Below are 229,880 nucleotides of genomic sequence, written 5' to 3' on the forward strand. Positions count from 1 at the left end.
TTAGAAGTTTTGTCTCATGAACTGATATGGATGCCATGCCAGATCATCAGCTGACAATACAGATATATAGGTTCTACTAACAAAAATAAATACACATTCCTGCATGCTGCAAACTCCCAAGTACTCACACAAAAACAAAACTCTCGTGGTACACTTTAGGTGTGCCATCTGTCCTGCTACCTTGTTAGCAAACACAAAGATGCAATATCTGCTGAGAAACATTTAGCATCTGAAGTGAACAAAGAAATGATGGTGATATTGTGGAAGAGGTTTGTCCACACGGAAGGAAAATCAGGTTGTGAGCACAGGGAGTGCCAGTATTTCTCCTGTGCCATGCATCTCTCTCCCCACAGCAAGGGCAACCTTCCTGCCCACGATTCCATAATGAGCTCAGAGAAGATCAGGGGTTCAATGCCCAGCATTGAGGTTTGTGTTTGCAATGAGTTCTAATAGAGGTTCTTAAAGCCTTGTTCTTGGTGATGGCATTATTTTATTTGTTTCTGTGCTCTTGTATTTGTCATGGCAATGAAGAGTCCATTTTCTTAACTGACACAACTGGATTAGAAGAGGGACCTTCTGGGCTGCCTTTTAGCAGCTGCTGTAATTGCCAGAGAGATCTGGAAAATGTCTTCCCACAAGGAAGGCACAATGTAGTCCATGATGGGATAAAGAAAGAAAGAAGTGGTCCATCAGAAGGTTTTCTGGTAAGAACTGAGCCATGGTATGAAAAATGTGACAGCACCCAGGACGGAAAGGGAGGTAATGTTCCAGATGGCAGGGCATGCTTATAAGTTTCTCATGCTTGTAGGCACCACAGTAATTCTCATTTTTTAATCCAAAAAGAATTGTTACATCATTTCCTTCCATGGCAAAAAGCTGACTTGATAACATGACCTTGTGCTGCTGCTCAGGTTCACACACTCACAGGCTTGTCCTTTCTCTCTTGTTCAGGCCTCCTGCCTTGCCCTTTCCCCACCAGCAGCAGTCCAGGTCACTTTCCAAGTGCCTTCCCTCCCTGAGCTGCCCTGGGCTGCTGCTCTGCTTCCCCCAATTAGTGCCTCTCCTTCAGCAGCATCTCCTGTCACTCACTGCCGTGCCAGGGGTGTTGCTCCCAGCAATGCCAGTTCAACAAAGAGGAGACAAGCAGCCTAATGCTTGCCAGCAGCTGGAGTGAGGCTGGGGCAGAGGGGCTCTTTCAAGTGTTTCAGGCATTTCTGAAATATTCACATGTACAAGAACAAATCACTGCACGTGAGCACGGGCGGCAAAGCGACATCCGAGTGTCCCTCTTTGGTAGCAGCTGTAGCTCATCCCTGCTGCTAGAGGCAGGGATGTTCACTAATTGGATGGAAGGCCTTGGCTCTCCCCTGTGCATCCTCTCCCACCTGGAAAGCAGAGTCAGCCCAGCCCTCCCCAGCTCCTCAGGACCAGCAGCGTGGACCGGGAGGAGCTGGCACTGCCAGCCCAGCCCTCGGAGTCTGCAGGGCCCCAGCCTTGCCATGGAGTCATTGCTAAACAGGGGAACAGCTGGGCTGTGTTTGAGAGGCAGGGATTTATCATTCTTGGAAGGGAGGGAAAACAGGAGTGTCTCTGCAGAACCCCACCTGCAGACACTGCCAAGTGCCTCACACAGGCTCTCCTTCCAAGCAGCCTCTGCCACAAAGGAGATTTCCCTCCCCGTTCCTGCTGCTGCTGCAGCTCCACAGCAGTTTTAACTTGTCAATTTGCAGCTGCAGCACCAACTTTAGATTTCATTTTCTCAGAAGTGTTGGATGAGAAAAAAGTGTCTCCTACCTTACCAAGACTGACTTTGACTCTCTAACCTGATATTAAGGGCTGACACATTCATTTCTTCCTGCATTGTTTAGAATTTCCTGATCATAGACTCCCTAACTAGAACATAAATTCTGGAGATGGGCTGGTGGTGTTGTACATCACACGCTGTTTAACCCTGACACAAAATCCTTCATCTTCAGGAATGCAAATTTCCTGCAGATAGATGATGCAGTTTATGTGTGTGCTTACTAAAACCACACAAAATAGTTGAGTCATTGCTTCAAAAATCCATTCCAAAAGTTTAAAACAACTTAATCCCCACTGTCAGCTTCCTGTCCCAACAAAACTTCTGATTCCTAATATTCATTTAAACCTCTGTTACAGCACAGTGTTTCAAATGTACATGTGAAGCAGTGTTCTGATATATAATGTTGTAGTTATACCAGTTTGAAGTCTACTACCCATGAAAAAAAAATCTTAGCATTAAAGGATATAAAAAAATCCCCTTCACTCTGGGATTCCACATTTCCTTTAAGCTCCTTGCAGTGGCCTTGCAGATCACAGGTGGGTGGCAGTGTGGGTACCTTTATCTATTCCATCCTCTTGATTATTAGGGATATTTTTGCCATTCTTACCACGTGTTTTAAATTATTCAGTGATGATTCCACTGTATCCATAGGCAATCTGATCCCTTACCAACATTAGAAAACTGACTCTTTGCATTTTCCCTTCATAAAGGTGAAATGCTACATTTCTTCTCTTGGTCTCTCTGCCCAGGGAGAGCAATTTGATGGTGACATATTTGAAATATCTTGTAGCCCTCATTTCCCCTCAGTGTTGTCTTTGCTTCAGCAAAGCAGTCCAGGTCTTCTGCCATTTTAGTCTCTCTTCTCTGACTTCATTTTTTTCAACAACTTTCCCAAAACATGAATTTCACATCCAGAGATAATTTACTTCTGCTGAAACAAACAAATAATTACTGTCTGGATTTTACCAAGACTGCATTTATTTTACATTTTTTTCTGCAATAACATGGCCTTATTGACTGCCACAGAGTTTATGGTCAGTACACAGAGAGAATCCCACAGCTCCCACAAAACTTCTGCATTATGATGCATGTTACACACTTTTCTGACTACAGTATTTAGCAATTATTCCATTGGATTTCATCTTGGATTTATCTTGTATCTGGTTGACCAATCATTCATGGAAAACCTCAGCCTCATGATGGAAGGGGGTAGGATCTATAACATTTCACATGATTGGGTTTGCTAAGGAGAGGAAATGGGTTCTGTAATGCTGCACCTGATGTGAATGGCTTTGGATTTGCATTCCAGACCTCTCAGTAGTTTCCTATTAGAATAATACTCCAAATGAAGGAAACAATAAACGTTAAATGCTAATAGAATGTGTTGCAAATTATCTGGGGCAATGTGGCTCCTAGACCTGGCTAGATTCATGGCAATGTCAATATGTGAGGGATTTTTAAGCATCATTATATACTGTATTCCTGTTGATGCTTCTCCACTTATTGCTGTGGTAATACATTTGGCACAAGGGACATATATAATGCTAACATTTCTGTGATATACATACCCAATAAAAGCTTTTTCAATTTCATTATTTTGACAGGCAGATTCCATTAATACATCCACAACAATAATGTTCCTTTTCTTCAGGATCTAAGAGAAGAGGATTATTAAAAATTACAGACAATGCCCCTATACACTTAATCTCTCCAAATTCACTTTACAACTGCTGTCAGCATCAATAATGTCAGCCAGTGTAATCAGGTTTGTATAAAACATCAGAACTTGTATATTTTCCAAATGGGATTTGTTTCCCCATTTACCAGTGCAGCTGTTTTGGTTTGGGGCTTTTTTGTGGTTTGTTTTTATGCAGCTCCTTCATCTCATCCCCTTCTCCATCCTGTACCCTTGGGCCACCTTTCAGTTTCCAAATCCCTGGGGTAAATAAGGAGAGGAGCAGGGGAGGAGGCAGCTCCAGCAGCCCATGTCCCTCCCCAGCTGTCTCAGGCTGGTGAGTAGCCAGGAGCACAAGGACTTCCTCACAGGCCTTTGGGCAAATTGCTGCAGAGTTTCCTGAGAACTCCTTTGTTTGTGCCACTTTTTTACTTCTCAGCACAAAATAGAAGTTAAAATAATTCCTGTGGCCAAATTATAGTTTTTCCCCAGTTTAGTGTGGATTTTAAAGGATGTCTGTTGGCCTGTTATTGGGTTTGGTATTTCCAGTGCAGGACAAAGATTCTCATCACTGACAGGACAAGGATGCTCCAGGTCCAGCTGCTCTGGTAGAATTCTGAAACACAGCTTGGGAATCTCAGCTCCTACTAATTTCAATGGAGTAATTGAATCCTTTTGAAATCCACATTTTCATTAAGACATTCTTTAATACAGATTTCCAAAAAAATCACAGTATCTTCATGTGCATTGCTCTTAAATCAAACTATGCCTAGTGATTTAATCTTTATTTTCTTCTCTATTTTCTTTTATTTTTTAATCTAACCTTGACTGTAACCTTGTGTTTAATCTACCTATGTATGTAACATTTCTAAAATCAGTTTCTCTTATGCCTTTGAACAGAACAACTGCATGCAACCCCTTTCACACCAGACTTATCAGCTAATCTATCAAACAAAATACAATTTATTTTTTCCATTAAGTTCCTGGAGAGTCAAGCTAAGTGAGAGCCACTGGAGTTTGTTGCTGGACTCTGATATGTTTTCCCAACAATCTGGGAGTTGTCAGGCAATGATTGCCAAGATACAGGAGCATTTGTGTCTTAAATCTGAAGTGGTGGAAAGTGGGAAGTGTTTTACACACTGAATGTTGTCTGTACAGCAAGTTTCCAGCAGCATGGTGTTAATGGTGGTTGTTTATCAGCCCCCACTTTAGTGGAACAAAGGGCTTTTATTCTTTTATCTTCTGGTGTTGTCTAAATTTATTGCAAGTATCTCAGAGAAGGGCCCCAGTGTTGGGGCAGTGACAGGTGGATGCCACCTGTGTTTGGTGGGTTTCACAGCCAGGGTGAGCCCTGCTCCCAGCACAGCCAGGGCTCCTCTCACAGCCTCTGACTCCTCTTCCTTAACTCCCAGTTTGGGTCAGACACATGGGAGATGTGAGCAGGGATGGAGATCCGAGGGGGCTGCACACACTGACAGGACAGTGATTAAACTGATCTGCACTCAGTGATCACAGCCCCTGAGGGGTGAATTCTGCACGGGGGGAGATTGGCTGCCTTCTGTTCCTGCTGAGAGAGGCACCATCAGTCTGTCTGTCTGTCTGTCTGCTCCAGACACCGAGTGCCACCTGCTGAGCACCCACAGCCCAGGAGCTGCCAGAATCCCAACCTTAACGTGGATGCACCTCAACAGACACAAGTGCAGAGAGTCTCAGTTCTGACCTAAAATATCCAGAACACCTCTCAGAATAGGTAGAAAACAGACTCAGAAAATAGACTGAAATCTCTGTGCAAGTGTGTGGATGTTTGGTTAAGTTGTGGTTATTCCTTCAGCTGTCCTGCATGGTCGTGGAAGTGCTTTAATAAATAGAGGTTCAGGGAATCTAAAAGGCACTTGGTATTTTGCTAAAGGTTCCAGAGGTATGTTCTGGTCAAATATTGATTAAGATCAGAAGCTAAAAGTAGTGAAGCAGTTGAATGTGTTGATATTTAGCAAAATAAAACCTGTTTACATGTCTGATAATCATCTCAGTTAAGCAAAGCAAGAAAAAAAGAAAAGACACCTCAGAATTTTCTTATCAAGAGAAACTTGGTCTCATTTCTCTGAAAATGTGCTTTGTGGGGGATCAACAAGCCCTTAAGTGACAAATACTAGAAGAATACTGTCAGAAGTAGCTGGATTTAATAATGTATTTAATATTCTATCATACACCAGACAGAGCTATCATTTTGCATCCTTAGAAACTGCACTGATCTCTCAGCGAGACAGAGAACAATACAGAAATACCAGTGAGAGGGATTCTTGACAAACTGCTACCAAAGAGGGTATGCAAATGCACAGTGTGCTGCCTGCAGCTCCTTTTTTCCCAGCAAAATGGCATCTCTGTGCCAAAAGGAGCCAGGCATGACCTCTCTGATGGGTGGGACAGCACAAAGGGATTCCAGTCAAAAGGCAGAAATGCTGAAGTTCCACTAAAAGCAAAACAAATCCAAGAAAGGAATCCCACTCTGTCCACTGTGCTTTGAATTTCACTGCAGCAGGAGATTAGAGGCTAAAAATGTGCTTCAAATGACTACACAGAAAACTTTGCAACTGTTCTGCAAGAGGGATTTGCCTGTAAGCAAAAAGATACAGATTTGCCCACCTTGCTTAGAGCCAGTGGACATAGAATTAATATTGTGACTTTCCTTGCTTTAGAGAGCTCCAATTCAGATAGTTGGCAACAAAAAATTAAGAAAGTGAAATTAAGTAAAACCAGTTCAAGGTCAAAAGATTTTGCAAGTGATGAGCTGACACTGGAGTTATGTATATTGATCAGCATCTCATGAACAAAGGATTTAGGCTGGATCTATACTTTATTGCAAACCTTTCTTTCAAACTATTAGATTTTTTGTGTTTATAGACCAGATTTGTAATTTAAGGGAAGGATTTAGGAGCCTAAAGGATGTAAGCACTCAGCTGTTTATGAAGTTCAATGGCATTTGAGTGTCTGACTCCCTCAGGCTCTGGTCTGAATTTGTAACTTATTGACAATAGTTTTTCAGCTCAGGAAGCACAAAATGGTTGCCCTTTACAGTAACAGAATATTTGCTTCATAGCCATAACAATAATCTAGTCTGACTTCCAGGGACTGGTTTGTGGTCACCATCAGGATGACAAAATGTGTCTCAATGGAAAATTCAGCTCTGTGGGTATGGGAATGATGACTTTAATACAGATTTACAATCAGAAGTTTCCATCTAAAAGATAATATTACCTCCTCCAGCTTCTCACATTCAAAAAACGTTTTTATTCTTGTTTGCTCCCTGACCACATCTCTTCATCACACACCTTCAGCCCAGGCCAGAAATGCTTCCTCAGCATCTGTGACCTGGGCCTGATCCAAGGCTTTATTCCCAGCTCTCTCTCCCCAGGAGTTGGTTTGGTTCCAGAAATCACCCCAGTCCATCATCTCAGTGCTGCTGTCCAGCTGGGAGAGCCTAAATTGCACCTTAGGCCATAAACCCAAGAGTTGGGTGTGATGTGGATGGATCTGCAGGGCTGAGTGAAGATTCAGTTTGATTTGTGGGCTTTAAAGGCAGATGTTGCAGGAATAAATTCTAGTAAATATCAGCATGTGCACAAATGCTGTGTCCCTTTGCAAGGGAGCTCACTTGTCTGGAGAGCAGACAGGGCTGAGACACATCCTGCTGCCCTCCCAGTTGGGCTGGCCATGGGGAGGGAAATCATGCCTGGTTTATGATTCTTCATGTTAGATAAAGGATATTAAAGTTCATAGCTGTCACTGCATAACATCCCCTGACTGCTGAAATATCTGCTATAAAGTGCAAAGAGACAGCAGGGAAATGGGAAGGCTTTGCAAGGGGCCAAACAAGGATGGATGTAGCTCTGATGAGAGCATTTAATAACATCTCTGAGCTGCTCTGCAACACAATGCCCACAAACACTGATTACTGCTTGTCTGAGGGTGTGAGCAGGGAAAAAGTTAATTTACATCTTAAAATAGTTTCCTCTTAAAAGACAAACCATGGTAACAAAATTTCAGGATTGTAATGATTGATGTCACCACACTGCCTGACTCTGCTGCCTCGTCATTAAATGGAAGGTGTTCAGTTGTATGGCCCTTGAATATGATAATGGTTTATGCATTAACTCCTTCACCTTGCAATTTCTTGACCTATTTTTCATTTTTAGAGGCAAATAATGATGGAATGTATACAGTAGCACAAACTGAAAACAGTCCCTGAGTTGTCCTGGGGGAAGGAGAGACACTGTTGTTCCTGGTTTTGCAAAAGCTTTTCTTGAGCATTAAAAAAAAATCCCAATAATGACGTTCCTGTTCCACGTTAAATCCACCTACAGTGAAAGATCTTGGGGCTCTGAATCAGTAGATGTGTGTGTTTGGGTTTTTCACCTGTTTCTGTGAATGTCTCGCTCTGATGGTTGCCAAGTATCCTGCACCAACTACTTGAATGCCAGAAGTTGCCATCCAAGTCCAACAAGGTGCTGAAGTAAACCTCGATTTTTCATCTCCCACACTCCCCAGTCAAGTCAAGCACAGGATTGTTTCACTCTCATCATGGTCTTGTTAGCAAATATCCAGCAACCTCATAGCAGGGTGTCACTTTTCCTCCTCATTTCTCATATAACTGGCTTCTCTACATGAAAGCACAGACTATAAATAATATTGGCTCTTTAGCTTAAAAAATGCATATCCTGATGAATATCCTGATGAATATTTATTCAGCACATTAAAAATACCATCCATGCCTGGCTTTCATTTGGCTCATAAACCTGAATATTACGAAAAAACTAAAGACAATATTTATTCAGCACATCAGCTCAGCATCAGCTGAGGAAACTTCATATTTCTGTTTAGGATACATGCACACTTCCTATTACTTCCCTGTCAAAACACTTCAGAATCTCTGGAAGTATTTCTTTGAGACAGGAAGGACAGTTCCCTTTCACAGCTGCAGAGATGTAACAGACAGATTTATGACATTTAATTTCCACTAATTCCAGTGCAGGTAGATGCTGAATAGTTTATTAAAATCTGTCTGTGTGTCACTTGCTCAGGGTCACAGAGGAGTCTCACCAAGTGTGATTTTCAGAGCTGTGGATCAGCAGTGAACCTGCTGGAACACAAACCTTCCTGATTTTCCCCTCATGCTGAGGGCACTTTATTCTAAATACCATGACCAGGTGTATACAGCAGCCTTAGCTTTGGTTTTCAGTTCAGTCTGAGCCAAACCTTCCCCATTATCCATCATACCACACTGGTATTTGCTCTCTCTCTGCTTTGGAGCCACCTGGATCTTCAAGCAAGGAAACTGAAATCATTCCTTAATTACTGGCCTTGGCAGTGCTTCCCAGCTCCTGTGATGGATGCAGGCTCCAGTTACCTTTTCCTGTTCTCTTGGAAAGAGATGCAAAAACAAACTGCCTCCTGCAGCTGAGATCCTGATTTTCCTGGGAGGAGCCAGTGCTGTGTCTGGAGAGGGATTTGCAATTTTACTCTTCCCTGCACCAGGCAGTGATGTCTGTGTTTGCAGTTACACCCTGCCCATGACAGGGTTCTGCTAACAGTTAATATCAAACCTCTTCAGCTTTGGTCTTGAGCTCTTTTTCCTTCTTTATGCCAGTTTGGATTTGAAGAGATACTCCTTTCTGCTGTGATTTCCAAGCATCTCTGAGTAAGGAGTTGCCCAGATTCTACAGTCCAGACTTTCTCATCCTCCAAGACAATTGGGAAAGTTAAGCTTGTTTTTTTCCCAATTTCATGTGTCTCTTTCTGAATACAAACTTTTCAAAACATCTTCTCTTCAACAAGATGTGGTTCCTGCTGTGTCCTGCTGCCATCAGTGATGGAATGTCCTGGTCACAGTCAGGGATGCTCTGACCAAGAAATGTGTGGGACCCCATCCTCTCCCTTTGCTTTATTCCATCACTCTGGCTTTGCCAGAATCATCCTTGATTTTCCCTAAAATCACAAAAAGGAGAATCAGCCATTGGAGTGGGAAATTCTTTCCACTGTAGATGGGAATAGGACTTCACTTGTCACCACTGCTTTCAAATGAATTTTTAAATGAAAAAAAAGCCTTTTACACTGTCAGTACTGAAACATGGGGATGACAGGTTCTGTTGGTTTTCCAGCAGTTACAGCCTGTGTCAGCAGCTTCGCAGGATCCAGGATACACTCCAGTTTCTACTCTAAAAGCCATTTCTTTATGTTGCCTTTCTGCTAGGAGCAACTGTGAGTGCCAGTGCCTTGTAATATGTTTGCTATTATTTTTCCCTATGAAATTCTGTACCATGTTCTTTACAAGATTTCTTGGTGCAGCTTCCACAATCACCTTGTATTCTTTTCCTTATCTCTCCCAAATGCAATTCAATTAAGTAGTTTGATGGTGTTTGTATTAATCTAAGCAGCATTCTTGGCAAGGTGACAAGCTGTACTGGATTGAGATTTTTTTGGGTTTATGATAGTCCTGGCTACAGCTGATGGTTTTTAAACAAAATGTCTGAAAACAAAAACATGGATGCTTTTAAACATGAGATTGCTATCTCTGGCTATGTAGAAGCTATTCTGGGCAAGAAGCAAATATTACAGGATAAAAAAACCAAACCACCCTTTCACAGATTATCCTGCAAAATATGTCCAAAAAAATTCAAAAGCACAAACAGCAGTTCTGTCTGTTACTGCTTTTCTTGCAGAAGCATCTTGAAGCCCTAATTAAGCACTAAAATCTCTTTTTTTGGGCTCTGTCAAGGACTAAAAGATGCCACCTGCCCACACAATCCATGGATAAGATTCACTGATGTTTGATGGAGATCAGGAAGGATGATGAACTGGTGATCTACAGTTCTGAAAGAAATAGGCAATTTTAGTATTTTCTCTTCTCTTTTATATTAATATGCTCATCCCCCTCTAATCTTAGACATGGTACCTTCATCACTTCCTTGTAATTAAGTCAGAACTTGGATCTGTGGTGCTTGCCTTGCCAGCTGTTTACAAATCCCCCTGCATGGCTGAGCTGCTGCATCACTGAGCTGATTTGCAATAACTCCTCCAACTCAGCTCTTGCCCTTTCACCAGGGGAGGTTTCAACTGTGACATTCTGGGGCACCTTGCAAATGCCTAGAGAGCAGAAAAAGTGAATGCAGAGTGTGTGGAGATCACTTTCAGCATCTGCATATTCAGGGTTTGACCCCAGGTCCAAGGAAGGGTTTCTTGTTTAATTGCATTTCTCTGTGGTTTCACTTCTGGACAATAACCTCAGTGTGACAGACAGCAGATTTCAAGTTAGGAAATTTCACACTAACCCAAGTACATTTGTATCATCAGGAGCTGCAGTTTGTCTCCCTGAGCCACAAATTAGGCATTTTGAAGCACTGAATGGAAAGAGGGAACTGATCTCAGATTTTTGTTTCCTTTTTGAAGTATCCATTACCAGTGTGCAGAGCATCCATTCTCTTTATGGGATTGAAAGGTGTGAATAGTGAAAATATTTATCAGAATATGTAAAATGCTCATATAGAAAGTTACATATTGAAGGCCAGGTGCAAACCTTCATTTCTTCTCTGTGCTTGAAAGTGTTCATTTGTTTGTTTAAATGGGTTCTGCCATATCATCTATACTTTTAGAAATTCTTTGAATAAAACCCTTTGGAAAAGCAGCCAGGATGGAATGGGAATGAGGTAGACAGAGGACAGTGCAGATATATTTCTTGTCAGTCATTGCTGCTTTTTCTTCTTCATAAAAAACAGTGGGAAAATAGAAAGTTTTCTATATAGAGGACATAGCTTAAGGGAAAAAATCAGAATATCTGCTTAAGATTTTCATATTGGACTCCTCACATCCCTTTTCCTCAGTGCTGCTGTGTAGGCATTAAGTGACCCTTTCCTTGTGTGGTGCCGATGAGGAAAGGGCTTTTTCTTGAGAAAAAAAACCTCCTCTGACCATATCAAAATATACATTTTGTAAGCAGATTTGTTTTCAAGTAGGGAATTAATAATCCTTCCTTGGTGTAACTGCTTGGGACTGAGAGGTCGATAACTGGCCTGCTTATGCCATCTCCTGGGTAATTACAGAACTGTCTCTGCACAGACAAAGCCTCCAGTGAGCAGCAGTAATAATTATCAGTGCCTTGAAATAATTTGCTAATTGAATCCCTGAAGCAATTTTTTTTCTTATTTTGTAGAATTTAGAACAATTCAAAAATTAGAGGATTATTAATAACATATCATGTTCAACTGTTATAAATAATCAGTAGATTGTACCAAAAAGATCTTTGTAACTGCAGTCCCCACAATACTGATACATTTAGTGAAGTTCTGTTCTATAAAAAAAGTAATTTTTTGCACTGATATTTTGCTAATAGGAGATCCATTTGCTCAAAAGACTTGGGTTTAATCTTTTGGGTATGATCAGAAAGAAGGAACAGATGTTAACTATGTCACAAAATATTTTACTGGACATTACTGTGCTGTGGGACTCCCCATTTCTGATGCAAGCAGCAGAAAAACCTACAGAGAGGAGATGATGTTGTAGGAGCTTCTGGAAATTTTAGCTTTGCTGTTCTAATCATTCATTCCATCACTCCTGCCAAGTCTCACACGGGGTAATTGCACCTGTCCAGGGGACTGGGGAAAGGCTGAAGGGCCTCCACTGTCTTCTGGCACCTCCTTTTGCTTCATTTTCCATAGAACAGAATGGTTTTCTTGCAAACCAGGTTTGCCTGCAGCATCCTCAGTGGGAGAGGTGGCACAGGCAGAGCAGAGGAAATGGTGGGATTTGTCCTTCAGAGTAAAAAACACTTTGTGAATTTGAGTTCAGTTCACACCTCATGGAATAACTGGGAAGACATGATTTCTACAAGTGTTAGAGAAAACAAAGTGGGCATCTGAAATACCAGATATTCACTTTTTTTTTCAGTGCCTTCTGATTTTTGAGTAATGTCCAGTCCCTAAGAATTGTGCATTCAGGATAGAATTTAATAATTACAGCAGGCATTGAGAGCTCTGTTATTCCAGGCACCAAGGAGGGGTCCTGGGCAGGCCCAGGTCAGCAGGTCACGTTTCTCTAACAGGAGCAGATGTTTCCATTGTGAAGGCTTCTCTCCACTTTTGAAAAGTATGGAATAATGGGAGTGCAAAGAGCACAAGCAGCACAAGGAAGGGACGTTCAGCACCTGCTCGACTGAGCTTTGCATGTGCCTTCCCTCAATTTTCCCCCAGCACCAGTTTTCTGTCCAAGTGCTATTACAGGCTGAAAAGGAAAGCCATTGGAATGGCATCATTCTCTCATTGTTCTCAGCTCTCAGCATCAGCTCATGCTAAAAAAGGAAAAGCCTGTTTCCAGTTCCTTTGAAGGTGATCATGGCCTTTGGACTCAGCTGGGAAACTTTGCCACTGCCACATGTGCTACAAGGTCTGTTCCCTGCTCACTCTCAGAAAACCTTGAGGGAAGGCTCCACCTTGGGCTGTGGGGTTTTTTTAAACACTAATCCAACACTCTGCTACTAAGTGTTTAATTATTAGGATTGTGAAATACAACAACACCTAAGGCATTAATAGAAGGAATTAATTACAATCCTCTCAGCATGTAGTTTCCCCTTCACTTATAAAATCTCTTGTCATTTATCTGTCCTTTAAGTGACTTCTTGTAAAACCTTAATCAGGACAAATGGATCTTTCAGAGGGAAGAAAATGACCCCAAACTGGCACAGGAAGGTTTGATTAAAACTCATAGTCCTTCTGTGGCAGCCCAGAGATCCCAGGGGATCCCATTGCTCAGCAGAGTGGAGGAAACAGCAGACAGGGAAGAGCTTTCTGCCTGAGACAAAAAGACTTTATCACTGACATGCTGACATCCCCTTTCTGTAGGACCAGCCTGTGATCAGTGTCTCTTGTTTCCTTTAAAACTCAGCGTCAGAACTTTGGTTCCAGCCTGATTAATTTCCCCTTTACTGATTGTGTGTCATTTGCTTTTAAGTAAGATCTTTATAAACGAGGCAAAACAAAGACAGAGATGAAGATTGTGCCGAGATAAACATTTGTGCTGCTGGGACTCCCACTGGCTTGGGCACAGCAGGGGCCAGAAGTAATGGGGGTTCACAGGAGCCCTGATTAGACCTCTCACTGTGAACAGGTAATTGAAACACTCCAGCAGTGGGAAAACAGCAAGCCATGGAGGTACTTAGTTTAAAGTAGACCCTGAACCAGCCAGAGGCTTCACACACTCCCTGTGCCAGTGGGAATGAGCCAAACCTGGGCTGGGGCCATGGGTAACACACAGGGAGCACTCAGGGCTGCTCCTGGCTCATCCTCTGCTCGAGTTCTCTGCCTGCCTTGGGGATAGAAAGCACCAGCAGAGGGACCTCGGGAAGAAAAGTGGCATCTGCCTGTGCTAAAAGTGAAATCCACAACCCAGGTTTGCTGTGGGGCATTGCAGGGATGGTGTTGGTCCAGCAGGGACAGAGCATCCTCCAGGAGAACCTCTGAGAGTTCCCTCAGAGATGGGACACTGATGGTTCTCCCTCAGCCATAGAGACAGGGCAGCAGCAGCTGTGAGAGCCAAACCAGGGCACCTTGGGGTGGCACAGCAATATTCACTGTGAGGTGGGGCACAGGTGACCCTGCTGCTTCCAACTCTTCCCTCTTTGGCTCCTGGATTGCCTCCCATGGTTGAGAGCCACTCACTGAGCAGCTGCCTGCAGTAGTGCCTTCAAAGGGTGATTGCTGCAAATGTGTGATGTAGGGGACAAGAGTGCTGGTTTATGCCTCATTTTCACTTCTTAGTAATCATTGCTCCTCATGAAAGCCTCTAAATAAAACTTTTTGATGGTAGTAGTTTGTTAGTGAAGCTGTTCCTCATCAGCCTAGGCCTCCCTTCTGCCAAACTCCTCTAAAATCTTACTGGTGTCTCTAGCAGGAGTTTCTAGTTTTTAAAACAATGAGAGATTAATAATCTAATTTAGATTTCCTTCACTCCCCTTTGAGGAAAAATGTCAACTCCAACCTAATGCACAGATGGAGAAAGAAGTAATTGTCACATGGAGCTGCCACACAGACTCAGTGCTGGAGTTTTGCTGTGCTCCAGATCCCCCCAGTTGATGAATGACAGATTTCCTGTCCCTGTGTTGGCAACAGGATTTCATAACAGCTTTCAGCAGTTTGAGTGGTTATTTGGGTGTTTGCACCATGTTTTGTCATTCCTACATAAAAGCAGTCAGTGATCATTAACAGGAGTTCAAGTGTCACATCACCAAATTACTGACTGCAAATGCTGAGGGAGAAAAAAGAGGAATATTTTTGGCCAGGTAGTTGGTGGGAATTATGAATATAATGATACTTCAGTTATTACAGTGTCAGAAGGGGATTTTGAACATCTAGATCCATTCTACAGGTGTTTTTTTAATTACAGGAGCTGACTTAGAATTGCTGGGCCTCGTTCCCTTATCTGTAAAATGAAAGTTTTCAGTATTTGCTGCTTCATCTCTGTTTGTTCCCAGAGATTTTGTTCTGGTTTGATGTGACCACAGCAGAGGAATGGGCTAAAAGCAGCTGCAAAGGTCAGCATTGTTGGTGAAAGGCAAGATACTCGTGCAGCACCTTTGATAAGTGCCACTCCTTAGTTTGCCACAGCTCTCTGTGGGACTGTGCTCAACTGAGCAGCTCCTTCAGCCTAAATTTCTGCTCTTTAAGGTATAAACATTGCATCTTTGTCTCACGATGGTGCTGGGAAGCTGTGTCAGCTTAGTGTGTGCAACTCTTCAAATCCCTGAAGAAGCTGAAACTCTGGATGTTACCACCTGTGTGGGCACAGGCTGTGCAATGTGAGAACCTCCAGGGAACATTCTCATTTCCCAAGAAATAGGGGTTCATTAAAACAGGGTTTTGTCCCATGCAGAGAGAACTTTACCAACATTAGCAACCACAGATCTGATCACATCTCAGGTTTGGCACAGTGTGCTCCAAACCCAACAGGAGTTTACACAATGAACACACACAACACTTCCATGATTGTTTTCAGCTTTGTCTAACTTTCAGAAGAAACAGCAAAGCACAGCATAACTTTAATCTTACCAATATGGTTATTATCATCTGCAATAAAAATGTCACCTCAGGTATTAGCAGCACTGCTAAATCACTGGTCTGACTTGAAATCTTCCATCTGGAGTTGTAAGTTAAGGACAGTTTATCACAGGAATGATTTATTGTGTAAACAGATCTTGCTGCTGGCATTTAGAAGAACGTGGCTGCCTGCCACTCAGCCAAATTCTTTTATCACACTTGACTGAAGTTCCCAGCCTTGAATTATTAGGTAATAATATCCGAGCGAAAGCATAATTTATAGTTTGAGTAAACTTTGAAACATAAAAACAGTGTCTTAGCTCCCAGACTTAGTGCTTGCCTTAGGCAAAGCATTTTTCTTTCAGCACAAAATTGTAATAGAACAGGAGTAAGATTTGTAACTAATTCCAACACTTCCTGCATGTATAATTTACCTAATGGCAGAACACAATCTCCTGAGCTCTTCTTCCCTCATTTCTGAATTGTAAGACCAGCAGCCTTCGTGAGCAGAGGTCAATCACACACAGTCAGACATGTCCAAACCTCAGAATTTAAAAGTAACACATCTGTGGTTTTCTGATAGGGAAATCTGATACCATCCCTTTTTTATCATTTCATCTGTTTTATCAGCAGGGCTTGAGGAAACCCACAAGTTTCCCCCTCAGAGGCACTTGTGGCTAATTTAGAGCAGGAAGTTCTTTCATTGAAAGGAAGAACCTTGTCTGACATCAATTCCTTAGCATTTAGGGTATTATTTACAGCAGTGCCATGATACCAACAGCCAGCAGATGCCAGCACACACACGAGCACCAAAAGTGCCTCTTTCATGCTAAAGGAGGGATGGTGCGTGTGAGAAACAAAGCTCAGTCCTCCAAATTTTAGGAGTTAAATAAGGGCTAATAAGGAACAGATCAGTAATGTAAAATTAACAGTTCTGGGTGCAACAGCCAGAGCATCCCCATTTCTTTAGCAAGCACTCCTTGATGCTGTTGAATTGCATTACTTCCCCAAATGACTGCACTTCTTCTGAGCCTGTTTACCACAGCTCTGCCTCCTCCAGCTGCCACAGCATTGCCCAAGTCCACAGTCTCAGGCAGTCCAGGGTGCTCTTCTGATGCCACTTCAGACTTGGTTTTCTGCTTTTATGGCATTTTGTTCTCTGCCTGGCCTATAAAAGTTAAAACCTGAGGCATCAGTACATTTTGCAAGAGCAGTCATGTCTTGTGACCCATCTTTTGCAAGCCCCCTGCCTTGCTTCATGCAGTTTTAGTTAACTGTTCACAAAAGCAATTACAATTTGCACTGTATCTACAAAAGCAGTTACTTTTTTTTACAGTTATAATAATTTGCAAAAGCAAATTTATAATAGTGAAAGCCAGCTGTTCCATAGCTGTTCTTTGCAGCACCATAGTCACAGCCTTAACTGAGTGATGGAGATCACTTCTGACAGACCTCTTCTAGAGCAGAAAACATTGGGCCCAGTGTTCAAAAAATCACTGGGCCTCACTGCCAACGGAGATGGAGCAGGGGGAGTTTCTGGGCTCTAACCCTCCTTCCTCAGTGTATCTGCAAGGTTCACAGGTGTCCCCATAATCTTCCAGGGTGCTTTGGTAAGACTTTCTAAAGAAGGGAAGAAACAATGAAAGTCCGCACAAAAGCTCCTGCTGCCCTTTGGCTGAAAACTCCAGACAGAAGCAGTTTAATTAGCAGATATGCCCTTTTAGCAGTTTATTAGCAGTTAATTGGCAGTTTTAGCAGTCATGCCTGTTACCTGGAACACAAGTGACTTGAGCTCACCCAACTCAGCTGATGCTGATTCTCACAATCTGACAGGCCACGTGACACACTGTACACTCAACTTCTCTTACCCAGAATCCAGACCAGTTTGCAGAGTCCATTCCGGACTCTGGTCAGAATCCAGTCCGGGTTTTTGCCTTTGCCGAGTCCATTCCGGACTCTGGCTGGAATCCAGTCCGGGTCTTTGCTTTTGCCGAGTCCATTCCGGACTCTGGTCAGAATCCAGTCTGGGTTTTTGCCTTTGCCGAGTCCATTCCGGACTCTGGCTGGAATCCAGTCCGGGTCTTTGCTTTTGCTGAGTCCATTCCGGACTCTGGCTGGAATCCAGTCCGGGTCTTTGCTTTTGCTGAGTCCATTCCAGACTCTGGCCGAAATCCAGTCCGGGTTTTTGCTTTTGCCGAGTCCATTCCGGACTCTGTCTGGAATCCGGTCCGGGTTTTTCCTTTTGCCGAGTCCATTCCGGACTCCGGCCGGAATCCAGTCTGGGTTTTCCCGCACCCTGGATCCCGGATGGAATTGCCCAAAGATGAAGGAAAATTCCGGATTTTCTGGCTTCCCTTGGCCAGCAGGATCCGGGATGTGCTGAGCCACCCCCTCCACCCGACAGACAGCACAATTCTGGAATTCTCTCCAAGGAAATTCAGTGGTGCCATCTTGAGAAAAAAGTACAACTCAGCAACAAACAGGGCAGGATCTGACTTTTATTGTAGCAAATATACGGACCTTTGAATGACAAGATCACTTTCTCAAGGAATTACTAGCAAAAATATGCACAAAAAGTTCAAATAAATCAGAATACATGAATATCAACATCAAAAGCTGGTCTGCAAATCCTCAGTCAATCAAGTTCAGTCCTTCCAGCATGATCTGTTTATTTTTCAGATGAAAACCCACTAATGCAATGGGAGCAACAAAGGCTCAATACCTTTAAAATAAGGCAAAAAATAGTGCATTCTAGGCAATTTCATACTGTAGAAATTAATTGTATCAGCTCCAAAAAAGCACATACTGGCTGAAAAAAACTGTCAAAATTCTCTCAGAATTCTAACAAGATCCTTTAAATAGCAAATACAAGGTCAAAGTTCCCTGAAACAACGAATGAAACACAGGTGGGACAGGAACAGTGACAGGATGAGGGCAGATCTCAGAGTCTGGAGTCAAACAGGACAGGTCAGCCCAATGGAATCAGCACATCCCTCCCTGCAGCATTATCCTGCTGCATCCAACTGAAAACAAGGTGGGAAAATTACTGCCCTCAGCATGAGATGCAAGCAATGGAGAAAAAAAGGGACATGGCAAGAGACAAACAATATTGCTTTAAATATTAAATATTTAAATTTTAAAGGAAAACAGTTTATTCATATTAGCGTGAAATTCTGTTTCTTCACATCTTCTAACAGGGTCATTTCACTGGAAATAACTGAGTTGTTCAAAGTTTATACTCATGCAACTTGAAGCAGAGTCTGGCTGTTTATTTGAAATACAACCTGAGCATATTTGTTCTGTAGGTAATACTGCAGAACACTAAACCTTTACATTCTCAAGCAAAAAAATAAATCACTCTGTTTAAATCTCTCACATCACAGTAATCTGTTCTTCCAGAAGCATCACCAGTGCTAGGCTTAGATCCACATGATCATATTGCTAAACCTTGTAAAAAAAGGCCAATAGCCACACAAACACGGTGCTGGGGAAGTATCTTAAGTAATTCATTTTAAAGTGAATCTGTTTGATGGAATAAATTTTTCTGCTCTGTTCAGAAGTGCTTCTAAAGACAATATCCAGCAATACAAAATGAAAGAAATAGAAACCACAGTCCTCTTCATAAAAGGAGCTCTTTCCATCTGTAGGCCCAGAACACAGTGAAGTTAAAATAGGAACAGGATAAAACCCAGCCCTTGGAGGTCTGCTCAGCCAAGAGCTGTTTGTTGAGGCAAACACAGAATTTCTGTGTATGAACAAAGACAAGCATGTCAGAAAAATCAAATCAATGACAGAAATTACAATAATCACAGATGTGATTATTAGGAGACAAACCTACTCAGCCAGATCCCAGGTGGAGCCCAGTGATGAACAAGTTTTCAGACTTTAAAGTGCCATCACCACCTCCACGTGCTTCCCTTTATAGTCTCCAATGACAGACTGGTGTCCATAGGATGACAAACACTGCATTCAAACTCTCCTACCTCTGTGACAAAAGACGTTTCCCAGTGCCAATCACCTTTGCTCTGGTCACAGCTGGTTGAAATGTGTTTATTTATTCTTAGAGAAGGGATCATGCAAAATGTGTCAGTATCTACATGCCCTCCTTACAACCTGGGAAAGCTTCAGTTTAGAAATTTTAGCATCTAGCAATATTCAATGCTATAACAACATGCTAAGTTACTTACTGCATCTAACAGAATTTTTTTAAAAAAAACTGTTGTTCTGATTATTGCCTGGATCCTGCTCACGTCAGGTTTGGAGCTTGCAACAGTGAACTAGAACAGTGCATTAAAATCCTGATTATTGGCAAAGCAGCTCTCCTATTTTTAAATACTGCTCATGGGAATCAGGAACACTTGGCTAAGGCAGGCTTGCAGAATTTGGCCAGAGCTTGAAATACTAACACTGGGGGCAGGAACCTTTCATCTAAAAAGGCTGAAATACATGAGGCTGGACCAAAACAGAAGGGTGAAACAGCAACACTGGGATGTGCTGGTCCTCTGCAGCTGCTGGTGTTCAGTCTCATCCTGAGTGCCACCACACCTCTGACACAGCCACCTCCTCTTTGAGCATCTCAGATTCAGTCTCACTTGAATTGCATAGAGCTGAATGTACATGCAACTACAATTCATAGTAAGTGTAACTTTACAAATACTGATTCTGGACATGTCATAGTGTCTATTACATTCATTTCCTTTACCAATTCAAAATTTCACATTTGGTCTCCAGTAGACTAGGAAAAAAACACTAAAAATATTCCTTAGACTATTCCTGAGCAATGTTTTTATGTACTGTAAAATACTCTACTTTATTACTACATTTCTTAATACTCTCACTTTTCAAACTACATATAAATTCATGCTTTGAAAGTTTACAAAGCTGAAGATCTGGTAGGCACAATGAAAGATAGAAACAGCTAAGCATCTTAAAACCAAGATGAGCTCACCAAGAGAAGTGCAATTTAGCTATATACATAATGTACTCTTTAGTATTTGCTACTTTTTCATTTTCTATCACAATGTGAAGGATCCTCTTGCAACATCTGGACCTCAGCTCACTTCTCATGAAGATTGGGACTGGTGGCTGAGGAGGGAAATACTCTGATGAGGATTTTAAAGTGAAAGTAAAAAACATTCTTTAGAATTTCATCTTAACAAGATCCTGTCCCCAGCTGCTGTGATTGATTTGAAATTGTAATAGATCAAGTGGCACTTGAATCTTCTCAGAAGTGTCCTTTGTATTCTCCTGTATCTCACAGACACAAGAGAAGACAGAGGACCCAAGCACAGGACCCAGTCTTGATTGTACAATTTCCTACTGCAGGACATTTCCCCACCTCAGCTCCCTCAGCCTTAAGAAGCCAAGCTAGACTGGACCACAGGATAAATAAGAGTCATCTCAGATGACTAAAAATAGGTATCTTCTGTATCAAAATATATCTTTACTTGAACTTACAACCCCCTTTAAATTCTTCCCTTAAGAGTCTGTCTCTTATGTTTTGAGGGGCCACCAGTTCTGAAAACTAGGCCATACAGTCTCTGCTAAAAGCCTTAGTTGGCATGACTCAAATATATCCATGTGCAATTTGAAATCTGGGCATTTCCCCTAAATAACAAAAAGCATCAAGGCCCACAAAATGAACTTCCAGGAAAGCTGTCTGTAAACACAGTGAAGATTCCAGGGTATAAAAATACACATTCCATTCTCTCAATCTGTCATTATTGAAGCTGTCAGGTCCCTAGTATTTTGTCTTAAAAAGAATTCTTTCTGCATTAAAATATTTCAAAACATTATCTCCCTTTTTCTTCTTCTTCTTCTCAAAAAAATAAAACCTATTTCATCCAAAAAATCCAATTCATCATCTTCTGTGAAGAATTAGAGTTGACTTTGCATAGATAACAGGCTCCAATATTTTATAAAAACACCAAAATCAAACCTGTCTTACAAAAAGCACATCTGGGCAAGGAGAAAGAGCATGGACCCTATTCCCTCACACCCAGCAGGGTAACTACAAGGAACACTCAGCTGGTGCAGACAAGATGTTCTACACTTCTCTAAACTTCACACTGTGCTATTGTTATCCTCATTGAGCAATTATAAATATTTTTGAGGAAAAGACCAATGGAAGACATTTGCCTTCAGAGAAAACATTTCCTGCTGGCTTAAGATCAAATCTATAGAAATGAACAGTGCTGACTCAGAACCACGTGCCAGGAACATTTTTCTCAGGATCTTCCTATGAAGGAAAAACAGATTCTTCTGCACTGGCCAGATGCTTTCTAGCAGTCAGGAAGCATCAACATTCACTAGTTTTCCCTCACTGAAATTTGCGTGGTGCTTGCTTTGTGCCATTTGTTTTTATTTTCCTGTCCGCCGTTGGTTTTTTAGGAGGAACATAACTGCTGGCATTGCCGTTTTTCTTTGGATTTGTACCCATGTATGTTTTTAAGCCTTTGATGGGAGCAGCTGCACCGTGGAATGCTGGGGTTTGCTTAGGGGGTCTGATGTTCCCGACACTTTGGATTTTAGGGCTGCTCTCAGGGGGCTGCAGACTGAGAAGCTGCTGCTTTGCAGCTGGTTTCTTTCTCAGTTCACTCCTTCCATCCCCACTTTGCCTCTGAGGAGGTGCTGCACACCCCATTCCCTTCAGGTGCCCAGGATGGGAACGCGCCTGGCGAGTCTCCTCAGAGCGGGGCTCTGCCCTGTGACCCAAACAGCTCCTGGGCAGCCTGGCAACACCTTCCTGGGGCACTGCCTGCCTGGGGGGCACAGGGCTGAGCAGGGCTTTGCCTTTCCCGGGGCTCTTGAGGGCACGGCTGGGGCCGGGGGCAGTCTGGGGCCGGGCTTTGGTGGCCCTGCCCCTCTCGCTCTGCACCGTCTGCATCTGCAGCCACTCCAGCTGCAGCAGGCGCTCCAGGTACTTCTCCAGGGACCCCGTGGGCTTGGGCCTGAATTCGGCTTTCCCTTCCACGTGGGCAAAGGTGGCCAGCTGCTTCAGGTCCCACGAGTTGAAAGGGGGTGGCAGGAAATCGGGGTAGTAATATTCGGATTCTTTAAATCCCATTTCAGGGATGTGTTCCAAACAAACTGGGTCGATTTCTTCAGCTCTGAGGATGAGTTCTGGTGGTGTGCAGGGAGAGGGGGGAATGGGAATCCTTTCTGAGTCAGAGAGGTCACTGGCACTATCATCTTCAGCATCTTCTTTAATAATTTGCACCGATTCAAAATCAAGAAACATTTCACCTACAGATGCTTGCCATTTCGAAGAGCCTGGGCTGGCTTCTGCAAGGTATTCTTCATGATTCTTCCCCAACTGTTCTTTTGCACTGCAATAAAAATGCTGCACTGGGACATCCTTAGCCCTACAGAAGTTTTCCTGTGTGCTGCCCTTTGTGCCAGGAGGGATCCTGTGCAGGAAGGATTCGTTTTGCCTTCTTTCTGGGGGACTCCTGTGCAGGAAAGATTCATTTTTCATTCTTTCTGTGGGACTCCTGTGCAGGAAGGATTCATTTTGCCTTCTTTCTGTGGGACTCCTGTGCAGGAAGGATTCATTTTTCATTCTTTCTGTGGGACTCCTGTGCAGGAAGGATTCATTTTTCATTCTTTCTGGGGGACTCCTGTGCAGGAAGGATTCGTTTTGCCTTCTTTCTGGGGGACTCCTCTTTGGTCCTTGTGCACTGTGCAGTGAGCTTGGGATCCTAAAGGAAAAGGAAGTTCACGTCCTGTTAGAATGGTCAGTGCCTTTGAACAGCAGCTTACAAAGGTCTTGCCACCCCTTCAAGGATGGGGATCTCCACAACTGAAGTTAAAACTGGCACAGAAACTTGGTAATGAGACAAAATCAATAATTGCTGGCAGAGATAACACTGCCTACTACTGATTTGTTGTTATGGTTTTGCCTGAGAACTCACTAAAGCAGGATAGCAAGTTGCCATTTTGATAACTTAAATTTGTTTTTCTCATAAATGGTGAACTCTGAGCCAGTGAGGTCAAATGCAGCTCCAGTTTCATTACAAGCATTTTGTCAACCAGTTTGAAATGACTACAAATTAAACAGATAATCCTAACATAAAATTTACCTTTTTGACTGATTATGGCCATCCAGCTGGTTCCTTCCCTTCTTATAAACATTTGCTTGGTGACCATCTTGAGTGTCATGGGAAATCTGAAGGGATATGGAAGTTTGTGATGTTATTAAGAAGCTGACTTAGAGTAGGTACCATTTTTATGTTAGGAAAGGGGATTATTTACCTTTTCAATGGCACTTGATACATTTTTGCCTAATCTTCCAGGAGGAGATTTTGCGTAAGAAATTGGTTTATTTAGTCCTTTGGTGCTTGGATGGCTTTTTCCATTACTGTAACCACAAAGGATTAAACAGAATATCAGATACAAACAGCAGCAGATATGAGTGTCAGAAGTACAATAAAAACTTGAGAGTACAACTGAGTTTAAAAAAGAGCTGGTTGCAGTTATTCTTAAAGTTCATCAGGACTAGGCCACTATGGCCACTTTTTACACTACAACTGCACTGCTGTATTTTTAATATTATTAATGCAAAAGTGAATAATTCTATCAGATTATATAATAATAGAATGTAGCCCTTATATAGAATCCTCTGTCAGAGGATCCCAAAGCTTCTTTGGACATAATAAATATTACAGATATTTAACTACTGATTTTTATAGTAGCTGGTAGGTGCTCCAATTGCAATTTACCAAAATTAATTATAAAGTACAATATGAAGGTCACATATGAAGCCAAATCTTGCTTGTCTTTCCCATTTGCATATTCTTAACAAAATTTAAAGGATTATTTCTTTGAAGAAAAGGAGTGGAAGTGAACAGGGAGCATAAGGTCTCTCCTGGTATTAATACAAACAAAGTATTTCACAACGAAGGCATAAGAAAATTCCTTATTTTATATTATAATAGGGTTGTGAAAATATTATTAAGAGAAAAAGCTCATATGAAAGCAAAAGGAATGGCATTACTGATCTGGGCAGCTTAGAACTAAAACATGCTTCCTTAATTAAACCAGATACATTTCTGAGTAAGCACCCAGAATAAATAAATCAGCATATTCTGTGCGAGTAAGAACAGTGTTTGCTCTACAAACAAGAAGCGTTACTGATTTCCAGATGGAAATTATTTCAGAACAGGAATAATCAAACTGTGCCCTTCTATCTAATCTAGCATTACTGCAGTTCAGTTAATTTGCCAGGCTGTACATCTTGTTCTCAGTTTTTATGTCAGTATAGTCAGATTTTGTTTTTAAAAACACATGATTTCACAAATTCAAGAGCTTATAAAAGAATGAAACTAAGTCCTGTGCCTCCAGCATTGCTGCAGTCACCTCTGTGACCTTGTGACCTGCACGATCATCCTGCACAATCATTTCTGTCACTGGGACCAGGGGAGAGGAAGGCAGTGGGAACAGCCAGGCACTTAACTAAACCCAGTATGTTGACATTCCAGTAACTTTAAAAAGCGAAATTAATTTCCTTACTTTACCATTCCTTTGTGGTTTTCATTGGTGTGGCTGTGGCTTTCCTTCTGCTGTGTCTCTCTGTGCAGTAATAAGGGATATTCCTGAATGCCTGGTCCCATTATTCCTCTTTCCAAAGGGAATCTGCACCTTGACTGTTACATAATCTTCAAACGGCTCCAGTCTTTTGGCTTTGCAAGACACAGTATAACCAATGCAGACATCCCCACGTCCCGGAGACGCTGGCGGCAAACAAAATCCTCCCGATGTGATTCTATTTTTAAAACAGGAAGATAAACATAATCAGCTACCAAACTGTACAGGAAAACAGTCCCCTCCCCCAGCACTCGCTTAGTGGGAAGCAGCATCGTTCAGTTTACTATTCCCAATATAAGGAATACCTGCGGGTCCGGCCGTGCAGTGTCATGTGCTCATCCCCATCCCTGCTCAGCCTGCGCAGCTCCCGGCGCTGCCTGAGCCGGGCGTCACAGCGCTGGGGGTGGGAGATCCTGCTCCGGGGTATGGAGGGCAGAGAGCAACCCCGAGCTGCCTTGCGAGCTCAGCGTCCTTTTTGTGTCACAAAACGCGCTCTTCCAATATGCACATATGCAAATCTTGTATCCAGTACTTCATCTTTTTCTTTTTCCACAACAAATGTCTCATCAGCCCCTACTAAAAATACTCAGAGCAGGATCCATTGCTTTCTTTTACTTCAGAGGAACTGCATTCCCGCACCAGGGAACTGCATGGTTCCAGGGGTTCACAATGGTCTGTAAATGTGACAGGTGACAAACAGCTCTCCTGACGCACCTTTACTTCTAACGCAGTGCTGTTTATGTATTTACAGTCATATTAATATCCGTATCTATTGACACTTGATCCCGTCCTATCCCTCAAACGCCTCCCTGCATCCTGTCCCGGCCGCGCTCAGCGGAGCCGAGCCCCGGAGCGCCGCAGTCCCGCACCGGACAGGGCAGAGCAGCGGCCGCGAGAGGCCGGCGCCGGCCGGGCAGTGCCCGGGATGGTGGCAGCGCCCGTTCCTCGGCTATGGCAGGCGGTGCCCGCGGTGGATGGCAGCAGTGCCAGCAGGCGCAGGCTGTGCCCGCAGCGCCCGCCGAGCCGGGCCCGCTCCGCTCCCTCCCGCCGTTGCTATCACCGCGCTCCGCAAGGGCCGCTCCTTCACTCAGGGACCGCCCCGCATGCCCCGGCCCATCCTCACCCCGGCCCGGTACCTGCCCTTAGTGCGTGTCCCTCGCCAGCGGCGGCGCCTCCCGAGCGCAGAGCGCGGAGGACGGGCGGGGCGGGGGAAGCGGCCGGGCGCCTGCGCTGCGGCTGCGGAGCCGAGCGGCCGCGGTGTCCGGCGGGGGCCCGGCTCTGCTCCCGCGGTCGGGCTGCAGCGGGGGCCGCGCCGCCCATGGGCGCTGTGGCGGCCCCGAACGCGGATCCGTCCCCCGCCAGGCACGACACCGAGCCCGGCGCCGCGGCCGCGCCCGACAGCTCTCGCCCGCCTTCCAGCCTCTGCAGCAGCCCCGGCTCCCTCCTGCCCGACAGCCTCCAAGCCTTTCCCGGCCTCGACTCGCCCAGCATCCAGTGTGACAGCCTGGAGTGTCCCCCCTGCTCGTGCTGCTGCTGCTGCCGGAGCGCGGGCTCGGCCGCAGCCAGCGAGGACAGCCTGCAGGCCCCTCTCGCCCGCTGCTCCGGCTCACGGTGCTTCGGCGCGCACCGCAACTCCAGCGACCTCTCCGACAGCCTGGAGTCCTTCATCCAGCACGACAGCCTCCAGTCGCTCTCCAGCCTGGGTGTGAGCTCCTCCAGTATCAGCGGTGATAGCCTTGAATCCCTTTCCAGCCTGAGCCTGGGGGCCACCAGCCAGCATAGCGATCTCGAGTTCATCGGCCAGTGAGTCTGCCTTCAGCTTCCCGCACAACGCCTTACTGCTGGCCCTCTGCCAGCTGCCCTGAGACCTGCCACGTTTCTGCCCTTCGTTCGAAGGAGACATTGTTCCAGGTGATCTTTGCTGTACCCAGTGCAATAACCTCAGACCTTACATTCCCAAACTAAGTGCTTCAGAGGGGTAGTGCTCATTATTAGCTGCAGTGTTAACGCTGATTTTTTTGTCACCACTTAAGAATGGAAGTGCCTGGTCCTCAGAGGAATCCCAGCTACCTCTCAGATCTCTATGAGAACATGTTAAGGGCTGAAGGAGCAGTGGCACGAAGGCAGCAGCAGCCCCCAGCAGTCCATACAAGTAGCAGCAAGACTTTTCGGAGCAGTGGCCCAGCCAGGGAGAGCCCCCAGCCAAATAATCATGGGAGCAGCACCTCTTCCAGCTGTGACCCAGCCCTGCGGCCCATCATGCGTCGCCGAGCGAGGTCCCTGCCGACATCACCTGAGAGGAGGAAGAGAGCAGCAGTGCAGTGTCAGGAGCCCGGCTGCCGCATGAACAGGGTCAGGTTTGCTGATGCTTTAGGCTTGGAGCTCACTGAAGTGAAAGTCTTCCAGACTGGGGAGGATCCATCCATCCCTTTGCACGTCCTTTCCCGGCTCTCCATAAACTCAGACCTCTGGTACAGCAGCTTGAACTTGGAATTTACTATGCAGTGCTTGGTCCCTGACTTCCAGCAGCCTGCAGACTGTCTGGATTTCTCATCCCGACTCCAGGAGCAGCAGGTGTGTCTGGAACGGGTGAGCAGCTCAGATCTGGGGCTCAGTGGCACCATCCAGGTTCGGAATGTTGCCTTTGAGAAGCAGGTGTCCGTGCGCTACACCTTCAACCAGTGGGAAAGCATCCATGAGGTGTGTGCTCATTGGAACTGCAGCATCCCAGAGGAAAACGGGCAGGATCAGGTTGATGTGTTCACTTTCTTTCTTCCTGTGCCTCCATTCCTCCTTCAGCTGAGCACTCTCGTCCAGTTTGCAGCAAGGTACCAAGTCAACGGCCAGGAGTACTGGGATAACAACAGAGGCAAGAACTACACCCTCAGGTGCCGGACTCACCCCCTGAAGCTGCCAAGGGAGTGTGAGGAGAGCTGGATCCACTTCATCTGAGCAGAGGGAGCAGTGCCGAGCAGTGTGTCAGTGGCCTGGTGGCACTGTCCCTTGGCATGGCACTCTGCTCCTATGGCAACGGCCTTCTTTTTGAAACCTGCCAAACCTGGCTGAGTGTCCCAGGGCTGGGAGGCAACCACTGGCCTGTACCAACTGCCCTAAACCTCTGGGAAAGTTAAAAGGGCCAGAATCTGTAGTGAGATACCATCATGGAAAAGCCATGTGGGTTTTTTGGGTGCATGAGTCATTGCAGAATGGTTCCCAGGAATGCTGTGAGGCTACCAGAGAGCAAAACAACACATTTCTTGTTGCTAGTGATACTCTTGGTTGCATAGAATGTTTCTAAATGATCTCTCTTACCATTTTCTATTGTTTCTTTTCTGAGTGGACAGTGTGGCTTAACTGGTTTTGTTTCTAATTTTGTTTATATTACTTCACCAAGTCAGGGCACTATTCCATTTATGCATAATTTGGATGACAGACACTGTAGGGAGTACTTGTATTTATATACCTATGTTATTAAGGCTGTAGTCACGTTAAATATTTCCATTAATATCTGAGTTGGAAATTCAATGCTACTATGAGCAAAACATACATGAACATGTGCCAATACTTGCTTTCGTGCCAGAAGGATGTTGCTGTCTTCTGGGACAGACTGTCATGTGCTAGCAAATGTCAGAGCTGAGTGTTCCCTTGGCCAGGTCAGATTGTATAGCTGGAGAAAGGTTCATGCCAGATGTAGCACAGTGTGAGAGGGGTGGAGAAATGAATGTCTCAGCAGTCTCAATTGGGCTTCTATTGTCTTCCTTCCACAGCCTCTCAGGGTTTTGGCATGTGCAAGGTCTTGAATACTAAGTACTGAAGCATTATTCCAGGTTTCCTTTTGCTCTGTGCTGGTCTGCACTGCTGGAGAAGGGCTGACAGTGCAGTTCTGGCACTGCTGGCTCAGTGGAGCCGTGGAGCTGAGAGCCATCTCTGGGTTAAGCTGCTAAAGCTTCACACCAGTACTGACACCTGTCACAGCAGAGATGATATTTGCACTTAGGTTTTATTGCCACACTCAGTAATGAACATCAAATGGCTTCTGGTTGACAAAAATGGGATTAAGCCACTTAGTGCTAATATGCACCTGTTGTGAAGGTAAACTTACAGCACGTTTTTATCTTCTCAGGACAACCTGACTCCTTGCACTGTGTTCAAATTGAGCACTTCCCTTATAATGAGGATTTTGTTCAAGTATTATCACCATATAATGCACTTTTAAAAACATGTATTTATTATTGTCATACAGTAAATGAATGTCACAGTTTCAAGGTTTTTCCAAGCATGTTTTTTAAAGAAACATGAAATCCATGTAAATAAAAAGGGGTTGTACATCACAGTATATCAATGAAGCACATATGTTGGACAAAAGGTCCACCAGTTGTACAATTGCAAAGTGCATAATTAATTTTAAAAAGCAATAATAAAACTATGCCTATTGTAATACAGAAGATTGAAATAAAAGCTTTTCACAATTTTCTGTTATTTCTGTCAAGAAAGCTCATGAAAAAACTTAATTTTGAGTTGCCACTTGAAAGAGTAACATATTCTGGAAAGTAAGGTGGGTTTGAGTTGCTAAACAATGAACAGCACCTGATAAAGATGCAGTGATCATTGTATGTATCTCAAAGATTGGGCTGTCACTTCCTGATGGAACCTGTTGTCCTTTCACCTCAGAATTCCCTGCCTGCAGGACCTGCAGGATTGAGATCTAATTTTGGAAAAAGACTTGATTCTTATACAGCTTCATGGAAGAGAGGAGAAGGGGCTTTTCCTCAGATTGCACTTTCTAAATCTGTGCTAGACTTAACACATTCATTTCTGGGCCTCACAATTGTGTTATTATTTGTTCTATTTATTTTCTTTCAGTTCTTGCTGCAGCCTTTCCTCCCAAACCAGGTTCTTTCCCCTGACAGATTCCATGAAATCTCTCTGTGCCATGTTAAGAGTGTCCCTATGCAGTGCCTGATTTATCCTCCACATGAAATGCAGTTCCATTGGGGTCAGTCTTGATAGAGCTGAGGTTTAGAATTATCTGTTGCCAGGTTTCTCCTAAGGCAAAATGAAGACATTTAACTAGCAGAGTTAATTAATAAAAATATACATTACCAGTTACTTTTTAATCAGTGCTAATTACTGCAAATCAGTTTAAATACATGGGCATGTCTGTATTGAGTTGTTCAAAAATTAAGATTATTTAAGAAAATGATCTTTTTTTCTGCAAACATCCAACTATCAAATTTGTCTCATAGGTTGCTGGTGCTATTTTAATATAGGTGACATTTTTACATTTAATTTCAAAATCATAGTTTATTTGAAAATTAAATTGCAATTTGTAATCACAGTAATGTGCATGTATAGTCAGTAACTACAGCACTTAATGTGGTGTATCATCAGTGCTCAGTTGTACTTTACAGCTGGTAAAGACTTAGAACTGCACTGAATGATTATTCATTTGGCTACTGGAGTGTAACATTAGTAATGACTTCTTTCCCAACTTCTCTCTCCCTGTGATCTCAGATCTGCAGATATTTCATTTGACACTTGATATTCAAACTGTTGGTATCAACACTTTTGACCCTTCACACACAACAGCATCTGTGCCAAAGATTGAAAATACCTTGGCCAGCACAATGCCTTCCTTTAACTGTAATAAGGATAAATATTTCTCCTCCTGTAGTAAATAAGAGTCCCTGTAAATAGTGCTACCCTACCCTAAAGATTTTTTCCATTTTCTCTGGTGTTTTCACATGTGTCTGAAATGACTGTGGCCAAGTAATTTCACTGTTGGTTCTGGTCTGTTTAATGCATGACTCAGTGAAACTTCTGACTTCCCTTCTGCTAAACCAAACAAAACAGACTCGTGTTACTGAATGAGAAAAGAGCTGAAGTAATCTCAGTGTGGATTGCAGGAAGGAAAGTGTGTGATCCACCTCTGGACTGTCTCCCTTCTCTTTTGCTATAGAATGAGGCTGGACAGGCTCAGCGTCTGTGTTTGCTCATGGTAAGGGAAACTTTGACTTCAAACAGGCTTTGATTATTTCTGCTTCATATGGTGAAAGCACAATTCAGGATTCACTTTTCATAGAAAACTTCTGATGCTCCAAGTTCCTCAGGCAAAGTTTTGTCCTTAGGAGGTTTCTCAGAAAAGCTGTTTTACAAATCTGCTTCAGCACTTCTCACTCCCAGCTCCTCAGTGCAGATACTCCACTTCTCACACCACTTCTCATTTTCTTGCATTACAGTGACATCTCGTGGTATCTGAAATAATTTCTGTACAGGTTTGTTTGGTTTTTTTTTTCCTTTTATAGTATTGAGTTTTTATCTATCTTTCTCATTTCAGGGAATCAGCAGTCCTATTTTATTTACAATTGCTGCAGGTTTACCTGCTGTGAAAGGTCACTTCTCTCCTAGATGCTCCACTATTGCTGCTTATTCTAGATTTGAATGGAGACACTTTTCGATACTCTTTCTGGAGTAGGTGAGCTTCATGATAAATTTTATCATCTGTATTTGTGACATGGCAATAGATACACCAGTACAGGTAAAGCCCCCTTTTGGCACCGTCAGATTCCATTTAAACACATTATCCAGTACTGCTGGATACCATTTCAGCACATTATCCAGGGCACTGCCGGGTTCCACTTAAGCACATTATCCAGTTCCCTCTGCATAATAAACACCACAGATCTGTCGTCAGTGGAAGCCCTTTGCCCACAGCAGGTCTGCAACCGAGCGTGTCTTTGCACCTACTCGGGCAGTGAAAGCGCTTCTAAATTAAGCACAGGAATGGATTTAGCCAGTCATGCCCAGTAATTTCTGTGTGTGCGAGCCCTAAACAGCAGCAGTAAACAAAGGCAGCCCGCGGTGCCCCAGCCGCGCTGAGGGCGCTCCCGCCGGCCGCGCTGAGGGCCCGCAGGGCCCGCCCCCCGCCGCTCGCTATTGGCCCGCGCCCGCGCTGCCGAGCGCTGATTGGCCAGTCGGGCCCGCTGGGCGCGGCCGGCGCTGAGGGCGCGCGGCTGAGGGCGGGCGGTGAGGCCGCGCCGGCCTCTGGATCCGGCCGGGGCAGCGGGGCCTGCGAGTCTCCGCTGTGGGGAGAAGGGAATTGCGGTTCCTCCTCAGGGCTGTCTGAGTGGGCCGGAGACAGCAGAGCCGTGAGCTGCCAGCACGGCCTCAGAGGCGCCCCGCTGTGTTCTTGTGTTGGAAAAAGTAATTAACAATCACCCCGTATTTGTTATTTCTGTGTTATTTAGTGCAGGAATTGCTAGGCTGTGTTCCCAGTTGATGTTCTACAGAAGAAATTCCCTGTCTTTAATCTCCATTTCTTTTGTCTGTATAATGTGTGGGATGGGGAGACCAAAACTGCACTTTTTTGACTGCACATGTTGACACAGGTTTGGTTGGTGTGAAATAATTCCTACAAAGCATGAACAGATTGGTTGCTTTTCTTATATGTTCCACAAAACAAATATTTTTTTTCTGCCCTTGAGTATTAATACACTATTTTCAGAAACCTCTGTAACCCAGATCTTGCTTTTAGTGGGTGACAATCACTTTGGAGCCCATCACTGTATAATCAAGAAGTCTTTTTGTGTCATTTATCATATTTGTGTTAAATGATGTAATTTACCATTTTATGGTGAGGGCTGTGTGCAGTTTTGCTGTTGACTCACCTGTCCTGAATAACCTGGCATTAACCCTCTGTGCTCTCTCCTTGCTGGGAAATGCTGAGGGTTCTCTCAGGCCCCTCTGTGCCTCCAGCCATGAAAACTGATCATTCCTCCCTCTCCTTTGCTTTCAGCAAGTGTTTATCCATGCAATAAAGTTTCCTGATAAAGTTTCCCAGCTCTTTAAACAGCATTTATATAGCACTTATACACTGACTAACTTTGGAGTTTGTAATGTATTTTGACTGATTCCCAATGTGTTTGCAAAACCTCTTTAAAGTGTGATGATTGTTTCCTTTTATGCAGCTGAGTTGGTGAATTGCAAAAATGCCAGCCAGGAGCGAGCTGCAGGTATGTGCTGATGGAGCAGGATTTGAGTATTGATTGTTTTAATTACTAGCATTTAATTGTAAGGAAAGTCTTTAGTGTGGCAGTGCAGTGTGGTAGGAAGAAATTTTCTTCTGACATGGCTTAGTGCAAAGCAGCTGGGTGGAAAGCAATAGGAACTGGAAATTGCTACTGATGAAAATAAATCATATGCATTTGGCAGAAGTTAATCAACTGAGGTGATACTTGAGATGACAATGTTGAAATCCAGTTGTAATGAAAAGAAATTTAGAAAAATTAAAGGGATAAAATGGATAAAATTAACTCAGAAGTGTAAAATACTGAATATTCCAAGTAAAGGGCATTGATTAAAACAAACACTTCTGTAGGAATTTAGTTGTAATATGAGGAAACTAAAACCATTTAAAGCAAATAATTAAAATCTCAGTGCATAAGTATTTGCAAATTAATGTATTAGATAGGGTGCTCTGTACTTAAGGTTTTATGCTTAATTATTTTGTGATTCAGAATATTTGCTTCAAATGCAGCAGGTGATTGTGCAAAACTTGTATCAAATCTGTGTTCTATCAGTGTTAAGCATATAGTAACAGAGTTGCTTTGGTATATTGCTTACAGCTTGAAAAGTTAATTGATGAAGCTGCAGGAAAAAAGGATTTCCAATCCTTAGAACAATTCCTGGCCACAGAAGAATGTGAAAATGTCTCTCACAAATGCAGCAAACAGTTTGTCAACAAATTGGATAAGCTTCTGTGTTGGGTAATGTAATCATTGCATCAAAATCATCTACACCATCTTTGGAAAAGGGTGAAAAATATTTTTTTCATTTGGCTTGATTGATACCAGCAGTTGATTTAAGAACCCAAAAAAAATTTTGTGAATGAAATCTCTCCTTCAAGCTGCAGTTAAGGTTTCTTTTGAGAACAAAAAAGGCATCTGTTTAATTAAATAAAGGTTCTTGGGGGACTTCACAGTAAAGCTTATGTTGTAATTTCAATTTCAGGCACTTGACAAACAAGAAGTCAAAAGCATTTCTACTTTACTAAATGCTGTTCAGAAATGTGGGAAGAAAATGAGCATAGCAGGAGAAGATGGGCTTGCAGCAATGCTAAAACACGGCCTTGTTGGAAGGATAAGTAAAACCATAAAGCATCTGTGAACTCCTCAATCAATATATAAACATGAATAAAGTTCATAAACAGTGCTTCAGTGCTGAGCAGCTCAGTGTTTGATTTGGTCCTTGACTGAGTCAGAACTGAGAGATTCTCATAACTTTGCAACAAAGATTGTTCATATTTAAATGCTTTTTGTCATGTGACACCTTATAAAGGGATGCTGCTCTATCCCAGTGAGGGTTTTGCAAATCATGCAGTATATCATTAACTTAGATATGCTTACAGCAACTGAAACAAGATTTTGTAGTTTCATGTGCTTTGTTATATTGCTTTTGACTCAGGAATTAGAATTTCCTGGTGCCATTTAAATATTTTTTTTTGTTAATTCCCACAGCAGTAATTTTGTACCTGCTCTTTCAACAGATTTTAGTGCTGTTCTGACTTTTTGGTGTTATTTTAACATGCATGTTAGATGAATTATTCATTTGTAACTCAGCAAATACTGAACAACAGGTACCACTTCCTTTCTGCTTTCCCCAGAGATGTCACTGGATAAAATAATGGCAATATCAGATGAGAGGTACTCAATTGCCTCCTCAACTACTTTAATAATAAACAAATAATAAATAAACAATATAATAATAATAATAAACCTGCAAATAAGAAACAGCTGTTGAACAACAACTGTTCCCATTGAAACTCATGTAATATATTGAAATTGAGGTTGTTTTAGTAACATAAATACCATTTAAAGTAATGTAGAACTCGTTGTCTTCTCTTGTTTTGCAGTTATTGAAGCCTGTTGCTTTCAGTGGTATGAAATTACAAGGGTCCAAAATAAAAAACAAAATTTAATAATTAAAAAAAAAAAACAGGGTGATAACTTTATGCTTGTATTCACCAAACAACATTCCTCAAGCAACACACTTCCATTCAGCCATTATCACTTTTCAGCTGCTTTGTCTGTGGTGGCAGGTGTCAAAGTTGATCTCCAGTTTTTTGGTTAAAAAGTCCTTAAATCACCTAATTTTGTTTGGCCTGAGTGAAGAATTTCAGTCTGGGGCTAACTTGTGCTCAGCAGAGTGGGGCTGCTGTTGTTGTTTTAATCATTGTAGAATTTGTATGGTTTTTATTGAATTATAATGCAAACCATTGTCCTGTTCCAGGCTATTAAAATAGATTTACCTTTGTTTTCCCTTTACATGGTCAAATGGTTTGAAAAGTTAAAAGGAATTTTAGTCCTCAGAGGAAATGAAAAGAATGAAATGTTTACAAGTCTGGCTGAGGATTTCTTCATTATGTTGATGGTAAAAATACATTGATAATAAAATTTGTCAAAGTAATTGTTACTGGTTTAGCAATAAAAGGACCTTAAATATGTTTCTATTTAATATCTTCTTCAAGTTAACATTACAATGGCTTCTGAAATAGATTATAAATCATTTTGGTTAAACACTTTGCTATAGTCATACTAATTTCTGTTCATGGCTGGCATCATGAAATAAAGTTTAAAAAACCAAAAAAACAAACAAAAAAATTCATCTTGATCAAATTTTGATTACACCCAGTATTGGGATGCTAATCCAGTTTATAAGATCTGTGAGTTTTCTTCTGTTCATAAAAATTGTTGTCATTGGTGAAATAATTTCAGTAAATTTAACTGAAATATAATTTTGGGAAAACACATTTGTTAGTAGGGATAATCTCTTAGATTCTTTGTTAAGGAAAAAATTATTTCAAAATCTTGAATACTTTTTGATTACTTCCTTTGGGTAGATGTTGCCTGATTTTTTTTTTTTTTTTTTTAATGCTGTAATATTTTCCTTATCAAAATGATTTGTTTTGGTTTTTTTATTGCAGGTTGTGTGTGATAGCAGTCCTGAAGGTGAGCTTAAAAAGCAGAAGTGAGAGTTTAAAATGTCTCTTTCAGGACACACAAAGGACTACTTTTCTCATTCCTGTGGCATCACCTTTACTTTGGGGTTTCTCTATGGACAGATTTCCTTGTAATGTTCTGTTGTCAGTAATAAAAAAGCACAATAAGTCTCAGACATGGCAGATGAGCTGAGTAATTCCTAAAAAAAGTTGCTTCTAATGTCCTGTCACAGCTGAGCACAGCCCAGTGATCCTTCCTTATTGACTTTGTGAATGTCACCCTGCCCTTACCTTTCAGTGTGGCAGTGTGACTTCAGGGGGAAGTCCCTACAGACTGTTTGGTGTCATGATCAAAGTGAAGAATTCATTTCCTTGGCCCTGGGGAGATAAATTCCAGCACCTGAGTTGTGTCTCAAGAGAGCTGAGTCACAGAATTGACCAATTACATCTAAAAAATGTATCATTTACCCAGGGGAATTACACAGTGATGCACAGGAATAGAAACATGGTTACCATAAATTAAAGTAACTGCTCTGTTTTACATATCACTAATCTTTTATAAAAAGACAGACACACTGTATTTAATTTCTAAATGAAAATGAATCCTTTCCCAAATGTTTATGAGAGATACCCTAACAGACTCTTGACAACTCTTTGATTTCTTTCTTTCCTGTTTGTTAGGTAAAATGCAAATACTAGAAAACTTTGTTCTGAGAACATGTTCCCTCATTACTGATGCAAGAATTAATATTTATGTTCAGCAGGAGGTAAACATCCTTCTTTCTAAGCAGCAGTTTCCTGGTTAGTGTGTTAGACTTTGTGGAGAGAGTTTAACTGTGCAGATGCTACAAAAAAGAGAATATTGTAGTGCTCTAGGATCAGAAGGATTGTATAATGTTTCTCTGGGAATGTTTGTTGTTTATATGTTGGGGTGTTTCGGATTACTGACCTGTGGTTGTGGGGCTTTTTGTTCGTTTGTTGGGGTTTTTTAAAGAGTAAATTCCAACCAGTGATAATGAAGTTCTGGTGAGGAAGCTGTAAAAAAGCATAGGAAAAACTGAGCTCTGCAAGTGCTAGAAATAGGATTAAGGTTGTTGGTTATAAATTCTTTAGTCACTTGCAGGAAATTTGCATTCCTTCCAGTACACTTCAAATTTCTCCTGTTTGTTTTAGTAACCTCAGGTTGTCCAGGGATTTTCCCTCTAATGAAAGGGAAAGCTACAAAAAAGTCTTTTGTAAAGGCTACATCCCCAAAGGAAAGGCTTTTTATGCTAATTCAAGGTACACTTTAGCTCAGCAATCAACTGCAGACAGAATTCTGGCTTTGGAAGATTTTCTGTATTTAAACCTGCAAATAAGAAACAGCTGTTGAACTACTAGTGTTCCCATTGAAACTCGTGTAATGTATTGAAATTGAGGTGGTTTTAGTAAGATAAAAACCATTTAAAGTCATGTAGAACTCGTTGTCTTTTCTTGTTTTGCAGCTACTTAAGCCTATTGCCTTCTTCAGTGGTATGAAATACATTACAAGGGCTCAAAATAAGAATAACTCAAAGTTTAACAAACTTAGTTTATATTCCCTTTTTTCCACCCTTTTAGGTAATAAAAAAACTGAATTTATTGCTTGACAAGATCCCTCGAGATTCCAGGAAAAGGATACTTTCTACAAAGGAGATGTTACTTGTCATGTAAATGATCTTCAGTATAATTTTTATATCATCCCATCATTTGCAGAGTTGGGAGGTGGTTTTCACTAAGCAGTTGTGCAGATTGCTCCCCGTTTAACTCAACTTCTGCACTTGCTGTGAATTCTCAGTGGCAGTGGCTGTGGACAGGTATTCTCATGGCCTGTTCTCCATTAGAAGCCTGAATTTTCCTCTTTCCCAGTCTGAATCAGGCTTCTCCCCATCCCAGTTGTCATGCAATAATTAAACTCCTCTTTGTAAGGATGTGCTTAAAGCACAGTGAATCAGTCACTGGAAGGTTGTGCTGTTTGCACTAGAGATTGTTTCACAGCACTTGAGAAAAGCAAAGAGAGTTAAAATTGTATCTGATAGGTGATTCAGGTCCCCCAGTAGTGCTCCCAGAGGTATTAACCCCTTGGAAGTCTTAAAAGTTCCATGGAATCAGGGGTTTGTCTCATACACTGAAAGTTTATAACAAACCTTTCCTCTGGGCCTTGTATTGCTGTCATATTTTGATGAAATGTTCCTTTGTTTGGCAGGAGTGAAATGGGGAAGACAATTTTGGATGCTGGAGGTGAGCATGGGACTTAATTTAGTATAGAGCTTCTTAAAAATTAACTGCAGACCCATTAAGGAACCAGAGAAGGAGTTTGGAAGATGCAGAATGTTATGGTTAGGGTCATCTAAAAAATATAAATACTGCATGAAAACAGTCTGCAGCCTGGAATGTTTTTGTCTGTTCAGTGTATGAAAAACTCCCTGAATTTTTTGGTTTTCTGGAATAAAAGTTTTAAATAGGAAAAATTAAAAACAAGTCAATCTTTCAGGCTGGGAGCTGTGGCCATGGGTAGTAGTACTGTAACTTCCTTCAGGGATCACTTTGTATCCAGCAATTTCCCACCTCAGAGAGATGAAAGTTGAAAACTTCTCTCTCTTGTTTAAACACTTGCTGTGGCTCTGACAGTCCTGGAAAATTTGTTTGGTTTCATTTTGAAAAACAACTTCTTTAGTTATTCCCATACTTCTTTTGGTAATGATCCTTTATGGGTTACATGTTTGGATCTGGTGGGATCTAGATGATGTTCAGCACTGCTTACCCCAGTTTCCTGATAACATTTCCCACCTCAGTAGTTATTTCAATCTACTCCTGCTGTGAATTATGTTGTGCTGCAGACTATGACACACAAGTGGCCATCACAGAAGCTCTATGCAGAATGGTGTCAGAGAAGCAAAGAAGAGTTCTGGCCTCCCAGTGGTTTCCCATGGAGTTTGTGTCCACTGCATTTAAAGGAATTAAAGATTCAGAGTTTGAGACAGTAAGTCACATGAGGAATACTTCCAGGGAGGGAAACTTCCATTTTACAAATCTTTAAGAAATTTCTGTGTTTTAATAGGATTGCAGAAAATTTCTCAACCAGGTGAATGGCATTCTTGGAGACAAAAGAAGGTAAAACTGATTTTTTTTAATACTAATATGCATTTTTTTTTTTTAGGATTTTATGTTATGATTACATTTCATGTTACCTCCTTGGGGTAAAAATCACTTTGCTGGGATCTCTCAGTCTCTAAACTTTGTGAAAACAGAATCCATTTGCTACGTTCAGATCTGCAAAATTTATTTACAGCATTATAGAGTACTTGAAAAAAATATCCTTTTCTTACAGGGTTTTTACATTCCCCTGTTTATCAGCAGCTCTTGATGAGTATGAGGTAAGGTTTTCTGCCTTCTAGTTAAGAAAAAATAGAGATAAAAATAGGAAAATTACCTTTTTTCAGAAGTGTAAAATAGGCACGGACTGAAAGTTTGTCAGGGGTTCAGACCAACATGAGGCTTCTTAGCTGGTAGTAATCAGTGCTCTCTGCTCTTACTGTTTTATCTTATTCTTTTTATTTTAGCTCCAGATACCACTGGATGAAAACCTGGAAGAGTTTTGGATTGATTTCAACATTGGCAGCAGAAGTATTTCCTTCTATGTGGCAGCAGAGGATGCAGTAAGCTGAGTTTTGTCTCCCACTGGGTTCTCCTGAGGCAGCAAATCCACATTCCTTGGAGTGTGTCAGATTTTACTTCCCCATGTTCAACATGTTAAACTTATATGTGCATTCCAATGTTGATGGGGCTAAAAAATATCCAGAATGTTGATATTTAGATCAAATAATTTCACAGTAATGACTTCCTAGTGCTGTTTGGGAATAGTTAAGCACGTGCATAGTGAGCAATAGTGAAGCACAAGTTCCTGTCACCCTGTAACAGAGGTTTAAAAAGTTGGAAATTTGTCACTGAATGACTTTGATCACTGGATTTCTTTTAATTGTAATATAATACTTTTCTATCTTTCAAAATGTCTTTTTCATATAAGGATCAGCAGTGGGAAACAGTCGTTATACAAGAAGAAGATGTCAACATGTACAGCCTGGAAGGTATTTGAACTCAAAAATGGGACCTTTCATTGTATTCTAACTTATTTTCAATCTAATTTCAATTTGATTAATCTTAAAGTACTGACTTAATTCTAGCAAAGCAGAATTCTCACTTAAAATATTGTAGAAACTCTTTTTATCAAGGACAAAATTGTACTGCAGTCACATCTGCACTTTGGGCATGCTGGTGTGATTTTAGGAAAATAATTTAATAATCATGTCTTAGAGTTATTTCAATACAAAATAAGGCATAAAACAATAACAGGTAACAATATTCCTTTTGAACTTGTTAGAACAGTAAACACCTGTAATTAGTCTGCAGCTATAGTAAGTAACCTTCAAAGAAAATTCTATGGAATAATATACAGAACAAGTATTTCTAAAGTATGAAAATTTGAATTGTTTTACTAAAAAAATATTACAGATTAGAGGGAATTAATTAAAATATTAATCTTAGTACCTGAACTGAAGAATGTGTCATGTGTTGACAAAGATTATGTGAGATGCTGTTTAACTGAAATGAAGCTGCTTTTCAAATTTTGTTTTTGTCCAGAAAAAGATTCAAAGAAATTATTAACAATAGATCTAAAAAGCCCAATGAGTGTGGGTGCTTTTGAAGGAGAGAAATTTCTTTTATGTTTTGATTCCATCTTGGAAATCAAAGATGTGGTCATAAAGATTTATGGATTTCATAAATGTAAGGTAAGATTTAAACACCTTTTTGAATAGTTTTAAATTGATTCAAACTCGATGTCTCATTGCCCTTTAAATGTTCCAGCTGTGATTATTGGAATCTCTCATACAAGAGTTCCTCATTAACATCACTGCTACAGAACTCATCAAATGCTAAGCTTTGGGAAAGATGCTTTATAAGGACAAGAGGAAATGGCCTCAAGTTGCCCCAAGGGGGGCTTTGGTTGGATTTTAGGAAAATTCTTCCCCTGGAAGGGTTGCCAAGCCCTGGCACAGGCTGCCAGAGCAGTGGTGGAGTCCCCATCACTGGAGTTATTGAAGACACACAAGGATGTGGCCCTTGGGGACATGGGTTAGTGCTGGGCTCGGCAGTGCTGGACTCAATCACCTGAAATGGTTCTTTCATTCCAAGATTGAAAATGAATTGCAACAAAAATTTCCAGGCTGGAAAGAGAACACCCTACCTTAATGTCAAATTGTGCATACTTAATTTTCCAGAAATGCAGCCTGGCTGTTTGCTAATACTTCCAGAAAGGATTAATGAGCTGTCTTGTTTTGCAGTGCAATTAACACTCATCAGTTTACTCATTTAGTAAAACATTTCTAGCAAGCCACACCTTACTCCTTTCTGCTTCTAACAAACTGCTTTGTCCTGAAGTCTGACTGAGGAACTCGTGAGGGATGAAGCTGCTGTGAATTTTTCCAGTCTGTTTTCCTCTGTAATCTGATTTTGGACACTTATGATCTCTCACTTAAATATTTTGTTTCTTGTTTAAAAAAAGAGCAAAGTTTCTATTTTGACATATCCCTTTGCAGGATTTCAGCCAGAAGCAGTCTACATCAGTAACCAAAACAGCTGTCCACGTTGTCTTTGATGAAAGTGGATCACAGGTATTCTGCTGAGATGGTTTCTTGGGTTTATTTAATTAGTCTGATTATTCATCATTTATAAACAAAAAAAACAAGGACTTTAAAATATGAATGAGTATAGATAAGTCTAAAGCTAGGCAAGTGATGTCTAGTATGTATGTATTGGTTTTTTGGGGAGATATTAATATCCAAATCATAGAATAAAACAGACCAATATGCACAGGGCAAGTTCTTTTATGTGCATTGTTACTTGAAAACCCATCCTTGTGACAAAAATAGCAATTAAGGTTGAAGTTTTTCAATCTAAAAGTCTGTAACCTCTGAAGTTTATCAGACTCTCCAGTGGGGGATGTGTTACTTGGGGTAAAGAAGTTGCTCTGTGTGTTTGTATAAAAATGAAACCTTATAAAATCCAAATATTGTATGCAAATAAAAAGAAATTAAAATATTCCATAGGTTCTGGTACCAGAAAGTCAGTTGTCACCAGGATTCAAAGAAAAATCTGGAGAGGAGAAGGAGAAACTCAGTAAATACAAAGCTCAGCAATCTCCTGGAAGTTTGAGGACTCAGAGTAAAAGTAACAGTCAAGAAAAACTCAAAGGTGATTCCTCCAAGGTAAGCAGGATTGTCAATAAAAGAGGAGTATGGAGAAAATGCATGTCAGTTTAAATATTTGTAGTATTTAATAGTCTAAACCACTTCTTATTGGACAGTTGGAATATAGTTAATGCTGTAATAAAAGTTTGATTGTTTTTCTTATGACTTGACACTAAGCTAGAAAAATCCTTTTGCTAAAAAGTTTGTTAATATTTTGAAACTACAGTAACGTGACAGAAATAAAAAGGAATTGTTAATGATCTTTAGACCACGATGCTCTGAGAATTCTCTTTAAAGAGAAGTTTTTGAGGATATGCTCAGATGTCCCAGTATGGAAAAGTCAAGCACGGCCTCAGGGACTGCTGGAAAGGGGCTACAAACTGAAACAGTTACTGTAGTGTTCCGAAACCAGTTTCTGCTTAGTTTGTAGCTTTGCAGATCTTCAGGGAATCTCTTGGTGAGCAAGGGACAGGATTTGCCCATACTTGATTGAATTAATTTAGAAAACAAAAACCATGAATCTCAGTTTAAAAATACTTTGTTGAAATATAACTGCATAAAAATCACGTTACCTTGATGTCTGCAGCAGCAGCAATTGACACTCCAATAATGGACAAGAGACTCTTGGCAATAAATTTTCTGAATTCTTGTGCTGTCATCCTTAAATCAATGTATTATGGTCAAGTTCTTTCTGTTCCTCAAGACAACTCCAACCCGTAAAAGGAAAGTGTCTGAAGCATCTTTGCTTGTTCCTGGAACTACAAGTGTGTCCACAAGGAGTTCACTGTTTTTTGTCAACACATGTAAGTTTGCAAGTTCTTTCAGGGTAAAAATACACTGTGAATGGTCTTTGAAACTCAGGCATGAACTGGGATCCTTGGCACAGCTGGAAATGAAAGGGAGAAAGATAAAATCTCCTGAGCAGATGCTTAAAACTTGAAATGTTTAAGGGGCACTCGCTCCTGGTCCATAGACAGGTGTGGGACAGGGGCTGCACTGCCTTCCAACAGCCCAGGGTCACCTGGCACTTCTCCTGCAGCTCTCAGGCAGCTGCTGGTGCTGGAGCCTGCTGAGAACTCAGTAAAAATATATTACACTGAAGTCTTTAAATAGAAACCAACTGTTTGCTACCAGAGCCAGCCTGTAACAAGCTTTGCTTCTGCCTCCAGACATCCATAATCAGTGAGCTCTTAATCTCCACATAACAGAGTTGAAATAAATGAAATTATTAAAGGTCCAGAAGGGGCTGGTATCAAAACTAACCAGCTTTTGCTGGAGTTTGTGGAATAGCTGTGATAGTGGGCAGAACTCTTCCTGTTGTAATGGGAGAGCTGATAGAATTCTAACACATCTCTGTTTTGTTTCAGCCACCCCTTTTAAAGGGAGATGTAAATTGCCTTTGGAAATGACCAGCTCTAAGAGGTCTGGCAATGATACAATAAATGAGAGCAGAACAAAGAATTTCTATCAGGAACCTCCTGGAGTATGCATGTCCTCTGTAGCTAAGTCTTTTTCTTAGAATAACATTCATTTCTATTCTAATTTGTTCCTAATTCATATTTTAAAGAGCTAGAGTTTTACTGGAAGCAAGTCACTTATAGAAAATAATATGTTTTACTTTATTGCATTATATTTTTCTGCCCTCTGAAATTCAGGTTTAACATGTTTAAAGTCAGACTGAACTCTAACAAAATTAGGCCAAATTTGCATTCACTCATCAGTCTTGACCCCAGAATTAACTTCGTATTTCTGGAACCTCAGTTCTTCCTTTGTGTATAATAGGAGAAACTATAATAACTTCTAATTCATTGTGCAGTAGTGAAATAGTCATAAAACACAGAATCCACTGTGCTTGTGAAATGTTCATGTCTTCAGCTTGCACCATTTAAAACATTGGTTTTTTTAGTGCATTTTTGATCAGGCATTCACTCTATAAAGCAGAAATACATAAAAGTTGTAAATGTCTGCCTTGCTCAGATTCAGGTCAAGCCCCAGACTATTGGACTCTGAGGCATTTTTTGATACAGCCATGCTTTGGAAAGGGCTGTCACGTACAGAATGTTTTGTTTAGAGCATTTCTTTGGCTTTTATTGGCTGTAAGTGGCAGTGTTACTTACTGTGCTTTTTAGAGTGGGCAGAGATGCACAGTACACAGTGAATTCAATGAAACAGACCAGATCAGGAAGTCAGATACCAGGAATGAGGCAAAAATACACGGGAAGGTACTGGAACAGCCTTTCCATGAAATGAGAACAAGAAAGTCATGGTTTATTTCAGAAAGCACAAGTTTATGAGGTTGTACTGCTTATGGTCCTGTGCTAACATTTCCTTTTGGGTGTCATTCCACTGTAGCAAATGCATTCTGAAGAAGTCATTAAAATGGTACAAAAGGCCACAGAAAAGAAAACTTCAGGCAAGTAATTTTACAAGCATTGGCAGTCCTTTTAAAATTATTTTCATTTTTCTTTTGCCCTAATAATTGACACCAAATTAATGTCTCATTTAGATGAATTGTTAGATATTGTTCCTGATTCTCAGCCAGCTGGGAGAAGCAACAAACCTTTGTAAGTACTGGAAAAGAATTCCAAGTCATTGTTGTCGCTCACTTTGAAGGGGGAATTTTCAAGCATTACCAGAATTGATATTTTGTTGCAATGTAAAATACTTTGATATCTCTAAGATATAATCATTTTCCTGGTTTATGATACACTTTTATTATAATTAAGACTCAAGTTCTGACAGTAGGATGGTGTTGTCTTTGTTAGGCTGCCTGGTCTTTTGGAGACTTCTCTTGATAAAACTGAAACATGGAAAAAAAGAACATTCCCTTCCCTGGAGAAGAATATAACAACTGGGGACAAGCAAAAGGCAAATCTATCACTGGCACATGCAGCCCATGCAGGTGATGATCACACTTGGTCAACTGTTACTCTCAAAAATAGATTCAGAGAAATTAACTTGCAATGATTGTTTTTCCCTTTATTACTATTGGTAGTGAAACAGCTGTGAAACAAAAAGCATTTATTCAACTTTTTGAAGTACCTCTCTAGATAAACTAATGAAAAAAACAGAACCAAGAAAATTAAATTGATATCATCCTCAGTGGAGGAGTCAGAGTGTTGAACTTTGGAAAAGAAACTTAAATACAGAAGGAAAAAATACTGAACCATGGTTTAAAACATTTCTTTCAGCCAGAGTGTCTGACACATCTCTGCATTCTGACCTTGCACAAGAGGACCTTGATGTTCTCCTCAGAAAAGAGACTGCTAATCCAAAACAGTCAAAGACAGTGAGGATTCATTACCTTTGTTTCTTCCACTAGCATTTAAGAGAATTGTCCAATTTTCAGTTTCAAAACTGGTGGGTTTACTGTCATGCAAGGGAAAATGGTTTTCAAGTGAATGTAATTTAATCCATTAGAAGACATTTAAAGAAGTTTAGGAGTTTCTTAGGAACCCGAAGTTCTGTTTGCAGCTTTGTTCTTCTGTTGAATGTTGAGTGTTAAACTGTTTTTATAGAAACCAAAGTCTAAAGAAATGTCAGATGCAGCCAAATCACTGATCAGTAAAATCAGTGACAGATACAGAGACAAGAGTGATGAGAAGAGCAAAGCAAGAGATTCCCTGGGCTTTAACAGGTACAATGTGAACCTTTGGTGCTGAGTTTTTATGTGACTCTGGCTGTCTCTGTGATGTACCCATGAATGCTAATAAATGAAAGGGGCTGGGCTCTTTTAAACCATCTTTTAATTGATGTTGCATTTAAATGCATGAATAAATTTACTAAGTTTAATGAGTTTGGTTTTTTTTATATAGGCAGTATTCTAATTAGCATTTTAAAAAATGTATCTTTATTTTTAGGACACATTTAAATAAATCCTGGATCTCCAAGGTAACACATTAGTGCTTTTATTGGAATTGTTTTTGACATGTACATCCATGGTGGAAGTCAATAGGTATAAAGGGAAAGTTCATAAATACCATTGAATATTAAGTATCTGTAGATGTTAATTGTGCATTGACTGCAGATATGTTTTGCCATATTGAACTGTTGGTAATCAACCTGATTATCTTCATGATGAAGTTGCTTTTTGAGATGACAGTGTCTATAAATGCACAGTCCAGAGTTGACAGAGGAGCTAACTTTTCATTTATGGATAGGAAGAAGTTCAGGACAGGACCCTAAAAACTGCTTCTTTTCTTAATATAACTGCTGGTCATGTTCTGTAAGTAGTTACAACATTTTCAAACACAGTTTCTGATTACCCACACCTGACTCTGGGAAATTTTCATTAATTCAGTCACAAAATTGATCTCTCTCTGTTTGACAGGGATGATGTCTACAACTTCAACATCAGCGGGTTTGAGGAGCCTACAATCAAGCTTGGAGTAAGAAATAACAGAAATTTATATGTTATGAATAGAATAGAAGGGAAATCAGTCAAATGTACTTAAAATATAAGTAAAATCTGAAAATTCAAATTATGTCAGTAAACTAAGTGGGGGAGAAAGTTTGCATTGTAAATACCTCCAGCATTCTCAAATATTGAACAATATGCTCTGTCTTAAGATGCTGGCCACTTCTGGCTGTGATGATGTTTTTCCTGAATTAAAAACTAAACAGTGTGTTAGAAGTACCATTATTTTAAATTATCCTAAAAACATTATTGGCATCTTTCTAATCCCCATTTTAACGACATCTTTGTGTAGATGTTTGAGCAAAAAGAAAATCTAACGATGATAAAAAATAGTTTTGCTTCTTGTGGCAAAGGTTGTGAAGCAGGTGGGTGGGAATTCTTGTATGGCTCTGAGATCCTGAAAGCTTCAGTCATTTGCTGTTGGTTTTAACTGTCAGCTCTCTTAAATAAATGCTAAGATAGAAATTAATGACCCTTAATTGCTGAGTGTAATAACTAAGGAAAAAAACCTCCTTAGCAGTTACTGGCTGCTGGCCTGTTTAATTTTGTACAGATTCTATAACCTTTGAAAATCTTCCTTTGTTTCTTCTCTATTTGCATTTTTAGATCCAAGAATTGCGTGTGACTGAACTGAGTGTTCATACAGAGCCAAAGAAAAAAGGGTAGGATGTTCTGTTTTGGTTGCTGATTATCCTGGTACAGCCTGCACTCTCCAGCAGGCAGTCACAATATTCCAGGGAGTGCTGCATGACAAGAATATCTTGGCTGTGTTGGTATTTTAAGCAATAAACATTGCTGTGTTCTCCTAGGTTGTTCCTTGATGGTCCTTTGGGAAGGTGATAAAAAGGAAAGAACGTGTTCCATGAAGAGAATAGTTCTCCTCATGGAATACTACAGGGAGAGAAAGTGCTGAATAGAGGGGGGTGGTTTCTGGTTAATGATCCTCCTGGAAAGAGCTTTGTTGTTGCTGTGTACTCCTACTGATAATTGGGAAACAAATACAACCTTTAGGATTTAAGGTGAACAGGTAATCCCAAAATAATGTGGAAGCAAAAGTAGGTACCTTTGTTTGAATCCTTAATCCAGATATCATGGGAATAGTAAAAAGCTTTAGAACAACTATTTTAAAATGTATTGTTTAAAGATGGATTTTATTTCTCTGATTAAGGAGCACAACCATCAATAAATCCAGCACAGAAGGGAAGGGAGGAAAAAAGGTAAGGCTTAGATTTTTATGGATCAGCACAGCTTGTCCTCCTGCCTTTAAATTCCAGTTATGTAAGCAGCTGTGTATAAAAATTAATAACTTGGGAACTTTTTTGGGTTTTGTAGACGGGAAACAATCGACACAAGAAGCATCTCTTTAGTGACTCAGACACAGAAAACAGAGGGGATGACAGCAAGACAGAGATTAGTTGGCTGCAGGAATCCAAGAGGAAACCTAAAGCCCAGATAACTGATTACAGTAGAAGTAAAAAATCAAGGAAACCAATGAGCACAGACAAAAGTAAGAAATTTTTTTTCATATTTCTGAAGAATGCTGCAGTAATTTGTCCTTAGATATGAAGTGCACACATGGCATGTGCTGTGTTGCAAGTGTCATATATTTTTGTTGTCTTGTTTCCAAGCATAAAGAATTTTCAAGTTAGTTTTAATAATTTATAAAGATCAATTTACATAAATTCTGTACTTTAATGTGGAAAACTGTGGAAGGATGAGACAGATACAATTTATTGTCAATTAAAAAAATGTCTTTTTCACAATAATGGGCTGAAGGCAGTTACTGAATCAATTTGTGGGCATGAAAGCGATTCTGTTATTTTATAGCTGAAACTAATGTCAAACATTTGAGTATTTTCCTGGTTTTTCAACCTTCTTGTATTGTAGCAGCAAAAAAATCTTTGGAACCTGCTTGCCACATGGAAAAAGCTAAAGGCAAAAATACATGTAAGAAAAAGGTAAATGTAAATTTGTAACTAGAATTTTAATATGGATTAAGAATCTCTTTGTTCCCCCCAGAAACTGTTTTAAAATAATTTTTCATAAATATGTGGCATTTCTCCCAAATCATTTGTTAAATTCAGTTTATTCCTTTCAAGTACTGCATTCTTTTCATATAATATTTAGCTGGTTTTTCAGTCAGGAGTGAGTTAGAATGGTTTTGTACATTGGGTGCTGTTTTTAGTGGACGGATGGTTGGATTCTCTGAGCTTTGGTAAAAAGCTTTTTAAACCCTTTTAGTTTCAAGTAATTAAACCAAGTTATCTGCCATTTTATCTTATGTATGAATTAATCATTCTTGTTAACTGAAGATTATTTTATTCTTCCAAACATAAACAAATGTAAACCCCAGAATTCAAAAATGGATGAAATGATGGTAAAATCCACCAGAGAAAAACTCCCTCGAAGAGCAGCAGCAACAAAAAATTACAAAGAGCCTTCCAGTTCTGAGTCTGAGAGTGAAGAAAGGATTCCAGCATGCACCTCCAAGGAGGAGAAATCCAAAATATGGGTGTGCAGTTCCACTTGATTATTAAAAATCCATTCCTACCATTTTTTTCAAAGTAAACTCTGTTCTGCTTTGTACTTGGTACTCCTGAATTTGAAGTGCCCAAATAAGCAAATTGAAGTTAATTTAATTTTCTTTTAATATTGCCCCTTTTTTAATGAGTATTGAGCTGCTAAGAAAATCTGTCCTGAATAATCTTCTTAGTCATAATAGATTTTGGTTTCTATTTATGAGATTTGTTCTGCTGCAAAGAACTACTGTGTGCTGTATTTTGAAAATGTGACAGTATTTTGAAAATGCCCCTAAATTGGGAGGGTTTAGTGAGCCAAATCTTGTTGAATTGATGTGGTGCTGGTAATGCTGTGTCAATACATTTACTGAATATCCAAATGAATTTTTAGCAAAGGAACACTGGTTGCTAAAACATTTTAATTGTTTTAGCATAACATGTCAATATATATGGAAAGGTTTATAAACTTTATTCATTAAATCCTGAAACATCAGTGATTGCCTCCAGTAGTTAAGTAGTTCATAAGAACAGAAATTTTTGTTGAGTTAAAGAAATTCAGTATTTATTAATGTTGGAAAGCCCAATCTGCTTATGGATTTAAGTACTTCTGTTGATGGTCCTTCTGCTTGATCAATGGTATAGAGATAATAAATCTCTGTCTCTCCTTGTCAGCTTTCATGGACACTGCGGTTACAAAGATGTTTATATAGCTTTTGTATTTTAATAGAAACAGATGAATGGGCCAAACAAGGACTACAAGCAGCCAAAGGTACTGCAGACTGTACCTGTGGAGCCAAAGAGAGTGGATAGCTATGTGCAGAAAGCACTGGCTGAATCCAGGAATTCTGCAGAGCAGAAGGAACTGGAATCGCCTTCAGCTGAGAGCCCTGCCTCCCTTGAGACAATGAGAGGTGTTTTCACTTTTAATTTCTAGCAGTACTGAAACAAGAGATGGGGGTTAATTGAGGGTTATCACAGCAGTACAATTTAACATTTATTTCATGCTTTTAAACTGAGATATCCAGTAATTCCAGTTGTGCCACAGAATTTAAGGAGTTGTATTAGTATGTCACTAACACTGCTGTAGGTTGGTGCAGTTATTTGACATCAGGGTAATACAGAAACTCATTATGTCAGTTAGAAAAAATCTGGTACTGCTGGAATTGGTAGAGGGAGAAAGGAGAAGGGTGGCAAGGCCTGTGCCAAATTCCACACATCTGAGACTTGGAAATTGCCAGGGCTGATGCAGGGAGTAAGGAGGGCTTTGGCTGCCCCTGTGTATCTCCCACTGCTGGGGCCGACAATGCAGGAATTGTTCCCCAGGTGCTGAGAGGGTGTCAGGAGATGCCAGTCCAGAGCCCAGCTCCAGTGAGAGGTCACTTGGTCTGCAGGAGTCATCCCCAGAAGACAGGGAAATGCTTAACTCTGAGAAAGGAACCTCTCCCAGTAATTTCTGTCCGCAAAACCAAAGTATGCAAAGTCTGGGTGTAATTGAATCCCCTGAGACAGCAGTTACAAAGTTGACATTTGGAAGGAAAAGCTTCTCACCAGTTTTAACTGAAGCATCATTGGTAAGAGCATGAACCTTTCTCTAGAGCTGTTTTAACTGAAATTGTTCCATTTGGCTGCCAACTGTTTCTTGCTCTCCTCTCAATAATGCTTGGGGTTTTTTGTTCATGTGCAGCTCAGCTTAAACACACATAAAACTGTCAGTGGCAAAAATTCCAAAGGAGCTGTAGCAGAAATCTGTGATAATAATGAAGATTCAAGTTTCCAGTGTTGCATTTCAGACACATTTTCTGTTAAAGGAAAGCTTCAGGATATCACTAAACCTATCCCCAAGAATCAGGAAGAGGTATGTTCCTGAATTCTTTGCCCTTCAGAAGAGACCTGCAGCTTTTTGCTTTAGCAGCTTACAAGTGATGATGTTTAAGGGACATCTCCTGTCAATAATGATTTTTTTTCCCTCAATGTGTAGCTCAGTTTACCAGTGCATAAAGCTGACAGTGGAAAACATGCAAAGGGAGCTGTGCTGGAAACAGGGAATAACAATGAGGATTCAAGTCCCCAGTCTTGCTTTTCAGACATCTGTGCTAAAGGCAAACTCCAGGATCCCACCAAACCTCTCACTAAAAGTAAAGAGGTGAGTTAGTGCATTCCTTGCTCTCCAGAAGAGAACTGCAGCTTGGCATCTCTGTTATCTCCTCTCCAGGTGCTGAGGTTTAAGGGAAATGCATCTTAGTATTTAACTATTAGCAGGTCCCAAAATCTGTGTTAATTTTTAAGTATTGGAGATAAATTAGATAATATTTTATCATCTGGATACAGTGAAAGAATTATATCCCAACAGGATTAGTTACAATTCATATTCTAAAAAAAATAACAGAGAGTCAGTATTTCCTTAGTGACTTCCAATAGAAAATAAACTACTTTTCACATCATAAATGTGAGTCTCTGATGGACAATTCTAAAAGCAATTTAATTTTGAAGTTAATAAATAAATCAGTGACTTTTCTTTTAGGATTGTGTAGCACCATCCCCACTGTCTGCTTCCAGCAGGAGTAGAGTACAGGCTTGGATTAGAGAACCTTATTGCCCCATGAATGAGTCAGGTACAGACATTTAATTTAAAGCAAAAGTCTTCCTGTGTGTCTCCCTAGGGGTTAAGAAAAATGTTTTACTTGGCATAATAATACGGCCAAAGTATTTTAATCTTCTTATATTTTATATGTTGTCAGTATTATTCCATTTTTTACTCCTTTTTTCATTTTCTTTGCTGTTTTAATTATCCCAAAATAACCTGAAAATCAGGCTCCAAAATGCAGCTTTAGTAAAGAGTTAGTTGTGCTCCAGATAAAAAGTTAGAGACGTTCCTACTGATACTGGGAAAAAAATGTGGATAATGGTTTTATCAGAAAAAATCCCAGACTTGCTCATCAGTCAGAGTTCAGTTGAACATGCTCTCTATAAAAGTGATGGTTAATTTCTACATAATTCTCATGTTTTAAAGCCAAGATACATCCTCCTAGAGTTCGCATCCTATTTGTCAATAAAATCTTGTTTATCCTCCCACCTAATTGTTTTAAATAATGGTAAAATTCAGCTTTGTTCCCCTGTTTGTTAAAGGACCAAGTGTACCAACATTCCTCAAACGAACTTACCACAGTGCCACAGAAGGCAGCTCTGATGAGGCAGAAACAAGCAAAGAGGAGGAAAAGAAAGGAAGGAGAAGAATAAGTTTACAGCCCAAAAAGTTATTTAAAACAGATGATGCTGCTACTTGCAGAGGTTGGTCATGGACTGACAGTGCAAAGTTTTTAAATAATGTGACAAAGTCAAGGTTTAACAAGGAAATAGAATATCTATAAAAAGGCATTTTACATGTTAAAGCAAAAAATGCTAAATGTTTAGAGACTGGATCCAAATGAAAAGTCAGAAAATTGATATGCAAATAGAAACAGATTCTAATCTAATTGGTGACATTAATTTATGTAGAACAAAAGCTGTCCTAGGCTCTGTGCTAACTTCAGACTGGGGCTTTATAATACTGAATTTGACATTTTTTTGTTCTCTTCAGTGTCTGAAAGTGTCTCCACTCAATCTGTAAATGATCTGTCTGGTCTGGATGCAGAATTCTGGAAGCCTGATTGCTCAACCATCAACATTTGTCAGCAGCTCCAGAAAGAATTTACCAAGAAAATTGAGGCAAGACCCTTCATGTGCATCTCTTGGCTTGCACCACACCATTACATTTTTTAAAGGGGGTTTGTTGTGATATTAAACAGTTACAGTACTGACTATTACAGGGTTTAGTTTTTTTCCTAAAGTGCAAATAATCTGAATTTCATGTTAAAACACCCTCTTAGAACCGCTCCCGGAAAATGGACAATTTTAATAAGCAAACACTGAGAGCTGCCCACCAGCATTTGGCCACAATGAGTTACCAACTCCACGAGTGCAGGTCAGTAATGGCAGATTTCTGTTACAACATCCTTAAAATGCAGTGAATTCCTTCTGCAAGTAACCTGGTTTGTTTTGGTAGGATCAGGCAGCTGGACAAATTTCATTTTACTCTCACTGAGGAACTTGAGAAATTTGAAAAGGACTCTCAGTCTCTGAAAATCATGGAAAAAGAATTCTCGGTTTGTATTTCAGTTGTTTGATCAGGGGTAAAGGAAATTCTTGTGAAATCTCTAGATCATTCACATCATCTTTAACTTAATATCATTAATGTTGATTTTCAAAGCCCTTTTTGCTTCTAGTTGGGTCAAATTTCAAATAATGCATTTGGGGTGTCAGGATGCAGTTAGCATCCCAAGGTCTCTCTGTATTTTCCTACATGTGTCCACTGTATGAACTCCTGTATTTTTTCCCTCCTACAAGTGCTTTAATGGGCTGGGTTTTTCCAGCTCCTGTGGGGGCTGGAAACCCCTGCTCCTTCTGTGTTCAGCCTGTGGTTGTCATTTTGTTCATATTAGAAATTAATGATTTTTAGTTTGGAAAATCAGTTTCCATTGGTTAATATCTCTTAATATGTTTCTTTCCAGACCTTTTGGAAAAAGCATTCCCACACTTTCAGTATGTACATGAAAAATGAGCAGCAGAGGTCAGTAGGGTTCACTTATCCTGGCATGAGATTTGTGTTCTGTTCACTTGAGGGAGATCAGCACAACTTCTCTTCTCTCTGCAACTTCTTCATAAAAGAGAGATGGTTGATGAGAAAATGAGATTAAAGTTTTCATGTAATTATTCTCCAATTAAACTTCTCCACATAGCTGAGGGACTGTTCCAGCAGTAACAATGATAGGAATATTTATCCATGCTTTAAATGCAGATAGACTCCCAACAATGGGATGTATTTGTGCTTTGTAGCAAGTTCTTATGTAGCAAAGCTGTTTAAACTGCCTTTATTTCTTTAGAATTCAGATTCTTAAAACTTCATTTGAAAAGAATATCTACCATTCTGTTGGCTGTGAAGAAAATGTTTTTACTTCAGAGGTATGGTGAACATTTGCTTTGCTCATTGTAGTAATTCCTCAGTTGTACCCACAGATACCAGTATTGACTTTTTTCCTGAAGATTTTATCCTCAGCATTATATTAATGATACATCATAATTTTTTTAGCTTTTGCCATAAAATTTCCCTTAATTTCACAATTTCCAGTGTTTATGCCTCGATTTCACCCATTGCAAGAGGTGTGCAGTTCTCAGGACTTATTCTGGATTCTGTGACTTTGTTTACTGGTGTTACTCATCCAAGAAAGAAAAAATTTAAACATCCTTTTCCATAGGCAGGTGGCTGCATGTGCATCTCTTGGTTATGACAGATTTAGGATATCATTGTTTGTTTGAAAATGTGGTAGCAGTTGTGAGCAGAGGAGATGCATTCAGTGTCTTTTTGTAGATGCATCTGTTGAAAGAAGACATGAAAGGACTCCAGGAGAAATTTCTAAAAGAAATGGTAAATTTATCTTGTCCTCATTTTTATTTATTTTCTGCAGTTTGAACACTAAATTACTAAAATTTTGATTTCTAGTCCCCTACCAAAAATACTAAGTCAGAATGCAAATGTTACTGACTTTACCAAATTTAAAGCCTTACCTGAGGGATGGGAGCCACAGGGAGATGTGAAAGGTCTTGTTTAGCTTTGTCTTAATGATGAAAACTATCACCTTTGTTAGACTAAGCAGCATGTACAGTGCCCCAGGATTGCAATACATGAAATAAAATCTGCCTTTTTTTTCAAAAGCATATGATGAAAGTGATAAAGGTAAATTTTTTTTGTACAGCAAGAAGAGGAGCTGTGTAACGTTCGCAGGGGATTGCAGACCTTGTTTCAATCAAAGGCAGAATTCTGAAGTGATTTTTCAGATTCCTTCCTTAAATTCAAGGTGAATATAAACATTTTTGTAATGGAAAATATGGTAACTTTTTCTTTTTTTTTTCCTCACTCAAAGACACTGCTGTAATGAAAGCATATTTTCCTTAATAATATTAAAATCTGTGTGGATAAGACTTACCCACTCACCTGTGAGATTTGGAATTATTTTACTGAGTCTGCTAAAATGTAATATGCCATTTTATCTTTAGCACATGCTACTTCTAAATAATTCTTTAACAATTTTTATAGGTTACTTAGCTGACTTTCAGAGAAATCACTTTGAATTTCACTTTGAATCAATGTTTTGGGTCTGATCCAGAATACAAGCCAGGAATTATTTAGGGACCAAACCACCTGGTTTGATCTCAGTCCTGTTTGTCTGTGGTGTTAGACTTCAGGAGGACTTTCTGAGAGAACACTCTTAACACTTGTGTTGGAACTGTGTTGAAAATAATTCTATTAAACAAGTCAAGACAAACAGATGCTGTCTGTTGGGTTTTTTACTCAATGTCATTGTTATTTTGCTTTAAACCAGTAAGAAGTCAGATAAAGCTGCTGTGCAAATATTTTGGGTTAGAATTTTCAAGCCACAAGGCTGTGTTGTCTCTCTGGAAATAATTACAGTGAAATTTCCAGTAAGTGATTTGGTCCACTCATCCCATTTACGTCAATGTACAAATGGTTTCTGAGCTGCTGGTTTTTGTGTGGTTTTGGGTTTTTTTTTGAGCCTGTGCTCACTGTGCTCTCCACTAGATGGACTCCTTGAGATGTTAAACTTTTCTTTCCACTGCTGTGATTGAATTTCATCTGAATGAAACAGGACTTGTCTCTAAACTGTACGAGGTTTAAAAGTGCACTGCAAGACCCAAATTCTTTCTTCAAATGCGGCCACGTGGTAAAAATAATACTCCTGCCTTGTTTTTAGTTATGGACAGGAATTGTGCACTGCAGGCCTGTTTTCCTTTCCCACGGGGAGGAAGAACAGCCTCCCTGAGCCAAATGTGCCCTCTGAGGTGGGATCCCAAATTCCAGCAGGAATCCATGGCCCAGGGAGTGCCCAGACCCCTCCAGAGCCCCTCAGAGCAGGCAGGCAGTGCTGAGTGCCAGGGCTCGGTGGCTCTGGCATTGTCACAGCTTGTGCCTCCCCAGGAGCAGAGCAGAGGGCAGGCTGGCTGAGGAAGGATCAGAGCACAGAGAGGACGGAGCCACTCAGAGCTACCCCAGGCTTCGGGTGCAGCAGTGACACAGCTCAGGGGCAGTGTTTGGCATTTAAAACCTGCTCTAACTTAGCCTTACTATATAAGGCTAAGTTAGAGCATAATACTATTAATACTAGCGTTATTACTATAATTGTATTATGTTTATCAACAGAATTTTAATGTGTTTTATATCATATTTATTGCCAGTGGAAGTGTGCATCCCTGCCAAACGGGACGTACTGTACATGGGTTATTAGCAGGTTTAGTTAGTAGTTAACAGTGGCTCATCTCAAACTGAAAATGCTTCTTCTGCTGAAGAAACTTTGCTCTCCTTTCTCTTTTGCCTTTCTGTATATTGCACCTGGACTATCACTGTATTGTTGTTAATTACTCCAATATTATTAATAATAAAATTATAGATTTATGTTAAAAGGCTAGTTATGATGTTACATATTTCTGTGAAAAGTCAGCAAGTTAAAAATTTACAATAAAGAGGAAAAAACACATCTTTGGATCAAGTGATGGGGTCATTCAAGCCTTCAGCTGATAGCCAAGTAAGACAAACATTAAAATGTTGACACCACCTCTCCCAGGAGTCCTTAGTTCCTTCTCCCATTGCACTGACACAGACTTTGTGTTGCTCTGCGTGTCCTTACCTTCCATTCCTGGCAGTTTCTCCAGGAGCAGCTCCAGTTCCTGTGATTCCATCCCCACCTGGGACAGAACTGGCACTGTGGGGGCTGTTCCCCACCTCACAGCAATTCAGTAGCAGTCTATACAAGCACTTTGACAGACTGAATTTTATTATTTTCACACTTCATGGAGATCATCTCAATGAAGCTACAGGACCAAGAATGCCTTTTTCAAGCTTTTAACATTGCATGACTCCCTGGAATGGCAGCACCTCAGAGTCTTGCAGAGAAATGTTGATCTTGTGAGTGGATTCACCATTTTCTTCTGTCTCATCACATGTGATTCCCAGCTATCAATGTGTTATTTTTCTCACAATTATTTTTTGGTAGCATTGAGCAAATCCTCAGGTGCTCCTCCATGTCAGGCATTATTAAAATGTCTGGCTTTACATTTTTCTCAACCAGTTCTATTTGCTTTGTTATTAGCATTTAGTAACTTCTTTTTTCTTACTGTCAAGAAAGCATTAAAACCATTTGTTTGCTAAACATCAAAATACATTGTTTCATTTCTGCCTCCGGTTGTCCAGTTTAGTAATTTGGAATAACAGTGAACCAAATTATCATTTTTAGAGGGTCAGAGCCTCAATTGGTGCAGAGTAACAACCAGCTTATACTTTTCCACCAGATGGAAAATCTTAGTTGAGATCATCCTCTTGCAGACCCTGTATTGATGAAGAATTCAAATGGTTTGGTGCATAATAATTATAATCTCTTCCCAATTATCCCTGGGGAAAAAAGAGCTTTAGGAAACATGTTCATTTCCTGCAATAAGTAGTCATTTAATTAAAGAACAAAAGTAACAGGAATCAAAAATGCTTGCAGCTGTGATTCTGTTAGACAGTATATAAAAAAGAATGAAATTATAATACATTAAATTAGTTTTTAGAACATGAACTTAGGTGTTTTACAAACTAATTGTGGTAAGTTCAAAACGTCTTGTCAACATAATACTGGATGACAGAGCGTCATGTCCATTTATGTCAGAGGCCTTGGAATGGTAAAGCCTGTACATGCACAACATCTCCTTTTCCAAGGCAGCCTGCAAACCAGTTCCACTCAGGTGGGAAAGGAGAGGAGGAGGCTCTTCCAAGTAGCTTCACTTCAGTCTTTTTCAGCAGCTTTTCCCACTCCACAGGCCAGACTCTTCTGCCTCCAGAGCTCGGGGCTGGCGTCCTGTCCCCAAGTGCTGCAGAGGCTTCACTGCAGAGTCCTTCTGTCACATCAACGTCCAGGGAGCCTGCACTGAACCTCAGGGAAAGGCTTCAGTGTTCCCTGATGTGTGTTCAGCAGCAATATCAAAAAGTAAAGACAGATTCTTCTCAGAAGAAAATTTCTATGGCCTGTGAAATCTAGGAGAAATGAGAGACATTTTTGAAACCACTTTGCAATAGAATTCAATTATTTTTTTATTCAATTGTTTTATGTTAGATTAACAAAATTTTTAAAAGCCCACAGAAGGATTCATTCTGTTTAAAGGTACAGTGACAGTGCTGAAGAATATTAGCAACTCTTAATTTTCCTTAGCACATTCCCAGCCCTGTGCCATGACTGCAGTGCAGGTACAGTCTCAGTGTACCTTTACATTTCTTTGGGAATGCAATTATAAATCCATGAATGTAGTTGATGTGGGTTTTTTCTTTTAGTAAATGAAGCCATAGTTTGTCATTGGTAGCAATATTCTTCACTGTGCAGTGATCTTGTTCTTTTTTAAGAGTTAAGCAATGTTGAAATGCTTCGTAAAGTATGAAGAGATACTGTTGGTGAAATGTTTGATAGTCTTAGATTCTTCTTGCTCTGTAGGCTTGTTCTTTTGGCTGAGATCCATAATTAAAGCCCCAATCATATGTAATGCCCTAGCACTAATTGTAAATTGGAAGCCTGTTTACTCCTAATATCCTGAACAAATTTCAGAATCTCTCATTATCATCTACTCAAACTCCCCAGGCAGCTCCAATTAGGAAATGTATAGCTCAGTGCCAGACTGAAACTGCAGCCATCCCTTTTCCCTTCCCATCTTCACTCCATCAATGCAGTGAAGCTGCTTTGCCCTTAATGATGCCTTTTTGCAAGTAGCAGTGCCTGTGGAATCAGCTTCTCATATTGTTCCTCCTCTTGAAGAAGGGAAATGAATGTTTTGATCTGTGTTTAAACACAGTCCCTGTCACCAGTGCTGGCACATGGAGCAGGCACTGCCCTGACCAGGTTCCCAGTGGAATCTCCAATCACGTGGAGAGTGACAACAACCCAGCCCTGTTCTCTCTCCTGACCTCCTCCTGACAGGGAGTTAAATGTCATTAAGTTACCTGGGGCTCCTTCCAATAGCAACTGCACTGACAGGGAATACAGAAATCCCCAGGCTGAATCCTTTAGAACAAATCCAATTAGAACAAAGGCATTACCCCTGGGCACTGGCCTGTTATGGTCAGTGCAGTTCTGTATTTCTGAGCAGGGAATTTTCAGTGTTTGTGGTAAGGCTGCAGACTTGAGTACATTTAATTCAGAGATCTTTAATCAGTGTATTACGTTGCTCTACTTTAAAAAATCATATTGTTTTCTGTGTTATATACTTTAATTTTTTTGTCCTATCTTTGAATCTTTGGTGCAAGGAATGCCAGCTGAGGCACGCTCTGGAGAATGTCTGCAGGTTTCTTGGTATGTGCTAATAAAAGACCCCCAAAAAATCAGAAAATTGGGTTCTCTTCAGGAAGAGAAACACTCCAGTTTCTTTTAATATTAACCTCCCTTTGCATATTCTCCCACATCCAGCACGTAAGAATGCAATCCACAGGTTCAGGAGTCAAGGAGTCAGAGTTTTTAGCAGGCAGCAGAAATAAACAGCTGGAAAACTGACCTTGTCAAATGTTTGCTCGATGCATGAACCTCCATTTCATTACTTTTGTATTCATTCAGCTCCTTCCGAATTGCTGCCTAGGAATTGAAAAGAGAAAAATATGAACAAATAATTTTGTGTTTGTGAGCAAAATCCCAGACCTGCAGAGCAGAACAGTTTTCTGGGGTAGAAAAACCAAGCACTGGGTATAGCAGTGCACTCTGTGCTGGCAGAAATGCTGAATATTTGGGTTTTATGGATTGGTGACACAATACTTCTCATTTGTTATTGATTGCTGACAGGGGCACTGCTGTCTAGAAGCAATTCTGACAGAATAACACCTCAGAGCTGGTTGTCTCACATTTAATAAGATTCCAGTTAAAATTTATTAAAGATTAGGAGAAGCTGCCAAGAAATTGATCCATTTTTCAGTCACAAATGCAGAGGTGCAGCTCTGACCCTGACTACCTGATGTGTGCCACCAGTATGAGCAGAACTGCCTCGTTAATTGAAACATGAACACTGACACAGTAAAACCAGAAAAAGTCTGATTGTAGCAAAGGTGCATACAGAAAGGAAAAAAGTACATATATAAAGGAAAATATAAACCCCTTCTTCTGTTGATTACTATGGAATAGCTTATTCACCATTTTAGAGAGCTTGGGAGAGCAGCTACAGGAGTAGAAGTGCTCTGTTCCTTTTCTATGAGTCCTCTAATCCCATTTGTCCCTTACTGGGGAGGCACTGGGATGGAAACCCAAGTGTTTGGTGTCTCAGCACAAAGCCATGTTAACAGTCCTGTGTTTGCCATTTTCCAGTAATTGTCTCAGCATCCTGCTCCTCCTGCTCCCTGCAGCCCTGAAACTTCCCAATGTTCTGGCTGGAATCATGGTGAACTATTCTTACTACTCAAGCCTCTAAATGTGACACTTAAATTGGGCTGTGAATCAGCTACCTGGCAGGTATGTGATGGAGCAAAATGAGAGTTCATGCTCGGGAGAATGTGGGTCCAGTGCCTCCTTGAGCATTCACAGGAAACAGGAGAGGAAATTTTTGCATGTGTGGGACAAAAGTTCCAGTCTGAGAATAAAGGTTAATACTCTATTGGCTGGAAATGGTTTTGATTTGGAGCCCAAATATTGTATCCACCTTTCTGGGTGGGTGGGTAGAAGCCTTTCAAGTACTAAATAGGCTTTTTTATGACATTAGTATGATTTCAACATAAAAAATCATGGTAAAGTTTACAGAGCTGAAATGTTGCAGAGGTACAAGTCTGTTGAGAATGTGATGTATCATTACAAAGCAAGGAGAAAGCAGAACTTTGTGGTTTGTCAGTACCTTGTCTGCTGCTGACAGTCGTGTCCATGGTTTATCTGCTCTCCTGTCGTAGTCCTGTGCTTTTGCCACTTCCACATAATCACTGAATCGAATCAGGATCTTTCTGTCTCTCAGTTCATCAACTGTAGGTCTCTGGTTAAGCTGTATTCAGAAGTTTTGTGAAATAAACCCAGGGTTAATAACAAATGAATCAGTAAAAAATGCAATATTTGCTTCTTTTCATCTTGGCTCAGTGTGCATTTACAAATATGGAAAACCACCCAAGCCCTATTTCACCATTTGGAGAACTGCTGGAGAGTAAGAATGGTTTAAATGGAGCTACAGCACAGTGCCTTTTTCATGGACAAAAGAAGAAAATATTTTAACCCAGATATTGATAAATTGATTTTCAAAATGTAAAGGAATCATGATGAATTTTTAATGATCTCTGGATAATTCTGGATGCTGGAGGATGTTCTGCTACAGGCAGATTGTCTGTGTGAAATGCTCAGTACTAGACCCACTGTAAGAATGTCAGTCTAGCCTGAACAAGTTAAAAGCATATTTGGTCTGTAATTCCATTAGGGATTTCTAAGAACAGAACAACAAGATCTCGTTCTTATTCTGAGAATATTTTAAATGCAAAAAGAAATGTGCTATGGGAGCAGACCTGGTGTTCATCAGGGAGTCAGCTCTGCTACAAAGAGTGAGTGAAAAAGTCCTTTACCAGCAATGGAGCTGACAAATTTGCCATAATACCCATTTTCTGAGTAAATTTATATGTAAATATTCTACTAAATCTCATCTAGCTGAGATAAGGTAGGTATGTCTATAATTGATATTACCAGACACTGCTACCAGACACTGCTGGCGAGGATGCATATTAAGGGAGGTTCTGTGCAATAACAACCTCTATGGCTGGGTGATATTATAGTAATTTTGCTAAATTTCTAAAAGCTAATAGCAGGTATTGCAAGATTTTACCTTTCTTGTCAGTCTCTGCTTGATTTCCCTCCTCTCCTCCTGTTCCGTTTGATCATTTCGTTCTGCAGAGAATATAAAAAAAAAGATGACTTTCCTCATGAGGAAGTTTGGTGTTTTCCCAGGTTCCAGGCAATAATGAGCACAGCCCAATGAGCAGCTGGTAGTTGTGTGTTTTGGTAATTCAGTGCATCTCTGGTGTGAGTTGGAGCACGGAGTCACCTCTCTGTGAGGACACCGTGCTGGTGCCAGTGTCAGCTCTGAACTCCACAGGGATTTAATGAAACAGCCACACCAACGCTCCACTGGGATAAACTTCAGAAGGAAAATCAACACACTCCATAGCTGATCAATCATCCTTTTTTACTCTCCATATTGCTGGAGCCATTCATGCTGTCAGATGCTCAGGAGTCATTGCAGCAGCTCCAGGGAGAGCCCGTTCTGTCCTCAGCCCTGCTCCCTTGGGCTGCATCACTCCTGGCACTGGCTGGCACCTTGGCTTTCCCTGACATGAGACCCCTTCCTCCTGCCAGGGCTCCTGTGCAGAGCTCTGAGCTCAGCCCCTGTCTTTGTGTGTTGTGCCTATTAACATTCCAGCCGTGAGAACTCCTACACACTGGCTCTAAAAATAGCCTGGAGTGCTGTAACACTGAGAAATAGATCCCCTGCCTTAGGAAAGCAGTTAATGGCGTTTCTATTCCCAGTACTAGCTGTTACTAAATTAAGGCGTGAGCCCGTGACCTGAACAAAGCTGCACAGCCAGAGAAAAAGGTTTAACCATTCAGGGATTCTCTGGGTACTACTCTGAGGTTTATTATACCTCTTGCATTAGATATTTCCAGTGTTAGAGCACACACGTGATTTCTACTATGCCTCCAAAACCCACTAGCACTGCAGATGGATTTCCAAGATATTTTTAACAATGGAGCATTTTTCTCCCTGATTTTTGCACTCATTAGATGGCACTGAGATGCAATCAAATCTATTTAAAATAACATAGAAGTGCACAGCTCCACCTGGCTAAGCTAGAAATGTGAATCAAATGAATTTAAAATGCTGTAATGTGCTGCATTATAGTTCAGTGGCAAGGCACAAAATGTAAAGAGAACAGGTCAGCTAAAATTAGTGCTGTGTCAGGGATGAGCAGCTATTTCAGTCTGCAATGTGTAAAAGCAGAACAGGCTTTCAAAAGTAGAGGGTATTCTTAGATATAGAGACACCTACAAGAAACTATTCATTCAGCTTAAATTCACCCATTTTAAAGTAGATATTCCTATTTTGTATTTTTTTTAAATTAAAAATTGATAATTTTCTGTGGTGTAGTGCCTTTTAAAGATATGATGTGATATGCAGTGAAAGAACTGCCCAGAGAAGCTGTGGCTGCTCCATCCCTGGAAGCCTTCAAGGCAGATTGGTCCAGTGGAAAGGGTCCCTGTCCATGGCAGAGGCTGGAACAAGATGATTTTTAAGGTCCCTTCCAACCCAAACCCTTCTGTGATTCTACAATTCTAATTCCCAAAGAAAAGCCAAAAATACACCTTTCTGATCCAAAAAATACTTTTCCAAATAGAAATGTGTAGTAACTTCTTTATATTCACTTGGGTTCAGTGCTTATTTCCAGCTTCAAGAAATAAAAGAAATAGTTCTTTTACCAAAAAACAAACAAACAAACAAAAAAAAAAAACCCCAACTGAGATTTGGTATGAAATGCTGGCAAAGGGATTCTAGAACTCAGGCATTATTACTCAGCCAGCCCAGAGAGGCTTTTCCCATCACCATCCTTCTGCCCACACAGCTCCATTCATTGCTGAGGGCTGGCTCTGTAAATCTCAGCAGAGAAGCTCCCAGTGCTGAGGGGGCCTGTGCAGAGCTGGAACTCATTCTGAGCTCCAGGAGACACTAAAGCATCTCCTTGGGTTCACAGTGAAGCAGGGACTGCACAGGAGGGTTCAAGAGATGCCTTCTTGGCTCTGAGTTCAGCTTTCTCTTCAGCAAGGACACATCTGACACCTGCGCTCTGATTTTAGTTCATTTGCTTTTCATGCTTGGTGGGAAGCCAGCAGAGTTTCTATGGTTAAAGGACTTGGAAAATCAACAAAATTGTAAGGAAGTACTGGCTTTAAGTTCGCTTTTTAAGGATTACTTTTATCTTAGAAACAACTCCCTGAAGGAGATAAGGAATTACTTTTTGAAATCTTGCTGAGATTTGCTTTAAAGTGACAGTAGTTGTACTTTGCAACATGCTTCACTTTTTTTACCAGAGTTGTACAAATGTGAATTCTGAGTCCATAAAAGAACTTCTGTCAGCAGTACCAATTATGAACATCAAAGATGGTGGGAAATGCACAACTTAAAATTGCACAAACCCTTATTACACCTGGAGGAGGTTGTGGGGATTTCACTGAAGGGCTTTTATACTGCTACAGCTATACAGGATACTCAGCTTTTATTATAATGGCAGAGGTGAATAAAATGGAAGTGGTTCTGATCCCAGCTGAACCTGTATAAAGCCTGAGCAACTCAACAGAAGTCAATAAATTTGCTCCATGCTGGGAGCTCTTTAAATGAGATACAAATCTAGACCAGTAGGTTTAGCTGGTATTCAGGAAATATCTTTAATTCTGCTTTATCTTCTTTCTGCTTCATCTCTCTTTAAGCTCATTATATGAATGTGTTCAAACTTTTTTATTATTAAAACTGGTCAGTTTAACCCAGATTAAGGACGCAACCAGCACACTTCAAAAAAGTAAACATAAAGGAACAGATTATTTCAGCGGAGATCAGCTTTCCCTTAGCCAGGAAAAAACCCCAAAGAAACAGATTTTCAGAGATTTTGGTTACTGACTCTTGAAAATCTGTCTTCACATAGTTCAGAATCTTGGGTTACTGCATTTTTCTGCCTCTCTGGTAGATAACAGGTGAAGTTGGCCAAGTTCACCCACCCATGTTGCAAAGAGGGTTTCCTTTCCTCCTCAAGCTGTGCACATGCAGAATAGAGCTCATTTTACTGTGGGTGATCTGTGCATTGGAACTGTACAGAAACCGCTGCTAAATGCAGGCTGCCTGAGGAACCCCTTTGTGTGAAATGAAATCACAAAAAACTTCAATGGCAAGAGCATAAGGTTTTTCCCTAGAAATGACTAAGAAAAGTTTCAAGACACAAAATTTAGGTAATGCAGTGCTGATGGCTTTTTCCCTAGTGAATTGCAATTTTATGATTAAATACAAATCTAACAGTGTGGGCAGCACTGCTTGTGACAGATTACTGTGGCTTTATATTTTATGCTTTTTTAATGAGAACCTATAGTTCACATCACTCTGGGTTTTGTCTCTCAGCATTACAGAGACTAAATAGCAGATGGATTTCCCTTTTTGAGATCCATAGTGGAGACAATTTCAGAGCTGTCTCTCACCTTCCCCTAATTCAGCAGTTTTAAGGGAAGGGATTATGTTCATGACTTGTTTGATCCCTTGGAAACATTCAGGAAAAGAGTTGCAAGTTTCGCCTGAATTTGAGAGATGCTGAGAACACTCCCCTGTGGCAGCACCTGTCCCAGGTCTGGGACTGTCCCTCTATTAATTCTGGTATCTCAGGCTGATCTTTGACATGGCTTTGGAAGATCTCCAGTGACATGAACGATCAGACCTGGGCAGAATCACACCTCTGCAAGGATGCTTCCCCCTGCCACTCTACTGACAGCACTATTCAGTGCTTGCCCTGAAAATCCATGTCTTGAAAAATGTCACTCCAGTTCTCATGGCACTGTGACACTCAGCTTGTATTCCCCTCTTGAACACAACTAACAGTGGAATCAGAATGAAAATTATTTAAAAGCCTGAACCTGAATGGTTCTTTTTGTCCTCAAATTGCAAGTCTTTGTGAAAAATTAAAACTTTTAGGTACAGAAATTTATCCCAGTGAAACAATTTATCTATTTCAAAATAATATATTCTGGAAATGCAATCACTAATTTCAACAGACATCTGTAAAATACTTTAGGAAAAAAAGTACTCACGTTTCAGTATATTCCTTCTTTCTAGCTCCTCAACAGCGGGTCTTTGGCTGAGTCGCCTGCGGAAAAACACCAAAATCACATTTTGTACCATGCCTGTTCTTTGGAAAGTCTGTAGAATTCTGACTTCTGGTTGGTGCTTTCCTCAGGAGGGGACTACAAAATCTCTCTCCAGGACTTGTAATGAAGAAAAGAAAAAAAAAGAATCCTGGCAGAGAATTCTTTCTTATATTATTTTTCCCAAATGCCAGGAATGCAGGTAAAAGTTCTCCCCTAGTTTTCTCTGCTGTCGGCAAAATGCTTCCTCGGAACCTGCATCCTTTCCATCACACTTTCCAGACAGTCAGCAGGAACCAGCACTCTCCAGAGGTAAAATTCACTCTCAAGGTGGTTATCAAAGGAGTTTCAGGGAGATCTTCTGCCTCTATCTCTGCCTTCACCTTTTAATCACACACAGCAGCGCATTTCCTTCTCTCTACTCGCACCAGTGTCCTGACAAGGGGCAGACTGGGCAGAAATAAAGCTTTCCTGTAATTCTCATCCAGCAGCCCGATGCCCCAGCTCTGCTCCTGCCTGCTGAGTGCAATTCGTGTGCTGCTCACAGCCTGGCTGTCTGCAAGGAGTGTCTTGGTTCCACCTCCCCTTTTCAGTAGTGCTGCCTCAGGATTGACTCTTCCAATCATATGATCGGTGCCACAGCGATTTTATTGCGCATACTAAATGAGACTCCCCCACGAGGCACTGGGATATCTGCAGAGGATCTCAGGTAATTGGAGCCCTCCCCTAGGCAGGCACACACACACACACACAGACACAGACACACATGCTGCATTTGCTGGCTTTCATGTCAGAATGCAGCCAGCAGATCGGAAAGAGCTCCCGATGCTTCCTGGCCCGCGTTCTGGCAGCGCTGAGGATTCTCATCCTCCCAGCAGATGTTGCCAAGCCAGAGATGAAGTTACAGACACAAAGAAACACTCGGAGCAGGGACCACACTGCAAACTGCTGCAGTTGTTCCTCTGCTGGGTATATAAATGAAAAATTATAAAGCCATCCTGTAGCAGGATCTACATTTTATCAAATATGGGAAAATGAAGTAATTATTAACACACTGCAAAAAAAACACCCAGTAAAATCACCTAATTCTAGTTTTTCCTTGTTTGTGAGCCCCACCCGATATACCTTCCAAATCAGCTCTGTGGTCATACATTATCAGACCAACAACTCCTCACCCTTTTTTAATTAAAGTCTCTGGAAAAACTCTCATCTTTGGCAACAGGAAGCACCACAACTACTGCACCGAATTCACACCAACAGAAAACTTAGATAGATGAGCTCTTGCGCAGAAACACCTACAGCCTCTCATTCTCCCTAATGCTTTCCATCACCTAAGGCTTTTCTCCTGACCTCTGGGTCAGATACTCCAGCAGCAGAAGTTGCCATAATCCCAACTGAAACAGGAATGATGCTGAAACTAAAGGCTTTAAACATGTATTTTTAATTCCTGCTACCCTTGGACTCCTCCTTGCATGTCTCAGAAATTACACAAGTCTGGCTAGGTTTTGTTTGAAACAGATAAAGGGCATTTTGTTATATAAACCCGGGAAGAATGCCTTACTTGGAGAGATCCTCTGCAAAGGAAAGGTCCACCCCACCTGCTGCTCAAATGCCATTCTCAATGACAGCCCTGCCATGTGAGATTGAGAGATTCTCCCAAATCTTTACATTAGATTTCAAAGGCCCCTTTTAAACTGGGAGATTTAAAGCCTAACAGAATAATTAGAGCAGAATGAGAATGAAAATGTATATGAATATTCTGTGATTCTGCGTGAATGTTTTGTATTTATATATAATATGTATTATGGTTGATTATTTAAACCCCATTTCACTTTTGGCTTTGATAAATACATGTAAGTGCTCATTTTTCTGTGCACACCCTCAGCTTTATCCCCAGCATAAGGAAAAGGTGCAGACAGACACAGGACTATGTACACATGACAGCATTGCAGGGATTTATCCTGGGCTTTTCAGAGATACAGACCACACTTCCAAACTTTGCGTCACAGTCACAAGACTAGACACGGACTTCAGTTAAAAATAAATTTCTAACAGGGTTTCAGGAAGGTGGGGATAGAGTGAAAACACCAAGTACAGGGAGAGTCACAATCAAAGGAGAAGTGGCAAAAACCTCTGACAATGTTGTTTTCAAGGTCTGGGGACATTTCAGGTCTATTTGTTATTCCTGCTGTTCAAGAGAAGCCTCTCTGTGCCCAGAAACAACTTTCACTTCCTTCCTGAGCTGCTGTGGGGTGGCTGGGCCTGGGGAGCTGCTGAAGGTGAAGGGCTCCAGGTGCCCTGACAGCGATGGGGCTGGAGCACAGCCTAGGGCCACATGGCTCTGCTGAGCTGGCCCTGGGTGACTCATGGCTCCAGAGCCCCTTTCTGCAGGACTTTACTGCAGGCACACAGTCTGTGGGCATTGGGATGGAGCTGTGTGTAGCACAGAGTTTGGGGTCATTGGGATGGGGCTGTGTGTGGCACAGAGTTTGGGGTCATTGGGATGGGGCCGTGTGTGGCACAGAGTTTGGGGTCATTGGGATGGGGCCGTGTGTGGCACAGAGTTTGGGGTCATTGGGATGGGGCCGTGTGTGGCACAGAGTTTGGGGTCATTGGGATGGGGCTGTGTGTGGCACACAGTCTGTGGGCATTGGGATGGGGCTGTGTGTAGCACAGAGTTTGGGGTCATTGGGATGGGGCCGTGTGTGGCACACAGTCTGTGGGCATTGGGATGGGGCTGTGGCAGAGCCCCATCCCCAGTGGGCACAGGTGTGAAAAACAGGTGAGCAGCATTGAGAGCAACGAGCCATGGAGTGCCCAGGGGCACTGACCAATCACAAAGGGAACAGAGGGCACACAGGTGCAATGCATTAACATGAGGGGTATAAAAGGCTGGGCTAAAGGACAAGAAGGGCAGATACTCGCAGCCTTCTCTTGTGGCATGGTGTTGCTCTCTACGGATTGAGGCCTTCTGAAATTTTGTGGGGACGCTCTGGCTATCGTGGCCACCTTGACTGTGACACTTAACCACTTGTGAAGTGACTCCAGTGCCTTGTCTGGTCACCCCTCAGAGCGAGACCCCCGTGGCTGCTGCAGGGCAGAGCCCACCCTGCCCAGCTGCCCTGAGGGGGCCCCTCACCCCCAAGGGGGGTCTGGCAGCCCCAGGAACACCTTCAGGGCCCACCTGCCACCATCCAGAGCAAGACAAGGACAGATCTTCTGAGAACTCCTGGCAAGGCAGGGGCTCAGCAGAGCACAGGTCATCCCTGTGAAAATCCACACCCCTCCTGAAGGAGCTTTCATGTAAGAAACCATTTTGGGTGAGTTTGTGTCTCTGCTCAGGTGAGCCGGCCTGTGCGTGCTGCACCTCCGAGCAACAGGTGCTCTGTTCTGGATATTTATTTCAATTTCCCTGAAGCTGATGGCTGTGGAATCCTGTCTCTGGCAGAAGCAGAAACACCCCCTGTGTGCAGAGCTCAGTGAGTTTCCTTGGAAGAGACTGTCCATCCCTGGGGGGAGCCACGGCCTCGGGAATGCTGCCACACCTCGGGGACACCATGGTCCCTGCTCCCCTCACACCGTGGGGAGCACAGCCACAACAGGGCATGGAGAGATGAGGAGCCAGACAGCATGCTCAAATCTCATATTTAAAGGAAACAAACTCCAGCTGAATAACAATTACCAGCAGACTGCAGAGCAGGGGAGAATCAGTCCAGTGTGATGCTTGGAGGATGAAACACACACCTGCCACGGAGGAGCCCTTGTGAAGGCTGAGCCCTCAGTAATTATGGATGGTCCCCATGGGCTTTGCAGAGAGAGGATTTTGTATGAGGCAGGTGATTTTGAATCAGATCCTGCCTCGTTTCCTGTGGCTCCAGTGAAGTCCCTGCTCCTGGCTGAGGAGGGCTCACCTGGGGCCAGCCTGGCTCCTGTGGTGCCCAGCAGCCATGGCTGGAGGTGCCATCTGAAGGCCTGAGGTGGACAGGAGGCTCCAGCACTGCTGCAACACAGCATGGTCGTGGCTGGGTGAGTCTTGTGCTTTTCATTTCTGTTCTTTTTTTGCTCAGGGACTCACAGCCCCACGTGGACTCACCTCAGCAAGGTGGCTGTGAGCTCCATGGGGAGCACTCACATAGTCCACCACATCTGTTGTGTGACCGTAATGATTTCCTTTCAGCTGATTTGGATATCTATTTCTTGCTTCTGGGAAAAACAGCCAATTAATGCTCTTCTGTTCTTGGGTGTTACGAAAACCTGGGTTTGTGTATTTCTGTGCTGCCTGGTGAGGCAGGAGTGCTCCCTCTGAGCACCTGTGGGGCCAGCTCCTTTGGGGAAGATCTTGAGCCTTTCTTGAAAATGCTTGAGTGACTTGCAGGCTGCTCCTACCTCTGTCCAACTCCCCCAGTGTCACTGGAATTGCCATGGTCTCATAGGAAGAGTGCTCAGTCCAGGATTTTGTTTCCCTGTTAGTTTAAACCAAGGGATGCCAAGAGCAGCAGTGAGTGGAGCTGGACTGGCAGCACTCAGAGGTGACTGCAGCTGCCTCTGGGAAACTGAGAACAGCTGGAGGCACCAGAGTCACTTTGCTGCAAGTTGTGTCTGGGTACAGTTCAGAGATTGCTGCACATGTGTCAGAGATGCTCCCAGTTTTGACAGACACCAACATTTCCTCATAATACTAATCACCCTAAGCGTGTGGGGGTAAAAGAGAATGGACACATAGCATTTTATGTGCAGCTCTTTCTCATGTTCAGAAAAACTGCAAAGATTTTGTGTTACTGTTGTTCTGTGCAAAGTGAACATAAACCTTCAAGCAGCAGGTATTCTTCAGTGGTCTGAAGCCTGGGGAATGTTCTGGGTGTATTTTCAGGCTACCTTTAGAATGTTTTCTCCAGTAATTTCAGCTCAGAGAGATGATAACGTGTATTTATAATAATCTTTAAAAAGCCAAAGACTCTGCTTGCTCCCGTGTTCTGCCAGTGTTCCTCCTGTGGGTGAGAGGAGCAGGTCATTGCAAGTTAGCTCAGTCACCTGTGGCTCTCCCCAGAACACCCTGCAGGTACAGCCAGCTGGGTCTGAAGGCACCTCAGGTGCTCAGTTTGCACATGGCCTCGAGGTGTTTGCTTTCCCAGTGCGAGGTGCACATGGGAATCCTGTGACATCCATGAGCTCCCTCTGCTCTCAGAGGGGCAGGGGAGCTGTGGTGCCTGGCTTGTTCCTTTGGTGGACATGTGTGGTGTATAATTGCAGCAAAACAGACTTCCCTCTGCCATCAGAGTCCTGCCAGGATCCTGCTGGACACGAGCACAAGTGTAGATGTGGATTTGGGGTGTGGGGAAAGCCACAAATGGCTCATCCCCTCTGGAGCAAGGTCACGTTTGTCAACGCAGCCACTCGCACATGTGCCTCTGACTGCTGATCAGAGATCAATATTTGCTCCACACTGCCAGATTGTCTCCTCCTCACTGAGGGGAATGAATGTCTTGGGAGCACTGTTACACAAGGACTGATCGTATTGGACAGCTACAGGTGACTGAGTGCTCAGCAAGCTGAGGATCTGCATGTCACCAGCACCCAGGGCTGCTGTCAGATGGGAAATGTGCCTGGGAGCAGGAGCTGCTGCCATCTCCTCTGCCCTCACAGTTACCCTCAGCAGGGTCTGCTTTGTCCCTCCTGGGAGCTGCATCCCAGCAAAGCCACAGCAGTGAGGGCTTACAGGTGTGGGCACAGGATGGCTGATGAGAGGCAAATTTGGGACAGGTTTAGGGCCCTATGTACATATGGGGCTGTGCTGACTTTCCACACCTTAGACACTCCTTCCTTTGTAGTCCTCTCCTCTTATTAGTCTGTATCTCACTTCCCTGGCAGACTCAAGCAAGCATTCAAGCAGAATCCAGTGAAAAACAGCTCAGGTTTCTGTGGTTTCTTATCTGTTCCCAAAAGGTGTTCCCATTTCCCAAATATATTTTTTTTCATAGAATCTGTTGCACAGCATCTGTGTGTATGGTTGCCACAAAACTGAATTTCTTTCGGATTTGTAGCTGAAGCCAAAAGTTCCACTTTGGAATCGTGTTGCTGGTGTTAGTAAGATCCATGTGATTCTGATGATCCTCTCCAAAGGGAGGAGTGAACTGGGTGGACTTGGACACGTGCATGTGCCTGTGGACCCTGCACTGACAAGGGAGCAATCAATCCAGCCATCAGTAAATGAGCTGTAGCCAGCAGCAACTGCATTGATTGTTCCTCATGTCAGGTGGTTTTGCAGATGAATTGGGAAGGGAGGTGGTGGGAAGGATCCCTCTCACAGCCCAGGCAAAGGGAGGAGTAATGGGAGTGCCCTGGTTTAGCTTCTCATAAAGCTGCTTGTGTCTGCTGCCCATCAGGAGGCAGAGGCTCTGCCTCTTAAATAGGCAGCTCTGTTGCCAGAACATCATGTTCAATTCAACAAGAAGTTTATTTTCATCCTTCCTATAAGTAGCTGTGAAGAGGATGTGTGCCAGGGCTTTGAGTCACCCACGCACTGCTCTGTGCCTGCTTGCAATGTACAATTATGGGTAGTAGTAAATCTGTGGTGGGAGGGACTTCTCTGTTACTGTCTATACAAAATTAGAAGGCAGACACCGAGACACAAACTTGTTTTTACCCCGAGGTAATTCTGGATCGTGTAAAAAGTGGGAATTGATGTGCCAGCATTTCCCATAACAGGAAAATCATAGAATCAGGATAGTTTGAGGTGGAAAGAACCTTTAAAGGCCTCTTGTCCAACGCCCCTGCGATGAGCAGGGACATCTTCAAGTAGATCAGGTTGTTCAGAGCCTCATTCAGCCTGACACAATATTTCCAGGAATGGGACATCCACCACCTCTCTGAGTAAGCTGTTCTAGTGTTTTACCACCTTCACTGTAAAAATATTGTTTCTCTTATCTAATCTAGCCCAGCCCAACCTTTCTTCAGTTTAAAATCATTCCCCCCTGACCTATCACTATCTGCCCATGTAAAAGGTTGCTCTCCCTCTTTTTATATAACCCCCTTTAATCCCTGGAAAGCCCCAGCATTGTCTCCTTAGAAGCTTCTTGTCCCTAGGCTGAACAACCCCAAAGCAGAGGTTCTCCAGCCCTTGGAGTATCATCCTAAGAGCAGTTGCTGAGCTTCTCTGGCAATAGGGAGCTCAGAGCAGTGTGAACACGGTGAGCTGGTCTGGTAAATGCTGTGAGTTGCATTCTTTAAAGTTCCCTGACATTTGTGTCTCTGAGCCATCATGTACTATTTTTTGCATCCAAATAAGAAAACTGCAGATAAACACAGAGGCTATAAATGTTGCCTTAATTACATGTGTTATTTATTTGTTTGGCCCTTAGTTCTGTCTGGATTTTCAAAGCTGCAAATCAGCACGAGTTCAGTTAATTATGTTCTCACTCATCTACCAGGCAATTACAGTTGTCCATCATTATCATTTCTGTGATAGGAGCCCTGCAAAGGGTTCAGATTTCAGCTGAAATAGAAACCCCACACTTGTCCAGCATGACCCTTGTATCACAACCCACTGTCCTTGGAGGACCTGCCCAGTGACAGGTTTGTTATTGCACAGGGCTGTGAGCACTGTGTGGGCTGAAACAACAACACAGCCAGGTTCTAACTGTGTCAGAGGATTCAGCTGGAGAAGGCTTGAGGGTAATCACTGTTCTCACCACCTGTGAAAGCCCTGCTGCATTTGACCTTTGGGTGTCTAATTTTCCAAGGTGTGAGGAGGGAGGGCCAGGCACAGCTGGGAGCAGATCAGGGCCCAGTTCAAAGCCCTGCTCCAAAGCTCAGTGCAGCTGCTGAGCATCCTTCCTCCACCTTCAGCAGGCTTTTGCTTTCATACCTCTCTCTACACTCAGATAAGGACTCTTGGAGGATGCTGTTGCATCTTGTGGGACCAACATAAAATAACAGCTTTAAATTTCATCTGAGTTATTAGTTAATCTGCAAGAGCTAGCATGCTGGCATGGGGTTTAAATGTAATAACTGCTTATTTCAGAGCAGCAGCTTCCTCATCTCCCTTCCACCTGCTTTCTCACTCTGGCTTAACAGAGCTGCTGGATAGTGGATCTGTCCTGTTTGTGATAGAATTAGAATATTTAGTTTATTGGGTGACAAAAGTGCAGTGGGTTGTTCAGCCAAAGACATGTTCCCTGTCTGTAGTTTGATGAGTGTCTTGTTCAGCAGCAATGTCGGTGTGAGCAGCACTGTTCTCATCAACAGCAGCTTGTTCTCACTTCTGCTCTGCCTTGCAGCTGGGCAAAGAGCTGGTTTGGGGAATACTTTCAAGCTAAAAATATCTCAGCAAGGCAAAGTGCTGAAAGAACACACTCTTCAAATAACAGAGCGAGTGGTGCAGCTCCCAGTGCCCCTCCTCTGCTGAAGGCTTCAGCCTGGGTATAAAATGGGTACTGGAGGGTCTTCCAGGAGAAACCAAGGGCTGAGTATGACCCGGTCACATTGTGCAGGTCACTGAAAATGGTTAATAACATTTCATTGTAAAGCAGGAGATTTTTGTTCTTTTTTTTTTTCCCTTTTCTTTTCTCTCTTGAAACAGGAATGGAGCTCTGTGTTCCCAAAAAACAAAAAAGCAATGCTACATATCTACTGCTGAAATGATACTAAAATCTACTCTGATAGCAACTGCGTGAGCAGCAGGAGGGAGTCTGAAATAAGCAGCAGACAGAGGCAAATCTCAGCCCAGTGGAGGGGACTGCCACTGGCCTGAGACTTTCCTGTTCTAGTGACAGTTGCCTGCTCCTGGGTGCTTACTGGGGTATGATAAAAAAAATAAGAAAAGGAGGGGGAAAAGTAAGAAAAGAAGAAAGCTAGGTTTTGACTTCACTGTCTGAACAATCCCTAATACAATGACTGTGCCTGTTCTCCTCCAGGGAGGCTGGGGCTGGCTTGTCAGCCACCTTTGTGCCCTGTACAAAATGAAATGTCTGTAGGCTCGTGACTCAACTTCCTGGGAAGCCAGGAGTGCAATTCCAGCCATGGCAGTCAGCAAGGACAGGATGACAGGGAGACATGTCAGTTCTGTCTGTAGTTAAAGCTCTGTTTCACAGGGCACCAAACCAAACAGGTATTGTCTGTTTGGTGCCCTGTGAAACAGAGGCACCAAACAGACAATTGTCTGATGGAAGTGTCCCAGTGTGTCCTGGCCTCAGCTGGGATGCTCAGGGCTGGGATCCTGCAGTACTGTGCACTTAATCCATAAACAGTTGCCCCCACAACAGATGCCACTGCAATGTGCAGCTGTGGGATTTGGGTCACTGGAAGAAACCACAGCTGGATTTGCAGAGAGCAGACCAAGTGCTGGTGTGTGTGGGCTGGCAGCTGTGTGTCAATTCTCCTCCTCCCCCCCCTCACTGGATGCAGAAGGATTTGAGAGGGGCCCTTCTTGCCATGGGTGTGAGCTCCTGGGAATTTCCCCATGAGGTGAGGTGTGGAGAATGTCCTTCCCTGCTACCTGGAGGTGCATACCAAGGACCCTTTGGCAATCTGCAAAGTCTGGGAGGTGACAAATAAACCTCTGCAAGGTGGCTTTGCAGTGAAGATTTACCCCAGAGCTGGGGGTATGGAGCTGTGTAACTCCTAACCCAGCAGCTCCAGGCAGGAGGGGACATGCTGTGGCACTTTTTGCAAACCCTTTGTACTGTCAGGCTTGATACCAAGGAGCAGCTTTCTGAATTGCTGAAGTAAATCAAGGCAAATGCAGCACTCTCTGAGTACTTTGTGTAATCCCTGAAGGAAAATGACAGCAATTTGAGGAGCTGCAGCTGCTGCTGGGACAGCCAGGCCCTGCTGGGAGCTGTGTGTGGCTGCACAGCTGCTCCCAGGCTGCAGGAACCTCGCTGGGAATGCTCCTCTGGCAAGGCAGCACCTTCCAGTTCTCGCCTGTCACTCACCCACACAGCCTCTCCAAGGATGGGGTATCCCTGCCTGCAGACAGCATTTCACCATCTGCTCTACTGGTTTCTGTTCCTCTCGTGCACACTATTGCTGGCCCAGCATTTTCCAGGACAGCCAGACCAACAGCTTGGTCTCACACTGTCACTGTGGCCAGAGCCACACCAGCCTTTGCCCACAGCAGGCTCTGAATCCTGCCCTTTATTGCACTCTTATTTGCTTTTAATAACTTGGCTTCTTTCACATTTTCTCTTGAGGTTATCTGTTGGTTTTTCAAGACAAAGAGTCTTCCTGCTCTCAGTGCAGAGTGAAATGAGAAATTCCATTGACAGCTCAAAGATGTGGCCCAAAAAGTCTGTAGGAGTGTGAGTCCCCTGGTCTCAATAATGATCAGTTTTGTGGTTCTTTCACCAGCAGCTCTCACAGTGCTCTGCAAAGCTGGTCTATGTGGTTATATCTGTTGTACAGATTAGGACAATGTGGCAAACTGTCCTGTCTGAAAAACCAGATTTGCAGCCCCTCTGGGAATTTATTCACTTCCCTGTGCAAGTGGTATTTCAGTAATTCTGTTGTACTTTGTTTTTCAAATTGGACAGAGTGAGGAGTATGACTTGTCACTTGATGCCACTGTGACACTGAGCACTGCAGACAGGCTAACTTACAGGAAAATACAGGCAGGATTTAAATTTTAAAATGTCATCCTCATATTCTGCCTGCTCTTCCCCAGAGCCTTCTGGGATCCTCCTTAACTGTGTTTAGAATACTGTTTAGCTTTGGTCACGAAAATCCAAATAGAATTTGCTGGCAAATTTCACATAGAACAGAATATTCTGATCTTCTGAAAACTGAATAAAATGTAAGAATTCAATTATGTAACATCATGTTTGGAAGTTACAGCCGTGATTTGTTGTGGTACAACACGAACTGTCACTGCCAAAGCTCAAGGCTGCCACACAAAACCTTTGGGAGTTCTCAGAAAAGGATCCTCTGGTGCCACCTCCGTGATTGTCCTCAGAATTGTTCCCTGCCTGAGGAGGGACTGCAGGTGGGGAAGGGTAGGCAGAGCTGTGGGAAGTGGCAGTGGCTCCCAGAGCTCAGACAGGTCCTGGCTCTGTGCACACACCTCCCTCAGAGCCATTTTCCTGCCTTTTGCAGCTACTCCTGTCCCTGCAGCTGGTGCACAGCAAGTCCCAGCATTGCAGTGCTGGGCCTCTCCCCACCAAAACTCCCTGCTGACCCTGAGCCTCCTGCTCCCATCACCCCTGGACCTGAGCCTGCCATTTCCACACATATCCTTCATTCCCTTTTACCTTTTCCTTCATGGTGTAAACAGGCTGATAAAGGGATTTCTGTAAGCTGAACTGCACAACGCCCCTAAATAAAACTTCCCTTACCACATCAGTCCTGGTTTGTTTAACCTTCTCTTGAGAAGGAGGATTTTTCCCCAGCTGGGTGGTATTTGGAAGTGCTGCAGCCACTCCCAGTGATGATTATAACAAGGCTGCAGTGTAGCCTGGCCAGAATATCAGACACCCTCAAATTAGGCTGATCTCTGTGCAACAGGCCAGCTGCTTTCTGCAGAGACTGCTGAGAGGGCCTGGCTTTCATTTTTTTAACATAATTTCTGAGAAACTAATGAAGTATTAATTCATTTAGAATTTAATTTGTTTAATGAATATGATCATCTCAAGCAAATGACAGTGGTGGTTCATCTGTGAGCCATGTAGTCTTGGGTTTGAGAGGTTTTTTCCTGCAGTGAGGCACTCAGGTTTTATTCTGCTCTTTGTTTCTTGCTTGTATTCTGTATAGCTTTATAAAAGCAAAGTGACTGACACATCTTTGCAGAACAATGGACTAACTAGACTGCAGTATCTGTTTCTAATGTGATTTAAGACTCAGATTTTTCCAGCTTGCTGGTTCTTATTTCCCAGTTGCCTTGATGTCCTCTGCATAAGTGGACTCTCAACAGGAGAAGGTCCTCAACCTCCATTTCTTCTTAATTTCACTGGATAAAACCATGAGCGTGATAAACCTGGGAGTGCTTGGTTTTGTTTGTTGGTTTTCCGGTGTGTTGTATGTGAGAGCTAAAGAAAAAGACAGAAAACAAGAGTGTTTTCCAGAAAAAAAAACACTCCCCAGAGTCCAGGGAAGTCAAGGAAGTGTGCTGCCTACTTGGATGAGTTAATTATCCTGAAAAACAGATTCTGAAGGAAGCTTGCAGTACTCTAGCTGACTCAAGAAGCTCCCAAGACCTGGTTATACAGCTGCAGCTCTCCAGCTGGGCACAGGCAATGGAGTCAGACTTAGCTACAGCCACGTTTTAATAATTGATACAATTGCACATCATCTATTGAGGAAAATCAGTGACCTTCTGTTCTGACCTGTTTTCTCTCCCTCTCCCACTTCCTGTTTTCTAAATATTTATTTCTTTCATTTTTCTCCCCCCAACCCTCACCTTCTCTGAAATTATTTCAGAAACACAGGAACTGTGCTAGACTGACCCAGTTTTCCATATGAAAGCAGCAAGCCCAAGCCTGTGATTCCTGGAGGAATTGAGATCCTGAATGAAGCAGCTACAGAAGTTGTGCTCAGAGCAGCAGGAGGAGGGAACTGTAGTAACTCACAGAATCTGGTGAACCAGAAACTGCAGGGTATGAATTACAGTTTCCTTGGATCTCATGTGCTGAGACAGTTTTCTTGGAAGAGAGCCCAAAAATATGATCAAGTTCTTCATGGGAAAGCACAGGTGATTCATCTGAGAACCCTCCCCATAAAGCAGGGAGAGCTCAGTGCTGTGCCCCAGGGACAGTGTGTGCAGCTGTGGCTCTGCACATTAAGGAGCTTTTTCTTCTCCAAACCGAGCCACGTTTCAGATTTTGTGGGAAAACTGAGCATTTAGGTATTCTGCAGGCAATCCACTGCAACAGTCATGGTGACACTCATTGATATCCAGTCTGCCTATAAATTTGGTTAGGTTTAAAAGGCAAGTGGGAGGAGAACCAACACAACATCCAAACTTTACCCCTCTCTTTTGTTCTCAAATGTTTTGAAGCGGCACATCTGAAATGGATGCGTTAAAAAAAAAAGCAGCCAAGCCCCTTTCTGGCTGAGACTGTGCTTATACAGTTCACAGCCTTTCAGATACACACTGTCCATCCCATCTGGCTTCTGTTCCAACTAAGTGAAGTAAGTGCTTGGCTTTAAGTGCAGAAAACATTTTTCCTGAATTTCATTAATAGATCTAACTCAAAAAACCGTAATCCTCAATCCTCTCAGTGACACAGTGACCATGCCTATGCAAAGTGAGGGCTGGCACTGTGAATGCCTGAATCCCTCCCTGCCCAACCCTTGGGTTATGAGGAGCTCACAAGTGTTACAGCACCTTGTTCTGGTCAGCTTTTCATCCCACACGAGCACAAATCACTGTGACAACCAGAGCAGCTTACTTTGGTCTCCATCGATTAAGCTCTGCAAATCAAATTAAAGTAATTTCTTTCTGTAATTACTTTTACTGCAGACCCACACAAGCTCAAGGACCTGAATCATAATCCAGTGTAAGGTGAAGCATTACAGAGCATTACTGGCATTTTATGCATTTCCTCTTTGCTTTATGACTGCTTGTCTCACCACAGGGGTTGAGCCCAGATCTTCAGGCGTGGGGAGGTGCCCAATTTCTGGGAAGGGATCTCAGCTGAGCATGAGCTGCTGGTAGTGGGCGGGTTGGCAGGGCAAAACAAGTGCACTGTTTTCTTCCCAAAAAGGCTTTTCCTTATTCAATGACACTTGCTTAAGCAGTTTTTCTGCAAGTTTATTTATATGATTATGCTCCCCTGTGATACTTACAGCTTTCTGTGCTCTGATTTTTTTATTTCTAGTTTCACTTGTGCCACTTATGTCAGATCTATTCGAGGAATTGACTCTGTGTCCCAGAAAAGGCCCTGTATATTCCTGTCTGTGTTTCCACCTGCTGCTCTGCTCTTCTCTTGCTTGCTGTGCTCTGACCTGCTGCCCTTGCCTTCAGTGTGCTGTGGAAAACAGGTTTGATTAGGAATTCCCAGCACTGGAGCCAGGAAAGTAGAACAGAGCAGTGGAAGGAGATTGTCTTCTGAGAAGACACTATCTTTAATCAGCTGTGCCCTGGGAATTTGGAACTTCATGTTATTGCCTGGCAGAATTTACTGCCTCTGCAGTGACATTGCCTCATGTTTGCACAAATACTCCCCATTTTCAGGAGGTGAATGCTGAATCCTCAGCAATACAGGCCTGCACTGGGAGCACCTCTGGGTCGTGTGCTTGTGCTCACACCAGGAAATAACCCAGGACAAAGGCAACCGTGGTTCAACCCTTCATAAGTGAATTAGTGTGTTTAAAAAATCTTGCCAGATGAGCTGTGGGCTGGTCTGAGACAGCAAATTGCTCATTCTGGTTCAGCTGCAGATTAGGGCTCTTGCCCAGAGCTGACTGAGTGTTCCATAATTAATTGTACAAGGGCTGCTGAAGCAAGGAAGCACCTCTGGTTCAAGAGTTACTGTCCAAAGGGCCTGGTATGATCACACACTCAGGGAGTTTGGCAAGTAAACCTGACCAAGGGATTGGTGTTAGTGAGTTTGGTTCTATTCTTGGAGTTAAATACCTGAAAGGGAACAAACCTTTCTCAGCCCTTCAGACAAGAGGACAGCGCTGTCAAGGTACAGCATGTACAGATGCACTTGAACCCTCTCTAATGCTTTATTTAAACTGCACTACATCTCCCCTGGACTTGAAAAGCCATATAAACAGGAGGCTGAACTTACTCATTGCTTGGAGACCTTAATGACACTTGAGTCTTCTCCCTCTCCTCCTGATTTTTACCCTTGAAGGCTGTCTCAGGAGCACAGGTAGCAGGCACTAACCCCCAGCCCCTTGACCAGTGCTGCCTGTCACTGTGTTCACAGCAGGGTTTCCAGATCTGTGCCACTGCCTGACACCAAAGAAGAGCATAGGGAATATTCAGGCCTTGAAACTGGACTTCTTAATCCTGGAGGCAGCACCAAAAAAAAAATCTCAGCTTCACTTACACCTCCTCCATTCTTCCTACTGCTCCCCCCTCCACCCCTCACAACATCTTTCTTTTCCATAGCCTGAAAAGCAGAGGCCATAACTGAAAAGGGGCAAACCACTAAAAAAAACCCAAATCCTCACTGAGCACTTGGATGCTGTGCATGGTCCACATAAAATCCTGCAGCCACGAGCAGGTCTGACAGCAGCCCCCAGCTGCATCACATCTTGCTGGAGCAGAGTGAGGAGATGGGAGACTCCCTTGGCTCCCCACGCCCACAGAATTCAATTGTGGCTCTATATTTAGCTCCTGTCTGGTGAGGAGCTGAGCCTTGCACACACACCCACGCTGAGCCTGCTGGGGTTATTTTTAGCATCAGCGAGATGCTTACCTGGATGGTTCCTGCCCAGTAATGAAATGCATTAAATTGTACACAGCTAATTAGTGCTGACAGCTGATCTGTTCTTTGTACCTGCCCCCCCTGCCTTTCTGTCTCTGGAATGAATCTGTGTCAAGTCTTCCCAGCCTTCTGAAATTAGGGCAGTTCCCTGGTTTTTTAGTCCAGTGACCGGGAGTTGGAGCACAGCTAGAAATTCATCAGAAGAACCTTGCTAATCCCCAGGTGAGCTTAGGCTTGGCATCTCCTTAACTTCTGCATTTGGACTACCAGTAGTCTCTGCATGTACCCACTTAGCACTTTTTTTGGTCAATCTAAACAAAATGTTCCCCAAAGTTCAGCATTCAGCCCAGCTCCCTGCTGAGTGTCTCAGTCTGAAGGGCTGATGCCTTTTCAGTGAGCAAAGCTGCCCTAAGACATTTCTGTGAAGTGGCACTGGATGTGCTGTCCTTGGGAAACATGGCACAGCTTTTGTGCTGTCAGTAGGTGAAACTGTCTCTGTGCTGAGCCGTGGGGCTGTTTTGCTTTTAGGCTGCCAGTCTGAAATGCTTTTTGCTTTTTGCTCGGTATTGTCCTGTCTCCAGCAGCACTGTGAACTTCACACTCTGTTACCTGGGTCTCATCTGGGTGTTCCTTTGGCTACATCTGCAGTTCTTGGGTGAGTCAACTCAAAAATGCTTCTCCAGGAACCTCAGGGCAGCAGCACACCTACAGATTCCAGATGTGGTAACAACTGAATAAAGATGCTTCCTCTTCACTTCTTGTTGCCAGGAAACCTTGGTCCAGCATCATCCACTTCCCCAAGCCAATGTTTTCAATGTGGTAAAGATCAGCTTTAGGTGCTCAGGTTTTGGTTCCTCTCTGAGTACAAAAACCCTTTGTTCTTCCTGTCTGACTCCTCTGCCCACGTTTCTGTATTTAATTCCTGTCCCCATCATCTCCTAAGTGCCACTTCACACATCATGTGTACTTGTACAAATACCAGAACAGGTGAAGCAGTACATGAAGTGAATATTACAAGTACAATCTTTTCAAGGAATTTGGATTTTCATTAAGACATTAAGTTATACTGGAGTGTCTTTAACTATGGTTACGTTCTCAAGAAGCACGAGCCACGCAGGCACTTCAAACATCAATTTTCTAAACAGCCAGATTTGAAATTTAATTAAACAACCTTTTCCTGAGTCACCCTTCAGTCTAGCAAGTGTTTCACTCCCCCAGGTTTCAGCTGAAACCCCCTTCTAGAGCAAAATGTGTCTGTGAGACAGGAAGCAGATATTGCAAACAATCCTACTTGCAAATGTCTTTTCTGCCTTGTGACACAAAGAGCTCTCAATTCACTGAATTCCATTGAGGGCTTATTATCTGTGCTCTGAACACACAATAATGGAACCAAGACCTGTTGGGAGCCTTCTTGCCTAATGCACAGTAGAATATTCCAAGAGTTCACCATGCTCTGGGGCACTGGGGATGCATGGATTAGTAAGAGAAGCGCTACAGCATAGGGAAAACTGGAATACTGCCATTTTGGAGGGAGGAGGAGAGAAAAGTCCATGTTTCCACAGCAACAAGTGGTAGATTAAATTGGCTGGGAGCAGGAAATACAGGAAATACACTTTTCAAAAGCAGCGATGCACATAAATGAATCCTGGAATCTCTCCTCACACCACTGTCAGTCAATAATAAATCTGAAGTCGGTAGATTTGCACTGCTGTAAAAGTAGAATTTGTCTCCAAATACAGCATTTCCCAATCTCTTTTTTGAGATGGAATGAGTGGGAAGGTGGAGGAAAATAGGGGTTTTAGCTTTGACTTCATAAACACCCATCAGAGTGATAGCAGAGTAGCTTTTCTCAGCAGGTTCACAGCTGCTGTTGAAATGTATAACAACCAGAACCACTTGAATAACACAGCGGTTTTGAGAGGATGCTCTTCTTTTGTCTCCCCATTTTTAAAGCTACATAAACACCGTTATTTGGTGTATTTTGCACGTTATCTATGTCAGTACATCTTTCCCTCCAGAGTACAGAGTGAGGCTGTGTTAGCTGTGGGGCTGAGGCAATTTGCTAGAGAGATACAGACCATCAAACCCCTGCAACTGTGTTGAAAAATATCGACCCTGTTAACAACTGCCTGGTTATGTGCCATTCTTATGCAGTCAGCCATTGAATAACTACTTGCTGATCTGCCCACAGATAATTCTTTGTGCTAAACACAGATCTATAGCCTGATGGTACATGTGGATTTGCTGTTATCTAAGTGTTGCTCTTGCAGCAGCAGTGCTGCTCTTTTCTGCACAGGCAGTGGCAAAGCCTTGGAGAGAGCAGACATTTCTACTGGATCCCATCTCCCAGGCAGCACTTCCCACCCCAGCACTACATTCCTTAGCTGTAAACCTCTAAGTTGTCACACAGAGCCCATGCTGCACAAGGACCAGTGAAATGAATGAGTGCAAACACCTCAAAAGCTCATCCAAGAACTTCACTCTTCCCAGTTTGGTTTCATTTCCACACCACAGCCAGGCTCTGGGGTGGCCTGGGTTTCGTGAGGTGAGTCCTAGTCAGAAACTCCAAAGGGATATCTCTAGGGCTTTGGCTCTTTGGCCTTTGCCAGAATTCACTTTTACTTTGTTGGTTGGCTGTTGGGTTTTTTGGACACCCACTTGCTTTTCCTGGTGTTGTAAATATTTTCCTGCATTCATCCACCACCTGAGCTTGTTTGCACGGTCATGTTCTATTCTGGTGGATGAGTTAGGAGCTGAGCTGAGCTCTGCCAGCACATATGTGCTGGAAGTTGTGTGGGAGACTGCTCCCAATCTGTTTTGCCTTTTTTCCTGGCTATTCCAGCAATCTCCGTGCCGTCTGTTCCCCGAAATGCGCTCAATCCTCCACGTTCCAGGAAGAAGGAACCAAATTAAGGCCTGAATTCCAACACTTGGAACAAAGATGGCTTTTAGCCATCCTCTAGACATCACCAGTGACACTGATGGGCTGCACCCCAGATTGCTGCATGAGATCACAGCAGACAGGGGAGGCTCTCTTAGCTGCATTCACCCACACACAGCAAATTTCCTCCCTCCTGGTGGTAGCCAGCCCCTGTCACCTGTCCAGCAGTGTCCTCTGCAAGTCCTTGTACTGCCATTTGACTCTAGGGATGCATCCCTCACAGCAGTTCTTTAGGCTCATTCTTAAGCAAGACAAATGGTAAATGAAAATAAAGGGATAAAGGCTGTAGTACAGCACCTGAAGCTGCAATTCCATCAGACCTTTCAGACTAAGAGAAGTCAGGCAGGGCTGAAAAGAGATGTGACCTTGTAAGCATTTCAGCAATAGGAGATGGGGCTGGGTATGACAATCTTCTCATTCAGTGAATTGTTTGTGATGGTTGAATTGGTTTTAGGGATGCAGTAGGGTGGAAACCATTTTTCGTGTATTTTAGAGCAATCAGATTAGGCTCTTGATAGATGAAGAGATCTCATGAGTTATCAAATGGCCAAAATAATGGAATTAATGATATTTGGGTGCAATGTGAAGTATTTCCCTGAAGTGCATGGACAAAGCTTGCAAGGTCAGGGTGATCAAGGCCTGTCTTTGCTTCCTGAAGTGATGGGTATTAATGGGACACACCTCTGATCTGCTCTGCCTGTAGCTCTTGGAACTCAATGTACATTGTAGGGGGATCTTTTCTGCTTGTCTGGATGCACATGTTTTCTGTGGCAGGGTCTGCCCCCTGCACTGAGTTGTGCAGCCCCTGGCACAAAGCACTGCTCCTCTTTGGGTGCAAAGTGCTGCTGTGCAGTCGCTGAGACTGGAGGGACCATAGCTCCATCTCTGCTGTTGCAGAGGCACCAAGAAGGGCACCCAAAACCTCCTCTGTGTTCCCTCAGCAGCTTATTCGTTAGCTGAGGGCAAGAGTGGTGGAGGCAGAGATGTTCTCCTCCATAAACTCTGGTCCATTAGGACTTGTGCTCTGATCCACACATTTGTTCTCATTCCCTGTCCCCGGAGGTAAAGTTTAATCAAAAGCATGCACATGAATGAGTTAGTCTAAATATCAATAAATGTTTCTTTCAGGAGAGGCTTGAGATATTTAATATTTAATAAGCCTTAAAAATGAATTTCTGTTCATGTTTCCCAATTTGTTTCCAAGCATTTTGGTGGTGAGCAGTGCTCGCTGTCCCTGTGTGGGCAGCACAGCACAGATTATTCAACAATCCACTTTGTCTTCTCTAAAATATTCATGTTTGCAGATATCCAAATGCAGCCCTTAGAAAAGCACACACAAAACCCAAATGGTGCAGTCTGAGCCTCGCAGTTACCTTCAGTCTTTGCTTTAGGCTGCACACCACAGTGATGCTGCTTCTCTCACAGCTCTCCACTGTTGCCCTGGTTACTGATCAAACCAGATCATCCCTGCTGTGCCACACAGGCACCTTCCCCAGGTGAGGGCAATGCTGCTTCTGCCTTAAGGCACCAGTGCAGCCACCAGTGCAGCAGCTTTCCCTTGGGCAAGTAAATGTGCAGCTCTAACAATTGCCTTTATGCTCACATTCAGCTCGAGCTGACAAAGCCAAATCTGGTTGATAAATAATTATACTACTATTTTTGTTAAAGCACTAGGTTTTCTGGAGGACCTCCAAATCTTGATTGCAGCAGCAGAGCTGCAGGTAGATTTGGCAGGATTTTTTCTTCCAAATTGACTTCTATCTTGTGCTCCCTTGAAATCAAGGCAATCCTGACTGAAGAGAGAGTTAAGATTTCTTTTCTCCAGTGGCTGATTGACAGCTGAAAATGTGCTGTATTGGTTTGTGGATGGTTCCCTGCAGGCAAAGGACCTGGGGGTGGGTGGCATGCCTCTGACAGGGCTCAGAGGATGCTCCATTGTAAAGGGAGGCTCCTCCCTGTTCTCATTCACAACACTTACTTTGAGAGTTTCATTTCAATTTGCTGTCGGATTTCCTGTCTTTCCTCATCTGTTCTCCTTGGGAAAATATTCCTGTCTTCCAGCTCCTGCTTACTTGGTCTGTTCCGTAGCTTTACCGCCAGCAGCTCTTTCTTGCATTTTCTTGGCAAAGTACCTGGGACATGCATTGAAAGGAAAGTTATTAGAAAGGCAGCTCCCGGGGATGGAACAGGAACTTCTGGAGAGCAGGAATGGCACAGAGTGAAGCGATCTGTGTGCAAGGAGCATTTGCACACATTAATGTCAGAAAGCAACACTGCAGCTGAGCAGAGCTCAGACACAAAGCCACTGCAAATGCAGAGCCAAAATATTCCTCAGGGCATGCAGGAGCTGCAGTTAAATCTTTGTTTCATCCTGGGAGCATGGTGTGTAATAGGAGGTTAATTTGTTTTGGTTCCTTTTTGCTTTAAAGCATTTCGTTTTTTTTTAAATTTAATGCTTCACCTTTTCTAGAGAAGGTCACCTCATCTTTAAAGAAAGTGACATTTAATTGGTATTTTTGTTTGGCATTTGAGATAGGATTAAAGTCTATTTTTTAAAGGATGCTCTAGAGGTTGGCAAGATTCAAAATCCTAAATAGGTTCCCATTCCCAAATAGTGGGGTTTTATTTGCTAGGGATCTGTGAACCTCCTTTTTTATTATCACTACTGATCTCAAATTTCTTTATGCAGAGGGAGGAGTCTGCACAGCCTCCTTCCCACATTTACCTGTTGGAAAGAGTGGAGCAGAGTAATTTTGGTCTCCCTTTGCGAGCAGTGAAAAATCTCTCTTTTTTTTTTTTTGGTAGTTGCATTGATCTAAAGTTAAACTTTTCAGAAACCATAATCAGCTCAAAACCCCTTTTCTGGAGCCGAAAAAGCTGTGCCCTTATTTAGCACCTTCCTTGAAATGCTCTCACAGTCTGTTGCAAGCATTAATTAAATTAAACCACACAGCCCTGTCTGAAATAGCAGATATACATTTAACAGATGGGTAGGGAAGTGAAATGCTTTGGCTGCTGCCACACAGAGCCTTCTGCTAACTGAATATCTGACTCCATCAGGAGCATTTGGCTCACAAAGCCACAGATTTGGGACTCTGACAGGGCTTCTCACCACGCTGGGAGTGGGTGCAGAGGAACCAACAGAATTCCTGCTGGAAATAACCTGGAGGACATTTGGGGCTAGAAAACTCCTGGGAATCCCTGCACATATTCCCAGTTTCACCTGAGTGTTTTAAAGAGGTTTTTAGAGGAGTTGGGCATGTCAGGAGGTTTCTGTGACATGGAGCTCTGTGTGCCCACAGGAGCTGCAGCACTGGCCATGCAGAGTGTCCAGGGCAGGGCACCTTGGGGGCATGGAAAGTGACATAATCAGTAGGATTTTGACTTTAAAGGAAGTGGGGTCAAAATCCTAATTAACAGTGTCAGCTCCCTCTGTCAATCAAAGGTGGACTGTTCTTAATGAAACATTTACCAGAACAGGTTAAAATGCAAGTATACATGCAAAATCTATATAGTAAGAGAAAATAAGTGCATGTGAATATAACAAAATTAGAGAACAAAGAGAAAATAAAGCCCCAAGCTGTTCTTCTCCACATCCATTTTTAGCATCCTGGGGCAAATCCCTTCCTGATCACTACCTCAATAGAAACTGAACCTGCAAACACCCTTATTTAAGTATTCATTTTCTAAGGGTAATTTTTCTTTGTCAGTCAGACCCATTCAGAGCCAGTCTGCCCCCTGACCATCTATCTCAGGCTGGATTGTTTTGTGATTTATCACACCTCAGCTAGGTTAACAAAAAATGCTTGGGAAATTCACACCCTTTTCATATTCAGGCTGCAGGTTCCTGTAAAAATTCCCTGTTTCAATTCACTCAAATCATTACATTTAATTTCCTGTGTGTTTACTGTTCTTTTTGTCATATTCACTGTTCTATAAATTAAAAAGCAAATCCTAACACTGCCTGATTTTGGACAGACCTTGATTGCACCCGTTAGCAGCTGTGGGCTCTGTTCTGGTAATGTTGTTTTTTAAGCTTGTCTTGCCTTGTGTTTTCAGAAGTTTCAAATAATGATTTATTGAGTAGGAACAGAAAACCAAGGCATAATTCCTCACTTTTTCCAGAGTTATGTGACTCGTCTGTACACCTCCCTGTAACCCCAGGGCTGTGGCACTGTGCCCTGTGGTGGTGGCAGTGGCAGAGCAGGTGACAGTGCTGAGGCAGGACAGGGATTGTAAAGCAGCTCAGCATTAATGGATAGTTTTACTCCCTGACTTGGAAACCAGCCCAGATCTCTTCAAACCAGAAGGAATCTGGAGATGTTTAGGGAATTGTTCTGGTGCTGTCCCTGGGAATGCTGGCACCAGCAGTGCCTCCACACCAGAAATGTCCTGAGAATGTCCCAGCTTGCTCTGGGATATCAGTCAGGGCTCAGCACCCTCTGTGCCAAGCAGCAGTGTTGTTGCAGCCACAATAATGCCCAAATATCTTTAAAGCACCTATTTTCTCAGGTGGCCTCAGCCATCCCCAGTACACCAGCACTGTCCTTCAATTGCAGGAATTTCCCAAAATTCAAGCACTTATTGTGGAAAGCTCAGAGTTGCTTCAAGATATCACTGAAACTTGTACAATAACCAGTGCCTTCTATCATCATATAATGAATAATTATTTGTTAAATATAGAGAGATTCACCTTCAACAGTTAAATATTCAGATTTGCATTTGCTTGTTTGGGATAATGTATTTTTCTTGCCTGGCTGCCTCTAGCTCTTAGAATTTTATTAAAAGAGGCCACTTGTACACACATAGCCAGAAAAAAAAGTAGAACTTACAAGGTATTTGTTGTGTTTTAAGCCATCCTTAAATGCACAGCAATTAGGTAAAGGACTCCTTTCTTTTGCCTTACCTCAGGAGTCTGTTCTGTTACTCGGTGTCTTAAGACACAGCAGCAGAACTCATGTCCTGTCTGCTGGCTCATGCTTTCAGACACCCTTTAAAATTCATCTTTCATCTGCTATAACAATTTTTTTGATAAATTGTTCTCTGCCTGACTTCTTTTAATGCATTCATGAAGAGAGGGAAGGATTCATTTCAGATTGAATCTATCATGCTAACATGGAAAACATTAAAAACCTTGAATGACAAATTTTCTAATGAGAGCTGATTATTTTGCCAAAGCTCCCTTAAATAATAAAAAATAAGGATTATAAAATGCATTTTCCATATGTCTCAAGAAGGGGTAAAACAGACCAGATGGAGAGAAACTTTATTCTTTAAGATATTTTCTCTACGTGTTTGTCCTTCCTGGATTGATTGGTCTCTATCACTTTTCCATGTACCACTGCATGGAAAAATAGTTCTGAAATTGCAGAACACAGCAGCATTGGCTCTGGATGTACAGAAAGTTCTGGCTGCTCCCAGGGGGATGTCTGGGAGTGCTGCTGTTCATACAGAGCAGCCCAAGGGTGCTCTGTATGAACAGCAGTAACTGAGAGGGTAAAGCACAGTGATTCAGCTCACTGTGCAACACCTGGAGGACAATCACAATCACTGGGACTCCAATTTAACTTCATCTTTTCACCAGGGTTCATTCAAAAGCTGATGGGACAGCAGAGGAATTTGCCCTTCCCAACATTTTCTGCTGCCTTTAGAGCATTCCCTTGGTTGTGGGAGTGTATCTTTGTACTGCAGTGACTTTGCTTACCAGAAATAACAGAGTCGTTCAGAACTTCCTCGTCCTGATAAAAAACAGACTCTTCCTTGAGCTCGGAGTTCATGATCATGTTTTCTTTGTTCTCATCTGACTCTTTAACCGAGTTCCTCTTGTTTTCTGAGTCACTGCCATAACTCAGCGAGTTCTCCTTCTCTTTGTTGCGCTCCATACTCGACGTTCTCGAGGGACGAACATCCACCCTTTTTTTTGGAGAGCCTTTGCTTTCTCTTCCGTGGAAGCTATGGGTGAAAGATGCACAGCCCAGATTTTACAAAGATTGTTTTATTGCTGCAGTAGAAATTTACATGAGAATGAGAAAAACATCCTGTAGCTGCTAAAGGACAGGGCAGGGAGTTCAGCATGGACCAACACAGGATGGCAATTTCAAGTTGAGAATGGCTAATGTGGATCTACTTTCCTGTCTCTGCCATTAAAATAAGACATGGAGGGGTGGTGAATAATGTTTTTTCTTTTCTATATGGTTACAAGATACACTGTAGTGATTAAAAACCCCACAACAACACATCCTTCTAATGTAAAACATGCATGGTATGAAATATGACCAATCATGTGATATTGTATGATCATGAGAAAGGTTTAACAGGGCCTGGAAATGACATCATGTTAATCTGTTCCCTGGGACAGCAGTTGTTAGGGAACTGAGAAATGCTACCAACTTCACTCCAAAGCTCTGGGATGGCAAAGTTATCTCTGTCCTCTGATACACAGGAGGGCTTATAATGAAACCCAGATATCCAGTGTACTCCCACAAAAACATTTGTCTTAAAAATGGATCTTGTATGTGCTCCTGTGTCAGCCAAAAGACACAGAAATTGCAGCATTTCTCATGTGTAGAGAACTGGGAGCAGGATGTGCCTTTGTTACTCTAACTTGGTATCTTGTGGGAAAGATTTTCTTTTGCAGTAGATCAAGGACTATCACCTGATTCTATCTGTTTGAAAACCCACTCCTGCACCACAGCAGCCTCCTTAGAAAGGAAGAACACACAATGAAATAGCTGCCAAATGCAGCACTTTAACCAGGGATGTTTTTTCCAAGCAGTGACACCACAAGGAAGGCAAACCCAAGCTGTAGCAGCAATTCAAACACTAACAACAGGATAGGAACATTTTCCAAGAAAAATGAAGTGGTGGGATGAGTGTCCTCATGCAGCCCTGTGCCTGCAGGCTGTAGGTACCTGTCCTGCCGGTGTTTGGTGGCCAGAGCCCTGTGGAGTTCTTCAATGACTCTGCTGGGAGGTAAAGGCAGATGAACGGCAGCCAGGTGAGGGGAACCGGTGGGCGTTGTTACCTGGCCTCTGCCATGGGGCTCGCAGCTTTTCTGGCCAGAGGGGTGGAAGAGGGCAGCTTGTCCTGAGATTTGGGAGGAACCCACAATGACATAGTTCTTCAGGATGGTGGAAGGAGGAGATTTCATGGCTGGATCGTCCGTTTCGCTTCCTGCTGGCAAAACACAAGAGGGGAAAAGGTTGTGCAATGCTTTTTCTGTTTTCTTCTTTTTGCACAGTCTGCACTGAACCTGATTTGGAGTATTGAACAGAGGATAAATGGTGATGTTTTGCTCTTGCTGTGAGGTAACTGGCTCAGTAACTGAGTTCAAAAAGCTCTTGCTGCACCACTCCAGATCTTTAATCTAGCAAAACAGATGCCCTTTCACTTCCCCTCTGTCTCACAGGATCAGATTCTCCTTTCTCCCAGCCCACCACTGCACTTTTGCTTGCCCACACTGTTGCTCCTAACCACCAAAGGCTTGGGCTGTGGTGGCTTTCCAATCTAGCATTTTCTCTGCTGGACTCTGGCAGACTGTATTAAAATTTATGCCCCGTGGTTCTGAGTCTGGACAAAATGTACCAGTGTCTATTAGCTGCTCCTCTGTGATTACTGCACAGCCCAGACCTCTGTCTTTCATATGCCCGTGGAGAAAATGCCAACATCATTATAATATGAGGGTAATGTTTGCATAACAAAACTTGCCAATGACATCCAAATGAAAGAGGGGGCACTGAGCACTAATAAGAAAAAAGAAGGGTGGGGCAATATAATCTCTCTTTAGTGCCAGATTCAGCTGTTTTCTATGCAATGTAAACCTTTTGTCTGCATTTACAGTCACACATTTAGACTGATTTATACATTTCCTAGCATTTGAGTCTGAAGCACAGTGGACATTTCCCTGGTTGTAAATTTGGTGGCTTCACACAACATCCCTTGGGATAACTGAACATCTGCCCTGAAAGAGATGCTGATTAGTTTTTCTGTTCTGCAGTCCTCTTCCCCTTTCCCCCTCCCCTATATCCATGTCCCACGCCTCTGGCACATGCAGATGTTTACACCCTGTGGGAGGATAAAGGCAATTTGAGCTCTTCATCCCAGAGCATTTCTTGTCCCTTGTTGCCACCTAGTGCTTCACACAGGAATTTAAACTGGCACAGCTTGCTCAGCTTTGGTACAAATGTGCTTTCACAGGTAATTTTTCCTTTTTTTTTTTTTCCTTCTAACTTTGGAGATAAATCCTTCAATTCATAGCAGTGAAAAACTTCTGCTCAGGCCAGGATTATCCTGAAGTAGTCCTGTAACCAGGACTTGGTTCCTGTTAGCAGAGTAACTTGCTATAAAACCAGGGAGGGCAAAAAATACTAACTTCAATTATTTAATATCTCCTCTCAGAACCAGCATCTGCATAAGGGTTACCAAAACCACGAGTTTTCTTAGGTTTGCTTAAGAGCTCCTGAAATCATAACCAAAGTCAAACATTGAAAATCTGAGTGTGGCAACACTAAGCCTGGTTTCTTTTTGGGTTTGTGGGGTGAGGAGGAGAGCATCCTTCAGTGAAGAGAGCTGCATCCACACAAAATCTCCCTTCTAAGGAAGGTCTAACATTACTTTTTTCATCTCTGGAGGTGTTTGTGCACATTTGGGTCCCTCCAGCCCAGAACCTTTAGCAATGTCTTTGTTCATTTCTATTCAAACTAGCCCAGAACTTACCCAGTTTAAAATCTGGGAAGTCTGAAGGCTCAGGGGCATTGCTCCAAGAGCCAGTGCCTGATGTGCAATGTGTGAGCCACCTTCCCAGGCCAGAGCTCTCCTGCACTGATCAGGTGCTGCTCCAGCCAGGAGAGAGCCAAGCTCTGCTGAGCAAAGCTGGGTTTGGTACTCAAGGGGGGTTTGATTCTGTGCTGCTGTGGAGGTCATAAATCATAAATTGATTTCTGATCAATTGCTGCCCACTGAATCACAGCCTGAGGGGATGGACAAAACCACCTCCTGAGCCACTTTATCCTCTGCACACAGAGAGGGTGTCTGTGTTTCCTCAGAGCAAGAGCCAGGGCTCAGCTCAACCCCAAAGCAGGGAAAGAAAGAGAAGCTTTGCTTTGTCTTCACACCAGCTTGTTCCTGGAACAGGTCAAGGGCCAATTTCATCCTCATTGCAGCTTTGGACAGTATGGAGAATTTCCTGAGATCACACCTTATTTGTCCTAATGGCAGATGTTCAGTGAATAATCTTGCAAAGTGATGTCTTGGCACCTTGCCCTGTTCCTCTCTGATTAATTGGTGCTTGACTTACTCCTCACTCCTCTGCTGACAGCATCCCTAGCATTGTTAAGGGAGGGGAAAAACTAAACACAAAAGAGCTTTTCAACCTCTTCATCTTCCTTTTCTTTCATAATTGCCCTTTCTCTCTCCCCACACTTTTGTATTTCCTCTCACTCACTGACGGTATTTGTTTAATTTTAACTTAGCACTGCCCCCACATCCCCACAAAAATAAACATGTATAATCACTGCTGGAAAAGGGTCTAGAGTTACTGGAGTCATTGAGAAAATTAAAAGTTGTTCTTTGTGGAAGATGTAAATGAGAATTAAATACCAAAACTCAAAATATCTCAGATGCTACAGGAAATACTTGGGTTAAGCAGCAAAATATCTGAACTCCAAATGCTCTGAAGTGTTTGGTGGAGGTGTAATCTCTATACCCTGCATGGGTCAGGTTTCCAAATACATCTGATGCCAAGCATGGCCTTTTCCTCAGCTGAGCAAAGGCAGAGGGGGCCTGTTCCTCTTGCAGGGGAGAAGGGGAGGCTCAAGCCTCACCCACAGCACAGGACAGTGAAATAACCTGAACAGCAGCTCCTGAGGAGCACTAAAATACCATTTTGAATCCAGCTCCACTTGAGTTATTACAGCTTTTAAGCACAGACAAAGTATGAATTGTTTCCATGGGAAACAAATACTTGTAATTTTCTTTAAAGAGACTGAAAACCTCAATATTTTCTCTAAGCCCCAGTGGTCAGGTCACAAAACCCCTCTGATGTTTTGTTTCCTGGTGACTTTGAAAACCCTGCTCATTGTGCCAGATGATGAGTGTGGATGCAAATCAGGGCTCACATAATGGCTGTCATTTTAAAGCCTAAATATCCAACAGGTCTGACATGTAGATGTCAGGACTTGATTTTCATTTGCAATAAGGCCCTTTTAGCTGCTTTTACCATATGTAGGGGCCCTGAAATTGGAACCAACTAAAATCATTCTCATTTTAGCACCCTTTCTGCAGTGCCAGAATGCTGAGAAATGTAACAACATTGGCACTGCATTAGAAAATCAGGCCCAGGGGAATTGCTTTTGGAAACGTTCAATAAAGTCTGGCACAGAGGATTGCCAGGTGTATCACTCTTCAGAGCAGATTTCATAGCTCCAGTTTAGACCTGCCCTAGAGAGCAAACCCTTCAGACAGAAACCTCTGCAGAACCTTTGACTTGAACTAGGTTTTGGCTGCTGCCCTGCTCTCCAGTGGGAGCCCAGGTAATGAAAACATTTAAATCTTCCTTGTGTTTTATGGCATATCAATATGAGCATGAGATTCAGCAGATGTTTGCAGTTGGTTTGATTTGTTTTATGTGTGTTTAGTTCTGTAGACTCACAACAAATAATCCCCTGAGAGCTTCAGATAAATATGTGAAGTACAAAGATCAGTGCATTGTGATCAGGCAGCCAGACATGGTCACTGCTCCCTCAGTATAACTGAGAGATTCTCAGCAGTTTGGGGCTTCAAAACAGGCATGAGAAAAGGATGTGACAGTGCTGTGGAGGTGAACAACACATCAAGGATGGGGAAATCTTTACTGAGCAGTGATGACTGACCTGTTATGCTCTTGGTGATTTTGGAGATTGCCTTAGGTGGTGGAGCAGGGAGCAATGGAGGGCTGGGAAGCTGTGCTGGGTTTCTTTCTGTCTGCTTCTGGGGGGAATCTGTGGATTCAGCTACAAGTAAGGCTTGTGGACTGTCTTCAGATGCTGGCAGGCTGGCATCTTCCAGTTCTTCCGTGGGTGCTGAAGGTTTCTTGGCTAGTGGGAAGATGAGTAAGATTAATGGAACATGAAGTTAATAATGATAGGCCAGGGGACAATGCCAGGAACATTCAGAAAAACTGAACACATGGCACACAGCTAGAAACACTTCTTTTCTACTGTGAAAGCAACTGTGTGAAACAGCCAACCAGCCAGGGCAGGTGAAGAATAAAACATACAATACTGAGGAAATGTTAGTTTTGATGTTCCTGAGAAAACTGCTGAGCTTCCTTTACTTCCCCAAAGCCTTTTTCTTCTTTTTTTAAATAATGAGGATAGCAAGGCAAAGCAACTTTTGGGAACTGCAATGAATTTTCTTAGAGCACACAGCTGTGGAGACACAGTTCCTGGGTGAGTCCTCCTCGGTGTAGGAACCCACAGCCAAAGGGCAAGGAGTATCAAACCCAGAATATCACCTGAAAACTGACCTTCCAATAGTTGATGTGTGTTTATTTTCCCAATATGATTTTTATCTTATTTAATACATTATTTCAACTTGCTTCCTGAGTCTTCTTTTACTGCATCTGACTCTAGGAAATGTTGAGTATTTCCTGAGGTTGAAGTTGATAACCAAAAAGACCCTGCCACAGAAAAGATTTGCAACTGGATCTGAGCAGTTAGAGTGGAAGAAGGAATTGGTGAAGTACTTAAAAAAAGAAATCAGTCTCCAAAGCTCTGGTCTGAGATGGTGAAGCACTGCTCATTTCAGGACTGTCTCTGCAAGGACGGCAAAAGCACTTAGCTGTGACAGTTAGTGCAGGCTGAATCACTGAGCAGTTCATCAAATTGACCAGGCTGTGATGAGGGCCCAGGGGAATAGATCCAGCAAGGCATGAAGCTGAAGCAGGACACAGGTGGAAATTCAGTGATGAAGTCCAAAATTAGCATCCTTGAATTCTGCTCAGATACAGCTGCCCTGGCAGTGCCCAGACTCACACAGAGCCTCACTGCTGGGCTTTCACTGTCACATGTCCTGATCCCTGCCTGAGCAGTGAGGGACCCACAGGGAGCCTGCAGGCTGACTCTGATCCATGGCCAGGCTCCCTCCAAAGTGCTTTTCCAGCCACTCTGGGCTCACCAGTAGCCATGAGGGTTATTTTTCCTACCCCAGAGGGGGAAAGCGCTCAACCAAATGGGGAGATCAGTGTTTGAATCTCTCCTGAGCACAGAATCATAGGATAGTTTGTGTTGGAAGGGACCTTTAAAGGTATTTAGTCCAGTCCCTTGAAATGAGCAGGGACATCTTCAACAAGATCAAATTGCTCAGAGTCCCATCCAACCTGACACAGAACATTTCCAGGGATGAAGCCTCTACCACCTCTCTGGGCAGTGTGTTCCAGTGTTTTATCACCCTCATTATAAAGATATTCTTCCAATTTTCTCTCCATCTTTTTTATAAGCTCCTTTCAAGTACTGAAAGGCTGCAACAAGATCTCCCTGGAGCCTTCTTTTCTCCAGGCAGGCTGACCCCAACTCTCTCAGGCTGCCCTCTCAGGAGAGGCATTCCATCCCTCTGATCCTTTTGGTGGCCCTCTGGACCTCCAAGAGCTCCATGTCTTCCTGTGGTGAACATGAGAGAGGTCCAAACTCCTGGGCAAACCCCACTCCTTTGGGCACTCTGCATTGTCTGACCAGAGCACCTTTCCCTCCAAACCATTCTAGGCCATCTCCTAAAATCTCACTGCAGTGACACCCACAGCTGCTGCATCACAAATCCTTTCTTGGCTCACTTCTGTGTCTGGTTGGGGATTCAAACTCTCTGTATTAATGAACATTCAGCAGCCTTGTGCTCAGATTGCGTGGGGAGGCACCAAGGCACTCAGGCAGTTGGAAACAATAGCATTGGCAAGATAATGGCATTTAATTTGTTGACAAACAGATTAATGAGTGTGCCTAGAAGGGGAGGAATGAGTATTTATCATTCAAAAGAGACAGGAAAGAATAAATATGCATCATTACCAGGAGTTCTTGTGAAATTTGTCATGACAGGAAAGCTGCCGTATGGGATAGTTATGTGAATTACAGAAGGAAATAATTTTTTTTAAATGTACTTCTAGGGAAATGCCTTGTTCCAGGGTGACATCACTTGGGTGTTTGTGCCTATTGCACAGGAGACAAAATGTGTAATAGAGGAAGGGAAAAACAGAGTCACTAATGGGTTACATTAGTGAAAGATCAAGAGCCCCAGTAGATGTTAGGAGCTGGGGAGGAAAATGAGTCAGATTTGAGTGCATTCCCCTGAGAGGAGCAATGCTTTCCCTGGCAGGAGCTCCCCTGTGGCTGTCCCTGGGACAGGAGGGGCTGCCTGGCACAGCCACAGTGGGACCTCTGCTACAGAGCAGGTGGATCCCAAAGGCTCTCACCCCAGCCAGACCTTTTGGGTCCTGGGCTGTTCTGGGAGGCAGACCTGAGTCCTGAGCTCACAAACTAATTAACAGATTTCATGCTGCAGAGTGATTATCCTGCTGAAAGTATTCCAAGTGCTCAGCACTAGAATTATTCATGGAGTGCCACTTGTCAAAATGCCATCTGATCACCAGGTAGAAATCCTCCCCTTGGGTCTGTCCCCATCCCACTGGCGAGGTTGGTGGGGAAAACTGCCCTCTTTGTGCCCTGGCTGTTCTTTTTCTGTGTACTAACATGAACATGAAATATGCAATTGTGTTTTCTCCTCTTCCCCTCCTTGGCCTTTATCCCACATCCTCAGGATGACACAGAACACATTGGGTATAAAGCAAATTCATTCATTTTGTTTCTTGCTGGTCACTTATTGATGTGAATCTCTGGAAAGTCACCCACTGCATTAGGCCTAGATTGAGCCCAAGGGCAAATGTTATAAAAAACTCTACATCAGAATAAATTTAGCAGCACACTGACAATTTTGAAGAGCTTTCCCACCCAATTAATTCCTTCAGGAGCACTTACTAGAGACAGGAATGCTAGGATGTACAGACAAGGAGAAATAAGCACATAAAGACAAGATCAGCAATAATTATTTTGAGAGCCAGAGGCCACCAATAGGAGAGGCAGAAAGACTTCCTACAGATTGGAGTCTCTCAGACTAAAGAGACAGGAAAATGTAATCCCACTGTTATTTTTTGTGGAACCTGGGAAAATGACACCTCAAAAATGGAGGAAAAGAAATACAGAAGACAGGAAAGATTGTTTCAGGGAGACAATAAAAGGAACTCTAGGGTTAGGGAAAGAGACCTAAGAAATTGGGATGATTTTGAAAGCTTCGATACACAATTTTGAACACACTGTAAGGTAAATTTTAAATCACACCATGAATTTATGCAGAGCCATAAGGTTAAACACATGACACCTTATTAGTGCTATCTTTCCATGACAGTATGTCCCAATGGTAAGAATCACAATTTCAGAAAGAAATTTCATTAGTGATACAGAATTAAATGCTCTAGAATAGAGAAAGAGGAAAAGAAACCTGTAATCTGATCAAGATATGATCTGGTTGCTGTAAGAACAGAGAGGTGAGTGGGTTTGGCCTCAGCTGATGAGGGAATGATTTCCATTCTGAGTGTGGAAGCAGCCAAGGCAGAGATCCCCAAGAAAGCAGGGCCTGAAGGAGTGGGACAGAGAACAAAAGGCAGCCAGGGCAGATGGAGAAGGTGTAAAGATTGCCCAGAGGGCAGGAAAATCCATAATCACCACATGCCAGTCCTCACAAACCAGGATAAAGCATTATCTCTGCAGCTTTGCATTGCTTGGTTGTCAGGAGGTGAATGGAGCCCTCCAGCTGCTGGGCTGTGCCTGGCTGCTCCAGGTGAATGGAGCCCTCCAGGTGCCGGGCTGTGCCTGGCTGCTCCAGGTGAATGGAGCCCTCCAGGTGCAGGGCTGTGCCTGGCTGCTCCAGGTGAATGGAGCCCTCCAGCTGCAGGGCTGTGCCTGGCTGCTCCAGGTGAATGGAGCCCTCCAGGTGCTGAGCTGTGCCTGGCTGCTCCAGGTGAATGGAGCCCTCCAGGTGCTGAGCTGTGCCTGGCTGCTCCAGGTGAATGGAGCCCTCCAGCTGCCGGGCTGTGCCTGGCTGCTCCAGGTGAATGGAGCCCTCCAGGTGCTGAGCTGTGCCTGGCTGCTCCAGGTGAATGGAGCCCTCCAGCTGCCGGGCTGTGCCTGGCTGCTCCAGCCCGAGGCAGAGCTGCCCCAAAGGAGCCTGGCTTAGCTGATCTCTGCTGGTGGAATCAAAATTCCCTGCTGTTTGCAGCATGCTGGGGACAGAGTGGTAACATGGACAGTGTGGGCTGTGTGTTGGCATTGCTCTCCCGAGCCAGGACTAATAAATTCAGGCTTGGCACAGAAGTTTAAGGAATCTTTTTAAGAGAAGCTTATTTCATCTTCACACAGCCGCTGCTGCTACCAAAGGGGCACCGTGCCAAGACTGGATCATCTCATAATTCAACTAACCCCATCATGCCAAGCTTTGTGTAGTTCCTCAGCTTGGTAGAAGTCTCAAAAATCACTGCTGTTAAGCACCAATTGCTAACCTAGTGTGGGGCTCAGCTGAACAAGGTGCTTTGACCCTTTAATGCACTGACATATTCAACCCCTCAGCAGAAATATTTTTGTAACACTTCATAGTTTTTTGAAAAAGTTTTATGTGCAATACCTGCATCTTCTTTCAGCTCATCCAAGTGCAGCTCCTCACCAAAGGAGGTCACATTCGTTGTGGCTGCTGTTGTGGTGTCCTGCTGCTCCTCCTCTGAGGTGAGTGCTTGGCACACAGCTGCTGGAGCCTCATTCTGTGTCACCCTCGTGCCATCATCACCAGTGCAGGCTTTGCCTTCAGTATCTAAAACAACACATCATTGAATCTTAGCTAAACCATGGGCAGTGAAAGCTGAGCCCCCCCTGCTCTCCTCTTGAGAAGAGGCACTCTTAAAGCTGCTCATGCACAGGGAACAGAGACTTCTCCTAGAGCAGCACCTGATCTCTGTGTTAACCACCTGTGATGCAAATCCTGTGGGCACCAGCCCATCTGGCACAAAAACCCACTCAGGTTTCTCAAGGAGACACCTCTTTCTCAGCAAGTGGCCACTGTGCTCTGGAAGGAGCTGCCATGTGGGAGATGAGCAATGGGCAGTCAGAGGTCTCTGGGAGAAGGCAATTCCTTCCTTGCATGAGCAGAGCCCGCAGTGCAGCACATTCCCAGGTGGGTCTGACATGTCTGGGCTGTGCCAGGCTCTGTGAACCCCTCGCTGCCATCCAGCAATGCTGGAGGAAGGAAAGGCTGCTCATATTCCTACCAAACTGCAGGTTTTAGCACAGTTTTAGTTACTCAGCTTTGAAAAGTGTATCCTGTGTGATTGAGCTGATCAGAAATTCAAATCCCTCCTCATGCAGACCTAGAAACTGCTCCCTTTGCTTACTCTGAAAGATTTTTGTGCCAGTGATCCCTGCAGCTGTAGGCATCTTGATGACTGAAGCTTTTCTAGTATTCTCTTATTCAGGCAAGAGTCTTCAGAATACAAACTACTCTTTTACTCCCTCAGAATTTACAAAATCTACATCACTGTTGCAAACCACAGAAAGCCATCACTTCCCTCTCTGGGCAGCTCTCCATGCTGATGAATGCTCCTGCTGTCCACCCTTCACCTCCCAGCTTGTATTTCTCATCCCTGGACACTTCTTTCTGGAAGCTCCTGCCAGGGCTGTGTTTTCTTGCAATGCTATCATTACAAGTTCCTTGAACATTGATTTAAAACAGCAACATTCACAGTTACCTCTTTTTGATGCTATTTGGACAATCTGCAGGGTCGTTTCTTGTGCTCTTGGGTGAGGGTATCAGATTTTGGCCCAGAGATGCTGCAGAAGGGATGCAGTATTTTTGCACACTGAGCTCACTCAGTCTGCCTCATAATCACGTTTGGTGAAAAGTTACTGTTCTTAAAATAGCCCTTGCAGTAGCACAGTTGCTATGATACAGGGAAGGGGAGGGGGAAAAAGTTCATTGCCTACATTTCAGCTCCTTGTGAAGGCAGCCTGTAGATAATCACGGGTGTGTGAACCACTGCCCCTGTGGCTTGACAGGCAGCCCCTGCCCAGAGGTGTACACATAAACCTGACCAGCTTTGTGCTCACCAAGGGGACACACATCGAGGGGGGAGCTCCCTAAACGTGCTCAAGGTAACTCTGCTCTGCACATTCCTCACAGCCTCGGGAAAGGCAGCTGTGCCACAGTGGATCTGCACCAGCGACTCCTGGGAATGGGGTCCCAGCCCCTGGGAGGGCAGGGGCTCATGAAGGGCTGGCAAACAGAAGATGTTCCTCTTGGAGCATTTCTGAGACCCACAACAGCGATGTTCCTGGGCAGGAAGGGTCAGCTGGTGCTTACATCAAAGTGGATGTGATGCTTTGGGTGCCAGTGGGTCCCAACACCATATTTACCATATTTTAGAGATGGTCTGGGGACAGGACAAAGCCCTGACCTCAGAGCCAGGGGGAAGGAGAACCCCAGCCCTTAGCACTGCATGGTAACCAGGAGCAGGGCTGGGACTTGGCTGGGAACTGACCCCCCTGTGTCCCAGACCCATGTCCTCTCCCAGGGAGTTAAGCTGGTTCCCCAGAGTGAAGCTGCACTTCAGGAGTTTTCCAGGGGCTTCTGCCCGGTGTGAGCAGAGCCCCAGAGGAGCAGGGGACAGAGGTGGCCCAGGCCACGCAGTGAATGGCCAGCCAGGACTGGGGCTGTGTGAGAGAAAGGGTGACACAACCTGCCAGGGTGACTGTCCACCCACACAGGGACAGTGTGGGCTACTCACCCTGGGCTGCTCCCAGGGCACTGCAGATCCTGCACCAGCCCTGTGCAGAGCTCAGAGCCACACATGCCACTGCCAGGGCCACTGCCAGGGCCACTGCCAGGGCCACTGCCAGGGCCACTGCCAGACACCACTGCCAGGCCTTATGCTATGGGTCTGAGTGGCACCTACTGCTAGCACATGAGGCTTCTCAGACTGCAGCATCCTCCCAGCTGGGTTGTTTATGAAAGTGAGCAGGAATCAGCTCCATGGAAGTGGAGTAGAGCCTGATGGAATAGAGGGATTTGAGGATTTACTGTAGTCTTTTTGCACAGTATTGCTGCTTTGACAATTGCAACTTCATAGAGGAGGACTTAGCCTTGAAACTGCTGCCACTTCAGCTCAGTCCAAGTAGGGCACTAATCATTTACTGGGAATTATTTGGGTCAGTTTTTATTCCAGTTAATAAGCTGCTTCTGCTAATATAATAAAATAACCCTGGAGATTCACAACGCTCTGTAAAGACAAATAACTTGCAGGCAGCTGCAATGTCCTTCAGCTGACTGTGATCCACTCTTCCCTTTCTGGACACAGGGAGGCACTGGAAATTTGTGTGATGTTTATAGGAGCTCCAGGCAACTTTCCTGCAGACAGGTAAGCAGTCTGTTTGCAGCTGTCTAGTTAAAAGCACAAGTTGTCCTCACACCTCACTGGACTGTATTTATTTGAACTATTTTAATTTTATTAAAATTATCTTGCTGCTTGGCATCACCTTTTCCTCCCAACCGTTCTTTATGCATGCAAGAGGTTTATTGATTCCTCATTATTGCCTCTTAATGTGCTCTACAGAAGTTCTATTTTACTGGTTTTTTGTAGAGCATGACTTCAAATTCATGGATTATAGGGAACTTTCCTGCTCCTAGTGGAGATCGTGTATATCCAGTAATGCTAATATGCTAACAGGGCAACTAATTATCTAGAATTATGAGAGACACAAAGACTTCAATGGACAGGAATTAAAAATGAACTTTCTAAGAACTTCCATTTTAAAAGAAATGAATGGATTGGTAGATTATTTAATATGAAATTTAAAGTATATCCAACAGAATAATATTAAAATTGCTTTACTTCCATGGAAAAAGAAATCCTATTTAAAATGCTCTTTTTCTGACTCTTCAGTTGCTCAGTTTCACTCCAGCTTGGCATCACTGAGTATTGTCCCACGGTTTATTTACAGGCATGGCATTTGTTTTATACAAAAGAAACTCAATTACTACTTTCCAAGAACATAACTTGTATCTGTGAGATTAATCAAACTCAAAAGGCCAGCCCTCTTTCATGACAGTACTTTCTGCTATGATGTTTTCAGAGTAAAGATGGATTTGTGGGGTTTATCTCTGTTTAGGTGGGAATGGCAATAAGGATGTTGTCCATAACACTGGGAGCTCAGTTAATCTCACAGAACAGTCACCCAGATCTGTGTCTCCCTTGAGCATCTCTCAGGACTTTGGAGCACAAGAACCACATCGTTTGTGAGTGTTTCTGACACTTTATTTCTTTCCTTCCATGACTTCTGGTTTGTACTCAGGAAGGCTTTAAAATGACTCCACTAAATGCTTCACTTTTCCACGGGAATGAAAAGCAGGCAGACTGGTAACACACTACATCACACACTTGGTGTACTGGAAAAACAGCTGAAAACATCAGATTGGGATCATTTGATGGGCTCTGGATCCATAGGTTGTTCATGTTAGCTGACTGCATGTGTATGTTGGAGTTTGTATTTATCCAGCTTGAGCTGGATTTCTTGGCAGAAGGATTTAGCTGGGTTTAGAGCAATTACATAAAACATACGTACCAGCTCAGGCTGCACCACGTGTAAACCAAGGGAACACAGAGCTGCACTCAAGATGGGAGAGCATCAAACACTAAACTGCATGGATTGGTTGCAGCAGGGAGGAGCTTGAAGGATGACAAGCCTTAAATTCAGACTGAGTTTTCCTCTCTGTTTGAAGGGTTTTATTCATTTGCTTGTTTATTCTGCTTTTGCAAATCCGTGTTTCCTACTGTCCTGAAAGAGCCTCCGACAAAAAAAATTTATGAAGAATTTTTACTTACCTTGTTCAATCATCTCCAGAAGGCCTTTCTTAATGAGTTCATCCCTCCCTTGCCGTGCTGTCATCTTCTTCTCCAGCACTGCACAAAACAGTGGCACAACACAGCAGCAGTTACCAACAGGGCAGTCATGTAATGGGGTGAGAGAGAGGCAACATGGAAATTCCCTCTAGTCTCAACTCCTGTGTGCCTGGAAAGGACTGCAAGGATTTTGTTTTGGAAAGCATGGATTGATGAGCTGGTTTTGCCTCTTTCTTTGTAAAAATCACCCACGTAAAGCTGAGGTTTGTGGTGTGAGGTGCTGTCAGATCACTCTGGGTGCAGAGTCACAGGGATTTCAGAGCTCCCTGCTGTTTACTGTGGCACCTTGGAGCTGCCTTGGACAGTGTCCTCCACTGGGACACTTCCACAGGATACAGCAGCAAGTGGAGGGAGCTGCACTGTCCCATCTTATGAAAATGCAAGTGAGATTCTCTCCATACTGATCTCCTGGGATGTGCCTGGAGACCAGTGAGAAGAGGCTGTGCTGTGTGCTGGGCTCCTTCCCCTCACAGACAGCTGCTTGAGGGAAGGCATTTCACATGCTGCAGCTCCCTCCTGTCACTTCTCATCATGTTACTGTGACCTATATAAACTTCACCCCAAATAAAAGGGGTGACAATACTTGGGGCCATAAATGTAGCCTGTGTGGAGAAGGGACAGCCCATGGAAAGCAGTCTGGGGGCAAGGCTCGTGCTTCACTCTTGTATTTTGACCTTTCCTTCTAAATGTACTAAATTGTGTTATATAGGAAGTCAGCCTCTATGGACCCCTCTGAGCCTTAAGCATTATTAATCTGTTGAATGTTGGCACCTCTGAATTGGGTTTGGCCCCGGTCACCTCTGACATGTCCCATGAAGGCTCTGCTGTGCAGCATCCCTCTCCTGCTCCCAGCCTACCTGCAGATGTCTGCTTTAGCTTCTCATTTTTCTTTTTCCGCCACTTCCATGGTTTGAAGATCCTGCCCAGTGTTGCCAGTTTGCTGTTCCTCCTCACTGGTGGAGTTCGAATCCCTGAGACCAAGTAGTCAGAACGCACTGCAGGGGACTGCTCCATCTCATCTGGGAGAGGGAGAGGGGAAGAACCTGTTAGACAAAACCCCACAGTGACTTGCAAAGGGCAGGCAGAGGTGCTCACCAAGGCAGTGGGGTCACTGTGCCCCCAAAAGCTGCAGGGAGCTGCCACAGCCTCCTGAAACCTGCAGAGCTGAGAGCTCCCCATGGCTTTAACAGGAGCACTGGAAGTTTAACAAACACATCTGTAAATCAGGCTCAGGTGGCCTCCAGTTAATCACATAAATGTAATGCTCATTTCAAAAATGCAGACCTTTACGAAAAGCTGAGAGGAAGTGTGAGAGAGCTCAGATCCCTTTGGAATCCCCAGATTCCAGTTCTGTTCCTGGGTCACAGGATATTGCTGCCTTTTAAATGAACTCTTCACATGAGCTAACACAGAACATGCTGACTTTTGTGAGCTAATGCAAATCTTATATAAAAGAAGAGTTTGTTTGATATGTGCTATGTAAGTAAAATCTCAGAACTACTGTGAAATTTTATTCCCTGAGAAAGCTAAGGGGAAAATTCTTTCCCTTTTGTTCAGCCAAGCCACAGGAATTCAAAGATAATGCTTCAGCTGGAAAAGCAATTTAGGTATTTTTAATAATTTTCCTTGAAAATGCACCACAAGTTTTGCTTCTAGACAAGTGTTGCAAGAAACAATACCCACTGAGTATTTACAGCTGTGTGCCAGCCAGTGCCATGGAGGACAGGGGACAGTCCCCTAAATGGGGTTATTGATCTCAGTCTTTACTGAGATCTGTGTTACAGCACCAGTGCAGTAATTCTTGAAAGAGAAGCTGCCATCAGACCTGTTACAGAAAAAAAAACTGAGCAGCAAGTTGTATTTTTTTTCCCAAGAACCAGTTAAGATTTAAATTGGGAATGTGAAGCTATGAACATATGTACATTTCCAAGTAATTTTTCTCTGGAACAGCAACATTTATCATAAATTGCTTTATGACTGCAAGATCATACATATCCAGCATCTTCTAGGCTTTGTTTTTAAGTTAACAGGGTGCAAATGCCTAAATCACAGCATGGAGGTGGGGATTTCCAAGTAAACAGGAAATAATTTTTGGAAGATTATTAAACACAGCAGGGGAATCAACACATTCCTCCTCTTCCATTTAATTTTGAAAATACTGGTAATAGAGATGAATCACTCAGTGGAGACAAACTAAAAACTTGGCTATGTGAACTATTAGAGCAGAGAAAAGCTGTGACAATTCCCCACACACATCATGCATGCCCAGTGAAATTCTCTCTTTGTATTGAAATCAGAGCACCTTTTTTCTCGTTCCACTGAGTTTATCTGGGGGTTTAATTTACAAGAGATTTAAAGTAATATTTTTTTTTCCTTTGAACGCACGGTGCCTACCCAAGGTGATATTTATAATTTACAATCTGGAGGTCAGTATTAAGTTGAGAGCAGAAAATAGTAATTCACAGAAGGAAAGCAGCAGCCTACAGACCACAGCTGGAGTGCCAAGATACTCTGCTCCTTTCCTAGCAGTGTATTCAAAAATGAGAAGTACCACAGAAATAAGCTTTGAAGAATTAGAGCTGCACTTGATTACAGCAATAGCAATGAGAATGGAAAATGGCAGAGTAGATCTCCTATTAACTTGCTATTATGATCACTTTAAAGCTGTAATAGAAGCCTCAGGAAATTTCTTGTGACACCTCTTGAGTGGAAATAGAAGTGTTCATGAAATTAGCTCATCTCCAAAGAGCTGCAGATGAGGCTGTGAATCAGAGCCCTGTCCCTGGGAGCTGCAGTGGAGAGGGACAAGCTCAGCTCAGCTGTCCCTGCTCCTTGTCACCCTGCACTGCTGCTCCTCCCAGGCCAGGAGTTTCTCAGGCATGGAAGTGAGGATTAAACAAGAAGCTGATTTACTGGCTCTGCTGTGTTTCCTTTGGGATGGAGGTGCCTGCAAAGTGGGTCAGACATCCCCCACGTGTTTTGTTTAATACTGGTAGCATGAGGCCTTTGAAGTTTTTGCCAAGTAGGGGATACACAAAGAACCAGGAAAACATTTGAACCCGAAGCTGTGGATCTCCAGCAATGCTCATGGTCCCAGATATTCCCCTAAAAAAGGGAATGGGGAGACATCACAAGGACACTGAGGTTTCCCTGAGTATTTCTGTGGTTTATACCAGCCCTGCCAACTGCATTTCTTCCCTCCCTTTCTTGCCCTCTTGGCTGTGGAAATGCAAGGACTTTGTGCCTTAGACTGATTGCAGAGGAAACACAGGTACAAATCCAATGTCAAAGAAGCAACAGCAGCTAAAACATATGTTCCAGTGGAGATTTTTGTGGGCTTTTTAACTTTATTAATGTTTTTCATGTGGTACAAGCAGTCCTTCTCACCATATGCAGTTTCTGTACTGTGCATGGGGAGAGATGGACACAAAAATAGAGACACAGCAAGAGAGATGTCCTGAAGTCCTGAATAACATGGAAGTGGTCTCACTGGCAATGAGAATCACAAGAGAGCCCTTGGAGCACCTCATTTCCAGTCAGTTCATTTTCTCCTGGTTGTGGGTTGGCTGCTTGGGAGATCAGAAGTTGACAGCACAAAAAGCAGTTCCCACGTACAGCAGAGACTGCTGGAAGAGAAGGCACTCCTAAATATCAGCCAGCTCCTGCAGCCAACAGGCTGCCAAGGCTTGCCAACCCTCCAACCACTCTGTGAAACATTCAGCACATTTTTTTTTAATCTGCAGTCAATATTTTAATTATGCTAACTGTTCTGTGGAATAATGTGGTTATTTCTCCCAGAGCCTGACAGCCTGGGGCCAGGCCATGCAATTACACAGGGGATGTCTGCAAAATACAAACAGCCAAGAGCCAAACCATGACTCTCCAAATCAGCAGGGGGAAGCAAGCAGCAGCTTAACTCTCTGTGTAATGTGGAAGGATGAGGGAAGTCACTATCAGGGTCCAGAGAGCACCAGTTTAAGCCCAGCAGAGCCAGGCCAGCCTGTTGGCCCTCACTGCCCCACAAGCAGGCAACCCTCCACCCTGTGGGGCCACAGGATTTTGCCCTGGCTGAAGCTTATTGGCTGTTTATGCCAAAATCACTTTCAATTCCTTGCTGTACATTTGAGGGCAAAGACTTCTGTGCTGGAGCTTCAGTCCCAGAACAAGCCCTTCCCATATCACAAACTCCTCACCTGCTCCATGTGTGCCAAAGGGGTGGAAAGCAATCTGGCTGTGCCCTGCTAGTGATGTGGGCCAGTTCTTACAGTGCTAGCTGGGGTAATTTCTAGAGCTCCTAGCAGTGGTGCAGTGTGAGTGGGTTAATGTCTGAGACATCCCCAGTCAGAGGAGGGGAGAGGTTCCAAAGTGACAGGCACTGCTCTGCAGTGCAGCTCTGGGCTGCAGAATCAAGCAGGCAACAAAGAAGAAGCAAACAAACGATAATATCCATTACATTTGGCTCCAGGGTCTGACCCCTCAGAAAGTCTGAGCATCTGCAGCTTCTGTTTACATCAGCAGCAGTTGTGGTGAAAAACACCCCCTTGCTTTCTTCCTTAAAACGTTGTGGTGCCATAAATAGAGCACTCTTCCTGTGATTCCCCTCTCTGTGGGAATTGTGCAATCATTGGGAAGGTTTTCTGCTCATAGAAACTCTCCCATTTGCACATGGCAGACCCTGCCTCCATCCCAGCCAGCCTCCCACAGCAGTGGGGCAGGTTTGCTGGGAGATTTGTGAATTGTGTGATGGGAGAGTGCCCTGAGCTGCCACAGCTCTCACTGCTGCAGCAGCTGGGGCTGGTGCTGAGGTGATCATGTCTGGGTGATAAGAGCACTGTTAAACTGAGCACTGGGCTCAGTGAGTTGGGTTTATCTTCTGGGTTTGTGCAGAGTGTGGAGCTGGATGCCTGCTGATCACAGCAACTGCATGATGCATTCCACAGGCTGAGGAAGGGCAGCTGGGAACATCAGGGATGCAGGGCTGAGTCACACTGACCTTGCCATGCAGGCAGGCTGCAGGGGACACGGGATGTCCTCCTGTGAATGCAGCAAGAAGTTTGTGGGAAGATGAAGGATGCTGAATTTTAATGTGCTGGGAATTCTGGTAACTTAAATTCACAGTAATGAAAGTTGTGTCTTGCTACATTCTGTGTGTACATTAGTAGGAGAAGGACCACTGAAAAATCTGCAACCTGCAGGCAGTTTAAAAATAACACAGCAGACAAGAGCTGCAGGCAAATTTGTAAGGCAGGCGTGCTCTGTTTGCTGATGAATTGGTTTGTGATGCAGCTCTGCATGTTTTCCCCTTTACTGTCATTGCATCTCTCTCTGCAACTCCTGTATTGAGCTAAAAAAGGAAATAAAGGTTCCCTTTGCTCCACTGCAGAGGGCAGAGACAGTGAGTGGAATCACAATGACCTTTCTGGCTTCTGGGATAGAGGTGCCTTTACCACCAGTAACTTTCAGTGCTGCCTGGAATTCATGAGTTCCTCTAGAAAGGAGGTGAGGAGGATGACACGGGGGGAGCTGAGCTTTTAAAGGGTTCCTGTGTCCCCCTGGTCACTCCCAAACCAAGCCAGCACTTCCCTCAAGGTGGTCCTAGTCAGTGAGAAGAGCCTGCAGGGCAGGGAAGGCAGAAAGGTGCTGCTGGTTTGAGAGTAAAGATTATCCTGAGCATTGTGAAAGAGAATTAGCAGCAGGAAGAATCCCCCTTTTCCTTAGTTTAGCATCCTGAAAACTAGAGAACTGTCCACAGTGACTGAACATGCAGGATAGGGGTAAGCTACTTATGTCTGGAAGCCTTTGAATGCTTCTGTCATAAGTTCCAGAGAAGCAGAATTCAAACTGAAGAGGTTTTTTATTGCACTAGTTAGATGTTTCCTGTGATGGAGCTCTTCCTTGTTCTAAAAATGTTTTCTGTCACCTGCATTTCTGCAGACATGCTCTTTCTTGACTCTCTTTGAAAGAGAACTACAGCAGAATGTTCCAGTTTGAAGTTTCCATTTCAGTTTTTTGAACATAGAGTATTTTTATTTTTGCAGTTTTGAATGTCTGTTAGAAACTAGAACTGAAAATTATTAAAGAGAAAAGAAGTTTTTGATGAACCTGAAATTTATTTAATTTTTGAAGGACTTTGTCTTTGAAGCTGTAAATGTTGCAGTATTGTTTGGGACTAGTTTGGTAAAAAACTTACACATAATCCTTTGTAAAAGAGAAAACCTAGTTCTTGACAGATATTTAGAAAGGCAAGGTACCTGTAGCAATTATTGAATGTAATCATGAGCTGATTTTGGGTGCACAGCTACTTATAGATTGCTGCTGTGACACATCATATTCATTAGACCAAAAAAACAAGGAAATAAAGTAGGGAAAACTACAGGTTTGAGGTGCCAATTCAGCCATTTACCTATCCAAATTTTTAGGTTTTGTCTGGTCAGTGGTGTAAGGAAAAAAATGGCTTGGAATTCTTCTCTTATTGCAACCCTTGATGTTGCTGATTTCCCGCCGTGGATTTCATCTCTCTGAGAGCTGAACCTCCCAAGGAGCAGATGGAGAGTGGGCCAGGTTTACCCACATGGCATCCACGTCATCCCTGAGTTACCTTGGGGGGAAAATCTGGCACAGGAAATGTGTGCAGGCTGCAGACTCACAGAGATCCATGAAAGCAGGGTGAAAATAAAAGATAAATAGCAGGGAAATACAGAGACAGCTCTGGGTTCAGCTTCCCCTCAGTAAAGGCTGTGCTTGGCCTCAATCACTTCTCCTTTTGCTGAGTGATATAAATCCTAATTAAGTTTTTATACTTCCCTGCATGAAAATGCAAGTTTACTATGTGGTCTCCAAAGTCTGAACTTCTATTTTTACTTCAGACTCAAAAGGTTTGCCATTTGTCCCTCTTCTACAATTTCCACTGCTCTTCAGTATGTTAAATATGATTTAATATTTTTCTCTAATGGAAGGAAATAAAATAAAAACCCCAAAGCATAACTTGTGGGTGGTAGGAGGGGGCTGTACTTGCCAGGGAAGTTTATTTCCATTTTGTCTTGCTGAGCCTCCTTCAAAGTATTTGGATTTTAAAACCAGGTTACCCTGACATGAATGGGGAAACAGATTATGCTTATCAAAGGAAAGAGAGCAGGGAAGTGGCAACTCCAGCTAAATCTCTTAGATAAAAATATACTTTGTATGCTTGAGATTTGTGATTTCTTCCAGAAAACGTTCCTTTGGAAAGTTGACATATCACCTACCAGCATTACCACCAAGTGAGCCGAGGTGCAAAGAAATTAATCAGGAACTTTTCATGCTTTTGGATGGTTGTGTCAAGCTCCAACACCACTTGCTGTGATTTACAATGCACGGTGTGACATTAGCAGTTCATTAGCAAAAGAGGTTTGTCAGTGTTTGCATAAAGGAACCCACAACAGCCTTACCTGGGTAAGAAAGAGCTCAGTAACAATAAGAAAATGAGTCTGATGAGGGATTGCTGTGTAATCACTGTTAATTCAGTTACCTGAGCCTGTACAATGTCTTGGAGAGGGCGAAGCCTCTCCCCCAGTGAGAGCTGGCTGGGGCAGCACAGCAGCATCTCCCCACAAAAAATCCATTCAAATGAAATAAAAATCCTTTCAGATGGGCACTGCCTCTGCAGAGGGCCAGGGGCCTGTGCCAAGTCTGTCCCTCTGCAGCTGCAGGGGTTTGTGCCACACACCTAACACATCCCCAGGGCTGGGCAGTTTCCCCAGGCTCCTGGAGGGATGCTGTGCTGCAGGACACAGGGAGCACAGGGATGTTTTGGATGCCCTCAGAGCAGTAAAGCTGCTGTCTGCACTGCAGGACCAGCCTTTCATCACCTGCAGTTGTTTAATTAGCTGTAGCCTTGCTGCAAACCTGTTGAAAGGATGTTTTTTATAGCATCCTCAGGGAGTCTGCCGACTGAAACACACCCTGGGCAGTCTCCAAGAGGCACCTTCAAATCCCTTCCACTGCAGCTATCCCTGACAGCAGCTGCCTTTGGAGGGACATGAACACCCAGGGAGGCCATCGGTGTAAAGGCACCGTGTTTCCAGCAGGGACTGCTTTTCTGGGAGTCTGGAGTCGTTTCTGGGATTCCCCCACTGCTTGTTCTGGGATTCATGGCCCAGGACTGATCTGTTTAGAGTTTCTCCAGTTTATGGGAGCCTGTATCTGTCAGACACACAGTCAGCTCTCACTTTACATCTATCCCAAGCTTGTCTATTCAAGAATTAATCAAATCCTCATGTCCCAGGCACTTTCAGGCCTTTCTAATTCCATGCATAATTTCCCTCTTTGCTCGAACACATCACAGCTCTCAGTTGGTGCTGTCACTGTTCAGTGCCACTGCTGCAGATGGAAAACACTCTTTGTGCTCTGTGAAATGCAGGAGCATCTCCTTTTGTTTTGTTTTCTCCTTTATCACTTCTGCTGCTTCCCATTCTTGCTTTCCTCACACCCACTGGCAACAAACACACCTCAGTCATCAGTCTGCTGCTCACTCCAGGCCTGCTCTAGAGAACAGGACAGAGATTTGGGAGAAGGAATACTTAGACAACAGAACTCTGACATAAACCAGAACAGCTGCAGGGAAAGGTAAATAGAAAACAGGCCCAGTGACCAAATTCAACTTTTGTCTAAGGCTGTGCATCCAATGTGGGTCCTTGTAAAACTGTTCTAAAGCTACCAGTGATTTATACACCTGGTTGGTACAGAAATTTAATGAAACCCTTCTTGGGAGGTCATTTCACCTGAATGGATCTTAAACACCTTCTAGGGATGGTTTGCTCTGCTGGATGTAACATTTGTAAATATGAGGCACACGTAGAAACCGCTTAAAGGAGAACATTGTTTTTAAGGAATAATTTATTCCACTGTCTACTGGTGCCTCTCACCAAGGCAGTTATACCAAATACTCAACAGTTCTCCAAAGCAAGGTACCACAAACCCCCAGCACCTTTGAAAAGCCACATCTGTGTTTAAACACAGCAGAGTCAGATGCTACCAAGTCCCCAAGGGGGATGGCACTTGTCACCTGGTAAATCCTACATTAAACATCATCCTTAGCATGGAACTTTCTCAAAGCTCACATAAGGGTTTTAAAGCACTGGTCTAACCAAATTGCAGCATGCCTTCTAAAATTCAATTCTTCTCTGGTCAAGGGCCAAGAGAAATAATTGCTTATCAAATTTACTGTAGTGATTATCAGTGTTTGCCTGAACCAAGACCACAATCTAGTCGTAATGGAAATGGCAGGATCTTCAGAGCAAGAATAAACATGGAAATTACTCTAAACATATGAAGCTGTCTCCTCTGCAGCTCTTGGAATTACTCCATTCCAGGTTGTTTCCTTCTTCTATTATAGGAACTAGGAAAAACAAGCTACTGAGTTGTAATCCTTGGCCTGTGTAAGAAACAGCAAAACAGAGAACCAGTGTCCCACGTGGCCAAAACAAAATGAGAATTTTGGCAGGAGAACAGCAATGTCTGTCCATTAACTCTCTGTGTCACCGAGCAGCCAAGCAGGGAGAACTATGGAAGTAACAGCAATTCCTCCTGCTAATGTGATTTATTGGCTGGGTCTGCATTAGCAAGAAATGCAGTGCTGGAAGTGGGGCTGTGAGCAGCTGGTGCTGAGGACTCAACACCTCCTGGCTGCATTTGTTAAGCAGCAGTGGTGTGATCTTGTGACTCCAACTCGACAGTGAACGAGCTCTTTCCTCACAAAGTGCAAAGGAAACAAGATTCTTCTTGATAATAAAAATACCAGCCAAACTAAACAAGCAGCCTTCCAAAAATAAACTAAGAGTGCCTGTGTTTTCTTCCCAAAGGATGGATGAAGATCATTATTTGTCTTACTAAATTGAAAGATTCAAAAGCCCCTAATCACACATGCAAATTCGTAACACTTGCTGGTATCAATATTCACCAACTTTCATCAAGACACTGACTCCCAAATTTTTGGTAAAGTAGAAGTTCCCTTGTGTTGCATTTTTCCTTATATTAGAGCTTATCTGAAATGTCCTTATATTGCATTTTTCCATTATAAATACCTGTGTCCAGAGTGGCAGGTACCTTCCCAGGGCCTTCCAGCAACACATTTTAGCATTCATGAAATTGCTATGCATAAATTAACAATGGCAAGTTCAAAATTCCTAGAATGATGCTGAGGTCGTGACAGGAAAAGCAAATGTAAGGCACAGATGGATGAGTTTCTTTCAGCTTTTCTTCTAATGTTCACAGGGCACTGAATTTAGTGGAGAAAGGACCCTGCATTTAACAAGAGTGGTACTGGTTTTATTAACTGGAGTCAGTCTTCTTGCAGTTCAGGCTTTGTGTTCATTTCTTAGTTTATAAAACATTCTTTCCATGCAATCTAGAGAACTGCTGCTAAAAACAGTTTAGAAAAGACATTATCCCCATTTATTGAAAGGGTTAGATTTGAAAGAACAGGAGAGGTATCTTGTAAAGGTCATTTTAAGCTCAAGTTGTTTTCAAGGAGAAGATTTTTGGGTTGGTGAGGTTGTACAGCTTCCAACAACTGCAACAGCCACAGAATAAACCTCAGCAATATGTCTGCAGCTGGGTAAAATCTCCAGGAATATTAGGCAGTAGGCTGGACACGTAGGATGTTTAATGACTGCAGTGGTTACACCTCAAATGGAAACACACAGAGGAAGAAACATATTCAAAGCAAGGACAAAGAATGCCAGGAGCTAAAATAAAATGTACATGGTAACTGCTGAGAAATGGCTTTTTAATGGATATGTTTTAGAAGTCTATTGGTAAAAGTTCTCCACAGGTGCCTTTAAGTGCTGGCAGTGCTGGGTGTCACCTGTGGTTGATGTGTCAGGTGTTGTCCTGCTCCTCCTGGGCCAGCCTGTGGTCACACAGGAGAGGATGCAGCAGCTCCTGAGCTGCTCAAGATTTTCCTACTCAACATCTTCCCATGGCTCTGTCGAGGAACCCCGGGGGCTGGGGCCAGCAGGGTGGAGGTGGAGCACCTCAGTGTGCCCTGAGATTCCAAACCCTCTCTGCACCATGTCCCACAAACAGACACTGCTGTTTGTTTATTGGGAATCACAGGATGTTTTGGAAAATTTACATTTGAATTTGCAAAGTCCTACCGTGCACACTTTGTCTGAACATGTAAGATTACTCCAGTTCTATGTAAGAGACTTAATTTATAATACAGTGGTGAAAAAAATATGTGAAGAATCTACAATTTTGAGAAGTGTTCACATGATTCCACTTCTGTTCTTCTGGTCAGGACTCATGCAAAAGTACAAAATGTAACAACAGCCATTTCCTAAGCCAAAGCATGACAGGAGGCTCTCTGTTTGTAGAGGCAAATTTTGTTCATTTTACTGGCCACAAGTTTTAAATTCAAATTTTTGTAAACCAGCAATCCCAGAGAGCTCCTTGGTCTCCAGCTCTTGATTTTCATTCAGGACATGTTTTCAAGACAGAAACCTCCAATGAGTGTTTTTCTAACATTTGCCTTTCATCAGCAGGAATATTTGACTTTCTTTTCTTACTTTCTTCTCCTATTTTTTTAGTTCTTAATTTATTATTTTTTACACAAAAGGAATAACCAGCTCTGTGACAAAACTATCATTTTATAACCACCACAGACTATGAACTGAATTTCTGCTTCAGTCCAAGAGGTTCTTATTAAACAAGGAAATAATAGTCTTGTTCATTTCAACCATATCCTGGGCCTGTTTTTATGTCTCACTAAGCCCAAACAGCTTGGAAGGAAAACCAGCATGGAATATTTTTACCCTGTCTGACCTAAATTTATGTATGGTTTAGTTCTTCCAAGAGAGAGAGAAGTGGAATAACTACTCCCTCTTCTCAGTTTCTTTTCAGCACTCATATTTTAACTGTGTTCTCAGCTGCCTGCATGAGTCATGGAGAGCTGGAAACAAGAACCCCCCACAACATTGTAATAACTGCTTCCTCAGGAGGAGCCTCTTTGTGTTTTGGGGGATGCCACTAAAAAGCCACAAAAATCTCCTGAAAGCTTCTTTGTACCAGAAACCTCCATGGGAACCAATAAAGGAAGTGACAATATCTTAGCTGCAAATAGAGATCATTTATGAGTGTAATAATAACAAAGATACCTGAGGATTTCCATACAACTCTCTTGAAATTCATGTAATTGTTCTCCAGCATTTGCAGATTTCAGACTGCTGTTGACTTTGTGGATTGTTTTGTGTAATGACAATATTGAATTTCACTGGTCTAGGCATAATTTGGATTTGATCCTGTGATGTTCCAAGAAACTCTGAAATCCACAGGCTTTTATAAGAACTGGGAGGGAGTTCAGTGCTTGCCACACTGCTCCACATTGTTCCAAGATAATAAGTTCATCCAATGTCCCTTCCTGTACAGTGTAAGTTATATCCAAACTAAATCTGTTTGAGGCTGCCTAAGAAATATTTAGAAACAATGGGGGAAAACCATCCTTCATTCTCAAATGCCAAAACTAATTGAGAAGAAGCCAGACCCCTCTTCCTCTGGTTCATGTCTGGAGTGAGCAGGGCACAGCAAACCAGGTCAAGGATCTTGTGCAGTGAGAGGAAAAAGAAAAAAAGGTCAATTTAATCATAAACCAAATTCACTGGGGGGTCAAAAGGATTCAAAGAGCAAACACACAAGAGTAAAAAGATGTTGTGAAACATTAACAGAGGCTCTTGGTATCAAATGTGCCCATCAGCTGTGCAGCATTTATAGGCCTGTGTGATTGTTCCTCTGCGTGCCCTGGCTCAGTCCTGTTGGCTGGAGCACAGAGATTCAGCCCTAAATTCCTGCCCAGGAGGTCAGACAAGGAGCTGGTCACACTGAAGGCACATCTCCCTACCAGAGACTCTTCCCTTTCTCACTGGGCTACCCTTCCCCTTCTCTACAGCCATTCTGCTCTCACAGCCTGGTTTTGCTGTCATTTCACCTCTGCACAGCTCTGACCGCTCATCCTGCAGCCTCCCCTCCCTGCTCAGTGCAGTTTGCTGAGCCTCTGCTCAGGAACAGCCTGACTTTAATCAAGACTATGCAGGAACAGCCTTTCTTCTCTGAGAAAGCTTTTAGACATTACAAGTATTCAGAGTTCGTTTACAACCTTGGGTAATGAAGCAGAGCTAAAAATACCATATGTTCCTTTGACATTGCCCATTCATTGCCATAAATGACTGGAATTTCAGTGACTGCAGAACAAAACATGTTTTATGGTTTTGCTTTTAAGTGAAGCTGTGTATAAAGCTCTTTGCCACTTGGAATATCCCAGTGTTTTACATAAGAGGATAACAAAGTTTATTTGGAAAAGGCAGCAAAGCCTGCAGCTTGTTTTCCTCTCATTTTCTTTAATGAATGAGGAGAGAACTTAGAATGTGTGATCACAGCAGTGGAACTGGCTGAATTTTCTCAGTTATGAGAAAATACAGGGAGGAATTTATTGAGTCTGCCCCCCAGAACATCACCTCTGATTGGCAATTCAGTGCACTGGATAAGCAGAAATCTTTTCAATCGGCTCCCAGCCTCCTCTGCAATCTGTGTAAATCTATTTCAACAACAGAATGAGATTATCAAAGCATGACAGAGAACTGACACATAGGGCCAGATTGTTTGAAGATGTTTATTTTAAGTCATTTCACATAATCTTATTCACTATATTTGTTTTTTGAACTCAGAGAAGGAGAATTTTTTTTTTTCCTAGTAATTAAAACTCTGAAGGCGGACACCCTTGCTTGCACAATAAAAGAACTTATAATATTTTAGAAAGTATTAAAAAAAAAACCCTTATAAAAACCCTCAACTAATTTCTTCCTTTCAAGTGCTGAAATGATCTAATGCTATTAATAGATGATTTTTTTCTCTGTGGAAAATTTATTCTTCTATTTAAAGCTACTGGGGAAAAGCTTGAAAGAACAAAAAATTATGATTCTGCCATCTGGCTATCAGTATAGCCTTTGGATGATGAGTTCAGATAGTGGTTTCAGAATGCACACATTTATTTGGACAGAAGGCAGGATGATAGACAAGGCATCATTTGCATCCCATGGCTACTACACCCCTGCTAGAATCCCACCCATCTTGTCCCTCAGTGCTGGGGGAAGCAAACTGGGGGATCCCAGACTGACAGCCCTGAAAACCATGGATTTTCCTTCCTGCCCAAAACCAGGCAGAGCTAATGCAGCAGCAGAACCTCCCCAGGTGCTGCTCAGCCAAGCCTGAGCCTAACCCAGATGCCCCAAGATGAGCAGAGCAGGTGTTGCTGTGTCCCCATGATCTCCCTGCAGAGGGATGAAATTGATACCAGAGCTGGGATGACATTTCATGTGGGCAAAGGATGAGAATTCCTGTCACAATAAATCAGCAAACAGAACACCTCCCCAGGAGTTTAAAGGGATATTTTATACTCAGTAGCTCATATCCTGCTTCCAGGCACCTGATCCATTAGGCTTTACTTCCTTGACATGTGCTAGGACTTGGTAATTTTCTTCACATGCTGACTCTGCACCCAGGTGCCATTCTAGGGATTCACTCCAGAGTTATGAGTTACGTGTCTTGTGCACTCCTGGTGGGATCATGCAGAGATCACATTCACAAAAACACAGGGCTGTGTTGCCCAAAACATGTGATTCACAATAAACACAGTGAAACCCGAATAGAAGGCTTAAAGCTGAAAATCAAATACTTCTCTGGATGTTGTTCTTGCTTTAACAAGGAAATGGAGGCAAAGGATTTGTAAAGTGAGCACTGTGCTAGAGATCTCTGAGTAACCCAAACCCAGTTCTATCTCTGCAGCATTTAAATGGAGAGCTAAGCAGCATTCCCCATTTGCAGGCTGCTGGATGGGAGGAATTATGTATTTCCATGATGTATGCATGGCATGGGATTAGATACAGCAGCTCAGACCCCCTAACACAACTCTTCTTCCACAAGAGTATGTATCTTCTTTCCTTAGAAGATACAGACATGTCAAGCAGGTCTTGGTTTACAGACTCTTGGGATAGTATCCAATAAATAGAGTTTTAGGGCATTCAGTAACAGATCAAAATGACCACAATTCCATTGGTACAAAGTGCAAATCCAATAGAAATTCATTCTGCCCTCTCAGATTGTTTAAAATACATTGATTAGTCCACAGTGTTCCAGCAGGCCTTTTGCTGGATCAGGTATCATTTCTCTGCACCACTTGCACTTTGTGCCGTATCAAGAATTGTCTGTCATCCCCCAGTTGGCATCAGTCTGGCATAAAGCACAGAGCTGGCAGAAAGTGTAACCCAGCTCTGGCTGATTTGACAGAAATATGGTCATTTGCCCATGCCTGCTCTGCAGGAAACCTGTCCTGCTGCTAAAAGCCCTCGTGCACAGAGCTGGTGTCAACATCAGCCTCTCGTAGGATTGCAGAGCCTGGCTGTGCCAGAAGGTGATGGGAAACTCAGGGAGCATCCCTGCCTGTGCCCCAGCCCTGAGCTTGGGGTGGCAAAAAAGAGACAGCCCATGGTGGCTCCAGCCCCTGAGTACTTCACTGTGCTCAGTGACCTCAACTCTCACCAGCAGCTTCTGCCACAAGAGCAGCGAGGAGAGGATTTTCACAGGGCATGAGCCTGTGCTGTGCAGCTGCAGCCAGCAAGGGGGATGCAGAGCATCTCTCTTTCCAGAGCAGAACAGATGCCCTTCCCTCATGTTTGCTCTTCTTGGCTTATGCATCACAAGTTCAGCAGCTGTTTTCTAGTCTGTATCTATATAATATATCTATACTGTATAGGGGTGTGCACGCAGCATTACACGTTATGTTACGTAACTACATGTTGGAAATCTAAAAAAAGCCATCAAGGAGTCTGCTGATAATATGGACTTGATTACAAAATAGCTGCTTCTCGTGGAGGTCAGAGTGAGAGAGGGTTTGGGAGCTTGATTTTAGAGTGGCCCAGTCAGCACCAGAGATCCTGTAAACCCAACCCAGCTCCCCAGTGCTCAGCCTGCCTCGCTCGGCCAGGCTGCTCCTAACCCCTCCTCAATAATGCATCTCATTCATCTGAGTAGCATGCATGATGACTTTCAAATAAAACAAGATAAGGCACGAGTTAGAAGTTAGATTTTGGCATCTATTACAGAGCTGTCTTACACATTCATATTCACAATGCTCCAGTGCCTAAATGCACAGTGAAAGGGCTGTAAACAAGAGTTAACTGCAGCTCCATAAAGGGTTCTTCGGGTCTCCTCATCCCTCTTGGCTTTTCATCCCTCTGATTCTTTTGTTTCCTCTTTTTTTTTTTTTTTTTTTTCTGTTTCTCCACCCCTGGCCCCCAGAGCTGGCAGAAGGGCAAGGGGAGAAGGGCAGTGCTACTTTGTATTCAGGCAACAATAAAAGTGAAAGGCTTTGACATCTCCAAGCCAAAACTGGCAAAGCCAGCTGAAAAAACCCAAACGTTCGTGTTCCAAATTGCCAACTTTTCTTATTTGTTGAAAGCATTCCAGGATGGCTTCAGGCTATGCTGAGCTAGCCTAAAGGCAGGTTTAACTTATGTTTTGACCATTTAAGAAGGAAAACAACTCTCTTCTTCCATGATGCTCTTTGGCACTCAGTAAATAAATTTTATCATGGCAACTGCAAAGTCACTTGAGGTTTGAAGACACAAATTTTAAATTAAAGTGGTCCTTGACATCTTGTTCTACAAATTAACCTGGGCACTCTACAGTCATTAAGAATAAAAAGCCCACATGAAGTAGGTTAGTATCATGCGTTAGTGTCATGTTTTCCAGTTGTTACTTCAACTTAACAGCTGAGTCTTACATAATCCTGTTTTGTAATTATATCCCCAAGTGCTTTACAGAGGAAGAAAGCTAAAATGTGTAGTGGGAACCGAGTCAGGTTGATCCAGTGCTGGAAAGAGAAACTTCATCTCTGAATGTTGCTCCAGAACTCTGCCTGTTAGCTTCTTGAGCTAAACCCTAGAGCCCAGCAGTTTCTGAATGGTCACAGACTGGGGAAGCTCCCCAGAGCTGTCCTGTGATATGATACCTTATCTTGCTCTGAACATTCAGAGTTTGTGAGGTCTGAGGGTGCACAAATGAATAATGTAACTGTTTTGGGTTTTTTTTACCAAACCTGAGTGCTGTGCAGAATGACTGCACTGACTGCCACAGAAAAATATTCTCAATGATTGCAGCATGCAGCTGTACACGAAGGATGTGCATATTTAGACCTAAATTGAGATGTAGCTGCCACAGCTGGAGGTATGAATCACATAATGGCTGTGGGTTGGGGCTGTTCTGATGTGGATCCACTCAGCTGCACAAGCAGAGGCAGGGATGGCCAGTCCACACCTTCCTGCAGGCTCAGCTCATCATCCCCTCCTGGACACGGTGCCCTGGCATTCTGTGCAAACAGAGGAACACTTCACAGGGCTCACAACCTCCACAGCCAGACCTCGCTGCACCAGCACAACTCTTGCCATCATTCTTCCCAAAATAGATTACTCTTGGTGGAAAATGAGAGCAGGGGCTAATGAGGGTTGAGGCAAAGATGGGATGGCACCAGCAGTTACTCCTTACAAACACAGCAAAGTAACCATTTCTAGCAGGACATTTAATAAAACCAAGCTCTAGCAGGATGCACAGCTACAGGGGAATTGAGTTTGAAGTCAAATCTGATGCTGATTGGCTTTCTTCCATGAGATGCATGACACCTGGTCTCCTTATCTCTCCTTATCAGTTTAATCACATTTTTAATGAGCAGAAATATGAAAAGTAAACAGTTCTTTTCTCTTCTACAACACCAATTTTCTTTCTTTGCTGCTTACTTTGAATAAACAGAGTTCAGTATTTTTAAACCCCTGTTCAATATTTCATTCCAAGGATTTCACAAGCATCTTTGAAATGCTATTTTGAATCTTCAGCAATGTTTAATGCAAATTTCCTGGGATTTTCCCCCCTCTCAAACTGGGCTCTGTCTTTCAGAGTGGAGGAAGAGCTGTTTCATGGTTTGCTTATGAATCCAGCTCCATTCCCACCTGAGAGAGAAGGGAGATCTCTGTAGACCAGGATACAGATGAACTGTGGGCAATTTTCTGTAGTAGCCCTCTATCTTTAGATGGTCCAAAAAAATCTAAAAGTCATTCAGGGAGGTTGGTCTTTCTATTATGAATTCTGAATAAGGAATCATTAACTACTCTCAAAGAAAGGAGCCCAGTAGGATAAGCATCAGACAGTGTTTCAGCAGTTATGGAATGAAGATATATTTGTGTCTTGATCCACGTGCAAATAGCAGTAACTGGCATTGATAATGGTATTTGGGAAGCTGCTGTGCAATTTTATGCTCAGAAGAAAATAATCTGATGTGTCACTTGGCATAAATTGCCTCCTCTGGATTTGCAGATCACCACAGTTCTCTCCCATTTTAATTGGGTTTCACTGTGCTAATTTCTCTGAATTTATCACCTTTCAGATGATTGTTAAATCCTATATTGAAAAGGAATTATCACCTATCTTTCATCTTCCAGATAAGGGAAAAAAAACCAAGAAAAACTGGGAAAAGATCTCATTATCTGGAGTAAAGGGAGAGGTGAGAGGATCCTGCTGCTTTTCTCTAATTTGGGCAGTGTTTTTAGCTGACTCCCAGCAGCAGTGCAGGTGGAACACACCAGGGAAAGTCTCCATAGGGCACTGTGCTTGTGCCATAAAATAGGCACTGAAAACAAGGGAGAAGATTTTTGATTTGCAGGCACAGGGAGAGAAACAGTCCTTTGGCTTTATTACCATTGCCAGGGGTGTGGAGTACCTCCATTGAAAATTGCATCTATCCCCCTCCCTTTTTTTTATTTTAACAGTGGGCTGGGGGCAAGAGAAAGGGATGGATCCCCTTGGCCGTCTGGTTTTTGAACCAGCAGAGTGCATGTGGATCAAATTTTCAAGGCTTATTCCCCAAAAGTAAAAATAAGAAATTTACATTGTGAAATGTTGATACTTGGATGTGTTTGTGCATCTTCCCAAGTGCTGCTGAGGAAGTGGTGCCTGGTGATCACGTCTGGATAATCCCGCAAGAGACTGAGATCTAATTTTGGCAAAAAATATAATTCTGCAAAAATAACATTAGGGTCTGATAGCTCAGCTTTCTGTGAGTGACAGAGCTTATTTCTTCTTGAAAAGCATTAATAGATTTTGCAGATAGACAATAGAAATAAATTAAATTTTCTGGCCCACGTGGTTATTCAGCAGAGCTTGGTAAAGTGAGTCATAAGGGCTCAATAGCCCATGGTTTAATTTAAGTTACATGACTTCTAAGAAAATCTTGAGATTTTTGGGGGAGGGAGATGAACTTTTTATAGAAAGAATTAAAGAACGAGGAAAAACCAGGGAATAAATCTGAAGGAATTTGGTGCACAAAGTTAGCACAAGCAGCCTCAATGGAAGACAGATTAGAGAGACCCATCCTCCATGTGTAATAATCCTGACCTTTGCTCAGTTTTAAAGGAATACTTGGTAGCCAAATTATATAAAACAGATTAACCAGAAGCAGAAGGTTGAGAGAGGGCTGGCTGAATTAAATATTGCAGTGAGTGTCAGATCAGTCACGTGTGGCATTCTCCTCTTCAACCCCTGCACAAGGACCAGGAATTTGCTGGACAATTAACAAATCATGGGATATTCAAATAAATCAGTGCTTTCATCAGCTTCTACCATTTCATCACATTACTTCTTAAATTGATTTTATATTTTAGCCTATATATTCCCCGAAATATATTTCTGTGCATATGTGGAGCATGAAAAATTAATCCATTAACAGGTATTCTTTAACTAGGTCTTGAGAGTGCTGTGAGCCTGAATTATGCTGCATTTTCCAGTATCTTTTTAATTTTGCATGTTCTGGATAAAAAACAGTTTCCTTCAAAAATGGTTGCTCTCTTCTGTGTAATGACAGGAGGGGAAGAGGATATTGAAAAGTTCCTCATCAGCATGAATAAATTAAAATCCCCACTGCAGAGAAGGCAAGAGGAATGAAGGTCCATTAAATGTTTTAAGAGGAAGCTGGAGGCAGAGATGACCAAAATGAAGCTCCCCAGTCTAAATATATTAGCAACTCTCTCCACACTTGGATTTTTAAATGTCACATAATCTATTAAAACTGAAACATCTTTGAAGGTAGCACAGTCAGAGGAGGGATTGTGCTACCACATATTTAAATAATGGAGTATCACATTTGCAGTTTTTAAACCTGTATTTGCAGGTTAAAATTCAGCTTTCTGCTAACAGGGCCTGTCTTGTATTTCTGCCTCTCCCCAGGCTCCTCCTCTCTTTGTCATCCCTTTCTCTGCTGCCTGATGATGCCTCCTTTTGCAGGATTTCAAAGATTTGCAAAAATTTCACAGCAGTAATCCTGTCATCCAGCCAGGGAGATCTATGTAGACTATTTATAAACTGATACATTTCCACTGGCTGCACAATAGCAAATTCATGATTAATTAGATATTATTCTAGAGAGTTTCTCGTGCAGCCACTGTTGTCAGCTCAGGATTCAACCCCAAGTTTTATGGTATTCATGCTTCAGTGTGGTTATTTTTCAGGCAGATATTGATAAATTTGACTATATTTACATTTCTTGTGTCACTTTTCATAAAGAATGTCTTTTGCATGAGTCAAGATACCCCAAACCTGGAAGATCTATTGAATTTTTCCTTTGTTCAGCCCTACCAGTGACTTGCCTGGTTGCCTTGAGCAACCTTTCCCTTCCCTCTGGGTTTCATTTGTCCTCTTTGAGTAAAAGGGATACAAGGAATTTAATTTACTTTGAAAGGTATGATTACCACTTGCAATGTCCTCTGGAGTCTTGGGGTAATGGATGGATGTGTGTTTAATAGAGAGGACATTCCTGGCAGTGGCTTTGGCAGGAGGATCCTTCCCTGTGACAGGAGCACCATTTCAGTGCTCAGGAGGGAGAAGGAGAATTATGCCCAGAGTTTCTGAGGTGATCCTGCTCCATCCATCCTGGCAAACTTTAATTTTTGAAGACCAACCTTCTCCCTGCAGCATCTCCTTAATTTTCCACTGCCATTTATTGTGTTTTATGACAGTTTTATCTTGAGTTATGGGCATAGTTTTCACCTGGTTTCAAACACAGTATGTTTTTGTCAACTTAAAGTCATCTTGGAGGCATCTTGCTCTCTGGGCTGTTTATTTTAGTGTTTTCTTTTTTTCCTGATCACCCCATTTTTATATGGGCCCTTTCCTAGAAATTAAGCACCTGGATGCACTGGGCCTTTTATCCCCCCCAAAATAAAACTGTATTTTGGCTCTTACTCCTTCAACCCTTTTGAACTGAGCCCTGAGCACCACTCGAGATGAAATTCAGAATTCATTCCTTTAGGTCCTAAAACTGCTGTTGGGTAGAGCAGTTGTTTACTGTGTCCAAAATTATTCATCCCTCTTGTCTTGAAGAGAAAAAGATCCAGGCTGTAAGAGGGGAACCTTCTCCCCTATCTGCAATTACAGCTTTTCCTTATAATCTTTTTTTTCACTGAAAATTGAACATTCCAAAGTCCCATTTAAGTCTCTTTTATTCACTTGACATATATTTTTTTTCACTGAGATAGTTTTGCAAATATTAACAACCTCTGTAAACAAGACCAAACCACACAGGGGAAACTCCTCCTTAACCTGATCCCTGAAGAGCCATTTGGAACAAATGGCTTTGCATAATCCAGCTTTTTCTAATTAGCATCTCTGGCAAAAAGCCACTGGGGTATATTTGATATCCTTTTATCTTAAGATTAAATTTACATTTGCTGCTAGGTAGCTCTGACATCTTCATTCTTGTTTTAGATCTCTGTCATAACATGATTATTGTGTGATCACTGCTCACAGCAAACCAGCCCCTGTTTGGAAATGGCTCACCCACAGAGATGGGCTCTACAGTCCTGCCAAAGAAGAATTTTTTGGGATTCTTTGCAACTTAGAATTCAAAAGCTGCTGCTGTAAAAGCTGCAGGGCAGGTTTAGAGTAATTCTGGAGCCATATACCAATTCCAAAAAATAAGATGGAAAAACAACCAAGAAAATAATTGATAAACAAGAATGTATTTTTGAAGAGATTGCAATTTAAATATTCTAAAGGAGGTTAGCCCAGCTCTACAAGACAGAGCATGGCACAGATTTTTATGAATTCTCCAAAATTTTGAAGAACTGAATAAAGAACAGATCCTTTCCTTAATCCAGTTTTCTAACCACAAAATCTTTTCCTACCACAGACAACTAAGCACTTTGGAATATAATTTTTCAAGGGCAGATCCACTATCAGTGCTATAAATCCTTCCAGCTCTTATGAAATCAGTTGATCTATTGCTGGTTATATCAACTGAGGATCTGCCACAGGACTCTCCAGTAAAAAATAAGTTAAACAGTATAAATCAAAGGAAAGTGCTTTCATAAGCACTAGAAATATTAACAAAAATTCTTGTGCCATGAAAAAATCCATAACTTTTTTTAAAAGTTATGTTTAAATAGAATTTTTTTTCCAATGCTTGGAAACAATGAGAAAGTTCTCTGGTCACAGTAGGAAATGTGTAAATCAGATCAGTCATTCATCTAATTTATTTTAGGAAGTTTCACTATTGACTAAGGTTCCCTACAGCTGCTTTAGTGAGAGCCTTTATTGTAAAGGATGGAAAATATCCTACCATGCAAAGTTACCTCTCCTAGACATCCTTTTCTGAGATTAGAAACAGAAAAATCAAACTGCAATGCAAAGGTAAAGTGTCTGCTACAAATCAAACAGGAATCTAATTCTGTTCACCACACAGGCCTTTGGGATTTTCATAACTCCTGTGCTTAATCAGATTTCATTTGATAGCCATTCATTAAGGAAACATTCCCATTTCCCCAGGTAAGCAGATTTCTTCCTCCCAACAGCTTTGTGCTCCACTCTCTCTTTACCACACGAGTCTGTTGAGTGTTCAGGTCAAAACCACAGAGCAGGAAAACACTAATGCAGAACTGGAAATCCTTTACTTGATCTCATTTGAGGTCTGTTCACCTCAAACACCACCAGCACAGTGAGAAAAGTGCTCCAGTCTCACAAGTCTGAAGTTGCACTGGACACTTTTTACTAAGACCATAAAATAAATACCATAATGCTACCCCATGAGGTCTGCTATAAATCAGCTCCTTTTCAACCCATTAAAAACTGCATAAATCACATTCTGTTAGCTCAGGGCTGCTTTATAAGTGCAAAGTAGTGCCAGATTTCCAGCAGAAACAAGGGCTTGATGGTGGACAAGATTTGAGCTCCATAAATTAATCAAGTATAATTTAGCCACTCATAATATCAATAATCATTGAGCACTCATAGCATGCTCTTATGTCCAACATTTAACGCTTACAGCATAGCCATTATAGATTATTATGCTATGAAGGCTACCACTACTAGAAATCACACATTACAGATTCCATCTATTGACTGATACTGAAAATCCAATGGCAAAAAACCCCATACTGTTCATTTCAATGGAGATTAAAATATTCTTTCAAGGCTCACTTTAAAATGAAACACTGAAAATCTCCTTAACCCTTTAATGTGCATTATTTAACTTCTTTTTTAAAGAAGTAACCTGGGTTATTTCAATGCTACATTTCACAGCATTGCCTCAGAAACCACTGAGTAGGCAAAACTGAGGACAAGGAGCTGAGTGCAGGATGATGGACTGCAAGTGGGAAGGGAAACAAACAACTTAAGGCAGAACAACATCTTGATTGGCTTGGCCTTCAAAGCACATTCTAAAACTCTGTCCCAGACTTAGAATTAAGAGAAGAAAAATCATGCCTTGGAATGGTAAAGTGAAGGATTAGAAATACAAAAGAGTGGAAGAAAATTTCAAAAGAGACAAAATTCAGCTGGAGAGATCTGAAGGGAATGAAACAAGTTGAATTCACAGCTCACTCTCCTCCAGAGGCTCAAATGGAATCCAAGATTTCAGACACTTTCTCTCTTGGGAAATAGCTGATGGGTGCTGGTGAAGGTTCCACCTTTGGCTCAGTTTGTCACCTGTAACTCCCTGCAGCAGCTCTGCTGACAAAACCCTGGTGCTGAACGCTGTGGCAGAAGGTCTGGGGCTGTTTAAATTGATATTCTGAAATCTTTCCTAGAGCTCTCACTTGCCTGCTGTTAGCTACATAGTCTTATGAAATATTCTACAGTCATTCCCTGAGAAATTGTAGGATGGCTTGGCTGCAAAAGTTGTGGATGGGTCAGGGAACTGTGGAAAAAGGAAGATGGAGAAGGCCCTGGAGATCTGGGTTCTTTCTCCTGCCACTGCCAGGGGGGAAAGAGTAAATCATTTAAACAAGGTGCTCATCTTCACAGCACAGCTGACATGTAAATCTTCAGGCTGTTGAGAATCCACAATAGAATTTAGTAGGACATTATTCTCAAAGAGCTGCCTTATCTAATGGGTCTGGAAACTCACAGGTACATGTCTCAAGTGAGGCAGTCAAAAATCAGCATCTTCAAATCTCTCTCTGCTGCTCTGCACACCCCTCACTCTGTGAGGTGGACACTCCAGCCCCACACTGCTCAGAGCTCTTGTGCAGCAGGTACTGTAGTGACAGGCACTACATAAAAGCTTCTGAATATATTAATAACTTCTGCCCTCACTGGGGAAAATGTTTGTGATGTGCACTTTAGGCTGCATCACAATGCATAAGCACAAGAAACCAAGTGAAGATTGTAGAGGCAACCATAATTCTGGCACTTCCTAAGTTTTTAGTGTCTGCTTTTAAAATCTTCTTAATGTGCTTTTAACATAGCAGCTTTCTGGTATATAACATGTGATTATCTGAAACTACATTTATATTTTCACAGTATCTGGAGAACATTTTGTTTTGTGCTTTAGAAGGATCCCGAAAATAATCGTTATTTAACAAAATCATCCCTGCCTTTCTTTTCCCTTTGCTTTTATGTGGAAGCCACAGAACAGCTTTTCACATACCAGATGAATAATGTGTAGGAAGAGTGAGAGAGGAAGGGAATTGATGACTTCTTTTTAAGTATGTGAATTTAATTTCACCAGGCACTTTAATCATAATGCAGATCCAAATTTACAGGGAAAAAAAAATCTCCTGAATGCTTCTATATGTTGGTTTATATACAAGACTGAAAAAGTTCATGTTCTAGAAAAGAATGCATTTCTTTCCTGATTTTTTTCAACTGTTGTTTGAAAATTAATATACATCAATATCTAAAGTACCAGGCAGTATAAAAACATTCTGCATCTTCAAACTACAGCAAAATGCAACCAGAGGCTAGCTGGACAACTGTTAGATTGCCTGATCAGATTTAGAGGTTTCACAGACAGAAATTTTCTTGCACTGTTGGATTTTTTTTAGCAAAACTCTTTTTCTTATCAGTGCCAAGAAGAAAGAAACGAGCTATCCAACACATCCTAAACTCAAAAGTACTGTGGCACCTGCAGTGAGAAAAATTCCTTGTTTCCTGCCCCCATTCCCTCCAGCTTCTCTGCAACATGACTGCAGACATAAATCCCTCTCCCTATTGGAAAAGTGTATCTATTGATCCTGAAATCAGCACGTGTAACAGTTATGCAATTGATCTGCCAGCACCATCCCCAGCTCCCAGATTGGGAGGAAAACATTCCTGGGTATGGAACAGAGGATTTTCAGAACCCAAAGTATGAACAAATAATCCTGCTTGCTTAGGTAAAAGAGACCCAATTAAATTTTTTCCTCTATTCCTAATGATCACAGAAATAACACATTCTTGCATATTTTATCACAAGCAAAAGATCCAAGAAATCCTAATTCCTTCATGTTAAAAGCCCACAGCATTCCCTCAACACAGAACCCCAGAAATACATTTAAAACATCCGAAGCTTCAATGCCCACTCACCTCAGCTAAAACTCCCAGCAAACAGATCAGTTAAGGAAAATAAGGCATCTATAGCAGGAAGGAAATATTTATCCATCTTTCTATTCATTTCTTTTATCCCTTGCTACTCACCTCCAAGAGCTGCTGTTGCTCGGAGCACACAGAAGGCAGCAGCTCAATCCGAGGAAGAAAAAGGTTATTTCCTTCCACCCTCTGTTCCTGCTCTCCCTTGAAACTCCTTCACTTTCTCTTTCAAGTTGCACAGAAACACGAGGATGGACCCTTTGGGCTCTCTCCAGGTCTGTGTATATTATGTAAAACAGATGAATGCATTTCCTGCTTTAACCACCAAAAGCATGTCTGCACTGACAGGCACCGGGATCATTAGTGGTGACTGTGCAACAGTGCAAGCCCACGGAATGCTCACAACTGGGCTCGCCCCTCTAAATGCAGAACCAGAGGAAAATCTGCAAATCAACTTCTCTTTGCTGCAAAAGTTTCTCTTTTTCTCTCCCGCAGCAGAAAATCTCTGTTTAACCAGTACATTTCACTGGAAATGCTGGAGCAGAGCTCTAGACTTGGTGTAACACCAGAAACAAACACTCTGGGGATGTTCTGGCCATTAAAATGCCTCCAACCCCAGTGTAACTTTCGGTCAGCTACCACATCAAACCTGTGATTCCTTTCCCCCAAGACAATTTTGTCTTGTAGCACTGTCAGCAAACTGCTCCAGCACTGCTTGAAAAGATTCCAGCCCAAATTACAGTTGTGAAAGCCTGTTCTGGCCTCTTCCCTTACTATTTTTTTTCTAAAATATTTACATTTCATATTATTCCCCACCCAGTCTTAGTGATGGTTCCCAGAATGCAGGAAAACAGTCCTTCCTTCCTGCAATCCTAAATGCCTTCATTAGGGAGACTTAATGCTGAAGTGTTTGGGAAGGCAGATGCTCTGGATGTAAAAGAAACAGGAGAGGACTCAGTGAACAGCTGCATTGCTCTCAGCTTCCAGAGAGCCATATTTCAGAATGCTTTTCTACATTGTTTTGTCAGTGGGAACATATTATTACCATCTATATTTAAAAATACTGGCTTTCCTGCACGAAGGCAACAGCAGACTTAAAACCACAATGACTGTTCTGTGCAAGTATTCTGTGTCAGTGATGCAGAAAATGAGATCCAAGTGAAAAACAAAATGGTTTAGAAGGTCTTTGCTTGCAAGGTGTCTGTACAAAACTGGCCAAAAACCACTGGTACAGGAGTTCTTGTACACTTTAATCAATAGTCACAGCTCTTTGTTGAAATTTCACTGACTGCTCAGTAATGCCTTGTTTTTACTAATGGGCACTATTTGATTACATCTGTAGTACATTGAAATGCTGGAAATGAAACCCATGTTCCAAAGTCAATTTTTTTTCTTTTCTTAAAGAAAATATTTTTCAAGTAAACTGAGCTCTGTCTGTTTCTGTAGATATTAAATCATGCAATTCCTGAAAGAGTCTGGCAAACAATTCCACTTTGGAGCCCTGAGCATAGACTAGAGAACTTCCAAAACCCAGGGAGAAAATCTAAACACATTTTCAATGAAATCTCTTAAATTTAAAGTAAATCACAATCTTCTTTTTTTTTTCCCCAGGAAATAGATATTAACAGTTTTTTCTCTTATTGAGTCTTCTTATGCATCATCTACAACCACCCACGTTTATTTTCCAGAATAGTTTAGGCAGTGACTAAAGGATCCACTGCAGCTCAGGTAAATTGCTTCTTCTGAAAAACAGTGCACTAATCATGTGGATAATATAAAATTGATTTGGTTTGATTCAATGAACATATGTAAAACAGAGTTTTCAGTCATAAATAGGACTTCAGTGGACAGCCCATTGTTTATTCCATAAGGGATACTTTAAGGAATAAGTTTAATGAAGTCCTGTTTCAACAACTTATTATCATTGGGAGTCTTTTAATTAACTTGAGTGGCAGTTAATTTTAAAAAAATACAATGTCCATCTCTCACCATTCTGTGCACAAAATCATTCCCTTCTGCTCACTGAAGTTATGGAAAATGCTATGACAAACAAAGACCTAACTTCAAATGTAAATTAAAATATTAGGCAAATTCTCTATTAAAAATTAAGGACTCTTAAAGCAAAGTCCCCAAACATGTGCTTAAATTCAAAAACTTAGTCTTTACAAGGTTAATAGGATTCATTTGTCATGGAGATGCCTTATGCCAAACAGGCTTCTTTTGAGTTTTAAACCCATGTTTGCTAAGCTTCTAAATACTTGAAATTTAGGCACACAAGTTTGAAAATCTGGGAAAAGCTTCTTAAATGCAAGTGAAAAATAAACAAATCCATCCTGGTGCAGAAGTTGCTATGAATCATCAGGCCTAGAGAAGGTACCCAGAGCAGGAGCTGTGTCACAGCCACAGCAGCAGCCAAGGCAAGAGGAAACTTTGGAAGAGGAAAACAAATGAATAAACATCTTGAGGAAGCTGATGCTTTGTGTTCTTGCTGATGGGCAAAATTCCCCAAATGCCTAGAGTGGCTTAACTTCAGATTTTTCAATGCCATAAAGAAAATTTTGCCTCCTTAACAGGACTCAGACTTAATCTTCTCTTTTTGCACTCAGAACTCTCATCTTTACACTTCCAGATATGAAGCACCTCTGGGTACTTCCACTGCAGGAATAAATCATCTCTACAGTGAATTCAGGCCCTTTTAAAGTATCTCTTTTAGAATCTCAGCTTCATTCATCCACTTTGTATTCTCCATGGAATGGAATTCTCCATTTCTTTGGGGGAACTAAGTTTGAGTCAAGATTTTCTTAGCAAACATGCTTCAAACACATGAATTTCATAAAGCATCCCAAATGTCTCATGTGAAATTCTGTGAATGTGGCAACAGCTTTGGATAATAGTTTACATTTCAGCTGCAATGTATTTCTGTGTTAGAAGACATTCATTTATTTATGAGATTCATAGATCTTTGGATTACAGCTAAAATATAAGAAATTCTTTGCTGGTAATAAATTGTGACTCCTTTCACTGAAGCTGGCCAACATTCCATCTTCCAATGCTTTACTGTGCAACTTCTTTAAAAGTCTTCCAGTAAAAAGAGATTAAATTGTCAAAGTTACCAGGTAATGGCTTGGGCAGTTGACAGAGCACAAACCTGGCAGACAGAGCATTTGTGGCTATTGAAAATCTTGTTTCCTCACTGAGGAAGGGTCACTGGGTGCAAATGGGGTAGGTCACCTCTTGAAAATCCAAGGTGGATTTTCTATTTCTTTTGATTCCTGTTTTCCAATTTAAAAAATGATAATGAGAAAAATCTGTCTGTGTATCAGAATGCTGAGTGCTAATTTTAGAACTCTTCAAATAGAATCAGAAGACTCTCTGAGACACTCACAAGGAAGAAAAATTGGCACTTGAGGAATCCTTCTTAACAGGTTTTAAATTAGGTGAAATTAGCCTACAACATTCAGTATTTCTCAAATACTCATAAATTTTGTTTGGATACAGTTTTGAGACTTTTTTTCTATTAGACTTAATGAATACCTATAGAAGAGGCACACTCATAAAAATTGGAAACAGCTACTCTTTAAAGCAAAAACTGTAAGATTAGATTTAGAAATACTGTAGAATGAGGCATTTGTTCTCTTGTTGTCATGAACCCAAAGAAATTTCTCTTATTTTAAAGTCTTTTTCACTTGAATACACTTAACATGTTTGGAGTACTTTGTTACTCCTGAAGTAATTAACATTTGCAACATTTGCTGATTTGAAATTAATGTTACATTCAGTAGAAAATGAGTGACCAGAAATTCCAATATATTCCTGGAAGTATCTTTATAATGTCCTAACAATTATACTTAAAAGCTAGAAAATTCACAAACTAATATCACTGTGTGTCTTGCTCCATCTTAATTGGGATATTTGGGGTTTTAAATGTGGCAATAAGTTCCTTTCATTTTCTCAAGAAGGCCTTTTTTCAATTTTTATTTTCATCATCTGTCACAGAAATTTGTTGTATGTGTAAGCAATTTAACGGTTCACTGAAAGGTTGTTATGCAACTGAGTTGTATAAAACCCTGTCCAAGCCCAGAAATTACTGTAAGGGGGAAACACTGACATGGTGAAGGGCTGAGCATTTAAATTTGTTTTCTGTTGGTATTTCTGTCTTTAGTCAGTGGGTTTGTAGAGCTCCTGTGAGGGCAAGAGGGAAGAGATTACCTCATGTTGGGATGGCAGGGGTAAAAATCTGCTGCCCAGGCAAGAGTCTGGAGCCAAGGGGAGTCAGTGGTGCCATATCTGCTTTGCAGAGCTCTCAGGTGATTGTTCCAACCCAGAGCTTTCCAAACAGAAGCCACTCAGTGCAATGCTGAGCTGTGATTAAAATCATTAAGGCTGCATTTATCAGTGCAGGTGATGAATGATTGAATGCATCATTCCAAATGCACCAGGGTCAGGACTTGAGGGCTTTCTATCAATACATGTTTGTTCTCCTGCAAATGAATGAAGTGGATGGGAAATATTATCAGCTGGTGAAGATGGCACCAAGGCAGTTTCTGAGCCCCTGTGACAGCAGGTACAGCTATTTCCAGAGTCAGGATCAGGGTGTAATTAATGCAAATTACAGATCCTGCCAGGACTCCTCAGGTCACTCAATCAGGTCTATTGCTGTTGACCATGGTGTGATTAGCCACAGAGCAAAGCACTGCCCTGGGAGTGAGGGATGGATAATGGGACCCTGAACTGATCACACCTAAGTACTACTCCAAAAGCAGTGAAAGACCCAGCACTGGGGTTTTTATTTCACCAACACTGACTTCTACAGGAATAAAAGGTCTTCTTAAGGTATATGACAGAACAAAGAAATATCATCAGGCTGTGCCCTTGTTTCTGCAGTAACAAGATAGAACTTCACCATTCAGTTTATTTCCCAACCACAGCATCCTCTGAGAAACTAGGAACTCTTCCTTGCAAAGAACCTTTGGATTGGACTGGATGATCTTCTGTGATCCCTGCCAGCCTGAATCACTCTGTGATCCTGTGATCTGCTTATGTAACCCCCACAAATAAAATACACGTCCACATCCATCAATTATTCACCAATATTTCTACAGATGCCCCAAATATATGTTTTTGACCTTCAGGCAGAAACACTGAAGCACAGTAGAAAATTCCACTTGGCCAAAGCTGGAAAAGCTTAGAAGCCTGTAAATTATCCAATCTTCTAGAGTGCAAGAGTAACTTTGGTAAAGCAAGAAACAGTAAATCAGGTTCATTTTGTACAAAAAAACACAAAAGTGAAGCAGTTGTTGATAACCAGCACCAGTCCTTGGGATGAATTTCTCTATTTGCAATGGAAATTCCTAGTTTGAGCACTAAATAAATATTTAAGGAGGCTTTACAGACATTATCTAACATCACACACAACATGTATTTCTCTTCTCGCTTGTTAGAATACGTTTTTTGTAATTTCTAACATTTGTCACACAAAGCATATAATTTGAAACAGGGATGACCACTTTTTCACCAGCCAACATAAAATAAAGTGAAAAGAGTGATGTGAAAAAGCAGTAGCACTCAACTGTAATCCCTGTAGGATTTTCTCTTATCACTTCCCACATTCTATGAGCATTCCTCACAATCTCTCCTGTCTTTTCACTTGAAGTTGTGATGGTCTTTCCAGAGAATAATCAGTGAGAAGGCAATTTCTGCACTGCATAAAATAACATAGCTTGTTTCTAGTCAGTGCTGAAAACACTGTCCTTCCTAGATGGGATAAATCATGAAACAACTGAACATGAGGACAGTGTAGGTGGCACAGGCCTTAGAACCACATTTCCATTCCTTGGAGGATTAAAACTGGATGAAGTTTTTCTCCATATCCACAGATCCAAATCAGGATGTCAGGAATTGTTGATTTTCCTGTCTGGTAAAGGTTCCATGGAGTGTTGATTTTGGGCCTCTCTTTATCAGCCTCCCTCCAAAATTGCTGTAAGAATTTGAGACTGGCTCTGCATTAATCAGCTAATAGGAGTAGGATATCCCAACATGTTATTTCTATAAACTCACAGCTATCTCTCACCCTGGGAGCTCCAGGGATGTGAGAATGTGGAGCAGGGAGGGCCACACCAGTGTTCAGCACCAAGGTCAGCTCACGACTATGCACAGCCAATAGAAAAAGACCTTGATGCACAAAAAAAGTCAAAACTCCCATCAAAAATCACAGAAATCTCAACACTTGTTGAACAGAAATAGAAAAGATTTTTTTTTTTAAATCTAGACCTTATATTTTATTCATTAACTGCATTCTCTGATTTTATTCTTTCTGCATTCTTTATAGGCCACTCAAGGAGGAATATAATGCAAATGGATGTGAGATAAAACATTATTATCACTATTTGTAGCACTATTTACTTTCAGCAGTGCACAATGCATGGAAGAAAAGCCAGATGAACTGAGCACTTGCACTTGCCTGTACTTTTCTTTGAACCCTTTATGTGCAATATATGGGCTCAATTGTGCCTTTAGGCACAAGCTTGAACAAAGATCATAAATTGAACAATCTCCAAAGACACAGCATTGCAGCACAACTCCCACTTGGCTTCATGATAGGCCAGCCACAAAAGAGGGGTTTTGGGAGTATTCAACAGCATGTGAGCAATGTCCTGGACAGGCTCACCCACCAGGACAGGGCACTGGCCCCTGGAAAACCTACTGCTCCCTCCACTTCTTGTCTGCTCCTCACCTACATCCCCCAAAATGTGCACCCCATGCATGCAGAATGACACAGACACACATTTTCAGACCCTTCAGTGGATGGATGGCTCTAGAGATTGGTTCTATGTAGGTTTAGCTGATTTTTATTCCCTACAACATGAAAAACCTGGAGATGCATTGGGTAGATTGAGATTAATCTATTCCTGATTTAAACTGATCTAGATGTGTGTGAGATGCTCATTCAGAAGGCATCTTAATGTATTTTAGACATGTTAAAAGGTAAATGAGGTCCTACTGGATTAATTATGTATCAAGCTAATGAGAGCTTTAATATTTAGAGAAGAGGTTGTCATAGGTTCTGAACAATTTCTTTGACAATTTACTACTGACAACAAAGATGGCCTGGGAGTCTAAAATTTCCATAACTTCCAAGTATAGACAATTTTGGTATATACTTCATAAAACCCCAACTGCAGTAAGTTTAGCAAACCTTCCTGATTAAGTTACCTGGCATGTGTACAGACTAGAGAGAGCATGGCAAAAATGTGCAGGGGAGATCCCAGAACAAAGAGAAAAATCAATCACTGCATGTTTAAATAAGTGGCCAGACTGATACATCACTGCACACAAAGACATTTCAGCCCCAAAGTTGTCCTTTCCATGAATCCTACAGGCTTTTTTACATGGCAATGCTTACAAAATCTAATCCAATTTACCTAAGTGTGCGTGCTTGGAAGTAGCTTAATTAAACCACAGTATATTTGCATGAATACTCTCTCCTAGAATTAAAGTAATCTTAATTCAATTTAGGTTCATTTACTTTGGAACAGAATAAAGCTAAATTAAATTGAGCTCACTTTAATTCTCAACATGAGTGTCCACACAGATTTTAATAGTTAATTAATCCACTGTACTTTCATAAGTGAACCTGCATGGATTTTCATAGGCTGTGTTTTTGTAAACAAGCTCTAAACACACTCTTATTTTATTTCAAGACTGTTCTATTTTCTGTTACGTTCCATATGGGCTAAATTAACAGTCACTAGGAGGAGCCAAGTATTAGCAGATTGTTCTTAACCAAGACTGTATTTTCCATCACTGGATATAAAAACCAATTTTTTATATATTCTCTGAATTACAGTCCTCAATGCAGCCCTTTAGGCATTAAAATCAACTGATGACAAGCAAAAGAAGCTAGATACGATTTCTTAGAAAAAAGTCTTTAAATTCCATGTCTAAAAATTACATACTTAAAGATGTTCCTTTGAAAAATAGATTATAGAATAGGAATTGGATTTTCCAGATAACAGATGCACTAAAACCACAATTTGAAACAATTTTTGGACTCTATCCCAGCATAAATCAATCATATGGATTCTGAAAATGCTAAGACAGATCTTGAAATGGTAATTAATTTGACATCACAATTTTGATGTCAAAGAAGAAACTCTGATTTATGGCTGTAAAGGCTCTAACTCAGCAATTAAAAACCATGTTTTCTAAGTTTCACTGTTTCCAAAGTTCTTGGGTCCCCTCATTAGTTTAGGTTTTTAAAATGTTCTCCTGTTCATGGGGTGAGAAACTCTATCTTTGGCTGCAACTCCTTTCAAATCACAGCTTGCTGGGCAAGGCTCATGTTAGCTGTGATTGCAGTTGGCAGGGCACTAGATTAGCTGTTGACATCAAGCCAACATTTAATTTTGTTTTCTTGAGTCATCTGTTGCCAGTTCCCATGACAACTGCTCTTCCAGCCTTCAGATTTACTAGAGAAAACCATTAAAATGGCCAGGAGTACAGAAAGAGATCCTTTGATGTAGATGGAAGTTCAACTGTTTCCTTCAATGAAACAGAAAGATCTTTTCAGTTCTTACTTCAGCACCATGTAAGTTCTGCTCAGGAAAACACGGATGTTCTTGGATTAGAAAAACAGAGTGAACAGTAGTTTTTAACAAGAAACCTGCTTTAGCATCTTTCTACTACAGAATGAAGGGCTTTGTGTCTAAAAAATCATGTCATGCAGAGGACGGGGAAAGAGTATTTTTCTATTCTCGCATAGTAGCAATGAAAGGTGAAATTTAAGATATGGATTCTTTTGATCTTCACTAGAGTCCCTGTAAATTTCCCTTTCTTGTCTCACAAATGTGTCACTTAGGTAAAGGATGTATCTCAGGAAGACACCATTACTGCGCTGAGTCAGCCCAGAGGTTGAACCAGACCAGAGGAAAAGGCCAATTCCAATCCTCTGGGAGCATCTGGAATCAAAAATACCTTTGGCTAAAAATACTTGTCAGTATTTTATGGGTTGTAAAATATGTACAACCCATAAACCCCTGGTTATGAAAGCATAAGAAGAAATTGAATACCATACTGGATTACAAGCAGTCCTTGTAGTAGAATGTTAACACTCAGGGCTTATTTCTAAGCCCATCTCCTGTTGACTTTCACAGGTCCTCCCAAAGTCTGAATTCCACACTCCCCTTAATCGCCGTGTTCAAAGCACTGCAAAGGACCAAGCACCCCCAAATCCCTTTGAAAGAAAAGGAAGCACAAATAGAATAGAAAAAGGTGCACAATATAGACAAAATCCCAGGTAGTCTCTGTATCTCTTCATTAGGTAAACCTTTCACCTCTAGTATGTGGAAAAACAAGCAGTACACAACTCTTTCATGGGTGTTTCCCACTGCCCAGGAGCTTGCTCTAACAAGCATTATTTGCAGGGGAATGTCCAACTCCCCCAGAGCTGCACAGAAAGGGCAGCACATGGCAGTGCTTGCAAGCTCAGGATCCAATACTCATGACTGTGTTCTAAGAATGAATGGCCCTGTGCTAAGGCAATACCCCAGAGATTTTTATGCACCCCATTTAGTTTATGTTTCATCATACACATCTGGATGACTTTTCCAGGCTGGTTCTCCAACAGCATTCAAGATTGCTTTCCCAAAGGTGAGGATACATAAGCCTACCCTCCTGACTAAAATGAGAGAACAGGGTAATTACTCTAACAAAAACCTACCCTGCCTCCCTTCTCCTCCTCTGCCCAGTAGAAGCAGTTAAAACATTTTAAAGATAATGGGGGTGTATGTGGGAGAAAGTGAAAGAGAAGGAGAGAGAACACTCCAGTTCCCCAGCTTGAGTTAACTCTCCCAATCCCACTGGAGAATCATCTTCCACCAGATGGAAATCCAGAGATCTCAGGGGTTATGTCTGGTACCAGCCCCAGTGCAGGGACTGAGTCTGTCCCCCAGTTTGGGTGTAAAGCCACTCTTGGCACTGATTGTTGGGACTGGTGTGAATCAGTGACAAAGGAAGTGGCCAGGACGTGTCACTGCCACCACCCAGTGCTACCCTGGAGATGAAACAGCCACATCCACTAAAGCTGGCAGTGTTTATGTAATGGTTTGGGCTGTGAATCCAGGCTCTGTGTGATTGTTGCAGAATGCATTTGCCTCGTGAATGCCATTGATGCAGACGCCCGCATGCGTTCAAAATGCTGTGTTTCATGTTTTGCTTTTATCTTTAAATATATTTGAGTAGGTTTTCCTCTCTTCTAAAACAGCTCATATAATAGGTAGAACTAAAAATGATCTAATAGCTTCAGTGCCTTAGAGCTACTGCCATGCATGAAATTCAAACTGTGACTATAAAAAGATGCAAGGACTTTCTCTCCAATTCACATTTTTAGCTACTTCTCTGTTTTTTGAGAAGGACAAAACTTGTTCATGTTTCAGGTCAGAATCAGTTAAATAAAATGCAATCTGAACGTTATTGCAGATCATCTGGGGAACTGGAGGCAAAAGTCTGGGGGTTTTTGACTGGTTGAAAAGGCAATAACTTAGTAAGATTGGTAGTTACTAATTAAGGTGGTAGCATGACCCAAATTTGCTTTCACAGCCCTTACTGATTTAGTCAGATGCAATGACATCCATTATAGCTGAGCAAATAGTTCCTGATGAGTAATGTATTTGCACCTCCATACTTTCTATCTGCATATTCCCTTGATTGTGTCACAGTTTTCCTGTCACCATCACCAGCCTGTACGTGCTGATTATTTCTGCAGTGTTTGAAATGTGTATTGTCTGCACTCAGCAGCCAAACACAAGTGGCACTGCTCAGTCCTAGTCCAATACCTTATGTCAGTTCACTCTGTCACCGAGTGCAACTCTTAATTAAGTTTATTAGCATGTGTGCAAAACATATGCTTGGCTATTCAAACCTTGCTTTGCACAGATGCTGCCTAATTTTGTTAAATGGGAGAGACCACTATAATTTTTAGGAGAAATTAGCCAAATTAGAATAGATTGAACCATTTGTCCGTGTTCCCAGACTAACATGAGTATTCAGTACCTTGCTTGTCAGAATTTAAACATTATCTGTTTTCAAATGCTCTGAAATAAGAATTGGTGATTTTATTAAGCATGGGTGGCTGTTCCTGGGTTTCACTTCGAGCTTCACTCCAGCACAGGCTGAGACTCTGTGAGTTCTGAGCTATAAGCACACTGAGACTCTCCTGCAGGGTGTACATTGAGACACTCCTGGAGACTGATTTTAGGTTGAATCATAACCCTTGTGACTTTGGACGAGCCCACTGAGGAAGCTCACTGTGGGGAGCTGCTCTGTCTGCTGGAGCATGCCTTAATTGTGTCATCAGAGCCTTGGGTCATACTGTGAAGGGGTAGACAATGTCATATCCTCTAAACATGTTCTAACCACTCAGGCATTTAATCAGACACTGACATATTTATTATGAATAAAAAGAACAGGAGGATACCATGAATTTCTTTAGAGCCACTTAATTGACAGGGCATTGGCTAATGAATGACCAATTAATAAAATGCAGGCAGAATATAATGGATTGTACTTTGTTTGTACACAACACACATCATTAGGACTCTTCAGCCATCATTAGCTCTGTCTTCTCTGCACTGAGTCATTCTGCTCCCTGGAAGAAGTCTGGGCTGCATTACAGAACTGCCAAACCATTCCACTGATAGAGCTACAGCCTTCTGGATTGTCCTCCTGTGCAAGCTGCTTCCCTGAATTTAGGGATTCTTTCCCATTTCTTTTTTTTTCCAGTTCATGATGAAATTGGTTATGCAGAGAGCTCAAGGCTAATCTCATCAGAATTTTCCAAAAGCAAAGATGTACAAGGAAAAACTCTTATTCTACCAAGCAAAGAGCCTGGGCTCTTGGAGGGCTCTGCTTGGGTCACCTGGAAAGGAACTGGGTGTGGAGAAACCAGGAGCAAGTAAAAGTGAATAACCTTAATGATTTGTAGTAGCGTGACTTTTTCAGTTTCAAAAAAATAAAAAAGAAATATTGAAGTAATAAAACAAAACCAAAGGAAGAAGAGCAGTCTGGAGATTCTGGCCTCTGTGCTATCAACTCTTGTAAAGTTCTTCCACTGGTGGATTCTTAAGATAATCCCCAAAGGGATTTTCTCAAGATTCAGTTAAATTTTTTGTATTTCTAGTAAAAAATACAGCCCTTGATCTACCAGAGAACTAAGCACACACATATGAATCAATCTTTGATTAAAAAATAAGCATTATTCATGCAACCTGGTTAAGCAGTCAGTCAATTATAACACACATATCAGGGGTAGCTGTGTGCTTGAATTCTTTGAATGTTTAGTTTAATATCCTGTGCTAAATAAAATAGGCATGGCAACAACATATAAAAGAGTTCTTTTACATACAATGAAGAAACTTTGTACAAAATCTACAAATGATTTGCATGCACAAAAATCCCATGAGTGCATATGCAAAACACTTCATTATGCCTGTTAGTTATTGTAATTGCCATTAACTTGTGCAATTACTTGCTCTGCATCACAATTCCAGGTGAATGGTTAAATCAGCTTCAAAATTATGAATAGCTGAAAAATCCTGTTTCAAACCCCAAGCCATTTCACTAATTTTATTCTTGTGTAATAAACAAAGTGCATATCACAAAGTACAAATTGCAAGCTGTATTATTTTCTGAAGTGGCTGCAGCATTCCCAGGAGAACTGAGGTTGTTGTTTACGGAACAAGAATTCCCCATGCAACAGCAGTGAAATTGTTCTTCCCATCAGGACTCAGCCACACCATCAGGATGGGTTATTAGGGCCCTGTCAAACCTTGGCTGTTCTGCTCAGGCTGTTCAACACTTTTTCTAATGCTCTAATTTGAGTATTTGAACACTTTCTGCATAAACCCATCAGCAATAACTTGGTTACAGACATACATGATTGCCTGGCTTCTCTCTTTTTGAGGTGACCAAACTTTGGTTGGGGTTGGGTTTTCTGGAGTCTTTTCCAAGGAGAGGAGGACAGGAATATTACAGCTGTAAAAGTAATTTTGGAAATTCATTTTTAGAAAATGAGGATGGTTCTGGAGCACTTCTTAAGGACTACCAGAGTAGATTTGTCCAAGCACTCCTACAGGACTGTTCCACACTTTAATCCTCTTGGATCTAAAAGCTTTGTTCCCATCTCTTTTCATGACTAAATGCCTTAATATTTGGCTCTACATTTTCTGGGAAAAAGAGCTCTTATAGTGGTATTGCATCAGCTGAAATTCAGTTCTAAATATAGCTGAAGTTTGAGCAACCTCTTCTATATGGATATGAGGGGCAGAATTGGTGCTCGAGGTTTTCCCCTTGTAAGCTCTCCCCAGGCTACTGGGAGATGTGACTGCAGGCCTGATAGATTTGTAGTGGCATGAGCCATGGAGAAAGAAAATGTCAGAAATCCAGATACCCTTGGGTTGTGCTTTCCACACAATATCTTGACAGGAAAACACACGAAATACAAAGGCAAACAGGTGATAGCTGCCATCCCCTCATTACCTCTCCTTTTCCCAATTCCCTCCACCAATGAAAGCTGCAATTGTTTTATTTGTTTTTTCAGCAACAATGGCGAAAGATGAAAAATTAAAACTTGATAGCTACTCTCTCTCAGCCTGGAGATTATTCTAGAGCCTGACCATAGCTGCAGTGCAGACAAATCTGGGCACATATTTTTAAAATTCAGATTTGAACAACAACATCAACAACAGCAAATCCCCAAATCCCACCCCCTTGCCCCCTGCCAGGACCTGGACCACACATAGACTGTAATTACCAGAGTTATTGCTGAGGAGAGAACATCCAGAATGCAATTATGCTATTAGGGCAGGGTAATCAGAATAACTTGCTTATTAGAGAAAACCATATACTTGTCCTAGGCTATTATTTTCACTTCTATAAAACAGCCTCCTTAGGAGATATGACAATTAAACAGTGATTGTACATGTCAAATCAATTTTCAATGGATATGGATTATGTGATAGCACAGGACCTGAAAGGGAATCACAGTTTAGTGTCCAGGCATTTAAATTGTGCAAATAGTTTTACAGTGATGCACTGGTTTAGATGTGCAACTGTGAGCTCCCATTATCCTCAGTCCAACAAACTGATGGTCAGTGGCAGCAAACACAGATGTGAAATGCCCAGCAAAAATCCATTAAAACTGTCAAATTTTAGTCAAGACCCTAAAAATATATACAATTGCTATTCAGAAATCAGCGTTACTGGAATCTGATTCCAGAGCCATTTGCTGATTTGGGTGTGATACTTGGGATCCCAAAGCTGCTGACAATTTATGAAAATGATATTTTCTACATCTTTGGGATACAATTGCTGTAAATAACTCATCTATCACAAAAAAAAACCATCCTCAATAACCAGGCTCTCACCTCAAGCAGACTTAGATGGCAGTGGAATAGATAAAGCCTTCTTCACATCTCAGAAGGCAGAGTGCATTTTGGGCAGAAAATGGATGAAATAAAACAGTTGCTTAAGACCACTCCAGACACACTATTTTTACTTTGAAGTCATAGCTTCTGAAAGCCACCCAAATGACAAGATGAGAGCAGGAGCACTGGGTCAGTCAGGCTTGCTGCAATGGTGAAATGCCTGCAATGGAATCTCTGTTTTTTTTCTGGACGTTACAAAACATCAAAGCTAGCAATGGGTTTGGTTTGTGCACAGGTGGGTGTTCCAAGGGAAATCAGGGAACAAAAATCTGGGCCTTAGAAGGTATAATTAAAAATTTCACAGCAATAGTCATGAATCTAAAGTTTGGAACACGTCTTGGGTGTTTAATGAAGTGGAAGGATCTCAGTGGTTCCCCAAAGATGGGATTGCTGGTTTCTGGTGTCGAGGGACTGCAAGATCTGACTTGAGCTGTAAGGCAGGAAATCAGCACTGCCATGACAAATTTTGCAGGTTTCAGTATGTAACAGCTGTTATTCTCAGGATAATCTTGCAGCACCAGTTTTGTGACCACTTCTTCACAAATTCCTTTACCTGCAAGACCTGAGCACGCCTGAGCTTTGGCTCTCCAGCCCTTGCCCTTGCTCTGAGCTTATCAGAGTGTGCCAGTGCTATCAGCTGAGGGACTCTCAGTGCCCTGATGCTGCAGGAGACATGAGCCCTTGGAGCAGTCACCCAAGACGTTCATGACTCAAAGCCAACACCTGTAGGGCTCCTTGGAAAAGCTTTTCAGAGCTATTATAACAGAAAAGCAGGACTGATGTGGTAAAACAGCTTCCCTAAAGCTGCCGACCACAGCAAAGTGAAGGGAAAAGGCAGCCACTTACTCCACTATACAGACCTTGCCTCCAGCCCTGCTTTCAACAGCTCCAGATGCAATTACACTTCTATTCACCACCACTGCAGGTGCAAGCTGAGCAACAGCATGAGCATCAATGTGTGTGGGTGTGCAAATGCCTCATTACGGTGGTTTGTTAGCACAGTGAGGGATGCTTTGTGTCCCATGAATGTGTAAATGGCTCACTTGAGTGAAAAACATCTAACTTTGCTTCCCTGGCCCATCTCTCTGACAGACACTGGAGAAGGAAGCAGTTTGATTCTTTGTCAAAGTAGCAGCTTCCATCTAAAATCTAAGCCAGCTCTCTAGTGCTCTCCTTGGGTTTCTGACAATGGAGAGAAGTGAATCCTGAGGAATTAGTCGTGCTCAATCATATCTTAATCACATGCATGATGTGCTCTTATGCAGCATTAGAGTAAGAGGCGTCACATCTTGTGTTGTCATTTCTGGGACAGAAAACTGGGGCTGTTGGCTGGCTTTAAATCATTTCTGGCATTAACGAGATTCTGACCAGAGGCTTTATTTCATGTTCAGGATCTGCACTGCATTATTTCCTATTATATCACAATGCATTGCAAAGGAACAGCTAAGTTACCAAGACTAATCCTTTAAGTCTTTCTTTCTTTACAATGTCAGACAAAATAAGACTATGCCATATTTCTGTAATCTCTCTTGTATTATGAGAATATTATGATCTATAACAACAAAATCTCTAAACTGCTCGATTCCTGTCGGCTCTGATATGCTTAGTCTTGTCCCCTTCTGTCAGAAAAGATATTTCTAAGTCTCTGTGATTTCATTTTAACAGGCAGTATCTGGTTAAAAATCAGATTATTATTGTAAAGCAGGAAAAAGAAGTTTCCTTGTGTTTAAAAAGTTAGTATTTCTGAAAAATCATGATGTAATACCCAAAGTTCTCCTCTTTCTTGAAAAAACTGCTTAAAATGAAAGTTAGCTTTCAAGCTACTGCCACTTTTTCCCTACTTGGATATGTGCATTTAGATTAATCTGTTGAAAAGTAGATTTTGTTCCCAGACAACTTTACAGCAGCCACCAAGATCTAAAAAAGATTTCTGCAATGCTCTGCTGGCAAATTGCAGGGGAATTTCTTGAGAGAGGGAGGGGAATTAGAATTAAAAACTAATTAAATAAACCCACCAGAATTAGCCTTCCATTTCTTTTAATAGAATGAGAAAATAAATTTTAAAATATATATGAAGTGTATCCTCCTTCTGAGAGATCTGTCCTTTTGGAGAGAGGGAAAACATCATCCCATACTATCTATTCAGAAAGTTTGGGTTTATTTCTCTGTTGCTATTTCATGATGTCTAAGCCACTAAAAGTATATTCAGTAATTTAACTCTTTTATAATTCTTTCATTAGAGCAGCCAAGCAAATCATGGTCTGAAAATTCATAAGCTCATGGCAGTGCCAAGTGTTTGGGTTGGAGAGGTTGGGGTTTTTTTACTGTTGGGTTTTTTTTACAAGTTATTGCAAAATATGTCTAAAATCCTAAAAAAATAGAAATATCAACAAAAAATTAAATTCCAGGATGCAAAGCAGAATAGATTTTCTGCAGGTGCAGGACACAAACAGCTGATTATATAAAATATCATCTCCCAAATAAGAGAGATGAGTAATGCCCCAGGTCATAGTGCAGCTTTTTTAGAAAAGGTTGGTAGAACTAGAGACCCCTGAGGTGTTGGAATAAAGCCTGGAAGTTGTGTTGGGAGAGCAAGAGTGAGAAAAATATAAATGGAACAAGTTATTGAAAACAGCTTCTCCTGCTTTTTTGCTCCTGGGATCTTCTTTCACAAAGGGTTGTTTAACCCCTTCATCTCCTGCCACCCACCATGACTTTGGAGCTCACTGGCAACTTTCAACCAAGGGTGGAGTTGATGGGAAATGACACCAGTGACCCTGGAAAGTGCTGCCTGTAGGCAGAGCCTGGGTGTGAGGTCAGGCTTGGTTCCACACCAAAGCACCCACAGGAGAGCTGATGCTGGGAGGCCCTTAAGGGAAGAGGGCTCGCCCAGGCTGACTCTTCATTAGACAACAGAGGAGCCAAACTGAAGACCTCAGTCATAAATGGGATTTTTGGCAGTTTAAGATCACATTGAGGGCTGAAAATGCTGGATCTGGAGGGAGGCAGGCTTGGCTGGCTTCTCTGCTGGTACAGCAGTAACTCCCATTCTATTTCTCCATTTGGGAGAAAGGCCTCTGGAACAGGAGCTGCTGAATTTGCTAAGGCAGGAGTGATAGCTACTAGAAAGAACTCAGACTGGATGGCAGAAAGGTAAAAAACTGTAGAGAAAACAGACTGAGAAGTAAAAAGAGCTGCAACAAGCTCTACCCTGTCACATGAGAACAAGAGAATGGAAGGAAGCACCAACCCAGTGAGACAGAAGGAATGCCATCCTTCCAGAGCAGCCTGGGCTGCCTTCAGTGATACCTCCTTGGACTAAAGAGAGAGATACAGGATAAATTTCTATTAGTTAGGGCTCCTTCTTAAAACATTTTCTTTCATGCACAATATTTGGATTTTTGAAGGACACTCCTTTGTACTTCTACATGTTAAAATTATCTTTTAGATGGCTTCCTTTCAGTTTATTCTTCTGGTTGAATTGCAGCAGCAAATGTACACTGTAACACTAAGAATTCTCTCTGCTATCCATCCTGACAGCTGTAGTTCACATTCCCTATGTTTGCCTTAAGAAAATCCACATCTGATCATGTCATCTGGTAAATTCACCACTGCTGCAAGGGTTCAAGGCACCAGCCTGGGGCAGTGGCTGATATTTGCTCCCACTATAAATCAAACAGAATCAAGGGTTTAGTGAGGATACACAGTTTTTGTGTCACGCCATTCCATCCTGAACTGGCATCAGCAGTTTACAGAAAAATAGCACATTCTCAGGAGCCTCTGTTTTGTTCCTAAATGCAGGGGATTCCCAGGTGGCAGGAGCTCACTCGTTCCTCACTTGCAGGAAGATGTGTTATTAAGTTCTCTGCAGTTAAGTATCTCCTGTGAAACTTCAAGTGATACTAACAGTTTATCTCAGTTCTGATTTTTCCATTAATTTTCCTGAGTTAAACACGAATCAAGGCATTTAAAACTTCTGTTGGACAAGTGGAGAATTTGTAAGAGTCCAAGACTCCATTTTCCTTCTTCTAGAGCTTTCTCTGTATAGTTGGTAGTCTCATGTGAGTACATATTCTCTCCTCCTAGTCGCTGTAACATTGAGCAAAGTCAAATGAGCAACTGTCATAGAAGGAAACATTTAAGCTAAGTTGAAGTGCTGTATCTGAAAATAGGATGTTTTTTTCTCCTTGAAACCTCTGCAATCCCTGAAAGCTGCTACACAGTCTACAGAGCTGTTATAATTAAAAAAAAAAATTACTTTTTTTTTTTCTTCTATCCTAAATGCAGAACTTACAAAATTACAGAAGTCCCATCTGCAAAGCATAAACTTCAGAGAAACCCAATTAAGGCAGTGTTGCATACACAATCACGTTTGCTCTAGTTAAATATTCCACACAGATCCATCTCATTCATGATGGAACAGCTACAAATGAACTTGCAGGAGCCAAGAAACTCTCTTGGAGGCTGATTTCCACTGAGGTTCTGTCTGAGCTCCCAAAGACAGCAGGGCTGGCTCGAGATGCTGAGCAAAGCTGCCCAAAGCATCAACCCCTGTGGCTGCACAGGAGACTGACCCTGAGGACTTCATCTGGAATTTATCTGTGCTCCTCCAGCCACCCTTTCCTTTGCTGCCAGCCTGTCCTGAGCTTCCAGCCCCCATCAAGAACACTGTCCTAGGCTGGACACACCTCAGTCCTGAGCCAGGGCAGAATTTCTTATGTTCTTTTAGGGATAAAAGCCCAAGTCTTGGTGCAGGCTGTTTGAGAGATGAGAGGCAGAGTTCTGAATGAGAAGTGACAGCCATTCCCAGCAAATCAATATGGACAAGGCACAGGGAAGCTGTGTGGCCTGAGGGATGGAGCAGCCCTCAGAAAACACTGAAGGCTTCAGTGGTTGGATGTAATGCAGTGATCTATGTCCACTTGCTGGTTATGCAGCAGCTGAACAGTTCGAGGATGTTAAAAATTAGATTAAGGAAATTAACACACAAACTGTCTCTTCATTATAAGAACAATTCTGAAGTGCTTTATGCACAAGGACAAGCCTTCCTTCAGCTGAAACCACAGGTCCACATTCCTGACCCAGAATATCAGAGTACTACAGAAAGCCAGAGAAGACCCCTTTGATTCAGATCATCTCACTGAAATATTTATGCAGGCTCAAGCACGGAGCTATTGACCTGCCTCAAGTCACTGTATGGGGCTCTCTCTGGGGCATGTATAAATTGTGTATATCTTAGGCCATAAATCAACTTGAATTTCAAACAAAAGCATGGGATTTAATAGGCACAAAGAAACCATTGTATTAGCATCCAAACTGGCTTCATTTTGAAGTAAAATCAAGGTATCATATTTAGTTTTACTTACTCTTGGTATTTATAGATTTGACCTGCTTAGAGAAGCAAGGGCAATTAATTCTACATATTAAATTTTAAAAATACAAAGCCATAAATTTGGTTTAAAAACCCCATTTTCTAAATAAATAAATTGTGTAGCCCATTCATTACAGCACGACTTGGGCAGTCTTGAAAGAGAATTCCCAAATTAAAGATTTTGGGGAAAATTAACACTGTTACTGAACTACTCACTCCAATATAGTTACATTTCCAGATAAACATGACTCCCAGCATTATGCAACACATTCCATTCTCAAAGTGTGGTGCAAACATTAACTGAATGAATAATCTTAAGCCACCTTCATTCACAGCTAGAGTGTGAAGAAGATCTTTTATTATTTAACAGACAGGGGTTTCTCTTATTTGCACAGAGAAGCATCTACTTGTGTGCACAAGTTATTAGGTGTGTAAATTAGGTCTGAGTTCTTTTATTTAAGGTATGCAATCAAATCTGGGGTTTACTTTTATTTTAAAAGAAAACCTGAATTAAAGAGACAAAGATAAACATAAAAAAGAAAGCCTGAATTAAAGAGACAAAGATAAACATAAAAAACCACCAGGTATTTCCAATATGATGACCTCATTCTCATAAACCCAGTCTAGGTTTTGATGGTGTATAATCAGTATTTCCACTTCTTGGATAAAGAGGTTTTAACGGTTTAAGTGTCTTTTCAGCAACATTCAGACTACCTGCCAACTTGGGATTTAGAAGAAAAGACAACTTTAAACACTTTTTTCCCCATTAAAGCTCTGTATTTCCTTTACAGAACTCCAAAGTTTGGCTAAATACAAATCTCCAAACCCTGGGAACACTCAAACCCTGGAAAAGCCTAAATCCTACCCTCGGCATGAATAGCATACTTATTAACTGACCTCATTTAATTCCTGCAAAAGTAGCAATAAAACATAACTTTACCAAGCTCTTGATCCCCAAAATAAACTGAGTATCAGTACGTAAAAAACTCAGGCAACAGCAAAAAGCAGTTTTTGTTAAGTGTGCACCATGTTGAGCAATGTAATGATACCCCAGCACGGACACAAATTATATGTGCAGGACCAAAATTATGCAATTGGAGCAAGAGAATCCACGCCCAGCAAGTGCCACCTCTGCAGCTTCCCCAGCACACGGTGCCCATCCTCCTCTCCAGAGATGGAGAGATCCTTCTCCCCTGCTGGAGCAGAGCTGCCATGGGGGAGATGAGTCAGGTGCCAGGGCAAGGGCTGCTGGGCAAAGAGGAGATTCTCTGCTGCAGGACACAGAAAAAAAGGGAGATCTGTGCTTCCAGTGGAGTTCCTCTGCATCACAGGGACTTGGGATCCAGTTAGATCCTACCAAGAAGGGACTGGGGATTTGATGAGAAACAAAAAGGCCTTCTCAAAAGCACAGTGGACCATTTCTTAAAATAAAGGTCCCATTGTAGTACTTGGTAATATGGTGATGATTTTTCAGGTGCTATGTCAGAAAAAACTCTAACTCTACATTCACACAAATAGCCAATGTTCTGGGAAGCTTTACAGGATTCAATTTGGATTTCAATGGAAAGGAAAATGGGATATTAACTAATAGCCTGCATGCTTCTTGTCAGTACTGAGTATTCCTGAGTACAGCCCCCATTAGGTGTGGAATGGTAACTTTAAGCAAGGAGCCCTTTGGTTAGGAATAGGAACTTCTGAGTGAGAGAGTATCACTAAGTTTCATATAAATAAAACATAGGGTTCAGTTATAAACTGGAGCAAAAGCACTGATTAGATCATTTTGTCCATAAATTAATAAAGGAAAGGATATAGGAAGACTGGTAAAATTCTATTTCAGAAGAAATATAATGTAGGCAAAATAAACTCTGTTAACAGAACAGACTTGTTGATAGAGAAAGATGAAATGGAAACCAAAATCTTTCCGGTGAAAAAACAAAACAAAACAAAACCCAAAAAACTTTTTAATGGTGTTCTGGCTCAAGCATTAGGATCAAATTTGAACATTCATGCAACAACTAAAGACATCATAGATAAGCCTTTAAGTCCCTGATTAATTGTGCTGATGTAAACGACTGCAGAGGATGGAGCAGCAGCCCAGCTGACAGGCAGGGCACCCACAGCATCTCTCTGTCCTCCCTCTGCCATCAATTTTACATGGTAGAAGTTAAGCACACACTTAGAAGGTTTTCTGAATTATGGGCCTGGCATGAATAGATCTGCAGGTTCAGAGAGCTGGCACCAATCTGTGAGCACTCCAGCTGAATTCCTGGTTGTCTTTGCCTTCCCTTTGCTCCATGCCAGCACCTGCAGCCCAGACCTACCCCATTTTACTTTCCATCTGCTTTTGAGTTTCCAAACATCCCCTGCCAGTAGCTTCCAACATCTCTGAGGTGACCAGTGTCCTGGTTAAGGGGGCAGCACAGCTTTCCAGTGGCTCACAGGCTCCCTAGCACTGCTCGAGACTCAGACTGAGCAAACTTGTCCAAGGAACAACTACAGCAGAAACAGGAGTCAAATAAAATCTTTAGAAGCTAAATCAAGCCAAAAATGTTAAGAGAAGACAATGACAGATATGGAGTGGCACAGTCCATCCAGGGGAGGTCACAGCTTCAAAACAGAAGGCAAGAAGGAAGAAGCCATATTAGAGAGTATTCCTACACCTGCTGTTCATTGCATCACAACTTTCCCTGGCTGATGTCCTTCCTCACACTGACTGGGAAACCTGCTGGGTTTCAGCTCAGCCTCCAGCCCAAAGAAAGATGATGTAAAAGGAACATAACAGTTCAATTCTCATCTCAGCATCTCTTCTTAGCATCCTAGAAGAATACTAACAAGAATGCTGCCTGCTACAGAACTTCTGAATTATGAAAACTAGAAACAGTGATGGAGGACTTCTAAGTCTTATGCAGTTGTTCTCTCCTGGAGTTAATTCAGAGCACAGTGCTGCTGACACATGGTATCAATAGAAATTAAAGGGAATTGGTGTCTGGTGAAGACATAGTCATGTATCTCTGGAACAGCTACTCTGCAGTAGCTTTAACTTGTCAGGTCTTGAAGCACACCACACCAGAGGAGAGGCTGAGGAGCCCTCCTTCACCAGGCAGCAAGAAATTATGATGACAGAGCTGTTAACAACATCTAACACCACTGCCTGCAGCACACAGCTCCCTGCCTCAACACAGATCCTTCACTGGAGGACAAGGAACACATGGTGGACCACTGGCAAGGTCTGCTGGAGAGCTCAGCAATGCCCATCCTGAAGATCTTTAATTGTGTGGTGCCAGAAAGGAAAGGCAGCAGCACAGAGAGCAAAACGTGATGGCATCGATGTGCACTTCTACAAATTCAAATGGATTATCCCAAAATTAAGGGGGGGAGGGGGGTGACATTTTCACACATTGTCATGGTTGTCTCTATCTCCTCCAGTAATACAGAGTTTTGACATGGTGTGTTCTTCTCCAGTCTGTGCACCCCTCCCTTTTTTGATACAAATCAAATGAGATTGTCAATCTTCCCTCTGCCCTGTGACTGCTGGAAGGATATAATGAGAGCAATATTTTGGCTTCCTGCAACTGTCTCTCAATTAGATGGTGATACTGAAATCTGTTATCTTTAGATTCTCCTTTCTTCCTTGATCCTTATCTGGAAAGGTGGAGGAGGGGAAAGACATATAAGATAAGGAGATTCCTGACATCCCTGGAAGTGTTCAAGGCCAGCTTGGATGGGGCTGGGAGCAACCTCATCTAATCAGGTTAGGAAGGTGCCATGCCTGTGGCAGGGAGCTGGAACCAGATGATCTGGAAGGGCCCTTCCAACCCAAACCATTCTAGGATTGAATGAGATGAAATTCAATTTCTTAACAACAGCCTGGCCTAGAGACAGTCCACAGTTAAGCAAGACAGGAGTATTTGATGTCTGCTTCCCAAACTAAGGACATCCTCCCATTGCAAGGCTTGTTCACTCAGTGTGACAGTGAATTTAAACAGACTCAAACATGAAGCCCAGTGTTTGTTGTACTACAGTAATTCTCATAAAATACTGCTCAGTGGCCATAAAATAGTTCACTTAAATATAGGCTAAAATGCATTATTTTATCTTAAAGGAGAAAATAAATAACTGATCCAATTAAAGCAAAGAAACACTATTTCCAGTATTCTCTGCATTACTAATAGGACCTCTATGCACTATTTAAATGCTGGAGAAAATCATCTTTTTGTCAGCAGAGCCTGAACTAAAGTCCATCTTTTCTTCTTAGACCATGTTTGTGACATCTTTACTGATCACTTTGAGGAGCTGCTGCTTTAATTAAAGTTGCACATGAAGGATCTAAATCAGTGCATTTGTAGCTCTGTTTTGGAGTAAATAGCTATTAACTGTCCCTAGTTTAGCTGACTGAAGATCTTGTTTATCTGACTTATTATAGGAATATTTGTAAGATTGTAGTGGCATGTGGTAATTTTCTAAGTTTTCTACATGTGATAAAATTCACTGTAGTCTGTAAAGATTACAGCTCTTCTAAATCAAGGTTATAAAATAGCTTTTCATTTCTACAGTGAATGCTTTGTGAGGAAAAGCAACATAGATAAAAGCCTTTATTATGAAGCCCTTATTGTTCAAGGCTTGGAATAATTGCAGCTTCTGCTGGCATTAGTCAGGACTATGAGTGTGCAGGACTTCTCAAAAATCAGCATCTAAGGCTACTTGAACCAGCCAGAAACTGAGTTATCCCATGCACTGGCTGGATGAAAACGGAGTCCTCTTTAGAAATGAACAAAACACAACAAAAACCTCACAAACAAACAAACTTCAGCTCTGCTCTCACATGGGGAAACTCCCTTTGACATTTCACCCAAGCAACAGTTTCCTCAGCAGGCACAGTGAAATGAGTTGGTGCAGAATAATCCCTGACCACATCATACAGCCAAAAAACTGCTCCAAAACAAGATGGGATATGGCATCACTCAAAGGCTAGGTAAAAGCAGGAATGGTTTTTGTAGGGGTCCTACATCCTATTATACCCAGATTTTGGTATAATTTTGGTCTGTCTGTCTGTAATTTAAACATGTAACTTAAATGATAATAACATTAATTGAATTTTTAGATTAAAGAAGAATGTTACATGTTCACACTTTGCTACATGGTTTGTCTGTGAGCAGGGTTGGGATGTAAACACAAACTTTGGACAGATCATTTCCCACTTCTAAGACTGTCTTTTGACTTAGAGTCCATAGATGACAATGTTGGTATAATGATAGTGATAAAATTATTTTCCAGGACAATAAAATAATATAAAATGCAATTACATCATCTAACATTCATAATTCTTAAAATAATATAAATTGCATTCCAGATTTTAAGTAGCCAAATGTATGAAATTGCTCATAATGATTACTCACAACACTGTAGGATAAAATTTTATCTAAAATAAACAATTTAGGTTCATTTTATTATCATCTGGAAGCATACAGATGTTCAATACTATTTGATGAACAAATTTAAAACCTAAAAATCTTACCAAACATGCTAATCCTACCTTCCACTGACTATTCATACCTACCTGGACAAAAGCCAGATGTATTCAACACCTTTTGTTTCTCTCCACATATTGCATGAATAACAGAATACATACAAGACACTTCTCTTGCATTTTAGTAGAGCCTCTGCCATGCAATGGGACACAGGCTTATCTGATGGAGTCTGTACTAGGGGGAAAAATGCTCCTGGGTATTGACAGACCCTTCTCCTAACAAAAAGCACAACAATGTTTATATCTTTGTCTGTTTGTCGGACATGTTGTGTACTTTCTTTGTTGTGTATCTCATGAAGGCCAAAAGAATTAATTAGCAGAAAACAATCTAGAGGAATTAAAACTGAGGTTGCACACGCCTTCCTTTCATTAGTCACTTGTGCTTGCAGAAATCAAATGGCAGAAACACACATTCCTCTTTCAGCCAAGATTGCCCCTTTGGGAGTGAGTCGAGCAGTTCATGTTAGAAGAGTCCTTTGTTCCCTTCACTTAGGGTATCAGAACAGTTGGTAATCAGGGATAAATCATCCACTGTTTGCCTTAATTTAATTTGTGTTTCACTCCAGACCAGTGTGCTCACAATTGCTTGATAAGGCAAATAAATAGAAGAACTTAAATTAGATACAAATATTGATATCCTCATTGGCTTGGAAGGAAGCAATACAGCAGGTGTATGAATAGGGCCTGGAATATTTTATTTACTCAGTAATCTGAGAAAGGGGAGCAAAGTTCAACCTGAAATTGCATCCACGGACTATCTCCTGCAGGCTGATAGTGCCTGACCCAAAACCTAAACCCATCTCTAGGCTTAGGAATCAGCAGTGGGTAGTGATGATCAACACCCCGTTCATTGTCTTTATGCTGTTTTGATTACTTCTTTTCTCATAAAGAAACCTGACAGCTCTTGTGTGACCACCATCTATTCAGAGAAACTGAGAGTAAACTGGCTTTTACCCTTTGCTTCCAGCTTGTTGTTGTGCCTTTCCGTGCAATCACATCACATCAAAGTGATGTAGCTATTTGTTTCTTTTTTTTTTCTAAAGGTCTCAACACTGCTTAGATTCTGACGATCTGAAATTACTGAGTCACCACCAACAGACATTTAGAATTACTCCTCAAAGTGAAGATGAAAACACCATTTGCCATTGTTAAAAAAAAAATCTAATCACAATATTCTATTTATACACTAACGACTGGGCTGTGTCCCCTCAGCACCACCCTCTGTGCCCACACTTCACAAGGAGATTACGCTTCTCCCTATGAAGTGAAAATTACCTTCTCGTGGGCAGAAAGCGTTTAATTATGACTCTGCTTCCCTTGTCTCCATGGCGATCCCATGCAAACAGCCTGCTTTATTAGCGCTCATTTCCCCCTCCCCACAAAGTCATCAATGAGCTCTGCGGGAGCGGGGGTCGAGAGCAGCCGGCGGCCCCGGGAGCCGCGGCCGGGACGCGCCCCCCGCGCTCGCTCGGCGGGCGGGCAGAGCCGCGCTGCCAGAGCCGCGGGACGCGCTCGCTCCGATCCCGTGTGCGGCTCAGCCGCTGCACCATTTCGGCACTTACTGCAGAAAATGTGTTCCCAATTCCTGCCCGCCCGTGGCGGACGGGCTCCCTACAAACTGGCGGATGCTCCCGGCGCGCCCCGAGAGCCGCCGGCGAGAGCGGGGCGGTTACCTGGGTGCTCCCCGGGGCCCGCGGGGTCGGTGAGGATGCTGGGGTCACTCTGCGACCTGCCTCGCGGGAGAAAGCAGCCGGTCCCTTCTTCCGATGCAGCCATGAGGTGGAGGGCGGGAAGCTCAGAGGAAGAGGGAGGAGGAGGCGCTCATGGAGCCGGAGGCGGCCGGGGGACAATGGGGACGGGGGTGCGGCGGCGGCGGCGGCGGCGGGGCGTCAGCCGGGCAGGACCAGCCGCGGCAGCATCTTCCCCGGCGCCGTCGGCACGGCTGCGGCGCGGCGCTCCGCCGGCTCCGGGAGCTCAGGGGGCAGCTCCGGGCGCCTCAGGGGGGTGGGCCATGCCGCCTGGCGGGGTGGGGAAGAGCCGGGGCGCGGGCCGCCGGCCCTGCCCCCCGCCGCCGCCGCCCCCTCCCGGGACGCCCCCCCGAGCGCCGCTGCCGGAGTCGCCTCAAGCCGCCGCGCTGCTGAGCGCATCCGTTGGAAAACATTGGGATTCTCCCATGGTGCCCCGCGAGCGCCCGCCTGACGTCACGGGGGTGGGGTGGGCGCCGCACCTGCACTGCACAAAGGCGGGGGCTCCGCAGGTGCGCGGGGGCCGCCCCGCCCGAGCGCGTCACCGGCCGCGGGAAGGGACCGCCAGCCCCGCCCTCGCTGCGCGGGACCCGCCCGTGTCCCCGGAGCCTTCCTGGGGCTCGTCCCGTCCGTCCGGGCGCTTTACCCCGCAGGAGGGACCGGCGCGACACCCCGGCGGGAGGGACCGGCGCGCTTTGTCCCGCGGGAGGGACCGGCGCGACACCCCTCTCTCCTCGCGGGGGAGGGTGTCCCGCGGGAGAGGATGTCCATCGGGAGAGGGTGTCCCGCGGGAGAGGATGTCCCTCGGTAGAAGGTGTCCCGCGGGGGTTCCCTCGGCAGGACGAGCAGAGAACCGCTCGGCGCCCCCAGCACCCCCCGCAGCTCGGCCGGAGCTGGGGCAGGGGCCTCGTGGCAAAGGTGCTGCACGGGGACCCCGCAGAAACGGGATGCTCCAACTCGGCTGAGCAGCTTGGTTTGGGGATTTGATTAAAGGGAATAACTTCTTTTATGGATTTTTTTTTTTTTTTTTTGCTCCTCCCGTGCAGCACAAGGTGCCGGCAGAGGGGCTGCTGGTGTGTAGCCAGTGATGCAGGTCAGGTCTTCTTGAAGTTTTGACGTGTAAAACACAAGGATGCTTTTAATCACTCTCCCAGTAAAGTCCTGTGGAATGCTCCCTCAGCTCAGCACTTGCTGGGATTGTGGGGGTTCTCATCTCGTGCCTGCCTTAAACTCTCCTTTTGTCTCTGCATGGAACCAGTACTGAGGAATACACCCACCTACAAGTAGATTTCTTTCTGACTCAAGAGCAGTGGATATACATGCAACCAAGTTCCTGTTGTGAGACATGTGCAAGTTTGCAAAATTTTCAGGATGAGCCCTTATCAGACAGTTTCTCATCAATGCAGTCTTTCATTCCCATACACAGAAGCACAGGTTGAGCTTGGAAGGAACCACAGTGGGGTCACCTGGTCCAACCTCCCCTCTCTGCTCAGGCAGGGTCATCCCAGAGCAGAGGGCACAGGATTGTGTCCAAACAGGTCTGGAATATTTCCAGAGGAGAGAAGCTCCAGTCTCACCTGCACAGCAAAGCTCCTCCTCATGTTCAGGTGGAACTTTCTAAGCATCAGTTTTTCACTGCTGCCTCTTGTCCTATTACTTGGCACCACTGAGAAAAGCCTGGCTCTGTTTTTACATTAATATGTGGAAAACATTTTGCTACTCTTAAATAATGAAAACAGGGTTTGGCCATTTCTGAAAGCAAAGGCAAACAATGCAGTTACGTAGGGTTATGTCTTTGTTGTGTTTGGGGGGGATTTAACCCAAATTTATCACCTCTATCACACTAAGACATGTGCTTGCAGTTTTTCTTTAAGCAGGAATTTCAAAGCTAAATGTGTCTACATTTAATTTGGGAGTCACTTTTGGGCTGTGTGCCCCTGAGAGTCGGTTATCCTACTGATCTTTGGGGGAAAGAAAAAAGTCTGTGGGCATGGATTTAATGGTGGAGCCTGAGGAGAAAATTCATCCAAGATTCCATTTGAGGGAGACCCAAGTGTGGCTGTTGGGGTGACATCCACCCATGGCTGGGGTGAGCTGCTACATCCAACAGGGAATACTGTCCTGAGAACAGATCTCAAAAAGGGTTTAAAGTAAAATATCAAAGAATTTCTGGTTCAATGAGCACTGCCCCTTCTGGGGGTATGTAAGGTAGATCCTAAGGAAAAAGCAGCATGTGGAGGTTTAATCTAAGCTGTGCCATGGAATACATTAAGGTGCCAAGTGAGATAATGAGCCATATCTATTTTTAGTCCTAAAAGGAGAGGAAGTAGCGAGTTCTAAATGGTTTTTCTCTATATAGCTTTTAGGTCATGCTAGAAAATGATGATGGTTTCTAGTGAATTCTGTGAAAGTCTGTTTGGACTAATCAATAGCTGCCTTCTGAGATGAAGAATGATACTGATTTCATGTTTAAAATGTAGGGTTGAGAAGTTTCATATCAGATTTAAGCATTTGTTTAAGACCGAATATATTAAAATATTTTCAACCCAAGAAAATATCTCCAAGACATCTTTAGTAGCTGTAGAAGCACACAGGATGAGAGGGATGTATTTTTAACCAGCTCCCATACTGGTTGCCTTTGTAGAGGACATTTTATAGGATTCCTTTGGATTTCAAATATTGCCTGGTACAAAACAGTCCAACAGGGCTGGAATCTGCCTTGTTGTTTTCACTTAAAGTGCATTTTCTCTCATCCCTGACAAACCAAGCATCAAGAGGCTCAGTCTGGGGATAAGTCCCTGGTGTGCTTTGTGCCAGCTGATGGAGCTGCCCCAGCACCTCGTTCTTTCCAAAATGAGCCATCATCATGGCTGGGAGAGGAGGTACCAAAAAAAAGAATTCTGTTGAATTATTCAAACTTACGTTGCTAAATAATGTCTCTTGGGTTAAAAGTAGGATTGTCTGCATGTCTTTTACTTTCAAATGTCAGAGGTGCTGATGATGCATCTATGGCACTTCCTTAAAGCAGGCTCTGCATTCCTTCTGGGGCAGGGCTTTAGAGAGGGAAGAATCAATGTGAGGCCAAGTCTTGTCTTGGTGTTGAAAGACCAACACCAAACAGGAATGGAGCCTTTCCACAGAGGTAAATAAAGCTGATGGAAGCAGGCACTAACTAATATATTCCAAGTATATTGATTTGTAAATCCCTCTGAAATTGGAATGAAACTAAACCTGGTTCTACCTGTGGGTACAAAGCACCTGAAAAATTGTCCTCAATTTTCCATTTACTACTTCATATGATTCTGCAGGTGTCACAAACAAAACTGTCTGCAGGGTCAGAATGGCTATTAGTAGAAACATGACCCCCTTTTGCTTGCTGTATTTTCTTACTATAGAAGTCTTGTGGTAAACAAGTTTTCAGCATTTTCCCAATGATCTGATCTATTTAGTTATCTCTCAGAGGATTTCTAGCCTTTTATATTTATGATGAAAAGTTATGATGAATTTTTTCTAGCTATGTAGCAAATATCTCTTCAATCGGCATCCATTCAGTTGCAGGAAAATACTTCTTGAAATTAAATATCACAGAAGAAACACAGAAAGGAAAATAAAATCTTTTATAATTTATTTATTTTGATGCATAGTTCACAGCCAAAGCAATGCATGTCAATTTGATATGACCTTCCTTGATATTTTCTTTAATGCAACTATATAAATGGTATGGATGATTTGATTAGTTTGTTTTCTCTCTGACAGCTGAATGCCTGTTGTATGAGCTGGTTATATAAAGAGAAATCCAAACTTGTGTTAGAAAGGAATGATTCTCTGGGGAGAAAGAAAAGAGGTGAGTCATGTCAGTGCTGTTTTTCTCGAATCAGCAGAATATCCAACAACCTCATTTTGCTTAATCTGAAGCCTACATGTGATCTCTGAGCACCACTGATGTGGGGGCTTTGTGCTGTTATTTAGAAAAATGAATTCAGGGTACATTTGGATTGACAGAATCAGCTTTCATGTTCAAATTGTTCTGATGACCAAGGCACAAATAGCCTTGCTAGGAGCAATTTTCTTAGATGCAGCAACAGAAAGCATTTGTTCTGCTGCTTGTGAGTCTTAGCCTAGTTTTTAGATGTTTATGCCAGCTTGTTGTAGCTCAGCATGCTCACCATAACAGAGGTGAGCATTCCCATGCTCAAAAAGCTCTTGTCTCTATTTACTTTGTTGGGGGTTCTTTCCCCTCAGATGCTTTCTTTGTAAAGAGGACACAGAGCCTATTTTGAGCCTTTGTTTGTCAAGACCATAAATGCATGTCACCAAGAAGAGGTAAAATATCAGCCAGCAGTCACAACTTTGTAAGTACAAAGGCTTGAAACACGTCTTCTCCAAAGCACTACTACAGAAAGCAAATAAAAAATGAATAAGCATCAAGGGCCTGTTTATTGGGGGCCTCATGGGCACAGTGAGAATTTCTGATACTCAGGAGCTGTTCTGGCAATAGCCCATCTGATTTTCATGTTTGCTTTTCTTCCAAGCTCCAGTGCTCACTCCCATTTTACAGGTGAAGGAACAGGAAAAAAAGGCTGGGAAAAATGTAAAGGAGGACCCTGAACTCAACTTCCTGCCCTGACACCCATCTCTACTCACATCCTTCTATGCTGGGATGATGGGAAGGGGAACCTCTACTCTTATTTCAAATTATGCAGCTTATAACAGCAACAGTCCCATGAGTGGGGAGTGAACTCGTGTCTGCAACGTGCCAAGGCCAGCAGAGCTGCAGGATGTGGGCACTGAGCTGTCATTGTGCAGGAGGAGCAGGGAAAAGGCTGTGGGGAGCTCTGGGGGGCTCCTGAGGTGTCCAAGCCAGCGAGGTCCCAGCTGATGTGCCACATAAATGTTGTTTGAAGGGATGAATCTCATCATCCTCTCTGGTTTTTTGTCCCCATCAGCCCCTCAGGATGTCTGAGGAGAAGGGATGTACATATAAATTCCATTGCAGGACCAAATCTCCTTCCTGCCCACATTTTGGGGAATTAATATTCTTGTCTATGGAATATCTTGGTTTTTTACAGGCACTGTGTTCTTAAGCAGGCACATGGCTGGAAGTTCCTTATTCTCACTTCCATACTCAAAGTATTCCACTATCTCAAATACCCAAAACTACAAAAAAACTGCAGGTATGTGGGGGCTCTGAAAGCCGTTTTTGTTGTAACTGAGACCCTGCAAGCTCTTTGAATTAATACAGAAAAACCCAGTGAAGTGTTTCTTGTTACATTTGTAACATCAGTCCTGCAGGTTCTACAATTCAGGATAGTAGAAATAGCTCCAAGAAAGCGGTGTTGGTTGTAAATATAAAAGAATACAGTGTAAGATCCCAGACTTTTTAAATAACTGTTTGGAGCACTGAAATTCCATTTGGAAACAAAATACATCTGAAAAAGAAGAACCTCTGATTTGCTTGTGCTTTACAAGTCTTTGTATTTTAGAAGCAGAGCAGCTCATTTTTGCCTCAGAGATAAGTTTGGATATCTTGTAGCCTGATCAGAGATGTCATTTCTTCTTATTATGTATTGCATTCAGACAGGACATTCTGATTCAGATCTCATCTTGCTGCCAAATCTGGAATAATTTTGACGTATACATTTTTCAAATTAATTCCAACAGTGAAGATCATTCAGTTGTCAGAAGTGGAGAGGGAAGAGTGGTGCTCTGTGCTAATTAGATGAGAGCTGACGAGTCTTTGATGTAGAGTGCAGGACAGAATCCTGATTCCACTCATGTTAGTACCTTTCAACATTTACTTCAATGGCATTTTGTTATTCTCACTTCATTTCTTGTGTAACGCAGGGCTTTGCTGGTATTTCACACTCAGACCACAATACACAAGAAATTCAGCTGTTGGAGAGTTGAAATACTTTAGGGGCCAGTGAAACATGAAACAAGTGGCAGAGCTTCCTTCATAGGTCACAGTTTGCAGTTCTTTGGGACCTGAAATCCAGTGAAGACCATAATAATCAGGATTTATGAGCACCTCTCAGAAGATACAACCTCAGCTGGGCTTCAATTCATGGAAGAAAATATAGGAAGTCTAGAGCTGATCAGCAGCTGAAGGCAAGAGAATGAAAGCTCAAATTGGTTGAACTCCCAGTGAGCAAGGTCCAGGATAGCAGAGCAGTTTCTGTTCTGAGACTGAAGCTGTGCATTGCATGAGAGCCCAGAAGTCACAGCCAGCCCTTCCAGGTCTCACTCTCAGGGAGCTGCAGTGTGAGAACTGATTTAAAGCTCAAGGTTTGAGCTTTCCCAGGCAGAAACGCTGTGGTGACTTTATGCTTCACCTTCATTCCTCTCTGAGTGCTCCTGTGGGTTGGGTTTATGTCTGGCTGGGATAGACTCCTCTTTGGGCTGGTTCCATCTATTCCATTTCCTGCTCACCAACTCAAGCAAGACTTGGGAAGGGAAGCAAAACAGCTACCAATAAATTTTTGGAATTTCTAGTTTAATTTTATGAAAGACTACGAGTTCATACCATTCCTACCCAGAGAAGTTACTGCTTCCTCAGAGCTGAAGGGTTTAGGCAGTGTTTGCATCCTCATTTAGGCAGAATGTGGATGTGCAGCAAGATCCCTGCTGGGGAAGTTGTGCTTTGCTCTTTTGCAGATGCAGTGAGTCATCTGAGAAACCATTCCTCAGCAAAACCCAGCTAACTTGGTTTACTTTTTAAACATGGGGTTTTGACAGCTGTGGACGTTGCCGTGGCAGCAGGAGGTTGGGCCATCCCCTCCCCTCGGGGCTGCAGCTCAGTGTGCTCTTTTAATGCCATCTTGCTGTGAGCTTGGGAAGGCCAGGCTGCTCAGCAGCTCCATCACTGCTCCCTTCGTGGGCAGATGCAGTGCTTGCTTTTCTAGGATCAGCCCTAACAGCAAACTTTTAACCTGCTAAGTTAGCCCAGGACAGAATTAGGTGGATCTTACATGCCATGATTTCAAGGCTGGAGATGGATGCTGTCATAAGCAAGGTCAGAACAATGGAATTTTCTGTGCTGTTCTGTTGTAAAAAACCTCTCTTTGCCAGCCTTGCTTCCAACTAGCCTAGACTGTAATGAGAGGAACACCTCCAGACCCTGCAGCTGGGATCTCAATGTTTTGGAAATAAATCCTTTAACATCTTTATCCAACCAGTAAAGTGCAGACTTTGCCTGGTAAATTCTTCCAGTCAGGTCAAAAATCAGGTGGCTCCCACAAAGAGTCCCTTTGTTTTCATTTGTCCCTGAAATGTGCCTCTTGTTGTTATATAAATGTATCCTTTTTTGGTCTAGACACAAAAAAATGCTTTGCAAAGGAATTCCCAACCTCAGTTTAATATAATCTGTGAACCACATAGATAATTTAAACTTCTCTCTCCTACAAATAATTCTGCAAGACCAAGTCCTTCAACTTTGAAGGTTCAGTTGCACGACTAGATTTTTAAAAAATTATTATTATTATTAACATGTAGTCTAAAAATGTTTTATTCTAACCTGATGTGAAATACAGAGATGGGGACATAAATTTTTGCTAAATATGCAATTCCTTGTGTACATGAATGACTGTTGAGCTTGTCCTTTGTAAGCCTGTGTATGGAGATGGAGGTTTATGCAGCTAAGGATTGTATGACCTGTGGTATTTATAATTAAGTAATTATACCCTTGCTTAATGAACTAGTAAACAGGGGGTTTTGCTGATGTTGTTTTTCCTGTCTTCTAGAAGGTGGAAATTAATCCAGTTAGATCAGTCAAGAAGATGCAAGTAGGTTTGCTTCTTCCAAATCATTCAGAAGTCATGAATTATTTTAACATTTAGGCTTCTTTCTCCCTTGGCTTTGTGGCTGTTGCAAAAATTCTGTTTATTTATGCACTACAAACTGAAGGTGTCAAAGGCAATCTGTGTCCCCATGTGTCAGGGTGCTCTGTGTGAGCAGCTGAAGGTGCAGTGTGTGCTTGTGGAATTCTCATTGCATGGGCTCTGACCGGATTTCCTGGGTAGAAGTTCAGCTGACACCACAGGAATGTCACAGCCTGTGCATTCTACCCAGGGCAAGTGTCATCTACATGCTGGTTACGGAGATATTTCCAGTTCTCAAAATTGCAGTTGTTGGGATCAGGTCTGGATCAGTTTTCTATTACTCTTGTGTTTTAACCTGCATTTTCCTATCCAGGGCAATGAGGAGCTCTGCTTAAGACCATAGGGAGCTCTATTTAATCATAATTGGCAGCCTGCAATCCTTTGTGCTGTCAAGGAAATCCTGGAGCTAATGGATGATACTGCAAACCCTTGGTAGTGGTTTTACACTCAGCAATTTGTTCTTTATTTAGCTGAATAAATGTCTGGTGGAGCTGAGAGAATCCACTGAGGAAATGCTGTTGGACAGGAAATTCTTGGTATGCCAACCCTAGGAATTAATTCATTATCTGAAAGGGTAATTTTGACATCTTGGCTTTATTTAGACATCTGAAGTAATAAATATCAATGTATCATTTATTAGTAATGAGACAATTTCCAAGAGCAGTGTAACCTGATAATGGTTATGAAATGTGTCACTAACTGTGGGCAGAGGATAATTGTCTCTGCTCAGATGGTTTTACACAGGACTGATGGCTCAGCCTTGGTTTCTGAATTGTGTTTTAAGCACAGTGAGAGAGTTTTAACAGCCCAAAATAGGCACCCATTTTGCAACGTGGCTGTCTCAGCTGCAAAGTCCAGATCAAGCAGAAGGGAATGGTTTTCCCTTCATCATTTGTAGCTCAGGAAAAAATCAGGCACAGCTGGAGTTTGTGAGAGTCAAAAGGTGCCACATTTTATACCAACTTCTGAGACACCTCTTACATTTCATCATCATCATCAAATGTGTTCAATTTGTTCTGTGTAACTTCAGGCACATCAATATTTGCAGTTCTGTTGTGGAATTGAGTCCTGCAGATGCACAAGCCCGGGCAGTGCAGAGCACTGATGCAAACACTGATTGCTCTCTCCCTGGGCAGTCGTGGCTGACTAGAGGGACAACCGAATATTTCGGTAATTCTGTGTATTTTTAAACTTGGCAGTGCAGCCTGCCGAGGTTTTTTGACTGGCAGCCACTAGAGAGCACTAAGGGATTGTCTCTTTTCCAAAGCAGGGTGTGGTGAGCTACAGTGTGAAAGGCTTTTTTTTCCCCACATTTCTGAAGAGTCCTATTGTGTTCTATACAAAATAGAGGCTATTAAACCAAGACTTTAGCACCTCTGGCATTTTGCTTTACACAATTATTATTCATGGTGGCTTTTTTCATCAGCATGTAATTGTCCCTCAGTGGGGTTTCACTGAGTCCCCTGTGGTATTTAATGTACAGGCTATTTTTACTGTAAGGCTGAATGATGATGCTTTGCTGCCTGCTGCACAGATAACCTTGGGAGAATCTAGTTCTGCTTTAGCTTATCCTTAGAAAAAACTTCTGCCTCGAATCATTCTCAAATCAGCAAACAGTAAATGGATTGTATCTATGTAAAATAGATAAACTCAGAGAAATGGTGATTTAAAGGGAAAATGCTGTGTGAATTAACCTGTTAGTCTCTCCTGATTCAAGTATTTGATGTTTATGTATCTGACTGCAGCTGCATTTTTTTAGATATTGTGGCCTATCTCTCATATTCCCCCAGGAGAAAAAAAAAACTGCATTATTTTCTTTTGAAGTATTTGTGCCTTGAGACTTTTTTTCCTCTTTTCAAACATCCTTCTGAAATCAGCTGGACCTTTAATGTTTGCACTTTGCCCTTTTAAAGCTCCTAGGTGCTTTTTCTCATGGAAATCATTGGTATCTTTCAGCTTGTTTTATGAACAGAAGGTTGTAGCTTAAAACTGGGCAGTGCCTGTGAAGAAAACACATTCTCACAAGATAATGAGGCCCAGAACTCCAAAGTTTTCCTCCCCAGGTCTGCAGCTCTGCTTCCAGTGCGTGGTGAGGGCAGCTGGGGTCAGGAAAGGAATTGTCACAGAATGGTGTTTCCTTCCTTCCTGCAGAAATTGGTGCTGAGGGGCAGAGCCACTTGTTCTGCTGCAGGGAAATTTTTCTGTCAGCATTATCGAGTCAGAGCAGCTGGAGGGGAATAAGCTGGATTCTGGTGAGAATAAATGTTGGGCCAGCTGTGTAAATGGAATATGTGGTGATGTGAGAGACCCCTCTCATAACAATGGTATTCATCCCATCATCCTAAACAGACCAGACCTAGGAAAAAATCTCCCTTGAGCTGCAGATCCCAAAATTAGTTTGCCAGTCTGTTTATGTCAGTGTTAAACTTGAAACCCTAATTAGAAGGATTGGTTTGAAGTACTTGGTGACAAAGCTGACATTGCTTCTCTGACAGTGGAACCAAACTGCCCAAAATAATAACTCACAGGTGTCCCTGTACATTTGTTGGGTTTGTTTGGGGCTTTTCTTGTAGCTCTTCTTCACAAATAATGAAGAAACTTCCTAAGAGAGACTCCAATTCCATCCAGTACCAGAGTGATTTGACCATATGGAAAGTGTTGCTGGCTTTAAATCAAGTGATGAAATGTAAAAGTTACTCAAACAATTTGTTTAAGCAACTTAGAATAAACAACATTCAATATATGGTATTTTTAAAAATTCTGACATCCATAAACTTTTTAGGAATATTTGGGTTTTTTCAGGAGTTTTCCTGGACATCCTAGACCAAGATCCTTCCCAGGGATCTCTAGACTGAGAAATCTGCTATGGTTTAGTGTACTGAGAAATTTTCAAAGAATCTCCTTTCACTTTCTGGGAATTAACTGATCTAAATCTTTTCTAGTTTTCCTGGGCTTTGCAAGTGTGATCTTTGCAGGAATTCCTGGACAGAGACTCATTTTACAGTTTCTGGACCTCCAACATTTCTTGGCCTTTTCTCACTTTTTATAGGGATTCCTGAATCTAGAACCTGAAGCAGTTCCTGTGCTCTTTAAGGAATTTCCCATCCTAGATTTAGACCCTTCCTAAGAATTTTCCCAGGTTTTCCAGGAAATCTTGGATCTAAACTCTTTCCAGGAATTGCCTCCAAAAGTCCTTACAGGAACTGCAGTAGCTCCTCACATCCCATATGCCCTGATTTTGTTTCAAGGCCTGGGAATAGCTGTTCCCATTTTCTGCTGTCAGAGATAAGCATCAGGCTGTGCAGAGCTGAGGAGCTGGAGGCATCCTGCAAAGGCACTGCTTGAATTCCTGTTTTAAAATCAATTACCACAAAAATGATTTTTTTTTTCTCTCTGAAAACACACTGCTGAACACACTGCCCCCAGGAGTGATGATAAAACAGCTTTGAGTGCAATCTGCATTCCCTGCACTCTCTGATCCCCCTGTCCCTCTCACAAAGTCAAAAATCCCTCAGAGGGACCTTGTTAGTTAATACATGAACTCCCCATAGCACCATCCATGCAAAGGCATGTCACAAAATGTTTACTCTTCTCCTTCTGCCAAGTGCTCTGAGCCAAAGCCTTAATTGGACTTGAAAAATATGCTTATATATTTTCCTTTAGGGCACTGGAGTTTTAAACTGCTGTCTGGCTGTTGTCCTCAGTCCTGAGGAAACTTTCATGGTCTAGGTGAAAGTAAATCCAGTCTTCCCAGAAAGGTCTGTTAAATGGTCTGCAAAGGTGATTTTGTTTTTCTGAGGAGGAGAAACACAGGGACAGTGTGGTGGTGTGTGATCAAGGCACTCTGATCTGTCAGAGATACCTGAAAAATTCTAATCTTTCTGACATTCTTCTAGCACAAAAAAAAAATAAAAAAAAAGAATTCATGAATATGCAGATGCTTCCTTGCAGGTCTCTTCCTAAGCAAGGAGTGATCTCCAGCTACACGAGTTCAGCACCAGGAGGTGCCAGTCCCTTATGAGCCCAGTCAAAAGGCTTTGAGCTGCTCTGAAGTGTCACTTTAAATTACATTTATTAGAGCTGACACTATAAGGAAAGAGTAGTACAAATAATCCTATGTCCCAAAAGAGATATGATCTGGGCCTTGAATTTTTGTGGATTCAGAAACAAAATAGTTTCTCCATTCCCTTCCTTCCTTTTCACATCCCTTTGTGTTACATCAGTTTAGGGAAATGAGCCAAAGCACCCATTTCTGTACCATCCCTGAAATGAAGCAGGTGTGGAACCATTTGTTATTTTGTCACTCTTGGAACAGAGCTGTATTTTTGGAAGTGACAGCAGAGAGAACAGTCTACATGAGCCAGTTGTTAAAGCTTCATCCTCTTGTGAGTTCAGTGTAAGACTTTGCATTTTCCAGTCCTAATGTTGTGTTGAATTTACCTTGCTTTCCACTAAGCATGAATCCTTCTCCTTGATTAATCCTGATAGTAAAGTTAAAAACTGGAAGCCCTGTAGGATGAGAAATAATTACTGAGGCACTGTAGGAATGAGGGAGTCAGCTGCCTTTGTGGAGTACCCTTTAGAAACTCTAAAATGCCTCTTTCATAATCATTGCACAATGTGAGCTGCCAAAAAGCAACATTTGAGAAGAGCTTGAACTGCAAAACTGGCGTGACAAGTTAGAGAAACCACTTTTTTGTGCCTCCTGGTGTAATGTTACACTGAATGGCTGCTGTGTCAAGAGAATTACTGCAATCAGAAACATGAGGAATTGAAAATTAAGAACTAAATGCCACCGACTTTATAATGCCTCTAGATGATGTTACTCAAAGTGGCTGACTTTCATCAGAACTGGAGTTAATTTAGTCAAATTACCAACACGTTTCTTTTCACTGCTTCTTTCAAACCAGCTCTAATTATAACCTTAAAATAGCATCTTTACTGGCAAAAAAAAAAAAAAAAAAAAAAAAAGCCCCAAGACATGGGTCAGCAATGTTTCCCTTAGCTCAGATATCTTATTTAAATTTTTTGTATTTATTTTTCCCCAAGAAAAGCTCATGTTAACTGAAGGAGATTTTTCAAATGGGTGCTTTTTGCAACTTCTCTGGGTAGGTTAAGATATAAAAGTTACAGTACATTAAAAAAACAGTTCTTTTTTTTTTTCTCCCTGTTTTTTCATCTAGTTTTCTCATTTACTTGTTGCAATCAGGCAATATCTACCAGCAAACTGGCAATTAAGATTTTAGAACTCTCTTCTTGCTTTACATGAGCTGTTTGGACATGTCCTGAAATAAACAAATAAAACTAAAAGGCCAAGCAAAACCTCTACAGAAAGCTATCTGCCTGTATATATTATAAAGGATGGAAATATTAAAACTGGATAGTCCTCTCCTCTTTTTGATGTGGAATTTTTAACCAAACACTAATGGTGCTGGGAATTCCACACTGCAACTGAGGGGAGCTGATCAGTCCAGCTGTTACCCTCAGCTCTGTCTATCTGCTACAGCATCACCTTCCTTGCAAGTATTGAATTTTTCATCTTCAGAGCTGACACAGATGGTTTCCATAATGCACTTGGGATAATGCTCTTTGGGACAGAGACTTTTTTCACTGAGGAATGACCAGTGGCTGTGTTTGCTTTTCCCAGTACCTGGGCCAAGGGCTTTGCTGTGAGTTGCACTTTTGTTCTCTCAGGTATGAGATACCCGAACACCAAAGGAATAAAAATTGTTCTCAGAACTTTGCTTCTCTGGGCAGCCTGTTCCAGGGCCTCACCAGCCTCAGAGGGAGGAATTCCTTCCCAAGATCCCATCCATGTCTGCCCTCTGGCAGTGGGAAGCCATTCCCTGTGTCCTGTCCCTGCATTCCCTGGCCCCAGTCCCTCCCCAGCTCTCCTGGAGCCCCTTCAGGCCCTGGAAGGGGCTCTGAGGTCTCTCTGGAGCCTTCTCTTCTCCAGGTGAGCCCCCCCAGCTCTTCCAGAGTGGATGCACAGATCTGCCCTGGCTTTGGCACTGAGCTGGGATGACTCCCTTTGCTCAGGGACACCTGAACAAGTTCTTTATTCCAGGCCACAAATAGTTCAAACTATTGAGCAAAGTTGAAATGCATCATCTTCCAGGCAGGGCTGCCAAAGAGCCCTTCTTACCCCAGGACAAGGTAATCCACCTCCCATCCACCTCCTGAGGTAAGGCAAGAATTTATCCCCTTTGAAATAAAAGCCTTTTAGGATGAGGATGTGCATGTATCTGTTTCTTGTGAAATCACAGGAGCTCTTCAGCTTATCCCCTTGCTTGCCCTGCAGAAATTTCTTTGTGTATTCCAATCCTCTACATCTTTTCTGTGGGCATAAAGAAGAAATAATGTTTTTAATAGTTCTGTTGAGTAGTGTAAGATCTCCAGATGAAAGTGTAATACTTCCTATTTTACATATGATATAAATGATTTGACCAAGGATTAGGAATCAAAACAGCACAGTAGGTTGGCTTATTTATGGGCTTGGGTTTTTTTAACTAAGGCTGTGGGAATGGGAAGATCAGAAATCAAAACTCTTTCCAGTTTGCTTACATTCGAGGCCCTCACTTTTTTTTTTTTTATTATTTTTTGCCATAAATTGCTGTGCCAATTCACTCCTGAAGGTAATTTTTCTAAAAACTAGTTTCAATAGCACTTCAAAAAATATTTTTCCTTCACATAATTTCCTCAAATGAGTGCAGATTCTTCAATAATTCGGTGAACTGAACTTTATTATCTCATTCTGTTCTATTTCAGAAGGTGAAGATTAGCTCTTTTGGCTGAAATTAGGGGTTAATTGATGTAGCAGTGTGATGGAACTGCACCTTCAGTTTCTCCATTCAAGAGAAAAAATGCATTATTTATTATCTGAGAATCCTTTTATGAACCATATTTGTAGACTGAATGCATTCTGCTCATTCTAACCCAGGCACAGACACTCTTTACAGATAAGTACAGATGTAAACCATGACTTCAGCATTTGAGGTTCAAATTCTGCATGAAAGCTGAATATTAAAGGCTTTGTATAGAATTTGGTGCTTATTTCTCCAACTGCTAAAATGCCAGGCAGGCTTGCAAAACATCCTGGTGCAGGAATTGGTGCAGCCACGTGCACCCAGCAACCTCTGTGCCTTTATTCGTGTTCTCAGAGAGCTTTTGGTGGTTTGGTGCTGCCATTTGGGTGAATTTCTGGACAAAATGTTAATGAAAGATCCCAGGAGTCATCTCTGTTTATGTCAAGGGGGAATCCACTGCCCTTCAGTGGCCCTGGCCTGGATCCTGGCAGGGCTCTATAGCCTTGAGGTCTGGGGATTAGCAAGAACAGGAACACTCCCATGTCTGCTCCATGGAAATGTGTATTTTGGGCACAAGTTCCATTCCTGGCACTTTCAAAATTTGCTGCTACATAAAAATATTCTTCTGCACCAAGTTCACATGATGGAGAGAGGTGAATGAGGATAAAATCTGAAGTAATCAGGTATGGTTTGGATACCACGGAAATGCTGCATAGTCCCACCACCAGTCCTTTTCCTCTGTGTGAAATAATGTGTCTTGATTTCTAGCTAATCATCTTAATCCTTTCAGTTTACAGAGAAAGGGAAGAAAATATGTTTTCAGCAGGATAAAACAGTCAGCCAGCTCAGATTTCGTGTTACACCTGACCACTGATTGCTTGGCCTAACATATCTTACCCTGCTGAGTCTACACAACTTTCTCCCTGCCTTTTCCAGGGGGGAAAAAAAAGGTTGTGTTTCTGAGGAGCCCAGTGGCAGAGCCTGAACTCTGTTCTGAACTGATCTTAATTGGTTATTTTCTGTAAAAGGGAGAAGCTGCAAAACAGGAAATCAGTGGAAACTTCTAAGGCGTTTCTACAAGCATAAATCTTCCTTGATTGCCTGGCTTGGTTTTAAAGACATGTAAATTTTCAGCTTACCCAGGGATCTCACAGAAAACCGAGTTCCTGAAGTTTCTTTTTTCCTCCCTTTTTTTTCATCCCCATCCTATGTACAGAGTAGATTTATTGATATTTTTCAAGAGTATCATGGAGAAACAGTGGCTTTGTTGTTCGTGCTCATTCTAGTGGAGCAGCAAGAAAACAATTTCACCTGTCAGGCAAAAGTGAATTTTGCAATGCAAAGCCTGAGGGCAGAACTAATAACCTGGGGGGTGGAGCTTGCTGGGGCCACCTGAGTAAATTGGGGTGCTGAAAGAAACTGGGGGGAAAAAAGAGGTTGGTTCTCCTTTTTTCTTCCTCCTGGACCCCAGTAGGCTTGGAGCCCTTCCTCAGTGACAAAAGTTGCCCTCCAGGTTCTGCAGGAATCTGGTCCAGGGGAGGGGGACAATCCCTTCCAGGGCCTCTTTTGGTGTCTCAGGGAGATGTTGAGATGTTACTGAGAGCCCTTCCTGGCAAGAGGATTGTGCACATGTGAATGGTGAGGAGCTGGCAGACCTGTGGCAGAAAATCAAGCTGGCAGGGAGAGGTTTTATTTAAATCTGCCATGGCATGGCTGCTCCTAATTCTTGAGGCAGGGAAAGGGAGAACAAGTAGTTTTTTTATGATAATCTCACTGCAGTAATTCTACACCAAGCTAGAAACTGTTGTCACAGTGTGAAGAGTTTGGGGTGATCCCTGTGAAAATAGAAGTAGGAATGCCATTGTTCTAACTAAATGCTTCACCAAATGCTAAAAGTTCTGAAATTTAAGGCAGGGTTCAGATTATTTGCCACCGATTTTAAATGAGGATCCATCCCAGTGCTTGTTAGCTCCCCTGGGAATGGGAGCAGCCGTGTTTCTCCTGTGATCACTCAGTGATTTGGGTCCGGGGGCACCTGGAGCCAGCAATTAAACCTTCCCAGCAAGGCTCTGGCACACGGTGCTGGTGTAAAACACAGAAGGAGCAGATGAGGAAAATGTCCTGCAAAGCCAGCTTGGAAACATGTTGGGAGAAAGCTCTGAAAGGTTTGATGACTAACCCAAAAGCAGCACCTGCCTGAGCAGCAGGGATGGCTCTGCTGGCCCCAGCTTTGGCTGGTGCCTGCCATGGAGCATTTCCCAGCAGCACAGCTCCAGGGGGAGTTGATGTGAGGCCCAGCTAAGCTCCACACAAAGCTTGGAAGGGATTCTGAGGTATAGTTATTTTTTAAATATGTTTTCACTTCATTGTGGTTGGTGTTTTTGCGCTTGCCTCTTGATTCTCTGCATGATTAAGCACCTAAATGCTTGCTGTCTTTGTGGGTTGTTTGTTCCATTTGAAGTTTATTTTGTTTGTTTGGGTTTGGTTTCCATTTGTACCAAATGAAAATTAATAATTATATGCTTGGAAATAACTGGGGCAATATTTAAAACCAAAAAAGGGGAGTTTTTCCTTCTGCTACCATGTGTGCAGCTCCTTTGGGAAATTTTATTTTCTATTATAAATTCTCTGTGCTTTTTTGTAATTTAGAAGCTCTGCCTTAGTAAGGTTGACTGCCCAGAAATCGACCTGCCTATGCAGAAGCAGAGTTTGGAGAGTTTGTTTTTTCCAGTTATTGTTAAAAGGTGTCTCTTTGCCAAAGAAACTCTGGTATTTTCTCTTACAGTTAAATGGAAAAAATTGGATATTTTGGTTTTTTTTCATTTAATCCAGCCTTATATTTGTTCCTGTTGACATTATCAAGTCTTCATTGCCATGACTGAGACAGCAGCAGAAATTATCCCTAAATTGGTTTGTTTTTTGAGGGCAACTAATAATTAAATCTCCTGCAGTCTGTAGTGTTTATAGGCAATGGAAGTAATTATTAACTTTGAAAAAATACACTAATTTGGAAAACCTTTGATAATGTCTCAAATATAATGGAGTTACAAGCCAGCAAGGGGTTATTGGTCTAGACAACATAACCATGGCATTTCATTTAGCTCCACAAACTGTTTAGATTACTGTCTGAGGAGGGCTTCTGTTCATCACTTTTTAATTTGATTTTACTGTACAGCAAAACCAGCATTTTAGCTTGTTTTTTAAATTCCTATTGTCAAGGTTATGAACTTGGTTACCACCCTTAGCTTAGATGGGAATTTTTTAGAAGAAATGTTTATTAAAATTCTTCCTTCTCTTGGTGCCCAGAATTATTTGATATAAGTGGAATTTTTCCTTCTCTGTATTTTTTCTTTAAGTTGTATTTTCTTGCTTGTTCCATGAGCTTCCCTTACCCAGCTGGTAAGGTCTAGGTCCTCACAGTTCTTATCTGTCTCTATATGTTCTTCTTAAAACAATAAAATTCTCACTGTGAAAAACTTTCTATTTCAAGTGGGATGGCAACATTCCTTTTTAATGTCTGCTCTCTGTGTTCCAAACATGGCTTGCCTCTGGCTGGAGTACTTGCCTGTCTCCAAGGATATTACTAATCCACTTTGGAAAAGAATGGAAAATCTGTTTTACAAAGGTTTTAAGTCTTTTAAACTGCTTTTGTTTCAAAATGAGTCCACTCCTTCCAAATTTAAATTCTTGTCTTGAAAGAAAATATTTTTGGTTTTCACTCTTATAGGCAAAAAACTACAGAATAAAATCCATATCAAGATTAATGGTGATGTTCTTAATTATTTTTGAATGAAACAAGACTTTTTTAATATAGTGCTGGAATTAGTGGTAAGATTATGTTTGCCCCACTTGGGAAAGTGAGATAAGTCAGTAACATTTTGTCTATTACTTGAAAAATAGCAAAAGTACAGGAATTTCTAAAGAATTATTCCAAGTGGGTTATTTAACCTTGGTTTAGTGGCCCAGCCCTTTTTCTCATCTATTGTCCAGTTATATACTTGCAATGTTATTCTGCTTTGTTCCAGTCCACTCTAAGCCACTTCACTCCATCTTTTTCACAAAGCACAACATTTTTCATGTGTGCTCCAGTGCAACTTTTTTTTTTTTTTTTCTATTTTTTCTGGCTATGAAAGCCATATAGATTGAATCTTAACCCTCAAGGAAAATATTCTGGATACTTCCTCCTTCCTCCCAGGTATACCTGTCAGTGGCTCATCTGCTTTATCTTAGAATTAAATGCCTTGGAGGAGAAAAAAATGCATCAAAATAATTCTTGAATTGTGACACTGCAGTGATCTGTACTAGCTAATGATCCATCCCCAAATGTGTGGTGTGAACCTGCCCTTTCCTTTTCAGTCTTGGAACATTAAACTTGCTTCATTTTGAGGCAATTATTGTCTAGTCTTCTTATTTAAATGCATATATGTACGAGTGCACTGACAAATATTTCTTTTTCATAGTGTTAGTAGTTAAACTTTTCAAAAGGATCTTCCCTCTTCACTTTCAGGTAGGGATGGAGAGGTCTTTATTTACAGTAACTTTCATTGATTGGTCTTAATTACTTTTTGAGATTATTTCCCTGAATCTGTGAGGTTCAGGTTTCTGCAGACTCACCCAGGAGGCTCCGTTTGTGCTTTCCTACTCCTCCCACCAAACAGGGGAACAGGGCACACTGCACACATCACTTCATGGATTTTCTTCCCTCTGGTTTGTAGAGGAAGAGAATCAATCAGGATTCCCATGATTTGGTGTGATGCTGGATCTCCTCTACATGAAAGAGATCCAGCATCACAGCAAATCAGCTCTAGCTGAGCTGCTGCAAACAGAGCCCTGAAATCCTGGTCCTGCTGGAGCCACTGCCTGAAGTTCATCCTGGTTTCCCCATGTCCTCAGGGAGCACTCTGCATGTTACATATTCTGCAATGTTCCCTCTTTGTAGCTGAGCCTGGATATGTTGGCTGTCCCTAATTGAAGTAATCTAGGAAATGTAAGCAGCTGAGCTTAAAAGTTAGCCTTGAAATGTGTGCTGTATTCGTGCAACAAAGTTCCTGCAATACTGATTTAAATATTTGCCAGGACTGGTGCTGTCTGAAATCATTTGAAGGATATAGTCTCCTCTTAAGACCATAAACTTTCTCATCTATTTTTAATTTTTTTAACAAAATGAAAACTATTGCACGTGCCCTTCCATAAGGCAAAAACTCTGTCTCTTATCATTTCTCATTTATCAGCTCTCCAGGGGAGGGACATAAGATAACAATCATTCTGGAGAGAATGGACAGAGCATCTGGGATAAAGGAATTATTGCCTATATAAAAGAAAAATTATTTTTCTCTGTGTGAGACAATAGTAGGAGTTCTATCCTTTTGCCTTGAGTGGCAGAAGGTGACAGAGAAAGAGAAATATTGTTCAAGTAATAATGGAGCTTCCTTTTAGTCAAAGAGATAAGGGGGATATCGGGTATCGTGCATGTTTTTTCAGGAGGAACACAGAATCTTTTAGACATATTTAGTGATAATGGGGAAAAATCTAAAATTCTTGGTTAAAAAAAATTATAAAGCCAGTAACAGCATTATTTTTCATTCTTGAATATGTTACATGCTACAGTACAGAGAGTAATTAATATTTCATAACAGTGTGAAGTTGTATCATGCAGGTGTCATCAAATGCAATAATTAAACCTCAGCAGAGTGGTTCAAACATGCTGTTACTGGTGTGACCAGTTAGTGCTGGGAGATGCTGGGAGAGATGGGGAGAGAGGCTGATGGGGGAGCCCGGAGGCAACGGGCTAAAAGACCAATGTCAGCAGCACCTTAACGAGCTGAGAAAGGGCTTCGTGCCCAGCATGCTGCTTCTTGTGCTTTAATCACTGCTCCCTCTGACAAGCAAGCCTGTATAAAGGTGATAAAAACATGAACTGAGAGTAACATACCTGAGCCTCAGTTTGGGAGGCTTTTCCTCTTGCTTTTTTAAGAGGCTGGTGATAAAACCAGCTGCACCACTGAGCTACAGAGGACCGGGATGGACCCCTTGTGTGAGAATATTGGTTTTATAACATGCATTCCTCACTTTTAGGGAGCATCCAAGAACAGTTATTCAACTCAAAAGATTAAAAAGCCAAGTTTTATCCTCTCTGGGTTTGTCAGAATCTGTCTTATCTTAAAATCACTGGCAACATTTATCTGTAAGCAGAGAGTACATGTGAATGCTGGGCTGTGATTGTGGACTCTGGATTCAGGACACAAACAAAAGTAATATGTGAACACCTGAAGATTCAAATTTATATGGATATCAGGAACTTACCTTAAGAATTTCACAACCATCACCCCTAGATATGAAGGACTGATCTGTACTCTTTAAAGACTTACTTGATTTTTTTGTTTTTTTTTTTTTATTTGGGCACAGTCTTCCAGAATGACCTTTTAAATAAAGTCTTACTCATTTGGCCAGAGACTGGAGAAAATAAAAGCAAAGAAACCACCCTCACAACAAAAAAAATCTAAAAATTAAGAGGCTGCTGGGTAGAGAATGGTAAACCAAAAGAAGATTGCTTCTGAATTGGCAAGGGAATTTATATATTATGCAAGGTATCTCCTCTTGTGAGATGAGTTTAGATTTGGAGACTAGGAGATGAGAGCCTTAGGACAGACTGGAATATGGAGAGTAAGGCAGCTGGGAATTTTGGAGGCTTCCTGTTCCAGGTGGAAGGTGTTGTCTCTAAAATGCAAGTGAAGCCTCACAGGTGAGGGAGGCAGCAAACATCTGGCAGAGCACAGCACTCAAAGTGGGCAAAATTAGAGAACGGGCTGAGGGTGACCCTGGGAAATTCCTCTGCAGAGTTTCTGTTCCCATTGTGAGGAGGTGCCATCATCTGTTCTGTGACACCTGGAGAAAATCCTTCCTGGCTGTAAGTAACATTTGGGTTTGGATCTGTAGTGTGTGAATGTACCTGTGCTGTTTCTTTGGGCCAGCTGAGTTCCCACTGGGAGCCCAGCTTAGTGGGAACTGATGTGAAACTGCAGAAACCTTTCTGTGGGAGAGCTGGAAGCAAAGATATTTGTGATACAGCAGGACTGTGATATTCTGGGTACGTAGCTTGGAAATGTCGAAATCAAAGACTGGGATTTGAAAAATTCTGTCTAGGTGAAGCAAAAGTTTTACCAATCCCAGCTCACTTTGACAGATCATTAGTGAAACCTGCCTGGTTGGCTCATAGGGTGCTAAAAATTGTAGATTTTCAGTATTTGTGGCTTCTTGGCCAGAGCAGTGTAACTATTCCATAATCCTGCTTCTGAAAGGAAATGAGAGAGCAAATAACCCATCCTGAGTGAAGGCCCTGCTGGTGCCCTGCCAGGCATTCCAAACCAGATAAGTTTGCTTGGCCTGGCACCTTTAGGATGGGGATGTTGGTTGCTGATAGCACTTGCCCTGCCTTTAAGAGGACTTTATGGAATGCCCTTATCTTTCCAGCAGAATTAGGACTGGCACGTGCAGTTCCTTGGAGCCAGAGCAGTTTCTATCTGCTTTTATTATGGGGGGGGAAGTTGTTTAAAATATTTAGATTTTTTTTTTAAAAACTATTTCTCATGCTGAATTTGTTCAGTTGTTTTATTTTTTTTCTTGAAAGTGGGTTTGTGGGTGTCCTGTCTCAGAGAGGGATGATACTGCTGATTCAAATTTCTTTCATAATGGAAGTTACAAGTTTACTCAACATTCCTGGCTACAAATTGTGCATCTAAAGTTGATGGGGTTTCCTTAAGCCACCAGACAACCACTGCTGCCTTCAAGTGCTTCTTGTTTATTCAGTAATAATGTAAGGAAAAGTGCAAACTATTACTAAATATATCCCAATGGAACTTGCTTTTTGTAATGGCAGACCCTGGTGCACTGTGCTGTGATTACTGGTACTTCACCAGAACAGTGTGTGCTCTTACCTGTTTTAGTAATTATGTTGTTTTCCAGCTGCTGCTTTTGACTTGTTTAAAATATCTGCTCAATCATCTGCAGCTCTGCTCTTTTTTAGAAAGACAACAAAACCCTATGAGCTGTTCCTTGGATGGAATTAGTCCTGTTCCATGTGTAGCTGACAGGCTGAGACCTCATGCTGTGATATTTAAATAAACATCTTTGCCTTGCATCAGTTTCTCATAAATCCTATACTTATGTAACTACATGTTTTTTTGGGGGAAAAGGACATCTTGGTAAGTAATGTTGGCTTAGTTGATTTTTGTGACACAGTCATAGGATCTAAATATGCAATCAGAGAAGGTTTTTGGGTTCAAGTCCCATAGAACAGAAGTACAGGAGGGTCAACTTTAAATCATGAAATTGAGCAACTCTTTTCTTTTATGTTGTTGCACACAGCTGAGTTAGAGGCTGTTTTCCCTAGCTCTTATTCTTGGGGCTGGGTTGCTGCCTTTATATTTGGTTCACACTGTACAATAATGTATTATTCAGTATTTATTAAGGCTTTATGTGCAATGGCATCTTTCCACAGTCCAAGCTTCATTTGTGGTAGTTGTTTTGGATAAAATATAATTTTACAGTAAACTAATTATGGTTCAGTACAGAAGTGCTGTTAGGAAAAAAATGCAAACATCTACTGACCTGTTCAGTCTATCCTCCCTCTTAAGAGTATCGAAGACAGGAGCAATGAAAAGCCAAACTGTCCCCATGCCAGTTGTACTACAGGCTGACAAAATATTTAGAAAAGCTTGTTCCTAATATGTAGACAAGAAAATCAAATGGATGTGTGATGGATCTGATAATGAACGCAAATTAGGACCCCAAATTGCTGAAGGCAGTTAAACAACCTTGGTGCCAAATGAGCTGCAGCATGTTTGGACACAGTGGATTGAAATTGTCTGGAGTCTTTTCCCCCAGCACACCTTTCAACCACACAGGCTGACTGGGGCCACTCATCCATTCCCTGTAAATCAAAGGTTTTCTGTGTTTTCTGCCATTATCACTCATGGCAAAAGAACTCTTCTTGATTCTATCTTAATATTGCTTTGCCTGCTAGAGATTTTATTCTTGTCTTTAGAAAGAAGTGAAGGTGGCAAATATCCTGTGTTCTCACATCTCTTTTTTGAGGTGATTTTTTTTCCATATGCACTAAGAATGAAATAAGTAACCAGCTTCAAAAAGGAATTTTATCTATGCTGAATCTTATTTCAGTGTTCTCATTACCATCAATGCAAGTATTTCCCAAAAACCTCATTTTCCTCACTGGTAAAATGCAATTCACTTTCTTCTGGGGAGACAAAGATGAACAATAGAAGTGAATCAGAGAAGGTAGAGATGAGAAATAGGATTAAAAACAATAATGCAAGGGGGAATATGTTGCTAGCATTATCTTGAGTTTAATGGTGTGACTCAGTCATAAAATGCTAGTTGGCTATTGCCATTCCTATAGAACTGAGGAAAAGATCAAAGAATACCCCCTACATGTACACAGAAAAGCCTGGAGGAGCTGCAGAGGATTGCCAAGGTGAATCCTCTAGGGAGTAAGGAAGTTGGAATTGCTTTAGCCACGGTTGAAAGGTTAATGTCCTTGTGATGAATGATATGACAGCATTTCAATTACTCTGCTTACTTCTCAGTGTTGGGTGTTTCATTGTCTAAATCGGCCATCCAGCATAAGTTGGGTTTTTTTTGTTTACTGGTAAATGCAGAACTGTTTGGATCTCTGTTGTCAATGCCTAGGCCTGGCCTTGGTGTCTGTTTAGAAAAGCAAGACAAACAACAAAAAGAACCCACCAATTACAAACCTGCATAATGTAAAGGAAGAAAATACTGATGTCTTACCTGAATTGGAAAGGGTAAGGTTTAATTTAATGGGCTATGCACAGTAATAAACTTGCTTTGTAAAACTCTGAATTTCTTTGCTAAAGTTGCGTTCTGAGATCTGGAAGGCCTTATCAATCAGTGACCTTCATTTCTCTGTGCATTAGACCTCCTGCTGCAGAGCTGATTTTCCTTGCTCTGGTGCAGCTCAGATCACAGAGGGTGAACACGAGCAGTGAATCGCTCCCAGAACAGCAGCATTGCTGCAGCACAGTGTCCTGCAGAGTTTCACTCCATTCCCATAACTGCACTCTTGGCATTACCCAGTCTCTGGCCTCTCATTGTTAAAAGCTTTTTGCTTCAGTGACCAAACCCTTTCTGTTTTCTTTGCTTACCCACAAAATATCCCCCCTCTATCCACAGCTCCCTCTCGAATTCCCAAACCAGCAGCTGGGCAAGCGGCACTCACCGCTCTGTTGCATTCCACACTGCTTTCAGTCTCACTGAGCTGCAGATACTGAAGGGTTCCACTTCAGGCCAGGACAGCACCAGTTTCTGGCCTATGATCAGTTCTGCAAACCTTTATAAACTAATATAAAAAAAAAAAATTCTCTAGCACTTTATTCATTGGGCTGAAGTTGGACAGAAAAATCAAAGGTTGTTTGTGATGTGTATGGACAGCAGAATTGGGTAACTTTGAAAAGCAGCTTTGAGTTTGTTTCATTCTTTTATATTTAAACTTTACAACAGTGACTGGCAATGAGTTCCTTCTAATGAAGAATGTTATCAGTGTTGTGGTTGTTTTGAGTTAACAATATGATCTATCTTCCTTTGCCTTCCCAGTGCTCCATCTTTTAGCTCTGACATTCCCTGCTGTGTTCTCTACTGTTGAGTGGTTTTCCCCTTCTCTGCTCACACAGTGGGATTTCCCCAGTTTGTTCAGCCTGCCTGGAGGCCTTTGTGAAGTGAGAGGTGGCAGTGGCTTTGTGAAGTGTATCTCAGTGTTCTTTTCTATGCCGTTCCCTTGCTTCCATCTGGGCAGTCAGAAAGCAGTCCCAGGCATAAACTGACACTAACATTTAGTGACTCTCTCAAAGCATGAGACATTTAACCATGTTTATATATCCTGTAGAACAATTATCTGGAAAAGTTTATCTGTGAAGTTGAACTAATTTTCATTTTTTTTAATAGGAGTTTTTGTTTTGTTTCAGTCTTTTGGCTATGACAAATGGTACAGAAAGTTTTCAGTGTTACGTATGTCCTACACCATGTGCTAAATTACCATGTTACTGTGGTGTCCCAGAATGGAGAAACATCTGTATTAGCAGTGCTTTTAGCAGTGTTTTTGGCACAGTAACCATCCAAATCTCACTGATTTCCTGTGCTACATACCAGCAATAACCCTTTAGGTTCTGATTACCTAACCACAGCTACTTACCTCATGCAGAGAAAACACTTCAGTTTAGGAACCAAAGTGTAATGAAAATAAACCTGTTGAACTAATGAGCTTTGTGTGGCTCAGTCTCAGCAAGTCAATGACCTGATGAATGTAAACATTGTAAATGGACTGATGAATAACGAGTCTGGCTTTCAGACAAATTAAGAGTTTGTGTGGAAAACAGTGACACATTAGCACATTAATAAAAAAATATCCTCTACATTTGCTCTCAGAGACTGAACTTAGGTCAGTTTTAACTATGAAGAAATCTAGGACACTGATGCCTTCAGCTCTCGTGTAGTGCTTTCTCTATTTATGCATTGTGCCCTTTTACCCTGAAAACTCATGGAAGAGTAAACAAAATAAATGTTCTGCAGGTTTTCTAATAATTGCAATCTGATTTTTCCATTGTTAGTGCAAAATAAAAGAGAGAAAGTGAATCCTCAACACAATCTGCATGCCTGGTGTTTGCAGTAGCTCCCTTGTCCTGGTGATAAAAAAGGGAATATACTCTTCTCTCTATGCCCAGATTACTGTTTGCATGTGCCAAGAACATCAGGTTTTGTCCATCCTGGCAGCATCTGTTGTGCTGAAACAATGCTGTCACCTCTACATAGAAACTTCAAGAACGTCCTCCATCCCTAAAATGACAATAAGCTAATGCTTTGAAAAATAGTAGCAGTTATATAAAGGAAAGGTTAAGAGGTGACCTGTAATTTCTCATTCTTAAAATACACTGTGTTTTGAAAGAATTTTGGTGATTATTTACCTATAAAGAAGTATGCTTGGTCAGTCTAAGTTCACATACAGTGAAGGACTCTGTGTTTTAATTGGCTGTCATTAGTTGTCTGAAATGTAAAAGCAGCAACGTTACGATTGCATTTCAAGGATCTCTTGTATATATTTTTTTAATTTAAATCTAATCTCTCTGTAGAAATCACAGAACCCTAAAAACATTTAGGCTGGAAGGGATTTGTGGAGGTTATCCAGGCCTTGATCTTCCTGCTCAAAGCAGGGCCTTCTTGTAAATTAAATCAGGTTACTCGGGACTGTGTCCAGTCATGATTCAAAAATCTCTGAGGATGGAGATTCCAGTCTCCTGAGCAACTTGCTTCAGTGCTTAATCATTGTACTTCTGAACTTTTTTTTTCTTTCCATAAAACCAATCAAAATTTCCCTTACTGTGACCTTTGTCCTGTCTTTTCCCCATGGACCTATAAAAAGTTTAGCTCCAGCTTCTCTGTATCCCACTTCAGGCAGGGAAAGATGCCAATCATTCCTCAGCCTCCCTTGTCCCAGGCTGCCTGAAGCCACTTCCATGGCCTTGGTGTGCTCCAGTCCCCTCCCCTTGTGGTGGCCTCTGCTGCCCTGGTTGGGTTCAGGATCTCAGGCTCCTCATGGGTGTTCCAAGCCTGGAGATGCTATTGCAGAACCAGAGGAGCCTCAAGTGTGCCATGAGAGGGGAGCAGTGGTTTTCCTGCAGCTGCTGCTCTGTGTCCTGGTGCAGTTGTCCTTTGCCCCTCTGCAAGGGCTCCCTGCTGCCCCCAGTGCCACTGGCACCAAAACTGCTCTGCAGAGCTGCTGCTCAGCCAAACAGTGCCCAGCCTGTCCTTGAGCTGCAGTTCTGAAATTCCCTCTCAGTCCCTTCTCAGCACTTGCATCTCAGTGAAATCAGTGTTGAGGGGTGCAGGTCAGCTGCTGCTGGAAAAATACATTCCCCATAACTGGGGCCAAATATTCATCAAGCACGGGTTGCCACTCGTGATGGAGCAGCAAAACCAGAGTTTGTCATGTGCACAATGGCTTTCCTCCTTCCCTGCCCAGCCTGTGGATTTCAGCTCTGGTGTTATGGGCTGTGCCAAGAAAATGTGCAAGCACTGAGACAGTTGTTTTACTTTCAAGTCTCTCTAATCAAAATCATCTTTAGAGTTATGGCTTTCTCAAACACAGGCAAAGAGGCTGATTCTAATGGATGTGGGGTTTTAGTGCAAAGGCCATGAGGTTTAGTGTGTGTTTAGTTTTCTTCATTTTATGTGCTGTATTAAGAATATTAAAGAACCAGAAATAACATGGAAATAAAGCTAATAGGATATTAATATTTGCTTTTACAACTGAAACTCCAATCTGTTTATTAACAGCTGGAGTCCAGGCTCTGTGCATTAAGTATTTTAAAAGTCATTTGACAATGAAATAGCAAGTGGATCACTTCAAATAATACACACAAGAAACAAGAGAATAATTATCTTTTAGGTGATAAATAGCTTTTCAGTCTGAGGTACAGCTAATGTAACTTCAATCCATCCTTAATAAATTAAAGGACCCACCAATTAGGAGTTATGTCCTACACAGGTCTCAAAGTGTTTTGTTATGTTGTCATATCAGCATTCCCATTTTGGCTGGAATAACTGTGAAATAACCTTCCCAATGTTCTCCAGCAGGAGAATAATGATTACAAAATATACAGTCCTGATATTGTAATGCAGTTAATGCTAACTAGATAAAATTGCTAAGTGTTAATTGCATCCACTCTTCATCTATTTAGAAATTAACATAAACCAATACCTCTGAAGCAATTCCGATCTTACTGTAAGAGCTGTGAAAATGCATGAAAAAATATTGATTTTGAAATACAAGCCAGCAGAATATTTGTAGGAGCTGAAAAGTGGTTGAAACCCTTTGTCCACGTATTTTATTCTTTTAAAAAAGAGAAGAACAAAACACAAACCCCTACAAAACAAAACCCCTCTAATTTTTCCTTTTACTCCCAAAATGCAGTTCTCTCTCTGGTAAGAAGTTCAGTCCTCAGCAAAAAATCCTTTGCTGGTTTTGGCCTGAGTTTATTTATATTTGTTTTATACATGTTTATCCTTGGGGTGAGCCCATCAGTGAGGAGAATTCCAGACTTTGTGGAACAAAATGCATTTCACAACTGGACAAAGCAAAGCCAGCAAGAGAAGGGGCTGCTCGCATGCGATTTTAAGCACCCTGGTACACATTTGTTCAAAGCCCTCGTGATCTTTGATATATTTGTCATCTTTAGTGTTGAGCCTTCCATTCTGAGGCCATAAAGATGTGAATAACTGAAATGAGTGCATTGAGTTATTTGGGGGACTTGACCACTGCGGGCTCACTGCCCAAAGAGAGAGATGAGTTTGTTTATTCCTTAGCCAGCAAGAAATTCTTTCATAAGAATTCTTGAGAATTTAATTTTTTTTTTCATAATTTTGGTAAATTACATGGTGATCTTATGCCAATCTTACATATTATGTTGGCATTTAAAAACAAATGTTTTAAAATATTCTACAGAACTTCAGCATGTTACAATGGTAAAATGGTAAAGAATTAGGAAGGACCTCAAAGTTTTGCAAGACTCTTGGGTTTCTTATTAAAAATGTTTCTAGAAATGATTTTTAAACTCGACACACAAAGAATGGAGAGTTGTATTCAGAGAAGGAGAAAATAGACTATAAAGTGCTTGATTAGATATACCTTTTGGGCTTAAGAGCTGTGAACAAATGTAAATTCATTAGCAAACATTCTTGTCTGTAGCACTCAAGCTTGCAGAAGTCTTCAGTGTGTTGATACACAGTTCCAGGAATGCCGAAAAATAAGGATCAGTGGTGGCCTTACTGTGAAAAAGTCAGCAATTACAGCCTGTAACACAGACAGAGGAAAAGCCAGAGAAGGTCTATCATGAGCTGTTGTTATTGGCATTCAGTTGCTCTCAGGCTTAACTGAGAATACTCAAAGTTCTTCCTTGCTCCGCTATGTTCCCAAATTAATCCAGACCTTGGTAATCAAGGTAATGGCTGAGGAAGTGATTTGTTATAGGGTGGGGTTCTGCTCTTTTCTCCCTTCTTTTTACAATCTGAAGAAAATCTTATACTGAAATTTACTTACAGAGCTGAAACGTTTTCAGTGTCAAGGAAGGTGTTTTGCTGCTTTTTAAAGTTTGGAAATAAAATTAGGAGTTGAGGGAGTGCTGAGATTTCAGAAAGGAAGCTCCAAAATATAAATGTATATACATTATATTTTTGTCCAATTTTATGATTTTCTGTTTCCCATTCATTTTACATCAGCTTTATTTCGGGAGGCTCAGAAATTGCCCTTTGCTCTGTCCATTCTCCCCAGCTGCAGTAATGAAAATGGGACTTCAAGTAGGTTTTCTTCTCAGGGAAGAAGAGGGCAAGCAGCCTTGCACTGCACAGAGCTGCTGACCTGCAGTAGTTTGGGTTTTGGGTTGGACTGCATGGTAAATTTGTCATTTTGTATCAGAATTTTACTATGCCAGGATTACAGCCCAGTCAGAAAACTGCATTTCCAATCTGGCTTTGTAATCTTATTTACATTTACTTGTGCTCATGAGTAATCTCTCTGAAGTCAATGGTATGAATCCAGTCATAATGAAATTATTTGTTGTTTATTTTTTTCTCATCTGGTAATTATACTTTGCTATCTGATTGTTTTGTGACCCTTGAAGCAAGAGACTCAAGAACAGAAATAAAAACCTTTTTAGCTTCTGCCTTGGAGCCAGTTCTGAAGAAATGAAAAGTTCTTATATTCTATTCTCAAAAGCAACACACAATCTGGCAAGCAGTGTTCATATGGTGTTAGGAAGGTGGCTGATATATTTCAGATTTTTAAATATAGATAGCACTGTTTGATAAAGCTCTTTTGGATAAAAGGATCTAAAATTGTACCCAGTTACATCTGCAGTAAGCCTGAAAGAATCTTTGTTCAATGGAGTTATTACACACACAAAAATACAAGACTGATAGGAAAACCAGGCAGCTAATATCCAAGTCTAGGAATAAAGCAAAATAACAGTTACATTCTGTAAATATGCAATATATAATATTTATAATGTATTTTACTCTTGCTACTCAAAAGCAGTAAGTAAACTTTGAAATATTTTAATGAACAGAAATTAAATCAGCATGGAGAAAAAAATAGTGAATTTTTAAGCATAGCTTTCCTTTTTGCAGAATTGCCTCTTCACATTCTGTATGAAATTTTCCGGAAGATGGAGATAAAATTTATTTTCTGAGGCACGAGAAGTGCTCTGCCCTCTTCCCATCCTACTATATTATTGCAAATTTTACATAATTTTTTGTTTTTTCAGAAAACATGTTCTGATGTTTTCCACATTTCTCAAACTCTGACTTTTCATACTTAATTATGCAAAGTATTTTTCTCAAGATATTTTAAAGACCAAGGTCCAAGCTTCATTTAAACAATTTCATAAAATTAAATTATTATTTGTATAGTCACTTTACTCGGTGCTTTGTTCATACAGTCTAGTCTAAAATGCTTGTTTCTGATTGAAGCTTAAATTAGAGGACAAAAAAAGCCCCAGGAACATTATAACAGATTTTTTTGTGGTTTTCCCTCCCATGGGGTTTGGTCAGTGAGGTTTGGACAGTTCTGTGTTGGAGATTTTGTCGGGAATTTTGGGGGGGTTTATTGTTTGATCTTTGCTATGAAGGAATTGTGAGAGGTTTGGTCAGTTCTTGTCCTGCAGACCAAGTAGTGCCTATTGTTTGTGCTATTAATCTGTGGCATTTGGAGGAGTTTATTTTTAAATGATCTTAAACTATGCAGTAGCCCAGAATACTTTATTGCAGGCGATATAGAGAATTTGGAGTGTTTCTCACTTGAGCACATTATATCAAAGTTCTAGAGTTCTAAATACTAATAAAACATAACAAAATTTTTTTTTAAAGAGGTTTTAAATTTTAAAATGCTGAATGCAGGGGGAGAAGTGCATCCAGATAATTCCCTTACACTTAAGATGTGACCTGTGTCTCTTCCTGGCCCATGATAAGTTGGTTCCTCAGATGGATGAGACTGACACTTTTATCACATAGGGATTAATCAATACAAAGCTTTTCTTTAAGGATCTCCAAGTGGAAATGCTGATTTGTGGAATTGAAGCTGTCTTTAAGTCTTCCAATTTTTGTCATTTGCCACACACCAAACCAAATATCAAGTAAGATATTTATAACCAGTGCAGGTTGGCTCTGTAGCATTTTGCCCACTGAAAATAGAACATTGATGGAGATACTTTTGTCAACAACCCACTTAAGGTCTTACAGCTGGAGAGCTGAATGAATTGCATTGAAGGCATTGACAGTGAACCATAGAATCATGGATCTTGTCTGAATCAAAGTTACTGTGTCACATGTGGGAACAGGCTGGTGAAATAACTGAATGGGCACATGGAAGAGGTTCTAATGGAAATCTGGTAAAAATGAAAGTACAAGGGCAGTTTTGGTAACCAGAGCCGTTCTGAGCAGTCTTTGTGGCTTCGCTGGGCTGTATAACATCTGGTTTCTGTGCAGTCATTCTAGGGGAAGAAATGGAGCTCAAACGTTTTGGTTCTGAGAATTTTTGTCTTCTTCATGGAGATTTTGTAACATATACAAGTGCCCTTGCACGTGTTGCTGCAAGGTGGAAAGGGAGCAATCTCTGATCTCCCGCTTCCCTCCAGCAGAGATTTTGCCCAGAAGCAGACTTTGCCTCGAGCACCCAGCTCCAGGCCTGGGTGGGAATTGCGAGCTCGCATGTGCATCGAAAGCCGGGTTTCCTTCATTCAGGGCAGCCATCCCATGGAAGGGCCTCTGTCCCCTTCCCGGGCCCTGGGGCTCGCTCCCCCTCCCGGGCTCTGGGGCTCGCTCCCCTTCCCGGGCTCTGGGGCTCGTCCCTCCTCCCGGGCTCTGGGGCTCGTCCCCCTTCCCGGGCTCTGGGGCTCGTCCCCCTCCCGGGCTCTGGGGCTCGCTCCCTCCTCCCGGGCTCTGGGGCTCGCTCCCCCTCCCGGGCTCTGGGCTCGTCCCCCTTCCCGGGCTCTGGGGCTCGTCCCCCTTCCCGGGCTCTGGGGCTCGCTCCCCCTTCCCGGGCTCTGGGGCTCGTCCCCCTTCCCGGGCTCTGGGGCTCGCTCCCCCTCCCGGGCTCTGGGCTCGTCCCTCCTCCCGGGCTCTGGGGCTCGTCCCCCTTCCCGGGCTCCGGGGCTCGTCCCCCTTCCCGGGCTCTGGGGCTCGCTCCCCTTCCCGGGCTCTGGGGCTCGCTCCCCTTCCCGGGCTCTGGGGCTCCTCCCCCTTCCCGGGCTCTGGGGCTCGCTCCCCTTCCCGGGCTCTGGGGCTCGCTCCCCTTCCCGGGCTCTGGGGCTCGTCCCCCTTCCCGGGCTCTGGGGCTCGCTCCCCTTCCCGGGCTCTGGGGTTCGTCCCCGCGGGCTCCGGCCGCGGTTCGGGTCCCTCAGGAGGCGGCCCTGCCCCGGACCGCCAGGTGGCGCTGTGGGGTTGCCTTCGCCCTCAGGAAGGGCGAGGGAATGGTTTGGGATTCCAGGATAGATTAAACCCCTTGTGTCCCGAATAAGTAGATTTTTAAATTTGATTTTTGCCATTCCACTACTGACAGCTTTCCACCTTGCCCTGAGGGGCATTTTTCTTTTCCTGGGCCTACAGACGTGCCCCATGTGTTCGGATCGCTCAGGTCCTGAAGAGCTGCCAGGTTGTTTGAGATCAGGTCACATTTGATGGCAAAGTTGTCTTGGTAGAAGCTTAACTCACACTTTAAAACTCAGACTTTAAAAAGCTGTGCTGAGTTGAGATGTAAGTCCTGGTGTAAGCTCTTGTAGAGTCACCCATTGATTTAACTGAGTTTGGGCAGTTCCTGAATCCTGTGGCAGCTGATCCAAGGGCTGGGGAACCTCTACGAGGAAAGGCCAAGAGAACTGGGGTTGTAAAAAGGCTGATGGGAGACCTTATCATGGTCCAGTATTTAAAGGGTGGCTAAAAACAAGATTTTTCCTAGGAGTCCCTTTTTGCTAGGGGTCATATGGAGAAGAAGATGGGTACATGGGTACAAGTGACTTCTGGGGAGATTTCAGCTGGAAACAAGAGCACAAATTTACACAAGGAGAACAATCAACCTCTGAAATATTTCCAATTCTCATTCGAGCTCTCAATTCAATTTCTCTTTTCAATCACACTTGACTTTTGCCTCAGTGCACCTTCTTGGCCAGCAGGAGGTCATTTTGGTGACTCTCTTCGGAGTTCTTCCCACGGCCACGAAAGGAGCTGGAGCTGTTTCATGGCTCTGGAGGTAATTGCAGGGTGACAGGCAGAGTTTAACATGTTTGAACTGCCTGGAGGGATGAGCTGCCTCTGAAGAACTGCAAAAGTTACAAAACTCAGTGAGCACACAGGGCCTGGCCCCCAGCCTATGTTTCAAAGAGGTGTCGTGACCCATCAGCCAGAGCAAGGACCCAGCCTGGGAATTCCTGGGTTTTACAAAAGGACAGAATTAGGAAGGCATGCATCCAGTGAGGATACCCAGAGGGAACACACTTATTGCAGAAACTCCATGTAACATCATAAAAATATGGGAAAAAAACAACTGGCTGCTTTCCTGTCCACCTGGCAGCCAGGTATTCAGAAAGTGGGAACTCCTTTAATGAATAATGAGTTCTGTGTGCTAAAAGCACTGCACACACATGGTACCTTTGGCCTGGGTTGCAGACATGGGGTGTCTGCCCAGACCAACACAATGCTCAAGAGGAGGGTAGGAAATCACTCACAACTGGCAGCTTTTATTTGCCACAGAGGCTGCTCATCCAGACTTTGTGACGTGGCCACATCCATTCACTGTAGAAATCTATCAGAGTGAGAAGAATGATATTAGAGGAAAGACTTGGGCCTGAAGAAAGCAAACAAGAGGGTTTGTTATTAAAATGAAGGGAAGAGGATTTAAAAATAAATATCAGAATGCTCTGGAAACACATTTCCCAGAGCAACAAGTTTTGTAGGGCAACTTGCACAAGCCCCTGCCCCCAGCTACTGTTTGTGTGCTGCAAACCCCATCCTCTCTAGGCAGATTTCTTACAGGTATGGATTGCCAAAGGTAAAACAGCAGGAATATTCCCAGCCCTGCCATAATCTAGAGCATTTACCTTCAAAGAAATTGTTTTATTCAAATGTCAAAAATCTCATTATCTGAGCAGAATGGGGGATGGGGGAAGAAAAAAAAATCAGGCTAATATACTGTGAATATTTAATTAGTCGTGAAGAATTTTTCTTAGGACTTTTTAAAGAAAAAGGTGAGGAAATATTAGGATGAGAAATGATGAGAAAATATGATACAATTAACAGGCTTGGCCAAAAGAAGGTTGTATGAAAGATATTAAACTTGCAAGAAATTCCTTTTCCAGACTTGCCTCACCACAAAAAAAAAAAAAAAAGGTTTCCTTAAAAGCCAGATATAAGACCCAAGAATGGAGAACAAACTGTTAAGACTTGGTTGGAATGATAGCTGACTTTTTTATTTTTAATTATTTATAATTATTATCCTCACAGAAGGTTTAAGCACAGATTTTTAAAAAAAATTGATTGAAGCTAAACACAATAAATACCAACTCATTCCTCTTCCTCTCTACCACTAAAATCTATTGAAGGATTTTTTTGGGCGAGGCACTCATTTCATATTCTCAAAAGAAAATAATTTTGTGGATTGTGCAATTTTTGGGTCACGGTCCAGACGCTGTAGAAAATTCTGATGAATGTTGTATAGATATTGGTTTTGGTTAAGGTGAGGGGAGTCTTTCCAAGGTGTCTCAGAGAGATTGAAAAGCTACTTGAATTCTCCAGCACTGATTCTGAATTTTCACAGTTTTAATCAGATTTCTCTGGTCAGTTGTTTCTCCTTGAATCCAAATGCCAAGTGTTAGCCTGCATTGAGTACATCATTCTTAAATATTCCCACAGCATAAACCAAACCTATTTTGTTTAAATACAAATAAGTCACTGGATTTCATTATGTAACAAATTTTGCCTTGAGGTTGTCTGTAGTCTTTGAAAGTGACTGTCATGTATTCCAAGCTTTTAATATTCCTGTCTAATGTTTCTTTTTGTTTTCATACTCTTTTTTGTTTGTCTGAAGTGGAAGAGATTATCTGTACTCTAACATAAGCCTCCACAATATCCCACCATGCAAAGGTTATGGGACTGAGCCCTGGTTTCTCCACAAAATAAATAACTTCTGAACAAAAGGCCCCACTATGCTGTCAGCCAGAGCCTCCTTCCCTGCACTGCTGCTAAGCTGCAGTGGGTAACGTTACCTTCAGTAGCCACTGAGAAGGAGGCAGCTGCAGACACAGCCAAAAGTATCGGGATTAAGAAACTAAAAATTCTGCAGTTAGCCAACCAAATTATTTTCTTGTAGCAGTGGAAACAGCAGGTCTCTCAGAGAAGCAGCTCCCAAACCTTTGGCAAAATTAGAGTTCTGAAAGCAGTCACAGAGCAGGTTCCAAGAGCAGCGTGACTCAGGATCTCCATAAGGATGGAAATTCTGTTTAAATGTGGCAGCCTCATAAAAGGACTTTTTGGTCTTGATCTCCCAGTAAGTTCACTGATAAACTCCTTGAGTGTTTGTTTAGGTCCCATCTGTAAAAATAACTTAATTGAGATGGAGTTTACAGGACAGCATTCTCTTTTCTTGTTCTATTATAATTTTCTGACCCTAATTTCCTGCTTTGCCATTTGCTTTGAATTGGACCCGTCATGAAAAAACCTTCCCCATAAGGCATAAGTTTGTGTGTGGGAGAATTCTTTGTAGATATTTGTTCTGTGAATTGGAATAATAAACTATTATAAGACTACTATGGATTTGGAAGCTACTTTGGCCGGTGGCAGAAAGTTTGAAACTTTCATTATTGTTCATTTTTCAGTTAATCCCACTGTGCATTTTCAGCTCATCCATTTGCTCTTTTTCCTTTGGCAAAAACCAGTTGCACATTGCACATTATGGACTTGTGTTAGTGAAATGACTGGGCTTAAGTTACAGTTCTGAATGAGCATTTTTATAACTCACAGTGAACAGCTCAGACATGGTATTAAATAATTCTATTTAGACATTATAGAACAGATTAGTCGGGTTCTTGAATCAGTGCATCCTGCTCCTCACAGAGACTCAGAGGTGCTGGATTCAGTACACACATGCCTTGGTAGAGTCCATTTAGGCTGTCCCTGGTACTGCTGGCTGCACTTGCTGATATTCTGTAAGATTTTCTTCTGAGGGGTTGTATTTACTTTGGGTTTTTTTTCTTATTAGGCCAAGGAGTTTGGCATTTCCAGCACGAAGAGCATGTTCCTCCCAAATCCACAGTTTTAATTTTGCTCACATTTTAGCTTTCTAAAATCCTTTGCAATATTTTTAAAATGTTGCTCAGTTTACAGCTTTTTTAAGATTATGACTACATGACATTTTAAATTGCCTTTAAATGCTGATTTGACAATCCTGCACTCAAACCAGCAGTAGTTATGTTGACAATGTATGTCCACGCTTCTTGACATAAGCTGTTTTTATTGACTGAGCAGATATTGTAAACATTACAAGAAAAAATCTAACTGCAGCTGCTTTTGTGGCATAGCAGGTTTTTAAGGCTACACTTCAGAAGCAGTGCTGGGAAATCAGGCACTGCCTTATTTATGATGTTAATGTTGTAGGAACACTGGCTTCAGGGGAGGGACTTTTCAAAGCTTCCAGCTGCTTAACAGCACAAGGAATGTGCGCTCCCAAGGTTTATTAGCTACTTTTGTAAACCCCATCATATGGATCAGCCTATCTGTAAGGATAGATTCTTGCTTGGGCTACATTTGGATTAAATGGATGTCTTAGTACAGAAGAGAAAAAGCATACAGAAAATTTCTGGAATTAAATTTAAAACATTGACTAAGATCTGCAAATTGAGATGGATATCCCAAGAGGAAAATATTTTTGGATCTGGGTGAAGATTGCTTGGCAAACTCAGTTAACATGGTTATTGAACTGTGAGTCTTCAGATCCTGATCTGAAACCCAGTGAAATAGAAGGAACTTTGACTCGGCTGAGTGAAATGCTTGGAGTAATTTTGGAGAGCCTTCCTTTCACTGAATAACTCGAGGAGTCTCAATGAAGTCTGTCAAATTAGTCATTTAGTGCCTCTAGGGATGCACTAATGAAAAACATCCTGACAAAGTAAACTCAGTTTTGTTCTCCGTGGTGCCAAGTAATAAGACAAGAGGCAATGAGCAGAAAGTGATGCCCAGGAAGTTCCACCTGAACATGAAGAAGAATTTCTGTCTTGTGCAGGTGACTGAGCACTGAACAGACTGCCCAGAGAGGGCGTGGTGGTAATCTTCTGGAGGGAATTTTCTGAGTGTCTCTTCCTGCAAAATTAGTCAAAGCCAGTCAAAATATTTCAGAACCAAGTACTGGAAAATATATTCCATTTTGCATTCATCCACACTGAGCACTTTTCCCAGTGCCTGTGTTTGTTAGTGATTCTCAGTAAAATAATCTGAAATCAGACTCAAAGTATGAAAAAGAGCAAGACCTTGTCAGGCATTGGAAAAATAACAAAAAAAATTTCAAGAGTCTTGCAAAGTTGTTATATAAATTGGAACTTTTCCATCATTGCACTACATTACAGCTAATCTTCTGTAAGTGTTCTTGCTGATTGCTTTTTTAATGAATGCCCTTCTCAGTTCTCAGTTAGGCTTTGTCTTCTGGTTTTAGGAGGGGCAGGTATTGTTATAAACACAGATGGTTTTGGTTTGTTTCCAAAGTTAAAACTATTAACTAAGTGTTGGCAGCTGCATTTACCATTTTATATATATTTAAATCTATTTTATGGTAACAATTGTTTCTCCTAGATATAAGGGTGGGAGGTCCATCTGTAACTTGTAACCTCATCAACCTTTTGGAGTTCAGTGGCAAGCAAGGCCCGGAAAGAACATTCTAACCAGAGCAAAGGGATTCTCCTGTTGAGAGATTCCCCTGAGAATGATGGCTTGGAATTGATATAATGCCAATACAAAGGTGGAAAATCTTATTTATTTGATTTTCCATAAAACTGCTCTTCAATGCCCCTACAGACAGGCTGTGCAGGGCAGGCTCTGCTGGAAGAGCATCTCCAAATGTTTGTTGTTCTGCTTGAGGGATTTTGAATTGCAAAACTAGTGGGGATTCCACTCTACCCCCTGACAAACACTGGCCAATTCCTAAACAAATTGCCTCCCGACCCTGCTCCTGGACTTCTTTGGGGTGCCCCATTTAGGCCTCCAGCCCTCCCTTTCCGTGGTGCAGCATTCCCAGCCCGTTCATTCCCGCCGAGCCCTCAGGCACTCCAGCTCTGTTCACTGCCATCGCCAGCCACAGGTCAGGTCAACACCTGCAGCATCAGACCCCACACCTTGGCTTTTAAAACAGCATATTACTGAAAATTAAACACTTCAGAGAAAGCAGTATCTAAAAGTACCATCAGCCTGGTGTGTCTCCATGTCCACCTTTCTGGTGTAAGGGTTGTCCCTATGTAAATTTGCAGCCCTGGGCAGGCTGTGTCAGGTGTTTTGAACAAAGTCAAATCACTCCCTCAATTCTCTTGATTGGGGGTGAAATACTGAAAGTCTTGACTCCTCTTTTGTTGTTATCACCATGCTTTCAATATCTCGAATTTCTTCGTTTCCTCAAGGAGCCTTTCTTTACCTGTTTGGGAAACAAAAATACTATACATGTTCCTGTATCATTCTTGGAAATTTCCTGAGGGAAGATATGTGGCTCTAAGGCCCTCTAATTTAATTTATTTTATGCAGATATCAGGAAGGTTCTTCTTTATTCAAGATGCTAATACATTTGTATGTTTAAAACAATTTTAAAAGGGAGAGATAAAAAATGTACTAGTAAAAAATCAATACTCCACATTGCTAGTTTATTTGAAATTGTGTGAGGTTTATCTCTCTCTGGCACAATTTTTCAATTGATGTCTTCCAATATTTAGGAGTAAAGAGACAATGTGACCAGTTGATTGGTTCTGAAATTCTCTCGATAAATTACAGTCCCATAAATAATTTCTGTTTACTTTGAAGCTTGTTATGAAAACTGCTTCTTCTCTTACCCATTTTTAAAAGCTTGCATTAATTTTTTAAATGGTTCTTTGCTTTGCAGCAGACAGGTTACAGAGCTGTAAAGTGTCCTTTATTATGCTTTTGAAAATGTATATGAATGCTGAAGTGAGTTAATATATATTCGATGATTCCTCCTAATTTAAAAAAAGGCTGCATGGCATAAGAACAAAATACCAGAACTGTAACCAGAGGTTTTGCTTTAAAGAACCTGTTGAGTGCTCATCACTTTATGATCTTCTTTTTTCCTGAAAAGTTAAATGATGATGCTTCTGAAATAAACCTCCAACCTCTAAAGCCAACCACCCAGTGGCTTTAGAGTGGAATAAATTCACAAATATCTCCCTCAGCAGATTGCATTTATCAGTTTTTCCATCTCTTTTCAAGATGAAAGGTGAAACAGTCTGACTTGACACAAAGAAATAAGCTCTATCTTCTCTTTGAATTTTTTGCCAAGGAAATAATGGGCTTATGGGGTTTACCTGTGCAATACTGGGTTTTGCTGAGAGCAGCAGCTTTCTATGAAGCTCACAGAAATATTTGAAATTTAGAAACATCTTTGTGTAGCAGGGAGGGAAAGGATTCTTGTTTGAACAAACTAATTCTGAAATGTGTTCTGCAAACACATCCTTAAGATGCACAGCAAACACTGCTCCATTTTTTCAGGTATCCCATCAGGACTTGTGTTTTGTCCCCCGCTGTCACACGAGTCACCCTGCAGCTGATGTCAGCCAGGAGGGCAAACAAAGACCCTTTTAATCACAGCAGCTCTAATTAGTTCTTTGGTTTTCCATCAAATCTTCTACAACAGGTAGACTTAGCAATGGCTGGCCCATTCCTAAACCATCTGACTTCTTGTAGAAGACTATTGAGATGTCTCCAAAGTTCTGGTGTTGTAAATGCTCCTCATTTAGGCTGCTCCATGATTAACAAACCTACTGTGAATAGCCAAAGCCTGAAATCTTTTTTCCCTTTCCATTTATGAATGGAAAGGCTTCGTGCAAGAGGGTAGTACAACAATATGGATATCTTCAGATTCCCTAATCCATGTCAGAAATCCTGTGACTCAAAAGCTGTTTGTAAACTCGTGGGTGTGAGAAGCATTCTGACATATGGTGGCCACATTTTTAGATCCAGAAGGAGCAAAATGCAGAATGAAGCTGTACCAGAAAGAGTATTTTTCACAGCATCATTGGGATTCTGTTGTCTTAATCCTCCTGAGATTCATCTTCCTTGCTCACTTTCTTATGGACTTCAAGTTCATCAGAAGAAAACTTGGAAACAATATGTGGCATGAGTAACATTTGTTGTAATTTAAGGCCATTCAAGTAGCCAAGAGAGAAAACAATTACTGCCTTTCTTTTTGCACTTTAAACAGAGCTGACAACTGTTGCCTTGTGTGTCCTCCCCCACTGTCTGTTCTTTACATTAAACCAGCTTTTCTCTGCCTGCAAAAGTGTTTGAAATAATTGTGTAGACAATATTTTTTTTAAACCAGGTGTGCACATATTCATGCAAGTGCAGCAAAGAAGAGAGAGCAGTATTAATTAAATTTAAATTAATGAAAGGTTAGTCTAATTTTTATTTCATTGAAAGAGGAGACTAGCATGGGAGCATTGCACAATAAATCCAAAAAATTCTGCATAAGGACTGGAAAATGTGGAAAGCCATGGGCAGAAAACCTTCATATTTTGACTCTGCTCTCACAAGCACATTTGCATGATGTTTCACCATCTTTATTGTTCTTCTGGGCTCTTTCTTTATTTGCTGAGCATTCTTTTTAGACAGGGAACAGCAGAAGAGGAGGGATTATTTCACACATCTTTCAAGCAAAACTGTTCCCCAAACCCATCAATGCCCTTGCTGCTGTTCTGGTGCCAGTGTGGTGTTGTGTGTCCCAGGTTCAGTTTGTGGCCAGGCACCATCCCAGCCTCTGCACTGTAGTTATGCCAATGTGCCCAGTTATTTCCCACCTTATGAGATGGCAACAACGCAAAGAACTGCAGAAATCCATTTTATCCCTTCTACAGGGCTTTCATATCCCTAGGGAAAAATCCACCCCCTTTTGGGGAAGTAGGATTTGTGGTTAAGAGAAGACTGATGGTTCATTTTGACACATTTTGATCAAAGCACTTATAAAGTACTTTTTTGCTTTGATGAACCTTGTTCTGAGTTAAAGGTAGTTCATGCAGATAAGCCCCAGGCATGAAGGATTTGGCCCTAGTGAGGATCTCAGTGAACGATGGATAGAGGCAGGAAAGATTCTGTTATTTTTCACTAAGTTTTGAATTAAGTCTCAGTGGAAACTTACACTCTAGGTATCCCTACCCTTGTGAATTTTGCTGCTCCTTCCTTTCTGTCGATGGAGCCAAATGCTCTCTGCCCAGAGAAGGCTGCCAGGGGGCCAAGGAAGTGGTTGTAGCCTGTATCCACTTGTGAGATCATGTTTTGGGGCTTGAGAGGGAGCCAAGCTCAAGAAAGATACTGCTGAACTCATACAGAGTGCCAGGTACTGCTCGGAGCCCTGGGGTGCTGAACAAACCTGAGGCAGAACAAACCTGGGAGCTCTGGGTTTGTCCAGCCTGGGGCAGAGGCTGCAGGGACTGTCCAGTGGCCTCATGCCTGGCCATGCAGACAATGGGCTGGGGTGGCTCTTGGGGGCCCATCAATGCCCATGACAGACAGGTTACAGCAGAGAAAATTCTTCCAAGTGAGGATGGTCAGTCACAGCACTTAGAGCCTGAGAGAAGCTGTGGAAATTTTCAGAATTTTACAGGGCAAGGGCCTGAGCAACCTGATCACAACTTGAAATTTTCTCTAGCTTTGAAGATAGCTGTGATATTGAACTGGATGATTTTCAAAGGTTTCCTCTAAAATATTCATCATTTTGTAATTCTAACATGATAGAGCATATTTAGAAAGATTTTTCTTTTACCTGTCTGGTTCAACGTGTAGTCCCAGAAATGGCTGTTTAAGCACAGGTGTAGGGGCAGTAACTGTGGCATGGGGAAAAGAAAAAAAAAAGAGAGATGAAAAGAGAAGTAGGCAGCAGCCAAGGAATCCTCCCGGATAGGTTTGGGTGCTGGACTCATAGAAAGTGGAGTGTCACCTCCTGGCCTTGACTTTTTGTCCTTGACTTTTGCTTTGTGCCAAGAGCACCACCGCAGCACTAAGAGTGTGTGGATCACTTTCCTCATGGGCACCATGTGGGAACAGGGGATCACATGGTGCCCATGAGGAAAGTGATCCACTAATTGCTTAAATCTGCAGCACTAATTGCTTAAATCTGCCAGGGATTGGCAGCTCTGCATGGGAAGTCAGGAATCATGTCATAGACCTGTGCCATGTCCAAAGACCAGGTTGGATCAACATCAAAACTCCACATCCCAGCTTTGATAAAAAAAAATATCAGAATCTTAATCCTGGTTTCTGGTAAATGTTTCCCTGTCATGGTTCTATCCATTATACCAGTCCTTACATCTTAATTAAAGCCCAGCAATGTGTAATCCTATAGCTCTATCTTTAAAAGACAGACAGAGAAAAAATACTGCACTAATCACATCGGAGAAGGGAAGGAAGCACATATGGAATGCACATGTAGGTAAGTATGTGGGGAGGCATGTTGAGAATCCTGCAGAAATAAGGAAATAACTGAAAAAAATGTTGTAAATACTAAAAGCTAGAAATTCCCAATATAAATCTTATTTATTTTTTTTAAAGTAATAAATCAAGGGTGTATGTTCAATTTTTACGCTGTTCTTGAACTTTAATAAGCTCAGGTTCAAAGCAGGACATATGGAGTCTTCTTGTATGTAATAATAGGACTTACTAAAAAGCCTAGAGAGTGACTGAAAATCATAATTTGTGAACTGTTCTATTCCAGATGTCTGTACTGGTAAGCCCATGAGCTCAAATCAGTACTTGTATGGTGTCTGTCTGTGCTTTTGTCTGCTACAGGAACAAATGTTTGCATCTGGACTAACTCTGCTGCACTGCTGCACCTGAGGGAGGAAAACAGGATTTCTCCTGGCTTTACTATTAAAAAATACTTTTTCCTTTATTGAAGCAATTTATAGTAATTTAAAAGGGTATGATGAGCACTTTTTTCCTTCTTCCTTTTCCCCATTTTTTTCATCGCTCCCATCTTCACCATGAAAGAAAGGCCAAAAAGAGAGTGGTTCAGAAGAGCAGATAAAGTGGCTGTTTCCTGAGGGTTTTTTTTTTCTATTTTGAAAAAACACAAACCCTCAGAGTACTGGCAGTGTGAGGCCTGGGAGCGTTACACTTTTGAGTGGAAGAGCTGCTTTGCTGCACTAGAACAAAACAGTTGTGAACTTGCTGTGATCTGTGACTTTGGGGGTGGATGCTGTCCCTAGATTTAGTTCTACCAGGTGTGATGCTTCCAGGAATTCAGCCAGGAATTCTGTAATTGGCAGAATAATGGCTGGAAAATGCAACTAAAGGGTTATTTCTATTCATGTGCTGGGGAAGGTAGATAATTCCTTATTCCTCCCCCAAAGCAGACGGGAAGAGGATGAGTAGGTGGGAACAGGAATGACAAAGCCAGAGCGTGATGAGTGTGTGTTCTCCTCTATTAAACTTTACTTGCAGTCTGTCCCCCACATGACTGACACAGCAGCTGAAGTCTCTGCTGCTTCCAGAGGGCACAGGGAAGGTTGGGTGGCTGAAGGAGGAGGGAATGTCACCACCAATTTGCAGGATCCAAGTAGGAATTTGCTTTTGGCTGTAGTAGTTTTGTTTCCGGTAATTCATGCTCTTGGCTGCTCCTTGGGCCCATCCCTCTGTGTGTCTTTCCTGCTCCACTCTCTTGTTTATTGGATACTAAACACCAAAGATTTTCTCAGAATATATGTGTGTGTGTGTGTGTGTGTGTGTTGGGAACAGCCTGGATGCTCTTGTAACATGATTGTAAATGGGAGATGTGCCCTTTTCCCCTTTCCCATTTCCATGTTAGTAACTAAGCCAACGCTTTTTTGTTTGGTTGGGTTTTTTTTAACATGAAGCTAGAATGGAAACGCTGGCTTCCTTTCACATTCCTAAAAAAACCCCAAACTTGCACATAACAATACTACATAAAAACTGAATTTTTATTCTATTAGCTTCCTAGGTAGAAAAAGAGGAGGAAACTGAAGGCTTGGTCTTTGGTAATCCATCTTTGCAGAAATTCATAATTTGCAATCCTTGCCAGGTTACAGAGTTTTGGAGTTTTTTCTCTGTTATCCTAATTATAATTGCATTTCTTTTTTGCCTGGTAATTCCCAAGTCTGGACTGAACCTGAACATAAATTTTGGTACTCAGATGTGTAAGGGGTGCAAGCAATTTCAGCTGCTAAATTTTAGTTGTATTCTTCCAGAAAGGTCATCTCACTCCTACTGAATGTCAGAGATATATTTGTTTTATCAAGAGTGCTTATAAACGCCGGTCCTCCCTTCTACTTGAGGTTGCTCAGGAAATTAATTAATGATGTCTAAATCTTACTGTGTTCAGTGAAAACACTACAAGGTTCTGTGTCTGGCCTTAGAAATTATGTTATTTAAGATTTTGGGAACTATTTATGGTAGATACTCTTTCCTGGAGTGGGGAAGATTCTTTCATGGAAATCACCAATAAGGTAAAAATGCCTGAACAACATGAACAGAAGTTACTGATAGCTCTGAGCCAGGATAAATTCCTGCTTTGCTCAGGTTTGCTCCTCCTGCTGAGCTCCCGGGTAACCCCATCCCTGTGGAAGTGCTGTCGGTACAGAACCCACCAGCTCTGTGCCTCAGGGACGTTTGCAGGCATTAAATTCTGCTCTGGAAGCTAACAAAGCTCCTCGGGACAGCTACTTCCCTTTGTCCCCTGCTCCTGCAGATGAGTAATGACAGGCTCTTGTTTATTCTTCTGAGCATGCACTTCTCGAGAGCAGCGTTTTTCCCATGCCTTGACAGCATTTGTGGGTCTGTCCTGACTGCACTCAAGAGAGGCTGGATACACACACACAATATTGCAAGCTGAACTTGAATTCTGTAAGAGGTTACGTAATAAACACCCCCCAAAAAAATTCAATAAAATCTGATCCCCAGAATGCTGCAATTGCCTCAGAGATAGAACAGTGTTGTGGGAAAAGGGGTTGGGTTCCAGTCGGTGAACCTGGGGAAAGTTTTGCCAATTTCACAGCCTCTCTTGGTTGTTGGTGAAACAGAAGTGGTGACACTGATTTCTGTGTATTGCTTTGACAGAAACTCTGGGATGTAAGAGATAATCCTGTCCTCCCAGGCTGTGCAGTAGAATCTCTGCAGTTCCCAAGGGAGCTAAATAGGTTCACTCCTGGCAGCATTTCAAAAGTAAACAGCCATTTCTGCTTTCCTCTGTGTATCTTTGTCTGCTAAAAATTGTATTTATGTATTGGAGGAGTGCCATTGTTTCCAGTAGATGTTATGACCAGCACTGAGTATTCTGAGGGTGAGGTGTGCTACACAAACAACTGAGTGAAGCTTTAAGGGGCTGGACACACCATACAACTGTAACTGAACTTGATTGCCTTTAATAAAAAATGAAATGCAGACATTATTTTTGTCCTGTTCTACAGAATAAAAGTATGGATGAAGAGGGTAATTTGGGCATTTAATATCCCTGCCCAGTTTTTCAAATTTCCACTTAAAACTTCAAGAATTACAAAAGTTGGATTGTCAAAAAATAAAAGTCACAAATTTTAAATTAATGTCATTAGATGAAAAAGATACAATTGTGGAAGGCAACACAGCCAGAAACGTCAGTGTACCAAATTTTTAATGTAAAATCAAGACTTCAGATTACTGAGAAACTTTTATTATTAGACAGCTACAGACCATGACCTGCCTGTCAGGTATTACAGTTTAAATCTAAGTTATTTTGTGTTATCTTCAGTGCTTCTGAGGGGTGGTTTTGCATGCAAAAGCCATGGCAGAAGGTGTGAAGTGGTATGTAACAGTGTGTGAAAGTAACTTACACAAGAATTTGGATAGTTGTGCAGACATTCTTGGACCAACCTTTAAATCAGTTGAGTCCAGATCATTCATGAATCACAAATCATTCCCATATGAGGACTTCTCCACGAGAATGATAAATAAATCTCCATAATCAAACCCAGGACTGCCACGAGCCTGCAGTGGTGGTGTCAGAGGAAAGGGACAGAGAACAGAAATGAAATTTTATTCACATGAATTGTTCTTTCAGATAAAATACTTTGGGACAGCAAAGACTCCCTGCAATATTTCTGCTGCTGCTGCATCATAGAGGGATTTTTGGTGTCAATGAGGAGTCAAGTCTCTCCATGGACTTCATTTCACCCTAGCTGGGGGGGACTTTGCCTGTCTTCCAAGAGGGAAAATTCCAGAGTGTAGGTGCTTTACCTGGGGGAAGGGGGAATGGGAAAATGACAAGGCATGGATGGTCAAACAGTGACAGAGGCATTTTGTATTTATGGGGAATGACAAGAGTGAAGTCTCTGGCTGCTTCAAAAGAACTACAGGAAAAACCCTAAGCTTGGATACTTTTGGCAGTGCATCTCAACCATAAACTTCTTCCTTTACATCAACTGAGCTGCCATTTTCTATGAAATTTTAACAGAAATGAATTTATTTTATTAGACTTTTGAGGCTTACTTACTATTTTTAGGAGGGAAGTCCTGCATAAAAAGCTGTTTAGTTAAGTAACATGTTACATTTTTATTTTAGTCTCGCACATTTCTGAAATTCCAGGCATTTTTGGCTTCATGTAGAAAGCAAACTTCTGCCTTTTAGGCAAATGCTGTGAGTGTTTGAACTTTTCAAACTTTCTTCTGCCTATGACCACTTTTGACAGATGTTTGGCTGAGTTAATAATCTTAAATATCCTTGAATGCCTGGTTCAGTGCAAGCAAATCATCAGGCAACAGAAAGTTCCTTTACAGGTTTGCCCAAAATCACACATCCACCAATGTTTATTATGACTCAGGGCAGCCTCCCTGTTTCTACCAAAATCCTCTGAATAACCAGGATTTTCAAAGGGGGAGGAAGGGAAGGAAAGAATTGTGTAAATATGTGAGGAATTAACAGAAGAATGGAATTATTTGAATAAAAGCTTCATTTAAAAGGATACAAATACAGGTCAGACTCCTTTAAACCTGTCTTCAAAGAATTAATGGCTTAGTGTTCCTATGGCTGTAATACAAAAACTTTGAGTGATGTCACACAGTATTTCCTCTCCTTAATTACCTAAAAGGCAGGTTTTTATTAATGTTATGGCTTGACTTTGAGCAAGGTCTCTCTGTACAGAAGAGGCATAATACAGCAATGGACAGCAGAACTGGGTTTGTCTGGGTAGTTTCAAGAAGAATGATTTGTATTTGAGAAACTGGAACAACGACTCAATTCCAGAACCATTAATATGATTCTGGTAACAGAAAATGTGAATAATGTCTTTCTAATGGGTCTATGTCTAAACCAGCTGATTATTTAAAAGCACATTTCAAGTGCTAACAATATATCAAGTGATCATATTCCTTGGTAAGGTAACTAATCATGAGGGATTAGCTGATATGCATGAGTTTGACAGAAAAATGAAAAATTTCTAGAATTTTTCAAGAAATCAATGTTGTGGTGTTTTGTACAACATGAAATGTTTCTGGGGCTTTTAAGTGAAAATTGTAGTTGATAAACATCTTAAGACTGTTTTCCAGAAGTGAGATCTGCAGACAATGGAATCTGCAGTAGGGGAAGCAGATGAAGCACAAAAACTGGTGTGTAAACTACTGTTTACAGACAGGGGAACACTTGAAAAACAGGAGCTGACAACTTAGGTACCCTCTGGATGGCTGAGGTTCCAGTTCAGGCTGTTAGACAACCCTGTTATAAAAGTGCTGCTTAAAAATAATCATCCCTTATTCAGGCCAGTTGAGGAAAGACACACTTATCAAGAATGCTGGCAGTTGTGCAAAAAATGGGGGGAAAAAAGGAGTTGTTGAAAGATTGTAGTGAAGCTCCTCTTGCTGCAGCAGAGGTGACAGATGCTGAAGACTTTTCACTTCAGACTCTGTAGCTGTGCCATGTTCTTTCTTTACCAGCATTTCTTGAAAATTAGGAAAGAGGAGTTTGGAACTCATTTTCTTCCAATAAGCAGTGTTTGTTTTGAAAGTGGTGTTTTTCACACAGTGAAACGGACACAGTAGAAGGAGTTTGGCAACCAACATTGCCTTTCTAAGTAAAATAAATCATAGTGCTGCATATGTGGAAATAAAGGCTTTGAGAACTGTTATGAAGGCAGTGCATGTAACTGGTAAAACATGTGTACTCCCTTTGCTCCGTGATACTTGGGAGAACACATTTGCCACATCAATGAAATAAGCACTGGTGCAGTAAAACGCCCTTGACAGGAATCCTTGGCTGGGGTAGCGCAGTGCTGGAAGTTCATGTCCTGACATAGGGCCTGCTGCACACACTGTCTTCTTCCCTGGCAAGCACAGGGTGGGACAGCCTGGCTGGTGCCACCTCGTGGGCTGCCCCTAAGGAGATGTGCAGGATCCTACTCCAAAGGGTACCTCAGAGAATGCACACAAGCAAGTGGGATGTGCATTTCAGTATTACTGGTCCCAGCAGCAATATTGAGACATTTCTGAGCACCTGGACACAATGAACACCATGGACATTAGTTTGATTTTTGGGGTTTTTGCAGGGAATGTGCATTGCCAGTGAGTTTTTCATGCCCCTTTCATGGCACAGTTCCTCAGTTTAGATTGGTAATAACATGTCAGTGTTCTTTTAAAAACGCTTCTGACCCTTCTGTTTAAAAGCACACAGAGGGCTGGAACCAAGCTGGGTTGTTTCAAGACAGCCAATGTGTGCCTGAGTGCACAGGCAGCCATGACCCCTCAGACCTTTGCAATGCCTTGGTTCTGCTCTGAGACACCACCAGAACCAAACACTCTGCCTGCTGTGTGCATGCCCCTCTGTCTACTTTAGGGTAGTATTTTAGGGACTTCTTCTCTCTGGTAGGCAGTAGCTGATCAATTCTTTGAAAGAAATCAGAGGGCAGAGACAGTTCCACCAAAAGACATTGATCCTTCACGTGTTCTCAAAGATGACCAGAAGCATTTATAAGTAAAACTGTTACTTAGAGAGAAGCATGGCTTAGGACTGGCTCTGTAGGGATCTTAACACAAACACAGCCTTGGTCTTGCCCTTGTGTCAGTGTCTGCAGTAAGAGCCTGAGTAATTTACCCAAGATCCCATAGCAAGATAGCAGAATCAGAACTATGATTTGGGGGTTATTGAACTCTGGTGCAGGATTTCCTCTCCTCCAGTTTTCATTTTTCTTCTGGGCTCCTGCGAATACAGAGTATCCAAGCTCTTTGGAACTTTGCTTCAAGGAAGAATGTTAATCAAAGACAACCCTTGGGACCTGGTACAGGTGTTTTGAATGTATTAATTCATGAGCAGATTTGTATAAAGAAAATTTTTACATTTAAGAATTCAAATGCTTAGGTTTAATCTGGTTCTCAGTTGTAGTGTCTTAAAACCACTGAAAATGTGACCTTTAGCTGACCCATGACTATCCAAATTGACACCAGAAGGAGCTGGAAACTGGCTTCATTGAGAAATTAATGGATTCCTCTTCTGTGATAGATATGGGGAAACAAATTACAGATTTAAAAACCATCTCTTTGGGAACTGCATCTTAATGATATCAGAATTGAATAAATATATGCATAGTTCCAGGAATCTTCTAATGGAGCCTCTGGGCTTTGATTTTTACATCTGCTTTTCTGTGGTTTTGTAGCTCACCTCGTGCACTAGCCATTCAATATATATTTTATATTGCTACAATAGTTTGCACATTTATTTTTTAATGACAAAAGGCTCCCACCCTCTTCACATCTGTGTTGGAAGAATTTGCATAACTGAGGGCCTGCAGTGGTAAATGAAGGCAGCTCTCCTCTAAAACAATACAGACTGCCAGGCCTGGAATACCAAAGGGAAGCAGTGAGACACTAAAACATTTCCAAATTCAGTCAGTTCTTTGTGGTAGGAGTGAGAGGATTAATTGTAAAAACAAGACAGCTAAATCAAAATGAACTATAAAAAAATTACAGTTGTTGTGGCAAAAGTACCATTAATAAAACACATAAATACTTGGTAACCCAAGGGAGAGCTGTTTCACACTCTGAGAAACAGCTTCAGCAGAAATGATTAGTTAAGAAATGTGACTTGTAGTCTAATGGAATACCCATTGTAACATGCAAAAGGGAAAGCTCACGTTCTCAAAGATTATTTCATTTTTTAACGTGTTGGCCCTTTAGTGTCTACATTATCTTGTCCATATAGGATTTTTTTTTAAAATATTTATGGGGAAAATGGAGTCTGAATGTCAAAGGCTTCTAATCTTTATTGTTAAAGAGCTCAAACTTCAGTCACTTCCATTTATGTTGCTGGAGACATCTGCAGGAAGTGTGAGCCAAGGTATCCACTTACCAATGACCACTGATAGCTCATGGTAAAGATATTTAGATCCCTAAAGTAACACAAGGGTGCACAAGGAGTTTTTAGACCTACACATCTCCCTAATTTCTGAAAGTGATGTGTTCATGAAACGACCAGCACCTGGTCTGTTATAAAATGGATCCTTCTGAAATAAAAGGAGGGAACTAATCCAGAGGACTTAGACAAGAGGAGGGGTGTTTAATGTGAGCTCTGGGGCCACTCTAGGCTAGTGGGAAGAGCCCGAGGCTTCAGAGAGATGTTTCCCATGGCAAAACAGGAGCCAAGGCTTGAACCTCATCCCAAACCTCTCTTGAAGCTCCGTTGTGCTACCCACGATCCACATGGATCCCTCCTCTGCAGAGGTAGCTTTGAAGTGCACATCAAGGCACATCTGTCCTCCAAAGCACTGCTGAAAACCTTGGAAGTCAAACTACTCCTTAAAATGGACTTTTAAGCAAAGTTTGGAAGATACTACTGCAAGGTAAACAGAGGGTGCAATATGCTTTGTTTAACTTGCTTAGCATGTTAAATCTCTCAATCCTGACATTTCTTTGTAGCATAAAGTTCTCCAGATCAGGTTATATATTATGCATTGTAAAACTCCAGTAGTGAAAACAAACATTGTTTCCAGAGTCATCTGTTTGCAATTTTCCTTGATTACTCTTCCAATAGATTTCAAGCTGTGGATTGAAAGATTTAATGCTCACATGGATAGAATTTGTTCCTTTTCTAATGATAACTTTTAGTTACATTACTCAGTCTTAAGTCAGCCTGCATTTCACTTTTTTCAAGACAAACGATTTTGTTGTCTTAAATCAAATTTTCATGACTGTCCTCAGCAATCTGTCACAGCAGAGTTATTTTTGCCAGGCTGTTCTGACAGCCAGCTCCTAAAAACAGCATCTGAGTATGTGTGAACGATGTTGGATGGTGCCAGTGGGGGATCAATGCAGGGATGACATAAAGGAGAAGGATCTGTAGATGAACTTGTCTTCCAGGCATTACAAGGATTTTGGACGTAGGGAGAATCAGAATCAACAGAATGGTGTCCCCAGAAGCAGGCACAGCAACAGGGAGCCATTTATTGTAAAGGACAGGGAATTGAATGAGCTCTGCTCTGGGGATGGGAACAGTCACCCAGCAATGGAGGAGGACATGGTCCCCTCCAGCTTTGGTGCCCTCTCAGACTGCCACTGTCACTGCCAGACTCTCTGTGGCTGTCACAAGGCACAGCCAGGGCAGGGAGGTGCAGGTGGTGATGGAGACCTTGTTCCTCCCTCCCCTCTCCTGCTGATGAGTTTACCTGCAGGGCTTTGTTGTGACTCCTTGTAATTCCTGGGAACACAGGGAACACAACTGGGCTCTCCTCTCCCTCTCCTCCCCCTCTGCATGGGGGCTGCCCTCACATCTCTTTGAGGATAAAAACTTAAATTCTTCCAAAGCTCCTTTCTACATTGTTTTCTGTGCTTTTGATCATTTATTGTTTTTATTGCTATTAACAACACAAAACTGAACTTTTAGTACTGGGAATTTGAATGAATGCTATGGAACTCTGACAGAATTATAGCAGATTTGTACATATATGGTTTTACATTGAGTAGAGTAAGAACTGGAACTAATTTGTTGTTACAAAAGTAAAAGTACAAATGTCCTCAAAATAATATCCAAGAACAAGAGTGATTCTGAGGACACCTAACTATGCTAACATTACTTGTTGAAAGATGAAAGAGCCTTTGATTCTAAATTTTGCAAATAATCCTTTTATGATTTAACAGATTTTAAGAGTTGTTTTTTAATTAAAACCATATATTAGTTGTATACGAGTTTATTTCTATGTATAACTTTTAAAGAGTTGTACTTCCAATTAGCTTAACACCTTCTAGTACAAATTAAGAATTAGGTAAAGTGAGTCAATGAGGAATGTGACTGGTGACATTTTCTATAAACATGAAATTAGGTAATAACTGTCTCATGGTTGTTAACTGTTCCCAGATGGAACAGCGATAGTTCAAAGCTAGAATCCAGCACACACAACTTTCAGGTAAATTCTGTGGTTTATAGGTTTATTTGGAAATATCTACAGTTAAATTTTCCCTCTTCTGAGCTTGATACAACATTATTTCTCATTTTCTTTCTTTTGCTGTATTCACAATGGACTGATTTTTATATTTACTGGTACATTGGTACCAGAGTCCCAAAACCAAATCCCTTCAATGTGGAATTCATATAGGAAAAAAAGGGATTTCTCTTTCCTAAGGAGAAAAAACAACAGTAACATCTGCAGCCCAACACTCAAGGGCTAAATCTGCCTCTGTATCAAAGAAAGAACCCAGTTAGAAATCGATCTTTTTTTGTCATTGTTTAAAATTAAATTAAAGCATTTGGGACTGGGGAAGGTGTGAATCCATCTTCAAATGCAACATTTAAATTGAATTCACATGGGGGAAGATAGGAGAATTCCAAACACAGCCTGAGCAGCTCATGCAAAGCTGAGCTGAGGGGGCTCTGGAGGTTTGTTCAGCACTGGGATGTGTTTGGGACTGGAGCTCCACACACATTGTCCACTAAAAGAACTCTCAGGACAAATAACTTTTGCCTCGTTTCTCCCAGGGTTAGGGGACAGGTGAGGGTTACATTTAGAGCAAAAGGGACACAAAATTGAAACATGACTTTTTATGCATAATTACTAGGACAGAATTTGTTCTGTTTTCCTACTCAATTCCCAGACTGTCAGGAGTATTATCAACCTCTTAAAGGCAGCAAGCTGTGTGACCTGGCTGTAGGGATTCATCAGGGGAAGAAATTTCCAGGTTTTGGTCACAAAGGAACATTAGGAACATTAAGAATTCTTCATAATGAAGCCTGATTCTTTTTTTAAAACCCCAAAACTATACAATGTCTTTTAAAAAAGAATATGGAAAAATAGTATGTGAAGTGGTTTTATACAATAAATAATCTATTTTCTATAAATGTACAAAATCAGTTACACAGCAAGTAAGAAACTGATACAAATGCAATAACTGAAAGATATATTTAATTTTATAACTGTAATAATTTATTTATGAAATATATCCACATATATATAAAATATATCATATGTTTTGGCAAAGACCTCCCTTTCTTGTTTTGAACAAAAGCTATTACCACTGGTTTAAGCCCTATATAGATATTTTTACTGCTGATTTCTTTTGGTCTCCATCTTTCTTCTTCTAAAATATAATTTAACAACAGGCAGTTATTGTTTAACCTATGTGCCCTGGGGAAAGTCTGCATGAAGGTCAGTAAACCCAAAACCATTTGTCATGTCACAAGTAAGGGATTTCCTCTCTTTTTAAATAATATAGAACAGGATTTGCAAAAGTTACTCTTTTTCCTGTGCTCACTCTTGCAAACCTTGTAGCAAAAAGAAGTCCATAATTTCTGAAGAAATCATTTACACTGAAAAATGTCCAGGGTTGGATTTAATCCTTATTGCCGAGTTTCTGGGTTATTTGGTGCTGGTGTTTCAATGGAGAGATAAAGGTGGGATTTGTAGCACTGGCAAAGCCCAGGGGACGTGCTGTGGGTGTGACCTGTAGGGGCCTGGGACAGCAAATGGCCAGCACAGAAATGACTCTGATGGCATCAAGTTCCACAGTCCTACCCCTGCATCTGTAGGAAAATTCTTTGGGATGAATCACTGAAGTTCTGTTCACCAACTACAGTGCATCCCCAAATAATCACTGTAAGTGTGTTTGAATGGAACTTCCAAGTGCAGGAATAACTTGTGCCTAAATTAGGTAATCTATTGAATACTCAATGTATACTCTTAACTTGCTATAGTTTATAATAATATTTATATTAGCCATTCATATTTATTCTGCATAGATACTGTCATTTAAACATCTGCCACAAAGTTACAATATGATGATTCAGGCTTGCATACATTAACAAGAGAAATATTTTGTATCTGTTTATTCTTAATGAGAACTGATGTAGAGGCAATCTCCCTCTAACTCTCCACATTCTCCACTTGCAGCTGCCTGCACAGAGCTGTGGATGGATTCTTCAGACACAGAGCAAGCAGTGAGTGGAACAGTTTCTATTGTACTTGTTTAAATCACAGAGAAAAACGTTTCCTGAAGCTTTGCATTGCTGAAGTTTGGGTCTGCCTTTGAAGTTTTCCTCAATAGTGATACATTCCCTGCCAGGTTACATGATAAAGATTATCCTTTTCTGAGGCTCTCTCGAGGGGAGAAAAGCTTCTTCATACAGGTTCCCATGCCCTCAGAAGGGCACTGCTGAAATGGAAGTGTTGCCTACTGCTGAATTCTCCACTGGCATCACACTGAAGCATCAAGTTTGTCCATCTCAAGGGAGAGTTGTAGTTTAAGTTCTTGTTTCTGAGCTCCAGCAAATAAATGTTAAAGCTTTAAAGAAAACAAACCAACAAACAAATACAGCCAAACTGTTGAATATTCAGCACTAAGTCCCTGTTACCTGAGATAATTGTGCTTGCCCTCCTTGGTTATGTGTACGCAGAGCAAGTTCTACACAGTTCTTTAATTAGATCTGCTCAAATAATCACAGCAATAAATTCAGCTTGGAGACTTCTAATCCAAGTGCTTCCCTTCATTGCAAAAAAATTGGGGTATTGGTGTGACTTTTTTAGAAGTGGCAAGATTTGAAACTGGCTACTGGGTCACAGTAACCTCCTCATACCTGACATCAAAAGCAGATTTACTTTTCTCTCCAGATACTTCTTCCACAACTTTTTTCCTGTTTCTTTACCTTAACACTTCAGCTTTTACTGGAGCACTGCACTGAGATGTGTAGCTTAATTTGCTGCAGTGCTAAATGAGGAAAAACATGATAGACAGGAACAGCCCTTGTCCTAAAAAAAAGGCAAAATATGTATTGGCTTATAGCCAAATAATCCAACTTTTGAAGGAGCTACATCAACGCAAGAAAGGCTGTAGCAGTTCTGTGTATAGTAAAGTTTATTTTTAAAATAAATTAGGAAAAAAAAAAAAACAAAACAACTCATGGGCCAAATTCTGTCCTTAATTTAGGAAGGAGTGATAGTAATCAGTTGAAAGAATTAAGGATTCTACAATACAAAGAACATTTTTGGAAAGTGAATATTTTTTTTTAACATAAAGCATCTGTAACATACCTGATTTGTTCAGAATCCTCCAGACTCTCTGTGCTACTGAACAAAATTGTGTTCCTCTTCCCTGCATTGGTCTTTCTCCTCTGTCTTTTTCACTGATCCATGATTTCTGTAGAATAGAGATTGCCAAACTTCTCACTGTGTTCTCATCAATATCCCCACAGATGAAATGACAATTCCATGCTCTTTGTTAGACTGCATAAAACATTCCAGAACAGTGCAATATTCAGCATGTCCCTAACTGGACAGATCTGTGATTTCAAAATCACCACATCATAAAAAGAAACAGAAAAAAAGAAAATTCCAAGCAGTACTGGCTGGCTCTGGCCTCTTTCCTATACTTATTAAACTCTGATGTTACACAGGAGTTTTCTTGCTTTTTTTCTTCCTGTTCACTCCCCCATCCCACTGAAGGGGAAGTGAACAAGCATCAGTGGAAGTGCCTGGCTGCTGGCCAGGGTTAACCCATCACAACTGCAGAGGGAAGTTTTATTCAAAATCAATACCTTTTAATCAGTTCCTCTTGATTAATGCATCTTGATTAATTTATCTCCATGAAGTGGCCTCATCATGGGGCCAGGCTACAGTGACAGGGAAAGACACTCACCTCCTTCTGTCCTGCATTCTTCTGCAAAACTGCAAACACTGCTTGTCGTGAGCATCCAAACAGGAACATCGGAGTGAGGACTGGGGAGCACTCTGAGTCTGCCCTGTGGACCTTTTGCCTCTGAAGCTGCCTCTGTAGTTAGACAGTCCATATGGCACAGTCCTCCTGTTGTGAGAATCACACAGGAACCAATCAAAATTATGTTCCACCTTTTTTTCTATTTTAGTGAAGAGATCTGTTGATGGAAAGCAATGAATAGTGGCAGAAAAATCAAACCCTATGCTCATCTAAGTTCTCCCTGTACCAGATCATAACTTCTGCTCTCTCAACTCAGGCTTTCACCAAGTTATAAATTAGCAGACAGTCAGCTCTACTGAAAGGATTAAAAAAAAAAGAAAATGGAATACCTAAGAGGTGATGCAAATACATCCCCAGGTTATCGTTTACTTTATTCCTTATTCCTGTGTTGTGTTGGTTTCCCCAGGCAATGCACAAAATTTGTCACATTCAGTGCCTTGGCTGGTCTGAAGGGACAGAGGAGCTGTGCTGATTTCACCAGATCAGTAACATTGTGTAGTTGTCATGTAGTTCATGGTTCTGAGCCTGACTTGCAATTAATTTTATCATTGAGAAAACTTGCAGCACAATTCATTTACTGCATCACGTTTGGAACATGACCCCTGGAGTTACAAAGGCAAGAAACTCCCAGATAATCCTCCTTGTATGGTTCTACATTTCTGTGAGAAATCCTATTCTGTGCTGCAGCACATCAAGAAATACTAGGAGGTATTTATTTCTCTATTTCCCTGTATGATTTGCTCTTTAATGGGTTATAGTCAATATTCTTATCAGAGAAGGACGTGGTTCATCACTGCTTGCTAAAATGCCCAAAAAGAGTTGGACAGTTTGGATTGATGTCATAAATTACTCTCTTCCAAGCTGTTAAAGAATCTCAATCAACAGCAGCTGTACTCCCCATGAAACTTCTGGAGACTCATAAAAGTTCCTGAGGACTTGAGGGATGGGCTAAGCAAGCCACAAATCCACAAACGCTAAAAGTCTGAAGAGAATCTCATGTTCAAAAGCAAGAAAGAGGAGGGGAGGAGGGAAAAAAAAAAAAAGAAAAAGAAAAAAGGAGGAAAGAGGAAGTCAGAGTCAATCTAGAAAGGTTACAGAAAGGTTACAGAACAAAGTCTGAATAATGAGTCTGGAACCACTACCTTCACACAGCTCTGCTTCTTTCATTTGCTTTCATAAAAACATCATTAGGCTGCTAATGGGAAAGCTGCAAATTTTCCATTTTCCCACACACATGGTGGGCTGAAAGGTTCAGAAACATTATTTTCCTAATCTCTACAACAATTTTTGATGCAACATCAGTACAGTTGATGCAAATCATTTATTCAAGCCCATGCACTGGTAGTACATCTGTAACAGTGCACCTTGTCTTTCACAGCCTGAATCTGTCAGAGTTAGGTTGATCATAAAATCATCCTGAGAGAGAGAGGAAATCACAAGCAATATTTCTGTGTTCAGAGCTCAGGGGATGGTTTTTCTCCAGCAGGTCCTGGTCTGCCTCCATGCAGAAAATGTTCCTTATTTTCACCACTTTGCTCCTATGCTGGGACACTGGGAGAGATCAAGAACACCCACATTTGTCTTAAAAGACTTTAAGACTTGATTTTGGCCTCCCCTCTCAAATCACCATTTAAAAAGCTTTTTGTTGTCTTTAGGATTAGGAGCAAGTCCCATTTTATAATTTAAGAGTATTAATAATTCTATCCTGACATCTGCTTTACAACAATCAATGTGAAATGGCTCATGTAGGGAACTCCTGGCATAAATAATTGCTCCATGGTCGTATTTCTTTACACATTCATGTTTTTTATGAAGTAAGAACTGCTATTTAGAGGCAGGAGTGGGGGAAAGTTCCTTTATTTTTAACAGTGGCAAACCCTCTATGAAAACTGTCTGGTAAAATTCTGTTATTCAACTTCCTGCTCCAACTGAGACTGAAATGGAAAGATGAATTTTGTGTGGTTTAGACAATGTGAGAGCCCTGTTTAATGACAGATAGTTTGCCAGGGCATAAAGAAGCTTCTTGCAGCTTTTGCAGATGTCACCCTACATTGTGCTAATGAGACATAAAATACTGTAATATGTTATTCTCATTATTTAAAGTTCCTTGTTCAAAAGTTCACTCTTTCAAAATATGATACTGGGCTTTTTTACTCTAAAGTTAAGTTTTACCAAAAGCTCTGTGGGACTGAGTCACAGTTTGCCCTGAGTCAGAGAGCCAGAGAGAAAGAAGGGCATGAGTTTTATTCTTAATTGCTGCAATTGGCAAATTATTGGACCAACCAGAATTGTCATCAACTTTTGATTTTACCTCAGTCCATCGCTATGTGAACTCCAGTGATTGAGGAAAGAACCCATTACCAATCTGCTGCCTTTCCTATGAGACAGTAAATTCCAGCAAACAGGGAGGAGGGTAGGATATAATTATAATTACAAGTGATAAGAGCCATGAATCACAGCCTTAAGCAAAGGAGGAAAGTGATATTTTAGATACTTCTTCTGATCTTTCTAATTAAGTACATTATGCTTCATAGCTTAGCAAATGTATTCAAGGCTACTTCATTCTCAGTGGACCAGAAACATGTGCCAATGCAATGACATTCTCAAGTGTTTCAAGTTTCAAAGAATTTAACCAGAATGAAGCTTTTGTGTAAGGTAATGTGCAGATTTGTCAATCAGAGATAGAAATACAATAACCCAAATATGCCTGGTTTTGGCTTCTAATCCAAAAATTCACACTCAAACAAGGTACACTTCAAAAGCAACCCAAATAATCCAACAATAATCATGAAAAGTTTGATGAACTGTATATATGCACAGGGCACTTTGTGTCCCCTCAGTGAAGACAAACATCAGCTGGAGTGGGGCAGAGGCAGAACTGGGGGGATCCTGAACTTACCAGTTCCTTACACTGTCTTTTATGACCCAGTCCCTGGACAAAGTATTGGCTGAGCCATTTACAAATTTTTTTGGACATTTCTCTGCAGCATCCACAGGTTTTTAATTAATTCCTTTTTTTTAAGGTTTACATTTCACAAGAATATTTGAATTCCTGACTTTTAACTCAGTATGTAGCAGTTCTTCCTTTAGGAGAATAAAATTCTCCTGAAGTAAACTAATATGAGTTTAAGATATATTTACAGCTAAGGTGTGCTGTGAGTTCTTTATGCCTTTCTTTTCTACAAAGTGGAGAATAAGCAAACCCAGACATTTCTGAATCAGCCTTTCCAAGGCACCTCTTTGAACTGGTATCTGATTGGCAACATCCAAATCTGTGATTTCTGAGGCATTACACTCTTTTGGTAGGTTCACTATGATTACTCCAGCCAGCCAGTGGGTGCATAAAGGTCTGCATGCTCAGTTCTTAAGCATTTTCTAACAAAAGAAGGTCTGAGTTTTAGGGGAATAATTGCTTCTATAGTGTAAGCTATTTGTTCTTTACTCTGTGTGCAAAAAACCCCAAGAAAACTATCCCAACTCTTCAGTGCTTGCAATTATTCCATGTGTTGTAATTGTGATTGGTCAGTGCAACAGATAATGAACTGAAGATAATCTCATGCATACCAGAGCAGCACAGAACTAATCATAGCACAGTGTGCTCTTGTCAGATTGGCTATCAGAGGCTGAAATAACCTAGATTATTTGTGTACTTCATGTCCACAAAACAAATCGAAAAGCTCTCCCCCTAAGAGCCAGCTAGCTCTTGGAGGAAGGTTTTGCCATTAAATTAACAGTAATAGGCATCTGGTTTTTGAAAAAAAGAGAGGAGGTACCAAGCAACTGGTACCAAGTGATTTTTCCAGTGAACAGCCATTCTGAAACAGTGAAAATCCCCCACAGAAGAAAACTTCCTGTTGAAGGATTAATACCTTCAGGTTGAATTGGGAAGTAAGATTTGCCTGAGTGCTGCTGTCCCCCACCCACAATGAAGGTTCAGAATTCAGGCAGACAAATCCGATTGGTTTATTTTAATTTTATAACATGTGGCTGAGTTTCTCATGCTATGTTATAATTGATCTATGAGCTGCTATTATTTTCTACTTTCCCAGCCACTTAAACACAGCAGATACCTCCAGGGCACTGGAGAGTTTCAGCCAAAACAGAGGGATGAGGGGGTTGCAGCAATCATCTTAGATGCTGTGATTTCAGGATTCAGCCAATATATTTTCTGGCACACATCCAGGCCAGCAAGGCTCCCAACAGTCTCCAGCGCTTTTAGACAATCCCAAAATGTATGGGATCCTGTAAGGACCACTGAGAGTAAAGAAAGCAAAATTTCCCATCCTCCAAGTGAGAGAAAATGTCCCCAGAATGAAGGATGATGCTTGGGGAAATAACAGATATTTCTGTGTATATTTTCTATAAAGGCACTGCAGTAGCACTGTGTAGCTTTCCAGATGAAGAGATCATTGGCTGCTCTGGAAGTTGGCTCCAGCTCTGCCTGTAACAGGCGTGGGTTTTTAGGAGCTCACAACAGAGGCACCTCCCATATTAACCCATCCTTACCATTATTTAAGGAGTAAAACATCTCCAAAGGATGCCTGACTTGTTGCTTTGGTCATCCTGTCCACATTCTCAGAGGCTGCACTTTTTCTGGGTAGCTTTTTGAAGTTAAAGCTACTTTCTGCTGAAAAAACTTTTATCCTTTATAGCCACACCTTTCTTTCCCACATCCTAAATTTAGTAGTGCTCAGTGTTCCTAGATACTGAACAGGCTCCTATTATCCAAAAAGATGCACTTCCATGACCTTGCTATCTTATCCTTTAATTAATAATTGCTAATTTGTGAGGATGCCAATTAGTTTTAGCTCAATAATTACAGCTAACTTAGGTAATAAGCCAAGGATTGCACACATCTGCTTCACCACTCAGGTTCACTGACCACATGAGTGCTTTGATTTTCCTCCCCCTGGGGCTTCTTGGTACCCAGGTCAGGCTCTGGGAGAATCTGGAGCTGTTTATCACCCTCCACCCTCCTCCTGTAGCTGTCAACAGGAGTGTTACAGGTTCTGTTTCTCAAATATGGTCAGAACAATATCTGAGTTGTGGAGTGAAAAGCTGGGGTATGTTTATTGGGGTAAACAACATGAAGCAAGCCTGGGGGTGTCCATTAACACCCCAAATCCCCAGAGAGGCTGGGTAGAGCTCACCTGACCTAACAAACTGAGCCAGTGTGTCACAGAAATACCTCTCTCAGCATCTCCTTCAGTGCCTCACGTCAATCCCAATCTGCTCCCAGCCCTATTACAGGATATATGATCATTAATTTAAAGAAATAAGTAAAATTTGGAGCAGCATCTTCTGTCTGTCAGGCCCAAATTCACATTATTCCTTTTCTCCCTCTGACTGGCAGTCAGTACTATCAGTAAGTGATTCTTACCATTTACCAGTGGCACAAAACCACTGAGGTAAAGACCAAAAGGCAGAGCAGCTGGGAAATATGGATGAAATCAATCGAATTAAGCTTTTTACAAACTAAAATTCAGAGTACTTATTGCTGCTTCAGAAGCCACCCCAGCAGTGCACACTACTGCATGTCCTACCCCTCTCTACAGCCTGTAGAGTTCAAAACACACCGCTGGTTTAAAAACAAATAAAACAAAAACCCGGGGGAAAATAAACACATGGTGTTAAAATGTAAGACTGGTGAAAGTGACTGTGGTTTGACAGCCCTCAAGAGTGTTTATTCTTAGAATTAGACCAGCAGGAGCAGCAGTGGTGAAATTTCAAAGCCCTGGCTATCAGCGTGTCTCATCCCTGACCTCATCTTCTCAGGGCCAGCTCCTGCAGGGACGTGGGATTGGAACTGCACAGCCAAATCATTTCAAATCTTCCTGAGGTTGCTGTGAAACATCAGTCCTGGGAGTAGTGTCAGTAAGCTCAGAGGAAATATTCTACTTCTAGACTGAGGAGGGCATGCAAGCTATGCACACTTCAGACAGTGAAGCACAGCAAGTGTGAGGTCACTACACATTTTAAATATGTAAGAATATCTCTTTGAATAGAGAGGCCTAAAATCAAATCAGTTTGTCCTCAATAAAATATAACAATTACAGCAGGAGCCTGTTACTATGCTCAGTAAATCTGTTTGAAATATTCTTCATTTCACATGAAGATTTTGCAAGACAAACAGATTCCACATGTTCCCATGGATAGTAAAGATTGCAAAATCAGGGCGAGCTTCATTCAGAAAAATAAAATCAACTCAACAAAGATTCATCGTTTCAGTTTTGGCACTTGGTTCTGAAGGTTAACCATGTGCACTGTTCAGCTGACAGATCAGCTTCCTTATTTGAGCTTCCTGGCTGGCAGCCACTGTTTTACCACCACGCCTCTGACTAGCAGGGATTTTCAATCTGATCTAGAGTTTATAAGCACCTGCTTAATTGTTCTGCTGAACAAGAGATGTGTACTTTTATTTCCAGTAAAATACTTCACACCAATACATCACCTATACTTATTTAATGATGAATATAATTATCCAGAATTGGGGTAATTATAATAATTTAGAACATCACTTAATGTCCATAAGGATTAAAAGCATCCTAAATTTTGTTATGTGGGCTTCTGTTCAACAAAATTCAATCACCAAAGAGATGCAGGTAACAAAAAGGTGTTATGAAGGAAGAGTTGGCCAGCAGCACGTGCAGTTAGAGCAGAGTAACCACTGGCTTGTATTAAATCTTGTCTGTTGGAACACCATCCTGAGACATCATCTCTGTGTGTGTGAGCAAAGCTGTGAGTGAAGTGATGAAAGGCTACAGATTGTTTCCACTCTGATATGACTTTCTGATGGTAACCTAAGCTGGTAATGAGCAAAGATCATTAACTCTTATTTGTTGGAGAGCTGGGTGCAGGTGGGATCTGCTCACGCTGTTTAGCTCCTGACAAACCCATTCATCATCACTTACAGACACAACCACCAGCGTCTGAAAAGCCTTTCTCACCTCAGCCAGTGGTCACCTGAGGTCAGGAAAACACATTTCTGTTGGGCACTATCTGGAGCTAACTTGTTGCTAAGGATTATCTGACGTGCTTGAGTCACAGAAACAAATTTTTTATGAAGTGACAGAATATCAGATCCTTCCAGCGTCCCCATGTGCTCCCACAGCAAGGGACACTGAGCAGATCCTCTCCCAGTGTGTCCCACACAGCAAAGAGACAGACACAAGTCCTGTCCCTGTCCTTGGCCTCCCCCAGAGGAAACAGAACATGTGTTAAGCACAGAGGATCAGAGCAGCAAAAGTGTTAGATTAAAATCTGCCTTTCACTTTGTCCATCCAATTTGTTTGATTCAGAAATTCATGTAACTGGCAGACAGAACTCTTAGATCATCGTGTAACTGGTCTTTACAGTGTGGTCACAGAATTTCATTCACTCCTCTTTAGAACATAATAACAAATACCAAAATGACATGTCATTTAGGAAAGAAAAAAACACTTTTGCTTTGGTTTAGACCCTTCAAAAGAAATGTTCTTATTTTTGGTGCTTAGTTTGAGTGAAGAATTTTCCTTTGGAAATGTCTGGATTATTGCCACAGATGCTCATTACACTTTTATTTTAGATTTGAATACCACTTGAATATCCGTGTCCTCATGATAGTAACACTTTGTTAGGAGTTGTTATCTTTTTAATCGATCACTCATCATTCTGAGCATCTATAGAGCTTCATGCAGTAACATTCATGTCATTAATTGAATGAACTGTTATTAATTAACTGTTATTATTACTGTTGGATGTACAATCTCAGTTCATATTGAAATATAGGACCCCTCTGAAGAAGTGCAGATCTAAAAGTAGTCTTGCCCATATTTTCTTCCTTGCCTATATTTTCTTCTTTAACTTACAAAATTAAGAATCAAGCTGTGCCTATATTAGGTCAGTGGGTACTGTTTAAAAGACAATTCTTTAAAATGTGTCTGCAGCTATAGATCAAGATAAGCATAATTAATCACTTGACCAAAATAAAATCCATTGCAAACTAATTCCTGGCTAATCAATCTTATCAGTGAGAACAGTTTACCAGCTTTTAATTATCTTTGTTATGCAACCTTTGTTTGTCTACACCACATAATTGCATTATTCTCTTCTGACTTACCTGCCTTTCTTTAGGTTATCTTCTTTTCCACTTTCCCACTGTTCCCAGAATGAAAGACTAAATCAAACCAACACTGGTGCTCCTCCTGGTCTGGACTAACAGCACTGGTTCATAGTCAAGTATACAGCAATACTCAAAACATGTGTGCAGAGATAATTTCTCATTTGATTGGTGAAAGCTGCAGGGAGTCAGAGGCTCCACATTCTGCAATTTTGTGCTTTTCTACAACTGTCACCCTGCTGATCTAAGTGGTTTCTCAACAGGGATAGAAATAGACCTTCTATTGTCACTCTGCCTCCTACAGCTTCAATAAAAACTTTAACTGCTCTTCCAGAAAAGGAGGAGAGGCCATGACCAAGATTTGTTTTGAATATATTACAACAATGCTTAACAGCTCCTGTTGGGAAAAGCAGAAGAAACCAGAGAAGAAATAAAATTTTGTCTTTAAAGTGTAGAGGCAAGAGTAGCCTGAAAACAAAGAGTACTGAGGAAATTTTGTGGGAACAGGAAGCAATAAAGTGAAATAAATAAGTCAGGGGGGAAAGAAAAAATAAGAAGCAATTGTAGGGTTTGGTGTAGTGGGGAAAAATATAAATAAGCAAGAAAAATACCAGAATAAACAGATGTCAGGAAAACTTCTCCAAACTTTAACACCAACTTTCTGGCCTCTCACTGTGTGTATGATCCTCCAAGTTGCATTGGAGCCAAATTTGTAGTAAACACAAAAACTTTCCACAACGTGTACAAGAGCAATGTAAAAGCCCCTTTTACAAACAGCCAGTCTGTACACATCCCGTGGTTACTTCCATTTCAAAGAAGTAGTGTAACTTGCTCAGGATATTAAATTGCCCAAGCAGGCCTGGTTCCCCTCATTCACATCCCAAAGAACCTCTTGACTTCCTGAGATGTTATTCTAAATCAATCACCAGAGCAGAATTAGTGCCTGTTCATGGCACACAGAATCTTAAATCCTGCTCCTGTTGCACTGAAAGGGTTCAAAATATCCAAGACACTTAATTTAATGTTTACCTCTGCCCTGGGAGCATTCCTGGGAAGAATCCTGGGATTTATGAAAATCACAACTGCACTGTTTCAGTGAGTTTTGTTCCTCTGTCACCTGTCCATGGAGCAGGACAGCAAAGCTGCCCAGTTCAGACAGAGCCCAGGAAATTCAGTCCCTGCTGGACTAATTCCAGGCTAATTTCACCATCATCCACCCACTCTTTGTCAACCTCAGAGGGCTCCCAGCACCCTGATTCACCCAGTTCCAACAGTGTTGTTAGGTTGTACAAGTTCATGTCTCTGGAGCTAAAAATGTATTATTCTGTGTGAATAATGTATATTGAAATTGAATGTATTCATTCCATGGTTTGCATAGAAACATCCCATCACATGGCATAAAAATTATAAAAAGAATTTCCTAGTCCTCACATTAAATCATTTCAGGTTAACTTACACCCAGTGGGGGTAAACTTTGGAGATCTGCTGCTATTTTATGTACAACTGACTTAAGTTAAGAAAGCAAAGACTTAAACCCCCAACTTTTTACTATTTGGATTATTATACAGACTATTATACAGATTATTATTATCATTGCCAATTCTATTCAGGTATCATGAAAGAGTTAAAAGCCTTGTTTTGTAATTTTTTTTCTTTCTTTAGTGATACTGGCACAATACTTTCATGTAGGAAAATTCTCCATATCATTGAATTAATGCACACTAAATCACTTTGGGAGTGGAATGAAAATTGTAAGTCCTATAGACTTAAAACAGGATAGCCTAAAAAAAAAAATTAAAAAATAAAAAGAGGAGTGTGTGTTTAAAATTAGCAGAAGTCTATTTATTCAGTGTGTAGGGGAAAAGGAATGTCATTCCCCCATTTTCACTGGTGAGGTCTGACTTAAATTTACTGAGTCATAAATATTTGGCTAAAATAACCCTAAGTAATCCTGGGGTGGATTAGTGCAGGTATGGAACTCGAAGAATTGAATGACTTGTGTGAATACATGATACTCACAGGTTGGTAGAAGTTCAAAAGACGTCATCAGCCATGGCCTCCAGCCAGGACACACACGTGAATTTACCAATTAAGTGCCCTAAACCCCATTTGACTTAACCTAGTCTTGGCTACTTTCAGTTTTTCTACTCCTTTTGTTCTTTTAATCTCATTGAAATCTTTGCAATCGATTCAAAGGCAGATCTAAATCATTACCGCTGTTCCCAGACTTTAATCACCAGAATACTTCAAGTTCCCATCCCAGAGTCTGAAAATCTTGAATTCTTGAAGTAGTTTGTTCTCAGGTTCATCTGATGTCCTAATTGTTTTTGTACCGAACTGATCGCTGCGGTTGCTACAGGAACCTCTTAGCCTGGGAGAATCCTTACAAATCTGAAGTCTGTTTTGGTTACTCAGCAAGACAGGATATATACAGTGATGTAGGAAAAAGAAGCCTCTAACCTTTGGGATGTAGGCAAAGTGTCATTCTTCCTGGATGCTTTCTTCCCATTGAGCACTGTCAGTGCAGACAGCAGAGCAGCTTTTCTGCACGTGTGCTCCACCCCCACCGCCCTGTATGGAGCTCAGAACTTCCAATCCAGGGGAAACGGCTTCAAAATTTGTTTTTATTACGAGTTCAAACAAAAGCTTGTGTTTCCGCAGAGCACAGTTGTAAAAGGCTTTCTTTTGTAACATCTTAAAATCTGGCATATTGAACTTTTCAAACATTATTTTAACGTCTCAGTATTTTTCCACGCTAATTTGTATCAAAACTAGTACAGCTGCACGCACGCACACTATTCCCGCTCCCGCAGCGGGTGAGTTGTTAGAAACACATTTCTCGTGGGAAATCACCGCTTCTCGCTCCTGTCACCCGTGCCCGGCACACGGCGGTGCCCGTCCCGCTGCGCGGGGTCCCGGGCCGGGCAGGTGCCGGGACTGCGGAGGCTCGGGGGACTGCGCTGGGCTCCCCCCGTCCCGCCCTGACCCCGGGCCCGCCTCCGGCTCCCCCCGCGGGGTCCCGGGGCTCCCCCGCCCGCTCCCCGCCCGCCATTTCCCGCACTCACTCGGGGGTGTTGATCCAGATGATGTCGAGGTGGCAGTAGTACACGCACTCCTTGTCCTTGTAGGTGTAGCAAGTGCAGCGCCGGGCCCGGTGCCGCAGCGCTCCGCCGTCCGCCCTGGCCCTGCCGCCCGCGGCCGCCGCCGCTCCGCTCTCGTCGCGCTCGCGGTGTCCCGGGCCGGCCGCCGGCAGCGCGGAGCGGGGCCGGGGCAGCGCGGTCCCTGCAACAGCCGCACTCAGCTCACGGCAAATCCCGGCAGTTCCCGGCGCCCCGACCCCGCACACCCCCGCCCGCAGCTTCCCCGGGCCGGGCCCGACCCATCCCCGCTCCCTGCGGAGTCCCGGGGCGCCGGGAGCACCGTTATGTTTGTGTCCGCCCCGGGCTGCAGCGCCAGCCCGCGGGGTTCGGGATAAATCTACGGACGGCCAAAGGATGGCTTGGCAGTGCCGTTCTTTACAGCGCACCGGAGTGGGCTGCTGCTTACGGCCTTTTGGAAGGAGGGGAAAAAAAAAAGGCAACACAAAAAAACACCCAGCCTTTCTTTGTGTGCATGCGTGAAAGTGGGCAAAGAAAGAAAGAAATTCACGTTACCTGCAGTCGACGTAATCGTAAGTCCAAAAAGGAACAATAAACCCAGCTCCATTAAACCCAAATTGCACGCTGGTTAACTGCAGGCAAAGGTGAACTGCAGGCGCGACTGAACCGTTCCAGGAGGGATCACTTCAGGTTGGAGCAAGCAGGGAATATCCTGGGGCTGGCGGCACACGCTGCTCCCGGGAGTTGGCTCCCACACGGAGGTGTGATTAGCGCTTCTCCCTCGCAGTTAATTTCCTCCAGTGCCGACTTAGTCCTGAAGGGGAGAGTGTTGTCAAAAGAAGGGAAGATCCATCGCTTGCCTTTTCCCACACACACCTCCCACCCCACCCCCAAATCTGATCAGCAACCGGAGCTGCTGTTTTCCAGCTGCAGACGCCTCCCACCCGCCGACAGCTGCCGGCCTCCCCCGGGGCGCGGGCCGGGGGCGGGCACGGCCCCGCACCGCCCCCGCTCCCCCCGGCAGGTAACAGCCGGGCTAGGGCAGCACATCCTCCCGGCAGCGCCGGGGGAGGCACAGCCTGCTGGGCTGCTCTGCCTTCAGCTCTTTTAAATTACCTGATCCTGTTGCTCCGTGTGCGATTCTAGGAGGAATTGCTTGTGCAATAAAAACGCAGCTTTTTGAGTTAAAGCGGGGCTACAGATTTGAGAGTTGTTTGGAGCGCTTTTTTTCTTTTCTTCCCCCGCAAGACTCTGCTACTGATTTCTCTGGGTGAAATTAAGTCACCAATTTATTCATACTTTCTTTTCCCTACTTACCTCTGAGCACCTCTTTGCAGGCAAACCCACCTAGAGTGCAACACTTAAGACAAATTTTATATTGTGTCAAATACCTGATAGCTGGGCCAAGAAGAACACTCCAGCTTGTGGCCCCATTTTCTATCATAATATCAGCTATTAAGTGATAATAGGTAAGGGTTTAAGGTAATTTGCTGTATATTTTCTTACAGTAGTATGCGCAGTATGTCCTGTTTTGGGAAACACATGCTATAGAGAACACATGGGGACAGGTTGCAAACTTAATTGTGGATATTTTAAATCAAAATGTTTCATTTGAGAATGTTTCAGTACTAACAGAGCTGTAGCCAAAATTTCTTTTACGTGTCATGCAAGTTTAGCATGTTCATTAAAGTCTGGTTTGTGAGTAGAAAAGTGGTTGCAGGATCACCCAGGGGTTGTCCAAGTGAGGAACACGGTGTGAGGAACACTGTCCTCTGCAACCTCACATTCTTCTCCAGCCCTGCCCCCGACTCCAGCTTCTGGTGTGGACTGTCCAGTAACACTTGCAAAGAAACCTCATTAAGATGTCATGTTTTGTCAGCTTGTCAAGCCTTGCCTTTTGTCAGTGCCTGAAGATTGAGAGTTTTGGAGTACACCATATTCCCAGCTGCTCACAAAAGCACGGTGGTCACCAGGCAAAGAAACAGCCTCAAGCAAGCCCACAGCTCTCTGTGGAAATTTAAACTGCTTTGATTTCACACTATTTGTGCAAATGACAAGATGTTCTTGTAATTAATACGGGGAGGGAACCTGTAAACTACAAAACCTGTAAACTACTCCAGAACCCCTGTAAATTACTGAATTTAACAGTACATTGAAGTTCATGCTCCAGCTGGGAAAGAAGTGCTTGCTCACCTTGAGGGATGAGGAACTGCAGTGACCTGAGTGTTTGTACCCTCTTTTTCGCTGGGTTAGGGGCAGGGGGGTCTGTGTGTGTTCAAGTCAAGCTCCCCAAGCATCAGTTCAGCCTCACAGTTCTATGGGTGCTCTGTTTTGGAAAATATTGTGACAAAACATCTCTGAAAAAAGGAATTGGTTTGAAGTTATTGCCATTTCTTATATATCTAGAAAAAATTAATTGTTTCAGATCAGGAAGTTTTAGATATTGTAGTCTCTCACTGTTGGATACAGGATTGATTTTGGCAAATGCTTATGATTGTGTTTTAACTTATCGGGAAAAGAAAAAGATTTATTGTGCAGTTACTGTTTAACAGAACACTGAGGGAGCAGGCAGTACTGGTTACATGTTGCAGGTATTATAAGTAACAATTACTAAATTCTGATTCCTTAATTTAATTTTCCTTATTGCAACAGTTACTAATTTTTATTATAATAATGCAAATTTATCATAGAAATGAGAAATATATAACTGTATCATATATATAGATATGTCATAATAAAAAATTGTGTTGTGTTTCTAATGTTAATCATTAGGAAATGATTTAACAACATTTTCCTAAAAATTATTTTTGTGTTTTCTACATGAAATTTTGAAGGCATCTTCTACATTGCTTTACTTTTTCTTCCATGTGCTGTTTAATCTCTGAAGAGCCAGGGGAGACCATATCAGCACCCAGTGCTGTGCAAACAAAAGGAGTAATAAAATATATTCTTAAATCAGCTACCAGGGTTCAGAAATTAAGGGCAAGGGTTTGGCCAAATGACCTAATGTAAGCTTTAGAAGAAGATAAGACTTAGACTCTACAGGAAGAAAGATATTCTCATCAAAGGAATTAATGCTTCTGGTACTGTAGGCCTGATTCTCTTTTACATTGATTATCAAGTTGTTTGGGTCATATATTACCTAATGACATGAGACCTTTTTGTTTCATAAATACAGCACTCTCAAAACAAGAAACATGATTAAGGAAATAGCAACAAATAAATTTTTAAAATCCAGGGTCTGTTTTGATTTGGGACAAGAAATAAAAGATATCTGGATACAATTGTCAGTGATATTCATATATGATGCAAAATAGTTTTGTAAATCTAGTTAATGATTATGCTTTCATTTAGTTAACAACAAAACAAAACAGTAAAAGCAGTAGTAGCCTTGGAGGTAGCAGGCAGAGATTGGAAGCCACAGACTAATTCATAGTATTTTTCAGCTTTTCCTTTAAAGTTGTTTTAACTCCATAGGTTCCTTTTTCTTTTCCAGTTTCAAGATCTTTAGGGTGGATGGGTACTTTGCATAAATCTTGAGAGCCATGGACAAAATGTGTAGAATTAATCCTCCTCTCTATACCTTCAATCTTCCCAATTCCACCACTTCCCCTGGTGCCCTTGTGTAGCCCTGGCAGTGCTGAGCCTGGCTCAGACAATGGGAATTCCCCAGTCCTGGGACACTTCCTCATTCTTAGGGCCACCCAGGCAGCTGAAGAAAGACAATCAGCAGATCTGCCTCATTGCTGGGTATAAATATTGTATATTTGAGAACTTCTAATTGACTGAAGGGAGAATAATCTCAGGGATGAGGTCAAGGCTGAAGGAG

At 42.0% G+C, this 229,880-nt stretch overlaps 5 protein-coding genes across 9 annotated transcripts; 2 read left to right on the plus strand and 3 right to left on the minus strand.

The window, feature by feature from the left end:
* Positions 1-18,034: 18,034 nt before the first annotated feature.
* Positions 18,035-26,338, minus strand: FAM217B (family with sequence similarity 217 member B). 3 transcript variants are annotated; one of them, XM_018917378.3, is made up of 5 exons: positions 26,278-26,338; positions 25,067-25,319; positions 23,810-23,915; positions 23,638-23,723; positions 18,035-23,256 (listed from the first exon to the last, which is right to left on the minus strand). In XM_018917378.3, exons 2-5 carry the CDS (start codon positions 25,165-25,167, stop codon positions 21,876-21,878), a joined length of 1,674 nt encoding a protein of 557 aa, XP_018772923.1. In that variant the 5' UTR covers positions 25,168-25,319; positions 26,278-26,338; the 3' UTR covers positions 18,035-21,875. The 3 variants fall into 3 exon arrangements, with proteins under 3 accessions (XP_018772923.1, XP_030088935.1, XP_018772924.1); XM_030233075.2 differs by lacking the exon at positions 26,278-26,338 and adding an exon at positions 25,447-25,947 and having other exon boundaries at positions 25,072-25,319; XM_018917379.3 differs by lacking the exon at positions 26,278-26,338 and adding an exon at positions 25,447-25,947.
* A 203-nt stretch (positions 26,339-26,541) lies between these two features.
* Positions 26,542-29,969, plus strand: PPP1R3D (protein phosphatase 1 regulatory subunit 3D). The gene has a single exon (XM_009093129.4). It carries the CDS (start codon positions 27,176-27,178, stop codon positions 28,091-28,093), a length of 918 nt encoding a protein of 305 aa, XP_009091377.1. The 5' UTR covers positions 26,542-27,175; the 3' UTR covers positions 28,094-29,969.
* A 3,160-nt stretch (positions 29,970-33,129) lies between these two features.
* SYCP2 (synaptonemal complex protein 2) lies at positions 33,130-55,287 on the plus strand. Its single transcript, XM_050982186.1, has 44 exons — positions 33,130-33,153; positions 33,766-33,906; positions 34,151-34,279; positions 35,465-35,569; positions 36,123-36,147; positions 36,819-36,904; positions 37,737-37,825; positions 38,362-38,396; positions 38,996-39,138; positions 39,217-39,269; positions 39,487-39,532; positions 39,719-39,814; positions 40,183-40,243; positions 40,797-40,945; positions 41,753-41,827; positions 42,263-42,421; positions 43,107-43,206; positions 43,771-43,886; positions 44,756-44,816; positions 44,910-44,967; positions 45,169-45,305; positions 45,595-45,692; positions 45,922-46,040; positions 46,264-46,294; positions 46,564-46,628; positions 46,734-46,791; positions 47,427-47,482; positions 47,989-48,037; positions 48,153-48,327; positions 48,711-48,778; positions 49,153-49,332; positions 50,067-50,250; positions 50,663-50,910; positions 51,024-51,194; positions 51,318-51,482; positions 51,861-51,951; positions 52,466-52,627; positions 52,917-53,044; positions 53,206-53,300; positions 53,382-53,481; positions 53,887-53,945; positions 54,259-54,337; positions 54,744-54,800; positions 55,129-55,287. Exons 1-44 carry the CDS (start codon positions 33,130-33,132, stop codon positions 55,195-55,197), a joined length of 4,395 nt encoding a protein of 1,464 aa, XP_050838143.1. The 3' UTR covers positions 55,198-55,287.
* Positions 55,288-57,399: 2,112 nt separating this feature from the next.
* Positions 57,400-157,716, minus strand: PHACTR3 (phosphatase and actin regulator 3). Of its 3 annotated transcripts, none has more exons than XM_009093130.4 (13): positions 157,607-157,716; positions 105,499-105,660; positions 104,564-104,641; positions 100,321-100,503; positions 95,490-95,693; positions 91,533-91,794; positions 90,326-90,573; positions 86,600-86,753; positions 66,256-66,311; positions 62,243-62,304; positions 61,280-61,420; positions 59,963-60,039; positions 57,400-58,460 (listed from the first exon to the last, which is right to left on the minus strand). In XM_009093130.4, exons 1-13 carry the CDS (start codon positions 157,707-157,709, stop codon positions 58,445-58,447), a joined length of 1,746 nt encoding a protein of 581 aa, XP_009091378.1. In that variant the 5' UTR covers positions 157,710-157,716; the 3' UTR covers positions 57,400-58,444. The 3 variants fall into 3 exon arrangements, with proteins under 3 accessions (XP_009091378.1, XP_018772927.1, XP_018772928.1); XM_018917382.3 differs by having other exon boundaries at positions 91,533-91,797; XM_018917383.3 differs by lacking the exon at positions 157,607-157,716 and adding an exon at positions 130,664-131,027 and having other exon boundaries at positions 57,401-58,460; positions 91,533-91,797.
* Positions 157,717-212,030: 54,314 nt separating this feature from the next.
* On the minus strand, positions 212,031-226,961 carry EDN3 (endothelin 3). The gene is made up of 5 exons (XM_030233216.2): positions 226,607-226,961; positions 226,019-226,235; positions 214,778-214,942; positions 214,174-214,279; positions 212,031-213,427 (listed from the first exon to the last, which is right to left on the minus strand). Exons 1-4 carry the CDS (start codon positions 226,656-226,658, stop codon positions 214,207-214,209), a joined length of 507 nt encoding a protein of 168 aa, XP_030089076.1. The 5' UTR covers positions 226,659-226,961; the 3' UTR covers positions 212,031-213,427; positions 214,174-214,206.
* Between the last annotated feature and the right edge of the window lie 2,919 nt (positions 226,962-229,880).

Source organism: Serinus canaria, chromosome 20, assembly GCF_022539315.1.
Source record: "Serinus canaria isolate serCan28SL12 chromosome 20, serCan2020, whole genome shotgun sequence".
Taxonomy (NCBI): domain Eukaryota; kingdom Metazoa; phylum Chordata; class Aves; order Passeriformes; family Fringillidae; genus Serinus; species Serinus canaria.

Excerpts from the sequence above, each read along its gene's own strand:
- FAM217B (XM_018917378.3), bottom strand. The coding sequence starts at position 25,167 with ATGGGACCAGGCATTCAGGAATATCCCTTATTACTGCACAGAGAGACA. Across the intron at positions 23,724-23,809 it reads TATCAAGTGCCATTGAAAAG|ATTTCCCATGACACTCAAGA; the intron begins GTAAATAATCCC and ends ATATCCCTTCAG. Across the intron at positions 23,257-23,637 it reads GGCCATAATCAGTCAAAAAG|GATCCCAAGCTCACTGCACA; the intron begins GTAAATTTTATG and ends CTTTTCCTTTAG.
- PPP1R3D (XM_009093129.4), top strand. The coding sequence starts at position 27,176 with ATGGAAGTGCCTGGTCCTCAGAGGAATCCCAGCTACCTCTCAGATCTC.
- SYCP2 (XM_050982186.1), top strand. The coding sequence starts at position 33,130 with ATGCCAGCCAGGAGCGAGCTGCAG. Across the intron at positions 39,139-39,216 it reads AAGATTCAGAGTTTGAGACA|GATTGCAGAAAATTTCTCAA; the intron begins GTAAGTCACATG and ends GTGTTTTAATAG. Across the intron at positions 42,422-43,106 it reads TCAAAGGTGATTCCTCCAAG|ACAACTCCAACCCGTAAAAG; the intron begins GTAAGCAGGATT and ends CTGTTCCTCAAG.
- PHACTR3 (XM_018917382.3), bottom strand. The coding sequence starts at position 157,709 with ATGGCTGCATCGGAAGAAGGGACCGGCTGCTTTCTCCCGCGAGGCAGG. Across the intron at positions 105,661-157,606 it reads GGGCCCCGGGGAGCACCCAG|ATGAGATGGAGCAGTCCCCT; the intron begins GTAACCGCCCCG and ends TCCCTCTCCCAG. Across the intron at positions 86,754-90,325 it reads GAACGACTCTGTTATTTCTG|GTACTTTGCCAAGAAAATGC; the intron begins GTAAGCAAAGTC and ends TGCATGTCCCAG.
- EDN3 (XM_030233216.2), bottom strand. The coding sequence starts at position 226,658 with ATGGAGCTGGGTTTATTGTTCCTTTTTGGACTTACGATTACGTCGACT. Across the intron at positions 214,943-226,018 it reads ATCTGGATCAACACCCCCGA|GAGGACTGTGCCATATGGAC; the intron begins GTGAGTGCGGGA and ends TTCTCACAACAG. Across the intron at positions 214,280-214,777 it reads AGAATGCAGGACAGAAGGAG|AAATCATGGATCAGTGAAAA; the intron begins GTGAGTGTCTTT and ends TCTATTCTACAG.